Source organism: Coenobita brevimanus, chromosome 68 (assembly GCF_032717465.1).
Source record: "Coenobita brevimanus isolate Jiangsu-jjx chromosome 68, ASM3271746v2, whole genome shotgun sequence".
NCBI lineage: Eukaryota > Metazoa > Arthropoda > Malacostraca > Decapoda > Coenobitidae > Coenobita > Coenobita brevimanus.
This window is the reverse complement of record NC_137021.1, coordinates 23,706,792-23,990,922: the sequence shown is the minus strand read 5'-3', so window position 1 is coordinate 23,990,922 and position 284,131 is coordinate 23,706,792. Positions and strand designations below refer to the sequence as shown.

General features: G+C 40.6%; 1 protein-coding gene and 1 non-coding gene across 2 annotated transcripts; one reads left to right on the top strand and one right to left on the bottom strand.

Moving 5' to 3' along the window:
- Window positions 1-65,383: 65,383 nt before the first annotated feature.
- Window positions 65,384-189,793, top strand: LOC145405864 (sodium-dependent multivitamin transporter-like). Its single transcript, XM_080277120.1, has 13 exons — window positions 65,384-65,612; window positions 79,750-79,880; window positions 84,102-84,290; window positions 133,117-133,277; window positions 135,125-135,265; window positions 157,055-157,113; window positions 159,532-159,602; window positions 159,810-159,898; window positions 163,966-164,084; window positions 174,101-174,255; window positions 187,131-187,288; window positions 188,514-188,626; window positions 189,669-189,793. Exons 1-13 carry the CDS (start codon window positions 65,384-65,386, stop codon window positions 189,791-189,793), a joined length of 1,740 nt encoding a protein of 579 aa, XP_080133246.1.
- On the bottom strand, window positions 177,629-177,747 carry LOC145405950 (5S ribosomal RNA). The gene has a single exon (XR_013898486.1). It is a non-coding gene; the product is annotated as a 5S ribosomal RNA (ribosomal RNA).
- Window positions 189,794-284,131: the final 94,338 nt, after the last annotated feature.

Genomic DNA, 284,131 nt, shown 5'->3' with positions numbered 1-284,131 from the left:
TTCTACAAAAACATATAAAACGTGCTGTATAGTTACAACTTAAATACATATACCTACTGCAATTATCTTCATAATTTAATCATTAAATACTTGCACCAACAATAAATATTCTACACTGTATATATTCATTCATTTACTATAGCATTTATTTACTACCAACAGGTGTTACCATTTATACCTACATAAAATACGTGTTTCATACATACAGCTATACATTATTACATTTAAAAAGTGATAAAGAAAATATACCATCACAGTTACTCAGTGAGCGATCAAAAGAACTGTTTTTTAAACATTTATTAATTAAAGCTACCTAGTGGAAACAGATAAATTAAGCTACAACGAAAACCAGAAAAAAAAAAAAAAAATGGCCAACACAAATGACGTTAGCAAGAATGAACATCTTCAACACAATCGTGAAGACAAAGATTTCCACACAGTGCTGACACATATATTGCCCACGATAGGTAAAAGTGAACAAGTCAGTGTATATAGTTAATACTGTATATAGTGTATATATATTTTTTATATAAAATAAAATATGGGACTATATATTATCATTTTCAGTAATATCTGTGCAATATAAACTAAACCCTGAAAAAGGATCCCAAAGAAATTAGCCAGCAATTATGCAACCATGAACAACACAGAAAAAGCGTAGACAAACGAATAAAAAAAAAATATATAAACTAAATAAATACAAAAAAAAAAAAAAAAAAAAAAAAACGAAATAGAGTAAGATCACATAACAAACAAATGAAAATAAGTGTAAGTGTTACTACAAATGCCAAAATACCACATAAACTACAAACAAAAAAAGCAAATTGTTGTCTCCATAAGCTAGTGGCATGGCACATCATATCATCGACCGCAGCATGACCGGATTCAATGTCAGGACTTCAATTATTACAATTATGTAACGACAAACGATTGCATAATGTTACACTTGCTACAATTTTATAACTACAAACAATATGTAACAATTATGTAATTGTTGCATTAACAAGATGTAACTTTTATGTAACTTTAACTACAATTATGTAACTACAAACGATATGTAACAATTAGTGTAACGACAAACGATTGCATTAGGTTACACTTGCTACAATTATGTAACTATAAACAATATGTAACAATTATATAACTTGCATTAACAAGATGTAACTTTTATGTAACTTTAACTACAATTATGTAACTACAAACAATATGTAACAATTATGTAACAGTTCCATTAACAAGATGTAACTTTTATGTAACTTTAACTACAATTATAAGGCCAACACAGTTATGTAAAACAGTTGCATTAACAAAATGTAACTACAATTATAAGGCCAACACAATTATGCATTACCACAATATTATGTAACAATTCATGAAATGTTACAATTATGTATTACTACAATGTTACTATAATGTAACAATTACAATACAATTATGTAATAATTCTCAATGTTACAATTATGTATTACCACAATGTTACTACAATATTATGTAAAGTCATACAATTATACCACAATACCCTGTACTACCAGTATCATCATACAAGTTAGGAGTGAAATATTAGACATTACTAAAGGGATAACTCAATATATGTAATGTATAACCTAGCAGTATTACCATTGCACAATTATATGCGTATGTCTGTTATACATGCGCATATCTTACAAAAATGTCATTACAACAACCATTGCATTTTATTCAAATATGTAATACAACTTGTTTAAAATGTAATATTACTAGATCATTGCAATTTACTATGAATATTATATGTATACAATATTATAATCAATAATATGTACTAATAGATTAGCATATGTCAATGATGATTGCTGTCGGAGGACCTCCAGTGGCGTGGCCGAGCATATGTTAGGACTCCACATTATAATTACAAATAATAATATATAAATAGATAAATAGATAGATAGAGAGACAGATAGAAGCAGGAAGTCACATGATGAGAAGGTATTGTGTCTGCAAGAATCGAGCAATGCTAAACATGCTTACACACTCTTAACTCAAGGAATGCTTTATAGGCACAGGACAGCGCCTGTGACCATACACACACATACACACATACTCTGCCACACAGAAGCTTCTAGAACTTTCCAACAACAGTGTAACACACATGGACACGACCCCTGCTACACCAGAATTTAAGAAGCAGAGGCAGAAGGAGACAGGCCATAGAATCGGCTTGAGTGTAGTAGGGAGAAGCTGAGCCTAGCAACATTGGTGAGAGGAGAGAGGGAGAGAGAGAGAGAGAGCAGAGACAGGAGGTAGCTAGCGGGACACTTACTTTATACTTCACTCGTGTGAGAGACTTTGTTAATATTTCCAAGACAGAATAAAAGTAGTCCCATACTATTCTTTACCTCTCCCTGTCATTGCATGACAAATGGGAAAAGAAGATTATCTACTTACAAACTACTCACGTATAACAACCGCTCGTCCACAAGTCTAATATATACATAACTGATCTCCAAAACTTTCTACAAGCACTTACAAAGTTATTTGTGATATATATATATATATATATATATATATATATATATATATATATATATAGATTTTTTTTTTTTTAGTTAAGTTAGAAAGGAGGGAGGGTGGAAGAGGTGAAGGGAAAGTGAGAAATTATGAAGGAATTAAGATTGGATAGGTGACGGGCAGGTCGTCTTGCTGTTTTTATATTTGTTTGTGTTGGAGTTTTTGTTGATGGTCACGTGATTTGATTGTTGACCTTAGTGTAGGGTTTACACCTGTGTCTGAGTGTATGAGTGCGTGTGTGTGTGTGTGTGTGGGAGTGATTGTGTATGTGCCTCTGCACGAACGTGTGTATGTGTGTTTGTTGTTGTAAGTGTCGTAGTTGTTTGGTGTCAGCTAGCTAGCTCAGAGATAGTGGTATAGAGTTCCGTTTCTAAAGTTTTTTAGGCTGCTAGGGAACCATTTACTGAATTGTGAAATCTCCATCAGTTCCATTTCTTTTCTTATTTTTTGGTAGGCTTCTTGATTTTGGTTTTCTATTTTAGTCCATATTTTTTTTGCTAAGTTGTGTAGTCTTATGTTAATTGGTAAGTGTATTGGTGAATGTGTGTGTATTTCTTCTGTTGTCATTGTTTATGGGTATTGTTGGTTTGTTGCTAATCGCAATGCTTTTGCTCTGTGTCTTCTGTAGTTTTTTAATCCTGGGTTGTTTGATAGCGTGTGGGATGGGATGGGGAGGGGGTATCCCAGGATAGGAGAATCATGGCTTTTTACTAGGTGGGTTTTTTATTTTAATGCTTAGGTCTTTGAATCTGTAAAGTTTGAGTGGGAGTGCTATTCTTGCTTTCCCCACTCTTTCTCAGAATGTGGTCTGTGTACCCTCTTTTGTTGGATTCTCAGGCCGAGGACTCTACCAGTGGGCTGAAATTCTATAGGTTCCTCCTCAATTATTAATGTTTTCCCGTTTTCCTCTTTTGGATAGTTGGATGACTGTGAATTTATCCATGTTTGTTTGTATTTTCCATTCTTTTTCTAATTTGTTTGATCTTTTCAGCCTCGTTTGCTGTGAGTCTGTTCATTATATTCTTTGGACTGGCCCATGCGTATCTCCTACAATTTGTGTTATGTCGTCCGTATATATATATATATATATATATATATATATATATATATATATATATATATATATATATATATATATATATATATATATTGCCAGACGCTATAATCCCGTGTAAGGAGTGGCCATCTGACTTAGAGTTATTTGATCTTGTGGGGAGGGGGCACTAACCCTTCACCAACCCACTTGCTGACACTTAGGGAGCACGTATGGTTAGGTTATATGATTACCACTCCAGCGTTGTATATGGTTTCTTGGCTTACAAGAAACCACATGGCTTGTCACTCAATGGTCAAAGCTACTTGTAAAGGGAAAGAAAAGCAATAAGAAGTGACAGAAAAGATTGGAGAGAAATAGGAAGTGGGGAGAGCAGGCAGAGAAAAAGAATTATCAAGGCTAAGGGAAGAAGTAGGGAGCAATACGTCAAGTGACTGGATGATGGTCGCCACCCCATCTACCACTTTATACGGTATATATATATATATATATATATATATATATATATATATATATATATATATATATATATATATATATATATATATATATATATATATATATATATATATATATATATATATATATATATTATTATTACATCCCCGTCCTCACACTGCCACAGGCTCCAACAGCTTAGTAGTACAGTACCAGTGGAAGGACCCGTTGCCCAGTGAGTTGTTCTTCTTATGGTCAGCCTTTACGTGTGCAGTGCACACAAGATCAGCTGAGGTGAAAATAAACACTGGCTCCTTAAAGTTCACTGTCTTTATTTTCAAAAAATAATTTCCACTTAATGCTTTTCAACTACGCACTGTTCTCACAAGCACTGGAACTATACACACTTTACTGACTGCAGGTTGCACTTAATGTTTAACAACAACTTTGCACAGATAGTACACTTAATGCTTGCTAACACTTCACTTATTACACAGAGTACTGAAAATAATCTTCACTGACAGCAATTACACTTAATACACTTCACTGTCTTCTCAAGTTCCACTGATATACAAACTTCAATAACCCGTCACTGTTTGCCACTGTTCGCACAAGTACCAAAAATATACAATCTTCACTGAGCACTGACACTGCACCAAAAACCAAAAACTGACCACTTCAGCCACAAAACTGACCTGATACCCGACTAAACTCCAAACTGACTTGACAGCCTCACCTAAACTTGTATTAATCTCTACCCCATCCTTATTATAAGCTTGCACTGTTCTAGAAACGTCCACTTCCTCCAACATTCCTAGGACATACTGTCTTACATCAGCCCCTAGCAACAACAGTTACCAACTACAGTAGACATCAAAACATTCTAGAGAGGTTGTCTTACATTACCCTAACACTCTAAATCATTAACCATACGAACTTAAATTACATAGTTTAACAAGCAATTACTTAAATAAAACATTATAAAGAAAAAGAGCACAAAAATAAATGCATAACTTACGAAATAACTATGCTCACAAACTTAGCAGGCTAACTTTAACGGCAACTCTGACTCGTACCGAACCTTACGGTACCAAGAAACGTCTCCGAAAGATCTTTCGCCTACTCTAATCTGGCAAATCTCCCTTCATAACAATATATATATATATATATATATATATATATATATATATATATATATATGATATATAAACGTCTCGAAAGATCTCGCCTACCTAACTGGCAAATCTCCTTCATAACAATATATATATATATATATATATATATATATATATATATATATATATATATATATATATATATATATATATATATATATATATACGAAGTATGTGCAGCCTCTGTGCGTTTCGAACGCTAGTCGACGAGGGTTTGCCACCCACCAGAGTTGTAAAAACTTTGGAAACTGTTCACCAAGCCACTGACAACTTTGACGGATATCAGGGGTGCTGTGGTTGAACCAGTGTCCCATACTAGTATGGTTGCACCCAGTCGGTTTAAGGAGGGACGATTACACTTGGCTGACAGACTGCACACACATCCACAGCCACTAGAACACTACAATCACACTCACAAGCACATCTAACTATACGTACAGTCTCTATCAGACAGCCTAAGCCACTGGGTAAAGATACATTGGCTGTATCGTCCCTTCTTCGGTACCACCTCAGTGTGTTCCTCATAACGGTTCACTATCACATCCACACATCCACACACCACAGCAACGCTCCTTTTTATCCTCATTCGTCAGCCTGTCTCTCCATGTGACTCCACAGGCTCCTCTTATATAACTCATTTCCACTGCTCTCACTCTTGACTTGTGTCCTTCCAACAACGTCCAAGCTTCACTTCCATTCATTAGAGTTGGTATCACGATACTGTCATAGTAGTAACTTTTTCACTTCCATGCTCACTTACGCTGTTTCTTATCACTGCTTTCAAAGAACCAAGCAACCTTTCTTCCCACTGCTGTACTCTTTCAAGCACTTCACCCCCTCCAACCCTCCATCCTTACTCATCTACATCTACACCAAGTACTTAAACGTACTCACATTTTTCCAATTCCTCACCATCCAACCTTTGCTGTACATTCACTTTGACTTCACCTCTCTCAAAGACCATCACTTTACTCTTCCCTACATTCCACCTTTAGATTCCGTTTCTTACACACTCTCCCCAAACTCATCCACCAAGCCTTAGGAAGCTCCTCTTCATCTTCACTCAACAACACAGTATCATCTGCAAACAACAGTACAGGGAGTTTCCAGGACACTATCCTCTCTCACCAGGAGCCACTCCAACATCCACTACCCTACCCTTGTACTTGCTTTTATTACCCCATCCGCCAATGTACAGATTGAACAACCATGGGAGACATGACACATACCCTGTTTCAACCCAACTTTCAAAGAGAGAAAAATTCACTTAGATTCACCATCCACACTTTCACTGCCAGCCTTCGCACCATCGTACATACTCTTCACAGCATTCAACAACTTCCATCTACTTCACTTATATTCTTAACACTTTCCACAATCCTTACGACAATGCTTCAAGTCCACCCTGTCATATGCTTTCTCCAAAATCCATGAAAAGCCGCATACAACTTTCTTTCTCTTCTCTTAGAAACTTTTCCACTAAAGATCTAAGAATGAATATCTGATCTACACAACCTCTCCCCTTCGTAAAAGGCTCCGTGTGTTCCCATTCTCCAACCTAGATTTCTCTGTTCTTTCTCTAACTCTGTCAATAAGTATCCTACCATACACTTTTTCTATTATACTAACAAGACAAATGCCCCTATGATTACCACGCACTTCTTTTTCCCCTTTTCCTTTGTACAAGGGAATAATTATACCTGACTTCCAATCCTCCGGGACTCTACCTTCCTCCCAGGCCAATCTGCACATCTTCCACATCCATTCTACTACTATCTCTCCCCCATGCTTCAGCATTTCACCACACACTCCATCAATTCCTGAGGCTTTTCTCAATTTAACTTTTCTTCATTGCTTCCACAACTTCTATCCTACTGATTTCTTCCTGTCTTCTCACCTCCCTCCTTCTCCCAGCCATTCCCCAGCCACTTATACTCGCATTACTTCCATCCTCTATGTTCAACAATTCCTTAAAGTGTTCTCTCCATCTGCTCACTTTTTCTCCCTCCTCCACTAGTAATCTATCTATCTATCTATCTATCTATCTATCTATATATATATATATATATATATATATATATATATATATATATATATATATATACATGATGAGAAATAGGGGCGTGGAAGAAGTTGAGAGGCGGAAGAGTTATATGCAGAATGAAAGAGAGAGGTGAAAAGATTAGTAAGAGAGAGTAAGAGGAGAGTGGATGAGGAATTTGGAAGGAATTTGAGTGTAAAGTGGAGGGACTGTAAGAAAATGTTCTGGAAAGAGGTGAAAAGAGTAAGACAGGGTGGAAGTGAAGTTAGCAGGGGAGTGAAAGATAAAAATGGTAGATTACTAGTGGAGAAGGGAGAAAAAGTGAGCAGATGGAGAGAACACTTTAAGGAATTGTTGAATATAGAGTATGGAAGTAATGCAAGTATAAGTGGCTGGGGAATGACTGGGAGAAGGAGGGAGGTGAGAAGACAGGAAGAAATCAGTTGGATAGAAGTTGTGGAAGCAATGAAGAAAGTTAAAGCGGGGAAAGCCCCAGGAATTGATGGAGTGTGTAGTGAAATGCTGAAGCATGGGGGAGAGATAGTAGTAGAATGGATGTGGAAGATGTGCAGATTGGCCTGGGAGGAAGGTAGAGTCCCGGAGGATTGGAAGTCAGGTATAATTATTCCCTTGTACAAAGGAAAAGGGGAAAAAGAAGTGTGTGGTAATCATAGGGGCATTTGTCTTCTTAGTATAATAGGAAAAGTGTATGGTATGATACTTATTGACAGAGTTAGAGAAAGAACAGAGGAATTAGTTGGAGAAGAACAGGGAGGCTTTACAAAGGGAAGAGGTTGTGTAGATCAGATATTCATTCTTAGATCTTTAGTGGAAAAGTTTCTAGAGAAGAGAAAGAAGTTGTATGCGGCTTTCATGGATTTGGAGAAAGCATATGACAGGGTGGATAGACAAGGATTGTGGAAAGTGTTAAGAATATATGTAGTAGATGGGAAGTTGTTGAATGCTGTGAAGAGTATGTACGATGGTGCGAAGGCTGCAGTGCATGTGGATGGTGAACTAAGTGAATTTTTATCTTTGAAAGTTGGGTTGAATATATCCTACCATACACTTTTTCTATTATACTAAGAAGACAAATGCCCCTATGATTACCACGCACTTCTCTTTCCCCTTTTTCTTTGTACAAGGGAATAATTATACCTGACTTCCAATCCTCCGGGACTCTACCTTCCTCCCAGGCCAATCTGCACATCTTCCACATCCATTCTACTACTATCTCTCCCCCATGCTTCAGCATTTCACCACACACTCCATCAATTCCTGGGGCTTTCCCCGATTTAACTTTCTTCATTGCTTCCACAACTTCTATCCTACTGATTTCTTCCTGTCTTCTCACCTCCCTCCTTCTCCCAGCCATTCCCCAGCCACTTATACTCGCATTACTTCCATACTCTATGTTCAACAATTCCTTAAAGTGTTCTCTCCATCTGCTCACTTTTTCTCCCTTCTCCACTAGTAATCTACCATTTTTATCTTTCACTCCCCTGCTAACTTCACTTTCACCCTGTCTTACTCTTTTCACCTCTTTCCAGAACATTTTCTTAAAGTCACTTCACTTTACAGTCAAATTCCTTCCAAATTCCTCATCCACTCTCTTCTTACTCTCTCTTACTAATCTTTTCACCTCTCTCTTTCTTTCTACATATAACTCTTCCGCCTCTCAACTTCTTCCACGCCCCTATTTCTCATCATATATATATATATATATATATATATATATATATATATATATATATATATATATATATATATATATATATTCAACCATTGCAAGTCTCCTGCATAACAAGGGCCTCCCCCAACCTTCTCCACGAATTCCCTGACTGAGCCAATCTTTGCCACGTTTTCCCCTCAAATTTCTCGATCTTCTCTCGTCACCTCCTGCCTGAACTTTTTCTGATACACTTATGATCTCTTTGTGTCCAGTCAGTGAGCCTCTTGCTCAATCTGTTAGCCCTTGTTCATGCTACATGGACTGCCCACTAGGGTGTAACATGTTCACTAAAGTGTGAATTTAAAGTTTGGCAGTATGTATTCAAGTGTAAAATCAAATTTTAGGAGGGGTCCTTTCTCTTTAACTTTTGCTAAAAATCAAATTTAAGTATTCAATTTCGCATTTTTCGTTTTCTGGTTCGGTACAGACTATGCAAGACTTATGTTGTAGCACATATATAGCACATCTTTGCAGGCTTCTGGCCTTGGTTTCCTCGTCACTGCATTATAAAAAGAAAAACATCATTTTCTTACTAAAACAATGTAATACATCTAAGATGTTGCTAGATTTTTATTGTGATAATATCCATGTTTCAGTTACACGGCTTGGTGTTGATTGTGTAGCCATCATGGCTAGGCAAGGACCAAAGACAAGAAAAAGTTCCGGATGAAAACTGCGTGATCTGTTGGGTCCAGGCAATCAATTCGTTCCTACAGAAGTTCCAACGTGGAGAGCTGTAATTAAAAGGGGAATCCTTCTGCAAGAAGAGACGCTGGTTCATGAGGATATGATAAGAGCACTGTACCCTCTGGAAGATTTGGCTAAGGACTTGGTATCACTGGTGGTAGCACAGTGGTGCAAAAGCAATGCAAAATTCATTTCTCTAGTAATAATTCAAGAGCGATCCATTGCCAGGAAAATTCTTCTCAGGAGGAAGGAAATGACACATAGTGAATGGCAGGGTGAATGCTACGTTGAGACAGAAGAGAATATCAGAACTTGATACACTGTTTGACTTAACAAACTGCAGACATGAGATTATTTTCCTTGGAAGTGAAGCATCTGGCTGCTTTGGCTGTTCTGCTAGAGTTCATGTCAACTGTGACTGTCCTCTTCCTCAAAAGATTCCAAAGCTGGAGCTGGAGTGGCTCTATTACCAGAGGATCAAAACCTCAGAACGTTCTGTCTTCCAGATGGCAAATGCTGATGTCAAGGAAACAGTGGAGCAAGTACAGGCTGCTAAGAGGAAGGAAAAAGAGCAGAAATCAGCTGAAAAGAGAAAAAGGAAGGAGGAAGAAGAAAAGGAGCTAATACTTGGGGATGCTGATGAGAATGAGGAACATGGGGCGACTTCCTTGAAGGAGTCGCCAGAAAGACCAATACCTACTGCTGACACAGATTTTTTTTCCAGTACTCCACAAGGCACAAGTGTCAGTGACAACACTGGCAAAGTCTCTACCTCTGCCAAGAGGAACTACATGGATATTTCAAACACTGCTGCGGCTGCAATTAGGTTTAAGGCACTAAACACTCCTGCATCAGCCATTTCAACTGGTTTCTTGCAGGATCTTATTAAAGCAAGCCATCTAGCTGCTGATAAGGCATATCTAGCTGTTGAAATGATGAAGATGTGGAGGGGCAAAAAGCCTATATAATCGCTGCCTCGGTGGAGGTCCTGGAGAAAAGGACAAAGGGAAAGGAGATCAAAGGAATTTTCTTTGATGGAAAACGAGATAAGAAGACAAAGATCATGAGGTACAATGAAGAAAGTGGCCGCTTCCATCCTGATACTACAACCGAAGAGCACTATAGTGTTACGTGGGAACCTGAGGGAAAGTATCAATTTCATTTTACACCAGAATAACCTGAAGGAAATGAGAAACCTGCACTTAAGGTAGCTCAGGCTCTGTTTGAGTGGATTAGTGCTGATGGTGGTAATGATACTCTTGTGGTCCTTGGTAGTGACTCCACTAACACAAACACAGGACCTGATGGAGGCGCTATCACTCACATGGAAAGACTGCTAGGTCACAAGTATCACTGGTTGATATGCCAGCTGTACATTAATGAACTCTGTCTCAGGCACATGATCATTAATCTTGATGGTCCTTACACTCACAAGTCTGGGTTCAGTGGCCCAATAGGAAACCTTTTGGAGAAGATCAATGACATACCTGTCAACTTTACATTCAAGGCACTGCCAGGAGAAAATATAATTGAACTTCCAGAAGGCATTGTACTGAACCCTTAGCACTGACTAGAAGAAAGTTCAAAAGACAGGAATGGTAAGCAAAGAAGTTGCTAGTCTAAAATGTGGCCTACCGAATCAGACACACTGGCTGACTACAGGTGAAGCTCTGCTGATGCTGTGGACGAGGCAGCATGGTTTGAAGGGAAAGGAGCTGAAGGAGCTAGAGGTCCTGGTGAAGTTTTGTCTGGACTTCTATTTCAAGATGTATTTTGAGATAAAGGTGAAGCACCACATGAAGTATGGACCTCACCATATTATGACAACTCTGAAACTGCTGAAACACCAGACCTCTGAAGTAAAGAATGTGATTACTTCTGCATTAGCATGTGTAACATACCAAGCGCACAGTAAGAACATCATTGCCTCTCTCCTGTGCAGGGAGAATGAAGAGGAGAGGGCGTGGGGGGTTGACATGATCAAAAAAATAAGAGGTAAGTCTGAGTATGGAGACATGAGTCTGAGAACTCACAGAAACCCTACACTGAATCTTCATGCTACGTCTCCGATTACTCTGATTGACTGGAATAAGGAGAAACTGTATGAGCCAGTGTTCACCTGTAAAATGTCAAGAGAAGAAGTTGAGGACCTTCTCAGGTCTCCACTTCTAGTTGAAAACTTCTCAGTTCACACTCAAAGCTGTGAAAAAGCAGTCCAGGAAGTTTCAGCTGCTGCTCATGAAGTGTATGGGCATGAGAGAAGAGATGGTTTTGTTCGTGCTAGGATCGATCACAGAGAAACGTTTGCCCTTTTTTCACTCAAAGCAAGACATTATGAACACATTTTAGCTTTCTACGAGAAATACAAGATAAATGAAGATATTTTCAGCAAAGAAGATCTCAGAACTTTCAGTTAACTAGAGTATTAAAAGGTTAATGAGGGACTTACCAGTACTAGACAAGAATTTAAAAAAATAAATAAATAAAAAAGGTTGAGTGCCACAGCAGCTTGCGGAAAGGGGGGGGCAGCTACTACCACACTCAATGATGCCGATACTAAAACAAATGAAAATTGGTGGAGGCGTTAAAAATAATAACAAAAATTCCTACCTCGTGACAGGAGGCTAAAAATCTTATAATTTCATAGTTTAGGGACATACTGGGATTTTCTGTTTAGTTTAGTGGTTATAAATTAATAATATAGGATGATCTTAAACGGGTCCAGACCTACCCTCAAGAAATGCTTAAAGATGTGTGTGACGAGTATGCACTATAATATCACTTAGGCTAATAAGTTTTTGAAATTTGTCAAAAATCATTTTTGTTTTGAAGTGATATCATTTAGGCTAGCAAGTTTTTGAAATTTGTCAAAAATCATTTTTTTTTTTTTTTTTTTTACTGAAGTGATTTTGAACACTCCCTACGTGTCAACAAGTGGATTGGTGGAGGGTTAGTGCCCCTCCCCGTAAAAGAACTAACTCAGTCAAATGGCCATCCCTTATGGGATTATGGCGTCTGGCAATAGATAGATAGATAGATAGATAGATTTTGAATACCTAAATGCAGTTTTTCGCAAAACTTGCACAGGACAAATCCTCCTTAAAACTCAGTTTTACATAGGAATACATACTGCCAATTATGGTAATCCAAGTTTTTCATTATTCGACTTTAGTATGATACACCCTACTGCCCACGTCCATTTCTGTTCTTTTTTAACTTCTATAATATCTTTGACTATTGTCTGCATCCCTTACCCAAGTTGATGTTTTCCTGTCTCTTAAATCTATTCCCGACATTGACCTTTCGATTGCGCTTTGAGAAATTATTAATTAACCTTCCATAGATTTTGTCAGTTTTCAGGCCTCACAACCATACATAATAGCTGGAGTTATACATATGTTATATACTTCTCGTTTCATACTAACTGGCAAGCTACTTTACATTGTCTCTATGTTTACCAAAAGCTTTCCGTTCAATTGTAAGGTGTACTTTTATTTCACTACCATGATCTTCCATTAATTTTAGTATTTGTCCCAAGGAACTGTACTTCTCCAGTTCTTCAAGAATTTCTTCTCTTATTCTGATGACGGTCCTTGTTGTTTGTGGATTAAACATTAGTTTTACTCCAATTCATCTTTAGCCCTGCTTTGAGACTTTCCCTGTTCAGGTCATTTAACATTTTTTGCAATGTCTCCTCTGTTTATGAGATTAGGACAATGTCATCTGCATATTTTTGATGGTTTAGCTTTTCTCCATGCTCACTCCTTTGTTTTCCCAGTCTAGCTTTCTGAGAAAAAAAAAAAAAAAACTTTATGGGCATGCTGTAAATAATTTTGGTGAAATTGTATCTCCTTGACAAACGGAATTCACAATCTTAATTTTTTTTCCGAGTCCTTATGTAATTTAACTGTAGCAGTTCCCTCTTTACATATGCTTTCGAGCAGTTTAGCAATACGCTTACTCCTTGTTCTCGCAATGAATTATAATTGCCATGTTCTCCAATGGGTCGAAAGCCTTTTCGTAATTAAAAAAAGAAAAAAAATAGCACATTGGTTTATTATATTCAGTAGTCTTCTCAGTTACCTGATTCATTGTGAGTAGATGATCAGTAATAGAATACCCGCTTCGGAATCCTGCCTGTTCACGAGGTTGTTTTTTTTTTTTTTTTTTTTTTCTGTTCGTAAGGATAATAATAAGCTAATGGGTCGATGGTTACCAGGATCTTTCAAGTGACATTTTGTGTACAGTAAAATAACTATTTATTGCATTACACCATGTTTTGAGATTTTTATTTTTTATACATTGACTATATAAGTGAGCATGACTGTTTTCTACTTCTGCTTCTGCATTCAACAGTAAATCTGTTACTAATCTGTCTTCTCCAGGAGCCATCCCTCTTTTCATAGTTTTAAGAGAAATGTTTACTTCATCTGCTGTTACCTCAGTTATTTCACTTGTGTCAGCTGACAAGTTAGCTACTGGTACTACTGTCTTTAAGGCATACAGTTCTCTGTAAAATTCTTAAACTCTCTTCACCATCTTATAACTGCATTTAATGACTTCACCGTTTTTGTCTTTCACTGATGTAATTTGTTGCATTCCTAGTGCTATTATACTTCGGACCTGTTTCAGACTTTTTCCATTTTTATGGTTTCTTTGATCTGATCAATGTTTCTTTTTCTTTCTTCTTCTCTTTCTCTGTTGTTGATAAGCTTATTTAATTCCGCTCGTTCTGTTTCATCTTTCTTTTGTTCTTACTTTCATTTTTTTTTTTTTTTTTTTTTTTTAAGCTCGAATGTCTTTTCAGAATACTTTTTGGTTTTGGTTGTATTAGGTTTCCCTCCTACCTCCGTTGCTTCTCTTGGCACTTTTGTTAGTTTGTCATTCAACTCATGAATGTCATATCCAGCATTATTCAGAGCCTGAAATCTGTTCCATATTTCCAATTGAAAGGGTGCTTTGTTTTCACTTACTTTTAATGGGCATATCTATTTATCTTTAATCATCTCTTTCTTTCATTTATGAAACTGAATCTGGCTGTGCAACCCACCATTGTGTGGTCACTTTCTATATTTACTTTGTTGATAACTGTGACATTTATGATCGCGTTATTTTTATCTGCTATAATGAAGTCGATTTCATTCTTTGTTATTCCATTTGGGTTCACTTTCTCCCTGCCCTTTTGTGAAAGAGTGTGTTCGTTATTCTGTTGTTATACATTCCAACAAAATTTTTCACCATTTCTCATCTTTCATTTCATTCTCCCACTCCAAATTTTCCTAACATGGTTCTCCATTTTTTGATTTCCCAACTTTTGTCCTGAAGTCTTCAATACATATATATATATATATATATATATATATATATATATATATATATATATATATATATATATATATATATAAGAGTAAAGTGATGAAGTGTATATATATATATATATATATATATATATATATATATATATATATATATATATATATATATATATATATATATATATAAGAGTAAAGTGATGAAGTGTATATATATATATATATATATATATATATATATATATATATATATATATATATATATATATATATATATATATATATATATATATATATATATATATATATATATATATATATATATATATAAGAGTAAAGTGATGAAGTGTACGAGGTTGGTAGATGGTAGGGGGATGAATATAGTTTTGAATGGTGAGTTGCTTGAGGAGGTAGAGTGTTTTAAATATCTAGGGTCACATGTTGCTGTGGATGGAAGAATAGATGCAGAAGTGAAGTTTAGAATAAATGAAGTAGGAAAGGTGCTGGGAAGAATGAAAAAAGTGTTTAAATGTCGCTTAGAATGGATGTAAAGAGAAGGCTGTATGAGGGTGTTGGGGTACCGACTGCGTTATATGGGGCTGAAACATGGAATATGGGTGTAGCAGTGAGGAAAAGTTTAAATGTAATGGAGATGAGGTGTCTGAGGAGTATGTGTGGAGTGACGCGTATGGATCTAGTGCGAAATGATGAAGTGCGAAGGAGAACTGGAGTTGTTCGGGAGATGGCTGGTAGAGTTGAGCAGAGGGTGTTGCGATGGTTTGGGCATATGGAGAGAATGGATAATGAGCGATTGGTGAAAAAGATAACTAGATCTGATGTGAGAGGTGTAAGGCTGAGAGGAAGACCACGAATCGGATGGATGGATAGTGTGAAGAGAGCGCTGGATGCGAGAGGGATGTCTGTTGAGCAAGGAAGAGTGGCTGTGCGTGACAGAAATAAATGGAGAGAAATTGTGAATGAATAAGTGATGATGCAGCCCTAAGGGGATATTCTCCCGCATTTGGTCTGATCAGCTAGTCAGGTCAGGTGCGGGTAAGGGGATGGGTCTATTATGATGTGGCAGGGGTAAACCAGTTCTGCTGTCGGGCCCTGCCGCGGAAGTCACTGATTGCATTGCGCAGTTGACCCTTGTGTGGTGTGGTGCGGTGAGGATCTGTCCATTCTCCCCTTTGGGGCTAAGATGCGAATGTATGTGTTTGAATGGATGAGTAAATGGGGAGTGTGTCGTCATGTCTAGGCTTCCTCCCTTTCCTTGGGGGAAGCAGCCTAGATATATATATATATATATATATATATATATATATATATATATATATATATATATATATATATGAATCGTTTGTCATCTGTATTTTTTTATACTAAGTTAGCAACACTGCAGTTCAATTAGCTAAAAATATGTGTAGACTTTGGTTGTACTTCTTTGTTAATTTAATTTCTGCTTAACTTTAATCGGTAATTATAAGTTGTGATTGTCATTATCTGCCATCATACAATGCTGTAACATACGAGGATATAGTTACTCTGTTATGATAATCTAATGTTTTGGGTGGCAAAATGAATCTCACAGACCGGAGTTCTAATACAGAACCCAAACGACGTAAATCTACACACAACTATTTGTGCGGCATTGCGATTTTACGGATTGCCGGACTTAGATTTCACGGATTAATATATTCGGAATGCTCTATTGTATGGCGATAGCGTTATTTTTTGAAAATAGGACTCACAAGCAAATCTACTTCCTGTTAAATCCTAACCTAACTTAAACTAATGCCTCCCTTTCATAACATTTCGAAAATTTTAACCCGGAAATCTAAATCTGGCAATCGGAAAACTAACAATGCCGTTATTTGTGTCCTTCAAGTCTAGGTGCAATTCGTCCCTTAAGGAAGAAACACTGCTTGCAGGTGCTATCTTCCATTACTGTGATTATTTCCTGGTCCCGTTTATGTGTAGTTGCACTAGGGCGACCTGAAAGATGACCACTGTCCTTTATGCCTTCCTTCCCAATCGCCTAATCCATCTTTCTACGGTTCTGCTGCTCGGGATTCTTTCCTCCTAAATAAAGTGTTACATAGCCTATGATTTCATCATCCTTTGTGTAATTTTAACGCACAGTTGCTGCATGTTTGATCACGAGCGTGTTCTGCCTCAGTCCCCCCCTTCTACCGTTATAGTAGAGTAAGTCGTCCTTTCTGTTATTCAGTGCGGGATTGTCGACCGTTTGTCCCCATCGCTTTCATTTGCGCGTCCTCTTACAAGTTGTATCAGGCTCTGCCGGCCCCTATATAATGAGCTCAGTCTCTGCATCATTGCCACTTAGATCTGCTCCTCATTTTGTTCACATCTCTGTCCTCCCCTGTACAGATATTATTATTGTGAGTGCTCAAGAAATCTCCAAACATCTAGCAGCTGTGTGTAATTTGAGTATAACTGTTGTTGCATTTTTTCTTGTACTGTATAGCATAAGTTTAATTTGTAGGCCTAGTGAAGTTTTTGTGATTCATGTGGGGTTCTTTATGTCAGTCATTTTTGATAATAGTTTGTATCTGTAATTATTTATCTGGCATTCACTGAGTATTATCTGGTATCTCATTTTATCAGGGCTGACTTAGATAAATTTACTCTTGCTAATTTCGTGTTTATAGAGGCTATTGCAGTTAACCATATATTTAACCTGTTTATTTGCCATTACATTATCCTTATGAGTCCTGAATGTTTTGTTGTTAGTTTGTGCATTAAACTTTAACTTGTAATTTTACCTAACTCTTTTGTTTTGAACCTGGAACTTTACGGGACAGTAGTGACTCTTCGTATTCTCACTTAAAGTGTACATTATCTTTCTCTGTTTCGTAACATAAATTTGGCGACCTCATATCAGGATATTCAGGATATTATCATAAGGATATTGTTTGATATTTTGTGACTGTGATATATTCATGATGGCTACTATTTCTACACTTGATGAAGCCAAAGATTTTTTGTCAAATGTGCAAACAGTGTGTGATATAGAAAACAGAACAAAGAATGAACTTAAGCTTGTTGCTCAACAATTGGGAATTGCAGTTCACTCTCATCATTCTAAAGATCAAATTGTTGGCATGATTAATAAAAGCTTGTTTAATGTAACTCCTCCAAATGAGCAAACGCAGATTGAATTAGCTAAGTTACAGCTAGCCCTGCAGGAGGCTCGTGTGAAGGAAGCTGAATTTCAAGCACGTGCTAAGGAGGCTGAGTCTCAGGCTAAGGAGGCGGAATCTCAGGCTCGTATTGAAGAGGCACAGGTACAGGCTCAGGCACAAATTGAACTTGCCAGGATTCAGGCAGACCATGAGTATCGCATGAAACAAGGTGGAACTGGATCATCTAGCTCTGATGATTTTGATGTGGCTAAAAATGTTAAACTTGTCCCTCCTTTTAATGAATCTGATTTAACAAAGTATTTTCAGTTGTTTGAGAGGGTAGCTACAGGTTTTAATTGGCCTAAGGAGTATTGGCCAGTACTCCTTCAAACTGTTCTCACCAGTAAAGCTCAAGTAACTTATGCATCTTTGCCTCAGGATCAGTCTGATAATTATGATGTAGTTAAGAGCTTGATTCTTAAGGCCTATGAGCTTGTTCCTGAAGCTTATAGAGTAAAATTTAGGACAACTTACAAGCAAGATAAGCAATCCCATGTTGAGTATGCAAAAATCAAAGAAGATTTGTTAGAGCAGTGGTTAAATTCTAAGAATGTGGATTCTGATTTTGGTAAATTTAAGCAGATGATTTTGCTGGAGGATTTCAAAAGGTGTATTTATAAAGATGTAAGCCTATATCTTGATGAGAAAAGAATAGATAATTTGTCTGATGCTGCAGTTTTAGCTGATGAGTATGTTCTCACTCACAAGAGATATTCTAGAGAAAAAGGGAAAGCTGAGAGTAAGTACGTTGCCTCTACTCAGAGTACAGGTAACAGGAAAGAGAATAAGGATGATGTTTCTCAGGGAAGTAAATACCAGCTTCACCTCTAGATTTCAGAAAAGTAAATGTGCTTATTGTAGTAAGCTTGGTCATACTACGGAGAGATGTTTCAGGAGACAGCGTGATGTGAACAAAAAGGAGTCTTTAAATATTCAGTCAATTGGTCTAGTGTCCACTCTTGAGAGTTCCCAGAATTCTTTAACTGAGTTAACTGAACCTGCTTTGAGGGGTAACTTAAATTCTCATGATGGAGCTCCTCTTTTGAGCAGTAACGTGGGTGACACTCTCAAGAGTTCATGTGCTAATTTCCTGTCTGATGGTTTTGTCAGTCCTCTGGACAGTAATGACAGGAAATCAGTTCAAATATATCGTGATACAGGTGCTTGCCAATCCCTTATGCTGACCAGTGTTCTAGGCTCTAATGCTAATTCCTCTGATGAAACTGTAATTTTACAAGGTGTAAGGAATAATTACTTCTCTGTTCCTCTGTGCAGAGTGAATTTAGAGTCTGGTTTTGTTAATGGTTCTGTTATGGTTGGGTTGGTTGAGACACTCCCAATGTCAGGTGTAACTTTCTTATTTGGAAATGATATTGGTGGAAGTCAAGTGTGTCCAGCTCCTCAGTTGTCTAGTGAGCCAGTGGCTGCGACCCAGGATTGTGATGTCCCTGATGTGTTCCCTGCATGTGCTGCACTAGGGCTAAGTCTAAAGTTACTGGTGATTTAGAGGATAATGATGATGATGATGTTATCCTAGCTGACACTTTTCTTGCTAATTTGGACCACTCACCAGATGAGGCAGTACCCCGTAGTGTTGATAATTTGTCTCGTCAAGAGTTGGTTGAGTTGCAGGTGCAGGTTGCTGACCCTGAGTTGAAAGGTCTAGCTAACTCTGCTTGCAGTGAGGAAGAGTCAGCCGGTGCTTCTACTTGTTATTATGTAAAGTCAGGCGTACTTATGAGGAAGTGGAGACCCCCAACAGCATCAGCCGACTGTGAATGGGAGGTTGTACATCAAGTTGTCATCCCTCGTGTTTGTAGGCAGGATATCATTCGAGTGGCTCATGATTCCAGTTTGGCAGGACACCTTGGAGTGAGGAAGACTGTCACGCATTTTGAAACACTTCTACTGGCCAGGTATCTTCAGGGATGTTTCCTGGTATTGTAAGTCTTGTCACACCTGTCAAGTTGTGGGAAAGTGTAATCAGACCGAAAAGGTTGCACCTCTAGTTCCCATTCCTCCTTTTGAGGCGCCTTTCACCCGTGTGTTGGTGGATATTGTGGGCCCTCTTCCTAAGACTTCTTCAGGATTTTCTTATGTGTTGACCATGATTGATATGGCTACTCGTTATCCTGAAGCCATTCCACTTAGAAACATCTCAGCAAAGAACGTGGTTAAGGAAATGCTAGGGTTCTTCACAAAGTTTGGTCTGGCCAAGGAGGTACAGTCAGACCGAGGAAGTAATTTCATGTCAAATGTTTTCAAGCAGTCTCTGAAAGAGTTGGGCATCTCCCAGATCATGTCTTCAGCTTACCATCCCCAGACCCAAGGAGCGTTGGAGAGATATCATCAAACACTCAAATCGATGCTCAAGAAATACTGTTTGGAACATCAGAAAGACTGGGATAAAGGTCTTCCATTCGTTGTGTTTGCTGCAAGAGAATCTCCAAATGAATCACTGGGCTTCTCACCTTTTGAACTACTGTTTGGCCATGAAGTAAGAGGACCCCTTAAGCTACTCAAGGAATGCTGGCTGTCGGAGGAAGATGACGTCAACCTGCTGGAGTATGTGATGAATTTCAAAGAACGGCTGTCCACTGCTTTACAGCTGGCGAGAGAGAATTTAGGAGCTGCTCAGGAGAAGATGAAGACTTGGTATGACAAGAAGTCCAGGTTACGCCACTTTCAGCCAGGAGATCAGGTTTTGATTCTGCTACCAGTTCATGGGCAACCTCTTCAAGCCAAGTTTAGTGGCCCTTATTTCGTGGAGAAGAAACTCAGTGATGTCAACTATGTCATCGCCACACCAGATCGTAGAAAGAGCAAGCAACTATGTCACATCAACATGCTAAAGTTATATCACAGGCGGGACGAAAATAATCCAGTCTGCACTGTAGCTGTTCCACCCGAGTCTGCAAGTGAAGCTCTCCCATGCAGTATGAGCCTGAGTGATAGTTTGGGGAAGAATCCTGATATCATGAATGATCTCCAGACTAAGCTTTCTCATCTACCTCCAAAGGAAAGGCAGGAGTTTTCGGCATTACTGCAGGAGTACCCGCAAGTGTTCCGTGCTACTCCAGGAAGAACCACTGTGTTGATGCATGATGTCGATGTTGGAGACGCAAAGCCAATTAAATTGCCTCCTTACCGTGTGAACCCAGTGAAAGTTCCTCTCATCCAGAAGGAGCTTGGCTACCTGTTGGACCACAAGATGAATGAGCCCTGTCAGAGCGGGTGGAGTTCTCCTGTCACTCTAGTCCCTAAGCCAGGTGGGTCACAGAGGTTTTGCATCGACTACAGACGTGTTAATCAGATAACCAAAACAGACACTTACCCTCTCCCTCGTGTGGAAGATTGCATAGACAAGATCGGAAAGGCTAGGTACATAAGTAAGTTTGATTTGTTAAAGGGATACTGGCAAGTACCTATGACTGAACGTGCTAGGGAGATCTCATTTTTTGTAACATTAGGAAAGACCTTTGCATGGTCTGTAATGCCATATACAGATTGTTTTAGAGTAATAAGAAATTTCCTTTGTAAATTTCTTTTTTCTTTGTGGGGAGGTGTTACATAGCCTATGATTTCATCATCCTTTGTGTAATTTTAACGCACAGTTGCTGCATGTTTGATCACGAGCGAGTTCTGCCTCAGTCCCCCCCTTCTACCGTTATAGTAGAGTTAGTCGTCCTTTCTGTTATTCAGTGCGGGATTGTCGACCGTTTGTCCCCATCGCTTTCATTTGCGCGTCCTGCTTACAAGTTGTATCAGGCTCTGCCGGCCCCTATATAATGAGCTCAGTCTCTGCATCATTGCCACTTAGATCTGCTCCTCATTTTGTTCACATCTCTGTCCTCCCCTGTACAGATATTATTATTGTGAGTGCTCAAGAAATCTCCAAACATCTAGCAGCTGTGTGTAATTTGAGTATAACTGTTGTTGCATTTTTCTTGTACTGTATAGCATAAGTTTAATTTGTAGGCCTAGTGAAGTTTTTGTGATTCATGTGGGGTTCTTTATGTCAGTCATTTTTGATAATAGTTTGTATCTGTAATTATTTATCTGGCATTCACTGAGTATTATCTGGTATCTCATTTTACCAGGGCTGACTTAGATAAATTTACTCTTGCTAATTTCGTGTTTATAGAGGCTATTGCAGTTAACCATATATTTAACCTGTTTATTTGCCATTACATTATCCTTATGAGTCCTGAATGTTTTGTTGTTAGTTTGTGCATTAAACTTTAACTTGTAATTTTACCTAACTCTTTTGTTTTGAACCTGGAACTTTACGGGACAGTAGTGACTCTTCGTATTCTCACTTAAAGTGTACATTATCTTTCTCTGTTTCGTAACAAAAGGTATATAATATCCTCTCTCATCTGCCCAGTAGCTGGACTCATGTTGTTTACCCTCTACATACCAAGATAGGTCTACTTGACGTTTTGTGGTAAAATGTAAGATGTAACGGCCAAGCAATGATCGTCTGACCGAATATGGTTTCACATTTTGTCTCTCGGACTCAGCAGTTCTAGCAAATGAATGTTAAGAACATGGAATTTCTTAAGTTCATTTATTTCATCACCCTATCAGCAGCAGATAACTGTGAATGTTGAGGCAAGTCAGGGTAGCCAACCACGAATATGTAGCTGTGGTAAATGTCTCCTGTGTCACATTTTACACCTGTGGTGTTAAAAAACTCACACTTCAGTTCTGTTGATCGCCTGAGAGCCATGTCTACCTAACGGTTAAATCACATGTAATTTTGTGACAGATTAACAACACTATTGTCAGTTTCAACTGGTGACTACTCGAACAACTATTATTCCCATTCACCATAAGCTACAACAACCAATGACCGAAAATAAATGTTGAAACAGTGGGATATTGCAGGTTCAGCAAGTATGAACTCACCCAAAATTGTGGTACGTGTGTCCCAAGGAGCCTAAAGCAGCGAGTTTACTTTTTGCACTTCGTGCTAATTTATTAAAATAGGATATTCTTTCCCGATTTCCATCAGATTAGTGAACTATATTTGCACATTGCACAATACATTATTGCTTTAAAGTGCATGGAAATTTTAAATTCGCAATATCAAACTGGAAACTTGCTGAATGAAAATAATACCGGTATAATACGGTAAAGCCGCAGTATATTCAAACGCTCGGAGAAGTTCGGCACGCCTTCTAACCCTTGCAGTGGCATTGGCTTCTGCTTAAAGTTAGTGAAAATATTTAAATAAAAGTTTCGTGACATGTTTGTTCAACAGTAAACTATTTGAATGATATTTTTACCAATCAAATTATCAACGAACAATTCCTGACAATGCTGCAATTTTTGTTCACTTAATCACATGACAAGTTTTATGAGATTTGCTGTTTGTTATTACTCACTTTTCTTAAGCCATCGTGGGCCACTCTTTTCCTCTTCGAGGGCCACATGTGGCCTGTGGGTCACCAGAGTGACACCTCTGTTTTATACTTACTCTTTGGTCAAATCCGCGACGCGACTGTATTTGACTGGACCTTATATATATATATATATATATATATATATATATATATATATATATATATATATATATATATATATATATTTGTGTGTGTGTGTGTGTGTGTGTGTGTGTGTGTTACACACACACACACATATATTCATAGAGAGAGAGAGAGAGAGAGAGAGAGAGAGAGAGAGAGAGAGAGAGAGAGAAATAGATAGATAGATAGATAGATATAGATATAGATATATAGACAGATAGATAGATATAAATTTATATATCTTTTACTCTGATGGATGTTGTGACACACACACACACACACACACACACACACACACACACAATGGCATTCAGTAAGGTTTAGTAAATGGCTGCATATTATGTATTTCAGCCGCGAGAAAACCTTCATCATAATAATATGCATTTTATAAAAAGTTTATCCTACACATCACAGGGCAAATGGAAAATATATAAAACTTTATCTCTATGAAATATTTGATGTATATAATGGTGTGGCAAATAAGATTGGATGGTGGATGAATGAACGGATATCACAACGTCTACCAGAGTGGCTTTACATTGAGTGACAAGCCGAATGGTTCCCTGTAAGCCCGAAAACCATTCACAGCACAGGGTGGTAACCATATAACCAACCCACACTTGTTCTCTCTGTGTCAACAAGTGGGTTGGCGGAAGGTTAATGCCCCTCCCCATAAAACATCTAACTCGAAGACAAGTTGCAACCCTTACGGGATTAAACGGTTTGGCTACAGACAGAATTATTGATTGAACTACATATTGTTGTAGAATATATAATGATAATGAGTACTTATACAACAAAAGAAGATGGTGGGTCGATAGATAGAATACTGTAGTTAAAAGAAAACAATCACCCTCTAATCCACGTAGTGAGGTTGGCGCAGAAAATATACTGATGGGAGCCACTTTACCATACTTATGGATAGGAAGAACATTCTTTTAAAGTCAACCAAAATTCTATCAATCTTGAAATCCGGGGCAAAATAAATAAACACTGCCGCAGTAAATCGATCTAACGTCGTGTGGCAACTAGTCACTGATCATTATATGCTTAGAAATAAATCCAGCTGAAGCACAGAGAAAAATCTAATTTTTATCCAGCTTTACATAGAAAGCACCGCTTGTGGAAGAATAGAATAACAAATGTTCTAAAATGCGCCGTAAAATCTGAACAGTAGTAAAGTGACCTGGTGTTATCTACCTACGATTACTGATCTCTATACGAATTTGAGTGGAGCCCAGCAAATATCCATTCGCTGCACCAACATGGCGGTTGTCCAGTCCCTTTTTCTACACGGTCTTTCCTTGGACCAGCCAACTGCCTGGTCGTGTCGGGTGTTACATGGGCTGAGATCCACACGAAAGAGAGCCTGAGATCGAGGGCGTAAGCCTAATGAAGTCGGGAGCAGAGGGAGGATAAAACAGGAGAGAGGAGGAGAGGACAGTTTCTTGTGAATCGCTAATGATTTAGCCTGAGAGTTTTTGAGAGTGACGTAGGTCAAGGACAGAGATAAGATCAGACAGTTCACACTAGGTACTTCTGGTCCAGTTGGGTAGACGATAGGAGGTGGAGAAAATGGGGAAGCAACTCCAGCTCGGTCATTAACGAGTACAGAACCGTCAGTATAAATGAAAAATGAATGAGTAGGGTAGGTACTGGCCTGTGAATTAAGGGTTTCAGTAATGAAGAACTTAGGAGAGATAGGTTGAGCGTCAGGAGTAAAATTAGGTGTGCAATAAATAGCAGGAGTTATACGTGCCCAGACAGGAGACAGAGGTTAAGTGAGCATGATCCCAGACTAACAAAGCCAAAATACAGCAGCCACCCATGCCCGTTCTCTATCTGTCAACTCTTTTTATCCATCATGCGTCTTACTACAGTGTAGTAGTGTACGAGTTGTGGATACCATCTCACCGCTCGCCCCGCACTCATACCGTCAACACTTCCCTCACCCTGAGGTATTTTCATATCTGCTTTATGGCGTTATGTGTGTGTGTGTGTGTGTGTGTGTGTGTGTGTGTGTGTGTGTGTGCGCTAGCTTAAGTTATCTGCGAATTTTGCATGAAGCCATGGAATGATGTTTGTACCCTGTCTTGGTTTGTAGAATATACCCGGTCCATGTCTGATACCATTGTGTAGTGTAAGACAATGATATGTAATTAAGAAAAGTATGTGTGTTATGTGCTGAGCGACCCCTTGGTGTATTGTGTGACTATGTGGTTGTGGTGATGTTTGTGGTTTGGTGCAGCGAGGTGTGGTGCATGTCTGTATGGCGTTATATGTTGTGTGGCTGGTGCGTTATATTATATGAATGTGTGATGCTATGTGGTGTACTATACTCCGTTTTTTTTTATCGAGGCGAAGATGAACTTGACAGATTGGTGATTATTGGCTGAATGCAACATTACTTCATAATCTACCATTATTAACTGACAACAAATATCTGCGGGGGAAATTTGGGTTAGTAAATATTTTTTGGACATGTTGCATTCAGCCAGTCATCATCAACCTGTCAAGTGCATCTTCGCCTCAATAAAAAAAATGGAGTATAATATTGTGGTGCGGGAAATGACTGTGTGCTGTGGTGCACTAGCCGTGTGATATGGTGTATGACTATGGGGTATGACTGTGGTGTGGCGTGGTGGGGTGAGGTATGTGACTGTGCGGTGTGGTGTTTTGTATGATTGTTGTATATGACCGTATGGTGTGCTGTTTGTCTGTTTCCTGTGGCATCGTGTATGACTAATATTGTGTGGTGTGGTGTGGGAGTGTGTGGTGTAGTGTATGGCTGTGTTGTCGCAAAGTATATGGCTTGTGAGATGTGATGTAGTACTTTTGCGACGTATGATTGTGCTGCATGGTCTGGTTATGACTTGGGTATGGTATGGTGTATGACATAAGTGGTGTATCGCTTTAGCAGGTGAGGTACAGTTGCGAGCAGATGATTCGAGGCCACCTAGTCCACCAACATGTTGGTGTTTTAACTGGTAACAGTGGTAGCTATGAACTTGACCGAGATTCAGTCGGCTGTTCAGGCGAAACAAACCCGGAGATAAATTCTCAAATTGCATTTGTAACTGGTCTGCAATCAATATCATGCAAGTAAACGTATTATACTGATAATGATTAACGTGTCGTACACATGGTAGATATATTTATAACCATAGTATTACAACATAGGCATCTAAGTAGTGGTGCGTTCAATCATGTGAGGCACACAGGTATCCCGAGTGTGTAGCTCCATCACCACCTTGGTCTGTGACGTAGACACCACGTGACGCCAAGTATGGGGAGAGGCATGAAGGTGGAACCAACTGGCCCTTTCATGATGATACATATTTATAGAGAGTAATCGTTCGACTTTACGACTCGATTATTAAACAAACATTGGTTGCGTATCTCAAAACAAACTTATTACAACCTTTAATCTCATATACGTTTAATACCGCAGCCAACCGCCTGCCCCCTTCCCCCACCTCCTCCCATCTGACATCCCACCTCGTCCCTCCCTTCCTCACCCACCACCCTCCTTATAACTCCCACACACCCTTCCCCCTGTTCCGCCTACTGTGGTGTGAACCTTTAACTCTCCCACCTGCTTCGTAGTCTTCAACAAAAGTGAGATTCACGGTGAGGGATGACTGGCATGACGGCATTTTTGTGATAATGCTAAGGTGCGGGGAAGCTGATAACCCTACGGTATATCTCTTGAAAACTGATAAAGGTTCTTTGGTTCACAACACTAATTGAACCAAATAAATCACTACTGATACCCGTGTGTCAAACATGAATGAATGCACCACTATTTGGATGCCTATGTTTTAATACTATGGTTATAAATATAACTACCACTTCTATAACATATAATACGTTTACTTGCATGATATTGATTGGAGAACAGTTACAACTGCACATTGACAAATTCCACCATGTAACACATGTTTTGTTTATATGTATTTTTTCATGTTTTTATACTTATTTTTTGCCGCTGAGTTAAAAAATTACCTTAGTTTTGGTATATCATCAATATTTTTAGAAATTTTCTTGGTTTTACATTTGGTCATTATGTATGCAATCTTCCTCTTGGGCGATATGTCTGGTTCAATTTATTCCGATTTTGTAAGGATAATGAGACAGTAATATGTGTATTTTCATGTATTACAAAGTATTCACGAATTGTAAAGAATATAAGAGCAAAAAAATAAAAAAATCTTGACATTTGAAGTGCTTTGAAAATAGTGCTTTTCTAGTGTGAAAGCTTTTATCTTTTCTAACTAGAGACCATATATAGCCTCCCATCATGGCAGTATCCCATCTTTCTTGATATCTTCTCTCCATTGTTGCGATGTCCTGATGAAATCTCTCACCATGCTCCTCACTGACATCACCCAAGTTTTCTTGAAAGAAATCTAGATATGAATCCAAAAAATGCACCTTCAAGGACATACGACAGCCCAAGTCCTTGAAGCTCTCAATAAGCTTTGCTACCTTCTGCTTGTAGTTTGGATCTTCGTGATTTCCTAAGAATCCATGAACTACACCACAAAATGCACACCATGCTTCTCTTTCGACTTTGGTCATCGCTCTTTCAAGTTTCTCAGATTTCAACATTGCGTTTACTTGTTGTCCAACAAACATGCCATCCTTGATCTTAGCATCAGAAAGCTTTGGAAACATGAGGCGGATTTCTTGAAAGGCTTCTCCTCCAAAAGCTAAGGCCTTCATAATCTGTTTTAGCAATCCCAATTTTATATGAAGTGGGGTTAATAAAACCTTGGCAGGCTTCACAAGAGGCTGTCTGACAACATTTAACTTCCCTGGCTGCAATTCATGTCGTGGGGACCACTGAACTTTCCGGTAATGATCATCATCAGCTCTGCTATCCCATAAGCAAAGGAAACACGAATATTTTGTGTATCCACCTTGCCAGCCAAGCAAAAAGGCAAGCATCTTGAAGTCCCCACAAACATCCCACTTAAATTCAGTATAGTTAATTTTGTCAAGAAGCTCTTTAACATTATCGTAGTCTTCTTTCCTCTGTACGGAGTGTGCAAGAGGCAAAGATGGATATTGGTTTCCATTGTGAAGTAACACTGCTTTGAGACTTCGCGTTGAGCTGTCTATGAACAGTCGCCATTCCGCAGGATCATGCTTTAGTTCAACAGCAGTAAACAAACCATTCACATCTTTGCAGAAACACAGATCCTCACTAAAATCAAAGTAAATTTCAAATTCTTCACGTCGTTTCCGGTACACAGATGTCCTGCAGTCTTCCCCTAGTAAATTCCATTCCTTCAGCGTGGATGTTAACAGTTCAGCTCCTGACTTACTGAGACCTAAGTCCCTGATCAAATCATCCAGTTCACTTTGAATTGGAAAGTGAAGATGCGTACTCATTCTTGGCACGAATGCTTCACCCATTTCTTGGCTGCCGCTACTTGCTGACTCTGATGAAAAATCCATTACATCTTCTGTCTGAGAAAAAAAAGAAAAGAAAAGAAAAGAAATGACTGCATTAGCAACTTCAACCAAAACATGAATGACATTAGTATTCCATACATCTTTAGGAAACTGAAAACTTGTACCTAAACCTACAAGTTAATTAAAAGTAAAACTTATGTAGAATATTACGAGAAGTTTTCTTACATTTTCTGGTGGATGTGGTACTAGTAAGTTATCGTCATGAGGGACAGGTGCTATGGATGATGATATGTCTGGATACTGAAGAGCTTGTCTTCCTTTAACTTTACTGTACTTTGTAACATCCACCATGCAAAAATAGCAGTCTTCATAGTGGTTCTTCGGCTCTCTCCAAACGCTGCAAAAGGCATGGCCCTTCTTGCACCTCTCAACCATCCTTCTACTGTAGAGTAGATCGACAGCTTCCACATATCACATGAGGGGCCCATGGCTTTTCTTGGTCACCCATGTGCATTCCAAAGTAGAGTCTGTACGCTATCCAGAATTTGGCACGTTTCACTATTTTATGTGATATAAGCTTTGTCGCAGTATAATATCCACACACATAACAAAATGTCTCTGAGGAATTTTTGCATCCTCTAGTAGCCATACTCAAGAAAGCTAAAACTAACCATCCTAGGAAACAATCTGCAACAGAAAAAATATACTTTAAATTGCAGAATATATGTCATCCTAAAGTACGGTTTTTAATATTAAAAATCAATGTATTTCTGAAGCAGTTGATGATACAGAAAAAATAATAACATTTTTGGAATCAGCGCAGAAAATTGATTAATAAACAGTAGAGAAATCATAATAAACAAAACTTTTGCAAAAACTTGTTAGATAGTGATATCAATGGGATTGTTTTGTCCGAACAGCCGACTGAATCTCGGTCAAGTTCATAGTTACAACTGTTACCAGATAAAACACCAACATGTTGGTGGACTAGGTGACCTCGAGTCATCTGCTCGCAACTGTACATGTCCTGTGGGATGTAATTTATGAGTGTGGTGTGGTGTGGAGTATGCCTAGTCTGGCGTGGTGTATTAAACTGTGGTCTGGTGGTCTATGATTCGTTGGCGTTATGTTGTCTACGATGAGGTACATCCTGTTTTTTTTTTTTTTTTGCATCTATGTTTATGTTTGATAATGTAAACTATTTTGTCATCGCAATATGTAATTATCCTTTTTGCTGGAACTTTACTCTCATTCCGCCCGTCCGGAAGAAGTGTGACCACCCCTAACCCTGTAACCTTCGTTCACTTGCGTCAGTACTCGGTAATTATGCATTTTTAGACCAGTTCTAAGCTGGAAGATTTTAAAACATAACTCTCTTTCTGACCCTCAGTATGGGTACCACCAAGGACACTAAACTGATGATCTGATCATCCTTTCTTATTCTGGATCAATCACCTTTGGAGAATTAGGTGTATCCTATGCCATTACCATTGCCATTTCAAAGACAATTAGCCTAATTTGGCACTAATACTTAATTTCCGACTGCCCTATAAATATTATGTCCTATCTGTGACTTCATGTCAAGATCTTTTTCTGGACTTTATAAACCTGCTACTTAAGACGGCGACTGTCCTTTTCTAAACGCATCCATAGTGGTGTTCTTCAGGGTTCTGCCCTGTTACCCAGTTTCTTGCTTCAGTGATCTTTTAACCTTAATGTAGCTCTATCCACTCATACCCTGATGACCACCCTACACATGTCCACCAGCTTCTCTCAGGAGTCCATCACAGTAACTGCTTCAGCATTCCTGAGATTTGATATAATTTATAACTGGGATAAAAAAAATAATCTAGTTCTTCATGTATAAATAAAGTCCCTATTTTTTCGCTCCACCAAAATATGCTGCAGGAATAACACTTAAACATTTCACAATACACAGCTCAGTTCAAGATCCTCCTTTAATATCCTTGGGGTTTATTTATCTTGGGGCCGATCATGAAAACATATTACCTCCCTTGGAAAATCAGCTTCCAGGAGATTAGATGAGCTAAGCCGACTCCGTGCCTTCTTTACCCCTGCACAACTACTGACTTCATACAAGACTTTTATTCACCCCTGTGTTGCATAAATCTCGCATGTGTAGGGGGGCTGTCCACATACATCTCTTCTAAACAGAATGGAGTCGAAGGTTTCTCGTCTTATCAACTCCCCGCCTTTCATTGACTCCCATTAGCGCTTTCTCTCTCTCTCTCTCTCTCTGCTGCAGTGTTCCATTTTCACTTTATTACTATCGCTGTTTCCATGACCATTGTTCTTCTGAACTCTTTGATTGTTCATTCCTCTTCCAATACGGCTCGTGCACCGTACCCGTTTGACGGCAGACTCTCACCCATTGGGTGTTTAGTTCTTTAATGTAAGAATTAACTAATATTATCAATCATTTAGGAATGCAACATTTAACTCTAAAACTGCACATCTTGAAATCTATATTTCCCATTGCCTATGAAATCCTGTCTTTTAAGAGGAACGTGTACTGTATATACTCGAATAATTATTTGGAACATAATCCATCTTGAAATTGGCTATATTTTGCTTGTTTTCCATGGAATTATCAAATTTGAGAGTTTGTAGTTTTAGTTCCTTCCTCTTTGCATTAACAAAAATGCTTTGGCGTAGTGTGCTGTGGTGCACCTTTTTTTGTGGTGTAGTGTATGACTGCTGTGCTGTGGTATATATTGTGGTATGTCTATGGTGTGGTGTGGTGTATGACTGGTGTGGTGCTGTGCGGCAGCTTTCTTGTGTGGTGTGATGTATGGCTGTGTTCTGATGTGGTATTTGGCTGGTATGGTATATAAGTAATGTAGTGTATGGATGGTGGTTTTTAGGTGTGGGATCATCTCTAGGATCCAGGTTGTCTATCAGTCACTCGCAAACGATTTTCGGATAACAGGTTATAGAGAAGGGAAATTATAGTTTTTCGCAAATTTTGGATACTCCCGCATCTGTTACTTTTGTATTCATTTTTAGGCTAGAAAGAAAGAACTAAAGGGTGGGAACTAAAGAAAATATTGCTTTTCTCAGGAAAATAAAACAAAATGAGCCGAAATCTAAACTCGTTTGTTTAGATATTCCTGGGCAAATTCAGTTTTAAAAACATGAGGTTGTAGATCGAGGGAAATACTGACTTAGAAATATAGTTCTGGAGTTGACAGCCTGCATATATGAAGGACAGAAAATGTCAGTTAAGATGGCAGAGGATTAAAAAATAAAAAAGATGGCGAGAATGCGATTTTATGCGAGTGCCGTTTGCCTGCGATAAACGCGAATGGATACGAGGAGAATGAGCAGAAGAGCAATGACCACTGAAAGAGAGAGGGTAAAGGGAATGGGATGTTGAATTGCCAAGAGGAAAGAGAAGTTAGAGGGAGTCAGTAAGAGAAGGGGAGTTGATGAAACGAGAAGTCTTTGCCTCATCTCTATTTAGAAGGGCTGCAGGTAACGAATCTCACCCTCCTCATCCCGCATGAGAATTGTACTCAGACAAAGACGAATAAGGCCGCTCCAGAAAGTAGGTAACTGAACACAGGTAAAGAAAGTACGGAGTCTTATTTAGTGCACCCTATCTCTCCGAAGTAGATTATGCAAGAGAAATGATACGACTGTTACATGGCAAATCCCCAAAGAAATATTCACCAAGGATATTGAAAGAAGATGACAGACTGCTCTGAGTACTCTTGGATAATAAAGAATATCGTTTTGAAAAGGTTTGGAAAAGAAACGAAGTTTCTGATATGTTAAAAACAATGTTTTTTTTTTTTTTTTACTGAGTCAGAAATAACTGACTAAAAAGACGTGCTGTTAGGTGGATGAGGGGTGTCGTGCGAATAGTGCTGTGGTTTGTGGGTAACAGACTGTATAATGGATGTAGTGTGTGATTAGAACATCAAATACTGTTCGCTCGATCAAAAAACTATATTAAACAGGTGATCGATGGTTTCACATTGAGCGATGTTGTTAACTGTGTTATTTCTTTAGGCGAATATTTACCAGCCGCGATAACGAAGCTGATATTGCTCTTAATGTGTGTGTGTGTGTGTGTGTGTGTGTGTGTGTGTGTGTGTGTGTTAGTACGATAACTTCGCACCCGCTCGATATCATCAGATAACTTTACACGTGTGCAGCATGGAAAAAAATCAATCGCGAGTTCGGAATTGGCGAAAGTAGGTCAAGGTCTGTCTGTCTGTAACCACGATAACTTTGCAACTGCTATAGATAACATCACAAAATTTTCCAGGTGTGTAGTAGGGATGAAAATCTCCTACGAGTATTGCTTTCAGTTTGTCTGTCTGTCTATGTGTCTGTTAGCACAATAACTTCACAACCGTTCAAGATATCATCACAGAATTTAACAGGTGTGTAGTGAGGATGAAAATTTCCTACGAGTTCGAAATTGGTGAAAGATGATCAAGGGTCAAGGTCATATTTCGAGCCACGCTAAATATGTACCATCTCGTGACTGGTGTGATTCCCCTCTTGGGGGGGCTGTAGTTCTAAATGAAATGCTTTTTTCATACGTTGCGTGAAGTTCTTTTTTTTCAGGTCACACTGATATAAGTACAAACTATACACAGTAATGAGTATTTACTGGAGAATAGTTTCATACTTTTCGTCCACTGCTTCAAAAGGTAAAGAGTGAAGGTTATAACGATAGCTCTTTGCTCGAACTTTCAACCGACGACAAAATCGGTGACCTTCGGTGGATGTCCTTGCTACATGGCAGCTCAATCTTTTCACAGGTTTTCTCATTATTACAACTGAATTCCCCAATGCAGCAAAGTTGCCATAGAGGTACACCCTTCCTCTTTTTTCATGACGAAATGTAACTAATTAATCATGGATACATCACCTCAGTCTAGAGTGTCTGAATATGAATATCTGCCAATGTTGTCGAAGGTATAATAGCAGGTAAAGAGCAACTAACAACGTTGTATGGGCAACATGATTTTCATGATGAACCTCAGCATAGAAGAAGAACTGACAGTGTGCAGTACTATCTACACAGTGTAGTAACATTTCACGATATAATAAAACGATATATCAAATGGGCTGACACAACAGATACAGCGTTCAGACCGGAAACAGATTCAGTTGCTGACTAGTTTATTCAATTTCTTTGATATATTTTGAGGGGCTATACTGATTTTTTTTTTGGCAATGGATGTGCAATAATTATTTGTTTAAACTATTTAGTTTTGTTGATATTTTCCTCGTATTTGTCAAGTTCATTAAACGGGCAAGAACCGTTTTTTCCGGTGTATGAAATGGGCAGCAAAATTTCCCATAATAAGCAAGGCGTAATTATTTATATATATATATATATATATATATATATATATATATATATATATATATATATATATATATATATATATATATCAGTCGTGTCAAACGCAATCCATTGCAACCGCCACATTTCAGTTATATTGATCATCCAAGGGCCAAGTCTACCTAACCTTGTCTAAATCAGCCTAGCTTTGTTAAAGGAGCACGTAGTGAAATGACATATATACTACTTAAAAATAAATATGGTTTACATCTCAAGGTTTAATTTAAAACATTCTTTTAGTCTCCACTTTAATCCACATCCATTTCTGAGATAAAGGTAAAATAATAATTCCTAGTAGGGGAGGCCTATCTTTGCCTACATTAAGAGGGTTCCTATACATTTATGTACAAAACAAATGAAGGTAGTTTACACATATAAGTTTATCATCGCACTTTTCAGTTGCCTATTCATTGCCTGAATTTTATGAGTAAAAGTAAATGTAACTGTGATTTTATTGTAGGAGAGGTGTCTGTCTCTACAATTTTATGATTAAGTATAATTATAGAAACAAAAATAAAATATAAAATACATCAGTTTATTAGAATCAAGGCCTTTTATCGTTTTCCTCTGCACTGTAGGCCCTTTGCTTCCACCAGTTAGTCAATATTTGGACTGATAGATTTTCTTCAGTCATAGTTGGCCACTCTTTTCCTTTTTGCGGACGACATGTGGCCTGTGGCCCACCAGTTTGCCATCTCGGAATATATATATATATATATATATATATATATATATATATATATATATATATATATATATATATATATATATATATATATATATATATATATATATATATATATATATATATATATATATATATATATATATATATATATATATATATATATATATATATATATATATATATATATATATATATATAATATATCTTTTGCCAGACGCCATAATCCCGTAAGGGGTGGCCATTTGACTCTGAGTTATTTGTTTTACAGGGAGGGGCACTAACCCTTCACTAACCCACTTATTGACACGTAGGGAGCACCTATGGTTTGGTTATATGGTTACCACCCAGCGTTGTAAATGGTTTCTTGGCTTACAGGAAACCATTTGGCTTGTCACTCAATGTAAAGCCACCTGTAACGGAAAGAAAAGCAATAAGAAGTGACAGGAAAGATGGGAGAAATAGGAAGAGAGGAGGGCAGGCACAGAAAAAGAATGGTAAAGGCTAAGGAAGAAGTAGGCAGCACTACATCAAGTGAGTGGATGATGGTCGCCACCACCAACCTTCTCTCTCTCTCTCTCTCTCTCTCTCTCTCTCTCTCTCTCTATATATATATAGATATATATATATATATATATATATATATATATATATATATATATATATATATGGATAGAGAGATAGATAGATAGACTTTGCCAGCTGATGCATCTGATAGCAAAACCTTTTCCGTATCCTCCTACTTTCTTTACACTCACTTCAAAGCTAAGGATCGTTGTTATGTGTGATACGCAACAACATAATGTTGCTTTTGTGCTCCTGAAATTCAGTCTTCTGAATTCTTTGTTTTCTGGCTTTGGCCATCCTGTAATTCTCTGATTAAATATATCTCTGCTGTATAGTTATCCCTTAATTCTACCGACTATGAAATAATCATTGGCTACCTTACTTCTAAGATGGAACATATCCTATCAATTTCTCTTTTTTTCTGAACTCTCCATTCTTGGTGATTTCAATGTTCACTAAAATGTCTGGCTCTCCTCTTCATTCTCTGGTTCACCGGGTGAACAAGCCTACAAACTCTCTCTGCTTAATGACCCAAAGCAGCCTGTAGAACACTCTAACTGCACTCATCAACTTGGAGAGAGTTCCAATGTACATAGTTGACCTCTTTTTTTACAACTAGTTCTTCCACTTACTCTATCATTTTTTTTCTCTCTGTTGGGCTTCTCCAGTCACAACCTTATCACCTTAAACTGTCCTATTGCTCCAGTAAGGCCTGTCGACCCTCGCAAAAAGTGGTGACTGTGGCACTTAGAGCTGCTAATTGGAAAACCCTCAGGTAGTATTTCATTCATTTTCCCTGAAATGATGATTGCTCCCATGGCTGTGAAACATCTGAGTGTCCCTCATGCATTACAGGTGCATTACAGAGGTTATTCTCTCGAGCATGGAAATATAGGCCTACGTGGTGGAGGGTTGTGTTGGTTCAAGGAGGGAGAAAATGTGCTGAAGTTGGGTCAACACACAGATGCACTTTCTTCTTTCCTTGTTCACTTCTTCGTCTTGTAGTGTTTGATTTTCTTTACTTGTTGAGATTAACTTGCATGCCTGTAGAGTTGTTGAAAAACGTAGTTTATCGTTGATATTGTTTCTCGTATTCGTGGAGTTGTGATTTAGGAGCGATTAGGGACGAAGTTAAGCTGCGTTGACGCGACGCCTGCTCTCGCTCTCTGCTTTGCTTGTTTGTTTTTTGTTTGATTGCGTGAAGTCGCCAATTTGTGCGTAGTTGTAGATTGCTGTGATTGAGACGTTAATCGGCTTCGTTTACAGCTCGGCATGATTCTCAGTGAACGTAGTAAGGTAGATATCGTAGTATAAACTCGCAAGAAGTAAGTGAACCGCTGCTACCAATGCAAGTGAGGGTAGGGGGTTCGTTTGTACCGCTGCTTACCAGTGTAAATGAGGATAGTAGGGTCGTGTGTACCGATGCTCACCAATGTAAGTAGACATAGCCGATGGGTGTAACTATACAGAGAAGGTTATCTGGCCACCATTCTCTATAGCGTAGTTTCATGTACTTGTAGTGAGATAGGGCACTTGATTATAGATCGTTAAGCTCAGCCAGAATTAAGTAGTGAGACGTAGTGTCAACGAGGTGAGTTACAGCACTCTCGGTTACAAAGTTTACAGCACAAAGTTATAAATGAGATGAGCTACAGTTTAGTAGTGCATGATACTAACCTTGGACCTTCTCACCAGCCTTCTCTCCTCTTTCTCTCTCTAACCTCCTTCTGCTCTGAAGGGAATCTCTCCGACATTATATAGAGCATTGGAAGAATGTGTATGGTAAATATCCTATCACGTGGACTAACTGGCTAGGGCTGGTTACTCCACGTGTTTGAATACGTCATGAAAGTCTTGTTTGTCTGGCCTACGAGGAAGTTTGAGATACATCGAATGGCTTAAGAATTCTTGATGGTCTGGGACAACAAGGGTTGTGGATATACATTGCGTGAATTGACATTCCTGGTTCGTCTAGGCAAGGGGATGTGTTCTTAATCTCTTCCTGGAAGACTCAGACATAACTACCTGTTCTACATATATGTTACCTATAGCTATATACAGTAGTTACATATAGTATTGTGTTATATTCTGCCTACACCAGTTCGTCTGTCTATGTGTCTGTCTATGTGTATGTCTGTGTGTCTGGTAGCACAATAACTTCGCAACCGCTCGAGATATCACAAAATATTACAGGTGTGTAGTAGGGATGAAAATCTCGGACGAGTTCGAAACTGGTGAAAGTACGTCAAGGTAAAGGTCATATTCCGAGCCGTGCTAGAGATGTATCGGCACGCAGTTGGTTTGATTCCCCTGTTGGGGGGAGGGGGGCGCCTTTAGTCTTGTTAAAATTTTTCCTTGGAGGGAACAATCTTGCAGGCTTATAGCATTTGATTTTTTCTTCCTATTTGCACAAAAACTAAGTTACATTTCTTCTCAGTTTCTCCATAATCTTTGGCCTCACTGAAAATCAGAAAGAACCATCGAAAGCTCATTATATATATATATATATATATATATATATATATATATATTAATATATATATATATATATATATATATATATATATATATATATATATATATATATAATCAGGAAATTGTCACTGAAAATATAAAGGAAGTTATCATCCACGTTTCCAAACGCATTTCATCCACACTGTGGTTTTTCCACAGTTTCACTAAAATTATTCAGCATACTGAAATTCAGTCTCATTAACTTGGATTTTTTTGTACCATATATATTTTTTTTCACCTGATGTTTATTTGAAAAATAAAAACAAATTTGCGTCAGCTCTTGCTGATTAATTTTCCTGCTATTTTCTCAGTAACTTGGCCTGTATTGGAAATTCGATTACATGAATGGAAACAGCGTAAGATCCCTGTTTCTTGTGACATGTAGAGTTCAAATTGTTGCTGAGATATTTTTTGAGCTATGATTACACTGGTTTACAAAAAATTTGAGGCAAGCATGAAATTACGTGTTCTAACCTAATTTTGGGGTGCTGATTTCAGATTCGGAATCCGTTTTCACTCATCATCTCTAGTTTTTGAGATATACATGTATACATGTATGTACACTCATGATTACTAATCTGTGACCAGGGACGCGTGGCGGCCAGTGTTATGACCACACACGAGCCACGCATTCGAACACAGCCTCCGCACTAGTGGGTGGGGCAAAGAACTGTAACCAGGTGATCTGAAGCGTACTACTTATATTATTGATATTACCATACTCTTATGGTTTCTCCTCCATAATATAATAATCTGTGTTTATTGACAGGGGCCGACATTTCTTCAATCAGTCTGCAATATAGCAATTTCCAAGAAGTATAAAAACATGTGCCACTATATGTGGGTACTGGCATCATATATACCGTAATAATTATTTATGAATTAGCGGCATTAACTGGCACACATTTTGACCAGAGGGGGCATGCAGCTAACACGTCGCGTAGGAATAGGGCAACCATTCCCACTGGATGGCAACGCCATAGATATAAATAAGACTAGATGCCGCATAGCCCATTTTTCAGTACAGCGGCTACGAGTCTTTGCGGCCGCCATGTTGGAGCGGCCAAGCATGTAATAGTGGGGCTTTTTTTTTTTTTTTTAGAGCGAATTCAGACTATGAAAATGAAAATTGTTTTTGTGGTGGTGGTGTTGGTGGTTATTGCTGTGGTGGTGGTGATGGTAGTTATTGTAGTGGTAGTGGTGGTTGTTGCTGTGGTGGTGGTGGTGGTGGTGATGGTGGTTTTTGTTGTTGTTGTGGTGGTGGTGGTTATTGTGTTGGTGGTGGTGGTGGTTGTCGTGTTAACTGTGGTTGTTGTTGTGTTAGTGGTGGTTGTTGTGTTAGTGGTGGTTGTTGTGGTGGCGGTTGCTGTTGTGGTGGTGGTGGTTGTTGTGATGGTGGTTATAATGGTGGCTGTTGTGGTAGCGATTGTGGTTGTTGTTGTGGTGGTGGTGATTGTGGTTGTTGTTGTGGTGGTAGTGATTGTGGTTGTTGTTGTGGTGGTGGTGGTGATTGTGGTTGTTGTTGTGGTGGTAGTGATTGTGGTTGTTGTTGTGGTGGTGGTGATTGTGGTTGTTGTTGTGGTGGTGGTGATTGTGGTTGTTGTTGTGATGGTGGTTGTGGTGGTGGTGGCAGTGGATGCTGTAGTTGTTGTGGTGGTGGTTGTTGTGGTGGTCATTGTTGTGATGGTGGTTATAGTTGTTGCTGTTGTTGTGGTGGTGGTGGTGGTGGTTGTGGTGATGGTTGTAGTGGTGGTTATGGTTGTTGTGGTGATGTTTTTTGTGGTTGTTGTCGTTGTTGCTGTTTGTGGTTGCACTGGTGGTGGTGGTTGTTGTTGTGGTGGTTGTTGTTGTTGTGGTGGTTGTTGTTGTTGTGGTTGTTGTTGTTGTGGTGGTGGTGGTTGTTGTTGTAGTGGTGGTTATTGTTGTGGTGATTGATATTGTGGATGTTGCTGTGGTGATTATTGTGGTTGTTGTTGTGATGGTTGCTGTTGTGGTGATGGTTGTTGTTGTGGTGATGGTTATTGTTGTGGTGATTCTTGTTGTGGTTGGTGTTGTGGTCGTTGTTGTGGTTGTTTTGTGATGGTGGTTGTTGTTGTGGTGGTGGTTATTGTTGTGGTTGTTGTTGTGGTGGTGGTTGTTGTGGTGGTGGGTGTTGTAGTGATGGTGGTTGTTGTGATGGTGGTGGTTGTTTTTGTGGTTTTTGTGGTGGTGGTTATTGTTGTGGTGTTTGTTGTGATGGTGGTGGTGGTGGTGGTGACTGTTGTTGTTGTGGTGCTGGTTTTTGTTGTGGTGGTGGTGGTTGTAGTGATGGTGGTGGTTGTTTTTGTGATGGTGGTGTTGTTGTTGTGGTGGTGATTGTTGTTTTGGTGGTGATTGTTGTTATGGTGGTGGATGTGGATGTTGATGTTGTGGTGATGGTGGTGGTTGTGGTGGTGGATGTGGTGCTGGTGGTAGTGGTTTTTGTTGTTGTCGTTGTGGTGGTGGTGGTGGTGGTGGAGGTGGAGGCTGTGGTGGTGGTTGTTATGGTGGTGGCTGCTGTTGTCCACCATCCTCCTTTTGGGGGATAGGGAAGCAGCTGAGGGAAGTTTGCATAACCAGACAGTTGAGCCGCTCATGCTATCGGTGTCACCATAGATATATTTCGACGCTTTCGACACCCAAAAGCAGCACAGTGCTGTTGCATTTCTAGGTAAATAGTGGTCAGCTTTGATCATCGTCAGGAACACGACATCGTCTGCCTCGACCGTTCCAAGATGACGGCCGCACAGACGCATCGAAAGTAGTGTCATGTGGCATCTAGGCTTATTTGTATCTATGGGCAACGGGGCCTGTTATCTCTAGAGAAAACCATTCAGTTCAAAGTGGTAATAATAGTAAATTTCTGTCAATTATATAAGTATTATAAAGCATTCTTACTTAGAATATGTAGTGTGAATGCCGGCTGCTGTGGCAATCTTGGATATTTCTGTTATCACCTACCAACAGCTCGGTTAAAGGCTCGCCTCAAGAAATAGGTCAGTGAAATAATAAACAGATTAATAAAACACAGCATGAAATTCAAATATCACCCACTCATTATAGACTAAAAATAACAGCTATGACCAAATTTGTCTATTTCTTACCATGCATATATTACTTGAGAAAGTAATATAATATGCGAAACAAATATTGTTCAGTGAAGTACTAAACCTTTCTGAAACGATGGTGGAGTGTGTCTGACTGTGTAGCCTACAGCTGGCCACGACTTGGCTAACTCTCTGGTCAGAGATTAGTGATCACGAGTGTACACACAACAAAAACACTATCGTTACACCTTCTGCGCGATATAAAATGACACACGAATGAAGGTTTTTGATAACAGCCTCCTCCATTGGTATCCCTGCGTGTGTTTGTTGCATATTTATTATAAGCTATATCCATTGCTTCTCCCATGCATATTTCTACCTCGCCCTATTTGGCAACTCACCCACTGTCAGGCTTACCAACCCTAGCGAGACAGCCAGGTTGTTCAGTATGAAACACATCGGACCCCCCTGTAACGATAGATTTTTTGCTGTGTGTACATGTATACATATAGGCCTAGACCCAAAATATTCGCCAAAAATCAATTTACTGTCCTATTTTCTTGGAACTTGGTTTAAAATGCGCGCCACAACAAGCTCAAACATGTCAAGCACTACACGCGGAAGGACTGGGGGTCTAGGAGCACTTTCGTGCTTGGGAAACACAGTGCCCAAGAAAATCCTCTGGTGGACATGAACAAAATGCTTCTTCCCCCTCTTCATATCAAGCTTGGCCTTATGAAGAATTTCGTGAAGGCCATGGACAAGGATGGCGCTGCCTTCCAACACCTGTGCACTCTGTTCCCAGCTCTCAGTTCTGCTAAGCTCAAGGAGGGCATCTTCATCGAACCTCAGATCCGGGAGGTACTGAAGGATGAGGTATTCGAGGGGAAGCTCCCCTTGAAAGAACTGAGAGCATGGGAAGCATTTAAGGTAGTCTGCCATGGCTTCCTTGGTAACGTGCACTAGATTACCAAGAGCGTGTCGAGAAGTTGTTGCAGGCTTATCTGAATATGGGGTGCCGAATATCTCTCAAGATTCACTTTCTCCACTCCCACCTCAACTTCTTCCCCCAGAATCTCGGAGCAGTAAGTGACGAACATGGGGAAAGTTTCCACCAAGATATTACTAAGATGGAGAGCAACTACCAAAGCAAGTGGAACCCCAGCATGATGGGATACTTCTGCTGGATGCTCCTGCGCGACATCCCAGAGGCAAAGTACACCAGATCGTCAAAAAAAACTCACTTCTGATTGCCTGTAGTACTGTGGTGTGTATATATGCTTATATCCAAGCAATGGTAATATTTAGTTCTGTCAGTGTTCTATGTCTGTTTTGTTTCGTTCTGTAATATGCCATTTTAATATATGAAATAAATTCATTATATTATAAATATATGCATTATAATAAAAAAAAGGGTTATATGGATGCAAAAAAAACTAGAGGTGATAGAGCAAAACTGTTTAGAAATTTGAATTAAGCATATCAAAATTAGTCAAAAACATCTATTCACATGCTTCCCTCAGATTTTTTTTTTTTTTTTTTTGTAAACCAGTGTTATTGAATTGGATTCCTTACTTCACGGTTATTCGCAATTCGAAACAGTCTTATATTGCTGTGTTTAGGCTTTTTAATATATGTTATTGGCCCATGTAAAAAATTTCGCAGCGAAGGCTGTGCTGTGTAATTCACACACACACACACAAACACACACACACTATCTATCTATGTATATACCTAGGCTGCTTCCTCCAAGGAAAGGGAGGTAGCCGAGACAGGACGACACACTCCCCATTTACTCATTTACTCATCCATTCAAACACATTCATTTGCATCTTAGCCCCAAAGGGGAGAACGGACAGATCCTCACCGCACCACACCGCACAAGGGTCAACTGCGCAATGCAATCAGTAACATCCGCAGCTGGGCCCGACAGCAAAACTGGTTTACCCCTGCCACATCATAACTGACCCATCCCCTTACCCGCACCTGACCTGACTAGCTGATCAGACCAAATGCGGGAGAATATCCCATCAGGGCTGCGTCATCACTTATTCATTCACATTTTCTCTCCATTTATTTCTGTCACGCACAGCCACTCCTCCTTGCTCAACAGACATCCCTCTCACATCCAGCGCCTTCTTCACACTGTCCTATTCGTGGTCTCCCTCTCAGCTTTACACCTCTCCCATCAGATCTAGTTATCTTTTTCACCAATCGCTCTTTATCCATTCTCTCCATATGCCCAAATCATCGCAAAACCCTCTGCTCAACTCTACCAGCCATCTCCCGAACAACTCCAGTTCTCCTTCGCACTTCATCATTTCGCACTCGATCCATACGCGTCACTCCACACATACACCTCAGACACCTCATCTCCATTACATTCAAACTTTTCCTCTCTGCTACACCCATATTCCATGTTTCAGCCAAATTATAAATATATATATATATTACATTCAAACTTTTCCTCTCTGCTACACCCATATTCCATGTTTCAGCCACATTATAAATATATATATATATATATATATATATATATATATATATATATATATATATATATATATATATATATATATATATATATATTGCCAGTCGCCATAATCCCGTACGGGGTGGCCATTTGACTCTGAGTTATTTGTTTTACAGGGAGGGGCACTAACCCTCCACCAATCCACTTGACACGTAGGGAGCACGTATGGTTTGGTTATATGGTTACCACCCAGCGTTGTAAATGGTTTCTTGGCTTACAGGAAACCATTTGGCTTGTCACTCAATGTAAAACCACCTGTAACGGAAAGAAAAGCATTAACTAGTGACAGGAAAGATGGGAGAAATAGGAAGAGAGGAGGGCAGGCACAGAAAAAGAATGATAAAGGCTAAGGAAGAAGTAGGCAGCACTACATCAAGTGAGTGGATGATGATCGCCACCACCTACCACACCAAATATATATATATATATATATATATATATATATATATATATATACCAGATGGGTTGTTGTGAAAATCAGCTTTGAAGGAAAACAAAAAGCAGCACTTATGTTGCATTCTGCAAATAAGGCTTTCAAGGTCAGATAAGGGTTGTATCGTTGAGTGCGTAGTCAGAAGTTTTTCACTGTGCTTGAAAGAATTATCTGTAGATAGCACCAGGAAACTTAAATGTTGAATTAGAGAAGAAAGTGTGAAGGAGTTAACCTTAATCAGTTTAAAAAAAAAAAAAAAAAAAAGCCACAGACCCACATGAGTTGGAAAAGCTTATTAGGTGCCTTTGGCTTTCAGAAAGTTCAGCACACAGTGAAACAAAACAGATGAAAGATTATTTGTCGCCAGAGAGAATGAAGTGAGTAATGGTGGCCATGTACATTGACGATTAGTTTTCATTGACTCATTCGTATCTAGTAGTCTATTATCAAGTAATAATTCCATCTTGCTACATGAGTTTGTATAAATTCGATATATAAATAAGAGTTGTAAAATTTTTAAAAATCACCAATAAAAGTAGAGTAAAATCCTTATTGATGGAACAATTTGACTCATAATGAAACTGGATACTCCATTTAGTTTGGGACCTATTAAATAGTCAAAAAATAAAAATAAATAAATAAATAAGGCCACTAGTCCGCGCAGTAAGCTCATACATTTTGAAAGTTTGCAAAAATTCTAAAAAAATCGCAGGTAAAAATGGGATAAAGCCCTTATTTAGGGATCTCATATTTTAACAGTACATTCCTATGAGCCTGGCACTATTTGAAAAATGTCAAAAGATGAAAGGTCAGGCCTCTAGGAGGCGCAATATGCTTTAATGTTTTGAAAGTTGGCAAACATTTCTATTAGATAAACAGAATGAGTTAGGAAAAATAATCCTTATTTACAGATCAATCTGGTTCATACTGTGACTTGAGATTCCTCCTAGGTTGGCACAAAGGGAGACTTGCGGAAATCTTTAAAATTTTTGACTGGTAGCAGGTGCAGAAGGTGATTTCTGGATATACGATGGATAAAATTTCTAAGAAAATCATTGGGATAAGTTAAAGAAAATTATGAACCATTCTTCCTCAAATTTTCACTGAAGATCACTCCTCTTTGTGTGGCATAATGGGGACATCTTGAAAAGTACAAAATTTATAAATTTAAGAGTACTTTCCATTCATGAAATGATGCCTTAAGATATATCCAAAATAGCAAATAAGCATTACGATTACAACTGTATTTTTTTTTTCTCTCTCTCTCTTTGCAAACATGAATATTACGTCTTAAAATTTCAAAACGAGTGAAGACTCCACAGGGTGGAACACAGGTCATTGGAGCGAAGTGGGCACCATAATAAACTTCAACACATATATTTCTCAAGACAAGATGGTGGTCACCTTACTCTGGCGACCAGGGTTCCACCCCGTGAACTGTTTCACTTTACAGTATTTTAAGAAGGTGCCAGGAATTACATGCAACTGAAAGTAATCATGTCTTTCCTTGGGGGCCTACTATCTGTGCATTTTTGGCTTGTGTCTTGCTTTTCATTAGGCAACTGTCAAGCTGCAGACTACTTCCTTTACCATTCAAACTCCTGACAATTAACTACTGGTTAAAGAAATCTTGTATTGGAGAGGTTAATGAAGGGTATATTTTTTACTCCTCCATATTTCTCAGTCAAAATATCTCTCCTGATCTATATAAAATCATCTAGTCATAGTTGGAGAAAAATTTAGGAAAAAAGTCATCTAGTGGAGAAAGTTATTAGAACCTTCCATTGGCAAATACATTACCCAGATGCCTTTATTCAATTTAGGAAAGATCTATAAAATTTTAGAGTTGATGAAGGGTTAATATAACCATTTAGTTCAAAATTTTGTCTGGAGACAGCAGGAACACAGACTAGAGTGAAGTAATTCACAGATTCACAGATAAACACTCGGGTGGAAGGCTATTAAGCCTGTGAGACGCGGCTCATAATATGCCTCCAAGCGTATCATTGTTGATTCGGTTCAGTTTGGCTGAAATAAATCTCTATTCCACAACTGAATTATGACGTGGGTGATAATGTGGCAGTTTCTCTATTTTCGCCCTAAAATCAAATTTTTGTTCCTGGCCACTCCATGCCCTATCTAACTCCCTCTCAAACCTCATCACACTCCCAACGCTTACCACGTCGTTTGGGAGGTTATTCCAATTTTCCACTATTCTGTTTCAGAAGAAACTTTCTAATGTTCAGTCTAGATCTTTTTTTGTACACCTTCTTACCGTGTCTCCTGGTGCGTTCATCTCCCGATAATGTAAACAACTTGCAACAGACCTCCTCATCATACACTCCTTGTAATATCTTATATGTTTCAATCATCTCCCCCCTTGATCGTCTGTATACCAGGGTCGGTAGATTTAGTATCTTTAACCTTTCACAGTACGACAATTCCTTCAATGATGGAACCAGCTTTGTAGCCCGCCTTTGCACATTTTCAATGGCTATAATATCTTGCATTTTGGGGGGGGCTCCACACTTGGCTTGCATATTTCAGAATGGGTGTTACCAAGGCCGTGAGTAATGACTTAAATGTTTCCTCATTTAGATTCACAAATGCTCTCCTTATATGACCTACTATTCTGTTTGCTTGGTTAATTTTTTTCTGCACTATGCTTTTCAAAGGACAGTTCATTATCAATTATCACACCCAAGTCTTTTTCTGCCGTTACCTGCTCCATTCTTTCCTGCATCTTGTAATTTCCCTCAGTTACCACGGTTTTACCTATCCTCATTGATTTACATTTATCAGGATGAAAATTCAGAAGCCAATTTTCTGACCATATTTTCAAGACCGTGATATCCTCCTGTAACCTTCTACAGTCATCATTGTTCTAAATTTTCCAATATATTTTGGGTCATCGGCATAAACAACACTGCACTGTAGTTCACCACTATATCAGGCAAATCGTAAATAAACATGACAAATAGAAAAGGACCAAGAACAGAACCTTGAGGCACACCACTGGTCACATCTTTCCACACATACGTTTCCCCATGTACAACCACTCTCTGTTGTCTATCTCTCAGAAATGACTTAATTCATTCAACGTATTCTGGTCCCAAATTGTATATCTTTAGTATATCAATGAACCTTCTGCGAGCAACCTTGTCAAAACCCTTAATAAAATCACAGTATCTTATATCAACTGCATACCCCTCATCCAAGGCCTCAGTCCAGTCTCCCAGCGCCCTAACCATTTGCAACACTGTAGATTGGCCTGATATAAATCCAAAATGCTTTGTGCTAAACAATTTATGCCCCTTCGTATGTGCCATCACGTAATCTTTAATAATAGCTTCCATTATCTTTCCAATAATACAGGTCAAACTTACAGGATCACTTCGGTCCCCCTTCTTAAAAATTACCGTTATATTGGCTATTTTCCACTCCATTGGTACACAGTGCGTATTGAAAGATGTTTCATACATTATTCTAAGCCGTACCACTATTTGGTGTTTTACTTCTTTTCTTATTCTTGAATGGAAACCATCCGGCCCAGGGGATTTATTTATTTCCAAATCTGCAATCTTTCTTTTAATCACATCCTCCTGCCATTCAATTACCAATAGCAATGGCACCGGTTTTGGCTCAACCACTAGTACATCTCCCTCAGGTTCATCAGTGAAAACGCTACAATAAAAATTAGATAACACTTCAGCCTTTTCCTTATCACCTTTAGTTTTAACTGTCTTTTCCCCATCCATATATAATTCTGGCATACAGCATGCGCTTTTTGTTTTTGACTGTACATTTTTCCAAAATAATTTTGGATTTTCCTTAACATTCTTGGTTACATTACTTTCCTGATTCCTCCTTTCCTTCCTAGTGGCTCCTCTAACTTGATTGTTCACACTACGGTATTCTTTCTTCACCTTGGCATATTCTCCATCGAAACTTTCCTATTCAGCAGCTTTTGTGGGTTTCAACCTCTCCCATAATCTCTGTTTCTTTGAATTTTGGGCCATAACTTTCCGTTCAATGGAATTTTTACTAGTTCTCTTTCTTTCTTGCCTTTCAAAATATTTTCTCTTTGGGATGCATTCATCAATTGCATTCCTGAACTTGAGTTTGAATCTCTCCCACAAAATCTCCCCGTCATCTGAGTCTAGATATCCCCTCTAGTCAATATTCAGGGTCTCCCTTAGTCTCTTCCAGTCTGCTTTTTCCATCATGTACCCCATTCTCCTATGCTTCATATGTAGTGGTTTCATATCACAGTAAACATATATACAGCCATGATCACTTCTACCTATTGGGCTATCCACCTCAACTCTCTCTACCATAAATTCATCTATACTGAATACTAAATCAACACGTTTCCAGCACACCCCTCTCTAAACCTAGTAACCTCATGCACATTTTTTGAATGAAATCATAACAGAAATGGTCAGAACCAGTCTTCACTGTCCAGAATTTCCAATCTATGCCAGACATGTTAAAATCACCCGCAGATCACCTTATATCTGATGCTCAGATTACTGATTTCCTGCATCAGATTCATTAATTTCCTATTATTTTCTGCATCTCCTCCTGGACTTCTATATACTGATGTGATAACCAATTCATTTGACTTACATTAATTCTACCTCCAGGTTAACGATACTGTATGACAAACCTTTTTTCACATACATCAGCAACCCTCTTTCTCCATTGTCTTTCCCCAAATTTTTTGCTATAGCCTCATAGCCTTCGATATTATATTCAACCAATTCTCTCTCATATCTAAAATTTTTAGGCTTCACCTCCTGTATAGCCAGTATCTGAGGGCACTGCTTCATAGTTGCAATCCTTGCTTTCAAGTCCATAATTTTGTCCTGGCTATATACATCCACATTACTGGATAAAACACACAAACTCTCCATATCACTGGCTGATGAGGCTGCATTTCGCAGCACAACTGGGTCATCTACTGTCCCTGCACAAGACTCATCCTGTGATCCCATCCGTTCCCAGCATTCTCCTTTACTTTTACAGGATGTTCGTCCATTTTTATAGCACTGTGCGTCATCCCTCCTTCGCCTGCTGCCACCTTTCTCGTAATTTTTACTATTACTCTTTCCAGTGGGTGCCCTCTGACCACATAGCAAAGCTCTGTCCCTTGAGCTACCAGGTTTTTTCTCCTAACTTCACTCCTTATCCATTTGTCTTTCTTCCTCGTTCATGTCATGGGCGAGTCCTATTCCTTTTATCACTTGGTTAGTACCGTTCTTCAACTTATTCGCATTCTTCATAACTCTTTCCTTCATTCTATTTACTAGTGTTATCAGTATTGGCCTGGACTTGACATCCTTATTTGTTGCCGTCGTTGTTTCATACTTGCCAAGCCTCATTATGTTAGATATGGTCTTGTCATGACACTCCACACCAATCTCAGCACAGATATTTCTAAAATTTTAACCAATAATGTCTGATTATCTCGGCCATGATGGCTGTTCTAATACACCGTCACTGTGGACACTATCCTCTATTGAATCTTCTAAGTTTGACAGATCGATGGCTATCTCAAGTTAAACATCGTCATTCAGTCAGATGTTGAGGAATCCGGTGGATTAATGGCGCTGTTTGTTTTCATTTTTTTTTTTTAACTGAGTTACTCTTGTGAGAGACATCTTATTATTAAGTCAGATATTACAATAAAGACATTCAGTATAACTGAATCTGTTTTGAAGCAATGGACCGTAGATAAACTGTACTTAACCCTGCGTGAAGTGAGCCTTTCCAAATGACATAGGGGGCTGGTGGGGTCTACATGGACCCCAAGACTTGTTGGTGGATTTCTACCATATGCATAAAACAGCGTCATTTAAACTTTGCGCATATATTGCTCAGGACACCGTACGTGGAGATAACCCACCACTGTCCCTTTTGTTTTGTTTTTTTATTTATGTTGTGTTTATAAGAAAATTATTTACATGTATCAGAAGTTTGTTAAAGTTTAAGTTTAGATGCACTGAACATATACTTATTTATATGTCTGATTGCCAGTACTCATGGGATAGGTTCCTTACATAATAACAAGCTCTGGTAGAAATTATGATAATATAGCCATAAAATAAAGCTATCCTTATAATGTTCATACAAGATAAAAAGATTTTTTGTTTTCAGTATCACACAAATATAAAGATAACTTTTATCATGGGAAAACAACTGAATTATAATACCTTTCCCACAAATACAAAGAAAAGTGACTTTTGCAATGTTAACAATGATAATATAACAGAATGGTTATGGCAGACAGCCATCACAAACAAAGTTTGTGTGACCATCACAAATAGGCACATCAGCATCAGATATTTCACTGTCTGAACGAACATCTTCAAAAAATCAGGTTGGTCATTATCTGCCATCAAATTTCTGCCATAAAACATTGATTTTGGTATTAACATTGTTTTTAAATGTCAAAAATCTGAAAAATCAGGAAAAAATAATTAGGCAAACGGAAAGGGAGATGTGGTCTCAGCAGACCCCACAAAACATTTTTGACACTGTCGCTTCTAAATGCTGTAAGCTTTTTTTTGGCTCAAAAATATGTGCACATACAATAACCATCTGCAACGAATTCACGAGATCGTGACATTGTATATTATTATGAGAACTCCTGAAATATATTGAAACCCTACAGAACTTCGCTCAGTCAGTTAACTGCTTGCATTTGCTCTCAGATTTGAAACAGAGTTTTTCAAAGGCACTTGAGAAACACAAGCCTCAGGTGTTGAAACTCAAGTGTGACTCCTTGGCTTCAAGCACATCTGGTACAGCCGACCCTAGCTCCATGCATGCTCTCCTGCGCCTATTTTGGCAACCCCGTGCCTGAAGCTTCCTTCGTACAAGGAATGTGAGAGAATCAAGCCATTCATAGCTAGTTTCAAGGACATGGTACATCAATACCAGCTGGACGAGGCAGCTAAGCAGGTCCAATTTCTTGGCTTGTTTGAGGGACTGGCCCCTCGATATTATCCACAGAATTCGTGGAGACAGTATCACTATGAGATGATGAAAGCCACACTCATCAAAGTTTACGCTCTCACTGTTAACGATGCCAGGTGTCAGTTCACGAGCCCACGTCTCCAAGAAAAGGAAACTGCTGTCCAGTTCCTCGACCGTCTCACCGCTTACTTAGACGAGTGAAGAGAGAAAGATGAGACCCCTCGCACTCAAAAGGGGATATTTGTGTCACAAAAACTTTGTACCTACTTGTAGTGGAGTTTTGTAGATTAGTTTTATATATATATATATATATATATATATATATATATATATATATATATATATATATATATATATATATATATATATATATATATATATATATATATATATATATATATATATATATATATATATATATATATATATATATATATTAGACTTGTGGACGAGCGGTTGTTACATGTGAGTAGCTTGTGAGTAGATAATCTTCGTTGCCTTTTTGTTGTGCAATGACAGGAGAGGTAAAGATGAGTATGGGACTATTTTTATTTGTCTTGGAAATATTAACAAAGTCTCTCACACAGAGCGAAGTATAGAGTCCCACTAGCTACCTCCCTGTCTCACTCTCTCTCTCTCTCTCTCTTCCATGTTGCTAAGCCCTTCTCCCTACTACCTGCCGGTTCTATGGCCTGTCTCCTTCTGCCCTCTGCTTCCTAAATTCTGGTGAAGCAGGGATCTTGTCACATGTGTTACATTGTGGTTGGAAACTTCTAGAAACCTGTGTGTATGTGTGTGTATGGTCACTAGGCTTTGTTCGTGCTATCTCGCTGACACACTACCTACATCATCCCCTGATTTGCTACTTCCTGTGTATTGTCAACATTTCCTCAGTTAACTTGCAAGATCATTTCCCTTTCCCAGGCTTGCATGGAGCTATGTATCTATTTATCTATCTATTTATTATGATTTGTAATTATAATATGGACTCATAACATTGCTCGGCCACGCAGCTGAAGGTCCTCTGACAGCAATCATCACTGACATATGCTAATCTATTAGTACATAATATTGATTATAATATTGTATACATATAATATTCATAGTAAATTGCAATGATCCAGTAATATTACATTTTAAACAAGTTGTATACATATTTGAATAAATGCAATGGTTGTTGTATGACATTTTGGAAGATGTGTATGTATAACAGACATCCGCATATAATTGTGCAATGGTAATACTGCTAGGTTATTACATTACAAATTGAGTTATCCCTTTAGTAATGTCTAATATTTCAGCTAACTTGTAAGATGATTCTGGTAATACAGAATTGTGGTAATACATAATTGTAACATTGTGAATTGTTACATAATTGTATTGTAATTGTTACATTGTAGTAACATTGTAGTAATACATAATTGTAATATTTTATGAATTGTTACATAATATTGTGGTAATGCATAATTGTGTTGGCCTTATAATTGTAGTTACATTTTGTTAATGCAACTGTTACATAATTGTGTTGGCCTTATAACTGTAGTTAAAGTTACATGAAAGTTACATCTTGTTAATGCAACTGTTACATAATTGTTACATATTGTTTGTAGTTACATAATTGTAGTTAAAGTTACATAAAAGTTACATCTTGTTAATGCAACTGTTACATAATTGTTACATTTTGTTTGTAGTTACATAATTGTAGTTAAAGTTACATAAAAGTTACATCTTGTTAATGCAACTGTTACATAATTGTTACATATTGTTTGTAGTTCCATAATTGTAGTTAAAGTTACATAAAAGTTAATCTTGTTAATGAAACTGTTACATAATTGTTACATATTGTTTGTAGTTACATAATTGTAATAATTGCAGTCCTGACATTGAATCCGGTCATGCTGCGGTCGATGATATGATGTGCCATGCCACTAGCTTGTGGAGACAACAATTTGCTTTTTTGTTTGTAGTTTATGTGGTATTTTGGCATTTGTAGTAACACTTACACTTATGTTCATTTGTTTGTTATGTGATCTTACCCTATTTCTTTTTTTTTTTGTTGGTTGTATTGATTTTCTATAGTTTGTTTTTCTTAGTTTGTCTACGATTTTTCGGTGTTGCTCGAGGTTGCATAATTGCTGGCTAATTTCCTTGGGACCCTTTTTTAAGGTTTAGTTTATGTTGCACAAATATTACTGAAAATTATTTTATATAGTCCCATATTTTGTTATTTTATATAAAAAATATATATACGCTGTATACAGGATTAACTATATACACTACTTGATTGTTCACTTGTACCTATCGTGGACAAAGTATGTATCAGCACTATGTGGAAATCTTTGTCTTCACGATTGTGTTGAAGATGTTCATTCTTGCTAACGTCATTTGTGTTGGCCATTTTTTTTCTGGTTTTCCTTGTAACTAAATTAGGCTGTTTCCACTAAGTAGCTTTAATTAATGTTTAATACAATTCTTTTAATCGTTCAATGAATAACTGTGATGGTATATTTTCTTTATTACTTTGTAGATGTAATAATGTATAGCTGTATGTATGAAACACGTATTTTATGTAGGTATAAATGGTAACACTCGATGGTAGTAAATAAATGCTATAATAAATGAATGAATATATACAGTGTAGAATATTTATTGTTGGTGATTATTTAGTGTTTGAGTTATGCAGGTAATTGAAGTAAGTATGTGTACGTAAGTTTTAACTATACAGCACGTTTTATATGTTTGTGCAGAAGTTTTTTGTCTATCACTGTGTATTGTATAAATGAAGTAACTCACTAATTTTTACCGTGGTGGAAATGGTGTGAGTGGTGTTGCACGTGGTGATAACGTTGTTCTTCACGGGTTGATTGACGTGTTGTCGTTTCAGCATGCACGCATAATGACGTCGACTTCCCACACTGGTAGCTGTGGTGAGTGAATGAGTAGCGATGAGTAACTTCAGTGAAGATAAGTGAGTAAGATGGGTTGTGAATATGGACTTGGTATTTGCTTCGTTGTCTTGACCTCTTCACTCCTGCGTCAGGGTTGGGGGTCGGGTGTATGTAGCAGAGAGAGGAGGGTGAGATCTGGTGGTTGTGAGTTGTGAGTCGTGTCTCATTCTTCATTTGTTTGTTTTGTTTTTCTTTCTCGATGCATTTGCGGTCCCTTTTTCTTGTGATTTACTTGTTGTGGGATGAAGACTGCCGCTACTTGTAGAAGCATGTAGAAGATTATACAGACGACTTGTGGAGTTGTTACTTGTAGTTGATCGTAGATGGTTGTAGTTCGTTGGTTCGTCGTAGAAATTGCAAGATTGTTTGTATCAGTACATTGTTAAACTACTGGCAAGGCGTCCTATGACCTCTTCACCTCTACATCAATATGATGATCGGGGAGACGGAGGGAGCTGGTTGGAGAGAATACTGTCAGGAGCTGGTATGTGAGTTGTTGGTTGTGAGAGGTATTTTTTTGTTTTCAATCTTGATATTTTGTAGGAATTCATTGTTGATTCGTAGACGAGGTTCGTATATGTTCGCCAACCAAAATGTCATTTGACCTTATGCTGCATACGCAGCTAGAGAAGTCGTGGTCTGCTGAGCTTATGGCTCAACTAAAGATTTGCCAAGTAAAGGATGCCAGCCAAATGATGGAAAAGGCTGACACATTCTTCACCACATACAGGTACCAAACTCTTAAGCATAAGTCCTGGAACAGGAAAGATACTGCCAAGTCTGTGAAGCCATCTCAGAGCAAACCCCAGCACCAAGGCCATTCTCAGAATAATGACCATGGTCAATACAGACCACAGAAAAAGGGCCAAGGGCAGAATACGCAGAAACCAGATTGGAGGAGGTACAAGCAGTATCCCAACCAACAGCAGTATCCAAAGCAGCATCAGAACAAAGGCAAACCACGTAACCATCAATCAGGACAATCAACTTTAGTGTTTCAAACCAGGAGGCAAATGCTGCATTAATACTCCAGCAGCTATATGGTGGTCCTGTCCCTACCAACACTTGCTATGGTGCGCAGGACGCTGGAGGGTAATTGATTAAGTATTCACAGGGAGGTCAAGCCAAGTCCCTTCGTAAGCAAGAACGGCTGTACCATGAGTCACAAACACCCCAGGGTGAGGTTCGACTGCAGTTTGTCGTTCCCACAAAGTATTGCTGAGCAGTGTTCTAATTTTATCATTGTTCAGTAATGTGAGGTCACATGTGCCAAAAGATAACCTTTGACTGCATCCATGCTGCCTTTTTTTGGCCAGGAATAGGACAGGAAATAATAAGGTTTGTGCATTCCTGCTATGTGTGTCAACGTAGCACTGGCCGTGGGGTGTCCATCCTGCACAACTGAAACCAGTGCCTATAATTTTTAAACCATTTGAAAGAGTAGCAGTTGACATTGTTGGGCCAATCAATCCCAGGGGTAGTGATGGATCAAATTATATCCTCACTATCACTGATTTCAGCACATGGTGGCCTGAAGCCATGGCCCTTAAGAACATAGATGCTGACGCTGTTGCAGAAGCACTGATTGAGGCGTTCTGCTGCATAGGTATCCCCAAGGAGATTCTAAGTGACCAGGGTTCGCAGTTCACCTCTGCAATGATGAATGAAGCATTCAGGTTTTTATCTATCCGAGGCTTGAGAACTACACCCTACCATTCCTTGTGTAACGGGATGTATGGGAGGTTCAGTAGGACTCTTAGGAAGATGCTAAAGTGTATGGCCACCGAACAGCCAAAAGAATGACCACGGTTCATTACCCCACAGCATTTCTTGCGGTTCTCACCTTTTCAACTGGTGTATGAAAGGTCGGTTCATGGGCTGCTTCAGGTCCTTTGCCAATAATGGGACGATGAAGAACCTGATCCTGAAGTCAAGACCACCTACACCTACATCCTTGATTTAGCTGACCGTCTACAGTTGACATGCAAGTTAGCCAAGGAAGAATTGATTAAGGCACGTGAAGTTCAGAAAGCTTGTTATGATAAGAAAGCAGAGCTTTGGAAGTACAGTCCAGGTGATAAATGCCAGGCGTTACTGCCCACTGTCCAGAACAAGTTGTTGGCACAGTGGAAGGGTCAATATGATGTAGCAGAGCGCATTTCAGACCTCAGCTTACATAATTCAGATGGGATATATCTCCGTAAAAGTTCCATTTTAACATGTAGAAGGCCTATCGTCAGTCAGACCCTGAGGAGACTGGCCTACAAATAGTTACTGACAGTTATCAGCCCCCTGAAGGAACTGGGGAAGCTGCGGTGATTCCAGCTGATGACCATTATGACGAGCCCTTAACCATTCAGTCCCATTAGGAGGAGGCTGTCGGGGACGTCTTACTTAACACTGACTTATCATTAGGTGACCAGAATGCCATAAGATCACTCCTTTGTCGGTATGCTGATGTCTTCTCTGACCAACCTAGACTCGCAAAGACTGAGTGTCACAAAATTGAGTTGATCAGCAATACTCCCGTAAAGGTTAAGCCATATCCAATTCCCATGGGACTGCTGAATGCAGTAGATAAAGAAATTGCTGACATGGAGACTGCAGGTATTACTGAAAAGTCCTCATCCCCTTACTGTACTCCAGTGGTGGTAGTCTGCAAGAAGGATGATGGATTGAGGATGTATGGCGAATATTGGGAGCTAAAATTTGCAATCACCAATGTGGCTGCTGAGCCATTGAGTGACCATTTTGCTATTTTCACCAAGCTGCCATAAGCACGATATTTCACAAAGCTTGATTTAGCAAAGAGATTCTTCCGAGTACCCCTTCATACCGAGTGTCATCAGTCCACTGCCTTTGCTACTTCTAGGGAGTTGTATCAATATAAAATCCTTCCATTTGGACTTACCAGCTTCCCAGCAGTATTCAGTTGAGCCATAAGACAAGTGCTATATGGTACCATACGAGTAGAAATGTTTGTTGATGATGTCCTTGTTCATTCTGCTACGTTAGAGGAGCACCTCAGACTCTTGGGAATTGTCTGCGGTAAACTCCAGAGCTTGCAAATGTAAAATTGCACAGAGTGAAGTGGAGTTCCTCTGACATATTGTTGGCAGTAATCGCTGAAGGTGTCAGGATGATAAGATCAGGAAAGTTAGGGATCCCCCGAGATCCATGACCAAGAAACAGGGTAGGGCATTCCTCGGTTTAGTGGGATATTATTGAAGTTTTATTCTCAACTCTGCCTAGCCGTTGTACAAGACACTTTGGAAGCATGCTGCAAGTACCGCTGAATGGGGAGAAGGGCAAGAGGAAACTTTTGCCATCCTCAAGAATATGCTGTGTTAAAAGCCTATCTTATAACTCACTGTTTCCAATAAGCCTTTCATACTGTACACTGATGTTTCACAGGATGGAGTAGGTGCTGTGCTAATGCAAGCAATGGAAGGCAGAATTTTCCCAGTGGCATATCACAGCTGTAAGCTAAACCCCTCGGAGAGGAATTACAGTACTGTTGAGAAGGAACTCTTGGCTGTGGTTGATGGCGTTCAGAAATACTACTGTTATCACTTGGAGAACCATTCACTTTGGAAACTAAGCATATGCCACTCACCAGTCTCAGCACAACTAATACAGCTAATACAAGATTGTAAGTCTGCTCGTGTGTTGTGGGTCATTTTGTCTGGCAACAGTGTATGGGAACTAGTTGCCACATAGGATTTTTTTTATGCTTTAAAGACGTGTTTGTAGCCCTCTCGTGCACGGATAAGTTTTAGTAAGTTTTCCGGCACACGATTTTATTCCAACCCCCTCCCTGCCAGCCCACCCGCATGCCACTGAAAACACATATTCTCGCCTTGTTTTCGCCACCCATACCTCTGTGTATTGCCATGAAACCTACATCAACTTATTCATCGATGTTTGTTCTAGCCGATAAGCCAAAAAAAAAAAAAAAAAAAAAAAAAAAAGGAAAGAAAGAAAGAAAAATACGAATAAAAGTACATTAGGCCAGTGTGAATAAACATTTTGGGACATCAGTTTCACTTCCCAACATCCTAGTTCGAATGTATTCCATCATACAGAAAAATTTTATTAGAAGTTTTGATAGAGAATTTCGCCAGCTTTCTAATGAATACTGTCCGATTGTGATAAGATTTGAAGTTTTCCAGAAAATAGCCAAAAACTGCAAGCCATTACATAAAACTGATTTTTGTTCAGGGAGCTTTACCACAAAAGTTTCCTCATACATGTTCTGTTTTTTTGTTTTCACACTGGTGTGTAGAATTTCATGAGCTTTTTCATGGTACCCACAGATTTTTGATACGTCTCATAGATGTGGAGTCAATCGCAAAAAACTACTGGATACTCACGGCTGTGCTGCACTTTCATCGTGTGTGCACAATAACCGATATATTCCTGCCTATGTAAGAACGACTTTTCATCAGAGATATTTCATTGTTATGCCCTGTACATACGTAGAATTAAATGGTTCTTACAGAAAATCGATACTTCCAATAGTTTTCTAGTAAATGGAGGACAAAGAATACTCCTCCGAGCGCTGCTTTGTTTTACTGCAAGTGAGAAGTAAACGCTCTCTTCCCCCGCCATTACTTAAAAAATATGCTTCTAAAGGTTTATACTTTGGTGATGAACATATGTAGAATTCACTGATCTTTATCATGGTTCTTACAGGAAATTGACACATCCAATAGTTTTTGAGTAATTGGACAACAAAGGCAGATTAGTCCTCTGAGCACTGCATAGTTTTACCGCAAGTGAGAAAAAGACACTCTCTTCCCATGCCTTTACCTAAAAAATGTGTTCGCAAAGCCTGTTTTTTTTTTTTTTTTTTTTTTTTCAAGTACAGATTGCAAAATCTCCAGGGGTTGTTTTTATATTGCTATAATAAACTCAACATTGTACCTAAAGTATAAGTTCTCAATAAATGTCTGAGCATGGTACACTACCTGTTCAATGACATCTGTGGTTGCTACGCGTCCTTACGTTCCCTGCACACGTGCCACTAAGGTGTCGCTAACATATGCCCTTCACTAACACCCGCGGCACATTTCACATACATTGTACATAAAGTATAAGTTCTCAGTAAATGTCTGAGCAAGGTACATTACCTGTTCATTGACGTCTGAGGTTGCTAGGCGTCCTTACGTCCCCTGCACGCCTGCCACTAAGGTATCACTAACCTATGCTATGCATCCTAAGGTATCACTTCGCAAACACTCGCACCTCATTTCACGTACACTTCAAACTAAATCATATGCAAATACATGACTATCACAATGATTCCACCCCGACCTCTGCAATCATTCCGCTCCTTACTACTGTACAACGTGACCGTGATGCAGCACCTTTGCCTCGAGAGTACGCCGCACCTCTATGTTGGCACACACCACACTCCTTCACTAACACTCGCAGCATTTTTTACATATATTTCACGCAAATTCATACGCATATACAATATCGCTATCAAAATAATTCCATCCCTAAACACCTCTAATAATCCCTTCCCAACAATGGCATACAGGTGACGTTGTCCCATTCCGCACTATGGCTATGGCATACATAACGCCTGCTAGTTCCAGCAGGCGTTATGTATGCCATAGCATGCTGGAACTAGCAGGCGTTATGTATGTATGCCTCTTCTCTGCCTCAGCATGTCCATTTGCTATTAATTTGTATTATATAATTTTACACGTAGGTACAGTTACAGTAAAACTATCACACCACGCTATATAACAATTAGTTATTTAAGTAAATGTAGCGAACTTTCATTCAGTTTGACCTGAGTACAGGATTTTTCACCATCGTCGTGGAGTTTTTTCCCTCAAGCTTGCTTCTATTAACGTAAATAAGAGTTTATTTTTTACGCTCATTGACGAAAGTGCTCTTCTCCGTAGCAGGATACTACACACATCACAGTGTGAATCTTGTGTGACTGAGTTGGGATGTTTATATTACCTGGTAATTTTTTCTCTGAAAAATTCAATTTGATGAGGCATAATGTCACAGACTCAAGAGATCGTACTATTATGGCAATTTGTGACATTGTATATTATTATGGGAACTCTTGATTAGTATTGAAACCCCATAGAACTTCCCTCAGTCAGTTAACTACTTGTGTTTGCACTCAGATTTGAAACAGAGTTTTTCATAACATTCGTCATGTATCATGAGTGACTGTCTTTATGTATAGACAGGATGTTTCACTGAGCGATATATTTCGTGTAATTATCATTCCTCCACCTTGCCTCTCTAACCGTTAAGCTAGGCCCCGCCTACTTACGGTGATCATGTATTCTCGGCTTGTGGCTGGCGTGAGAACATTAGTTAGTCAATTGATGTAGTGCTGCCACGGGAGGAGGAAGTGAAGAAGAGTGCAGAGAAGCAAGACCCCGTCTTAGTGGCTACAGCCTCTCGCAGTTCTACAACCCCTGCATCTCCCCACCGAGTTCGTGATCGGCAACAGTGGACGTCAACAGTGTGAACTGTAGCGCGCCTCGTGTAGCAGAGCCGTCCAGTCTCTTCGCAGCCACGACGTCAGTTTATCCACTGACCAGTATTTCCTTTCTTTGTTTTCGAGGCTAAATCTGGTCAACAAAATTTAAAAAGTGTCGTGGTTCTAGTATATTTTGAGGTGGTTCTAAGCAATATGAACCTGTAAATTTCGATTATGATATCTAATTTTCTCTAACACGTCCAGTTTTCAAGAACCAGTATACCTTAGGAATATCTGCTCATACATGGGAATATCCGACCCGACTCCTGTCATAGAGGTATATACACCCTATAAAGGTGCACTTCAGCTACTTCTTGTGGCGGTTATATAAATTTCAGCTGAATACCTGAATCATAAGATATTTAGCAACTCCAAGGGAATCAGTCACTGCCAAAAGTCTGGTAAACAAAATTTCCCACTATACAGCAGATAATTTCTTTTTACAGCAATGTATGCATAGGGTAGTCTTATATTTGCCTACCCTATACCTCTCTTGGTCTGTGTTGGCATTCAGTGGAGCGCTGTAACTGTATGAATGCATCAGACACATTCTGCTACATCTGCGGCCTCCAAACCTGAAAGTCTGAAGAAACCAATTACAAGGAATGTTAAAGCCGCTTACAAACATTACTTCAAATGCCCTGTTGGTGATCAAGACAAGAAGTAGACACCCCATATAGAATGCAAACCCTGTGTAAATCACACGAGTGAATGGATACGTGGTGAACGGCCATCAGGTTTGCCTTTCGCCAAATTAGTGGTTTGGTGTGGACCAATTGATCACTGAACTGACTGCTACTTTTGTCTCACTAACACCAAAGGGTATTCAGTGAAAACCCGGCCCAAGATCAAGTATGCTAACGTACCTTCTGTTCTTAGGCCTATGCCCCATGGCCTGAGCTTCCATTTTCAATTACTTCCTTAAGTATCACAAGTGAATCAGAATCTAGTTAGGAGGATAGTTGCATGGATGCCAACTTTCACGAAGATTTAGAGAGCAAGGAGCTGCATCTCATCAGTCAGGCAGAGCTGCATGACCTTATAAGAGATCTTAACCTTCCCAAGGAAAAAAGTGAACTCCTTGGATCTCGACTCAAGTAATGGAACCTGCCACAAGACTGATTTGTACCACCACCCTCCGTCATATATATGAAGAGCTCTCAATGTACTTCAGGATGGACGACATACTTTGTTACTGTTACGATGTTGTATCGTTAATGCAACACCTTTGTAAGTCTCGTCCTTATCAAACGGGAGAATGGCGGTTATTCATAGATTCTGGGAAGAAAACACTGACGGCAATCTCTCTTCCTAACGGAAATGAACTTCCTTCTGTTCCAGTTGTGCATGGAAGTTACGAAACTATGAGTACTTTGTTGGCTGCTGTTTACTACAAAAAAAACATTAATGTAACATCTGTGGGGACCTGAAGGTGATCTGCATGCTTTTAGGACCTCAACAAGGTTACACAAAGCACATGTTTTTTCTTTACTTATGAGACAGCAGAGTAGACGTTTAGCAATAGGCCTACACACAAAAGGAATGGCCAGTGCAAGCAAAAAATATGGCTGGAAGGTTCAGCTGTCATCACAAGCCTCCTTTTGATTATGAGAAGGTATTCTTGCCTCCACTTTATTTGAAACTTGGTTTGATGAAGAATTTTGTGAAGGCCATGGATCAAGATGATGCTGGCTTCCACTACTTGCTATCGAAGTTCCAAGGCATTGTATCTGAGGTCAAAGTAAAGGCAGGTGTTTTCAGTGGTCCACAAATTTGTTATATACTCAATTATCAGGATTCTGTAAAGAGCCTGTCTAAGCTGAAATGGACTGCTTGGGAGAGCTTCGTGGTTCTTACCGAGAATTAGCTAGGAAAATTTTGAGTGCCGAACAACGAGGAGCTTGGGGACAAAGTGTTGAAGCGTTACCATTCACTTGGTGCGTAAATGTCACTCAAGGTACATTTCTTCCATTCTCATTTGGACTTCTCTCCACATCATCTTGTTGATGTCAGTGATGAACGTGAGGACAGGTTTCACCAGGAAATTGCCATAATGGAAAGCCGATATCAGGGCCGATGCAATCCAAATATAATGGGAGACCATTGTTGGAATTTACAGCGTGAAAATAATTGCACCAACAGATGCAAAAGCAAAGTGTAGAAGCACTTCTAGTGTGCAAAGGTCTTGTAAGAATGGTTTGTATATATCGATTTCTGCTTAGCATGTGATGTAAAGCAAAACTTTATTTTTTGTGATAATATATACACTTACTGAAACTTATTTAACGAATATGCACGATTCAAGGAATTTTCCCACACCTATGATGAATTACGTCAAGGTTACCTGATAGCCAAATTTTAGGATCATATTAGGAATTGTGGGTACGAAATTAGAAACAGTTGAGAATAAGTCAGAAAGATTTTGGTTGATGTCCAGTGTGGTCAATTTGCGTGAGTGAGTGATTACTCGTGTAAGTTCCCTTGTAACGTAAATTTATTTTGTTTTAATTAATAAATTAACAATTCTTCTCTTTGAGCTCTATTAAGTGTAGTAATCGTGTTCGATTACTCCACATTGATACTACTTAATTTGCTTACTCCCAATTTGCACAACCTTTCCTTGATAATCACAACTGGTAGATAAGCCTGTTCTTTCATATTAATTCATAAATCTGCTTGCGCAACTAGGAGTTAGCACCGCAAGAATCTGTCTATTAGTATTATTTATCGGTTGTCAGGGGTAAGGACACTTTCTCAGAGGCCAACAGTATCAACGATTCAGCATTCGTGAGTGATTAGTTTCTGCAGTGTACTGTTGAGAAAGTTTGTGAAATTCTCGTCCTTTGCGAATCGGCGAAGTAAGCTAACATAAAGTAAAAACTTACTATTTGATTCCATAAGTCGATTCCTTTGTGAGAACTGACGACTTATTTGCAATTTATTCCTTTTTTACAATAAAAGTGAGGGACAGCCAGGTTGAAAAAAATAAAATAATGGCTTAATGGCACCATTTAAAAACATGCTGGGGTCCACAGGGACCCTATCAGCTCACGAAGGGATAAACTGATTTTGTGCTCTGTCAACTATGAAGAAAACAGGACAATACCTCGTATTTTATTTACGGTACTTTACATAACTAGCCCTAAGAGAAACTGTCACTTTCAACCTTTTATGATGGTAACGTCAGACTGTAACATTGAAAACCAATGAAACTGTTTGTGTATTAACACTGGGTGAAGTTTTATTTATGAATCCATGGTCATTGTCGTTGTTGAGCTATTGGGTGTTTATGTAATAAATATGTGCTGTTTCTTTTTAATTGGTATTTGTAATTGCTTTACTAAAAAATATGACGTTAACTGAATTTCACACCATGTGAAATTGACAGAAATGATGTCTATAGAGTATACAGTATATGTTTATGAAGTTAAACAAATATTAAACGGTGTGTGTGGGTTTTTGCAGTAGTAATTGAATGCCTTCAGTGAAGCTCTGTGCATACAGTAGAGGTTTTCAACCTCGAGAGAATTCCAGCTTCCAGTGGCATTTTATGTTTTTACATCTGGGCAGACATGAGTTTAGTGGTAAAACAAGACTTTTCTTTTTTTGTGTAATTAATATGAATCTGGCCCTCATTTCTTGCAGAAATGTGTCTTCTCCAGAACCAGTGGAATCACATTAAAAATCACCAGAAAAAAAATTGATTTCTAAATGGGGAAGATATAGCCCCCAAACGCACCCTTATATGATATCAACCATCCAGACTGCCACTGAACCTAACTTTGAGAAGCCCTGGTGAGACGGTGGTGGTATGGGTTTGTCGAGCAAGTGAGGGGTGAAAATTCTCACGTCCGACATGACGTCACTGCATATTTTCCGTGTATATACTTCAACCACCGTGCCTCTATTACTAGTGACATTGAAGGAAATGGTAAACAAAAAAATTATTGACACTGACAAGAGGAACATAATGAAAGTGCATAAACCTGTATAACCTGTGTTTGTCCGTAAGTAAAAATAAAAAAAAATCTGGAACTTTGTACACCTCACCATTCAGCCTTTTATAATAGCACTAGAACCAACTTCTATGGAGGTGGCCGATAAAGCAAAATAAATGAGTGAGCTACGGGCGAAATATTCTTAGCAATGATTCTACTTAACATGCGTTTGTATGAAACCTGAATGAAACAAACATCGTCACAATAAGTGGTTTTTTACCACTGTATGCAAGGGACATAGTACAGTATTATGTACTGCACTTGCATATTCTGTATACACAAACACACACACATACACATTTATACGAAAATACAGACAACTTATAATTTTGGTGTTCTTCTTTTCCAGATCTAACCAGTAACGTCAGACTTCATCAGATAAGCAACAGGAGTTTTTTCCATCTCAGGCATCAGCATCTGATATAACACTGCTGGGTTTACAAGGGTCCCCTCACGACCAAGGACTCGAGTGAGGAAATATCAGGCGAGGTCTGTGAAGTAGAAATATCCTCAAATCCTAAACCCACTGTGGTTTTATGTATAAAAATTAGTGTTTATTTATTAGGCTGAAATCTGTTTAATTTTTTTTTTTTTTCAGTAACAAACAAGAAAAGGATGGAGGCCCGCCACGACTTTAGTTCGCTACTAGACGTAGGTTTCATGGCCGTTGATTACGTGGTGTTTGGAGGAGTCCTGGCAGCCTCCCTTGCTATTGGCTGTTTCTATGCTGTCAGGAGCCGCAACAAGGGCACTGAAGAGTTCCTAGGGGGGGACCTCAGCCTCTCCTGCTTCCCAGTATCCATGTCACTTCTTGCTTCAGTCGTTTCTGCCAGCACCGTCCTCGGTTAGTATTGGGAGGTTTAAATCTGTTTCCAAGTGGCATAAGAAGTTTCGTACTGTAGCAACTCTTACTTGGTCATTAAGTTTATTTCCTGTAATTCAAAGGCATAGCAAGGCATTACTAAGGATCTACGTCCTCTAACATTTATTTACAACTAGTATCGTATTCTAGGATTAATCTTATTTTGACAACTCAGTCGAAAATTGCCGCTTCTCTACTTTGAGTTTTGTCTGAAACGTGTTACAAAGAAAACGCTGAGCAGATTTGAATTCGGTACTTCCCACTAGACTACATGGCAAAATATTCACCAATATTCTCAGCAAACTTTTTTATCATATGGTTTTCAACCAAATAGCTGTATCTCAATTAGATTCTGAGGATATTTCAATTTCCAAAATGTATTGTATTTTTGCACCAAAAATGAGTACATGACCTTCAAAAATAGGTCAAGGACATTTATATTTGGCCCAAGTGCTTGGGTTACCCTAGGGTACCTTCATGTACATCATCAAGGTCTAAGAAAAAAAGAAGTGCAGAAAAAAATACTTATGAAAACAATAACCTTCGCCATATATATGGCGAAGCTTAATTACTAGAATTAATAGACTTCACCATGTGATGTGGTGTGTGGGGTGAAGAGAAGACGGACGGGGGTGCAGGGAACAGCATGTTGGAATGAAGAGGTGAGACAGGCTGTTGCACAAAAGATAAAAGCATACAATGAATGGATAAGAAATAGGTGCATGGAAGAAGTTGAGAGGCAGAAGAGAGAGTTATATGTAGAAAAGTAGAGAGAGGTGAATGTATTAGTAATAGAGAGTAAGAAGAGAGTGGATAAGGAATTTGGAAGGAATCTGAGTGTAAAGTGTAGGGAATGTAAGAAAATGTTCTGGAAAAAGGTGAAGAGCGTAAGACAAGGTGACAGTGAAGTTAGTAGGAGAGTGAAAGATAAAAATGGTAGATTACTGGTGGAGAAGGGAGAAAAGGTGAGCAGATGGAGAGAACACATTAAGGAATTAGTGAACATAGAGAATGGAAGTAATGCGAGTATAAGTAGCTGGGGAATGGCTGGGAGAAGGAGGGAGGTGAGAAGACAGGAAGATATCAGTAGGAAAGAAGATGTGGAAGCAATGAAGAAAATCAAATTGGGGAAAGCCCCAGGAATTGATGGAGTGTGTGGTGAAATGCTGAAGCAAGGGGGAGAGATAGTAGTAGACTGGATGTGGAAGATGTGCAGATTGGCCTGGGAGGAAGGTAGAGTCCCGGAGGATTGGAAGTCAGGTATAACTATTCCCTTGCACAAAGGAAAAGGAGAAAAAGAAGTGTGTGGTAATCACAGGGGCATTTGTCTTCTTAGTGTAATGGGAAAAGTGTATGGTAGGATACTTATTGACAGAGTTAGGGAATTAAGAGAGGAATTAGTTGGAGATCAACAGGGAGGTTTTAGAAAGGGATGAGATTGTGTAGATCAGATATTCATTCTTAGATCTTTAGTGGAAAAGTTTCTAGAGAAAGGAAAAAAGTTGTATGCGGCCTTCATGGATTTGGAGAAAGCATATGACAGGGTGGATAGACAAGGATTGTGGAAAGTATTAAGAATATATGGAGTAGATGGGAAGTTGTTGAAAACTGTGAAGAGTAAGTATGATGGTGCTAAGGTTGCAGTGCGTGTGGATGTGAACTGAGTGCATTTTTCACTTTGAAGGTTGGGTTAAAACAGGGATGTGTCATGTGTCTATGGTTGTTCAGTCTGTACATGAATGGGGTAATATAAGAGGTACAAGGTAGGGCAGTGGATGTTGGAGTGGCCCTATTGAGAGAGGGTAGTGTTTGGAAACTCCCTGTACTGTTTTTTGGAGATGATACTGTGTTGTTAAGTGAAGACGAAGGGGAGCTGCAAGGCTTGATGGATGAGTTTGGGTGAGTGTGTAAGATACGGAATCTAAAGGTGAATGTAGGGAAGAGGTGAAGTCAGTGAATGTACGGTGAGGTTGGATGGTGAGGAAATGGAGTGTGATGAGTGAGAATGGAAGTTTGGAGGGTTAAGTGCTTGAAAGGGTACAACAAGGAAGAAAGATTGTTGGTTCCTTGAAAGCAGTGATAAGAAACAGGGGAGTGAGCATGGAAGTGAAAAAGTTACTACATGACAGTATTGTGATATAAACTCTGCCGTATGGAAGTGAAGCATGGACGTTGTTGGAAGGACACAAGTCAAGAGTGAAAGCAGTGGAAATGAGTTATTTAAGAAGAGTCTGTGGAGTCACATGGAGAGACAGGCGGACAAATGAGGATATAAAGGAGCGTTATGATGTGGATGTGAATGTGATAGGAAGCGTTAGGAGGAACACACTGAGTTGGTTTGGCCATGTGGAGAGGATGGAGGGTGAGAGACTAACGAGGAGAGTGCATGTGAGTGAGGTGGAGAGGGGGAGAGGGAGGGGGAGGCCGAGGATGAGATGGAGCGATGGAGTGGAGAGGTATATGAGAGAGGGGGGTGTGAATTGGGAGCGGGGCAGTGAAATGGAGGGGGACAGGGCGACGTGGAGGCGATTTGTTTGTGGCCACCCCGTACTGGATTAAGGCGTCTGGCAATAGATAGATAGACAGACCATGTGAAGAAGGGCATTGTCATATTACTAGGATGAAGTATGAAACCCTTATTTAAAGGCCGCATCATTAAAGCAGAGAGCAAAAATGCTGACAAGCTCACGCTCCTCCAGTTATTTATGATATTTTGAAGTAGTTGATACTGATGTCAATGACTGATCCTTCTGTGCCGTTGTTGATTATACTTGTACAATGTGGGATGCAGGCTGAGCACCCTACAGTGGCAAGTGTTATTTAATGACCACGAGACAATTACTGGCTCGCCTACAACTTCCGTCTATCAGGTTTAACTTCTTCAGTTTTGTTACGCATTCTTTACTCAGTTCTTACTATCTGCGGACGATTTTTAAAGCGTAGATGACACTAATCGAACTGGCGAGGCGAGACCCCGTATTCATTAACAGAATTCTTGTCAGAGATCCTTTTTTGGTTGAATATAATTGTCTAGTGGTGAACTGATTATAAGGAAGCAAAGTCGTCCGCCCTGAAGATCGAAACATAGAATTCGGCGCTGCTCACTATGTACATTGTTTGACGAAATAGAAACTGATTCCTTTTCATTAATTAGTGATGTGATCCTGCATGGCAGTGGTTTATGTTTTTCAAGAAAATTAGATTGAAGAGGTCAGTGACCCAACAGCCAAGAATGTACCCCTTAGTTTCATCTGCACTTGATTTTGTCTTGATTTGAGCACATCTGACAGAAAATAATTAGATGTTAAAGTCTTTAGTAATCTCATGCCACATTTCATTTAACGAATATTTTATATATACTGCAATATATATATATATATATATATATATATATATATAGATAGATAGATAGATAGATAGATACAGTAGATAGAGAGATATAGATATATAGATATAACAAGCATTTGATATGGATCGACTTGGTTGAATTGGCTCGAGGTGTCATGCCTTTTCCTTTATTACCTACATTCATTATTGCTTAATATCAGACATTTCCGAAAACTAAGTGATGTCGAAATTTTTACTTACTCACAATGACACAGACATTGAAACTTTAACCAGATTTGCGTGGCAGTATCGAACTGAAAAGGTTACTAATTTGTTGTTAGTGTTTCAGTATACGAGCGGGCAAAGAGATGTAATAAATAATCCATCAGCCGAAGAAGTGCATCATTATCAAGATGAAGTCTCTTGTCCTTCATAATTCCAAGATTTGTATCACTTTGCCTGAGTCTTTTCAACAAGACAACATATTGTTCATTTTGAACAAGCCACAACCAGACTATTACGTTCACCTTTAGAAAACATCACCTAGAATGAAGTGGTCAATGAAAGATATATCTAATAGTTCATATTGTTGAAGTCTTCCTAAGGTGAAGAAAATATCTGAAAGTAGCAAGACTATCATGTTAAAAAATGCCTCCTTGGGCTGAAAGGCAAAGGGTACAGGAATTCCTAGCATCTGTGCCCATGGATTCCAAATCAGCAATTTTGGCATCAGATTAAGTAGACATGCATTCGTGCGAGAGGCAAACACAGGAGGTTTTGCATTTCTCTAACGAACTTCATACGTTTCCTTTGTTTTCCTTCCACTATAAATCAGAGACACTTGTTTTTATGCAATGCCGAAATTTGACAGGCAGTATATATTTCATCTAAATTTTTAGCGGTGGTCTAGGGATTTCAGCATTGTTTCTAGTGATATATATAGGTTAGTGCCGGCAATGAAGTTCCAGGACCTTCTACTTGGCAGCTCTGCTAGGCTGAGGACTGCTTGATCAGACAAGGTAGAGTAACAAAACAACAACCACATCAACAACAACAAGGCAGAGGATTAGTAACACCAGGGAAATTGCATACGCAATAAAACAATGGCTCAGCCAGAACAGATTTTGTATCTTTATATATATCAGAAATAAATGTAGATGAACTATTTCTAAATTAAAATGAACAATCAGAGTGCGACAACTGCGTCCATCACTTGGTCTAAGGTCCAATATTTGACTGTGCTCATTGACCCTGACGTTCAACTAATTCCTCTTAAAACTGATTTATTTAATTATTTTCTGATTTTTAAACCTTACACAGACTTTCATCCAAGTGCATTTTAATATTTTTGAGTTGATCTTGTCCTGTTCCTTAGCCTTTGAGTTACTGTTCTGAAAACTGAACTGGTTCATCCCCGGCAGACAGTCGTTCCTACCATCGTGCTTGGGCCAAATCGAATAAAAACTCATTGAGTTTTAGGGTAAATTTTTTGACCTTGTGCTGTCACCTTGATCTTTGACGGATTGTTCTAAAAATCGAATGACTTGGTTCTTGCCATGCACTTAACCCTTCCATCAGTTTAGTCTAAATCTTATTTAAACTTATTAAGCTGACCTTGACATGTGACCTTGAATTCAAAAACCTGTTCTCATAATCAAACACGTAAATCTTTGCCTTACCCTAAACCTTTCCATAAAGCTAAGCTTGATCTATCTCAGATAAAAACTATTTAAATTGGCCTTTGAACTATTGTTCAAAAAGGATCAGTCACCTCAGTTGATCCCCAATTCTCCCATCAAGTTTGGTCAGATGAGATCACAACTGATTTAGTTATTCTGTTCATACTCAGAAACACGTGTCAAAGTTTAACTTGGCTTTTCTCAATATCGAAGTCCTACATACCTGCCTTAACTGTAACCGTTCCACTAGGTTAGGTGTAAATTAGAAATATACTTTCTGTTAATCTTGCTAGATAGAAATTTGATCTCTCTCTAATACTTTGAATGTTTACTTTTTCCTGTCAAAAACATGTCTACACATTCACTGACTCTTAAAGCTTCCACCAAGTCTGGGTGAGATCGGATAAAAAAGTGGTTATTTTGCTTGAGCGAGCGCGCACACACACACACACACACACACACACACACACACACACACACACACACACACACACACACACACACACACACACACACACACACACACAAATACGTGTGTGTGTGTGTGTGTGTGTATATATATATATATATATATATATATATATATATATATATATATATATATATATATATATATATACACACACCCGTATTTGTGTGTGTGTGTGTGTGTGTGTGTGTGTGTGTGTATAAAATGAAAGCGGAAAGAAATGTGAAGGTGTGAAGGGTGAAAGTGATACATTAATAACCCATGGGGATGAAGTAAGGACCAGATGGAAAGAATATTTTGAAAGCCTGATGAATGGGAGTAGAGACAGCAGAGCAGCTGTAAACATGATTGGTTTGTGGGGTGTGCAGAGAAGGAATGCAGTGACAGGAAACGTGACACTTGCACAGGTGAAGAGCGCTGTGAAGCGGCTGAAAAATGGCAAAGTAGCTGGGGTTCATGGTGTATGCTGAGATGATTAAGTTTAGTGGAGAGCGCGGAATCAAGTGCTTCTTTGAGATATGTAAGAAGTCAAGTATGACTGAAACTGTGCCAACATGTGGAAAAAGGCTGTGATTGTACCCCTGTACAAACATAAAGGTGGGTGAAGTGAGTGCAAGAATTATCATGGGATAAGTTTTTTGAGTGTGGTAAGGAGGTACTGTATATGAAAGAATTATTATAGAGAAAGTAAGAGAGATACAAGAAGTCCTAGTGAGTGATGAGTAGGGTGGCTTTAGGAGTGGCAGAGGATGTGTGGATCAAATATTTGCAGTGAGACATACGGTAGTGGAGAAGGCTTGTGAGAACTATATGGTGCTTACGGCACTCATGGGTCAGGAAAAAGGATACGACAAAGCAAACAGAGAAAGATTGTGGATGGTTTTGCGCATGTACTGTAGATGATAAGCTACTAGGTGCCTTCAAGAGTTTTTATGATGGTAGTGAAGCGCCTGTAACGGTTAATGGGCATCTAAGAATGGTTCACGAACGGTGTGGGCGTGCGACAAGGTTGTGTGATGTCTCCATGGTTGTTCAGTATATACGAGGATATAGATGGGGTTATGAGAGAAGTAAGAACACGAGTAATGGAGAGGGGGATGGCGTTGGTAATGAATGGTGATGGATGGAATATCTCAGATCTGCTGTATGCTGATGATGCAGTACTGCTTGCAAGTACCGGACAAGAACATGATAGACTAATGTAGAGTTTTGTTGATGTCTGTGAGCGTCGTACTTTAAGAATAAATGTAGAAAAGAGTAAAGTAATGGTTACTGAGAGAGAAGGTGGCTCCGTGTGTGATCTTACACTGAATGGAGAGAGACTGGAGTTGGTGAGAGAATTCAAATACCTGGGTACAGTGACAGAAAAGAGAGGAAAATATGCAAAAGAAGCAGAAAGTAGAATGTCAAGGAAGAAAAGTAGTTGGTGCAATGAAGGCCTTGACAAGAAGCAGAGACTTGAGTGTTGCAGCTGCATGACGCTTACATGAAGGAGTGTTAGTGCCAACTTTAATGTAGGGATGTGTAACTATGGTGTGGTATGAAATGAAAAGTCAATAGTGAGAGTGATGGAGATGGGACTGCTGAGGAATGTATGTGAAGTACAGAGTAGATAGGATACGAAATAATGTAATTCGTGAAAGATGTGGAGTGAGGAAGTCTGAACACCAGAATCGAAGAGAGTGCATTCAGATAGTATGTTCATATGGAGAGAATGGATAACAATTGAGTGGTGAAAAAGATATATCTGAGCAAATCTGAAGGAGGGAGGAGACGAGGTAGGCCAAGGAGAAAGTGGAGGGATATGGTGGATGAGTGTGTGAGGAAAAGAGGTTTGGAAGTCGGTGAGGCTAGGGTTTGATAAGAGATTGAGCTGGCTGGGTGAATAATGTGAGAAGAGGCGGATGATCAGGGTCTGGCCACCCCTTTTTAACGTGAGAGCGTCCGGATTGACTCTCTCACAATAACTTTGTATATTCTTGTAGTGGAGTTTTGTAGACCAGTTATATATACATTAGACTCGTGGACGAACGGTTGTTATACGTGAGTAGTTTTGTAGGTAGATAATCTTGGTTCCCATTTGTCATGCAATGACAGGAGAGGTAAAGAATAGTATGGGACTATTTTTATTTGTCTTGGAAATATTAACAAAGTCTCTCACACAGAGCGAAGTATTAAGTCCCGCGAGCTACCTCCCAGTCTCGCTCTCTCTCTCTCTCTCTCTCTTCCCTCTCGCCCATGTTGCTAGGCTCGTTCTCCCTACTACCTGCCTGTTCTATGGCCTGTCTCCTTCTCAGCTCTGCTTCCTAAATTCTGGTGTAGCAGGAATCATGTCACGTGTGTTACACTGTGGTTGGAAAGTTCTAGGAACCTGTGTGTGAGTATGTGTGTATGCGTGTGTATGGTCACGAGGCGCTGTCCTGTGCCTATAAAGCATTCCTTGAGTTAAGAGTGTGTAAGCATGTTTAGCATTGCTCGATTCTCGCATACAAAATACCTTCTCATCATCTGACTTGCTGCTTTTATCTGTCTCTCTATGTATCTATTTATCTATCTATCTATTATGCTTTGTAATTATAATATGGAGTCTTGACACTGCTCGGCCACGTACTGGAGGTCCTCCGACAGCAATTATCATTGACATATGCTAATCTATTAGTGCATAATATTGATTATAATATTGTATACATATAATATTCATGTTAATATTGTACTGATCCAGTAATATTACATTTTAAACAGGTTGTATACATATTTGAATAAATGCAATGGTTGTTGTGTGACATTTTGTAAGGTGTCTATGTATAACAGACATACGCATATAATTGTGCAATGGTAAAACTGCTAGGTTATACATTACATATTGAGTTATCCCTTTAGTAATGTCTAATATTTCACCTAACTTGTATGATGATTCTGGTAATACAGAATTGTGGTAAAAATGTATGGCTTTACATAATATTGTAGTAACATTGTGGTAATACATAATTGTAACATTGTGAATTGTTACATAATATTGTGGTAATGCATAATTGTGTTGGCCTTATAATTGTAGTTACATTTTGTTAATGCAATTGTTACATAATTGTGTTGGCCTTATAACTGTAGTTAAAGTTACATAAAAGTTACATCTTGTTAATGCAACTGTTACATAATTGTGTTGGCCTTATAATTGTAGTTACAGTTTGTTAATGCAACTGTTACATAATTGTTACATATTGTTTGTAGTTACATAATTGTAATAATTGCAGTCCTGACACTGAATCCGGTCATGCTGCAGTCGATGATAGTGATGATGTGACATGCCACTGGCTCGTGGAGACAACAATTTGATTTTTATTTCACTTATATAAGGAGTTTATGTGATGATGTGCCATGCCACTTGCTTGTGGAGACAACAATTTGCTTTTTATTTCACTTATAGAAGGAGTTTATGTGATGATGTGCTATGCCACTTGCTTGTAGAGACAACAATTTGTTTTTTGTTTCACTTATAGAAGGAGTTTATGTGGTATTTTGGCATTTGTAGTAACACTTACACTTATTTTCATTTGTTTGTTATGTGATCGTACTCTATTTCTTTTTCTTTTTTTTCTTTTTTTTTTTTTGTATATTGATTTTCTATAGTTTGTTTTTCTTCGTTTGTCTACGTTTTTTCGGTGTTGCTCGAGGTTGCATAATTGCTGGCTAATTTCCTTGGGACCCTTTTTTAAGGTTTACTTTATATTGCACAGATATTACTGAAAATGATATTATATAGTCCCATATTTTGTTATTTTATATAAAAAATATATATACACTATATACAGTATTAACTACATACACTGACTTGTTCTTCACTTGTACCTATCGTGGGCAACGTATGTGTCAGCACTGTGTGGAAATCTTTGTCTTCACGATTGTGTGGAAGATGTTCATTCTTGCTAACGTCATTTGTGTTGGCATTTTTTTTTTTTTTTGTACCGTAATTTGTCTGTTTTCACTTGGTAACTTTAATTAATAAATGTTTAATACAGCTCTTTTAATCGCTCACTGAGTAAGTGTGATGGTATATTTTCTTTATTACTTTGTAGATGTAATAATGTATAGCTGTATGTATGAAACACGTATTTTATGTAGGTATAAATGGAAACACTCGTTGGTAGTAAATAAATGCTATAGTAAATGAATGAATATATACAGTGTAGAATATTTATTGTTGGTGCAAGTATTGAGTGACTGAATTATGAAGATAATTGAAGTAGGTATATGTATTTAAGTTGTAATTATACAGCAGGTTTTATATGTTTGTGCAAAATGTGTTGTCTATCACTGTGTATCGTACAGATGAAGTAACTATGTAACTCACTAATTTTTACCGTGGTGGGAATGGTGTGAGTGGTGTTGCACGTGGTGATAGCGTTGTTCTTCACGGGTTGATTGACGTGTTGTGGGGTGTCAGACACACGGCTTGGCGTCATCTCTGCACATGTATGGTGACGTCGACTTCCCACACTGGTAGCTGTGGTGAGTGAATGAGTAGCGATGAGTAACTTCAGTGAAGATAAGTGAGTAAGATGAGTTGTGAATATGGGCTTGGTATTTGCTACGTTGTCTTGACCTCTTCACTCCTGCGTCAGCGGTAGAGGTTGGGTGGATGTAGCAGAGAGAGGAGGGTGAGGTCTGGTGGTTGTGAGTTGTGAGTCGTATCTCACTCTTCGTTTGTTTGTTTTGTTTTTCTTTTTCGAGGTATTCTCCGTCCTTTTCTCTTGTGATTTACTCGTTGTGGGATGAAGACTGCCGCTACTTGTAGGTGCGTGTAGAAGATTATACAGACGACTCGTAGAGTTGTTACTTGTAGTTGATCGTAAATGGTTGTAGTTCGTTGGTTCGTCGTAGAATTGCAAGATTGTTTGTATCAGTACTTTGTTAAACTACTGGCAAGGCGTTGTGTGATCACTTCTAAATCAGCGTGATGATCGTAGAGACGGAGAGGGGGTTGGAGAGAATTGTCAGGAACTGGTTGTGAGTTGTTGGTTGTGAGAGGTATTTTTTGTTTTCAATCTTGATAATGCAGAATCAATTGTACACTGGTGGGCTTGTATTTTGTAGGAATTCACTGTCGATTCGTAGACGAGGTTCGTACGTTTGCTGCCGCCATATCTCATAATAACTTTGTAGTTTGTTGTGGTGATGTTTTGTAGATCAGTTATATATATATATCTGACTTGTGGACGAGCGGTTGTTATACTTGAGTAGTTTTGTAAGTAGATAATCTTCGTTCCCATTTGTCATGCAATGACAGGAGAGGTAAAGAATAGTATGGGACTATTTTTATTTGTTTTGGAAATATTAACAAAGTCTCACACACACGAGTGAAGTATGAGTAGAGTCCCTCGCGCTACCTCCTTGTTTCGCTTTCTCTCTCTCTCTTCCATGTTGCTAAGCCCTTCTCCCCACCACCTGCCGGTTCTATGGCCTGTCTCCTTCTGAGCTCTGCTTCCTAAATTCTGGTGTTGCAGGGGTCGTGTCACGTGTGTTACACTGTGGTTGGAAATTTCTAGAAGCCTGTGTGTGAGTATGTGTGTATGTGTGTGTATGGTCACGAGGCGCTGTCGTGTGCCTATAAAGCATTCCTTGAGTTAAGAGTGTGTAAGCATGTTTAGCATTGCTCGATTCTCGCAGACACAATACCTTCTCATCATCTGACTTGATGCTTCTATCTGTCTCTCTATCTATCTATTTATCTATCGATCTATTATGATTTGTAATTATAATATGGAGTCCTGACAACTCAATCGGATACATTTGCGTGAAGCTACAGAACGTGGTGAACGTTTCTGGCATATCAGATAGAGCCAGGATTCCGGGGGTTGTGGAAGATGAGTGAATGAAAGCGTGACCCATTGGCGTGGGCAAACTTGGGCTGTCTGGACACTGCTACTCCTCACCATGCCGTAGGGTAGGAAAGGAGGTCTGGATGATGATGATGGTGATTATACATATATATATATATATATATATATATATATATATATATATATATATATATATATCGGCAGCATCAGCAGTTTAAGTATCCACTGCAGGACCGGCCTATCCCAGCTGAAATGGGGACAATACAGCCTATGTACCTCTACAAAGTGACTTAGCTGTCTTGGAGAGATTGCATGTAGGGTGAGAAGTGCTTATATAGTAAGTGTGATTGTAATGTTGGAGTGGTTTTGGTTGTGTGTGTAGTCTGTGAACCAAGTTTAATCGACCCACGCAAGCCGACTGGGTGCAAGCATACTTTAAAGTATGCGATGCTGGGTCAACCACAGCAACTCTTATGTCCACAAAAGCAGTACGTTGGCGGGTGAACACTCCTAAAGTTTATTACCCTGGCGGGGGTGTGAATCCTTGTTCTCCCATGCACGAAAATGCACACTCTACCACTGTACCACAGAGGCTTCATAATATATATATATATATATATATATATATATATATATATATATATATATATATATATATATATATATATATATACACAACACACACACAGTGCGCGCATCAGGTAAAACAATACCCTGTTTTTGCTCCGCAGGTGTGGGTGTAATTTTCTGTAAACCATTCTCATAAACGTAACACGAGCAGGTTGCCTTGTCTCAGCACCATTACCTACTTTCTTCCACATCAAACATACCACACTATTCCAGACCAGGTCCTGCCTTTATGTACACCTCGCCACACATAGACAATGATCTTTCCTACTATGCTCCGTTTTTTTTTTTTTTTATTGAGGCGAAGATGCACTTAACAAGTTGATGATGATTGGCTGAATGCAACATGTCCAAAAAATATTTACTAACCCAAATTTCCCCCTCAGATATTTGTTGTCAGTTAATAATGCTAGATTATGAAGTAATGTTGCATTCAGCCAGTAATCACCAATCTGTCAAGTGCATCTTCGCCTCGATAAAAAAAAAAAAAAAAAATGAGTATCACGCTGTAACACCCCATGAACCTTCTCCCTACGTCACACCAAGACACATCTGGCTTTGCCTCCCTACACCACTCCATTCCATATCATACCTTGTCTCATCAGCCGCATCACACCATTGTCTGTCACCCTGTTTTCCACCATGCTACACCATGCACATCCCTTCTACACCGGACTTCATCATACCATAATCTATCTCCCTACATCATATTATTCTACCCCATGGTATTCCTTCCCATGCCATGACACACCTCACCATACCACGCCCTGTCGTCTGCACATAACATATTTACGTTCAACAATGAATGTTTAAAAATTAAGTGTAGGAAATCTTTCCTTAAGCAATGAAAATAAGCTTGAATTTATCAAGGCTTGTCCAGACACATGGTAAAGCTGTGCCACTCAGACGGTTTCTCTACCTGGGCAGGGATATGATCTTGCATAATGTGTCCATGAAGTATTCTCGTTAATGTTGGCGTTGACACGCCCCGGGTGAAGGTTGTCTATCAGTTACGGCAACACGATGGTATTTTCTCCCCGAAAAGTGTTTTGAAAGAATTCATGAGTGGTCGTTGTTTCATAACATTTTGAGATATGACAGTCTTGCAAAATGATGAAGGAACCAACAAGGGAACGCGGAAATCACGGGAATGGCAAAATGAAAATGATAATAAACTAATTGGCTTCTTCTAATTCTTGTTAGCCTTACTGTCAGTCGTGGTCAGCTGCTTTATCATCTTTAGTCAGCAGTGTCCTCCTCCGTATACCCACACACCTCACTCCGCATCCTCTTGCCCTATGAATTCACCTCCCACAAGTCCTCAACTACCTCACTGGCTCCCCTTTTCCATCTTAACTAAGTTTCTTCACCAATGGTTGAAGAAAATGAAATGCTTTGATGACCAAATAATGAGGCGAAGGATGGTAAGAAGTGACTGAATATTTCTGAGAAATTAGAACTATATATTACTCAGTCTGGTATGAAAGGGAATGCAGAAAGAATAAGCAACATTCTTGGTTGACAAAAAGTATACAAGGTATGTAAAGTGGTCGTCAGATAACTAAGTGCAGTCACTTGGTTTTAAGATCACCAAAGAAGTAATCAGATATTAGCCCAAAATAACTGGGTCTTACTGATCTTATAGACATAAAGCCAAAGCCTTCATGTTGTATTTGTTTCTGCCAGTTTGTTTTTTATTAAAAGGTATAGGCCCACGCTTGTCCAGTTACAACAATCTTTACACAGTAACAAAATAATTTCTTTCATCCGGAACGACAGGAGAAGCCTGAGGCAGTATTTCCATTATTCTTCTCTACTCTGACCTCTTTAGCATAGAATCATCTCTCTATCTTGAACACTGAGCTGTAATAAGCAGTTAACAAACGAGATTGGTGGTGGTCAAGATGCAGTGCTAGAGAAATGATGTAGTATTGTTTCGTAATCTTTGATGGTGCCTTGTTTCATTTTCCAAAGCTACCATTAGACTATTTTACTGCACTGAGTGAGTCATAAAAGAGATCGAGCTCAAAATGTTGTTACAAGTACCATTAACGCTGGCATGTTGGGAGAACTCTGGTAATGTACTGATGCTAACGTCAGCAATTGCCAAAGAACGTTTCCCAGGAGACAGGGATTATTAATTTACTCGAATAATAGGACCGCAATTTCATACTGAACAGGAGCACCGGCGGAGGCGTACTACCACGGTGTGCAGTGGTGGTATACTTGCTGCAGTGAGATTGCTCTTCTTATTGTCGCTTTCGTGTTCGTACCCTTCTACTACGAATTACGCCTTACATCTGTCTACAAGGTACAGTGCATAATGCATTCAAACCCTCCCATGGGCGGGACAGCTCTAGGATTATTTCTTATAGCTGAGTCACAGAACCCTGAGGTTAATACTGTCTCATTTCATACCTTACTTTCATGGGCACAATAATTCTGATATTGAATCCCAGTTAATAGTATATGGTAATATTCAGATGAGGATGCATACGGGAGCCTTGGAGTGTTAATACTGTCACTGTTAACCGTTTATGGTCAGGACAACTTTAGTACTCTACCTTACCTAATGGCAGAAGGTTTTATTCGGTTCTGAATTTCATAAGATGCTGAGACTTACTCTAAAATGTATTCTCAGTTCATTCTACCATACCTTGAACTAGAGACGTTTTTTAAAATGAACCTTAACAACAAACATCGTGCTCAATATATTATTAGGGAGTGTATTCTACATAACTATTTTCTGTATTCTGTTTTGTGGAGGATGCGGGTTTCCATGATCCACTCACTGAGTATATAGATTCCATACGATCTCTATACTGAGTGACAAGCCAAATGGTTTCCTGTACCCAGGAAACCATTTACTACATTGGGTGGTAACCATATAACCGGGGTTTCTGGCAGGGTTAAGTGTCCCCCAGATTCCCCTATCCAAAATCACTTAATCATGGCACTTGTTTCAGAGAGCCTCGGAGGGCCCAAAACATGCCCAGGGCACCAGTCAATAGGGCAGATTTGCATGGCCATGTGGAATGTGAGAGGTGTGAATGAGGAGAGCAAGAGGGTGGAAGTGGTGAATGTGTTCAAGAGTGAGAGATATGCCATGATGGCATTGTGTGAAATGAAGATGAAAGGGTGTGAAGTGGAGGAGTGGGAGGATGTGAAATGTGTAAAATCGAGCATGAATGGGCAAGGAAGGAGTTGCTTTGTTGATGAATGAGGTGTGGCAGAGTGGAATGAGAGACTACGAATGTGTCAGCTTGGGGTGTATGTATGTCAAGCTTAAATTTGAGGTGAAAGTGGCGGTCATTGTAGCATATGCACCGTGTGAGGACAGGAGTGAGAGAAAGATAGATTTTGGGATGAGCTGGATGAAGTAGTGGGAGAAATGCCCAGGAGCTACAAGGTGCTCATAATAGGGGATATGAATGGAAGAGTAGGCTTTGGTCCTGAGGATAACATAATGGGTTGTAATGGAGTACCAGGAGAAAATGATAATGGGAAGCGACTGAAGGATATGTGTCAGGAGAGGGGACTGTGCACTGTAACTTGTATTTCAAACAAAGTTCCACATAAATATTCATCATATAGAGGGAATGGGGATCGAATTGAAAGAAGCCTGACTGATTATGTGCTCGTAGAGAGGTCGATAATGGGAATGGTTGCTGATACGAGGGCCGTGTGAGGACGATGTGGAGGTCTGTCAGATCATATGATCGTGGTATGCAAGATCAAGCTGAGAGGAGTGAGGTGGATCAGGAGAGAGAGGAGCAGTCAGGGAGAAAGACTGAAAGTTGAGAAGCTGAGATCAAAGAAATGGCGAATGATTACAGGACCAAAGTAGAGGAGGAGTTAGAATCAGTGAATTGGAATGAAATGGATCTGGACAGTCTGTGGAATGCATATAGGGACTGCTTAGTTAGGAATGCTAAAATGGTGTGTGGTGTGGCAAAAGTAATAACAAAGAAGAAAGGTACGGCATGATGATGAGGTTAAGAGAGTGGTGGAGGAAAAGTGGAAGAAGTGGCTAAAGTTGTTACAGGACAGGGGTTCAGTTGAAATAGGAACTGAATATATTAAGAGCAAGAAGCACGTAAAGGGACTAATGAAAAGGAAAAAGAAGGAGGTAAATGATGATCTAGGAAGAAAAATGAATGCAAGCTACCCTGAAAATAGGAAGTTATTCTGGAAAGAGGTGCAGAAATGTAGAAGTGAAAGCGGAAAGAAATGTAATGGTGTGAAGGATGTAGGTGGTAGATTATTACCCATGGGGATGAAGAATATTTTGAAAGCCTGATGAATGGGAATAGAGACAGCAGAGCGGCTGTAAACATGATTGGTTTGGATGGGGGGTGCACAGAAGGAATGCAGTTCTAGGGGACGAGCCACACGCACAGGTGAAGAATGCTGTGAAGCGGCTGAAAAATGGGAAAGCAGCAGGGGTTGATGGGGTATATGCAGAGATAAATTACCTGTAGTGAAGAGAGTGCATTAAAGTCCTTGTTGGAGATATGTAAAAAGGCATGGATGATTGAAACTGCCAACAGGGTGGAAAAAAGCTTTGGTTGTACCCCTGTACAAAAATTAAGGTGAGCGAAGTGAGTGCAAGAATTATCGTGGCATAAGTTTATTGAGTGTGGTAGGGAAGGTATATGGAAGAATTACTATAAAGTAAAAGAAATATCAGAAGTCCTAGTGAGTGATGAACAAGGTTGTTTTAGGAGTGGCAGAGGATGTGTGGATCAAATATTTGCAGTGAGACACATAGCACAGAATGCTTGTGAGATGGATCATAAGGTGTTTATGGCATTGATGAATCTGCAAAAGCATACGAGAAAGTAGACAGCGAAGGATTGTGGAAAGTTTTGCGCATATGAAGTGTAGATGATGTTAAGCTGCAAGGTGCTGTCAAGAGTTTTTATGATGGTAGTGAAGCATGTGTAAGGTTTAATGGGCATCTAAGTGAATGGTTCACGATCGGTGTGGGCGTGCAACAAGGTTGTGTGATGTCCCCATGGTTGTCCAATATCCACATGGATGGAGTGATCAGAGATGTAAAAACACGAGTAATGGAGAGAGGGATGGCGGTAATGAATGGTGATGGATGGAATAACTCAAATTTGTTGTATGCTGATCATGCAGTACTGCCTGGAAATACCAGACAAGAACTTGGTAGACTAGTGCAGAGTTTTGCTGATGTCTGTGAGCGTCGTCCCTTGAGAGTAAATGTAGAAAAGAGTAACGTGATGGTTACTGGGAGAGAGGGTGACTCCCAATGCAGTGTTACACGGAATGGATAGACTAGAATTGGTGAGAGTTTAAATACCTGCGTACAGTGATAGAAAAGAGAGGAAAATGTGCAAAAGAAGATGAAAGTAGTGACACAAGGAAGAAAAGTAGCTGGTGCAATGGCGTTGATAAGAAACAGAGGCTTGAGTGTTACAGCTGCACGAGGCTTACATGAAGGAGTGTTAGTGCCAACTTTGACATATGGGTGTGAGACTATGGTGTGGCATGAAAATGAAAAGTTAGGAGTTAGTGCAATGGAGATGGGACTGCTGAGGAATGTATGTGGAGTACAAAGCGTGGATAGGATACGAAATAATGTAATTCGTGAATGATGTGAAGTGAGGAAGTCAGTGAACACCAGAATCGAAGATGGTGTACTGAGATGGTATAGTCATATGGAGAGAATGAATAACAATAGAGTGGTGAAAAAGGTATATCTGAGCGAATTTGAAGGAGGAAAGAGGCGAAGTAGGACAAGGAGAAGGTGGAGAAATATGGTGGAGGAGTGTGTGTGGAAGAGAGGTTTGGAAGTCTGTGAGGCTAGGGAACTGACAAGAGATCGAGCTGGCTGGATGAATGTTCCGAGAAGTGCATGATCAGGGATTTGGGACCCAATTTTAACGTGGCAGCGTCCGTATTGACTCTATCGGATACGGTTATTTGAACCTAGAAAACATGGTGAATGTTTTGGGGGTATCCGATAGAGCCATTCCGGGGGCTTGAATGATGAGTGAATGGAAGCGTGGCCCACTGGACTGGGCAAATTTGGGCTGTCTGGACATTGCTACTCCTCACCCTGCCCTAGGGTGGGAAAGGAAGTCTGGATGATGATAATGATGATGATGAATATTCTATATAACACTCAAGGCCAGGTATTATCTCTTCCCTAGCGATTAATAGGTATATTATATATAACACTCAGAGCCTTATATTATGTCTTCCCTAGCAATCAGTCTGTTTATTCATATTCTATATAATACTCAAGGTCTCGTATTATCTCTTCCCCAGCGATTAATCTGTACATTAAACGCTACCATCGTTTATTAGTGACACCTTTTGCATATAAGACGACATTAAGGTGTACTGAGCACAGTAAATCGCTGAGGAAGAGCTGGTACGAAATTTTGATAACTCATTACAATTCGACCTCTTGTGTGTGTGTGTGTGTGTGTGTGTGTGTGTGTGTGTGTGTGTGTGTGTGTGTGTGTGTGTGTGTGTGTGTGTGTGTGTGTGCATACAGTACCTGGAGCAGCGGTTTGCCTCGCGAAGTGTGGGCTTGGTGGCTGGTGGACTGTTCTTGTTGGCGACATTGCTGTATAATGCTGTCGTCATCTACGGTCCCGCTCTCGCCCTTGCCTCCGTCACCCACTTCCCCATCTGGATCTCAATCATCGCTGTTGGACTCATTGCCTCCATATACACCGCTATCGTGAGTAAGACGTATACAGTTAAGCAGAAGAATTATTCCCTTATGTGGAAATTTTCTTCACTGGAAAAAACATAACTTTTCATTGTCACAATAATTCCCCATTTGAATAGTTCATGGCACTGATATAAAGAAAAATATATAATTAACTACCTCATGGTTTTCGCCAAGTTCACACTGCAGTGCAGCCTCCCACAGCAAAGGACATTTACTCACTTTATGCACGGACTACCATAACACAGACAGTCCTTCAACAAGCCTTAAGAAAAGACTTCTGGGAGCAACTGGCTGAAGTAGCCACTTTCCTGCAGTCGACTTTGCTTACAACCGGTTAATCCTAGCGTTGCAATAGCAATAGTTTCGACAACTGTAGTACTGTAGTGCATTACTCAAGTTAATGCTAGGCGATAACATTCAGTCGACATTGAGTTATAGAAGCCTAACCGTGTTACCCGTCCCATTCTAATACCATCCTTGGCTTTTTTTTTTTTTATGAGGAAGAAGGAACCAAAGGCCACGAGCCAGCATTAACTGTTCCCTCCAACAGAAAAATAAAATACAATAAAGAGCCAAATTTAAGATCCTATCATTTCGAGATGCCTGGACACACTGCGTTTGAAAGACTGGAGATCATAGGAAGCAGGAAATACAGAGAGAGAGAGACAGTTCCAGAGTTGACATGTTGCATAAATGAAGGACTGGGAGTAACGGTTAACTCTTGCATTACAGTGTTGGACAGAAAAGAGATTAGAGTTTGCTGCTAGACGGGTGCTACGCTCCTGTCGTAGAGGTGGAGGAATACATGCAGACAGTTCAGAGGAGCAATGACCATTGAAGCAGCGATAGAAAAGAGATAAAGATGCAAGTGTGGCGAAGAGACAGAGGTTGAAGGGAGTCAGTAAGAGGAGGAGAGTTAATGAGATGAAATGCCTTTGACTCCACCCTATTGAGAAGAGCTGTATGTGGGGAACCCCCCCACACATGAGAGTTGTACTCCACATAGGGGCGGTTAAAACCCGCGTATAAAGCCAACAATTGTTCAGCGGTAAAGAAGGAATGGAGTCGGCGTAGCACACCTAATCTCTCAGAAGCAGATTTTAAAAGATATGTAATATGATCCTTGAAATCTGAAGATTAACCGATGATGCAACATGACACAACTTCTCTATAAATGGTCGTTGAAACTTTTTGTGTGGATGGATTTGCGTCAAATTTGGTTGAGTCAAAGCTTAGGGTTGCCAGGTCCAGGGGAAATGTATGACAACAGGCATGAGCTTATCGAAAGGGTAAGTGGCCCATATTTACCTCAGTATTGTCCCATCAGTCAGGCTGGGAGGTTGTGTGAGCACATGGCCGGGCATTTAAACCCGCGTTTGGCTACTATCACACCATCCATACCTTACGTGTGTATAGTGATATTGTGTTACATATAGTGCAGTGAGCTTGTGAAGAAAGTGTATAAGTGTTTCTTATATATTTTTAGAGAAAGCCAAATTTGAAAATACCTAACCGATTTTTACCATTCCCCTCCTATTTTTACACTAAACCTACAATGTCTCGCAAGGACTTATCAGAGAAAGAGTAGGCTACATGGCAACTGACACCACTGCCATCACTTCTATGACAACTGACACCACTGCCATCACTCTTATGACAACTGACACCACTGCTGTCACTCCTATGACAACTGACACCACTGCCATCACTCTTATGACAACTGACACCACTGCCATCACTTCTATGACAACTGACACCACTGCCATCACTTCTATGACAACTGACACCACTGCCATCACTCTTATGACAACTGACACCACTGCTGTCACTCCTATGACAACTGACACCACTGCCATCACTCCTATGACAACTAACACCACTGCCTTCACTCTTATGACAACTGACACCACTGCTGTCACTACTATGACAACTGACACCACTGCCATCACTTCTATGACAACTGACACCACTGCCATCACTTCTATGACAACTGACACCACTGCCTTCACTCTTATGACAACTGACACCACTGCTGTCACTCCTATGACAACTGACACCACTGCCATCACTCCTATGACAACTAACACCACTGCCTTCACTCTTATGACAACTGACACCACTGCTGTCACTACTATGACAACTGACACCACTGCCATCACTCCTATGAGAACTGACACCATTGCCATCACTCCTATGACAACTGACACCGCTGTCATCACTCCTATGATGACTGACACCACTGCCATCACTCCTATGACAACTGACACAACTGCCATCACTCCTATGACAACTGACACCACTGCCATCACTCCTATGACAACTGACACCACTGCCATCACTCATATGACAGGTGACACCATTGCCATCACTCCACACACACACACACACACACACACACACACACACACACACACACACACACACACACACGCTCGCTGGCGCAGTGGTAACGTTCTCGCTTGCCAACTGGTAGACGGGAGTTTGCGCCTCGCTCAGGTTGCGAAAAGTTTCACTGACGAAGTGGGTGGTTACTGTCCCCCTTGAGCAAGGGGACGGGTGTGTGGGTGTGTGAAGGTCACAGCCTTCCCCCTAGATCGGACTACATGAGCTCTCAGTTTCCTTCCGGGAGGGTAAAATGCTGACGATCACGACCATCAAGTGATCCTGACCGACCCGGTGAATTACACACACACACACACACACACACACACACACACACACACACTCTCGCACATCACAAATACTCACGCACACACACACACACACACACACACACACACACACACACACACACACACACACACACTCGCACATCACACACACACACACACACACACACACACACACACACACACACACACACACACACACACACACACTCGCACATCACAAATACTCACACACACACACACACACACACACACACAGGCTGTGATCGTACCTGTCCTCTCTGCAACAGCATCTCCCCTCATGAAACACTACAAGACTGCTGGTGGACGTGAGTAACCAGCCTATTTGTCTGATTTTTATACTATTGTATTGTAAGGTATAAAATGTGTGTTTACTAAAGATTTCTCAAAGAGAAAATGTGGTGGATTTCAAAGCTATTTTTTTTCAGTCATTATACTCGTTTAAGTATAGGTTGCATCAAAATCTGAAGAAAGCTTGATCAAGCTGATGATTTCTTATGCATCCTTTTGTAAAGCAAAGTAACCTATGTGTGAAAATAATTGGGGAAAAGTTACAAAAGATGAAAATAGCCTACAGGCCGGAGCATAGGTGCTGTCACCTTGCATCCAATCGTAACATTCCAAATTAATTTTCTCCATAACATTAAGGGTTATAACACTGTGAATTATATCATGGGTTTCCTTAATCTTTGGTCTACAAAACTGGATAGAATTTACATATATGTCGGTTACAGTGTCACTAACAACATACGAAATAATTAACAAATCAGACGTTTTTTGGGCGATTTGCGTAGTTTTTTCGACTTACTCGAAAACTATTGGACGTATCATCTTGAAACTTTCACAGATGAAAGATCGTGAAATTCTACATATAGACATCTCCTTTGCAACTGCGCGTCACAGGAACAATTTTTTACGGTGATGTTGGGCAGTTATGAGAAGCTAGTTTTCACATAAATTATGTTTATTCAGGTTTCATTTCTGTACGTTTACTTAGCTGTTTTATGTTTTATTTTATTCTTATACGATAGTATAAACATCAACGAAGATTATGGGAAGCGATTAATAACAATATATGCACTTTCCAAGGGTAAATTGGGCCATAGTAATTTTTCCCTTGCCGCGCAAGCGGAGCCAACCTGAGCGAGGTTTTGGTTCTGAGCGTAGAATCAAAACTTATTGAAAACTTACGGTGCGCGAGTGTTAATATTGATTATCTGTTACCATTATATCTCAAGAACGGCTTGAGCTATCAACATGAAGCCTTCAGGCTATCAAAATATGACCAAAATCTTGGACGAATTCGAAAATGGGCATGCGGGGGAAAGGTCAATGTCATCAAAATGTCTCCCAAAGGTAATCTAGTTTTAACCCGTTGAGAGAGATAGGACTCATTTGCGACTAACCAGAGTCAAAAGCGATAGGCCTCAAATGAGTGCGATTTTCAAAGGTGTATCTGTTAGTTTTGTAGCCCACATTTTTATATATGTTACTCTTACTTCTTGAAATAGGTGAGTCTTGAGTTAATTGAAGAGCAGGAGGAGTTAAAGATGAATACAGGGAGTTGATCTTGATTTATTATCTTCAGAAAAAGTCTATGTTGAGCAGCGTATGTAGTATACAGAGACTTAATATACTAAGTAAGTCTAGTTGGACCCCTCTTCTTATTCACTTTCTCCACTACCTGCTGGTTCTGTGGCCAGTCTCCTTCTGATCTCAGAATCCTACACTCTGGTGTAGCAGGGGTCGTGTCACGTGTGTTCTACTGTCGTGGAAGCTTCTAGAACACTGTATGTCTGTGTGTATGTACTGCTTCTGGTGCACAATCAACATTCCTTCACTTCAAGAGTTGCAAGCTAATTTCCCGTTCCCACACCTTTTCTGGTGCTCTGTCTATCTATCTGTCTATCTATCCATTAATGTCATCAAAATGCCTCCCAAAGGTCAACTAGTGATAAACGAATATCTGAGCTTGATCTGTGGTGTTCATTTTCACTGGTTGATCTGTTAATTTAACTTGGACTTGTTTATCCTTGTGTGAGGGAAGAGTGGAATAGATTTTGCCTGAACGATGAACCCTGTTAAGTATATTTTCATAGGTATGCAAGTCAGAGACAAAGTCTTCACTCGCTACATCAGAGGGGATTTGCCAATCATCATCTAGAACTGACGTATTTGTTTCTTTATCATTAGTTTGTGGTGAATTTTGTACAATGGGTGTGTTGCCCTGGTGCTCTCCTAACTGTGTATCCGCAGTGGGTGCTAACTGTGTATCATCTGGTATTAACACAGGTGGGGGCGAAAATATCCCTGTCATATCACTTAGCTAAAAGGAACTCATGTTGCTAAGGTATGGTGTTATGAAATACGTCTTTTGTTTATCTCCTTACTAAGTAGATGAGTAAATGAGTTGTAATAAATGATAGATAGTGAGTGTATAAGTGTATATATAAAAATAAGTAAAGGAGTTGAATATACCTAATTTTAGCACTGAGAAGAAATGAGTAAGTATAATTACACCCACTTGATACAGATCAGAGAAGCATGTCGAAGCAACTGTTGAACTCAGAAGATAAATGCAGAGTTGAATGAAGATCTCCTCTCAATAATTCTAGGGCTGTGTTGATGGACGATATTACTCAGGAAATTCCATGGCCTGGTGAATGTAGTGGTTAACAGCTGTAGTCATAGGCGAACATCATCATAGAACGTCGAATTCCGACTCAATACTGTGGAAATAAATGAGTATGAGTAGGAGCTATGTGAATAATGAGTAATGAGTAGTGGGTGAGAAGTGCCTGGTGTCAGTCACACGTTGATTGGCGTGGCGATGTCTCAGCAAACAGGCAAGGCGACGTCGTCTCAGCATTACACATGGTGACGTCAGCTTCCCACACTGGTAGCTGTGGTGAGTAAATGAGTAACGATGAGTAACCTGGGTGAGGAAAGGTGTGTAATATGCGTTATAAATGTGGCTTTTGTGTTTTACCGTGTGTCTTGACCTCTGTGTCAGCAATGGAGGTAGGCGGGAGGAGTGTTGGGGTTTTTGTGCTTGTTGCTCTGGTCTTTCTTTTGCTTTACTTGCCTTTTTTTTTTTTAATTCTTCTTGCTGCTGCTTGAGGTTGCGTGAAGATAACAGAGTTGTCTTGTAGACTTGTTATTTATAGTTAATCGTAGAGCTTGTTGATCCTCACTCGTAACTCCTTGTTGCTATTGTATGCTCGTAGACTCGTAGGCTCGTAGACTCGTAGGCTCGTTCGTTACTGCCACCATTTAATGTTAAAAATTTTTAGGCAACATTTTTATATATGTAACTCTTAATTCTTGTAATAGGTGAGGCTTGAGATAATTGAAGAGCAATAGGAGTTAAAGGTGAATAAAGGGAGTTGATCTTGATTTATTATCTTCAGAGAGTGTCTAAGTTGAGCAGCGAGTGTGTTATACAGAGACTTAATATACTAAGTAAGTGTAGTTGGAACCCTATTCCTATTCACTCTCTCCACTACCTGCTGGTTCTATGGCCAGTCTCCTTCTGATCTCAGAATCCTACATTCTGGTGTAGCAGGGGTCATGTCACGTGTGTTCTACTGTCGTGGAAGCTTCTAGAACATTGTATGTCTGTGTGTATGTACTGCTTCCGGTGCACGATCAACATTCCTTCACTTCAAGAGTTGCAAGCTAATTTCCCGTTCCCACACCTTTTCTGGTGCTCTGTCTATCTATCTGTCTATCTATCCATCATGCTTTCTGTTATTATTTGTATTTATAATATGGAGTCCTGACATATCAAAACCGCACCACGAGGAGTAGGTGGCTGAAATTTGTATGGGAAATAGGGGCAGGTGGCAACTCTCGATACCACCCACCCATAGCCCCCTATACACTCAGAATATGCGCGTGCATGCAGACACCATGGAGGGCACATTAATTTTCCTTCCATGACTCCGCCAACCCTGCACCATGGTCAAGGGAATCTGCGCACACACACACACACACACACACACGAGAGAGAGAGAGAGAGAGAGAGAGAGAGAGAGAAAGAGGATCTGGACATACACACACACACACACACACACACACACACACACACGAGAGAGAGAGAGAGAGAGAGAGAGAGAGAGAGAGAGAGAGAGAGAAAGAAAGAGGATCTGGACACACACACACACACACACACACACACACACGAGAGAGAGAGAGAGAGAGAGAGAGAGAGAGAGAGAGAGAGAGGATCTGCACACACACACGAGAGAGAGAGAGAGAGAGAGAGAGAGAGAGGATCTGCACACACACACGAGAGAGAGAGAGAGAGAGAGAGAGAGGATCTGCACACACACACGAGAGAGAGAGAGAGAGAGAGAGAGGATCTGCACACACACACGAGAGAGAGAGAGAGAGAGAGAGAGTTACGGATAGGCCTAAATTGTATAATAACGTATGCTTTGTAGCCAGTGCATAAGGAAAAAGTAATGTATCGTAGTAGAGAGAGAGAGAGGGGGTTGATGATACAGTAATCACGTGATCCTTGCCCAAGGCCATGGTAAATATAGGGAGTTTGTCCCGGATGATGCCCTTCCTTACCTCAGTTACAGCAGGTGGTGGGTTGCTCGCGCCACCAGCCGTTCATCTTGCGGCCATATTATTTTACCACTACGTGACATTATGTGGTCATATATATATATATATATATATATATATATATATATATATATATATATATACTGTATATATATATATATATATATATATATATATATATATATATATATATATATATATAATGTACTGGTATATATATACTGTATATCGCCGGATGCACGCGAACATGTCCAAGACGATGATGTGTGTTTCATTCAGTTCCGTAAGATTCGAAATTTCAGCCAAGTCGTCACTTGGCGCAAGGTACCTATGGAAGGATAGTCGCTCTCCACGGGCTAATAAGGAATATCTGTTACCATCATGTCTCATTGTCGGCTTTAGCTATCAACATGAAACTTTCAAGGTACCAAGACGAATTCTATAATGGGCACTCGGGGTCAAGGTCAAGGTCACCAAAATGGCTGCTAAAAGTCAACCAGTTCTGATAGGGATTATCTCTCACCATTATACTTCATGAAAGGCTTGAGCCATCAACGTGAATCAGTCATGGTATCAGGATATGACCAAAATCTTGGACAAGTTTGAAAAAGGGCACGCAAAGCCATGGTCAAGGTCACCAAAATGGCTGCCTTAAGTCAATATGTGAGGAGTTTACTGTAGCTCCAGTCGAGCAGGGCTGGATGGAAAGCTGATGACAGGGAGAGCCAGAGTTCCCGTTGCATCAGCTCTCAGGGCTAGTTCCTGACCATCTCCTTTTGCTGAACTTCTCAGTGTTTCAGTAACACAGAGAGGAGGCCAGCATGCTCTCCAATACAAGTTTCTCTAGCTATCAACACCAAACTACATGCACATAACAAACTACACTTCCTTTTCAAAAATTAAAAAAAAGAAAAATGGCGTCTAATATAATCAAGCCTCGGAGTCCCCTGGGAGGAGGGGACCATTAGAGCCCCCCACCATCCACCCCTCTCCCGGCGACGACTCAACAAACCTCCTGGAACAACTGTCTGACTCACTTCTTGATTTCTGCAACATTCATGGCATTTCCTCTAAATTTTCCTCTGTTGAGCACTACCTCTCCTCCTCTAAACCTCACCTTCTCTTCTTAACTGAGACTCAGGTGTCTGAGGGAACTGATAGCAAAACCTTTTCTGTATCCTCCTACTTTTTCTATACTCATTTCAAAGCCAAAGTGGCTGTTGTGTATATGTATGCAACGACTTATCTTGCTCTCCTGTTCCTGAACTTGATTCTTCTGAATTCGCTACTTCCTGACTTCGGCTTTCCTGTCATTCACCGACTAAATATATCTATGCTGTTTACTTATGCCCTAATTCTACTGACTATGAAAAATTCTTCAACTATCTTACTTTTAAGGTGGAAGACATCCTATCCATTTCACATTTCTCTGGAATCCCCATTCTAGGAGATTTCAATGTTCACCAACCCCTTTGCCTCTCCTCTCCTATCACTGATCCACCTGGTGAACAAATCTTCATTTTTTCTATCCATAATGACCTAGTGCAACTTGTACAGCACCCTACCTGTATCCCTGATCGCCTTGGAGAGAGCTCCAACATACTTGACCTCTTCCTTACAACTAATCCCTCTGCTTACACTGTTTATCTTTTCTTTCTGTTGGGCTCCTCTGATCACAACCTTATTACCTTAACTTGTCCTATTGCTCTGATATGGTCTGTGGATCCTCCAAAGAAACGTTAATTATGGCACTTTGGAGTTGCTGACTGGGAGACCCTCAGGCAGTACTTCTTTGATTTTCCCTGGAATAATTATTGCCTTCATGGCCGTGAGCCATCTGAGTGTGCCTTGCACATTACAGAGGTAATTCTTTCGGGCATACATTCCTTTCTCGTATCCACTGACTAATGCAAGAAAGCCTTGGTTTAATCATGCTTGTTCTAATGCTGTCTACAAGAAGGAGCGGGCCTATGAGAGGTACAGGAGCCATGCCACCCCTGAATCACATCTTTTTATGTTTCTGCTCAGAATTGTGCTAAGTCTGTTCTTCACTCTGTTAAAAGTAATTTCATCCACACTAAATGTTCTCAACTCTCCAACTTGAATTTTCCTACTCCTTCTGGCATCTTGTCAGAAACCTTTCAAAACAATTTTACCTCATCATTACAGCATTCCCTCATCTTTCTACTTTGATGGCTCTGTAGCTATTTCCTCCACTGATAAAGCACATCTCTTTGCTCAGACTTTCTCCTCCACTTCCACCTTAGACGATCCCAGTGCTGTTCCTCCATCACTTCCCCCCTCTGAGTTCCTCATGGCTGACATTAAAATCTCTTCAGCTGATGTGTTTTCTGTCATCACTGGCCTCAGCATTAACAAGTCATATGGGCCTGATGGGGTTCCTCATGCCGTCCTCAAGAACTGTGCTTCTGTGCTTACACCCTGCCTAGGTAAACTCTTTCACTTTTGTCTGTCAATTTGTACCTTTCCTTATTGCTGGAAGTTTCCTCTCATTCAGCCAGTCGGAAAGAAGGGTGACCATTCCCAACACTCTAACTATCGCCCAGTTGCTTTAACATCCAGTGTCTCAAAAGTTTCGAGTTTATATTCTTAACAGAAAAATTTTAAAGCATCTTCCCTATCATAACCTTCCTTCTGATCGCCAGTATGGCTTCTGTCAGGGATGCTCCACTGGTGATCTTCTCACCTACGTTTCAGACTCTTGGTCGTCCTCCTTTCGGGACTTTGGCGAAAGATTTGCCAATGCAGTTGACATCTCAGAGGCTTTTGATCGAGTCGGGCACTTTAATTTCCAAACTGTCCTCTTACAGTTTTTGTCCTTCTATCTGTGCCTTCGTCTGTAGCTTCCTTGCTGGTCATTCTATAGGTGCTGTTGTAGACAGCCATCATTCTTCTCCTAGATCTATCAATAGGGGTGTTCCTCAGTGTTCTGCCCTATCACCAACTCTCTTCCTTTTAATAATCAATGACCTTGTAAGCTGTACATCTAAACCTATCCACTTATATGCTGATGATTCAACCCTTCACCTTTCTATTCGGCTCCTGCAACGTCCATCTCAGCAGTTACTTCAGGAAACAAGGGATGAGGGTATGGCACACCTAATGTCTGACTTGGCTCGTATCTCTGAGTGAGGTAAAAATAATATTGTTGTTTTTAAAATTAAGGCATTAAAAACTCAGTTCTTACACCTGTCAAGCTGAAAAAGTCTTCCACAGGAGTACCCACTAATGTTTAACCCCCGGTGTCCCGTCGACGTTCTTTAACGTCCACACGTTTTGTCACTGCCAATCCCGTCGACGTACATAAACGAGAAAAAATTGCAAGGTCCCTAATTTGCACAATTTTCAATTTTCGCGAGTCATTTTTGGTACGTATACACATGACACCTTCCTCAACAAGATGCCAGGCAGGGACAATGCCTTACCCAGCATGACCTCCTCCCCCCCTGCATGCCATTGTCTCAGCAATTCACCTGTTATCAGTGACCTGGCCAGTATAGCCATGTCATGCCACGGTACGAAATTCAGGGCCAGAGTGATTCCCCAATCAATGACAATGTGGAGGACAAACTTTACATAGCATTAGAGGAAGAAACAGTTAGAAATGATGATCAGGTAATGTGGCAAAAAAAGGTCAGGTATTAGTGAGTGAAACAATGCTTATAATGCCTATATTACTGCTTGAAAACCAATATACTCTTGTACTACATATAAATTCGTACCAAGTAAATAAATAAATACCGTTTATGAGTGGTGTGAAATAGTTATCCTCCCATAGAACTCGTTTTCTTTGGTGCCAGCCTGATAGAAAACCCAGTAAGGTAAGGAGGTACCCCTACCTGTAATGAGTATTTTAAACCTCAGGTGAGCGATTTCTCTATGAATTTTCGATGTTTCTCACCAAAAGCGAAGGTTTGAGCCAAAAAAAAAAATTTCCTAAAATGGTCGGGATTGGGGGGAGTCAGTGGTGGAAAAGTGGTTGGGATGGGGCGGGTTAATAACATCCGGCTTAATCTTTTTTAACCCGTTAACTGCGCATGGCGGTTCCATGAAGGTGTCCGTGGTGCACGGACATAGGGGTAAAAATGAAATTTCCCAAAAGCCAAATTTTGTCTTAGGAATTGAGAGAACACATCCCAAAGTATATAGTAACGAAATATTAGCTCAATATTTACCTTGATAAAGCCATGATTGAACATTGAAGTGTCTGATTCCTTATTGGAATGTAAGGTTTTCTTTTTCTTTTTCGGTTTCGGTTTTGAAGGCTCAAACATTCTTGCATGGGTCGGCCTTGGTCACCATGGCACTATATTCGAAATTCACCTGCTCAGCCAGGGGTGTATCGAGCAGTCACACTCGGTACAGCCCAGGCTGTATAGGGCAGCTACGGGTTAAACGTATTTGGGGTTTCATTCTCTTGGGACTTAACTTGGAAAGATGATATTACATCTCTTGTAAAATCTGCTTCCAAGAGACTAGCTGTGCTAAGCCCACTCTGTACCTTCTTTACCCTTGCACAGTTTGTCCTAAGCCCACTCTACCTACTTTATCCATGCACGGTTGTTGACTTTATGCACGAGTTTTATTCGCCCCTGTGTAAAATACAACTCTCATGTGTGGTGAGGCTCCCCACTTGCAGCTCTTCGTAATAGGGTGGAGTCAAAGGCTTTTCGTCTCATCAACTCTCCTCCTCTTATTGGCTTCCTTCAGCCTTTGTCTCTTCGCCACACTGTTGCATCTTTACCTCTTTTTTGTTGCTACTTCAATGGTCACTGCTCCTCTGAACTGTCTGCTAGCATCCCTCCACCTCAGTGATGGGCGTGTAGCACCTGTCTAGCAACAATTCCTCATCCCTTTCTTGCCCAACTCTCTAATGCAAGAATTAACCGTTACTCCCAGTCCTTCATTTATGCAACAAGTCAGCTCTGAAACTGTCTTTCTCTGTGCGTACTTCCTACTTCTTGTGATCTCCAATCTTTCGAACGCAGCGTGTCCAGGAATTTCAAAATGGATGGATCTTAAATTAAGCTATCTTTCCCTTTTTTTTTTTTTTTTTTTTTTTGAAGGAACGGTTTGTAGGCTCCTGGCCTTTGATTCCTTCTTCCTTGCATAAAAAAAAAAATAGTTTTAATATGGGTTTGCGTTTTGTGAAACGTGGTGACTGAATCCTGCAGGGGTTTGTGAAATTTCTTTACATTTGGTTTGTAAGTAGCATGTAACTTGTCCAACAGCATATTCTGGCGGGCGATTAGCATTCGGCTTCTGAATCCTTATTTTTTAATTTTCAGACTGTAATCTAACAATTGCACTTTAATTATTCTGTACCCATTAGTTAGTGCAGTCGATAAGGGACAGTTGTGGAATTTATTTGGGTTGTGTTGGTGAATTAGGATAAAAATGATCAGGAATTGAAGGAACAGTGGTCATAGTTATAATTCACTTAACTTTGCCCAGATTTTTGTCCCTCTGAAGCATATATCGCATAGCCCAGTGGCAGAACAAGACAATGCTATTACTCTACATCTTTTTCAGCAGGTCTTTGTGACTTGCATCATATTCCTGTGTTGGTATCTTGGTAAAGTAAAAGTGGTATAGTAAGGGAGGTAAAAACTGAGACCATGAAGATGTGGACAATCTCCCAGTTTTTGATGGTAATGCCGTATGTTTATGGTGATGAACGCTTCTGACCATACACTATCGTTGCTAACTAAACCCAGTATTGTATATTGCAAGCAGATGACATCTATAATTCATATATTCCATTTATGACTCAACAAAGTTAGGCTTGCTTATCGTACTCCTTCGTACGCTTACTTTTAATATCAGGCTGTGAGACTGAAATGATTTCAGCCCCTTCAGTTCGGTCAGGTATTTTCAATTATTCTTCTGATATTTGGCAACTGCCAGATGATTATACTTAACGAGAATGAAACTTCTTGTAATGAAGTTGATGAAAGCTGTATCTAATCCCGCATTTCCAAGATGGATATCCTTAGGTGTATAATTGAATCGTCTGGATATAGCAAGAACTGAGTTAATACAACTTTGCTAAGTCCCAGATTATCAAGAGAGTTTATTCATGGTACTTTTTTGACGCTTCTTAGTATCAGTAATCTTCTGTAAACACAATGGCATGCCATAAATCAGACAGGCTTTTGCCACGCAACGTAGTCATGTTACCAGAAAAGTGCTTTGTTGTCTAAATTGACTCAGGTTCAATCTCAGGATGCGGTAGGCAATAGTTTTCGTATTTCAAATTAGTTAAAGTCGTCTTTTTTTATGTTCAACAGATCCCACTGACATGTCAAACCTGTGAATTGCGGTGTGCAGCCACAGTCGTTCCACATTGTGGCATACAGTTCCAGCGTAGGGTTGAAAATGTAATTTTCTGTGCGATATTCTGGGGCAGATATTAATGCGTGACCTGAAATTTGTCATTTGGAGGCATCTGGAGCATTTTCAGCTGCTCACAGATTACCGCACACGCGTCTCGTTCGTCTTTATTTGGTACTGCGGTAGACCAAAGTCCGGCCCACCAACCTTCAAAAATTTATCACGGCTACACCAAGGTAGATACTGGGTTGATTGCTTGCTCCAGTATATTTATGTATGCAGTACTAACAAAATTTAATTATAAGTAATACGGATAGTAGATGCCATCAGACAACTGTGCCGGCAGCAACTGTTGCAGTTTCCAGTCATGTTTGTCAACGGAGAAGTGAAAGTGCGGCCCTATTCTTCACCAATATCTGTGGTCTTAACACCAATCTAAATTCAGTTCATTTTTTCCTACAGTCCATATCCCCTCTGGCTCTGTTCCTCACAGAACTATAAATCTCACCCTGTACTGAAATATCCCCTTTTTGTTTTCCTGTTTGCCATCTCCTCACAAACTTCCGTAACAAGGGTGGCACCCGTTGTTATATCAAATCTCAATATGCAGTTGACACTATTTTAAACTTCACTTCATCCAGTTTTGATTACTCATTGTATAAACTAAACTGTCTAAATATTACCAAACACATCTGTTTACGTTATTGCTAACCCAGTGCCTTTTCAGAATGCAGTGTATTTGACTCTATCTCCACACAGTTGAGTCACCTTAACCTTGCCCTTAGCACTAAAATTAATATTTTGGGTGATATTAACGTACATAATGTTGAATGGTTATTGTATTCTGCCAGGACGATGATGCTGGTTTAAAGTGTGAGCTGTTTGCAGAATCGTTTAATCTCACGGAGCTGGCAAAGCAACCAGCCAGAATACCAGATAATCCTGACCATAATGCCCATCCCTTGGACCCATTTCTAACAAATAATCCAGATCAGTACAGGATAGAAGTACCGTCATCACTTGGATCCTCTGACCACATTCTCATCAAAGCCTCATTAGTTAGCCCCCCCTCCCCAAACCTCCCCGTTCTGAACCTGTCAGGGTGACCCGATGGCACGTTGTTAGGGCAAACTGGGATGGATTTAAATATTATCTTCCTGACATTCCATGGCAGTCTTTTTTCTCTGGTGATGCTAGTTCTACCCAGCCTAACATTTGCGATTTAATACTAGCTGGTATGGATTTATTCATATCAAGTCAACAGTTCACTAAAACATCAAACTCTCCAAAATGGTTTGATAGCAACTGTTCCAGAACAACAGCCCAAATGTCATTAGCATATAACTCTTACTTTTAAAAAAAACTGAATCACTTTTTCAGTTTAAAATTGCTAGAAACCATGCAATAACTGTAATAAATCTTGATAAATCAAACTTTCTTCAAAATCATCAAAACTACTTAACCCTAATGACAACAGAATATTCTGGTCAACTGTCAGTTTTTTCAATAATAACTTTAACAAGTCATCATCCATTCCCCCAATATAATCTTCAGATGGCAACATTACAAATGACCCACGTGGGAAAGCAGATATCTTTGCCAGTACATTTGACAGAAATTCTACCATAGAGGAAGTCAGCCAGAATGTTCAAGAACTAGAACTTGACTCTCCCGAAATTGTTTCACTTAAAATACAGACAAGATACGTAAAATCCATCCTAGACAATTTACCTACCAACAAAGTGCTAGGGCCAGATGGAATTCCTCCAATTGTTTTGAAAAAGTGTTCCCTTGAACTTGCCTCTCATGTAGCTAAATTATTCTGACTATGCATACGCAATTCTTCATTCCCTAATTCAAGGAAAGAAGCCAATATCCACCCAGTTTCAAAGACAGGAAGTTCTTCTGACTTCTCTGATTACAAACCAATAACTGTCACATCTTCTCTTGGTAAAGTATTTGAAATTTTAATTAATAAGCAAAGAGTTAAACATCTTAAATCCAAGAACTTAATCAGTGATAGACAATATGGTTTTCGCCACAAAAGATCCACCATTGACATACTTAATCTCCTGACTCATACCATTCATCAGCCAATTGACCTACATGGAGAAACATATGGAGCAGCCCTTGATATTTCTAAAGGTTTTGACAGAGTATGGCATCGTTCCCTGCAGTCAAAACCCTCTTGCTATGGACTAACGTCTTTTGTTCTGCTTTCCTCATATCTCAGCAATAGAAAAATAGAGTAACAGTGGATGATGTATATTCCAATTTCTACTCAGTTAATGCCGGCGTGCCACAAAGATCAGTCCTGGTGCCAACCCCGTTCCTGGTTCATATTAATTATCTCTTATCTGTCATCCACAATCCCATCCATTCATATGCAGATGACTCAACACTTCATACTGTAGTTCATTCACTCAGACACCCATTTGCAAAGTCTAATATCTCTAACTCTCAACTCACTACTGCCATCTCCATATATCAAGACTTATCTATGATCAGTGAATGGGGACAAAACAACCCTGTCTCATTTAATGCTACTAAAACCAGATATGTACAATTTACTAATAGACAGGCATTGCTAGATTCGTATATTACCTTCGATGCTATTGATATTCCCATCTCCAAACGTATTGAAAATCTCGGTGTCTCACTTAACAATGCCCTCAGCTGGACCAGATCACTTGCTAAAACCGCCTCAAAGAAACTTGGATTATTATACCGAGTCCGTAACTTCTTTGCTGACGAGCAGTTAGCTAAAATTTATAAGAGTCATGTGCGCTCTCAGCTTGAATACAGCTCACCCTTGTGGAATGGATGTGGAGAGATTGCATTAAAACAACTGGACAGAATTCAGTACAAAGCTGTTGGAATTACTAATAACTCTCCTACTATAAATAAGCTACCTTCCCTACAAGTAAAAAGGAATGTTGCCTCCCTTGCATTATTATACAGATATTATTTATGGCAAATGCTCAAAGTTGCGTCCATTGTGCGACATCTCCATGCCTTCCCTCGTGCTACACGGGCATCTGATAGCGCTCATGACTGGAATATCACTCAGCCATATTGCAGAACTTCTGCCTATCAGAATTCTTTTATTCTATATATATATATATATATATATATATATATATATATATATATATATATATATATATATATATCAGCGGTTTGAGTAACAACTTCAGGACCGGCCTTTCCCAACCGAAGTCTGGACGATATAGTCAATGTATCTCTGCCAAGTGGCTTAGGCTGTCTGGTAGAGACTGTATGGAGGGTTAGAAGTGCATGTAAGTGTAACTGTAGTGTTACAGTAGCTTTAGGTGCGTGAGTAGTCTATGAACCAAGTGTAATCTGCCTGCGCAAGCCGACTGGGTGCAGGCATACTTTATTGTAAGTGACACTGGTCCAAACACAACACCACTTATGTCCGCGAAAGTAGTATGTTTCTGGGCGACCTCTCCCAGTTTATTATCCTGGCGAGAAACAAACCCTGAGAAGAGCTGTATGTGGGGAGCCTCCCCACCCTTGAGGGTTGTACTCTAATCAGGGGCGAATAAAATCCATGTATAAAGTCAACAACTATGCATAGGCAATGAAGGTTCGGGAGTTGGCTTGGCACACCTAATCTCTTGAAGCTGATATTACAAGAGATGTAATAATGATGATCTTTCTAAGACAAATCCCGAATGAATGAAACCCCAGGCATGCTCATAGATTATTCAGGATTGAGCTGGATATTATTAAACATTAGTGGGTACCCTTGTGGAGGGTTTTGTTGGGTTTATAGTTTTAGAAACTGAGTCTTTGATGCATTAAAAACAACTAGATTATTTATACCCCAGTCAGAGATACGAGCCAAGTCAGACATTAGATGTGCCATAGACTCATCCATTGTTTGTTCAAGTCGCTGCTGAGATGGACGTTGTGGGAACCAAATGGAAAGGTGAAGGGTGGAATCATCAACGTACAAGTGGATAGGATTAGATGTACAGCTTAGAAGATCATTGATGAATAAATGGAAGAGAGTTGGTGATAGGACAGAGCCCTGAGGAGCACCACTGTTGATAGATCTAGGAGAAGAGCGATGGCAGTCTACAACAGCGGCGATAGAACGATCAGAAAGGAAGCTGAAGATGAAGGCACAGATAGAAGGATAGAAGCTGTATGAGGGCAGTTTGGAAATTATAGATTTATGCTAGACTCGATTGAAAGCCTTTGAGATGTCAAGTGTGATGCCAAAGCTTTCAACAAAGACTTGAAAGAAGGATGACCAGAAGTATGAAAGGTAGGTGAGAAGATTGCCAATGGAACGTCCCTGACGGAGCCCATACTGACGATGAAAAGGAAGGTTATGAGAGGAAAGATGCTTTAAAATCTTTCTGTTAAGAATAGACTTGAAAACTTTTGAGTCACAGGATGTTAAAGCAATTGGACGATAGTTAGAGGGTTGGGAATGGTCACCCTTCTTTGGGACTGGATGAATGAGAGCAAACTTTCAGCAAGAAGGAAAGGTGCAACTTGAAAGACAAAGGCAAAAGGGTTTACCAGGGTAGGGTGTAAGCACAAAAGCAAGCACAATTCTTAAGGACAACAGGAGGGACCCCACCAGGCCCATATGCCTTGTTAGTATTGAGGCCAGTGATGCCAGGAAACACATCAGCTGAAGAAATTTTAATGTCAGCCATGAGGAAGTCAGAGGGAGGAAGTGATGGAGGAACAGCACTGGAATCGTCTAAGGTGGAATTCGGGGAGAAAGTCTGAGCAAAGAGATTTCCTTTATCAGTAGACGAAATAGCTACAGAGCCATAAGTGTAGAAAAGTGGAGGGAAAGATGATGAGGTAATGTTGTTAGAAAGGTTTTTAGCAATGTGCCAGAAAGAGCGGGTAAAATTCGAGTTGGAGAGTTGAGAGGATTTTGTACGGATGAAATAATTTTTAACAGAGCGAAGAACAGACTTAGCATAATTCAGGCCAGACACATAAAAAAGATGGTATTCAGGGATGGGTTGACTCTGGTACCTTTTATAGGCCCTCTCCTTGTTGTGGACAGCATTAGAACAAGTGTGATTTAACCAAGGCTTTCTTCCATTAGTAAAAGGACATAAGAAAGGAATGTATGCTTCCATGGCCGAGAGAATAAGCTCTGTAATATGCAAGGCACACTCTGATGGCTCCAGGCCATGGAAGCAATAATCATTCCAAAGAAAATCAACGAAGTACTGCCTGAGGGCCTCCCAATCTGCAGCTCCAAAGTGCCACAGTCGACGTTTCCTTGGAGGGTGTGCAGGCCATCCCAGAGCAATATGACATGTTAGGGTAACAAGGTTATGATCAAAGGAGCTCCGCGGGCCATACCAGAGCGATAGGACAGGTTAAGGTAATAACTTTCTGATCAGAGGAGCCCAACGAAGAGGAAAGATTAATAGTGTAAGCAGAAGGATTAGTTGAAAGAAAGAGGTCAAGTATGTTGGAGCTCTCTCCAAGGTGGTCAGGGACATGGGTAGGGTGCTTTACAAACTGCTCTAGATCATTAACCCGCCCCATCCCGACGTTTTCTGGGCAGTGGTATGCTCCAGTCCCGACTTTTTTGGACCCTTTTTTTTTTGGCTCAAACATCCGCTTTTGGTGAGAAACATCGAAAATTCATAGAGAAATCGCTCATCTATGGTTTAAAATACTCGATCCAGGTAGAAGTACAGGGTTTTGTATCAGGCTGCCTGCAAAGAAAACGAGTTCAGTGGGAGGATAACTATTCTACACCACTCATAAACGGTATTTATTTATTTATTTGGTACGAATTTATATGTAGTACGAGAGTATATTGGTTTTCAAACGGTAATTTAGGCATTAAAAGCATTATTTCACTCACTAAAACATCACCATTCCTGACCTTTTTTTGCCACATTACCTGATCATCATTTCTGACTGTTTCTTCCTCTTATGTTTGTCCTCCACTTTGTCATCGATTGGGGAATCATTCTGGCCCTGAATTTCGTACCGTGGCATGACATGGCTTTACTGGCCAGGTCACTGATAACAGGTGAATTGCTGAGAAAAGGTCATGCAGGGGGGGATAGGAGGTCATGCTGGGTAAGGCATTGTCCCTGCCTGGCATCTTGTAGAAGAAGGTGTCCCGTGTATACGTGCCAAAAATCACTCGTGAAATTTGAAAATTGTGTAAATTAGGGACCTTGCAATGTCCTTGCAATGTTGCCGCGTTAATTTACGTCTCCGGGATATGAGTGCACATCATGTGAGGACGTGAATTCACGTCTCCGGGACGCAGCGGGTTAAGGATAGAAAAGATGTAGGTTTGTTCACCAGGTGGGTCAGTGAAAGGAGAGGTGGTGGTGAACACTGAAATCTAGAATGGAGATTTCAGAGAAAGGAGAAATGGATAGGACGTGTTCCATCATAGAAGTAAGATAATCAAAGAATTTTTTATAGTAGAATTAGGCGATAAGTAAACAGCGCAGATATATTTAGTCAGCGAATAACAGGAGAGCCGAAGCCAGAGAGTGGAGAATTCAGAAGAATCAAGTTCAGGAACACGAGAGCAAGATAAGGCATTGTGTATGTATACACAACAGCCACCTTTGGCTTTGAAATTAGTATAGAAAAAGTGGGGGTATACAGAAAAGGGTTTGCTGTCAGTTGCATCAGACAGCTGAGTCTCGTTAAGGAAGAGAAGGTGAGATTTAGAGGAGGAGAGATGATGTTCAACGGAAAGAAATATAGAGGAAAGGCTGCAAATGTTGCAGAAATGAAGAATAAGTGAGTCAGACAGTTGTTTCAGGCAACTCTTCGAGTCGTCAGTGGGAGAGTGGAAGATGGTAGGTGATTTTGAAAAGTAAGTGTAGTGTATACTGTGCATGTACTTTGGTGTTGACAGTTAGAGAAACAGGTATTACAGAGCATGCTGGCCTACTCTCTGTGTGACTGAAACACTGAAAATGTTCAGGAAAGGGGGATGGTCATGAACTAGTCCCGAGAGCTGATGAAATGGGAGCTCCAGCTTTCCCTGTCATCAGGTTTCCACCTACCTCGGGAGTACTGCCCTGCTTGACTGGTATATACAGTATATATATATATATATATATATATATATATATATATATATATATATATATATATATATATATATAAATAGATAGATAAATAGATAGATGTATATATATATATATATATATAAAGCAATCCATCTAGTATCCAATGTTATAGAGCCAAAGGCATGTCTGGAAAGTGGTCCAGTCCGGATACTGGGCCCCAGCCTCCTGGACTTGTGCTTAACCTGCTGCATGCTGGCAATTTTTAGCCCTGTGGGTCACAACTGTGCTGGCCATTTTTCGACCTTTGTTTTCTGGCCTAAAATAATAGGTTTTGATGTGGAAACAACAAATTTCGCCATTAAAATGCTCACCAAGGATCCGAAATCAGTTTTATTGAGTCCTGCATAATCGTGTACAGGTATACCCGCTCTCTCACGCTAGCCACGTACGTGAGAGAAAGCCGTTTTCTATGTAAGGTATACTTAGTTATTTATGCTGGGAAGGTATAGCAATGTTCAGTACACTTATTACTTTATCATCTATCACAATTTGTGTGTCTTTCTCACTGTGAATTCATTATCTTACACTTACTTGAAGATATATACAACCTGACTTCATTATATACAGTCCTGGCACTTACAAGAAGGTATTTACATCTTGACTTCACTATGTAGTCCTTACACTTACAAGAAAATATGTATAACTGACATTTACATGAAAATATTTACATAATGCCTTCATTATGTACGGCACTGAGGGAGGCGCACAGGCAGAGTGAGGCAGCCCGAGCGTGAGGGGGGGAGCGAGTGAGTGTATGGCCTTGACAGTCTGTAGGATTGTTGTGGAACAGTTGCCTTACAAGTCTCCCAATTGTTATCCGCGAATCTTGAAAAATGCGGTCACAGTGAAATTTTTTAATTTAGACCATTTTTAAATGGCACTGGCATGCGGCAGGTTAAGGACCCTAACCCAGCCTAACTTTGAAAGCCACCTAAATAACTCCCTACCGGACATGCATAGCACCTATTTAAACCTATTTACGACCCTATTCACACCAATAATGGACATAAAACATGAAATAAATGAAAAGGAACCAAGGAATGAGGAATTGGAAGTGACTGTACCTCAGCCAGGGTACTTACAGCAAGTCTGTGGCTGCCTTCTCAAAGGCTTTGGTAGTGGTGAAAATGCTGTTAAAGCATATACAGTAATCCAGTGTTGTACTGCACTTACAGTAATTCTTTGCACTGTGAGTTATAATTGTTCAACACAGCACATTCTGTTATTTGCACCATGCAAGTTTCAACCGCCAGTTTGAACTCCACAGTTAATCCTTTACACTCTAAATTCTAATTTCTTAACACTGCACAATACTGTAAATTCCCGTGTGGTCTAGTGGCGAGGTATTGCAGTTTATTCACTGTTTATTCACAAAAAACGAGCTTGTGTGGCATCCATTGCAATAGGCATCTACTTGCAATCGAAGTCAGGCAGTAACTGTTGATGAGGGGGAAACAGAGTTGCCAGATCGCAATGGCCACATTACCAAACTCCTCAATTTTCATTACCAAATTTAACTTTTCATTACCAAATTCGTAAAGCTAGCATTTATTCTTCACTAATTATATATACAAGTGGAAATACAGGTAATCACTCTCCTTATAATTAACAGCATGTTGATTATTTTCACGCTATGTAGGCTAACAGATTAATCAGAATGAGAATACAATCCAACATCTCCATCCTGTGTATTCTCATACATGTGAAAAATCCGTTTGGTAATGCATTATCCTGATTCATTACCAAACGAACTTTTCATTAACATATTGGCCCACATTTGGTAATGAAAAATACCAAATGGCAACCCTGAAAGGTTAGGGGGGAGGAAGGAAAGGGTGAAGGGGCCGTGGTGTAAACAGCTGTTTGGCTCTGTGCAGCTCTTTCAAATTAGGGATGGAAAAAAAATTGGATTTTGGGGGGATTGTTTTCTTTTTTTGGCCCTTTTTGGGTTCCGAAGGTCCAGGCCCACAATGTTCGGTAAGTGAGGTGTCCGGAAAGTATGGGGATTACTATATACAGTCATCCCTTAACATCCACGGTTTTAACATACACGGTTTTGAATATCCACAGAAAGCTACAGAAAAAAATATATATCTTGTTGAACTCTGCTGAAACCGTAACATTATCCCAGGCACAGTTCGGGGCTGTATTAGTACAGTAATGGCATTATCCAGTGAATGAAATATACTGTAACACTCTTCCTTTTGGAGGGAGCTGGGATGAGCACAGCAGTCAGAAGATTCCATGCAGGAGTACACTATTCATTATTTTTAACTTTTAGTGTTCTTGTATTAAATAAAGTAGTTGTTTAGTGTTCTTGCGATTAATAAAATGGTTGTAAACATGCTCATAGGGTTTTTTTTTAAGGCGTGTTTTTGTCATCCAAGCTAGAGCTTGAGATTCGAAGCGCGTCTTGGGGCGCTTGGTTTTTGTCCGCAAAAATAGTCCAGGATACGAGGAACCGAAAAAGTACGTGCCAATTGCAAAGTAAACAGAGGGGTTTGCCGAAGACGATCTTCTGATGAATATGCAACTTACATGTAGCCGTTATTTGAGTTGAACTGGTTCTATATGTCGTTAATATTAGCACCTGCACCCTAATTTTATGTACATAATGCTAATTTCAGGATATTTATCATTTATGTGTCCTTGCTGGCCAATCTCACTCTCCCCAAGCTACACCAAGGCTACTCCCGACCACACTTGGGTGGGATACGAAGACAGTCTTGGTTTTGATGATAAACGCTTGGGCTGGCTTCGTATCACCTTGGCCGACAAGAACAGCGCAGCTTGGTTTTACCGAAGATGGCTTCAAATGCAATCCCTCAGCTTGGACGACAAAAACGCGGCTTTAGTTATATCAGAAAATGGGGGGTCCAGAGGTGTTTTAAAAGGAAGTGGCAGATATCAGCGGACTTTTAACATTCGCTGGTGTCTTTGTTAGTTAACTCACGTGGATGTTAATGGATGCCTCTATATATATATATATATATATATATATATATATATATATATATATATATATATATATATATATATATATATATATATATGTATATATATATATATATATATATATATATACTATATATATATATATATATATATATATATATATATATATATATATATATATATACTATATATATATATATATATATATATATATATATATATATATATATATATATATATATATATATATATATATATATATATATATATATATATATATATATATATATAAATATATATATATATATATATATATATATATATATATATATATATATATATATATATATATATATATATATATATATATATATATATATATATATATATATATATATATATATATATATATATATATATATATCAATCAATCGATCATTTCCTGTGGCACCCCACGGGATGCATAGGGTCTCAATGAACTCTCTCCACCAATATTTGTCTCTTGCCATCTTCTTCAGGTCCCACCAACACTCCTCTCCTGCTTCTTTTTTCATTGTCCTCAACCAGGTTTCCCGCGGCCTACCTCTACCTCTTCTTCCTCTAGCAATCCACTCTGGCACATCCTGTGTTAAACAACCTTCTTTTCTGTATATGTGCCCCAGCCACTTCCAGCGAGACAGTCTCACATATTCATTAACTGGTTCCACTCTCGTAATATCCCTTACTCTTTCATTTGTAACTCTGTCTTGCCACTTTACCCCAAGAATCCTTCTCAGTATTTTATTCTCAACTCCTAATACTTTCTGATCTGTTGCAACTGTACTGTACCATGACTCATGCCCGTAAATTAAAATGGGTCTAACCATGGACTTGTAAATTTTCACTTTAGTATGTACCGAAAGCATATTATTATTCCAAACAGATTTCAACATTCCAACAGCTCGCCAAGCCTGTCTAATCCTCTTCTCAATTTCATTGATTAATGATCCATTAGATGATACAATCGTTCCCAGATATTTAAAGTTTTCTACATTCTTCACCACATTATTCCCAATTACACAATCGATTTGGTTCTCCACGTTCATATTAATAATTTCAGTCTTTCCACAATTTATTACCAATCCCATTTTTTCTCCTTCCTCCACCAGACAATCGAGCACCCTCTGCATCTCGTAAATACTTCCGCAAATCAGTACAATATCATCAGCATAGTCCAAATATATATATATATATATATATATATATATATATATATATATATATATATATATATATATATATATCAGCAGTTTGAGTAACAACTTCAGGACCGGCCTTTCCCAACCGAAGTCGGGACGTAGTCAATGTATCTCTACCACGTAGCTTTGGCTGTCTGGTAGAGACTGTATGGAGGGTTAGAAGTGCATGTAAGTGTAACTGTAGTGTTACAGTAGCTTTAGGTGCGTGTGTAGTCTATGAACCAAGTGTAATCTGCCTCCACAAGCCGACTGGGTGCAGGGATACTTTATTGTAATTGACACTGGTTCAACCACAGCACCACTTATGTCCGCGAAAGTAGTATGTGGCTGGGCGACCTCTCCCAGTTTATTATCCTGGCGAGGCGCAAACCCTGAGAAGAGCTGTATATGGAGAGTCTCCCCACCCATGAGGGTTGTACTCTAATCAGGGGCGAATAAAATCCATGTATAAAGTCAACAACTATGCATGGGCAACGAAGGTTCGGGAGTTCACTTGGCACACCTAATCTCTTTAAGCTGATTTTACAAGAGATGTAAAAATCATGATCTTTCTAAGACAAATCCCGAATGAATGAAACCCCAGGCATGCTCAAGGATTATGCAGGATTGAGCTGGATATTAAACATTAGTGGGTACCCCTGTGGAGGGTTTTGTTGGGTTGATAGTTTTAGAAACTGAGTCTTTGATACATTAAAAACGACTAGATTATTTATACCCCAGTCAGAGATATGAGCCAAGTCAGATATTAGGTGTGCCATAGACTCATCCCTTGTTTGTTCAAGTCGCTGCTGAGATGGACGTTGTGGGAACCAAATGGAAAGGTGAAGGGTGGAATCATCAATGTACAAGTGGATAGGATTAGATGTACAACTTAGAAGATCATTGATGAATAAAAGGAAGAGAGTTGGTGATAGGACAGAGCCCTGAGGAGCACCACTGTTGATAGATGTAGGGGAAGAGCGATGGCAGTCTACAACAGCGGCGATAGAACGACCAGAAAGGAAGTTGAAGATGAAGGCACAGATAGAAGGATAGAAGCTGTATGAGGGCAGTTTGGAAATTAAAGATTTATGCTAGACTCGATTGAAAGCCTTTGAGATGTCAAGTGCGATGGCAAAGCTTTCAATAAAGACTTGAAAGGAGGATAACCAGAAGTATGAAAGGTAGGTGAGAAGACTGCCAATGGAACGTCCCTGACGGAACCCATACTGACGATGAAAAGGAAGGTTATGAGAGGAAAGATGCTTTAAAATCTTTCTGTTAAGAATAGACTTGAAAACTTTTGAGTCACAGGATGTTAAAGCCATTGGACGATAGTTAGACGGTTGGGAATGGTCACCCTTCTTTGGGACTGGATGAATGAGAGCAAACTTTCAGCAAGAAGGAAAGGTGCAACTTGAAAGACAAAGGCGAAAGGGTTTACCTGGGTAAGGTGAAAGCACAAAATCACAATTCTTAAGGACAACAGGAGTGACCCCACCAGGCCCATATGCCTTGTTAGTATTGAGGCCAGTGATGCCAGGAAACACATCAGCTGAAGAAATTTTAATGTCAGCCATGAGGAAGTCAGAGAGAGGAAGTGATGGAGGAACAGCACTGGAATCGTCTAAGGTGGAATTCGGGGAGAAAGTCTGAGCAAAGAGATTTGCTTTATCAGTAGACGAAATAGGTACAAAGCCATAAGTGTAGAAAAGTGGAGGGAAAGATGATGAGGTAATGTTGTTAGAAAGGTTTTTAGCAATGTGCCAGAAAGAGCGGGTAGAATTCGAGTTGGAGAGTTGAGAGCATTTAGTATGGATGAAATAATTTTTAACAGAGCGAAGAACAGACTTAGCATAATTCAGGCCAGGCACATAAAAAAGATGATATTCAGGGGTGGGTTGGCTCTGGTACCATTGGAGGCCCTCTCCTTGTTTTGGACAGCATTAGAACAAGCGTGATTTAACCAAGGCTTTCTTCCATTAGTAAAAGGACATGAGAAAGGAATGTATGATTCCATGCCCGAGAGAATAAGCTCTGTAATATGCAAGGCACACTCAGATGGCTCCCGGCCATGGAAGCAATAATCATTCCAAAGAAAATCAACGAAGTACCGCCTGAGGGCCTCCCAATCTCCAGCTCCAAAGTGCCACAGTCGACGTTTCCTTGGAGGGTCTGAACGCTGTACCACAGCAATATGACAGGTTAGGGTAATAAGGTTATGATCAGAGGAGCTCTGCTGCCCGTACCAGAGCGATAGGAGATGTTAAGGTAATAACGTTCTGATCAGAGGACCCCAACGGAGAGGAAAGATTAATAGTGTAAACAGAAGGATTACTTGTACGGAAGAGGTCAAGTATGCTGGAGCTCTCTCCAAGGTGGTCAGGGATATGGGTAGGGTGCTGTACAAACTGCTCTAGATCATTAAGGATAGAAAAGATGTAGGTTTGTTCAGCAGGTGGGTCAGTGAAAGGAGAGATGATGGTGAACATTGAAATCTCCTACAATGGAGATTTCAGAGAAAGGAGAAATGGATAGGACGTGTTCCATCATAGAAGTAAGATAATCAAAGAATTTTTTATAGTAGAATTAGGCAATAAGTAAACAGCGCAGATATATTTAGTCAGTGAATGACAGGAGAGTCAAAGCCAGAGAGTGGAGAATTCAGAAGAATCAAGTTCAGGAACACGAGAGCAAGATAAGGCCTTATCTTGCTCTTGCGTATGTATACACAACAGCCACCTTTGGCTTTGATATTAATATAGGAAAAGTGGGGGTATACAGAAAAGGGTTTGCTGTCAGTTGCCTCAGACAGCTGAGTCTCGTTAAGGAAGAGAAGGTAAGGTTAAGAGGAGGAGAGGTGATGTTCAACAGAGAGAAAGATAGAGGAAAGGCCGCAAATGTTGCAGAAATGAAGAATAAGTGAGTCAGACAGTTGTTCCAGGCAACTCTTAGAGTCGTCAGTGGGAGAGTGGCAGATGGTAGGGGCATTTATGGTCCCCCCCTAGAGACTTCGAGGCATCATTAATATGCGCCATTTTATTTTTCTGATTTTGAAAAGTAAGTGTAGTGTATACTGTGCATGTACTTTGGTGTTGACAGTTAGAGAAACAGGTATTACAGAGCATGCTGGCCTACTCTCTGTGTGACTGAAACACTGAAAATGTTCAGGAAAGGGGGATGGTCATGAACTAGTCCCGAGAGCTGATGAAATGGGAGCTCCAGCTTTCCCTGTCATCAGGTTTCCACCTACCTTGGGAGTACTGCCCTGCTTGACTGGTATATACAGTATATATATATATATATATATATATATATATATATATATATATATATATATATATATATATATATATATATACGTGTCAAGTGGGGTTGGTGGAGGATTAGTGCCCCTCCCTGTAAAACATTTAACCCTAAGCCCTTGGCCACCCCGTCTGGGATACATGGCGTCTGGCAATGAATGAATGAATATATATATATATATATATATATATATATATATAAAGTAATCCATCTACCATCCGATATTACAGAGCCAAAGGCATGTCCGGAAAGTTGTCCAGTCCAGATAGTGGGCCCCAGCCTCCTGGACTTGTGCTTAACCTGCTGCGTGCTGGCAATTTTTAGCCCTCTGGGTCACCGCAGTGCTGGCCATTTTTCGACCTTTGTTTTTTGGGCTAAAATAATAGATTTTGATGTGGAAACAACAAATTTCGCCATTAAAATGCTCACCAAGGATCGGAAATCAGTTTTATTGAGTCCTGCATAATAGTGTACAGGTATACCCGCTCTCTCACGTTCGCCACGTACGTGAGAGAAAGCCGTTTTCTATGTAAGGTATACTTAGTTATTTATGCTGGGAAGGTATAGCAATGTTCAGGACACTTTTCTGATCACTTTCTCACTTTGAATTCATTATCTTACACTTACTTGAAGATATATACAACCTGACTTCATTATATACAGTCCTGGCACTTTCAAGAAGGTATTTACAACTTGACTTCACTATATAGTCCTTACACTTACAAGAAAATATTTACAACCGACACTTACATGAAAATATTTACATAATGCCTTCAATATGTACAGCACTGGGGGAGGCACACAGGCAGAGTGAGGCAGATTGAGCGTGAGGGGGGGAGCGAGTGAGTGTATGGCCTTGACAGTCTGGGGGATGGTAGAGGAACAGTTGCCTTGCATGCCTGCCAATTGTTACCAGAAATCTTGAAAAATGCGGTCACAGTGAAGATTTTTAATTTAGGCCGTTTTTAAATGACACTGGCACGTGGCGGGTTAAGGACCCTAACCCAGCCTAACTTTGAAAGCCACCTAAATAACTCCCTACCGGACATGCATAGCACCTATTTAAACCTATTTACGACCCTATTCACACCAATAATGGACATAAAACATGAAATAAATGAAAAGGAACCAAGGGATGAGGAATTGGAAGTGACTGTACCTCAGCCAGGGTACTTACAGCAAGTCTGTGGCTGCCTTCTCAAAGGCTTTGGTAGTGGTGAAAATGCTGTTGAAGCATATACAGTAATCCAGTGTTGTGCTGCACTTACAGTAATTCTTTGCACTGTGAGTTATAATTGTTCAACATAGCACATTCTCTTATTTGCACCACGCAAGTTTCAACCACCAGTTTGAACTCCACAGTTAATTCTTTACACTCTAAATTCTAATTTCTTAACACTGTACAATACTCTAAATTGCCATGTGGTCTAGCGGCGAGGTATTGCAGTTCATTCACTGTTTACTCAAAAAAATGAGCACGTGTGGCATCCATTGCAAAAGGCATCTACTCGCAATCGAAGTCAGGCAGTAACTGTTGATGAAGGGGAAACAGAGTTGCCAGATCGCAACGGCCACATTACCAAACTCCTCAATTTTCATTACCAAATTTAACTTTTCATTACCAAATTCGTAAAGCTAGCACTTATTCTTCACTAATTACATATACAACTGGAAATACAGGTAATCACTCTCCTTATAGTTAACAGCATGTTGATTATTTTCACGCTATGTGGGCTAACACATTAATCAGAATGAACATACAGTCTAACATCTCCATCCTGTGTATCCTCATACATGTGAAAAATCCGTTTGGTAATGCATTATCCTTATTCATTACCAAACAAACTTTTCATTAACATATTGGCCCATATTTGGTAATGAAAAATATCAAATGGCAACCCTGAAAGGGGAGGGGGGAGGAAGGAAAGGGTGAAGGGGCCGTGGTGTAAACAGCTGTTTGGCTCTGTGCAGCTCTTTCAAATTAGGGATGGAAAAAAAATTGGATTTTGGGGGGATTGTTTTCTATTTTTGGCCATTTTTGAGTTCCGAAGGTCCAGGCCCGCAATGTTCGGTAAGTGAGGTGTCCGGAAAGTATGGGGATTACTGTACAGTCATCCCTTAACATCCACGATTTTAACATACACGGTTTTGAATAACCGCAGATAGCTACTGAAAAAAATACATATATCTTGTTGAACTCTGCTGAAACTGTAACATTATCCCAGGCACAGATCATGGCTGTATTAGTACAGTAATGGCATTATCCAGTGAATGAAATATACTGTAACACTCTTCATTTTGGAGGGAGCTGGGATGAGCACAGTAGTCAGAAGATTCCATGCAGGAGTACACTATTCATTATTTTTAACTTTTAGTGTTCTTGTATTAAATAAAGTAGTTGTTTAGTGTTCTTGCGATTAATAAAATGGTTGTAAACATGCACATAGGGTTTTTCTTGAAGGCGTGTTTTTGTTGTCCAAGCTAGAGCTTGGGATTCGAAGCGCGTCTTGGGGCACTTGGTTTTTGTCTGCAAAAATAGTCCAGGCTATGAAGAATAAAAAAATTACGTGCCAATCACAAAGCAAACTTAGAGGTTCGCCGAAGACGATCTTCTGACGAATATGCAACTTACATGTAGCCGTTATTTGAGGTGAACTGGCTCTATATGTCGTTAATATTAGCCACCTGCACCCTAATTTTATGTACATAATGCTAATTTCAGGATATTTATCATTTATGTGTCCTTGCTGGCCAATCTCACTCTTCCCAAGCTACACCAAGACTACTCCCGACCACACTTGGGTGGGATACGAAGACGGTCTTGGTTTTCATGACAAACGCTTGGTCCGGCTTCGTATCACTTTGCCCGACAAAAACAGCACAGCTTGGTTTTACTGAAGATGGCTTCGAATCCAATCCCTCAGCTTGGACGACAAAAATGCGGATTTAGTTATATCAGAAAACGGGGGGTCCAGAGGTGTTTTAAAGGGAAGTGGCAGATATCAGCGGATTTTTAACATTCGCTGGTGTCTTAGTTACTTAACCCACGTGGATGTTAATGGATGACTATATATATATATATATATATATATATATATATATATATATATATATATATATATATATATCAGCAGTTTGAGTAACAACTTCAGGTCCGGCCTTTCCCGACCGAAGTCGGACCGATACAGTCAATGTATCTCTACCAAGTGGCTTAGGCTGTCTAGTAGAGACTGTATGTAGGGTTAGAAGTGCTTGTAAGAGTAACTGTAGTGTTATAGTAGCTTTAGGTGCGTGTATAGTCTATGAACCAAGTGTAATCTGCCTGCGCAAGCCGACTGGGTGCAGGCATACTTTATTGTAAGTGATACTGGTTCAACCACAGCACCACTTATGTCCGCAAAAGTAGTATGTGGCTGGGCGACCTCTCCCAGTTTATTACCCTGGCGAGGCGCAAACCCTGAGAAGAGCTATATGTGGGGAGCCTCCCCACCCATGAGGGTTGTACTCTAATCAGGGGCGAATAAAATCCATGTATAAAGTCAACAACTATGCATGGGCAATGAAGGTTTAGGAGTTGGCTTGGCACACCTAATCTCTTGAAGCTTATTTTACAAGAGATGTAATAATCATGATCTTTCTAAGACAAATCCCGAGTGAATGAAACCCCAGGCATGCTCAAGGATTATGCAGGATTGAGCTGAATATTATTAAACATTAGTGGGTACCCCTGTGGAGGGTTTTGTTGGGTTAATAGTTTTAGAAACTGAGTCTTTGATGGATTAAAAACAACTAGATTATTTTTACCCCAGTTAGAGATACTAGCCAAGTCAGACATTAGGTGTGCCATAGACTCATCCCTTGTTTGTTCAAGTCGGTGCTGAGATGGACGTTGTGGGAACCAAATGGAAAGGTGAAGGGTGGAATCATCAACGTACAAGTGGATAGGATTAGATGTACAGCTTAGAAGATCATTGATGAATAAAAGGAAGAGAGTTGGTGATAGGACAGAGCCCTGAGGAGCACCACTGTTGATAGATCTAGGGGAAGAGCGATGGCAGTCTACAACAGCGGCGATAGAACGACCAAAAAAGGAAGCTGAAGATGAAGGCACAGATAGAAGGATAGAAGCTGTATGAGGGCAGTTTGGAAATTAAAGATTTATGCTAGACTCGACTGAAAGCTTTTGAGATGTCAAGTGCGATGGCAAAGTTTTCAACAAAGTTTCGAAAAGAGGATGACCAGAAGTTTGAAAGGGAGGTGAGAAGATTGCCAATGGAACGTCCCTGACAGAACCCATACTGACGATCAAAAGGAAGGTTATGAGAGGAAAGATGCTTTAAAATCTTTCTGTTAAGAACAGACTTGAAAACTTTTGAGTCACAGGATGTTAAAGCAATTGGACGATAGTTAGAGGGTTGGGAATGGTCATCCTTCTTTGGGACTGGATGAATGAGAGCAAACTTCCAGCAAGAAGGAAAGGTGCAACTTGAAAGACAAAGGCCAAAGGGTTTACCTGGGTAGGGTGTAAGCACTAAAGCACAATTCTTAAGGACAAAAGGAGGGACCCCACCAGGCCCATATGCCTTGTTAGTATTGAGGCCAGTGATGCCAGGAAACACATCAGCTGAAGAAATTTTAATGTCAGCCATGAGGAAGTCAGAGGGAGGAAGTGATGGAGGAACAGCACTGGAATCGTCTAAGGTGGAATTGAGGGAGAAAGTCTGAGCAAAGAGATTTGCTTTATCTGTAGAAGAAATAGCTACAGAGCCATAAGTGTAGAAAAGTGGAGGGAAAGATTATGAGGTAAAGTTATTAGAAAGGTTTTTAGCAATGTGCCAGAAAGAGCGGGTAGAATTCGAGTTGGAGAGTTGAGAGCATCTAGTACGAATGACATAATTTTTAACAGAGCGAAGAACAGACTTAGCACAATTCCGGCCAGACACATAAAAAAGATGGTATTCAGGGATGGGTTGACTCTGGTACCTTTTATAGGCCCTCTCCTTGTTGTGGACAGCATTAGAACAAGCGTGATATAACCAAGGCTTTCTTCCATTAGTAAAAGGACATGAGAAAGGAATGTATGCTTCCATGCCCGAGAGAATAAGCTCTGTAATGTGCAAGGCACACTCAGATGGCTCCAGGCCATGGAAGCAATAATCATTCCAAAGAAAATCAACGAAGTACTGCCTAAGGGCCTCCCAATCTGCAGCTCCAAAGTGCCACAGTCGACGTTTCCTTGGAGGGTCTGCAGGCCGTACCAGAGCAATATGACTGGTTAGGGTAATAAGGTTATGATCAGAGGAGCTCTGCTGCCCGTACCAGAGCGATAGGACAGGTTAAGGTAATAACGTTCTGATCAGAGGAGCCCAATGGAGAGGAAAGATTAATAGTGTAAACAGAAGGATTAGTTGTACAGAAGAGGTCAAGTATGTTGGAGCTCTCTCCAAGGTGGTCAGGGACATGGGTAGGGTACTGTACAAACTGCTCTAGATCATTAAGGATAGAAAAGATGTAGGTTTGTTCACCAGGTGGGTCAGTGAAAGGAGAGGTGGTGGTGAATATTCAAATCTCCTAGAATGGAGATTTCAGAGAAAGGAGAAATGGATAGGATGTGTTCCGTCATAGAAGTAAGACTATGAAAGAATTTTTTATAGTAGAATTAGGTGATAAGTAAACAGCGCAGATATATTTAGTCAGAAAATGACAGGAGAACTTAAGTCAAAGAGTGGAGAATTCAGAAGAATCAAGTTCAGGAACACGAGAGCAAGATAAGGTGTTGCGTATGTATACACAACAGCCACCTTTGGCTTTGAAATGACCATAGAAAAAGTAGGGGGATACAGAAAAATGTGTGCTGTCAGTTGCCTCAGACAGCTGAGTCTCGTTAAGGAAGAGAAGGTGAGGTGATGTTCAACAGAGAGAAAGTTAGAGGAAAGGCCGCAAATATTGCAGAAATGAAGAATAAGTGAGTCAGACAGTGGTTCCAGGCAACTCTTAGAGTCGTCAGTGGGAGAGGGCTGATGGTGGGGGCATTTATGGTTCCTCCCCCCGGGGACTCCATGGCATCATTAATATGCGCCACTTTATTTTGCTGATGTTGAAAAGGAAGTGCAGTGTGTACTGTGCACGTAATTTGGTGTTGACATTTAGAGATACTGGTATTACAGAGCATGCTGGCCTACTCCCTGTTTTACTGAAACACTGAAAATGTTCAGCAAAGGGGGATGGTCAGGAACTAGTCCCGAGAGCTGATGAAATGTGAGCTCCAGCTCTCCCTGTCATCAGGTTTCCGCCCACCTTGGGAGTACTGCCCTGCTTGACTTCGTTTTGTTTCGTTTTTAAAGGCTCCAACATGCTTGCATGTGTCGGCCTTGGTCATCTAATGGGGGCTCTCCATGCTGCACGATCCATTGCAGCCTCCCTGTTCAGTCCCTTAACTCTAAGGTCACACTTAATGACCTCGTCCCATGTCTTTCTCGGTCTACCCCTCATAACCCCACCCCCAATATTAACACTTCTCACCTTCCTCACCCAATTATCATCCCCCATCCTCTCCACATGTCCAAACCACCTCAATCTACCTCTCCTCATCACAACACCAATACACTCCAGTCCCATCCTACCTCTCAACTCTTCCATTGTAAACCCAGCCCCTCCAGGCCTTGGACGCAGGGACGCACTGCACATCCACCTAATCAATGTCATTTCTGTACGTCTGAGCCAGCGAATATCTTCCTCCTTCACTGCCCAGGTCTCACTGCCATACAGCATTACACTTCTAACACATGCTGCATACAAAGACCCCGTAGCACGTAGGGAGAGCCCTCTCAATGTCAGGAGAGGCAAAAGCTGCCTGAACTTCTTCCAACCACTTCTCACCCTAGCCACAGAGCTAGCCCCAGCCCCACGTCCAGCACACAACATGTCTCCCAAATAACAAAACTCTTCCACACACTCAAGAGATTCACCAGCAAGTTCAATCCTTTCACGTCTGACAATCTCCACCTGCTCACCCCGGCTCACCGTACACATAAAATCAGCATTATCTCACAGTCTACCTCTGATACCACTACATCTCTTATGCACCCATATACCACACACACTGCACAAGATGGAATTACTTCCCATGACCTTGTGGCAAACTGCACATGGCCACTCTCCCTCGTCTTTGACAGTACTGCCACCTACCCTAGATATCATCACTTTTGTTTTATCTGCGTTTACCCTTAAACCCTTTTGCCCCATTCCATCTCTCCACTTGTATGTATATATATATATATATATATATATATATATATATATATATATATATATATATATATATATATATATATATATATATATATATATATATATATATATATTAATCTCTCTCTCTCTCTCTCTCTCTCTCTCTCTCTCTATATATATATATATATATATATATATATATATATATCCCTCTACTCTCCGATGTAATTGAGCCAAAGGCATGTCCGGAAAGTGGTCCAGTCCGGATAGTGGGCCCCAGCCACCTGGAGTTGTACTTAACCCGCCCCATCCCGACGTTTTCTGGGCAGTGGTACACCCCAGTCCCGACATTTTTGGACCTTTTTTTTTTGGCTCAAACATCCGCTTTTGGTGAGAAACATCGAAAATTCATAGAAAAATTGCTCACCTGAGGTTTAAAATACTCGATCTACTTACGAGTACGTCCTTACCTGACTGGATTTTCTAACAGGCTGGCACCAGAGAAAACGAGTTCTATGGGAGAGTAACTATTTTATCCACTCATAAACGGTATTTATTTATTTACTTGGTATGAATTTATATGTAGTACAAGAGTATATTGGTTTTCAAACAGTAATATAGGCATTATAAGCATTGTTTCACTCACTAATTAATCACCATTCATGACCTTTTTTTCCCACATTACCTGATCATCATTTCTGACTGTTTCATCCTCTAATGCTATGTAAACTTTGTCCTCCACATTGTCATCGATTGGGGAATCACTCTGGGCCTGAATGTCTTTATTGGCCAGGTCACTGGTAACAGGTGAATTGCCGAGACAATGGCGTGCAGGGGGGGGGGGAGAGGTTATGCGGTGTAAGGCATTGTCCCTGCTTGGCATTTTGTAGAGGAATAGAGGAGGGTGTCCCGTGTATACGTGCCAAAAATCACTCGTGAAATCACTCGCGAAAATTGAAAATTGTGCAAATTAGGGACCTTGCAATGTTGCCGCGTTAATTCACGTCTCCGGGATATGAGTGCATATCATGTGAGGACGTGAATTTACTTCTCCGGGATATGAGTGTACATCATGTGAGGATGTGAATTCACGTCTCCGGGACGCGGCGGGTTAAGGACCCTAACCCAGCCTAACTTTGAAAGCCACCTAAATAACTCCCTACCGGACATGCATAGCACCTAATTAAACCTATTTTCGACCCTATTCACACCAATAATGGACATAAAGCATGAATTAAATGAAAAGGAACCAAGGAAATAGGAATTAGAAGTGACTGTACCCCAGCCAGGGTACTTACAGCACTTCTGTAGCTGCCTTCTCAAAGGCTTTGGCAGTGGTGAAAATGCTTTTAAAGCACGTACAGTAATCCAGTGTTGTGCTGCACTTACAGTAATTCTTTGCACTGTGAGTTATAATTGTTTAACACTGCACATTCTGTTAATTGCACCACGCCAGTTTCTACCGCCAGTTTGAACTCCACAGTTAATCATTTGCACTCTAAATTCTAATTTCTTAACACTGCACAACACTGTAAATTCCCGTGTGGTCTACTCTAAATTCTAATTTCTTAACACTGCACAACACTGTAAATTCCCGTGTGGTCTAGTGGCGAGGTATTACAGTTTATTCACAAAAACGAGCACGGGTGGCATCCATTGAGATAAGCATCTACTTACAATCGAAGTTAGGCAGTAACTGTTGATGAGGGGGAAACAAAGTTCCCAGATCGCAAAAGCCACATTACCAAACTCCTCAATTTTCATTACCAAATTTTTGTTTTCATTACCAAATTAAAAAAGCTAGCATTTATTCTTCACTAATTATATATACATGTGGAAATACATGTAACCACTCTCCTAATAATTAACAGCATGTTGATTATTTTCACACTATATAGGCTAACAGATTAATCAGAGAGAGCATACGATCCACCATCTCCATCCTGTGTATCCTCATACATGTGAAAAATCCGTTTGGTAATGCTTTATTCTGATTCATTACCAAACGAACTTTTCATTACGAAATTGGCCCACATTTGATAATGAAAAATACCAAATGGCAACCCTGAAAGGGGAGGGGAAGGGGGTAGGAAGGAAGGGTGAAGGGGCCGTGGTGTTACCAGGCGTTCAGCACTGTGCGGCAATTTAAAATTAGGGGTGGGAAAAAATTCGAATTTTGGGAGGGTTTTCTTTTTTTTGGCCTTTTTGGGTTCCGAAGGTCCTGGCCCACAATGTCCAGTGAGTGGGCGTCCGGATAGTACGGGGATTACTGTATACAGTCATACCTTAACATCAACGATTTTAACATACTCGGTTTTGAATATCCATGGATGGCTACAGAAAAAAATAATATATATCATGTATATATCATTATCCCATGCACAGTTCGTGGCTGTTTTAGTACAGTAATGCCATTATCAAGTGAATGAAATATACTGTAACATTCTTCCTTTTGGACGGAGCTGGGATGAGCACAGTAGTTAGAAGCGGCCATGCACGAATACACTATTCATTATTTTTAACTTTTTTTTATGCAAGGAAGAAGGAACCAAAGGCCATGAGCCCACAATGACAGTTCCCTCCAAGAAAAGGACAAAATACAAAATACAATAGAGAGTGTTCTTGTATTAAATAAAGTAGTTGTTTAGCGTTCTTGTGTTTAATAAAGTGGTTGTAAACATGCACATGGAGTTTTTCTTTAGTTATATATGGAAATGTAGGGTCCAGAGGTGTTTTTAAGGGGGGGCAGCAGACATCCGTGGATTTTTAACATTCGCAGGTGTCTTTTACCTAACCCCCGCGGATGTTAAGGGATGACTGTATATATATATATATATATATATATATATATATATATATATATATATATATATATATATATATATATATATATATATCATCATCATCATCATCAGCCGTTTGAGTATCAACTTCAGGACCGGCCTTTCCCGACCGAAGTCGGGACGATACAGTCAATGTATTTCTACCAAGTGGCTTAGGCTGTCTGGTAGAGACTGTATGTAGGGTTAGAAGTGCTTGTAAGTGTAACTGTAGTGTTGGAGTGGCTTTTGGTGCGTGTGTAGTCTGTGAACCAAACGTAATCGGCCTGCGCAAGCCAACTGGGTGTAAGCATACTTTATAGTAAGCGACACTGGTTTAACCACAGCACCCCTTATGTCCGCGAAAGTAGTATGTGGCCTGGTGAACTCTCCCAGTTGATTACCATGGCATGGCATGAACCCTGGTTCACCTGTGTACAAAAATGCACACTCTACCGTTGTACCACAGAGGCTTCATATATATATACAGTAGAACCCCGGAATTCGTACACAATTCATTCCTGGAGGCTGTACGAGTTGCTAATTGTTCGAAAACCAAATCATTTTTTTCAATAAGAAACAATGTAATTTGCATTAATCCATTCTTTAGTATGGATAAAAAGGTAGATTTTGCCATACTATAACGAATGACAAGATCGGAAACACAGGTTCCACTTTCAAACTTTGCAATGAGTTCTTTTTTCATGTCAGTTGTTGTTTCTACTGCTTTACTTTTAGCTCTAGCTGACTCACTAATCCCTTGGGACCCATGATTATGTAAAATTTTCTAACGAAAATACATAATTCATCCCAAAGTTTAATCGAGCCTGTATGACTGATGCATAGTTGGCAAAAGACAAAGCCAGGCTTGCAACCATGTGGCACCTAAAACGCCACATCTCTTAGTGCGAATAACGGGTCACCGTATGAAAAATGGAGAGATTTTTGGGCGAAAAAGCTGTACGAAAACCGAGTTGCACGAGTTGAGAGGCGTACAAATTCCAGGGTTCCACTGTATATATATATATATATATATATATATATATATATATATATATATATATATATATATTCATTTTTCATTCATTGCCAGACGCCATGTATCCCAGACGGGGTGGGCAATGGCTTAGAGTTAATTATTTTACAGGGAAGGGCACTAATCCTCCACCAATCCAGCATTTTTGACATATATATATATATATATATATATATATATATATATATATATATATATATATATATATATATATATATATATATGCACACTACCTTGCATGTTCACTGGTGGTGGATAGGGGAATGTCTCATAGATAATTAGACGAGATAACATCTTAGACGGCATGGACCGTGGGACCCCTATGGGCGTATATGCACCACCGAATATACTGACGAAGGAGGCAAGAAAATAACTTCTCACCATAAACTGTGGTAGGGACGTGAGATTATTCCCTACAATCCTCCTTACCAAACATCTTACGGGTGTGCCTGTTGGATCTTCATCGACTAATGGTGCTGCCGCACTGCATCCTTTGCCTACCAGCGGTGTGCCACCAAAAGTGAGCAGGCACTGTCTCAGTAGATAATAGAATGGGACATTAAAGAAGTTGAAATTTATGAACGTCTTCACATACAGTATAAAAAGCTTTGCAGCAGATTATACACTTGAGACCTTGCTGACTGAATTAGAAAACATTACTTGTGATATTGTAGGTCAAAGCGATATTTACAGAAAAGAAGAAAATTAATTCAGTTTCAAGACACCAACCACCTCTTTTACAACAGAGGCAAAATTATAGAATTAGTGGTGTCGGATTACTAATTAACAGACATCTTGAAGGAACATTATTAAATTCATCTGTGTTTCTACCACAGTATCATGGATTATATGAGACTGTACATAAGATACACCCTGTAAGCAATACAACTGTATGCACACACTTCTCAAAGCACAGATGAATAAATAGAAACATTGTATGATGACATCTAACAGACTACAAAAGAAGACATGATCAGATACATTATACTCATTAAAGACTTTAATTAAAAAGCTGGTAAACAAAAAAATAAAAAATGGAGATGCATATATGGGAAAATTTGGTGTATGAGAGAGGAACCACAGAGGTGAAAGCGTGGAACATTTTGCCGATATGAATGACAAGAGAATAATGGAAAAAAAAAATCCACAAAAGAACATGGACGAAAATGGACATGGAGAAGCCCAAATGAAGAAACAATGCATGATACTGACTTCATTATTAAAGATAAGAACACGATCAATGTCACAATTATCAAGAAACTAAATATGTGATGTGATCACGGAAAGATGGGTGGCACAGAGAGATTCATTTTCAAAAATGAAAGAAAGAAACTTTTCAAAAACATGAAGAAGTACCCATTAAATAAGTAAGTGAAAACACAACTGCCTTTCCGTTAAAAATAAAGAACAGATTTCAGGCTATAAGAAAAAGCTCCATTTACTTAGATATAAAGGAAAACAAGCCTGTAGGCAACGTTGGCCAGCTCTAAGCGGACCAAGCTTTGCTAGCGACCGGAAATCAGTTTCGATGCTAAGAGTCATTTCTGTATGGAGGTAAACCAGTGCAACATTCGCTTTTCTTATTTTCATATTTTCTGCACTTGATGACCTTTGACCTCTGATCTGGCGAATATAGGTCATGCATGTACGAAGCAGATTTGTTGTACTCCTTAACGTCTATAAACATCTAAAGTTTCAGTGGATTCCATTAACCCAATGTGGAGCTAGGGAACTTGAAATTCGCAGAATGGCCCCCCAGAGGTACACCTTCTAGTTGGCACTGCCAGCGACTGGAAGTGCTTTAACACTAAATACCATTTTTATATGAAGGTACTCCAGTGCAACATTGCACCTAAGAATCATGGCCCTGGCTTAATAATATTCGGAGCCTTAACTTTTCACGGGAGCGCAGTCATAATTTTAGGTATTTTCACCATTTTGGCATTTTTGACTTCGCCCCTGACCCGGCCAATGTAACACATAGGTGTGGATATGGAGTCAAATACGCTGAGTTCTAATGAGACGCAGGGAGAATTATATACTGTACAGATACATTTGGCTGTATTAAGGTAATTTAGTCTGCATAATGAGCAACCAAGATCAGTAAAGGCCAAGTTCATAGTAGTGCCAATCGTATTCTGAATTAATTTAGCGACAGTGCCACCCTTGTTACTTAAGTTGGTGACGAAATAGTAACCAGGAAAACTGTATGGGGATAGGTCAGCAGAGAGATTTGGCTTTTTGTGAGGAATGCGACTAGAGGGGCCATAAATTCCAGTAAGAAGTGAATGGAATTTAGACTGGTATTAAGATCTCGGACGTTGATAAATTTTAAGGCCGAACCTACACTTCTCTGCTGATGAGCATAATTTTGTTTGCAGCAACCGCAGCTGCTGGCACAGTCGCTTGATGACCACCAGGAGAGTCCTGTTCTACTAGCCTTACCTTGTCGGTGGTGGCAATCCAAGGTACCATGCATTTGCTCTTAATATTGCAGCGGGCATTGTTAAGTGGTGGGATGAAACAAATGCTGTGATGTCTAATGTGTACGTAGTGTGACGTAAACAATTGGAGGATATGTTAATGAGAGTATAGTGGCCTACTGTCTGTGTCAATGAAAACACTGAATATGTTCAACAAAGGGAGACGATTGGAAACAGGCTCTGAGGACTGGTGAAGCAGGAGCTCCAGCTTTCCTTGCCACCAGCTTGCCAGCCACCTCAGGAGTACTGCCCTGTTCGACTGGTGTTACAATTTACATCCTTCGGGTAATACCTGTTTTTTAGTAAATTGTTTTAGTGCAATCTCTCCACATCCACTCTACGAGGGTATGATCTTACTGTCTGGACTTTTTTTTTTTTTTTTTGCTAGGCTTGTGTCCAGATGAATCAGGAGAGTGACTGTGTTACATTTGATTTTTCATTTTCTTCATGAGTTAGTGATGGCACTAAAACTTTACACTTTAATTTTTTTTCCTGATAAAACAATCGGAGCAAAGATTACATAAAAAAGGTACCCGACCAGGCGAGAAAGATAATTCACATACACCCTAGAACATCGACAGTAAACTGACATTAACATGAGAGCAAGAAGTCTGGAGAATTTGGGTGGATACCCAGATCAAATTCTGGATGACAATAACGAACACACTCATCAGCCTTCCCTCCCCCCCAGAAAAAAAGTTATCATGATATCTTACTCAGTAATGGTGCATTCACCCCAGTATGAGGAAATAAGTAAACAATGAATTAGTATACATCTATAAACCACAAAGATTCCAAACGTTAACACGAGTACCCATGAAAAACACGGAAAATAAAAAGTAACACGCACTCAGTATCCTCATTCAACTGGACACAAGTCCAGCAAATGATTTATAAAAATCCAGATCGGTAAGATCATGCCAGTTAACAAGAATCCACCTGAAACACCTCGACACCATTATCAATTTACCATAAACATGGTCATTGAAATTTTCACCTTTTCCTGTACTCGCAACCAAATCCCCGACATCCAGTTGAATGCAGTTAACATCCATCTACTCAGACCAGGCAAACGACCCAATATTTCATTGTTTTTGATCAATATCTGTGTAATGCACACGATCCAAAATGGTGGAAAGACTAAGAACATCACCTCCCACATTCCTATGTCCGACTCTCATCGTGGATTTCAGCCCAGGTGTTCAAACATCACACACCTTTCTAAGCTGACCCAATTCATCTTAACTGATTTCAAAAAGGAAACCTCATTAAGACATAAACAAAGCTTTCGATCCACTACCAAGGCGTAAAATGATTAACTTGATCTCAAGCATAAACAAGGAAGACACTGAAAAAAACAGGTAAGCAACTTCCTCTTGAACAGACACGCCAAGTGGTAAACCACAGCCTATGGTTCAGATTCAGGCTACTACCCAGCAGTATCCACATGGGTTTTTAATTTTCCCTTCAGGTTATAACACTTCTCCTTTCATCGGTAACGATAAGGTTGTATGCTGATGACCTAGCAAATGTTTCACAACACTCTATCGCTCAACAAGTAGTAGATCATCTCAGTTACTTGAACAAACACTAGTTTGAACAAAATTAAAATTACCGCATTACCAACAATCAACTGTTACTCTCTTCCTTCCATATAGACAATAAATCTCAAGCTAACAATCAAGTCTCGCCTTTTAACCAAATCAATTGGCTTGGAGAGAGATCCCCAAATCCTTGAACTTGACGTACACTAGATACTTACATGATTTTCTGTCCACTCACGATTCTTAAAAACACTCTGACATTATCTTTGTACATCTCATTGAATCAATGAAATAGTGAACTGTGTGAGCCCCTGCTGAGCCCCAACATAACAGCCACAGACGTGGATATTAGACAGAGACCACTGATACACATCGCTAGTCCCAAGAACCAAAAGTACTCCCAGGTCAAGGATCACATGAATTAAAATTGTACACAATTCATTATTCTGCAAACATTCCATCACATCAATGTGATTATACTGCAACACCTTTAATGAAAATATAAAACAAGCATCTTTTTCATGATAACCAGACTGTCTCAAAAATCCCTTCTTCTCCTTCCAACACTATATTTCACAAAGATACTGTATACAGAACCACGTAGCCACATCAGCCATCCAAAACTTCAACCATACATGCTTCACAGAACCCTCATCAAACATTTATCACTGGAAACTACGATTCAGAGAAAGACTCTCATGGACCTAGTCAGGCGAAGTGTGGCTCTCATCCTTCCCTCCTTAACTACCAAGGCATTAGACGACTGAGCAGACGGTAATACAACTCCTAACATAACGAACCTTTCCCTTAAAAAAAAAAAAAAAAAATCTCTGAGGACAATAACCAGTCTCCTGAGTCCACTAAGTTCAAGCCTAGATGAGGCTGGAGCCACAATAATAACAATACGAGCTGCTTGTCCCCACGCTAAAGTCCTGACGACTAAGTCTTACGTGATCCTTGCCGTGTACAGCGGTTTCTTTGTTATGCGCTGATTTCGAGTTATACGGCCACTCTATAAGACTATGCGATCTTTTCATCGGGACTTATTAATCGGCATATTGTTCCTTCAGCATATGAAAATGAATAACTTGCACTCCTTGTCTCTTTTCCGACTTGCCTACGTTATTACCTAACAACCTACCTTACCTCCCTGCCTATCTTTTCTTGCTACCCACCTTTTTTTTTTTTTTTTTTTTTTATGCGAGGAAGAAGGAACCAAAGGCCATGAGCCCGCAGTAACAGTTCCCTCCAAGAGAAAAACAAAATACAATAGAGAGCCAAATTCAAGATCCGATCATTTTGAGATGCCTGGACACACTACGTTTGAAAGACTGGAGATCATAGGCAGAAGGAAATACAGACAGAGGGAGACAGTTCCAGAGCTGACCTGTTGCATAAATGAAAGACTGGGAGTAACGGTTAACTCTTGCATTAGAGAGTTGGACAGAAAAGGGATGAGAGTTTGCTGCCAGACGGGTGCTACGCGCCCGTCGTAGAGGTCGAGGAATGCAAGCAGACAGTTCAGAGGAGCAGTGACCATTAAAGTAGCGATAGAAAAGAGATAAAGATGCAACAGTGCGGCGAAGAGACAGAGGTTGAAGGGAGTCAGTAAGAGGAGGAGAGTTAATGAGATGAAAAGCCTTTGACTCCACCCTATTGAGAAGAGCTGTATGTGGGGAGCCTCCCCACACATGAGAGTTGTACTTCACACAGGGGCGGATAAAACCCCTGTATAGAGTCAACAATTGTGCAGGGGTAAAGAAAGAGCGGAGTCGGCTTAGCACACCCAATCTCTTGGAAGCAGATTTTACAAGAGATGTAATATGATCTTTCCAAGATAAGTCCCGAGTAAATGAAACCCCAAGCATGTTCAAGGATGATGCAGGATTAATCTGAATATTATTAAACATTAGTGGGTATACCTGTGGAAGATTTTGTCGGGTTGATAGGTGTAGGAACTGAGTCTTAGATGCATTAAAGACAACCATATTATTTTTACCCCAGTCAGAGATATGAGCCAAGTCAGACATTAGGTGTGCCATAGCCTCATCCCTTGTTTCTTGAAGTAACTGTTGAGATGAGCGTTGCGGGAACCGAATGGAAAGGTGAAGGGTGGAGTCATCAGCGTATGAGTGGATAGGGTTAGATGTACAGCTTAGAAGATCATTGATGAATAAAAGGAAGAGAGTTGGTGATAGGACAGAGCCCTGAGGAACACCACTGTTGATAGATCTAGGAGAAGAACGATGGCCGTCTACGACAGCAGCTATAGAACGACCAGAAAGGAAGCTAGCGATGAAGGCACAGATAGAAGGATAGAAACCGTAGGAGGGCAGTTTGGAAATTAAAGATTTATGCCAGACTCGATCGAAAGCCTTTGATATGTCAAGTGCAATGGCAAAGCTTTCGCCAAAGTCCCGAAAGGAGGATGACCAGGAGTCTGAAAGGTAGGTGAGAAGATCGCCAGTGGAGCGTCCCTGACGGAACCCATACTGACGATCGGAAAGAAGGTTGTGATAGGAAAGATGCCTTAAAATTTTTCTATTAAGAATTGACTCGAAAACTTTTGAAATACAGGACGTTAAAGCAATTGGACGATAGTTGGAGGGTTGGGAGTGGTCACCCTTCTTTAGGACTGGCTGAATGAGAGCAAACTTCCAGCAAGAAGGAAAGGTACAAGTTGACAGACAAAGGCGAAATAGTTTGCCTAGGCAGGGTGTTAGCACAGAAGCACAGTTTTTGAGAACAACAGGACGGACCCCATCAGGCCCATATGCCTTGTTAGTACTGAGGCCAGTAATGGCAGAAAATACATCAACTGAAGAAATTTTAATGTCAGCCATGAGGAAGTCAGAGGGGGGAAGTGATGGAGGAACAGCACCGGAATCGTCTAAGGTGGAATTGGAGGAGAAAGTCTGTGCGAAGAGATCTGCTTTATCAGTAGAAGAAATAGCTACAGAACCATCAGAGTAGAAAAGAGGAGGGAAGGATGATGAGTTAAGTTGTTAGAAAGATTTTTGGCAAGGTGCCAGAAGGAGCGGGAAGAATTCGAGTTGGAGAGTTGAGAGCATTTAGTATGGATGAAATTATTTTTAGTAGAGCGAAGAACAGACTTAGCACGATTCCGGGCAGAAACGTAAAGATTATGTGATTCAGGGGTGGGTTGGCTCCGGTACCTTTTGTAGGCCTTCTCCTTGTTGCGGACAGCATTAGAACAAGCGTGATTAAACCAAGGCTTTCTTGCATTAGCCAAAGGATATGAGAAAGGAATGTATGCTTCCATGCCCGAGAGAATAATCTCCATAATGCGCAAGGCACACTCAGATGGCTCACGGCCATGGAAGCAATAATCATTCCAGGGAAAATCAAAGAAGTACTGCCTGAGGGCCTCCCAGTCCGCGGCTCCAAAATGCCAGAGACGACGTTTCCCTGGAGGGTCCGCAGGCCGTACTGGAGCGATAGGACAGGTTAAGGTAATAAGGTTGTGATCGGAGGAGCCCAACGGAGTGAAAAGATTAACAGAGTAAGCAGAAGGATTAGTTGTGAGGAAGAGGTCAAGTATGTTGGAGCTCTCTCCAAGGCGGTCAGGGATACGGGTAGGGTGCTGTACAAGCTGCTCTAGGTCATTAAGGATAGAAAAGATGTAGGCTTGTTCACCAGGTGGATCCGTGAAAGGAGAGGAGAGCCAAAGGTGGTGGTGAACATTGAAATCTCCAAGAATGGAGATTTCAGAGAAAGGAGAAATGGAGAGAATGTGTTCCATCGTAGAAGCAAGATAGTCGAAGAATTTTTGATAGTCAGTAGAATTAGGGGATAAGTAAACAGCACAGATATATTTAGTCAGAGAATGACAGGAAAGCCGAAGCCAGAGAGTGGAGAATTCAGAAGAATCAAGTTCAGGAACACGAGAGCAAGATAAGTCGTTGCGTATGTATACACAACAGCCACCTTTGGCTTTGAAATGAGTATAGAGAAAGTAGGAGGATACAGAAAAGGGTTTGCTGTCAGTTGCCTCAGACAGCTGAGTCTCCGTTAGAAAAAGAAGGTGAGGTTTAGAGGAGGAGAGGTGGTGCTCAACAGAGCGAAAGTTTGAGGAAAGGCCGCGAATGTTGCAGAAATGAAGAAGAAGAGAGTCAGACAGTGGTTCCAGGCACCTCGAGTCGTCACCGGGAGAGGGGCAGATGGCGGGGGCATTTATGGTCCCCCCCCCTGGGGACTCCGAGGCTGGGTGAATTGACGCCATTTTGGTGAATTTTGAATAGGAAGTGTAGTGTGTACTGTGCATGTAGTTTGGTGAAGATAGATAGAGAAATTTGTACTGGAGAGCATGCTGGCCTACTCTCTGTGTAACTGAGACTTCTCTGCCTACCTACATACCTACTTCCCTGCCTACCCACATACCTTTCTACTTCATTGGCGACTTCCCTGCCTACCTACATACCTTTCTACTTGCCTCCTTCTGTATCTACATCTCTGCCTGTTTCCTTGCGTACCTTCTTTCCTGTCATCCTACTTGTTTACGTATACACCAGACGCCCTACCTGCCTCTCTGCTTTCCTATGTCTTGTACTACCTCCTTGCCGACCTCCCCACCTTTCTCCCTTTCTATCTTCCTCCATGCCTAGCTACCTACCTACCCACCTTCCTATCTACACACCTCTCTACTTACCTACTTACACCCCTGCCTATCTAACTACTCATCTCTCTGCCTGTTCTCTGCTTGTGTCCACTATCAAATTAGGTAATGACACAGACTTTTTTTTGTCAGTTTCTATTGGGCTATATCAAAACTGTGATGTGGGAAAAAATACCAGCATTTTGAACGCCTCACCAAAGAAACAAGTGTTATGCCTATAACCTTATAAGTCAATACGTGTTTAGTTATTCTGATCTCGGGGTTGTTTTGAGTGTGTAGACCACTCCAACGACATCTGTCTTTAAAATCGCTCTCTAAATGCGGGGTCCAGAGCCCGGACTAACGAATGGAAAACCCTCACTTCGACTCAAGCGCATGGCCCTTGACTCCGTCTTGGGGAACAAAATTTTGGCCAGAAGATTCGTATTTTTATAGGTAAAGACAGCCAGAAAAACTGGCTGATTACACAAAGAAGCAGAAATGTAGAGGTTAGGTTTTCAAACACTTAGCTGGTTGGGCATCTGAAAGATCTGAAGAATCTTGATCTAAAATACTGCTTACCATACAATAGTAGAATGGAAAGGAATCATGCTTATGGTTTTGCCGTTTTTAAATTCCAAACTCCACATATGAATCCTTTCATGGTCACAACAGTGTGATCCAGCTAGGCCAGGTGATGTTATGCAGCTGAAAGTGAAACAAAGGAGCCTGAATGTTGATACAGGTACCCTTAATGCTCTACAGATGGGACTACTCTAATATTTTAGTTCAGATAACGCAAAGCGATTTTTTATCACTAGTAAGTAATAGAAGTGTACGAATGGCAGCGGTGTAGGCATGCTACTAATGTGTATGTGGCACTGCAGGGTGGACTGAAGGCTGTGGTATGGACTGACGTGCTGCAGCTGCTGATTATGGTGGCTGGTCTGGCTGCCGTCGTTATCAAGGGCTTATTGGATGTGGGCAGCTTTCAGGAGGTGTGGCGGGTGGCGGTGGACCACAACAGAGCCGGACCACAAATCTTTACGTAAGAGGGCACTTCGGGGCAAAATTTTGTCTAATATTCCACCTCTTCTGCTTCCCAAAATCCTCTGATGCCTATTCCCTCTCCTCTTTTGCCTCCCACTCTCTTTTGCTGCCTAGTGTATCATATCTTTTACGTTTCACTGTGCTCTGCTGGCTAATGTTTCACCTTTTCTGCTCTTCCCTATCAATTGGTAGCTAATATATTATCTCTTCTGTTTTTCACTTTCCTCTGCTGCTAAATTTTCTGTGCGTCTGCATTTCACTACCCTCTGCTGGCTAAAACTTGTAAGTCAGGACAGGCTTGGTATGTTTCTTTTGTTCATACAGCTTTACAAGAGCCTTTTCAGTCTGTAATAAAATTTCATCTAATAATTCAATTATTTAGAATTCCTTCTGGAGGCTAACTCTCTCAACTTTTGAATAGATCGGTGTATTTGTCTTCGCATTTAAGATTTTCTGTGACATGGTGCGTCACAAAGGAAGGTAACAAAGATGCTTTACTAGGCCAACGTTCGTCCTCGACTGTACACTAACTAAAAAATTATTCGTCACCCTTGTGGTGTGATACATTATGACACACGAGCAAACAAATTCAAAGTTACCAACACTACTATATGAACACGGTCTCATTTTTTCGATTCACTTCAAAGCTCATTGCCCCCAGGTGTGGTGAATTATTATTTTTTTTCTTGGGGAGAGGGGGTTGTACATACAGTTTCAGACCAGAGATATCTTTTTTTCTGCTGCTCAGTATCAACACACAAAATTTCACAGTTATGAAATATTATATCGTACAGTTAGTTGCCTAGATGATAACCTCTTCATTTTTATTACTGAGAATCTGACTGATTAATTTCCATGTATGCCCTAGCTATTATAAACTAAGTAGAGTTCTGTATGCTGTTAGCCTCTCTACTTATTTTACCACTCAGATTCTTTGACTGTCTTGCATTCATGTAATGGAGTAAGAAAAGTGTTGTGTAGGGAAGGACGTGTACGTAAGAAAATAGAAATTAAAATTTTGTGCAGTTGCGGGCAAGAATCTCTCTCCACAGTTTTGTCGAACGGTAATGAAACTCCTATATAGTACTCTGAAAACTTTGACGAGCTTTGGCGATTGCCTCACTTGTTTGAAAAGTGATTGCTCGCTGTTTTGACATTTGTTATGAAATGATTCTATTTTTTTTTTCTGCAACTGTACATTAGCTTGGATGCAAGGGAGGGAGCCTGTGCAGTGTGAGGAAATTTTATGAGTGGCCCTGTCGGAGGAAACTGGTGAGAAAAGAGAATGCAGGAGCCAGTACCACCTGGTTGTTACCTGTAGCAGGAATAGTTTCTGACAGAATACAGATTTAGACAATACGATCAGTTACGGGTACACGATTATGGAGACAGGCTGGCTTCAGGGAGAAGAGAGAAAGCGTCAGACAAATAACTGAACTAAGTTGTCTGATAAAAGCAGATAGGAATTTGTTATAATTTTAGATTCCTAGATCATCAGCTGTAGTTTATGCATAATGCAATCAACAGAGTCATTCGTGTAAGACATATACTACATTTTTAGTGTGCACTTCCTTAACGACTTCAATCTGAAGACATATTTTTCATTTTTTATTTTTTGTTACCTTCATTGGATTATATTAAGTTTAGGGGAACATTTCAAACGGGAGTGGTTATATATAGCCTCAGTTGCCTCCTCCACTGCTGATGATCCTTCCTAAATCGAAAAAAAACATCAGGCGGTATTTTGCCTGAAATGAAAAATATTTTATTTTATTGAAAAGGTTAATCATTGTAAGCAGGTTCAGACAGTTCTTCATATACAGTAGTACTGTTTCCTCTTTCAAGGTACGAGTATTTGCCCCTTCAACGTCACACCGTATCCAACATCATCAGTGGAAGTGTTGTTACGAACATGGCATACTACTCCGCCACACAGACAGCCATCCAACGATACAGCAGCATGAAGTCTCTCCGCCACGCTTGCATGTCAGTAGCCTCTTATGTCAAGGACATTTAACCTCTTCTGATTCTCATTTTCTCCTCCCGGCAGAAATTTCTAATCTGAGAGAGGCTTGGTATGTTTCTCTGCCCACGGATGATTCCCTCTGATATGGTACAGTAAAACGGGAAGTGACGGATGTGCTAAAGTTCACTCGATGGAATAATAGACGAAATACACCTCTACCTTTAGCCACTTTCGACACTAAATGAATATATTCTGTGTGAATATCATAAGTTTCATGTACAATGTGGTACCTTAGACGGTTAAAATCATGTCTACAGTATCTTCAGACAATTCTTCTCTTTAGTCAAATATTCTGTAATATGATTTTCCAGGCAGTTATTTTCATATATCAGTCTTCAGATAATTCGTTTCTTTAACCAACTATTACCTGTAGTGTATCATACCATCCTGCGAATGGCATTATAAAAGGTATCAGCGTGTTTAGTACCGCTGCCATTCCATGTCAGTCAGGTCCACATCGACAGAACAGTTCATAAACACAGACCGTATACATCATACACATACAGTGGAGAAAAATGCGGTACGTTGTATTTAGGATCACAAAACAGGATCCTTGTTTGCAATCTTGACAGACCATTCTGTCGAAAATTCTGTGGGAACCAAGCACTACTAATCCAGAAATGGGGAGAAAAATGTACAATAGATTAGAGCTGAGGTGAATGCTTTCCTTTCACTTCTGGGGTTCCGAACGAACTGAATTAATTTTAACGTAAATGATGACTGACAATCTAATTACCAAAAAAACTCATAATGCATTGACATGGTTTCGAGACGATGTAACGGAAATCTTGGGAGCAACTAGACAATCAGCTAACTGGTACTGAAAACACAAAAGTATTAAAAATAATTTTGACAGTATGGTTTCCCCAGTTGTTTGTAAGTAATAGTTGAATAGGTTACACTGTTTTTTTTTGTACATTTCAGCAAAAGTCTTTCAACATCTTAGCACCTTGGACCCTGGAACCCTGGACAAAGTGTCATACACCTCTAGGTCAGTGTTGATTGTATGCCTGTCTCACTAACAAATACCTCCATACATATTTTTGTATTTATCTTACAGTGTGATTCTGAGGCGTAAATGCATTACCTGCCTTGCGTTTAGAGCTGCCTTTAATGATATGCTGTTATCATGGCTACAAGGAAAATTAGAATATTCGTGGAGTAATGGCCTATCTGAAAGTTGATTTTCATTCAGATAAATTACAGTACTTCATGTTTCTCTATGAAACAATTATAGTATTCATTCAGCACTAAACGGAACTGTATAGTAATAACGAAACTGTTGTGACAACAAAATAGTGTCGAACCCTGCACTCTGTCAGGGCCTAAGTGGGTGAAATAGTAGATAAATGAGCGGTATTATCAGTGACACTAATATACAGCTGTAAAAGCAGATTGACTACCACACATAAATGATCTCTCATAACCATTTCACTTCCTTCGGTCTTGAAGCATTAACAGTTGAGGAATGTTCGATATGAAATGACTTTTTTTTTTTTAGCCATTTCAGTTTTGTCTGACAGTAAAATTAATGTCTGATTAATAATTACATACGGCATTGTTTAATACTTAGCGGAATTGTATAAAAGAGAATACAGTATAAGAACTTTGCCATACTGCCAAAGGATAGATAAATTCAATTGGCAAAGGGATATTTATTTTATTAACAAATTTCTTGGCACCATGGCTATGGCACTTCACTTCCAATCACGTTTTGTATGAGTCGAGTCCATAACTGCTTATCTCTTGAGTCGAAGCCTTTGTGCTAATATTTCACCAGGCTCAGTTCCTGCAGAATGACTCACCCATATTCCCATTCATTATCGCCCGCCATTAGAAGGAGGAGCAATAATGTTTTTGCCTGCCTCTATGTGTGTGTGTGTGTGTGTGTGTGTGTGTGTGTGTGTGTGTGTGTGTGTGTGTGTGTGTGTGTGTTCTTACCTAATTGTATCTTTACAGGAATGAGTCAAGCTCGTACTGTCCCGTGTCTTAAACAATATTTATCGTACATATCCTTAAATTTGTGAATTGTTTTGGCACACACTATTTCATTCGGTAATGCATTCCACTGATCAATTGCTCTGTTCGGGAATCTGAATTTCCTTACGTCTTTATCACCTCTCTTCTTATGCAGTTTTTTTGCAGTGTCCTCTTGCTGATGCTTCCCCATATGTTAAGTAATCATTTATGTCTATTTTCTCCTTCCCTGTTGAGCATTTATATAGCATTATCATGTCACCTCTTTTCCTTCTCTCCTGTAGTGTTGGTAGATTCAGTTTTTTTAGTCTTTCTTCGTAGCTTAGATCCCTTAAGCTTGGTATCCATCTTGCAGCGGCCCTTTGAACTTTTTCAATCTTGTCTATGTGTTTTTTGAGATAAGGACTCCAGACTACTGGTGCATACTCCAGGGTTGGTCTGATGAATGATGCTATTATCCTTCTTAGCATGTGTGTGTGTGTGTGTGTGTGTGTGTGTGTGTGTGTGTGTGTGTGTGTGTTATCAATATATCTCATGAACAGCTTGAGCTATCAACATGAAACCTTCAGAGCATCAATATATGACCAAAATCTTGGACGAGCTCGAAAATTCGGGGTCGAGATCAAGATCACCATAATGGCTGCCAAAGGTCAACTAGTTTTTATCGCCCGCCTTTAGCACTATTATACCTCATGAACGGCTATGAACATGAAGCCTTCAAGGTATGAGATATGGCCAGAAACTTGGACTTGGCCAACAGTATATTCTGGCGGGCGATTAGCATTCGACTCCCGTATGCTTTTCTTTCATTTATGATGACGTAATCAACTAATTTGCAGATGACCTTAAACAGTGACATGACAACTGGGGTCGGAAGTGAATCAATAGGGATCGAAAGTGAATCAATAATTACAATTGCAGACCATTCAACGAGATAGGATTTGTGGTACTCAGGGCTACTTCTATCCTACAAATCAACTTACGTCTCATTTATTCACTTATTCCCCCATTCGTATCCATCCCTAGTGAACCGATACTTTCGAAGCAATGTGCTAGTTACTGACAGCATAAACAAAAAGGAACATTCAGAGAGTACAGTACCCTCGCACCCACCGGTTGATCTTGCGGCCGAACATTTGATCTGGCTCTGTTACCTTTATCTTCGCCAGTGTGTTTCAGATTCAAATTCTTTTATCATTCCTTTACCCCAAACCCATTCATAAATCAGACTTTTTTAAAAATCTGTTACTCTGGCCACGTTACCACCGTAGTTAACCTCTCCCTTTGACTGTGACACCTGGTTCCCTGGTTTCAAAAATTTCTGCTTATTCTCGTCTTACCTTGAAACCTTCCTAATAAAAGCTGTATAGGTTAACCTTGACATGTGACCTTGATCTTTGATATTTTCTTTTCAGAAACTACAGATCAGGTCATTGACTGACCCTCCAGATTTCCATCAGGCTTAGGCCAAATCAGATCGAAAGTCCTTTAGATATTTTGTTCACTCTCAGATACGTGTGTCGAACTTTGCGTTGCCCTGTTGATTCACCTTAGACTTACTATTACTCTGTAAACAGACTACGTTCTTGCCTTAGCCCGAAGCATTAATAAGCAAGTATGTTCTAAATCGGAAACTTTCTATGTTGAATTTACCAGTCAAACTTTGAGCTACCCTGTCATCTTTACCTTTTGATGTATTGTCTAAAAAACAATAGGTCAGCCTCTTATCCATCCCTAAACTTTTCAATCAGGTTCAGTTATCATCAGATGAAAACTTTGTGAGTTACTTTGTTATCACACACACACACACACACACACACACACACACACACACACACACACACACACACACACACACACACACACACACACACACACACACACACACACACACACACACACACACACACACATGCAGGCGCTCGCTCGCGCGCGCGCGTCAAGTAAGACACAATACACTCTGACCCGTGGGTATAACATGCCAATATGTATCCATCTTTATACCACTTTGTTTCATAAAACACATGAACCAATATTTTATGACTAATTGCTATAACAAGTAGAAGAAGCCTCTGAGAGTGTAATAACCTCGACATACAGTTGGTCTAAACGCTCGTCTAAACGTTCAATAGGTACACCCGAAAGCACTAATTTCTTCCCATCCTATTAGCCGGAGTCGCGGCCAGTGACGACCGGGCGATCGAACACCCCACACCCACTACCCATACCCCGAACAACAAGGTAAAATATGCCTCCCCCCCACACACACAAAAACACACACACACACACACACACACACACTCAAAAAAAGTTGATACTCCTTTGTAGAAATAAAATACTTAAAATGACAACAAAATACTTTATTACATACCATATCAAATATCTATAAAAGTGTTAGGAAGCCCACCTCCTGGAGAACACTAAAAACATCAGTGAAATATCCGTATCGAGGACAGGCAGCAGGCACCATCTGCCCCCTCATGCCTATGGAGGAAACTCTGAAATAGGTTCCCAGACTTAGACACTCGACCAGCAAGTAACGGACAGTAAGAGGAACAAGGCAATTATCACAAAAGAAGGAGAAGAAGAAGAAGAAGAAGAAGAAGAAGAAGGAAGAGGAGGAGAAGCATTAGAAAAAGAAGAAGAAATAGGAGGAGGAGGAGGAGGAGGAGGAGGAGGAAACGGAGGAGGAGGAAACGGAGGAGGAGGAGATGAAGGAGGAAAACAAGAAGAAGGAGCAGAAAAAGAATGAGGAGAAGAAGGAGGAGGAGGAGAACGAAGAGGAGGAGAAGAAGGAGGAGGAGGAGAACAAAGAGGAGGAAAAGAAGGAGGAGGAGGAGGAGGAGGAGGAGGAGGAGGAGGAGGAGGAGGAGGAGAAGAAGAAGAAGAAGAAGAAGAAGGAGGAGGAGGAGGAGGAGAAGGAGGAGGAATACAAAGTAATACAAAGGAATGCAAACAGCAACAGACCTTATAGTCCTTTCGAGGCTGTTTTTTTGCAGAGAAGACTAGGACTATAAGATCTATTTCTACATGCTGAAGGATAGGGATAGTAAAGCAACAAGTCCCCCCCCACCCCCAAACCCTACAGTTAAAACTTTCAGGAAAAAGCAAAAAGGACCACCATGTAGCATGGAAAAACTGCATAGAAACACTGAAGAGGAAAGGTTACATTATATAATACTTTATCTTTAAACAACCAATTTCAGTAACATGGAAGAGAAATTAATAAAGTAAAATGAATAATCAAATAAATAAATAACCAAGGCATGACATTCTGTACGAGCACGTTGAGTTACCGGGGCGTCTGGAAACACAGTGTGGAAGGTGCATAGTGAGGATGTTCAAGGGTGGTCCAGCAGCCTTGCCTGGCACTTTTAAGGTAGGCAGCAGTCAATCAGGCCCCAGCTCCGTTCACTCCACTGAGACAAGGAATTCTCTTATGCAGGAGAAGTAAACAAGCTACTCCTTGATGCAGTGACCCCTGGTACATTAAAAAAAAAAAATCACGATGGTGGTCACTTGACCCATCACGTCCCAAGCTATCTCGCACCTCTGACACCCCCCAGTCCAGAGGTATTTTCGAAAAATTTTTTTGGGGGGGGGCTAAAACCTCCACTTTTGGTGAGAAACATCGAAAATTCGTAGAGAAATTGTTCACCTGAGGTTTAAAATACTCGATCCAGGTAGCAGTGCCTCCTTACCTTACTGGGTTTTCTAGCAGGCTGGCACCAAAGAAAACGAGTTCTATGGGAGGGTAAATATTTCACACCACTCACAAACGGTATTTATTTATTTACTTGGTATGAATTTATGTGTAGTACGAGAGTATATTGGTTTTCAAACAGTAATATAGGCATTATAAGCATTGTTTCACTCACTAACTCATCACCATACCTGACCTTTTTTTGCCACATTACCTGATCATCATTTATGACTGTTTCTTCCTCTGATGCTATGTAAACTTTGTCCTCCACATTGTCATCGATTGGGGAATCACTCTGGCCCTGAATGTCTTTATTGGCCAGGTCACTGGTAATAGGTGAATTGCCAAGATAATGGCATGAGGGGGAGGGGGGAGGTTATGCAGTGTAAGGCATTGTCCCTGCTTGGCATTTTGTAGAGGAATAGAGGAAGGGGTCCCGTGTATACGTATGAAAAATCACGCACAAAAATTGAAAATTGTGCAAATTATGAACCTTGCAATTGCGCAACGTACCAGTAAGTCGTCGGGACTGGCAAACGCAAAATGTTGCAACGTACCCATACGTCGATGGGACGCCCCGGGTTAGATAACAGGGACCCTCAGTGATCCACAGCCCATCACAGGTCGAAAGTAAGACTAGTGACCATTAACTGAAGGCTATCTTTGCACATCCCAGTTTGTGCTTATACTACTTTATTTGCATTTAATAAATTGAGAAATATCTAATGATGTGACGTTCTGCTATGCAGGGGTATGTTAAGTTTACAGGGTGTGTTGTAGACAGGAGGGGAACGAACCTATGTACAGTGGGTAAAAGTAATTTTCTATTTAGTTTTTGAATGTCTTAAGTGAGATACTGTTCATGGTATCTGTGAGTAATCTGTTCCAAATATTTACATCTCTACTGAAGAAGTATTTTGCTTCATGGAATTGGAAACGTTTTCCCATAATTTTGCACCCATTGTTCCTGGTTTGACTTGACTGGTCTATTTCAAAGTGTTTTTTCATGTCTAAATTGTCATATCCCTTCATGATTTTGAAAACCTCAATAAGGTCACCTCTTAACCTGTGTTTCGTTAGGCTTAATAATTTGTTTTTCAAAGCGTTCCTCATATTGTTTGTTTCTTAGTTGTGGTACTTTTGTGATTCTTCACTGTATTTTCTCAAATTTATCTATATCCTTTCTGTAATACAGGCACCAGAACTGCACTCAATACTCGAGATAGGGGCCCACTAGCGAACTGTAGAAGGCAAGTATGACATTTTCCGATTTAAGCTCGAAAGTTCTTCCAATAAAACTCACCAACTTGTTTATAATTTTAACCGGCTCAGCACACTGCTTACTTGGTTTTAGGTCATTTGATATTAGCACACCAAGTTCCGTTACACTGTGTGTACCTGATATCTTGATATTTTTTTTATATTGTAATTTACACAGACGTTATTACCCATATGAAGTACTTTGCATTTTTCTATGCTGAATTTCATTGGCTATTCTTATGCTCAGCTTGCCATAGTAATAAGTACATTTTGCAACCGCTGCCACTGTATCACTGAAGTTACTCATTGGTTATTTTAGTATCTTCTCCATATTTGGATATTTTAGAATTTAGACCTTCATCAATGTCATTTATGTAGATAATAAAAAGTACTGGTTCAAGTACTGAGCCCTGGGGAACGCCACTAATCACATTACGCCATTTGGATTCCTTTTGTTTACCACAACTTTCTGTTTCTGGCCTGAAACCCAGTCTTATAACCATTTCTGTGTATTTCCTTTGATTCCATGTGCTTCTATTTTGCTTACGAGACGCTTGTGAGGGAGTGTCAAATGCTTTCTAATAGTCGAGATCTATTTTAGCTAGTACATCATGGAGAAGTTCAGTATGTTAGTTAAGTATGAACGTCAATGTCTGAATCCATGCCGCGAGTTTTGATTACATTATTTTCTTTTAGATAATTAACTATTCTTCTCTTATGATTGTTTTCATTAATATGCACATTACTGATGTTAACCCACCGTGTGCCTGGGCCGTTTTAAAACAATCTGACATAATTCCGCAGCCAGTGCCAGTGCCATTTTAAGATGGTTTAAAATATAAAAATTCACTGTGACCACATTTTTCAAGATTCACGGGTAAAAACTGGCAGGCATGTATGGTAACTGTTCCTCTACCATCCCGCAGGCTGTCAAGGCCATACACTCACTCGCTTCCCCTCTCATGCTCGCTTTGCCTCCCTCTGCCTGTGTGCCTTACCCAGTGCTGTACATAATGAAGACATTTTGTACATATTTTCATGTAAATGTAAGTGTAAATATTTTCTTGTAAGTCCAAGGACTGTATAGTGAAGTCAAGTTGTAAATACCTTCTTGTAAGGACTGTACATAATGAAGTCAGGTTGTACCAATCTTCAAGTAAGTGTAAGATAATGCATTCACAGTGAGAAAGACACGCAAATTGTGAAAGATGATGAAGTAATAAGTAATCAGAAAAGTGTACTGAACATTGCTATACCTTCCCAGCATAAATATCTGAGTATACCTTACATAGAAAACGGCTTTCTCTCACGTAGGTGGTGAGCATCAGAGAGCGGCTATACCTGTACACGAGTATGCAGGACTCAATAAAACCCATTTCCAAGCATCAGTGAGCATTTTAATGGAGAAATTCGTTGTTTCCACAACAAAATCTATCATTTTAGCCAAAAAAAAAAAAAAAAAAGGTCAAAAAATGGCTGGCACTGGGGTGACCCATAGGGCTAAAAATAGCCAGCAAATGGCGGGTTAACTGATTGGTCTGTAATTACTTGGGAGCCACTTATTTCTTTTTTTGAAAATTGGTCTTACATTTACTAGTTTCCACTAGAGTGGCACTTTCCCAGTATTAACAGTTTCTTAAATAACTCAGACAGTGTCAGCAATAACTCATTTTTTTGCATCTCTGAGATTTCTCAGTGACATTTTACCAGGGCCTGGGGTATTATTTATTTCATTTTTCATTCATTCATTGCCAGACGCCATGTATCCCAGACGGGGTGGCCAAGGGCTTAGAGTTAATTGTTTTACAGGGAGGGGCACTAATCCTCCACCAACCCCACTTGACACGTAGGGATGCCAACAGCATCTAGTGTTCCCAGGCGGTCACCCATCCAAGTACTAACCAGACCCAACATTGCTTATTATTTATGACTGTATTATTTATGGCTGAAAGGATATCGTTATTGTGGATTGTATAGTTACTGAGGACTGTGTTATTTACTTTGTTTATGGGCGACAGTAGCCTTCTGGTGATGTTTTCTACTGTAAAAACAGATGCAAAACAATCGCTAAGAATGTTCACCATTTTGACCCCATTTTCTGTGTGTTTGCCATTGTTTCTAGAGGGCCTATTAATGTAGTCAAAACCTTTTTCTTTCTAATCCAACCGTAAAATTCTTTAGGATTTTATTTGCACTTATTATCAATATAGATCTCCAATTCTCTCTTGCTTCGTTTGATAAGTCTTTTCTTTCGATATGGAGAAATCAGGAGGAGCAGGAGGAGGAGGAGGAGGAGGAGGAGAAGAAGGAGGAGGAGGAGGAGGAGACGAGAAAGAAAGAAGGAGGAGGAGGAGAAGAAGATGGAAAAGATGAAGGAGAACAAAGAGGAAAAAACATGTTAACTGCATCCTCCTAACTATTCCAGGATTAGTCACAGTATTAAGAAACTTACATAACATGGAAGCCATGCATCCACCTAAAACAGCCAGAACCTGTACAGGAAACTGCACAACTGGCTGGTACATGCAGGTGTTGCAAACAATACCTATTTCCTCTCTAGATCCCAACACATAAGACAACCAGTCATTGGTATGACAAAGTTAAGTAGTTCATTGGGCAGTCACAACTTTCCTCCTATCCATGTGTTGATCAGTTTATTAATGAAGGAGTTGCAATCCGTGTTAACAATCGTTTTGCCAATAATACCCAGCTACTGATAAAGCTAGACATCGTTTTCCCCTTCATATTACCCCCCTCCCCCATCTTGCTCGTTCTCCGTCATGGTACAGGAGTGTTGGATTACCAGGTGTCCTAAATCTGAAAAATGAGCACTGGAACACAGTTGTTGAATTACATGTTAACCCGTACAGTGACTTTGTAGCTAAAATAACAACATCCCTCACAGTCATATTAGACACTTCAATCAGGTTCTGGCCAAGATCCTTGAAAACAGAGCATGGTACTGCACTGTCCACAAGTAAGAATATAGAACCCTTAAATATTACGTCCAGTTGCCATTACGTCCATCCCCACTCTGCTTTGTTGAAGATTTGTGTTCGACTATGTCTACATTAACATTGCAGGTTCAGTCGACCTTCAGCATTTGTAAATATGAACCCATTGTGCACCATACATTGCCATGTTAGTTTCTAACACTTCATTTATCGAAGTTTGGACCATTGCTAACCCTCCGTATACTTTGCAGAAGCATTTGACTTGGCCAATCACAATAAAATAATTTCGAAGATTGATAATCTTGGGCTCCAGGTGTGCTTGATTACAATGACTGGTTCTGGACAGCCCCCTCTTCATCTCCCTCCCCCTCTGTGGTGTAACACTGATACCTAGAAGGTTCTATTTAGTTTTTTCACGCTCATTAACAACATTCTTAAGGGACACCTACCATCCAGTGTCACTACTGACAACATCTTCCTCGACCATTGTGCACTCAAGAACATTATAAACAATTTACAAGAGTCTGATGCCATAAGTAATGCCACCATCAATCATGCTAAGACAAGCATGTGCATCAAACTGGGGACAAACAACAAATTCCTTCCTGACATAAGTGGGACACTAACTTCATTCATGATTATGATATCAGGCTCCTCAGTAACATTATACATAACATCTTAAATTAGAAGAGCCACGTCTTCAGTCTCAACTAATGTGCATCGTGTTCCCTATACTTACTCCGATGTCTGATGTTGCTAGGTGTTCCGCCGACCGATATGAAGACTGTACACATCATCATTTTACCCTTCGGTGTTGTGTGTTAGCACAGGCTGCCGCGTGGAATTGTGTGTCTCATGTCAAGATATTCTCTAAATGGTAGGACTTCAGTTTCAAGGAGTAAATAAGCTATGGGTATAGCTCGTGATGATGCACTGGACGTTGTTCTGTATGGTCTGCAAGGTATTACAGTGGACAGGATGAGGGCTGATGCCGAGAGGCTAGTGTCACTGATCTAAATCATATTTCAAATTTAAATTTCCGTTTGCTTGGACACATACCCCAGATCAAACATTATCACCAGTATGGTTACAAACTGATACTACTACTGCTACTACTACTACTATTACTACTACTAATAATAATAATCCATCCATCATCCAATCCTACGTTGCCCCATGGGAAGCGTAGGAGCCCAGGGCTAGGCTAATTAATAATTAATAATAATAATAATAATAATAATAATAATAATAGTAATCCTGCCATCTGAATTCCTCTAGATTATGGTGAGTTCTCAAAACGAGTCACTGGTATAATGTATAATCAGGAATAGGGGTATATCCTATGTAATCATCCCTCCCCCCCCCTTCCAGCTCAAGTATTCCTTAAGAAAGATGCAAAGTTAAACCTACAATTTCAGTCACAATACTTTTAGTCTTTACAACGAAAGGGCATTTTTTCCACATACCGGAAAATGGACATAGTAAAAATAATCCAGAATGAAATATATGTTGATACCATATCGTCAGCTACGCTTTTACAAAGAGTGTCAGTGTGATGATGGACTACTTTTAGATTTGGCAACAATAACTGTGCTTTTTTCTTGTCGAAGTGCTACCGATTTTGATATTTGATACTTGTAAGTGTTGGGCTGCTTTTCAGTACCTTCTCTCGGAGGTGCCCCTCTCTTCTCTGTATACCTAAATAGTAAATACGGTATTATTAGTCAAGAAAATCATCTCCCCCTCCCCCTCCGTAATCAAAAGAAGTGCCAGTGTGTGTGTGTGTGTGTGTGTGTAATTCACCGGGTCGGTCAGGATCACTTGATGGTCGTGATCGTCAGCTTTATACTCTCCCGGAAAGGAGCTGAGAGCTCATATAGTCCGATCTAAGGGCAAAGCTGTGACCTTCACACACACACACACACACACACACACACACACACACACACACACACACACACACACACACACACGTCCCCTTGCTCAAGGGGGACAGTAACCACCCACTTCATCAGTGAAACTTTTCGCAACCTGAGTGAGGCGCGAACTCCCGGCCACCAGTTGGCAAGCGAGAACGTTACCACTGCACCAGCGAGCGGTGTGTGTGTGTGTGTGTGTGTGTGTGTGTGTGTGTGTGTGTGTGTGTGTGTGTGTGTGTGTGCGTGTGTGTGTGAGGGAGATAATAGGTCCTTGGCTCGGTCCCTCCATGGGGGCTTATGTCTTCAAGGGAAACGGACCCAAGTGGAAAAATAGGCCCAGCGATCCAAAGCAGGGCCATGGGTACTTGAAAAATAGGCCCATGGGGGAAAATAGATACAGGGAAAATAGGAACAAAGAGGAAAATATATCCTATCTATCTATCTATAGCCCGACGCCCTAATCCCACAAAGGGTGGCCGCAGACAAAACGCCTCCAAGTCACTATGTCACCCACCATTTGACTACCCTCCCCCGAACTCACTCCTCCCTCCCTCATATACCTCTCAACTCTTACAGGAATGGGTCAAGCTCGTACCGTCCCGTGTATTAAACCATTTTTATCATACATATCCTTAAATTTTTGCATAGTTTTGGCTCACAGTTTCATTCGGTAGTGCATTCCACTGATCAACTGCCTTATTTGGGAAACTGAATTTCCTTACGTCTTTGTCACCTCTCGTTTTATGCAGTTTTTTGCAGTGTCCTCTGGCTGTTGCTTCCCCATAGATTATCACTGGTCTACATTTTGATTTTTTTTTCTGCCTGTTTAATCATTCGTACAATTCGAGAGTGCTGATTTCGTACATACTTTCAAAAATTATCTAGAACGTCAAAAAATTTTCACAAAACACATGAGTATATTTACGCAATAAAGGGAACATGGCCGGCATTAAACGGCACTGTAATGGAAATTCACTGGAATGGCTACCACAAAAATGCATAAATGTGATGCGCAAGACAATTGATTAGCACTGGCAGTTGATCTAAGGCTGGAATTTCCTTCTCTTAGATTTCCTAGGGTATTCAGTGTCTGAACAGTCGCGCTGCAAGCACCAGCAGTACTGTGTCATCATGCTGACATTGCATCTCCCCTGATACCTGTGCTCCATCGCCTTGATGTCCTGGTGAAATCTTTCACCTTGTTCGTCACTGGTTGCGCCGAAATTCTCTGGAAAAAAGTTCATGTGACTGTGCAAAATATGCACTTTCACGCTCATGTTTGTCCCCAAGTCTCCCAACAACGTCAGGAGAGTTTCCGCAATGAATTCATAGTTTTCTGCTTTCTCGTTTCCAAGAAAATTCGAAACTACATTGGCAAATGCAGTCCAGTAATCTCTTTCACTCTGTGTCACTGATTTCACGAATTCTTCATCCTTCATGAGCATCCTTATTTGTGGGCCGTCGAATATTCCTGCCTTAAGTTCTTCGTCCGAAAGTGCAGGGAACTTCAAGCAAAGATATAGGAAGAATGCGCTTTCCATGTTGAGAGCTTTTACAAATTGTTTCATCAGACCTAATTTTGAAAGTAGTGGGGGCAGGAGAACCTTGTGAGGTTGAACTAGCAGTACATTTTTGATGTTCTCTCCAACTATGAACTGTTCTCTGGATGGCCATTCCTTACGTATCGAATGTTACTTCTTCGCACAGCTGTCCCAGAGACATAGAAAACAAGGAAACTTGGTGTATCCTCCTTGCTGCCCTAAAATCATCCATAGCATCTTCAAGTCACTGCACACCATCCAGTTATGATCATTGTAATTTATTTTTTCAAGAACCAGTTTCATTGTGTCGTTTGTTTCTTTCAAGTTGACTGAATGACCAATAGGAATGGAGGCAAGTTTGTTGCCGATGTTCAGTGGCACACACTTCAAACTTCTCTTCGAACTGTCAATAAAGAGTCTCCATTCATCTGATGTGTATTCACATCCCATCTTCTCAATCAGCCCTTTAATATCATTACAATAAACAAAACCATTTTCATTTGTGAAGTCATGCAGTAAATCTGTTTCTCGGTTCCGGTACTTGATGTTTGTTCTGGTTGCCAACATGTTCTTATCCTTGAGCCTTGACCCCAATAATTCCGGAGATGACTATGGCAGACTGAGATCCCTTACCAAATCGTTCAGTTCAGCCTGCATGAATAGCCCCATACTCTTGATATTGCTACCTGAGGTAAAATATTCATTGTCATTAGCATCAGATAGTTCAGGCGTTCAACTTTCATCCGAACTATTGACATCTAAATTGGTGAAAGTAGGCACAGGGACTTCATCCGAGTGAGGAACAGGCCAGATTGCTGGGAGATGATTGGGATACTCAGTGCAGGTTTTCATCTTCGAGCTGAAACCGAACACATCGACCATGCAAAAATAGCAATCTGTCAGATGGTTTTGGGATTCCCTCCATACCATCGGAACTCCAAAACTGAGACTTTTCCTCTGAGATTTTGTCCATTGCCTGAGATTCTTAACACATGTCCTGCACACCTTTTGGGGTGCCCATGGTCTCTCCTGGTCACCAAGAGGAACACCAAAGGGCGCAATATGCTTTGCAAATGAACTTTGGTTTTTGTGTGCTGTTTTGGTGTAGTAAAAGATCCACAGGTATAGCAAAACACATCAGGATTGGCTTTACATTTTCTACGAGAAGCCATTGTCTTCTGCGAAACAATCAGTATAAATGAAGCAATAGCTGGCTCGACCGATTAGTACGACACTGATGCCGCAGTCATCCAACCGACAAGTAACCCCTCCCTACCAGGCGTTCAGTAGACAAGTAACCCCTCCCTACCGGGCGTTCTGTAGACAACTAACCCCTCCCTACCAGGCTGCTGAATTATATCAGGTGGAGGTGCTTCTGGTCCCCGCTTCTCGGACTGACAAAGGGGTAAACACCGCATGTACTCGACAACAACCGAAATATTGGGGTCATAGCATAATATGGCATTTTATATTCACCTACCTCAGCATTACATTATAATGAGACCATTTCAGTGACAGCATTTTGTGGGAATATTTGACGTTCTAGCTGAAAATGGTTGTGATTATTGGAATCAGCATGCCAGAAATACCGTTAATCTGGTATGAGCTGCTTTTCAGCAAAAGTCATGTAGACCAGTGATATACTCATTGATGACTATTTTCTCTTTCCCTGAGATGCATTTAGATAGTATAAACATGTCTCCTCTTTTCCTTCCATCTTGGAATGTTGGAAGGTTCAGTTTTTTCTAGTCTTTCTTCACAGCTTAGATCATTTATGCCTGGTACCCATCTTGTAATGGTCCTTTGCACTTTTTCAATCTTATCTAGGTGTTTTTGGAGACAAGGATTTCAGACTACAGATACATATTCCATGGTTGGCCGGATGAGTGATATTATTATCTTTCTCAGCATGTCTTCATTTATATACAGTATGTGAATGATATTCTCATATTAGCAAGCAGGGAATGCATGTTCCATACCTTCTCATATATGTTGTCAGCCAGAGACAGTCTGTAACTTATAATCACTCCTAGGTCCTTCTTTTCTGATACGTGTAGGTCTGAACTTAATAGCTCATAATCCTAATCTGGTCTTTTTTCACCTTTAACAAATGTAATTACTATGCATGGCATTTGTCCACACTGAATTCCACTTGCCATCTATTTCTCTATTCATGAAACTTATTTAAATCTCCTTATAGCTCTCTGAAAGAGTCACTGTTTTTAATTCCCCTTTGTATTTGTGCGTCATCAGGAAACATATTTAGATAGCTTCCATTTCCAATGTTGCTGCCTATAACATTTATAAATATTAAAAACATAACTGGTGCCAGCACTGAGCCCTGTGGAACTCCGCTAGTAACTTTCCTCCATGATCAGTATTTACCTCTTATTCCTGTTATTTCCTTTTTTCTGAGAAAATCCTGCATGCAACAGCACAGATTGCCTTTGATTCCTTCTTGATGGTATAGTTTCCCTAAAAGTCTTTGGTGTGGTACTCTGTCAAATGCTTTCTTAAAATCTAAATGGATACTGTCCACCCATCCTTCTCTTTTCTGCAGTGTTTCTGCAACTTTATCGTAGCATGTTAATAGATCTGTAACTCATGTTTTTATTTTCTAAAACCGAGTTGTCTTTTTGTGATCATATTGTATTTTTCCACATGATTTACCCAAATTTTTTTCCTAGCTTTTCTAGATATTTGTAAGTATACATGGTTCAGACAGGAGGATGGTAGGGTTGTTGACAGAGCATTGATGGTCGTGTCCAGGAATGGAAGAGGAAGATTGTTCGATGTGAGAGTTTTAAGATGGGAGGGTGGAGGTATGTCTGACAACTACCTGCTGGAGGGAAAGTTGAGAGTAGGTAATAGATGGGTGAGAGCCAGGAGAGTTAGGTGTGGCAGGGAGGTTTTGAAAGTGGGTGAGTTGGATGAAAGACAGAAAATGATAGAGTAACAGGAGAAATTGAAAGATGGATGGAATGCAGTGAAAGATCAGGAAAATGGCAGTGTGGAGGAGGAATGGCAGTTGTTTAAGAGTGCTGTGGTGGGGCATGCGGAAGAGGTGTGTGGTGTGAGACGAATGGATGGTGGTGTAAGAAAGGGAAGTGAATGATGGTGCAAGGAAGTATGTATGACTATGGCTGAGAAGAGACGTGCATATGAAGTGGGGCTGCAGAGGAAGGATGCGATGTCATACGAGAGGTATAAGGAAAAGAGGAATAGGGCAAGAAGGACTGTGCATGATGCTCAAGTGGCAGCAGATGAGAGATGGGGTAGGCAGTTGACTCAGAATTTTCAACAGAATAAGAAAATATTTTGGAAGGATGTGAAGAGGGTGCGAAAGGGTGAGTCTCAGACAGAAGAGCGAGTAAAAGTAGAGGATGGAAGGATGTTGATTAAGGTGGATGCAGTAAGGAAGAGATGGGTGGAGTATTTTGAAAGATTGTTAAATGTAGAGGAGGAAAGGGAGGCTGAGATTGTGGCAGATGGAAAGGTGCAAGGAATAAATGTGTTGGGAGAGTTGAATGATTCTTTGATGACTATGGAGTAAGTGCAAGAGGCAGTAAAGGAGATGAAAACATGGAAAGCAGCAGATACAGATGAATGTGCTGTGGAATGCCTGAAAAATGGTGGAGCGACTATTGTTGAGTGGTTGGTTAGATTGTTGAATGTGTGTTTTGTGAGAAGTATGGTGCCAGTTGAATGGGCAAGTGCTTGTGTGGTTCTGTTGTATAAAGGTATGAGTGATAAGTATGAAAGTACTAGCTTCAGGGTATAAGTCTGTTGAGTGTTGTAGGTAAGGTCCATGGTAGAGTGTTAATTAAGAGAGTTAGAGAGGGTACAGAGGGAGTGATTGGTGATGAGCAGTGTGGCTTTAGGACAGGGAAGGGATACGTGGATCTGGTGTTTGCTGTGAGACAGGTGTGTGAAAAGTATTTAGTGAAATGCAAGGGATGTGTTTTGGGCGTTCATGGATTTAAAGAAAGCATATGACAGAATTGGTAGGAAGCCTTTGTGGAGTGTTTTAAGATTGTATGAACTTGATGGTAAGTTGCTTTAAGGAGTGAAAAGTATTTAAAGTAAATAGTAGACCGTGTGCAACAGTAGGAAATGCTGTGAATGACTGGTTTCCCGTGAGAATGGGGCTGCCGCAGGGATGTGTGATGTCACCTTTGTTGTTTAATATTCATATGGATGGTGTTTTAAGGGAGGTGAATGCAAGAGTGTAAGTTGGAGGCTTGAGTCTGGAGTCTGAATAAGCTGCTGTTTGCAGACGGTACTGCACTGGTGGCTGATTCAGAGAAGCGAGTGAGACAGTTGTCAGAAGAGTTTGGAAGGATGTGTGAAAGGAGGAAATTAAGGGTAAATGAGAATAAGGGTAAAGTGATGAAGTGTACAAGGTTGCTAGATGGTAGGAGGATGAATACAGTTTTCAACGGTGAGTTGCTTGAGGAGGTAGAGTATTTTACGTATTTAAGGTCACATATTGCTGTGGATGGAAGAATAGATGCAGACGTGAAGTTTAGGATGAATGAAGTAGGAAAGGTGCTGGGAAGAATGAAAAAAGTGTTTAGATGTCGTATGCTTAGAATAGATGTAAAGAGAAGGCTGTTTGAGGGTGTTGTGATACTGACTGTGTTATATGGGGCTGAAACGTGGAATATGGGTGCAGTAGAGGGGGAAAGTTTGAATGTAATGGAGATGAGGTGTCTGAGGAGTATGTGAGGAGTGACACTTATGGATCGAGTGAGAAATGATGAAGTGCGAAGGAGAACTGTGGTTGTGCGGGAGTTGGCCGAACAAGTTGGGCAGAGGGTGTTGCATTGGTTTGGGCAAATGTAGACAATGGATGATGAGCAATTGGTGAAAAAGATAACTGAATCGGATGTGAGAGATGTAAGACTGAGAGGGAGACCACGAATAGGATGGATGGACAGTGTGAAGAGAGCGTTGGATGTGAGAGGGATGTCTGTTGAGCAAGGAAGGGAGGCTGCCCATGATATGAATGATTGGAGGGAAACTGTGAATGAATAAATGATGATGCAGCCCTGAGGGGATGTTCTCCCGCATTTGGTAGATCAGTTGATCAGATCATGTGCAGGTAAGGGGCTGAGTTCATTATGATGTGGCAGGGGTAAACTACCTCTGCTGTCAAACCCTGCTGCTGATGTCACTGCACAGTTGACCCTCGTGTGGTGTGGTGCGATGAGGATCTGTCCCTTCTCCCCTTGAGGCTAAGATGCAAATGAATGCGTGTGTGTGTGTGTGTGTGTGTGTGTGTGTGTGTGTGTGTGTGTGTGTGTGTGTGTGTGAATAAATTGGGAGTGTATTTTCCTGTCTCGGGTACCTCCCTTTCACTGGGGGAACCAGCCTAGGTATATAGATAGATAACTTTTTAGTAACTAGCTTACAACACAGGTCAAGGGAAACTGGTCGGTAGTTGAGTGGATTTTGTCTATTTCCTTTTTTGAATATGGGCTCAATATTTGCTTTCTTCAAAATATCAGGTAGTTTACCTTGACTTAAGAATTCTTTGAATATTAAACATACTGTACTGGTATGCTTAACTTTTCTGATCATTCATGCAGCACCCAACCTGAAATTTCGACAGGACAATTTGTGTTCCCTTTGTCTAATTTATTCAACAATTCCTGTACCTCTTGTTTCGATATTTGTATATCTGGTAATATGTGGGGGCATGCAAGTTCCTTATCATCTCTCAAAATAACTTTCTTCTGTAAAAACAGATTGGAAATTATTTTTAAGAATTTCACGAATATATTTTTCTTGGATACAGGTTATCCCCTTATCCATGACGGACTGTATTTTACCTTTAATCACTAGTTATGTTTATAATGTCTACCTCAAACTGTCTTTGAGTTTGCCTATCCTTGTATAATCATTTCTTACCTGTTTATAGTTGTTATGTGCCTTCTCACTATCTTGTCTTCTATATCTATTCCACAGCAAGTCTCTTTTCTCTTTTAATTTTTTACATTCTGTGTTAAACCACTTCCTTATCCTTATTTCTGTTTCTTTGTGCTGAGGGAGATAATTTTGGACTCCCGTTTCATAAAATTCACAGAGTTTTCTATATATAACATTTACATCTTCTCGTCTAAGCTCCTTTTCCCATTCTATATCTATGAAGTACGTCTTTGGTCATGGAAGTTGCCCTTTTTGTAGTTTAGGTTCTTTTTCTAACATTCATTACCGCTAACTATATCATATGCAATCCTGAAGTTGCAGTTTATTATTGCGTGTTTGCCTTTGCCAAATCGAAGGTGATACATTATGCTGTCAATATCATTAACTTGCCTAGTAAATATACGATCTAATAATGATGGATCGTCTGGTCCTCTTTTTCTGGTATTTTCCTTTATATGGCATGTTAGGAAAAACTTCTGTACAAGATCCAGGAGCTTTTGATCTCAGCAGATTTCATAATATCTTACATCTAGAGTATTCCAGTTTATATTTGTATTGGAATCTCCAGTAATATAATTCTGTCATATTTCTCTTCCATTCTATCTAGTAGGGCTCTAAAACTCTGAACTGTACTTCCTGCCAGGTCTTCATATTCACCTCTCACCCAAGTGTTTGTTTTGAGTGGCATGTATAAATTTGCCACAGTTATTTTACCTTCAGATGTGTTAATTTCTAATGCAATCAACTGTACTTGTGAAGGTATATCTAGTTCTATCTCTTTGACTTGTAGATTTTTCTTTGTTAATACCAGAACTCCTTTTCTTCAGAATTCTATCTCCTCTTCATATTTTGTAATCCTCAGTGCTTAGGGTGCCGTTTGATATCCTGGGAATTAATTTTGTTTTAGTTTGGGAAATAATTTGAGGTTCCATTTCTATGGTATAGTCTGTTATTTCTAATAATTTGGATACCATTCCATCTACATTTGAGTACATTAACTGAATCATGTTGTTTACATATTTGATATAGTTTGAGTCTACTGCCTTCGTTTTTCTTAGTCCCTGTTGTTTATGTACCACTTTCTTACTTGTAATCCCAGGACTTTGTAAAAAAAAAAAAAAAAAATGCTCCTCTCTTCCTCTGACCTTTCCTCATTTTGTGTTTTTGCCTCTTCCCTCTTCTCCTATAGCAATCCCCTTTCTGCCTGAGTTAGACATCTTTTTAGCCATACTTTTTTAAATTCCTCTTTCTTCATTAGTTTCGTAGCATTTTTTAATATTTCCTCTACAGTGTTCACCTTTGGAAGGTTACTTCCAGCGACCTTGACATATTTCTCTCATATTTCCTTAGCCTTTTGTTTTCTGTATTATCTTTATCACAGATATCATCTGATGCTCCTTTCAATATGCTAATCATATATACCATCTCCTTTTTGTCCTTCAAGATTCTGTTTCTTATTTTTTCTTCATCTATATCACTGATTACAAGAGGTTTGTTGATATCTGCTGAATCTTTTACAAGTTTGGGGTTGTTTTTAATTATTTCTTTCTCTTCCTTTCTAGCGCTTTTTTTCAACTTTGTTTCTAAATCTTTCTTTTATTTTTCCCATATCAGCAAATGTAGTTCGCAGTTCATCTTTGCAGTTTACCATCTTCTCATTCAGCTGGGTTATTTTCTCTTCAATATCTCTGCTTTGGACTATGAGACTGCTTGCTTGCCTTACTGTTTCTATATCACTTCTGAACTCCTCCATAATTCTCTCATGATTGACAACTGTACTCGCCATTTCACTAGTTTCCCGTCTCAGTGAAACTACCTCAGTTGACAGCTTGTTGTCTCTTTTTTGTTTCAATCTTTTACTATTTTTTTCATTTTCTTCCTTCTGCATGGATAGTTCTTTTTTTAATTTCATTTATTTCCATTTCAAAAGTTTTCTCCAATTTAATCACTTTCTCTGCTAATTTACTATATGTGTCCACATCAACCACTTCTGGGTAGAAATCATCATCCTGCTGTCAGCCTTTATCCCTTCTCTTAACTCCTTCCACAGCCACCTTTCTAAGGGCGGTACTCATTTTGCAGAAATATCATTCTTACTTAGAAAGATAACCTTTACTTCCACATTTGCATCTCCCTGCTACCCTCCTGGTGATAATGACGACACCTAGCTGATGTTTGCGTTGTATCAGCGAATTCCTTTAGTGCACTGACTTGGATGTATTCTTTTGTTTGGACAACACTTTTTGCTTATACCTGCTCTACTATATTAGAACATCACTTGTTTTAGCCTAGTACAGACTCTGACTCATATGAAGATTCTATTAAGTGTGGCCAGTAGCGGCCGCCAATGGCCAGGAGTGGGGTGACGTGACGTGCGTCCTCTCTCCCTGCTGTCTCGTGTGTGTGTGTGTGTGTGTGTTACATGTTCAATGAGATTAAGACATACAATTTCTCTGTCTTGCAGTGCTGTTGTTATGATGATTCCTTTCTACATTCTGCTCGTTTCCTTGGGTATGCTGACAGGTGAGTTGCAATTTTATAAAATCTTTAAGTTCATAATGATGTGGTAGGAACCCTTTTGCTATTTCACTCCACTCTTCAAGAGATACTTTTCCACTGGCAATAAGTGAAAACGATGGTATTATCGAAGTTTTGTTAAAGAATAATTGTGGCTAAGAAAAATGTCAAGAATGGGGTGCTTCTGAAAAGCCTAGTATTCCGTCAGATGGCTCCACTGTAGCAGTAAACACATTCCCGCGCTGTTTAAAAAGCATAATTTTATTTGTCAAATATTTACACTGTTGTGTGAAATTGTGAATCATGGTAATGTCATATGCCGTAATATAAATAATACAAATAGAACCCGTATATATAACTTATCATGAATTGTTTATATTAATCATAAACTGAAATTAAAATATCACCGATGGCATTTGCTGGCAATCCGCCATTTCAGTGGTCCTATATTATTTAATTTCTGCTACATTTAGTGCAAGTTAGATTCTTAATACATAGTTTGTTCAGAGTGTAAAGTACGCCTAGTGGGTATCTTGACTCATCCAGTCTCTATGTGGGCAGAAATTTAATGTTGAGTAAATACTGGCATTCACCATCATAAATCATCCGGTCTGAGGAACCGTCCCAAAACCAAGATCGTTTACGCGTCATTTTTTACCCGGCCTCACCGAGGACAGACGACTGTGGAAGGTAAACAAGCCAAGACATCGCCTCCAAGTGATCCACAAGATTCACACGGAGTCAAGTTCAGTATTCACGATTATATATAATTATATATATATATATATATATATATATATATATATATATATATATGCAAACGTGAGAACACATGACGAGTAAATACTACTGCATCCTCTTAAATGTCTACCCCCAGTGAGATTGCATCCAGGTCAAGAGGACTGATATGTGCACAAGCTACTGACTCAGTCAGTGGAAGCTCTTACAAACATATGTGTGTGGACAGGTGGCCTGGAAACACTTCTCACATGACCATACCATTAGGGACTTGCCAAGAGGGGGCAATGTGTGTGAGATATTGATAAGATGACCTTAAGGTATTTATTTGGTAGGCACTTGGTGAAATGTAAACATTAAAATAACCACTAGTTCTCAACAGAAAAAGACAAAACTTCACTGTAACACTTTATTTACAAAAAGCTACAATGATACATAATTTGACTCACTGATGGTGCAAGGAAGCTGCAGGGGAAGGTCTCTCTCTCTCTCTCTCTCTCTCTCTCTCTCTCTCAGCTCAACAGTTAGGACCTCACATTACTGAACTATGTGTGTTTGTGGGTGTGTCCATTTACGACAGTAATGTAACCAACGTCGGGTACAGGGACATGAGAAAAAGCTAGAGAGGCCAGATGTGGGAATGACAATTACACAAAGATATCGCTCAGTGAAACACACTGCCTATACATAGTCACTTATGAACCAATGACGAATGTTATGAATATAGCTCGTTTCTTATCTTAGTGAATCCGTGACATTACACGCCATCAAAATAAAATTTTTCATGGAAACTTGACATCCCTCGTGAAAAAACTTAAACACGGGACTGTCTTGTGGTGCGCATGCGTGAAGGAAGCGAGCAAAATGTTGAATGCCAGTATTTACTCAACATTAAATATCTGCCCACATAGAAACTGGATGAGTCTAGATACCGACTAGGCGTACTTTACAGTCTGAACAGACAGTGTATTGAGAACCAAATTTGCACTAAATGTAGCAGAAGTTAAATAATATAGGGTCACTGTAAGGATGGATTGCCATCACATGCCATCAGTGATATTTTAATTTCCGTTTATGATAAATATAAACACTTCACGATACGTTATATATACGTGTTCTATTTGTATTATTTATATTTCGGCATATGACATTACCATGATTCACATTTTCACACAACAGTATAGATATTTAACAAAGAAAAATATGCTTTTTAAACAGCGCGGGGAATGTGTTTACTGCAACAGTAGAGCCATCTAGCGGAATACTAGCCTTGAAAGCACCCCATTCACCCTGACATTTATAAACGATATTAACGCATCATGCTGTGCACATTTTCGTTCACTCATGCACCTACCAAACACTGCAGAATTAAATGAGATTATTATTACACTGACAATGAGAAAAACAAATGATCCTTGATAATGGTTATCTGTTAGGTAGACTTGATAATTTTGCAGACAGGTAAACACTTTGACCATGATGACACATTTCGTATTTTTTTTCCCCTTACTGTCGTCACACAGTTTAATTCTGCTTTGAGAAGACCTCTTACGCAGGAGTTAATAAAAAATATTCCCTAAGCCTTCCAGGCCATAAAATCCATCACATGGCGAGTAAAGTCACTGAGTAACGGGGGTAAATATAATAATCGGATTGAGATTATGATTCTTATTGATACTTCCCCAGGGCTGATTATCTTCACCACCTATGAGGGTTGTGATCCATTAGCGGCCGGACTCATCACTTCCAAAGACCAGGTGCAGTATTTACAAAAACCATTAAGCTAATGGTAGTTAGAAGATTGCCTTAGTATATGCTCACCATGCCACCAATAATTCACTACAAAATCACAGTGAATATTAAAGTGAAATACGAAAATGCAAACCTTTCAATATGGTAAATATCTGACGGAGACTTCTTTGTTCTGAAAACTGAATAAAATTCTTTTAAAAATACACTGTCAGATCCTGCCTTTTTATGTGATGGATCGTCTCACCCAAATTCCGGGACTACCAGGGCTCTTTGTCGCCTGTATACTCTCAGGATCCCTCAGGTATGTTTCATTTATATTGCAGTTGTATTGTATTAGCACTCTGCACATAATGCTTATTAGACCCCATTCAGTATTCAGTATCAGAAAAAGTCTGTCCAGGTCTCAAATAGGTCCCAGGGTCAGGTTTTACACTTTTTGAAAAAAAAAAAAAAATCAAGGTTTGCAAATAAATAAAAAAGTATCGTATTCATGCACAAGGAAGTAATACACATCTGCCTATACAACATTAGAGCTCTACTCACCATACAAATGCTGCAAAAATGATGGGAAGGTGCTGAGCAAGTGGTGCGTGGTAGCGTGGAAAGTATTGCCATCTCGGTAGGTAGGTGATTTCTTGGTGTGTAGGCGACATGTTTGCATGTTTTCATCTTTCCCATAAAAAACAGTGCACTAATATATGTACATTATATCTCACATGATTTGTGAATGATTCTTGAGATTTTTTCTTTACAAACAACAAACTAGTTACAAGATCCATATAAAATTATCACTTACTAGTTACTACTAATTTATTATACAGTACTTTGCTCTTATTTTGCTTAGTACTGTCCAAGGCTATGGGGGTGAGGACATGGGGGTAAGCCTTCGAGCTTGCCTTTTGTATGTACGTATGTTTATTTTATTGTTGCTAACTAAATCATCCTCTGTACTTACAGGCAGCAGTACAGTGATCAAATATTTATTATTTCTCAAAATTGATGGTGTTATAAGTGTAACCAGGAAATGTGAGAAACTCACGAAATATAAATCAGAAAAAAGTAAGGAGACACTAACAATCATTTGTCAATGAAAAAGGCAACACTCGCTGCACGTGTATATCCGCCTGGTAACAAATAAATGCATGGTACGTGTATAAAAGGCTACAAAAACAACCTTAGAAACCTAAAATAATCAATCAATCAATCAATCATTTCCTGTGGCACCCTCGGGGATGCATAGGGCCTCGATGAACTCTCACCACCACATCCTATCTTGTGCTAACTCCTCAAGATCTCCCCAACACTCATCTCCAGCTTCCCGTCTCATTGTCCTCACCCACGTCTCTTTTGGCCTTCCTCTACCTCTCCTACCAAGTGCCACCCACCCTGGTGTACCTCGTACTATTCCCTGTCTCCTATACACATGTCCTAGCCACTTCCATCGTGAGAATCTAACATATTCATCGATCGGCTGCACCCCCGTTATTTCTCTAATTCTACTATTTGGTATCCTTTCCCACCACTTAACTCCTAATATTCTTCTAAGTGCTTTATTTTCAAACACCAAGAATTTATTTTCTATAGTCACTGTGCTGTACCAAGACTCGTGTCCATAAATTAAGATACTCCTAACCATTACCTTATAAAGTTTGATTTTTGTATGCACAGAGAAATTGTTATTATTCCAAATATTTTTAAACATTCCCATTGCCTGATTAGCCTTCTTTAACCTTTCCTCGAATTCAAAGTTCAAAGAACCATCCTTGGCTAAATAAGTACCTAAATATTTAAACCTATCAACTTGCTTTACAACCATACCTCCAATTACACATTCCTGCGCATTTTCCATATTCATATTGATTATTTCAGTTTTTCCACAATTAATAACCAAACCCACCTTGCGACCTTCACTCACCAAACAGTCCAACACTCTCTGCATCTCTTCTGGCCCATCACAAATCAAAACTATATCATCTGCATAATCTAAATCCAAAAGTTTCCTGTTCTCTACCCAAAGTATACCTGCACCGGTTTCTGTTCCAACGCGTTTCATAATGTAATCAATGACCAATATAAATAGTAAAGGCGATAGAACACCACCTTGAATTACTCCGAACTTGACTTCAAACGAATCACTCAGACAACCATCAACCATCACTTTACAAAATGTGTCCTCATGCATGTTCATAATGACCCTCACAAACTCCTCTGGTATTCCATAATGTCTCATGATCTTCCCCATAGTCTCTCTCGAAACACTATCAAAAGCCTTTTCAAAATCAACAAAACAAAGACCTAACGGTACTCTCATTTCATTAACTTGCTGCATCAAATGCCTAACTATAAAGATCTGATCATTGCAACCACGTCCCTTTCTAAAACCAGCCTGTTCATCCCTCAGAATACCCTCAACCACTGGCTCCAACCTATTTAACAACACTCTACTGAAAACTTTCAAAGCTATCGGTGACAAAGAGATTCCCCTCTCAATCAGACACTCTAACACCCAGGAAATTAAGAAATAGAAATATGGAGACATACAAAGCGGAAATCTCTTCTTCCTTGCCTGTGACGCGGCACTGAGTGTGTAGGAGGGAGGCGGGGGGTGGGGGATTGGAGGGAGAGTGGAGGGTGGAGGGTGGGAGGCAGAGGGGCGGGGGATCGGTGGGAGGTAGGAGGCTGGAGGAAGTAGGGGGTGGGGGATTGGAGAGAGAGTGGAGGGTGGGAGGTAGAGGCGTGGACTGGAGAATCGGTGGGAGGTAGGGGGGTGGAGGAAGCAGGATATGAAAGGGAGGAGGGAGGTAAGAGAGAGTGAAGGGCCAATTTGGGGGTGTGCTATGTATTCTCCAGGGCAGTAAAAATATATTGCAAACAATATTCTTTTGCTAAATGAACTGTCTGATACCAGAATAGTACAAAATATTGCCAGATCAACAGCATAATAAAACCAATACGTGCAACCCAACCCCCCACCATGATTAGCTCTTCCCAGACTGTGTAAACTAAAATATTGTGATCTGCGTAAGCGTGGTAGAAGCAGAGGGGTCTGGGGAGCGGCTCGGATCCTTATTTCAATCACCAGCCTCACGCAACAGTTTTCATTCATGCCTAAATATGCTGCCGCGGGAGTGGCTAGGAGACCCCTACCGAGAAAGCCACTATAGTGGCCAGGAGACCTGAAAGGGTTAATATATATGAAGTTTTTGAATGATGACCAGACTTGTTATTGCATATTTGTTCTTAAATTTTGTGCATGTTCTACATTCTGGCTATGACTAGTTTGCCAATCTCTGCCCTAATTATTTATCCTTCCTACTCTTAGATAATTATACTGTTTAAGGAAAATTTTTTGTCATGTACGTATGACGCAATATAATCACTGGGTTCCCACTCTTTTTTTCACTGAACTATCAGTTTCAAGACATTTTAATAGTTACCACATTTTCAGTCACGGTACTGTTTCCTGTCTCTGTGATTGGGTTCAGTCATGATTTTCTTTTTATTATTTTCGGTCACATGATCAGGAGATACATTTTAGAAACATGCATACTGCATAAACTCTCTGCTGATCTGAGAAGTAGACATGCTAGATATATAGCTATTTCTAAAAATAACATCCATGTATAATAGGATGATATTGAAAGAAAATGCCTGTGCAAGAGACGTTTTTATGTAATGGTGGTGTGGATTTGACAATAAAATTTCTACAATATTCATGTCCATACTCTAACATACACAGATGAAGATTGAACTCGTCGAGAAGCACAAATCTAGAGTGAAAGAAGTGGAAATGAATTATGTGAATGGAGTGTGTGGAGCTACCTAGATAGATAGACAAATTAGGAAGTGAAGGAGCATTGTGGTGTTCCTGTGGCTGTGGTTGAAAGCACAGACTACTTTGCTGGCTGCGACAATGGAAGGTGTCATATGATCCATTTATTGTTACAGAAATGTGAAATACACGAAAAGAGAGTAAGTGCAGGAAGGATATTCTTTGTCGTTTGGAACGGAATATGAAATATGTAATGCAGAACATAATGCTGACAGAGAATGTTAGAGAGCTTTATCCTTTGGGCTGTAGCTCGGTAATGTTTATTATGTGGAGAGAATGGCGATTGAGATAAGAAACTTTGTGTGAATAAGGTGATGGGAGCGGGGGGGAGGAAGGGGGTAGACCGAGGATGATAAGTAGGTATTGAATGAAGTACATGTGTTGGAGGGACGAGCCGGAAAGAGGACTGTCTAATGATAGAGGGAAAAATGACATGGAGGCGATTCATATATGTCCACCATTTCTGAGATTATTGTGTCAGCCAAAAGACAGATAAAATGACAGATAGAAATACTAATATCGTCAACATTTGACAGCTCCATCTCGTCAGGAGTCAACGCGCAGGCTGCAGTGACGTGGGAGGATGTGTTCTCTCGCTGCCCTCGCTTTGCACGTCTCCCACACACTAGCAAGGCCACAGTCACCAAGTTCCTAGGTGAGAGAGAGAGAGAGAGCTTTCTTACAGGTGTAAAGATGACACAAAGACGTTCCCTTGTTATATTCATCTAGGCAGAAAGAAGATTGGTATCAAAAGGTTGTTTTATCGCCTCCAGCATTCCGGTAGTATGCCGTACAAATAAAGGGTAACAGTATCTAGGGGTCTGATATGTGTACGTGGGAAACAAGAACTGCAGTTGGTAGTACCAAAAGCAAAATTTCTATATATGCAAGCCAAAGTTGATGAAAGAGCTTCATCTGCTAATAATGCGGTTTTCTTTGTATAATTTATCGTCATCATCATCATTCTGACCTCCTCTCCCACCCTAGGGCAGGGTGAGGAGTAGCGATGTCCAGACAGCCCAAATTTGCACAATCCAATGGGCCACGCTTCCATTCACTCATCATTCAAGACCCCGTAATCCTGGATGTATCGGATACACCAAAAACATTCACCACGTTCTGTAGCTTCACATAATCGTATCCGATAAAGTCAGTCCGGACACTGTCACATTAAAAAAGGGGGTGCCAAATCCCTGATGATGCACATCTCCTCGCAATATTCATCTAGCCAGCTCGATCTCTTGTCAGTTCCCCAGCCTCACCGACTTCCGAACTGCTTTTCCTCACACACTCATCCACCATATTTCTCCACCTCCTTGGCCTACCTCGCCTCCTCCCTCCTTCAAATTCGCTCAGATATAACTTTTTCACCACTCTGTCATTATCCTTTCTCTCCATATGACCATGCCATCTCAGTACACCCTCTTCGATTCTGGTGTCCACAGATTTCCTCATTCCACATCTTTCACGAATCACATTCTTTCGCATCCCATCCACTCTTTGTATTTCACATACATTCCTCAGCAATCCCATCTTCACATATCTCTCGCTTGACTTTTCATTTTCATGCCACACAATAGCCTCACATCCATATGTTAAATTTGGCAATAACACGCATTCACGTAAGCCTCGTGCAGCTGCAACACTCAACCCTTTGTTTACTATCAAGGCACGATGCTTACAGACATCAGAAAAAGTCTGCACTAGTCTACTGAGCTTTGTCTGATATTTGCAAGTACTATTGCATCATCAACATACAACAAATCTAAGATATTCCATCCATCACCATTCAGTACGAACGCCATCCCCCTCTCCATTACTCGTGTTTTTATTTCTCTTATCACCCCATCCATTTATATATTGAATAACCATGGAGACATCACACAACCCTGTTGCACACCCACGCCGACTGTGAACCATTCACTTAGATGCCCATCAACTCTTACACATGCTTCACTACCATCATAAAAACTCTTGACGACACCTAGCAGCTTACCATTTAAATCGTACACGCGCAAAACTTTCCACAATCCTTCTCTGTTCACTTGTCGTATGCGTTTTCCAGATCCATGAATGCCATAAACACCTTATGGTCCCTCTCACAAGCCTTCTCTGCTATCTGTCTCACTGCAAATATTTGATCCACACATCCTTTGCCACTCCTAAAGCCACGTTGTCATTGCTCACTAGGACTTCTGATATCCCTCCTACTTTTTCTACAATAATTCTTCCATATACCTTCTCCGCCATGCTCAATAAACTAATGCCATGATAATTCTTGCACTCGCTTCGCTCACCTTTATTTTCGTACAGGGGTACACTCGCACCAAAAAGTATCAGTGCAGAATCTGTGTTAAATATGACACACGGAACAAAGGTAACTGGAAATTGTGGTTCTGTCCTCCCATACGCAGGCATCCCAGGCGACAGATGAATGCTATTTCTAATACCTCTTGTGTCCTCCATAACGAGTAGGGAATGGCAGTAATTGTTATAATATATACAGGTATTAACGGGCTGTCACTGCCACATGATCGAATCATTCCGGATGGCATCAGACCCACAATGCACCAATAGTTTTTGGTCCGAGTGTACAATCACAGCCTTTTTTTCACTCTGCTGGCACAGTTTCACTCATCCATGCCTTCTTACATATCTCCAACAAGCACTTCATTCCGCTTTCTCTGCTACACTTAATCATCTCAGCAAACACCTCATCAACCCAAGCTGCATTCCCATTTTTCAGCTGCACCACAGCGTTTTTCACATGTGTGAGTGTAACGTCTGGCACTGCATTCCTTCTCTGCACACCCCCAAAACCAATCATGTTTACAGCTGCTCTGCTATCTCTATTCCCAATCATCAGGCTTTCAAAAAAATTCTTTCCATCCGGTCCTTACTTCATTCTCATGGGTTACTTACCACTTACATCCTTCACACCATCACATTTCTTTCTGCTTTCACTTCTTCATTTCTGCACCTCTTTCCAGAGTAACTTCCTATTTTTAAAGTAGTTTTCATTCATTTTTCTTCCTAGATCATCATTTACCTCTCGTTTTTCCTCTTCACTCGTCTCATTACGTGCTTCTTGCTCTCAGTATATTCATTTCTTATTTCAACTGAACCTCTGTCCTGTAACCATTCTAGCCACTTCTTCCTCTTTTCTTCCACTGCTTTCTTAATCTCTTCATCCCACCGTGTGTACCTTTCGTCTTTGTTGTTACTCTTGCCACACCACACACTGCTTTAGAATTTCTACCTAAGCAATCCCTGTATGCATTCCACAGGCTGTCCAGATCCATTTCATTCCAATTCACTTATCATAACTCTTCCCCTACTTTGGGCCTGTATTCATCGGCCATTTTTTTGATCCTCAGCTTCTCAACTTTCAGTCTTCCTCCCTGACTGCTCCTTTTTCTCCTTGTCCACCTCACTCCTCTCAGCTTGATCTTGCATACCACAATCATATGATCTGACAGACCTACACATCGTCCTCTCACGGCCCTCGTATCAGCAACCATTCCCAGCATCGACCTCTCTACAAGCAAGTAATCAAGCAGGCTCCTTTCAACACGATCCTTGTTCCCTCTATACTATGTACATTTATTTGCATCTTTGTATTTGAAATATGAGTTACAAATGCACAACCTTCTTTCCTGACATATCCTTCAGTCACTTCCCATTATCATTTTCTCCTGATACTCCATTACAACCCATTATGTTATCCTCAGGACGAGTGCCTACTCTTCCATTCATATTGCCGATTATGATCACTTTATAGCTCCTAGGCATTTTTCCCACTGCTTCATCCAGCTCATCCCAAAACCTGTCTTGCTTTCTCTCACTCCTGTCCTCACACAGTGCATATGCTACAATGACCACCACTTTCACCTTCTCAAACTTGAACTTAACATATATACACCTAGAGTTGACATTTGTAGTCTCTCATTCCACACTGCCACACCTCATTCATCAACAAAACAACCCCTTCCTTGCATCTTCCTCACCCATTCATGCCTGATTTACACATTTCACACCTTTCCACTCATCCACTTCACACCCTTTCATTTTTGTCTCACACAATGCCATCTCGGCATATCTCAGACTCTTGAACACATTCACCACTTCCACCCTCTTGCTCTCCTCATTCACACCTCTCACAGTTCACATGGCCATGCGAATCTGCTCATTTGGTATGGGCCCTGGGCAGGTATATACTGTATATATTTTACAATATGTGTTACTAGTATAGACAAGATTTTTGAGCCTTGACCCGCCTCGTCCCGTCGACATATGGGTACGTTGCAACATTTTGCATTTGCCAGTCCTGACAACGTACTGGTACGTCGTGCAATTGCAAGGTCCCTAATTTGCACAATTTTCAATTTTCGTGCGTGATTTTTCGTACGTATACACGGGACACCTTCCTCTATTCCTCTACAAGATGCCAAGCAGGTACAATGCCTTACACCGCATAACCTCCCCCCCCCCATTGTCTAGGCAATTCACCTGTTACCAGTGACCTGGCCAATAAAGACATTCAGGGCCAGAGTGATTCCCTAATCAATGACAATGTGGAGGACAAAGTTTACATAGCATTAGAGGAAGAAACAGTCAGAAATGATTACCAGGTAATGTGGCAAAAGAAGGTCAGGAATGGTGATGAGTTAATGAGTGAAACAATGCTTATAATGCCTATATTACTGTTTGAAAACCAATATACTCTCTTACTACATATAAATTCGTACCAAATAAATAAATAAATACCGTTTATGAGTGGTGTGGAATAGTTATCCTCCCATAGAACTCGTTTTCTTTGCAGCCAGCCTGATAGAAAACCCTGTAAGGTAAGGAGGTACCCCTACCTGTATCGAGTATTTTAAACCTCAGGTGAGCGATTTCTCTATGAATTTTCAATGTTTCTCACCTAAAGCGGAGGTTTTAGCCAAAAAAAAAAAAAAAATTCCAAAAATGTTCATGACTGGGGGGTGTTGGAGGTGCGAAAGTGCTAGGGACATGACGGGTTAAGGGACAGACTTTCTTGTACATGCCTAGACCCTTACCCATGTTGATGCCTTTGGGGGGTCTTTAGGGGATTCTACATTAAATTAGGTGTGGATGCCGCCTATCCAGGGTTGGGGGACCCCCTATAAAAAATTTGATTTGAACGATGCCAGCTCCGGTAACTTGCATCAATCATCTGCTTGGAAAGTGACACATTGGACAAATATACATTACAACTGCATATATATGTGGCAAGTTTTTAACATTCTAGCCATACAACGAGGCCGTGTTCTATAAGGATATATTTAAACCCGAATACATATAACAGCACATATTTCAGAGTCATCTGGATTTTTGTTTAGCCCCAAGCGACTTGGCAAGTGACCTAATAGTTTTAATCTATCCAAGCCAGTACAAGTGCCTTTATAAATGATGGAGAAACACATCACACATGCATACATCTGTGGAAAGATTTTTGCCTTTTAGCCGGGAATCGAACCTGTGGCTGGTAGACAGGAACCAGGTACCGATATCTGTAGGCAGGAAATTAAACTCCTTGTTCTTAACAATCATTTGGCTTTAAGGATTCGTAACAGTCTGAAAGTTAAAAGTGGAGCTGCTCGCAGAGCTGCACAACATCTATCCATACACACATACCTACATATACCCATACTTGTATATGAGGAAAAAACAAACACTCGCATGCAGTGCTAGTTTAATAAAGGCCATTAAGTGCCTCTTACACAGTTCAAACTTTTTTTTTTTTTCCTGGTAGATTTTTCTTCTATATTTTCAGGTCGTTTCCCTTCACACTGCTGTAAAATGTTGACAAACTTGGAGCAGAGTCGTAATATTTGAGGTAAATATTATATAAACTTCTAAGAAAATTAGTATATGCTACTTAGCTTCCTCACAGCTGATGGGAAAAAATTCTCCACATAATCTCGTGGAGAGAGGTAGTATAATCTTTCCAAGACAAATCCCGATGGAACGAAATCCCTAGTATGTTCATTCAGGATTGAGTTGTATATTGTAAAAAATCTGAGGATGCTTCTGCAGAAGAGTTTGATGGGAAGAAAGATGTTAGAACTGTGTTTTTGATGCATTAAAAACAACTAGATTACCTTTACCCCAATCAGAGATACAAGCCAAGTCAGACATTAAGTGTGCTATAGCCTCATCCCCTGGTTGATGATGTAATTGTTGAGATGGACACTACAGGAAGCAAATTGAAAGGTGAAGGGTCGAGTCATAAGTGTCAGAGTGCATAGAATTAGATGCACAGCTTAAAAGGCCACTGATGAATAAAACAAAGAGAGTGGGTGAAAGGACAGAGCCCTGAGGAACACCATTATTGATAATCTAGGAAAAGAACAGTGGCTGACTACAACAGCAGCTACAGAACGACCAAAAAGGGAGCTAGAGATGAAGGCAGAGATAGAATAACAGAAACCGTAAGAGGGCAGTCTGGAAATTAAAGATTTAAGCCAGACTCACATGAAAGCCTTTGAGATGTCAAGTGCAATGGCAAAGCTTTCGCTGTAAACCCGAAAGGAGGATGAGCAGGAGTCTGAAAGGTAGGTGAAGAGATCACTTGCCCCTCTGGTACGCAATTCTCCAGCCTCGACTACCCCCACGAACGCAAAAACACGCCTATTTTTCGACTTTCTCAAAGGTTAAAAGTTTTATGCCCGATTTATAGAGCTTGAACTTACACACCCCAGCCTCTCAGACCCAATAGTTACCGAGCTATGACCCATCAAAGTTGATAAGTTACCTGTTGTGGCCCGGACGAAAAAATAAATACGCCACTCTCACCTGTTCTCTTCCAAAAATTACATACAAAAGCCACCAAAATTAATATTTTTTGGTGTGTATATATGTTACAAACCATTGTAAAGTGAGTAGAAAAAAATAAAATGGTCACAAATAAAGTACAGGTGATGATTCCAAACATGCGCCATAAAGCATAAAAATTACACATAATACTCGAGGCTGAGGGGGTAAAGATACTCCGTGCTAGGAGATCGGGGTGGGGGTAGGGGGTGGTAAGGCCAGGAGGGGGTGTACAGGGATGGAGGGATGGGAGGAGACCACCACCAGACACAATGGAAGGGCCCTAGTGGTGTACAGGGATGTGCAGAGAGGGAAGAGGGGTAAAACCCCCCAGGTGACTGGGGGAGGGGGACATGGGGAATATCCACAACGGATGGGTCGAGGATGCATGAGGAGGGTGTGGGAGGGGTGGTGGTCGTAGTGGTAAGAATGGAGGGAGGAATGGTAGTAACAACGTAGTGGGGTAGAGGGATGCAACAAGCCCCCACCGCTTGGGTAAGGGCCAGGATCCTCCCTACCGTGTGTCCAGCACGTGGCTCTGACTGGTCAGAAGCCAGTTTTTTGTGGAAGTTGCACAATCCACATTCCTCAACCATTTAAAAAATTGTGAGAAAACATTGATTGCCAAACTCAGTACTTGAGTGGCTGCAGTGTCCCTGGTGGAACCCATACTGACGATTGGAGAGAAGGCTGCAATAGGAAAGGTGATTTAAATTTTCCTTGTTATGAATAGATTAAAAGCTTTTGAAGCAGAGAATGTTAAAGCAATTGGGCGATAATTAGAGGGCTGGGAATGATCACCGTTCTTTAGTACAGGCTGTATAAGAGCAAACTTTCAGCAAGAAGGAAAGGTACAAGTTGACAGATAAAGGCAAAAGAGTTTACCTAGGTGGGGTGTAAACACTGAAGCACACTTCTTGAGGGCACTGTGAGGGATCCCATCAGGCCCATATGCCTTGTTTGGAGTGAGTTTCATTTTATACTAAATGCTCTGAGCTCTCCAACCCAAATTCTTCTTGCTCCTTCTGGCAACTTACCAAAATACATCAACTGAAGAAATTTTAATGTCAGCCATGAGGAAGTCGGAAGGGGAAATGATGGAGGACCAGCACCAGAATCATTTAAGGTGGAACTGGAGGAAAAAGTCTGAGTGATGAGTTCTGCTTAATCAGTAGAAGAAACAGCTACAGAGCCATCACAGTGGAAAAGAGGAGGGAAGGATGTTGAGGTAAAGTTGTTAGAAATTTTTAGGACAAGGTGCCAGAAGGAGCAGAAAAAATTTGATTTGTAGAGTTCAGAGCATATTTTAATGTGAATGACACTGATTTTAAAAGAGTGAAGAACAGATTTAGCATGATTCCAGAAAGAAATATAATAGAGAAAAGATTCAGGGGTGAGTTGGCTCCTGAAGCCTCTGTGGGTCCTCGTATTGTTGTGGACAGCATTAGAATGAGCATGATTATTATTATTTTTTTTTTTGCATTAGTCACAGGATAAGAGAAAGGAATGTATGCTTCCATGCCTGAGAGAACAGCCTCTGTAATGTGTATGGTACACTCAGATGGCTCTCGGCCGTGGAACCAATAATTATTCCAGGAAAAAATCGAAGACGTACTGCCTGAAGGCCTCCCACTCAGCAGTTCAAAAGTGCCACAGCTGCTGCTTCCTGGGAGGCTCCACAGGCATTACTGGAGCAATAGGACAGGTTGATATGGTTGTGATTGGAAGATCCCATCGGAGAGAAAAGATTAACAGTGTAAGCAGAAGGTAAGGAAGAGGTCAAGTATGTTGGAACTTTCTCCAAGGCAGTCAGGGATATGGGTTGGGTGCGTAACAAGCTACTCAAGGTCGGTAAAGATTGAAAAGGTGTAGGGTTGTTCACCTGGTGGATCGGTGAAGGGAGAAGAGGGTCAGATTTGGAGGTGAACGTTGAAATCACCTAGAATGGAGATTTCAATGAAAGGTAAAATTGACAGGATGTGTTTCATGTGTGTAGTAACACAGTCAAAGAATTTTTCATAGTAGAATTAGTGGATAGATAAACAGCACAAATATACATAGTCAGAGAATGAAAAGATAGTTGAAGCCAGAAAGTAGAGAATTCAGAAGACTAAGTTCCGGAACACGAAAGCAAGTTATGTTGCTGCATATATAAAGGCAATAGCCTCCTTGGCTTTGAAGTGAGTGTAAAGAAGAAGGAAGATACCAGACGTATTTGCTATCAGTTGCCTCAGACAGTTGTTTGAGACGTCTCGCTTGCTCGACACCAGGAGAGGGGAGGACGGAGGGGTCTTTTATGCTCCCACCTCCCTCCATGGCTTGGTGTTGAGATGCCATTATCCTTAATTTTTTAATAAGAAGTAATGTGTAATGTGCATGTAGTCTGGTGATGACTGTTAGAGAAGCTTTTATTGGAGAACATGCTAGCCTACTCTTTGTGTTACTGAAACACTCAAAAAGTTCAGCAAAGAGGAATTGTCAGAAGCTAGTCCTGAAGGCAGATGAAACGGGAGATCCAGCATTCCCTGTAATCAGCTTTCCATCCACATAGAAAGTACCGCCCTGCTCGACTGTGCTAATATCTACTCCCTTTAAAGGCTAGAGAGAGAGGCTCGGAACCTGTGAGTGAGTGGGGCTGAAGAGGCGAGACCAGGAATGAAGTGGAGGGATGGGGTGGATATATATTTGAGAGAGGGCTATGTGAGCTGGAGGAAGGGCAATCTCATGACAAAGGACAGAGTGACACAGGCGATTCATTTGTGACCACCCCTTACGAAAATAAGTCATCTGGCAACTGAAAGATAAGTAGTTAAATCAGTGCTTAATATGAGACTGTATTGAATGTGCTCTCTTATCACCATACTCCCTCCCATCCCTCTAGTTCCCTCCACACTTCTCCTTATCCCTTATAGCCTACTCAATCACCTCCTCACAAACTATGGCCCCTGATCTCTGTCTTCTAACGTTTAAGAGTCATGAGTTCGCTTATTTAAAGTTCACATTTCACGAAGGGGAAGGAGTGACAACGTGAACTGTACTATATGGAAGTGTGAGAATGTATACAGTGTGCCACATTTCAACCACTGAGAATATCAGTGGATAGTAGAAGTTTGGCATTTGGTAAACTTGAAAACCTTTTCATAAATAAGGGGTTTGGGGAAGTTGTCAGATGAGCGTGAATGAGGTTGCCATAGAAACTGTGATGCACATATATCGATAAGTATAACCAGACTTCCGCAGCACACGTGGAGTCATACCAGGATTAAGTATGGTACTGTTCAAATACTTACAACCACAGTTCGAATAAAGATATCTACGAGAAGACATCATCAAGGGGAGTGGTTCATAGCAAAAGCTAAATACAGTACCTCTTATTTTAATGCAGCAACAAGACATACAAACGTCACTTTTATTTTCTTATTCATTGTCTACACTATATGTAGAACTAGTGTACCAAGATATGAGAAAGAGTTAATGGGAGCATATTATACTACTCTCAGTTCAAAAGAAAAACAAAAACAGCCTAGGTAAATTATTTGACTTGTAGTTCGCTCCAAGTCTCCGTGTCATCAACTTTCTGTTCTCCTCACGAGGTTGTTAGCCTCTTTATTACGATAACTTACATTTTGATTATCCTTGCTGCTACCAAAAAACTTAATTCGGTTTTGGAAGGCTCCAGGTAGTGGAGTGGTTAATAAAGGTTGTACCTAGCCAATCTCTCTCCAAAAGCAGTTATTATACTGATTAAGCACATCAAGAGTGAGTGAAAAAGCAATGTAAATGACACTCTCTGGTTGGAGGAGACTAATTAAAATGTTCTGTGATTGTCAGCTCTTGGGTATGGTGTTCTAGCTGTGTGCCTGGCCTTCCTTGCTGGCAACGTAGGGGGCGTGCTGCAGGCCTCCATCTCATTCATGTCCTGTGTCAATGGACCATTGCTGGCTGTCTTCATTATGGCGTTATTTATGCCCTTCTGCAACTCCAAGGTATGGTGCAGTATTATACATCACTAGGCGAGAAACTGTCCGTTTGCCGATGAGCTGCTCCTGCTCCTTATTGTGTTGTAATGCTTACATTGGTTAAATTAGTTGCCAGGACGAAAATCCTAAATAAGTTGTACTGGTTGTGTGTGTGTGTGTGTGTGTGTGTGTGTGTGTGTGTGTGTGTGTGTGTGTGTGTGTGTGTGTGTGTGTTGAATATGACGGCGTGAAGGATTGAAAAAGAATCCAGTTTTCTTTTTACAATAAATCCTGAATCATATGATGATAAAAGAAAATCTTTAGCATTTACGCAATGCCTCGTACTACACTCTGCGATGATTGATGGAAGCTTTTGGCATCCAACAGCTAGTTTTTTTCATAAATGAGCATCACCCATGAAGTGTTTGCTTAAACACTTAGTCCTGATGACGTGGATGTAAGTGACCATCTGTTTTACATCAGTACAGGTGCTGGAGAAGGGCGCCTTCATATGGTGGTACCGATATGACTGGACGGTTCCATCGCCTAGTTGTACAAACACCCCCCACCTTACTCTCTATCCCTTGAAGGGACTGCGGGCCACCGAAAAGGGAGCAACTTCAACTGGCAATGTGCTGGGTCGACGTTCATATGAAGATGATGGAACTGCAACAACAACAACAACAGTACAACAACAACAACAAAAACAAGAACTACTACTACTACTAATAATAATAATAATAATAATAATAATAATAATAATATTATTATTATTATTATTATTATTATTAATGATAATAATAATAATAAAATTGTACTATTTGCACTTATAGCTGTTGCAGGGAACAGTTTGTGAAGTCTACAACTAGAGCCGGGTATATTACGTTTTATTGCATGAGATATCCAGCTTTACACAGGACTGCCCTCATTAGGTTACTCCCAGGAAACTTAGGGCCATAGCGCTGTCCACTCTGGAGATCTCATAGAGCCTCTTGTTCTTTAACCCACTTCTCGTAAAGATGTTTTCTCCATTTTTGCCTGTTCAAAATGCATATTACTGTTATTATCATTACTGTTACTATTATTTTTATTATTATTATTTATATTATTATTATGATGATGATGATGATGATTGTTATTGTTGTTGTTTTCATTATGCCTCCGCTCACCTATGGTGGAGGAGGCATTAAATGATTGGTCTGTCCACTCTTGTGGACGCAATATCTCCATAGCCCATTGACGGATTTTGACAAAATTTTGTCAGTGATTCGGTATGAGCGGATGATGAAATGATTAGGTCAGCAACATCAGAAGGTCAAAGGTCAAGGTCATCTGACTTAATTTAGCATTATGGGCAAAATATCTCTTGAACCCCTTGACAGATTTCGACGAAAGTTTAGTCAGTATTGCAGTAAATAGCTATGATGAACCGATTAGGTCAGCAAGGTCAAGGGGTCAAAGGTCAAGGTCATATGGGTGTGAGGGAGAAAATTCCTGAACCCCTCGAGGGATTTTGACCAAACATTCAGTTCAGGGACATGTGGGGTAGACTTTGTTTATCTTTAGTCTCATGTCAGCCGTCCATTCTTCTTACCTCCCGCCTTCCCTTCACCTCTCCTCCGTCTCTACAGCTGTGGGCCATTGAAGCATCACAGGAGTGGCAGCCCAGGAATAACTGACCTTCCCTTTGTCCTCTCTCTTTCGTGTGTGTTGGGGGGGGAGGGGGGCTTATATTCTCGTTGATTTAGGGACGTACTAGCATCTCTTCTCTAATTATTTATTTTGCATGATGTTCCTATAGAAAGCTTAAGTGCCAGATCCATGAATAATGTGACAAGGGAGATGTAGAAGAGACTGCCCTTAACCAATGAGAATATGAGCCAATGATGTGCAAAGGTGGTGGGGGGAGGGAGAAGGCTGAAAAGAGGGTATGAGAGGGATGGGCAGAAGTTTAGGGAGGGCCAGATTATTCTTCCTCAGTCGGGATTTTCGAGGTTGGCCTGCCAGCAGAGAAATCGGTTTCCCCATCTTGGCCCCGTCTCATCGCTTCTTGCTCCTCCTCCTCCCAGCTTTTTACCTTTCAAATCCCCCACCTAGCCAGATCCTGTGGGTTTCCTTCCCCAAAACTTCCACTAGGAGTGAAGTGACCCTGTCTCACATCCCAGCCAAGATGGTGGTGGTGGAATGAGCAGATTGAGTCAGCAAGGTCTGGAGGTTTTATGGCAATTCCATTAACAAGTCTTAGTACAGTAGAGCCACACCAAATAATGCTTTGCATTGACAGCTCAACGCCTGAGTTCTTGGCTTTTCAGTAACAATGATAATTTTAGTAGTAGTAGTAGTAGTAGTAGTAGTAGTATTAGCATTCCTCATTATTATTATTATTATTATTATTATTATTACTCATTATTATTATTATTATTACTCTTATTATTATTATTATTATTATTATTATTATTATTATTATTATTATTACTCTTATTATAATTATTATTATTACTCATTATTATTATTATTATTATTACTCTTATTATTATTATTATTATTATTATTATTATTATTATTATTATTATTATTACTCTTATTATTATTATTATTATTATAATTATTATTATTATGTTTAATGAATCTGGTGATGATAATGATTATAATGATGGTGATGAAATAACTTTTTCCCAAAATCCGGTCATCGCATGAATCTTAAATTCTTTTTGGCCCACCACCACAAATAATTGCAAAATATATTTTTATAGCCTACCACTGTACATCCTATATTGCTTATAGCAGTGGTTCTCAAAGTTTTTAGCCTGCAACACACCAAATAGTGTATAAACATTCGTGACTCCCATCCATCCCCAAATTCCAAACACACACACACACACACACACACACACACACACACACACACACACACACACACACACACACACACACACACACACACACACACACACCACACACACACACACACACAAATGTTCTTAAGCATCGTGCAAACTCAGAAATATTTGAATTTTCTGAGAATTAGCTATGCATTACTCAGAGACTATAAGCCTGGTCATGCGCACCAATGGAGCTTAGGAAGAAAAAGTACTGTACAGTATATGTGGTATTATGGTATCATCGACATAGTGAGGAGTGGGGGTTGGGAGAAGGAGAAATGCCCAAGGGATGTTACTCTCAAAATACTTTAAATTATGCTGCCAGACTTAAATTTGACAGATGCAGTAAAGTCTGTACATATAAATGACTAAAAGCATTAGACCTATTCTACTATATTCATTCATTTTTCATTCATTGCCAGACGCCATGTATCCCAGACGGGGTGGCCAAGGGCTTAGAGTTAATTGTTTTACAGGGAGGGGCACTAATCCTCCACCAACCCCACTTGACGTAGGGATGCCAACAGCATCTGGTGTTCCCAGGCGGTCACCCATCCAAGTACTAACCAGACCCAACGTTGCTTAACTTCGCTGATCGAACGGGAAGCGGTGTACTCAACGTGGTATGGCCGTTGGCATATTCTACTATATGCGTCATTGAAATTCCTCTCACGACCCATCTTTGTATCATGGCCCATATAACGATAACCACAGACCTAGGGGACTCTGGAAACAGTGATAGAAGGCTTATACAAAAGTGTAAGGTTATGGCAGATTACGTCAAGGTTCCTGAGTTGCCTACCAATGAGAGTTATAGCATCTTGACAGAACATTTAGTTTATTGCCAGTTTTCCAATGGGCTCTTCTTTTATATCTAATTAGTGGTCCTATTAAGTCTTTCATGAACTCAGCACACAACTGAGATCTTCACAAGACTAGAAATCTTGGTCTAAGGAAAAGAACCAGCTATATCAACCATTGGGAAATTCTCTCAGCCCATGTCTCGTTGGAGGATTCAGAGGCCATTCCACCCACATCTTGCTGATTGCAAAGGTTTCAGTATTTAATTGTATCAGCATTGGTCTGTCTGACCAGAGAAGTTAATTTATAAATTAGCCTGGAGCCAGCAGCAGTATTGATGCAAATTATTACATCTAAATATAGAGAATATTAGGGTGTAGCACGAAAATACACTGCATACTCACTTCACTCCAACTCATTCACTGCATTTTTTAATTATCTCTATTCTACAGAGACTGTGCTCTTGAAATTCCACTTAATTTATTTTCTTGATTCCAACCCTTAGGTTTCTTAATCATTCCTACATCATGTGAATATTTTATGGCTTCGTTCAGCATTATCTTCAAAATATTGCAGTTGTAAATTTTTTTATGTGACATATTCTGAAGAATAGAGATAATTAAAAAATGCAGTAACTGAGTTGGAGTGAAGTGAGTATGCAGTGTATTTTCGTGACAGGGTGGAAGTGAAGTTAGCAGGGGAGTGAAAGATAAAAATGGTAGATTACTAGTGGAGAAGGGAGAAAAAGTGAGCAGATGGAGAGAACACTTTAAGGAATTGTTGAACGTAGAGGATGGTAGTAATGCGAGTATAAGTGGCTGGGGAATGTCTGGGAGAACGAGGGAGGTGAGAAGACAGGAAGAAATCAGTAGGATAGAAGTTGTGGAAGCAATGAAGAAAATTAAATCGGGGAAAGCCCCAGGAATTGATGCAGTGTGTGGTGAAATGCTGAAGCATGGGGGAGAGATAGTAGTAGAATGGATGTGGAAGATGTGCAGATTGGCCTGGGAGGAAGGTAGAGTCCCGGAGGATTGGAAGTCAGGTATAATTATTCCCTTGTACAAAGGAAAAGGGGAAAAAGAAGTGTGTGGTAATCATAGGGGCATTTGTCTTCTTAGTATAATAGGAAAAGTGTATGGTAGGATACTTATAGACAGAGTTAGAGAAAGAACAGAGAAATTAGCTGGAGAAGAACAGGGAGGCTTTAGGAAGGGAAGAGGTTGTGTAGATCAGATATTCATTCTTAGATCTTTAGTGGAAAAGTTTCTAGAGAAGGGAAAGAAGTTGTATGCGGCTTTCATGGATTTGGAGAAAGCATATGACAGGGTGGATAGACAAGGATTGTGGAAAGTGTTAAGAATATATGGAGTAGATGGGAAGTTGTTGAATGCTGTGAAGAGTATGTACGATGGTGCGAAGGCTGCAGTGCGTGTGGATGGTGAACTAAGTGAATTTTTCTCTTTGAAAGTTGGTTTGAAACAGGGATGTGTCATGTCTCCATGGTTGTTCAATCTGTACATGGATGGGGTAATAAAAGAGGTACAAGGTAGGGTAGTGGATGCTGGAGTGGCCCTGGTGAGAGAGGATAGTATTTGGAAATTCCCTGTACTGTTGTTTGCAGATGATACTGTGTTGTTGAGTGAAGACGAAGGGGAGCTGCAAGGCTTGGTGGATGAGTTTGAGAGAGTGTGTAAGAAACGGAACCTAAATGTGAATGTAGGGAAGAGTAAAGTGATGGTCTTTGAGAGAGGTGAAGTTAGTGAATGTTCAGCGAGGTTGGATGGTGAGGAATTGGAAAATGTGAGTACGTTTAAGTATTTGGGTAGTGTGATGAGTAAGGATGGAGGTTTGGAGGGTGAAGTGCTTGAAAGGGTACAGTAGGGAAGAAAGGTTGCTGGTTCCTTGAAAGCAGTGATAAGAAACAGGGAAGTGAGCATGGAAGTGAAAAAGTTACTACATGACAGTATTGTGATACCAACTCTAATGTACGGAAGTGAAGCTTGGACATTGTTGGAAGGACACAAGTCAAGAGTGAGAGCAGTGGAAATGAGTTATTTAAGAGGAGCCTGTGGAGTCACGTGGAGAGACAGGCTGACGAATGAGGATATAAAGGAACGTTGTGGTGTGGATGTGGATGTGATAGGAAGCGTTAGGAGGAATACACTGAGGTGGTTTGGCCATGTGGAGAGGATGGAGGGTGAAAGACTGACGAAGAGAGTGTATATGAGTGAGGTGGAGGGGGAGAGAGGGAGGGGGAGGCCGAGGATGAGATGGAGGGATGGGGTGGAGAGGTATATGAGAGAGGGGGGGGTGAGTTGGGAGCAGGGCAGTGAAATGGCGGGGGACAGGGCGACTTGGAGGCGATTTGTTTGTGGCCACCCCAAACGGGATTGAGGCGTCTGGCAATAGATAGATAGATAGATAGACATTCTCACTTACCATTATAATACTGATCTAAATTCACTCTGTCGCTTCCTCTCATGGGAAGAGATTTGGAAGAAAAATCTATACCTTCTGCCTTTTAATTAACCCATCCCATCTGGGTATCATGTATACATGTCCTCCCAGGGCTGTCCAGGTGACACTATACATGATTTTGTGTTTCGCTGCGTTGATTGAGAATTCTGCGGGTTATTTCCACCACACGCAGCCACTGGCAACCTCTTGCATGCATCTGACTCATGCACCAGTTGCCTGCATACCTCCGTCATTGTTAGACCTAAGCAAAACTTTTCCCTGTGTCCAGATCCTCGGCTGAGTGCCCACAGCCACTGACTTCAACTCTAATGAAGTCCAAAGGGCAGAAAAGTAAAGGCCTTAGTGATGGAGCGATCGGAAGAGAACTCAAGGTGACATTATCACTAACTCTTAGTGGAGAAAGTGAGTCTTCTTCTCAGGAAAGTGACTGCCATAATGAGTGTCAATATTTATGTGTAGTGTGAGGAGGGTGGAGGATGTGACTTCTCCAATGTGCACCCATCATTTCCCCCAGTATGTTCATCTACTGTTTCCAATGTGGGAATGGTTCAGAGGGTATTGACGATCCCAGAGAAAGGAATATTTAGGAAGGATAAGGAGATGGAAGAGGAGGCAGGGTGTGGAGAAAGGGAGGAGGTGGAGGAAGGGGGGAGGAGAACACGAGGTGTGTCGAGCCTTGCACTATCCCTCTGTCTATTTACGTGAATAATGGAAGCAGAAAGTTTGTTTCATGATGAAATCAGTGCCTTATCCTTTACTGAAAGTTTCCATGCGTGTATGTTATGATGAAAAAGTACAAATCACAGGAAAAAATTGTTATAGTGGTAAATATAGTGGAGTGGAGAAAGGGAGGAGGGAGGAGGAAATGCGTGCCTCACACCATGGCTCTGTCTGTCTACTTGAATAATGGAAGTAGAAAGTTTGTTTCATGATGAAATCAGTGCCTTATTTTTTAATGAAATTTTTCGTGTGTGTATATTTATTATGATGAAAAAGTCTAAATCACAGGAAAAAATCTGTTATAGTGAATAATACAGTGTTTCCAATTATGGACAGTACGCTTATAACTATTTTGTTGACAATATTTTTCTTAGGTTTTATGTAGGAGTAGTAGTAGTTGCAGTAATAATGACAGTATTTGTAGTAGTATTGGTAGTAGTAGTTGTAGTAGTGGTAGATGTAGTAGTAGTAATAGTAGCTGTTGTAGTAGTGGTTGTTGTGTGTTAGTATTAGTTGTGGTAGTGATATTTGTAGTAGCAGTAGTAATAATAATAGTATTATTTGGAGCAGTTGTAGTACCCAGACTTCTAGTCGCACATCGATGCCAGAATCAAGAGACAATGCAAGCCAAACATACATCTCCGTGTGTGTGTGTGTGAAATAGAGAAAGAGAGAGAGAGTGTCTGTCTGCCTGTCTGTAAGGCAGAGTGCTGGTGAGGCGAGCAGGCAGCTGCCCTCAAGGTTGTTGGTGTGGTTAAAGCAGTGGTTCCCAATCTTTTTGGTCCTGTGGCCCCCCGAGAAAATTATGAGAAGCTCCATGGCCCCTATATAACTCAGATCGTATATTTATATATTTTTAATATTTGATATTGTGCAGAAAACGGTAATTACCCCAATATACTTAAGGCTAAACTATCACAGTAAGGTATATTTCATACTTGATATCTGTCAGGTTTTACTCAGACCAAATACCTTATAATATATTACCAATAAGGCCCATGGCCCCCCTGTCAATGTCCCATGGCCCCCTTGGGGGCAATGGCTCCCAGGTTGGGAACCGCTGGGTTAAAGGCTCTAAGCAGCAAGTACAACCGATTACGCAAAAATTTTCACGTAAATGGTGTTTGTGGTGGATTTTGGTCTTCTAGAAGTGTTATCGAAGTGTTGTTGTTGAGGACTAGTCTAAGCCTTGGTTGTATCACTGAATCTCTGCCATGCATACGGCCACTGGCAAAAAATATATATATATATATAAATTGCCCACTTTCCCCATACACTCACTCTCCCTACACACAATTCACAGACCAGCTGATGCAATCATCTTGAAGTCGAAGGATTGGTATTATGACACTTTTTTTTTTTTTTTTTTTTTTTTGGGTTAAGTATTAATTGATATATGAAGGTTTAAAAATGACGATTTTCACGATTTTTCTCGAGAATGCCCGGCCGTGGGAAGCGTTCGTTTGGAAGATGTGCCGGACGGGATGTGTTAATAATGACCAACTGTATCCTGTTATTAGTTTTCAGTGACTTCTTTAGCATTAATGGTCTCGCATCTCTTGCATATTTTACAAGAGTACTCTTCCTCTTGTAATTATTATCCTTGCTTTGTCATTTAGTAGTCTGTTTTTCACAAGCTTGTTTGTACACAATTTTAAAATCTCTTTAGAGATTTTAAGTTAGTGATGATAGTTGCACTGAGGAATTCTTATTTGCTTTTTTGTTTCTGTACTCGTATATTTTCTTATTTTGACTCGAGAGTAGCACTGAGTGTTACACCATTATGGGGTATGTAAGCCAACTCAAGTTTAGTCAGTAACATTGCGAATAATCATTAAAAGTTTGTTTTTCAAGTGTGAGACTCTGAACATACAGGTAAAATAATAACCATCGCCATCGGGTGTGTAATTCCATACGTCAACTGGAAACTTGTATGTTCTGTACTAAATGTTCTTATAATTATGTACTCAATACTGATTCTTGAAATCTGTATTCTTATACAAAGTGATTCGTAAAAGTCTTTCATGATTTTCCGAGCAGACTCCTGAAATAATCCTATGATATAACTTCTGCTGTGAACATACTCTAATTGTAATAGTTTTCCATAGACAGGTCATTAAAATATAGGAACTGAAAACTGGGTGTATACCTGTTTTGACTTCATTAGCTCAGACTTGGAAGTTCCTGTGAGTATGCAGTGTATCATCATGCATGATCAGAACATCTAGCCATTAACTCTGACACATTACTTAATACCCGGTGCAAACTTGTAATATCACCGAACCACTTCGATCTCTCAACTGTTGTTTGTTTAGTGGTTGAGTCACTGAAGTACAAATATGGCTGTTTATGATGGCCCCAGACGAAACGTTCATGACGGTTCAGTGTGTGTTGGGGAATGATAGTTATTGTGGGCTGGATCATATAGGCCGTACAGCACCTCCATTAGTGTCTGCCTAGGTTGACACTGGAAAGCGGTGGTTTTTATTTTGCACCCTCTTAACCCTTAGCCGCCGGGGGGTTCTAAGCAGTTGCACACTCCTCCCTACGGGGGATATCCGAGATTTTGGAAAAAAATACCCTTACTTCAGACCCTTATACCTCACAAACTATAATAGCTAGAAAATTCAATTAGAGTTCATAAGACTCATCAACTCTTGCTCTTTCCAATGAAGGTATCCCGAGGTCTCTAGGTGGTCCCGCCGACGAGTAACGATGAGTTGATGACGAGTGGTTTTTCACGTTTTGGCACGCAGCTCCGAGCGTACTCCACTGGCAATGGCCTTGGCCCGGCCGACTAGCATTGGCAGCACTGACTGGAGTGGAGATTGTAACACTGCACTTGTGTCCTTGGAATGCAGAATATTCGTTTTTTCTACTCCTTCTTACTCACTGCCGTGAAAATGAGTCATCACCTGGTTCATGGCTCACCCAAGGATTTACTGCCCACACCACCATGCCACTATGCCTTGTAAGTATGCGGGAAAGGAAATATCTCGTCGTTTTTCTTACTTCTTCCGTAAATAATCATATTTCTCCTTTACTTTTACACTTAGAACTGCACTTTACATAACGATTACGTGTAATTGCACTTTGACAAGTAAGTGCTGTTGCTCTTTCACACATGATCGTAGAGTATGAGGTAATTATTTGTACTGTAAATCAGACTGCTTTGTGCTAATCAGGGTTATAGTGAAAATCATATACATGTTTTACACAACTAACATTACTTGTACTTCATATCTCAGATACACTGATGCTGATATTTGGCACAATCCCCCTGAGTATTGAGTTAAATAATTTAGGTATAGCGAAGCAGATATTAATCACTGTGGCCTGCTCACAAGTGGTTTGCTTTCAGGTAACAGGTAGGCAAACTCAAGGTATATCCAATAATTTTCGAACCAGTATTGAATAAAGAGTATCAACTCCTGTATTGCACTTACCATAAATCCCTTATATGCACTTGTAGAACTTATAAAAGACTTATATCTTAGCACTTTCTATAATTCACTTACAATATCACACATTTCACTCATCTATGTAAATACACAAACTTCTGCACTGCTGTACACTATTTACACTTCCCCACACACCTGCTCAGTACTCATACCACTCCCGAAGGGCCTGATTGTGGAGATTCTGCCCTTAGAGTGGTAGGCTGAGGTGTGGGAGAGCGCTGGAGGAAGATACGTCGGCAAGCAGGCGGCGATAGTGTGGGGGAAATGGCTCTGCGGCATTTTTATCCGCAGATGACCGACAGGTCTGCATCGCTTTCCCGATGTCCTGGGTCATCTTGCACCTCCTCATCGCAGAAATCATCACTCTCGTACACTGTCCCTTCCTCCTGGAGAAGTCGGAGAGCCCTCTCGGACGTCGGAGGGAGAGTAGGGGTTGGAGGGCGAGAGAGCTCATTCTCCAAGTCATAGTTTTTTTCTCCTCAGAGGACGTATTCTAGTTGAGTGTACGAGAGGAGACAATATCGTCAAGAGCATGTCCTATGGCACTATCACTAAGCCCTTTGCATGGCACTAAGGGCTGAATTTTCGCGGGGGTAGATGAAGCGATTGGCCCTTCATGCAGTGGGATGGAATTGGACGATGTCAAGGAAGATGACATAGCTCCTCTCGCTACTACTGCCGAGCACAAACTGAACCGCGCAACTGCGGGGTACCTGGGGGGCCTACCTACCCCGTAGGCATCGCAGAAAATGGTCTCGCGCTCAAACAGTGGCGGGAAGGTGAGTGCGGTATATCAAGTCAACTGGTGGCCCTCCGCGCCCTGAATCCTGTCGTGCATACACGTCAGCCAGCAGATAGGGGTTATTGCCATTACATGATTCTACAGTGACAGCTTAAATACTACTTCAGTCTTCATTTACCTGCATCTCATAAGGTGTGAGCTGCATTTTTTCCTTATAACCGTAATATTGCTGGATGATATTATCCAGTGTACGATGCTAGATGCTGTTTTCAATCCATGGGTCTTATATCTGCAGGTTTATTTTTCGGGGACTGATAGATGTGTACAGTCATTATGAATATGCTGACATGCACCTTGCTCTTAGTGTATCAGAAGGGAATGTGGCAGAAGCAGTATGATTGTATGCAGAGTGTTTCCCCATTGAAAAGTTCCCATCGTGTCTAACATTCCTCACGACTAATCGCAGGTTGCGTGAAACAGATTCATTTCGACTGCATGTAGCAAGATGAGGACGACATAATGATCAAGACTAGTTTACCACAGATGTATATGTACTGGTTATAGTTCATGCTGTCCTTATTGTGTTCTGAGTGTGTTGCTATGATAGTGGAAACCGCAGACCACTGTGTGCAGATGTCTTTATAGAGATGATTCGTGCCCATTTCATTACCAAAAGGTATAGTCGTTGATAGTAGCTGATTATCCCAAAAGAGTGGAATTCTGCCTTTAGTTTTTGAGATATGTAGACGACTCCGTGTTTACAATTACAGTAAGTGTTGTTCACGGATGAAGCAACTTTTGCATAACATCAGGTAATTAATTCCCACAATGTGCACACATAATCAAAGGAAAGTCTCTGTACATCAGTACTGTAGGCATAGCACACAAGAAAAGATTTTCTTTCAGTTATGGACAGGCATTGTTTATGTTATCAACCCATTTCGGTTACCAGCACGGTTAAATGGTGATGCTTACAGGACATTCTTGGATGAAGGCATCTCATAACTGCTAGATGATATCCCACTTAGGACTCGAGTGAAATATGGTTTATGCTTGTTGGAGCTGCAACACATCAAGCATCAGACTACAGAGTACCTTAATGAGGCTTATTCCAATAGGTAGATAGGGATTGGTAACCCAATCCCATGGCCTGGTGGATCAACAGATTTGATCCCTCTTGACTCCTTAATGTGGGGTCATCTTACAAGTGTTCTGTATAACACGTAAGTCCAGACACAAGATGAACTGTGGCGCCAAGTCTGTAACGTGTGAGAGGCGGTCAGGCATACACCAGATGTCTTGGAACGTGTCAAGCACACGCTGACTAGACGCTAGAAGGCAGTTATCCAAGCTGGTGAAAGGCAAATTAAACACTTGTCATAAGTCTGGACAAAGTGGAAGTAATGTAATAAACTCTACGGATTTACATTCCATTTTATAGTTGTGTGTGGAAAACTATTGCGATTACGACTATGTTCAGTAGAACAACTGTACATTTGAATTGTCCCAGGAAGTCATTCTGCATTTTATAAAAGGCTTTTACGAATCACCATGTATAATTTAATTTTATTTTCTCTTATACAGCTGAGCTCAGAAATTCCTATAATGTAGGCTTGAATACTCAGTATTTGATGGCACAGAGGATATACATAAGTATCACTACAGCCTGATTTACTGTGATTATTTTCCAGGCAATTTACTTAAATGTACAATTACTAATCACATACAGCTCTTGTCACATCCTATACAGTGTGCCACCCACCATAACACAAAGGTGCAGATTCAGAAATACATAACCATGGTGTGTCTGTTGGCCAGGGAGTCTGTGTGGGACTGGTGATGGGGGCTGCTGTAAGTCTAGTTTTTGGTTTAGGCTCCTTCGTCATTGGTATCAAGCCGGAACTCTTACCTACCTCCACATCAGCATGTCCCGTCAACCTTTCCATCCCTCAACCCTCGGAGAATCACCCAGTCAGGTATTGGGATGACTTCCTTGATTTGTACTGAATATTCAGACATTGCATAAGCCCATGAATCCAGGATGAAGACTAGAATGATGTATAAATGAGTATCTGCCTCATTTCACTGAGAATGCTGTTCATATTTCTCTCACTTCTGTACTTTTTTTTTTTTTTCTGCATTCAGGATTTTAGATCACAAAATCCTGGGGAGGGGAAAAAGAGGTTAGACCGATGGTGATGATGTGGATGATGATTGAAATGAGAAAAAAGTAATGAGGATTGGTAAAGAAGTGTTTAGGTAAGTCACTTGCAGTCCAAAACGAAAGGATATCGACCTAATTATGAAGCAAAGAACGGTTTACGGATAGTAATTATGGTAAACCAGTCAACAAGAGTAAAGTTATGGTGTTTGAGAGGAATTAAGTCACAGAATGTACAGTGAGGTTCGATGGTGAGGATATGGAGAATGTGAGTGCATTCAAGTACTTGGGTAGTGTGATGAGTAAGAATGGAACGTTGGGGGATGAAGTGAGTGAAAGGGTACAGCAGGGAAGGAAGGTTGTTGGTTCACTGAAAGCAGTGATGAGAAATAGGGAGGTGAGTATGGAAGTTAAGAAGTCACTGCATGATAGTATTGTGATCCCTACCCTGACGTACGGAAATGAGACGTGGACCTTGCAAGTGGGGAACAAGTCAAGGGTGAGAGCAGTGGAAATGAGTTACTTGAGAGGAGCATGCGGAGTGACATGGAGGGACAGGTTGACGAATGAAGAAGTGAAGGAACGTTGTGGAGTGGATGTGGATCTCGTTGAGAAGATTAGGAGAAATACACTGAGGTGGTTTGGACATGTGGAGAGAATGGAGAATGAAAGACTGACTAAGAGGGTGTATGTAGGGGAGGTGGAAGGAGGGAGAGGGAGGGGTAGGCCGAGGATGAGGTGGAGGGATGGAGTTGAGAGGTACAGTATATGAGGGAGGGGGGAGTGAGTTGAGGGGAGGGTAGTCAAATGGTGGGAGACAGAGCAACTTGGAGGCGTTTTGTCTGCGGCCACCTTTTGCGGGATTAGGGTGTCGGGCTATAGGTAGATAGATAAAATAGTCAACTTCATATCCACAAGACACATTAACATGGCATAAATTTGTTCCTGCTACTACCATCCAACCAAACCTGAATAAAACAGCCTTACCATGTGATCATTATGAATGAGAGCATAAGCATTTCGCTGGTTCTTTACTGCAGAGTGGAGGAGCTGGGGTACCCGGTGAAGCTGCTGGCTCTCTCCTACACACAGCTTGGGGTGCTGGGGATGATTGTGACACTCGTGGTGGGCGTAACCGTCAGCCTCGCCACAGGTCAGTCGTCTTTCCATTTACTGGTCTCTTTAGTAGTGTGGTAACAACCAAATCCATTTTACGTCCTTGAAGGTGTAGGGGTCGAGGTTAGGAGAAAGTATTCCAAAGGATTTAAAGGATGAGGGGCAACCTATTTTTCCCTTTATGGCAATACATGTTTTATATATATATATATATATATATATATATATATATATATATATATATATATATATATAGATAGATAGATAGATAGATAGATAGATAGATAGATAGATAGATAGAGATATATATCATCAGCCGTTTCAGTATCCACTGCAGGACCTACCTGTCCCAACCAAAGTTGGGACGATACAGCCAATGTATCTCTTCCAAGTGGCTTAGGCTGTCTGGTAGAGACTGTATGTAGGGTGTGAAGTGTTTGTAAGTGTAATTGTAGTGTTGGTGTGGCTTTGGATGTGTGTGTAGTCTGTGAACCAAGTGTAATCAGCCCATGCAAGCCGACTGGGTGCAAGCATACTTTTATAGTAAGCGACACTGGTTCAACCACAGCACCCCTTATGTCTGCCAAGCAGTACGTGGCCAGGACAGCACTCCCAAAGTTTTTTACTCTGGCCAGGCGCAAACCCTCGCTCTTTAGTGTACGAAAACGCACACTTTACAGAGGCTATATATATATATATATATATATATATATATATATATATATATATATATATATATATATATATATATATATATATATACTGGGTTCATGGGCATATATAATCTATCCTCTCTACACCTAAGTCAGAGGGGATGTCCTATGTAATCAACCCCTCTTACTAATCAGAAAATCCACAAGAAAAGCAAAGTTAATCATGCAGTAACTCTCAAAACACAGTTTACACCAAAAATGCACTTATTTCAAAAGCAGGAAAGATTAAACTGCAGGTAATATTTTATTTATTTATTTTTTTTTATTTATACCTAGGCTGGTTTCCCCAAGAAAGGAAGGTAGCCGGGACAGGACAACAGACTCGCAATGCATTTATCCAAACACACACCTTTATTTGTACCTTAGTCCCAACAGGAGATGGGTCAGATCCTTACTGCACTACACCCCACGAGGGTCAGCTCAGCAGTGTAATTAGTGACATTAGCAGCAGGGTCCAACAGCAGAGCTGGTTTACCCCTGCCACATCATAATGGACTTATCCCTGTATCCACACCTGACCTGATCAGCTGATCAAACCAAATGTAGAAGAATATCCCCTCAGGGCTTGTCACCTTTTATTCATTCACAATTTCTCTCCAATCATTCCTATTAGGTGCAGCCACACTTCCATGCTCAACAGACATCCCTCTTGCATCTAGCACTCTCTTCACACTGTCCATCCATCCTATTCATGGTCTTCCTCTCAGCATTACACCTCTCACCTCCGATCTAGTTATCTTTTTCACCAATTGCTCATCATCCATTCTCTCCATATACCCAAATCATTGCAACACACTCTGCACACTCGATCAGCCATTTCCCTCATAACTCCAGTTCTTCTTTACACTTCATCACTTCTCACTCAATCCATAGATGTTACTCCACACATACTCTTTAGACACTTCATCTCCATTACATTCAAACTCTTCCTCTCTGCTACACCCAAATTTTCATATTTCAGCCCCATATAACAGTCTTCACCAATACACCCTCATACAGCCTTCTCTTTACATCCATTCTAAGTGAACAACATCTAAACACTTTTTTTCATTCCTTCCAGCACCTTTCCTACTTCATTCATTCTAAATTCACTTCTACATCTATTTTTCCATCCACAGCAACATGTGACCCTAAATACTTAAAACAGTCTACCTCCTCAAGCTACTCACCATTCAAAACTATATTCATCTCCTACCATCTACCAACCTCGTAAACTTCATCACTTTACTCTTATTCTCATTTACTCTCAATTTCTTCCTTTCACACACCTTTCCAGACTCCTCTACCAACTGTTTCAATCTCTGCTCTGAATCAGCGACCAGTACAGTATCATCTGCACACAGTAGCTGATTCAGATCCACTCTACCATCAGCATTCATCAGACTCAAACCATATCAATATTAACCCCTTAATCGCAGGGCGTCACTTTCTTGATGCTTGGGAGCAAGGGATCATACCGTGGGGCGTCACTTTTGTGATTCTGTGTTATTTTGAATTCGCCCGGGCTTTCAAGTGGTGGCTTGTATCATCTATCAGTACTACCAGTGTCCAGCTATACTCAGTTCTGCTAATGTCACCTGTACTCCCATCCACCTTTGACAATTTAGCCATTTTTCTCCTGTCCTTGACTCCCCCACTCCTTACCTCCCCTCCATTACCCTCTCCTCCCACCTGACCAGCTGTGCTGTGCTACACAAATGCTGGACAATTTTTTCACTCATTTTATCCATTTAAATGTGCCCTTTTCCCTATTCTTATACAAAATAATATATAAAAGAAAGAAAAAAGGTAATTGATACTGCCATACATCTGGAATGGCCTAATTATCACCTGGCAACACCTCACGTGCACTTGTTCGCTAATTTTCCTTGTCTATTTCCCCTTGAAATTTGCCGTATGACCTGTTCTCATAAAAAATATATATATAAGAAAGGAAGGGAGAAGCCTAAGTGATATTTACATTCACCTTGGACTACCTAATTTATTATGTATTGTCTAGATTTCCTGCCAATCATTTCATAGCGTCACCACACTGACATTGGCAACACTTCACTGCCCCTAGGCCACAGCATTCAGTTTACTGTCGTCTTTCAAGGTGAAACCACGTCGGATTCGCACCTGTCCTTTTCCTGCTGCTTTTTAGCCCCATGCAAAGGGCCCTGTGACCTTTACCCCTACTACACCTCGTGTGGAAAGGGGTAAAGGGCTAAGTGACTGCTGTGGAATGTGAACTGGCTAATTTATCAATGATAATGATGGACAGTGACTACAATCTTTCTGGTGACTCTAAAACAGTCCAAGTGGAAATGTAAATCTTGTGTAAATAATGGGTAAACAGCAAGTGAAAGCAATGAATGTAAATTTAACTGAACAGTGGAAAATAGTTTTATAAGTTACTGCAAGTGACAGTGCATAACATAGTGTAAATAAAATAGAAATGTAAATAATATAGAGAATGTAAATAGAAATGTAAATAAGTAGTAATATAAGAACACGAGTATATATACCAGGAGTAATGAAAGTGAAAGTGAAAGTTTCGCTCCAGCATGTATGAATACTGGGAGTAATGAAAGTGAAAGTGACAGGTTTGCTCTCTACGCTAGTATACATAACGAGAAAGTGAATGCGTGGAGTGAAACTAAGCTACTAGTACTGAAAGAAACTTATAGATAAATATTGTATATATAAATAAGTGTAATAAAGTACTAGGAATATAAAGTGTGAGTGTGTTTATAAATAATAAATGACACCTTCGCCTCAGAATACCATTGGGGAACCAGCACGGGAGGAAAGCTCATATGCGCTCGTAATTTACATTGCTTTCACAGTGTTTTTTTTTTTTTTTGGAATATGGATGCCAAACTACTTGAAATTCATAGAATAGTGTTTGTAGTTATAATATCAGGCAGTGGTAACCACATTACGGGGTATCGGGAAGTGTAAAGTGGAGACTTCGTTACCCAACTTCAGAAGTCTCCACAAGTCCTACGGTAGATGACGACAGCTCAACAAACATCTCAGGGGAAAGCTTAAGGTATGTGCCATATGCATAATTATTTTTAATATTCTACGGAATAACTGATTTTTGACAAATTTTTTAAAAAGTAAGTCGGAGCGTGAATATCCTCGTGGGACATGCAGGGAGCGCAAAAACATCCCCACTGTGCAGGGGTTAAACAACCAAGGTTACATCACACATCCCTGCCGCAGCCCCGATCTCATGGGAAACCAATCACTCACAGTATTTCCCACTCCTACACTCGTTCTACTGATACACAAAAAAACTTTTCACTCCTTTTAACAACCTGCCATCAAGTCCACACAATCTTAAAACAGTTCGCAAAGCCTCGCCTTCAGTTTTATCATACCTTTCCTTTAATTCCATGAACGCTGAAAACACATCCTTACCTTTCACTAAATACAGTAATCCCTCCACTATCCAACGTAATAGAGCCAAAGGCATGTCCGGAAAGTGGTCCTGTCCGGATAGTGGGCAACAGCCTCCTGGACTTGTACTTATGGACCCTAACTCAGAAAAACACCTATACAACTCCCTCTGGACATGCATAGCACCTATTTAAGACCTAAATCACACCAATAAGGGACATAAAAGATTGAAATAAATGCAAAAGAACCATAAAATGAGGTTTTTGAGGTAGGTTTATACAATATTAAACATTCTGGGTACTTACAAGTCCCTGGCTCTTGGACTGGTAGTTATGGACCCTAACCTAGCCTAACTCAGAAAAACACCTCCCTACTGCACATGCATAGCGCTTAAGACACTACATATTCACACCAATAAGGGACATAAAAGAATGAAATGAGGTGTTTGAGGTAAGTATAGTATGGAAAATACAGAACAGTTCAGTATGAAACATTCTGCCTACTTACAGCAAGTCCATGGCCATCTTGATGAATAACCGCCCCTCTCAGACTCTGACAGTAAGAAGGATTTCCTGAAGCACTTGCAGTACACTGTTCATGAAGTCTTGCACTGAACTTAGTCATTCGCACTCAGAAGTCCATTCTCTTCACACTGCGTACTCTTGTCTAAATTATGCTCCATTGTAACTTAATAAGTGTTGCACCCATAAAACCAATTTCAAAACAAATCACAAGTTTATTTACGTTAAATTTTGTCTAAAAATTGCTTGTCTTTTCACTGAAATTTCTAATTTCTTAACAATACTGTATGCACTGTTTTTCTTTCACTGCACAACACTAACTTCCCGTGTGGTCTAGTGGAGAAGTTCTTGCCGTTTAATCACTGTCAGAGTCTGAGAGTATCGCTGGGAGGTGACCTAGGGGTGCATCACTGGGTCGTGGTGATGGCGTACCCACTGCAGATGACTCTGAAGATAGATGCAAACGTCGATCGGTGACTGCACCATGGCTGATGTGCTGGGCTGTGGCTCGGAGCATGAGGGCCTGTCTTGGGGAGGCAACAGAGTGGAGCCAGGGCTGGGCACAGTGGGGGTCACGGGCCTCAAAAAGCTGTCAATCATTGATTGACACAAGGAACGACGATTCTGACGATTAATGATGCGCTGCCTGAAAGCATGCACTTCTTCCACAAGTTCCAAGGGCCCCATCTCCCTGTCGCAGTCTGGGTGTTCCAGGTAGTCCAGAACGAACTCTAGCTGTTCCCGGAGTGCGCTCAGCTTGGGGATGGCTGAAGTTGTGTCGTGCTGAGAGGAGTCCACATCATCGTTGCCGTCCTCGTCGGAATCTTCAAGCTGGGTACTGACACCTGCAACTGAAGATGCGATCTCGATATCAGACAGGGTCTGATACCCAGGATCGCCCTCATCGACATCCAACCACTCACGCACTTCGTCCACATCAACATCGTCATAGTGTGCATGTAGACGTGCATGGAAGTCATCCACGTCAAAACCTAGGAAATCGTACTCCACATCCGTTCCGAGAAGCAGACGAGACCAACCATTTTCTAGAGTCTTGACAGGGATTTCCTTCCATGCACTGGCCCAGTTGTAAATGGTAGACTTGATGTTGTAGCGGCGAAGGTTTTCCAAAGTCCGCTGGCCTTGCGTGTCCTGTCCCTCCCTGCACTCATCCTCATCCTCGAGAACAACCAGCACCTCGTCCAGGAACTTCCATTGGTATAGGCGCTTCACTGCCACGATCACTCCTTGGTCCATTGGTTGGATGAGAGTAGTAGTATTAGGTGGCAGAAACATGCACCTAATGCGGCCATTCTCAGCCACCAAGTCCTTGTCGCACAGGTGGGCAGGTGCATTGTCGAGGAGAAGGAGGGCCTTTACCTGGTCGTGTGGGATTCCCAGTTTCTCCGTCTGGTAATGTATGACCTCCTTGACGAAATGGCAGTGGTGGTTAAACCAGTCTTTGAAGATGTGGGCTGTGAACCATGCCTTCAAGGAATGGTACCAGACAACAGGGAGGACATCCATCACCCCACGAAGACACGGAGGCTGCTTTGCATGGCTAACAATAACGGGCTTAAGCCGGTGCATGCCGTTAGCATTGGCACAACACAAAGCAGATATCCATTGCTTGGAGAGCTTGCGGACAGGTACACGCTTCTCTGTCTCCTCGGCTAGAGTGTTCATGGGAAAAGAGTGATAGAATAAACCAGTTTCGTCAGCAATGTAGACTTGACCAAGAGTGAGGCCCTCTCTATCGATCAAGCCCTTCACCTTGTACAGAAACTCCTCTACTCCATCCTCATTGGCGTCCAAAGCTTCGCCATGAAACTTATGGTTGGTAAGGCCATGTCGTAACTTGAATGCAAAGAGCCAACCTTCGGATGCCTTGAAGTCTAGGGCATCATGAAGCCTTGTGAACTTCTCAGCAGCAGCCTTCAGCTCCGTACCACGTACCATCACACCAGCAGCATGTTGCTGTCGATACCAAATCAACATGGAGCGGTCAACTTCAGCAAACTTGGGAGTAAATATCATCTTCCTCTCCATGTTGCGTTTGCTTTTCAACGAGAAGTCACCCGTGTACGCATGAGTTTGTCTCAGGATCTCATAATATCAAACAAAGTAGATCGGGCCAGGTTGAACTCACGGAGGATGCGTGATGAAGACCATCCCGCATCTACTTTCTCCAATATCTCCCGCTTCCTCTCCAGAGTCAGAACCACTCTCTTCCTCTTCTCAGGCGGCGGTGCCATCATCACACACACAAAGGAGAGGCATGAGAGCGGCAGGAGTGCCTGCAGCAGGTAAGGCACCACCACAAAAGCGAGCTCGTGGGCAGCCATGACGACGAACGTTCACTCACGACAAGAGACAGGAGGAAAGTGGGGAGGATGCAGGGGCGCTCTAGCGGATGTTGGAGGAATGACGCACCACAACAAAGCTATCCAACACTGCGCACGCCAAGTTCAAATTACGGGCGGAATAAAATCGTTTTTTTTTTTCGATTTTTTTGCGGTTTTCGGACCATTTTGGGAAAATTGGATCCCAGGACGATTATGTCCGGTAAGTGGGGATGTCCGGAAAGTGGGCGTCCGGAAAGTAGAGGGATTACTGTACTTTTTACACACCTGTCTCACAGCAAACACCTGATCAACGCATGCCCTCCCTCTCCTAAAGCCACACTGCTCAGCACCATACACCTTATACACAACACTCAATAGCCTTATACCTCTAAAGCTAGTAAATTCATACTTATCACCTTACCTTTACTGCATTCAGTGGAAACACATATGCACTTGCCCAGTCAATTGGAACCATATTGCTCACATAAAACATTCAGCAATCTTACTAACCATTCAACAATAGTCGCTCCACCATCTTTCAGGCATTCCACGTAACACCTATCCATACCTGAAGCTTTCCCTGCTTTCATTACCTTTACTACCTCCTGCACTTCTTTCAGCATGTTCAAAGAATTATTCAACCCTCCCAGCACATTTATTCTTTGCACTCCTCCATCTGCCACAACCTCATCCTCCCTTTCCTCCTCTATATTTAACAATCTTTCAAAATAGTCTGCCCATCTCTTCCTTACTGCATCCATTTCAGTTAACATCCTTCCATACTCTTCCTTCCCAGGCTCTCCCATTTGCACCATTTTCACCTTCTAAAACATTTTCTTAATCTGTTGAAAATTCTCAGTCATCCGCCGACCCCACCTCTCATCTGTTGCCATTTAAGTGTCACGGACAGCCCTTCTCGCCCTATTCCTCTTTTCCTTATACCCCTCATATGACACCTCATCTTTCCTCTGCAGCCACACTTCAAATGCGTGTCACTTCTCAGCCACAGCCAAACTTACTTCCTCACACCACCATTCACTTCTCTTTCTTACACCACCACCCACTCGTCGAACACCAAACATTTCTTCCGCATCCCCCACCACAGCACTCTTAAACAACTGCCAATGCTCCACCACGCTGCCCTTTTCCCGACCTTTCACTGCGTTCCACTCATCATTCAACTTCTCCTAATACTCTATCATTTTCTCTTTTTTATCTAGCTCACTTTCAAAACCTCCCCACCACACCTAACTCTCCTAGCTCTCACCCGCCTCATACCTACTCTCAGCTTCCCCTCCACCAGGCAATAGTCAGACATACTTCCACCCTCCCCTCTCAAAGATCTCACATCCAACAATCTTCCTCTTTCATTCCTGGACACAGTCACATAGCCCATCAATGCTCTGTGAACAATCTTTCCATCCTCCTGTCTCATCCATGTTTCCTAATAAATATCTTTCTTCTCAAACAAGGTTTTTCCAAGGAACATCTCTTGCTCAACACGCATCCCTATCATTCGTTCCTCATTTTCATTTCTTCCAGGCACACCATGCGTACCAACTACACCTTCAACTGCTCCAATTTCCACTCTAGCATTCAGATCTCCCATGATTACCACATTCACATTTGCTCCAGTACCCTGCAGACACTCATCATCATCATTCCAGAAAGACTCGCTCTCTTCTGCATCCCTTTCGCTACCAGGCCCATATGCACCCACAAATACCCACAACTGACATCCAACTTTAACTTTCATCCACATCAATCTTGATGAACATTCCATTCAATCACACACTGCTGCACTTCCCGGCGCACTAACAAGGCCACACCTTCTTTCGCCTTTCCCCTATCAACACCTGACATCCTTCCAGTAACACTTCCAAACTTGGACTCACCTTTCCCTTTCATCTTTGTTTCACTCAAAGCTAACACATCCAACTTTCTTCTCACAAACATTCTCCCAATCTCCTCCTTTTTAGCCTCAATCATGCTACATCCACGCACATTCATTGAGGAGGGGGTCCCTAGTCCCCTCACCCCGCCCCTTATAGTCGCCTTTTAAGAAATGCAGGGAATACAGTGGCAGAATTCTTCCTAACATAGTCTGGCCGCAGAGTGGTAGTACCACCTCATAGTGCGGCCAAATTGTGTCCCCCCCGCCACAGGGAGGGGGGGGGCACAATATTATACCTCTATAAATTGAACGTTGATCCGATGTTGGAAGCTTACCTTTCAAAACGGCAAGAGATGTGACTGTTTCATAGACATCTTTTTGCCTACTTCACTAATGCTCATATACAAGCAACTTTATTGGCTCACCTCTTTCGGCCGTCTCTACTTTCTACATCTTTAGTTTACGAAGTCATCCCCCCGGGAATCAGAAGAAATCTACGCCAATATGTGTATGTGTGTATGTATGTATTTATGTATTTTATCCTTGTTCTGCCTTTACTCTTGTTGTACGGTGGCAATGACCACTTATTACGCTGTCAGGATTTTTCTTAATGTAAGCAATTATGTTTGGTAGTTCGAGCGCACATCAGCGTGGTGTATTTCTTGTGAGACATGTAGCAGACTCTCTAGGGATCTATTCTTCCCTTGCAGACCTATATGGTCTGTTGGTCCTAACTCGGAGGATTCACCCTTAATGTAATCAATCAGTCAAGTAGTCCTGGTAATACATGAAAGAGAAACGTCCAGTTGCCTTCGGGGATCGAACTTACTTTATGATCCTGGTTTGGCCCTCACTCTGATTGGGGTGCTTTTATCCCTCAGCAACTAAACGTCAGTATAAAGAACAAAACTTCTGTTCAATAAATGCTGAATATTACTGGATGCTCATTATCAGAGCAATAAGATATACCATCACCATTGTGCCAGATGCTACATCGTTCTCCCTCTTCACCCATCAGTACAACTGGGGGGCGTTGTGTGTTTTTTTCTAGGGTACGACTCTGACTCAGTATAACTGACTAATAGAGATCCCCATGTGACTATTAGGCTATAAAGTTAGCCTACTTCTTTACTGTTAACACTATGTGTGTGTGTGTGTGTGTGTGTGTGTGTGTGTGTGTGTGAGGGAGATAATAGGTCCTTGGCTAGGTCCTTCCATGGGGGCTTATGTCTTCGAGGGAAACGGACCCAAGTGGAAAAATAGGTCCAGTGATCCAAAGCAGGGCCATGGGTACTTGAAAAATAGGCCCATAGGGGAAAATAGATACAGGGAAAATAGGTACAAAGGGGAAAATATATCCTATCTATCTATCTATAGCCCGACGCCCTAATCCCACAAAGGGTGGCCGCAGACAAAACGCCTCCAAGTCGCTCTGTCACCCACCATTTGACTACCCTCCCCCGAACTCACTCCTTCCTCCCTCATATACCTCTCAACTCCATCCTTCCACCTCATGCTCGGTCTATCCCTCCCTCTCCCTCCCTCCACCTCACCTACATACACTCTCTTAGTCAGTCTTTCATTTTCCATTCTCTCCACATGTCCAAACCACCTCAGTGTATTTCTCTTTATCTTCTCAACCACATCCACATCCACTCCACAACGTTCCTTCACTTCTTCATTCGCCAACCAGTCCCTCCATGTCACTCCTCATGCTCCTCTCAAGTAACTCATTTCCACTGCTCTCACCCTTGACTTGTTCCCCTCTTGCAAGGTCCACGCCTCGCTTCCATACGTCAGGGTAGGGATCACAATACTATCATGCAGTGACTTCTTAACTTCCATACTCACCTCCCTACTTCTCATCACTGCATTCAGTGAACCAACAACCTTCCTTCCCTGCTGTACCCTTTCACGTACTTCATCCCCCAACGTTCCATCCTTACTCATCACACTACCCAAGTACTTGAATGCACTCACATTCTCCATATCCTCACCATCCAACCTCACTGTATGTTCTGTGACTTCATTCCTCTCAAACACCATAACTTTACTCTTGTTTACATTAACTTTCAGATTCCTCTTCCTATACACTGTCCCAAATTCATCCACCAAACCTTGCAACTCACATTTATCTTCACTCAACAATACTGTATCATCAGCAAACAGCAACACCGGAATCTTCCAAATCTCACTTTCATTCATTAAAGCCACCCCCACATCCACTGCCCTACCTTGCACCTCCTTTACAACCCCATCCATGTATATATTAAACAGCCATGGAGACATCACACAACCCTGTTTCAGTCCCACATTAAGATCAAAGAACTCACTCAGCTCACCATCCACTCGCACAGTAGCCCTAGCTTCGTCGTACATACTCTTCATAGGACTCACCAATTTCCCCTCCACTCCATATATTCTTAATACCTTCCACATACCTGGCCTATCTGTTCTGTCATAAGCTTTCTCCAAGTCCATGAAGGCATCATACACTTTCTTTCCCTTCTCTAGATAATTCTCCACTAAACATCTTAGAACAAATGTATGATCTACACACTCTTTTCCCTTCCTAAATCCCCCTTGTTCTTCTCCAACTAGCTCCTTTGTCATATGCCTAACCCTATCAATGAGTATTCTACCATATATTTTTTCAGTCACACTAAGAAGGCAAATACCCCTATGGTTACCACATACCTATCTCTCCCTTTTTCCTTTGTATAAAGGAACAATTATACCTGATTTCCTGTCCTCTGGAACCCTTCCCTCTTCCCAAGCCAATCCACACAACTTCCATATCCACTCCACAACAATCTCACCCCCATACCTCAGCATTTCACCACGCACTTCATGAATTCCTGGGGCCTTTCCCATCTTGATCTTCTTCATTGCTTCCACTACTTCCGCCCTACTGATCTCTTCCTCTCTCCACTCATCTCTTCTTCTCCCAGCCATTCCCCAATCACTTAAACTCGCACTGCTCTCACACAAATCCTCAAAGTGCTCCTTCCATCTCCTCATTTTCTTTCTCTTCTCCACCATCTATTATTCCTATCTTTCACTCCCCTACTATTTCCCCTTTCACACTGCCTTACTTTCTTTACCTCCTTCCAAAAAATTTCTTACTCTGCCTCCATTTCACACTCAGATTCCTCCCAAATTCTTCATCCACATTCTCCTTACTCTCCTCCACCAGTCTCTTCACCTCCCTTCTCCTGCTCACATATACCTCTCTCTTCTCTCTCTTATCTTCTCCCCTACCTCTACTCGCTAGCCATTCACTATATGCCTTCTTCTTTTGTTCTACAGCTCATTTCACCTCATCATTCCACCATGCTATCCCTTGCACACCCGTGCATCCCCTCCTCACTCCACAAACCACCTCACACACTGCGCCTATTTCTTCCATGATATCTTACATACGTCTTCCACCCCTTCCATCTGCTCTAACCCATACCTTCCCAATCTTTCTTCCACTGTGCTCTTACACTCTGTCATTTTCTCACTATCTTGCAGCTTCTCCACTCTTCTCACAGGAGCTGTTTCCTCCTGTCTTCCCCTTCGTCTCTTCAACCATTTTCTTTGCAGCTTTACCTTGACCATCACTAAGTGATGGTCCGAGACTCCATTCCCCCACCCTCTCCACACTCTTGCATCCAACACTTGTCTTCTCATTCGCTCATCCGCACACACGTAGTCTATCATTGCCTTTTGTTCAACAAGTTCACCATCCATCCTCCTCATTACTCTTCATGGATACCTGTGGATCATCTTATGCCGAAAGTAGGTGTTAGCTATTGCCAACTCCTTACCAGTACAGATGTCCACCAAAGCACTACCATTCCCATCTACTTCAGCTGGCACACCGCACTGACCAACCACTCCATCCACTCGTACATTCCCAACTTTGCCATTCATATCTCTAATCAAAAGCAATCTCTCGCTCCTCTCAAATTTGTCCATACATGCCTCTTCACTCACCCAATACTCATGTTTCACTCTTGCCACTCGGTCCTCTGTCGGCGCATACGCACATACAGTCGCCCACGCTTATATACCTACTTTCATCCTCATCCATACAATCCTTGCATCCACTGTTCCATACTCTCTTATATTCTCCTTCCACTTCTTGCATATCATCAGACATACTCCCTCTCTTGCCCTCTCATTCTCATTAACTCCCGCACATATAACTAAACCATATTCCCACTCTCTCACCCTTTCGCCTTGCCATTTAGTTTCAGTCAGTCCACATATATGCACTCTTGCATCCTCAAGCACCTGAACAATCTCACTCTCTTTCACTTCATCATTCACTCCTCTCACATTCCATGTCCCCACCCTCAGAATGTCCTTTGTCCGTGCCTTAGTCGTCAACGTATATCCATGAAGAGAAAATAGGTCCATTATTGACAATAAGTTCATGCGGGAAATTAGTCCATGGATGGAATTTGGTCCATGATGAAAATAGGTTCGTGGGAGAACCATGGGGACAATAGGTTCATACTGTAGGAAATAATAGATCCATGCAGAATATGGTCATGAGAGAAAATAACTCTGGTGACAATTGGCCGATAAGGGAAAACCAATTTGAGGTGAATAATAGGTTCATAGGTATATTGGTCATTGCTTAGAACATGTCCGTGGGTATAATAAATGGGTGGGAAGATGACCCACAGAGGGAGTATCTTGGGAGAGACTTGCGTGTTAGTCTTCTATCATACACCTTTGTCACACATGATGCTAAATATTGCTATGCTCATGCAGGGATGTCCAAGGACAGACGCTTAGAACGGAACCTCGTACACCCCAGTGTTCGCCGCTTCGTTTCTGCCTATCACCTTCAGTACTCTCATTAGAAACCTACACTTAATGCTGTAGGAAGTGCAGAGGAAAATGAAGTAAATCTTTGTATGTCATAATTTGCTCTTTTGTATGATATTTGTAAATTAAAAATAAAGAGTTCATCAAATGGTCAATATAGAGTAAGTACTATGTATTTTGTTATAAATACAACATTCAAACAGAAGTGAAAACTTTGAGTTCGAGAGATCACACCATTTCAGTTAAAATATCACAGGAATCTTTTTTAAGGTTATGCTTAGGGATTATTAGTGCTATAAAAATAGGGTATTATAAGTCATCTAGGTTCTGTAACCTTTCTAATTCTGCACGAACTGGTTGTTCTGATACCTCTCTAATTATTACAGCATCTGTGGGTAAGTAACATACACCCCCTTTCCATGATAATGTCTGATATGAGAGAGTTTTCTCAGACAAGTCAGTCTTGTGAACTTAGCTTCATCATTATATTTGCTCACCTAAGTGCGCGTCCACACGCATGCTCGAACAAGTGCTACCAACATGTATGCAACACAGTAACGAAAATGCTGCAAACATCTTTGGAACAGCAGCGTCCAGATCATGTTGGCAACATCATGATGATGTCTCAGCTGCCTGGTATGGACACACTTATCCCATCGCCTCTGCTGCCTGTGTTCGAAGCTGCACTAAAACATGTCTGCATACATCGTCCAAATACTGCTGCAAATATGTTCCCGAACATGTTGCCTGCCGTGTTGTCAACATATGGTCGAGAGCACGTATGGACGCGTGCAGACAGAACAAGTGGGAACCTGAATGTAAATAAATTCACAGTGTGTTCTTGGAAAATATTTGAAAATCGGCATCCTCATTTGCCTTCATGTCCCTCATGCAGTCGATACACACACAAAAAAATTGGGCTTTACTCTGAGTTGTATTTTCCCTGCGTGTCTTCTTGGAGGTGCTTATTAGAAAATGCAGTGATCAACGGAGTCTGCACCTTGTTGGTGCTAGTCCCTGATATTCCGAGAGTGAAATATAGATAGATGGAAAACTGTATGAAAGTATGGATAAACAGATGTGTATATATATTGTTACGTCCTATGGTCAGACTCAAATATGAAGTCCGTTTGGGTGGGGCCCGCGTGGGGATTTCCCTCTCTACAGCTCTGCCAAACCTCCTCTCTCTCTCTCTCTCTCTCTCTCTCTCTCTCTCTCTCTCTCTCTCTCTCAGTTGATTGAGAAAGTTTTAATATATTTATAAGTTTTGTTTTCTTCTATATTGTTTCAACCTTTTTCCGCACCACCACTGAGGTAAAAGTCTTGGCGCATTTTTTTTATAGAGGTTTCCGCATAAGTCCTCTCTCTGATCTTTCTTCTAAAAAATACTTGTTCACATTGTAAATAAGTTCTTTCTCCCGACTGTGGAGCACACGAGAGCGAGTCGGAGTAGCTGCCATCGTGGGTGGGGATCAGGCAGGAAATGACCGGTCACCTGTAGTCTGAGGTGGGTGTCCTTGACCTCTGGCAACGTCGGAAAGCGGCGTTGTCACTTGGTGTGGAATTTATACAAATAATTGCTATTATCCTAACGAGCGACACATTCATAACACTATATAGCCTTATTTAATATATTTAATAAGTACAGAATATTTAATATACAATTTCAAATAGTAAATAGCTGACATATGACAGAGAGAGAGATAGGTACTGGGGTTGATGCGGCAGAGCTGTAGAGAGGGAAATCCCCTCTCGGGCCCCACCCAAACGGACTTCATATTTGAGTCTGACCATAGTCCCGCACTGCTACAGGCTCCAACAGCAGTAGTACAGTACAGGAAGGACGTTGCCCAGTGAGTTGTTGTTCTTATGGTCAGCCTTTAGGTGTGCAGTAAACAAAATCAGCTGAGGCGAAAATAAACACTGGCTCCTTAAAGTTCACTGTCTTTATTCTCCAAATAATTCCACGTAATTCTTTCCAACTTCACTGTTCTCACAAGCACTGGAGCTATAAACACTTTACCAACTGTTATTACACTTAATGCTCAACACTTCACTGTTTTCTCAAGTTCCTGTGATATACTGTTTTTTTCAAGTACCAAAAATATACAGTCTTCACAGACAGTAATTACACTTAATGCTTGCAAAGCAACTCTCCACAAACTTCACTAACAGCACTGCACCAAAACCGACTGCACTTCACTCACACTAAACTGAAAGCCGACTAAAAGCCCAAAACAGTCTCTAGTAGCCCCATTCTTATATAAGCTTGCATTACTCTCGAAACTTGTACTTCTCCAACATTCTAGGACATACTGTCTTGGATCAGCCCCTAGCAACAACAGTTACCAACTACTAGACATCAAAACATGCTAGAGTTGTCTCACATTACATAACACTCTATATCATTTACCATACGAACTTAAATTACATAATTTAACAAGCAATCACTTAAATAAAACATTATAAAGAAAAAGAGCACAAATAAATGAATGTTTAACTTACGAAATAACTATGCTCACAAACAACAGGCAAACTGGCAAATCTGATGACTCGTACAGGAACTTACGGTACCAGAAACGTCTCGAAGGTACGAGACTACCTAACTGGCAAATCTCCCTTCATAACAATATATATATATATATATATATATATATATATATATATATATATATATATATATATATATATGAAAAGAGAGAGAGAGAGAGAGAGAGAGAGAGAGAGAGAGAGAGATAAGTGACACATCGAAGGACAAACACTGAGAGAAGAGGCAGAAAAACTAATAGATACAGACTGACAGACATACATACCTGTATACATGAAACTGCCATAGGCAAAGCACTTGCTGGATGGATCCAATTGTCTGCTTACTTTTCACAGGTGTGTGGGCAGTACTGCAGACATCTTGGCGGATGAATCCGATTGTATTTGTTTTCACCGGCGTGTAGGTAGTCATTTGGCGAAAGTTTTCGTGTTTCATTGCGAAGCATATTAACTGTAAACATGTATGTATTGTACTGTTAATTAGGGTTGACAGTTGACGTATTTGAAATAGTTCCTCCACCCACTGATCTATTTCTAATATTGATGTCCCCTACATTAAACCCCGTTCCTCGACTAACAGTCACCAGCTGATGAATGCAAGTGTGCAATATAGAAAGGTATTGGGCACTTGCAGTCGATCGTGGTCTGCTGGTCGAGGTTCTTCACTTTTTGTACAAATTATGTAAATACATTATACCATCTTGCTTAAGTTATTCTAATTACGGCCGACAGCTGACGTATATGGAAATGTTCCTGACTCGTCTGGTTTCCTTTCATATATTGATGTCCCCTATATTAGGTTGTGCCTCGACTGACAGTCATCAGGTGATGAGTGAAGGTATGTAATGTAGAAAGGCATTTCATATCTGCAGTCGATGGTGTTCTCTTGGTCGAGGCTTTTTACCATTAGTGTAGGTCTAGTTATTTGTCTCTTAGGATTTAGTATAGGTTAGAGATTTGTCTGTTAAGTGATTAGTTTTAGGGTCTTTAGATTAAGCATTTTAGTTTATAAGTAATATAAGGTTAAAAAAAATAAAATAAAATAATTAAAAAAATACAAAAAAAATAATAAAACAAAAATTAGTATTATATATATATATATATATATATATATATATATATATATATATATATATATATATATATATATTTGTGCTGGGAGGGGGTTGGTGATAGCCAATACCCTCTTCAGGCATGAAATGATCCACAGGTATACATGGCGAGTGATGAGAAGGGTGGGTGGTGAACTGAATGAAAGGAAGGCAATGATTGATTATGTGTGTGTGGATGAAAGGATGCGAAGATGTGTAAAGGATGCAAGAGTGTATAGAGGTTGGGGGAGTGGACTTTCTGATCACTACTTGGTGGTGGCCAGAATTAGAATGCAAGTAAGATGGAGGAATAGAAGAAGGGAAAGACGAGAGGAAGGAGTAGTTGCAAGGAGAGTGGAAAGGTTACAAGAGGATGTGAAAAAGGCAGAGTATAAGAGAGAAGTGGAGGAACGATTGGGCAAATATGAATTGGAGCAGATGGGAGACGTGGAAGGTGTGTGTAAGATATTTACAGAAGAAATATGTGCAGAATGTGATGTGGTGTGTGGAAGGAAGAGAAGACGGAGGGGGGTGCAAGGAACAGCGTGCTGGATTGAAGAGGTGAAACAGACTGTGGCACAAAAGAAGAAAGCATACAATGAATGGATGAGAAATAGGGGCGTGGAAGAAGTTGAGAGGCGGAAGAGAGAGTTATATGCAGAAAGAAAGAGAGAGGTGAAAAGATTAGTAAGAGAGAGGAAGAAGAGAGTGGATGAGGTATTTGGAAGGAATTTGAGTGTAAAGTGGAGGGACTGTAAGAAAATGTTCTGGAGAGAGGTGAAAAGGGTAAGACAGGGTGGAAGTGAAGTTAGCAGGGGAGTGAAAGATAAAAATGGTAGATTACTAGTGGAGAAGAGAGAAAAAGTGAGCAGATGGAGAGAACACTTTAAGGAATTGTTGAACGTAGAGAATGGAAGTAATTGAACGTAGAGGATGGAAGTAATGCGAGTATAAGTGGCTGGGGAATGGCTGGGAGAAGGAGAGAGGTGAGAAGACAGGAAGAAATCAGTAGGATAGAAGTTGTGGAAGCAATGAAGAAAGTTAAATCGGAGAAAGCCTCAGGAATTGATGGAATGTGTGGTGAAATGCTGAAGCATGGGGGAGAGATAGTAGTAGAATGGATGTGGAAGACGTGCAGATTGGCCTGGGAGGAAGGTAGAGTCCCGGAGTTGATATGGAAGTCAGGTATAATAATTCCCTTGTACAAAGGAAAAGGGGAAAAAGAAGTGTGTGGTAATCATAGGGGCATTTGTCTTCTTAGTATAAAAGGAAAAGTGTATGGTAGGATACATATAGACAGAGTTAGAGAAAGAACAGAGAAATTAGTTGGAGAAGAACAGGGAGGCTTTAGGAAGGGAAGAAGTTGTGTAGATCAGATATTCATTCTTAGATCTTTAGTGGAAAAGTTTCTAGAGAAGGGAAAGAAGTGTATGCGGCTTTCATGGATTTGGAGAAAGCATATGACAGGGTGGATAGACAAGGATTGTGGAAAGTGTTAAGAATATATGGAGTAGATGGGAAGTTGTTGAATGCTGTGAAGAGTATATACGATGGTGCGAAGGCTGCAGTGCGTGTGGATGGTGAACTAAGTGAATTTTTCTCTTTGAAAGTTGGTTTGAAACAGGGATGTGTCATGTCTCCATGGTTGTTCAATCTGTACATGGATGGGGTAATAAAAGAGGTACACGGTAGGGTAGTGGGTGTTGGAGTGGCCCTGGTGAGAGAGGACAGAGTTTGGAAACTCCCTGTACTGTTGTTTGCAGATGATACTGTGTTGTTGAGTGAAGACGAAGGGGAGCTGCAAGGCTTGGTGGATGAGTTTGAGAGAGTGTGTAAGAAACGGAATCTAAAGGTGAATGTAGGGAAGAGTAAAGTGATGGTCTTTGAGAGAGGTGAAGTTAGTGAATGTACAGCGAAGTTGGATGGTGAGGATTTGGAAAATGTGAGTACGTTTAAGTACTTGGGTAGTGTGATGAGTAAGGATGGAGGTCTGGAGGGTGAAGTGCTTGCAAGGGTACAGCAGGGAAGAAAGGTTGCTGGTTCCTTGAAAGCAGTGATAAGAAACAGGGAAGTGAGCATGGAAGTGAAAAAGTTACTACATGACAGTATTGTGATACCAACTCTAACGTACGGAAGTGAAGCTTGGACATTGTTGGAAGGACACAAGTCAAGAGTGAGAGCAGTGGAAATTAGTTATTTAAGAGGAGCCTGTGGAGTCACGTGGAGAGACAGGCTGACGAATGAGGATATACGAGTAAAGGAGCGTTGTGGTGTTGATGTGGACGTGATACGATGCGTTATGAGGAACACACTGAGGTGGTTTGGCCATGTGGAGAGGATGGAGGGTGAAAGACTGACGAAGAGAGTGTATGTGAGTGAGGTGGAGGGGGGAAGAGGGAGGGGGCGGCCGAGGATGAGATGGAGGGATGGGGTGGAGAGGTATATGAGAGAGGGGGGTGTGAGTTGGGAGCAGGGCAGTGAAATGGCGGGGGACAGGGCGACTTGGAGGCGATTTGTTTGTGGCCACCCCAAACGGGATTGAGGCATCTGGCAATATATATATATATATATATATATATATATATATATATATATATATATATTTATACATTGTTACATAGCCTATGATTTCATCATCCTTTGTATAATTCTAACGTACAGTATGCTGCATGTTTGATCACGATTCGCCTCGTGGCTTCCATAGTGACCAGGCTTGCGTGTTCTACCTCACCCCCCCCTTCTTCCCCTTATAGTAGAATAAGTCGTTCTTTCTGTTGTTCAGAGCAGGAGTGTCAACTCTTTGGCCCCTATGGTTTGATTTGCGCGTCCTTCTTACAAGTTGTATCAAGCTCTGCCGGCCCGTATATATAATGAGCTCAGTCTCTGCATTAATTGCCACTTAGATCTGCTTCTCATTTTGTTCACATCTCTGTCCTCCCCTGTATAGTGTATTATCTTTGTGAGTGCTCAGGAAGTCTCCAACCATCTAGCTGCTGTATAATTTGAGTATAAGTGTTGTTACCCTTTTTTCTTGTACTGTATGGCCTAAGGTGTTAATTTGCAGGCCTGGTAAGGTTTTTGTGATTCATGTAAAGTTTTTGATGTCAGCCATTATTAATATTTTGTATCTGTAATAATATATCTTAAATTAACTGAGCATTATCCGGTTTTCTCATTTTATCAGGGCTGACTTAGATAAATTTACTCTTCCTAATTTCGTGTTAATAGAGGCTATTGCAGTTAACCATATATTTAACCTGTTTGTGCCATTACATTATCCTTATGAGTCCTGAATGTTTAGTTGTTAGTTTGAGCATTAAACTTTAACTTGTAATTTTACCTAACTCTTTTGTTTTGAACCTGGAACTTTGCGGGACAGTAGTAATTTTAGTATTCTCACTTGAAGTGTTCATTATCTCTCTCTCTGTTCCGTAACATAAATTTGGCGACCTCTTATCAGGATATTCAGGATATTATCATAAGGATATTGCTTGATATTTTGTGACTGTGATTTATTCATGATGTCTACTATTACTACTCTTGATGAAGCCAAAGATTTTTCGTCAAATGTGCAAACAATGTGTGATGTAGAAAACAGAACCAAGAATGAACTTGCTTGTTGCTCAACAATTGGGAATTGCTGTTCACTCTCATCATTCTAAAGATCAAATTGTTGGCATGATTAATTAAAGCTTGTTTAATGTAACTCCTCCAGATGAGCAAACGCAGATTGAAATAGCTAAGTTACAGCTAGCCCTGCGGGAGGCTCGTGCTAAGGAGGCTGAGTTTCAGGCACGTGCTAAGGAGGCTGAGTCTCAGGCTCGTATTCAGGAGGCACAGATTGAACTTGCTTGGATTCAGGCAGACCATGAGTATCGCATGAAACAAGGTGGAACTGGATCATCTAGCTCTGATGATTTTGATGTGGCTAAAAATGTTAAACTTGTCCCTCCTTTTAATGAATCTGATTTAACAAAGTATTTTCAGTTGTTTGAGAGGGTAGCTACAGGTTTTAATTGGCCCAAAAAGTATTGGCCAGTACTCCTTCAGAGTGCTGTCACCGGTAAAGCTAAAGTAACTTATGCATCTTTGCCTCAGGATCAATCTGAAAATTATGATGTAGTTAAGAGCTTGATTCTTAAGGCCTATGAGCTTGTTCCTGAAGCCTATAGAGTAAAATTTAGGACAACTTATAAGCAAGATAAGCAATCCCATGTTGAGTATGCAAGAATCAAAGAAGATCTGTTAGAGCAGTGGTTAAATTCTAAGAATGTAAATTCTGATTTTGATAAATTTAAGCAGATGATTTTGTTGGAGGACTTCAAAAGGTGTATTAATAAAGATGTAAGCCTATATCTTGATGAGAAAAGAATAGATAATTTGTCTGATGCCGCAGTTTTAGCTGATGAATATGTTCTCACTCACAAGAGATATTCTAAAGAAAAAAGGAAAGCTGAGAGTAAGTACGTTGCCTCTACTCAGAGTACAGGTAACAGGAAAGGGAATAAAGATGACGTTTCTCAGGAAGTAAATACCAGCTCCACCTCTAGATTTCAGAAAAGTAAATGTACTTATTGTAGTAAGCTTGGTCATACTATGGAGAAATGTTTCAGGAGACAGCATGATGTGAACAAAAAGGAGTCTTTAAATATTCAGTCAATTGGTCTAGTGTCCACCCTTGAGAGTTCTCAGAATTCTTTAACCGAGTTAACTGAACCTGGTTTGAGGGGTAAATTAAATTCTCATGATGAAGCTCCTCTTTGGAGCAGTAACGTGGGTGACACTCTCAAGAGTTCATGTGCTAATTTCCTGTCTGATGGTTTTGTCAGCCTCTGGACAGTAATGACAGGAAATCAGTTAAAATAGATCGTGATACAGGTGCTTGCCAATCCCTTATGCTGACCAGTGTTCTAGGCTCTAATGTTAATTCCTCTGATGAAACTAATCTTACAAGGTGTAGGGAATAATTACTTCTCTGTCCCTCTGTGCAGAGTGAATTTAGAGTCTAGTTTTGTTAAGGGTTCCGTTATGGTTGGGTTGGTTGAGACACTCCCAATGTCAGGTGTAACTTTCTTACTTGGGAATGATATTGGTGGAAGTCAAGTGTGTCCAGCTCCTCAGTTGTCTAGTGAACCAGTGACTGCGACCGAGGATTGTGATATCCCTGAGGTGTTCTCTGCATGTGCTGTCACTAGGGCTAAGTCTAAAGTTACTGGTGACTTAGAGGATAATGATGATGATGATGTTATCTTAGCTGACACTTTTCTTGCTAATTTGGACCTCTCACCAGATGAGGCAGTACCCCGTAGTGTTGATAATTTGTCTTGTCAAGAGTTGGTTGAGTTGCAGGTTGCTGACCCTGAGTTGAAAGATCTAGCTAACTCTGCTTGCAGTGAGGAAGAGTCAGCTGGTGCTTTTACTTGTTTTTATATAAAGTCAGGAGTACTTATGAGGAGGTGGAGACCCCCAACAGCATCAGCCGACTGTGAATGGGAGGTTGTACATCAAGTTGTCATCCCTCGTGTTTGCAGGCAGGATATAATTAGAGTGGCTCATGATTCCAGTTTGGCAGGACACCTTGGAGTGAGGAAGACTGTGGCACGCATTTTGAAACACTTCTACTGGCCAGGTATCTTCAGAGATGTTTCCTGGTATTGTAAGTCTTGTCACACCTGTCAAGTTGTGGGGAAGTGTGATCAGACCGAAAAGGTTGCACCTCTAATTCCCATTCCTCCTTTTGAGGCGCCATTCACCCGTGTGTTGGTGGATATTGTGGGCCCTCTTCCTAAGACTTCTTCAGGATTTTCTTATGTGTTGACCCTGATTGATATAGCTACTCGTTATCCTGAAGCCATTCCACTTAGAAATATCTCAGCAAAGAACGTGGTTAAAGAAATGCTAGGGTTCTTCACAAAGTTTGGTCTGCCCAAGGAGGTACAGTCAGACTGGGGAAGTAATTTCATGTCAAATGTTTTCAAGCAGTCTCTGAAAGAGTTGGGCATCACCCAGATCACGTCTTCAGCTTACCATCCCCAGACCCAAGGAGCGTTGGAGAGATATCATCAAACACTCAAATCGATGCTCAGGAAATACTGTTTGGAACATCAGAAAGACTGGGATAAAGGTCTTCCATTCGTTGTATTTGCCGCAACAGAGGGCTTCTCACCCTTTGAACTACTGTTTGGCCATGAAGTAAGAGGACCCCTTAAGCTACTCAAGGAATGCTGGCTGTCGGAGGAAGATGATGTCAACCTGCTGGAGTATGTGATGAAGTTCAAAGAACGGCTGTCCACTGCTTTACAGCTGGCGAGAGAGAATTTAGGAGCTGCTCAGAAGATGAAGACTTGGTTTGATAAGAAGTCCAGGTTACACCACTTTCAGCCAGGAGATCAGGTTTTGATTCTGCTTCCAGTGCATGGGCAACCTCTTCAAGCCAAGTTTAGTGGTCCTTATTTCGTGGAGAAGAAACTCAGTGATGTCAGCTATGTCATCGCCACACCAGATCATAGAAAGAACAAGCAACTTTGTCACATCAACATGCTAAAGTTATATCACAGGCGGGACGAAAATAACCCAGTCTGCACTGTAGCTGTTCCACCCGAGTCTGCAAGTGAAGTTCTCCCATGCAGCATGAGCCTGAGTGATAGTTTGGGAAAGAATCCTGATATCATGAATGATCTCCAGACTAAGCTTTCTCATCTAGCTCCCGAGGAAAGGCAGGAGTTTTCGGCATTACTGCAGGAGTGCCCGCAAGTGTTCCATGCCACTCCAGGAAGAACCACTGTGTTGATGCATGATGTCGATGTTGGTGACGCAAAGCCTATTAAACTGTCTCCTTACCGTGTGAACCCAGTGAAAGTTCCTCTCATCCAGAAGGAGCTTGGCTACCTGTTGGACCACAAGATGATTGAGCCCTGTCAGAGCGAGTAGAATTCTCCTGTCACTCTATTCCCTAAGCCAGGTGGGTCACAGCGGCTTTGCATCGACTACAGACATGTTAATCAGATAACCAGACCAGACACTTACCCTCTCCCTCACGTGGAAGATTGCATAGACAAGATCGGAAAGGCTAGGTACATAAGTAAGTTTGATTTGTTAAAGGGATACTGGCAAGTACCTATGACTGAACGTGCTAGGGAGATCTCATGTTTTGTAACACTAGGAAAGACTTTTGCATGTTCTGTAATGCCATATGGTATGAAGAATGCACCAGCCACTTTTAAGAATCACATAAATGTTGTAACAGAGGGTTTGGCAGGGTGTGTTGTTTATATTGATGATGTATTAATCTTCAGTGACAGCTGGAAAGATCACCTATGCCATGTCAATAAATTTCTTGAGCGTTTGGTTCAGGCTAATCTTGTAGCTAATTTATCAAAGTGTGAGTTTGGTCAAGCTAAAGTTTAGTACCTTGGGTACGTAATTGGTGATGGACACGTTGCACCACCAGGAGCTAAGGTTCAGGTTAAAGTGATCTTCCCAGACCTAAAAGTAGGAAAGAGCTACAAAGATTTTTGGGAATGGTAGGTTATTAAAGGAGATTTGTTCTTAACTTTTCAATTCTTGTATCACCACTTACAGACCTACTGAAAAAGGGAGTTAAATTTGTCTGGACCGATAATTTTCAGCAAACTAAAAGCTATCCTATTAAGTCAGCCAGTGCTTGCTACTCCAAATTTTGCTAAGCCTTTTAAGATGGCTGTTGACGCAAGTGATACAGGAGCTGGGGCTGTTTTCCTGCAAGAGGATGATCAGGGTATTGAACATCCTGTATCTTATTACAGTAAGAAGTTCACTCCACCTCAAAAGAACTACTCAACTATTGAGAAAGAGCTTTTGGCCTAGATTTTGGGTTTACAACATTTTTCATTTTATTTGTGTTCTGGTTTTGACCCCATAGTCATTTATACCGATCATAACCCACTGAAATTCCTTAGTAAGTTTAAAGAGAAAAATCAGAGATTGACAAGATGGACTCTACTTCTTCAGGAGTATTCATTAGACATACAACATGTCAAGGGGAAAGAAAATGTTATTGCAGATTGCTTATCTAGACTTTAGACAGATTGTTTTAGAGTAATAAGAAATTTCCTTTGTAAATTTCTTTTTCTTTGTCGGGAGGTGTTACATAGCCTATGATTTCATCATCCTTTGTATAATTCTAACGTACAGTATGCTGCATGTTTGATCACGATTCGCCTCGTGGCTTTCATAGTGACCAGGCTTGCGTGTTCTACCTCACTCCCCCCTTCTTCCCCTTATAGTAGAGTAAGTCGTTCCGTCTGTTGTTCAGAGCAGGAGTGTCAACTCTTTGGCCCCTATGGCTTCATTTGCGCGTCCTTCTTACAAGTTGTATCAAGCTCTGCCGGCCCTTATATAATGAGCTCAGTCTCTGCATTAATTGCCACTTAGATCTACTCCTCATTTTGTTCACATCTGTGTCCTCCCCTGTATAGTGTATTATCTTTGTGAGTGCTCAGGAAGTCTCCAACCATCTAGCTGCTGTATAATTTGAGTATAAGTGTTGTTACCATTTTTCTTGTACTGTATGGCCTAAGGTGTTAATTCGCAGGCCTGGTAAGGTTTTTGTGATTCATGTAAAGTTTTTGATGTCAGCCATTATTAATAAAATTTTGTATCTGTAATAATATATCTTGCATTAACTAAGCGTTATCCTGTTTTCTCATTTTATCAGGGCTGACTTAGATAAATTTACTCTTGCTAATTTCATGTTAATAGAGGCTATTGCAGTTAACCATATATTTAACCTGTTTTTGCTATTAGATTATCCTTATGAGTCCTGAATGTTTAGTTGTTAGTTTGAGCATTAAATTTTACCTAACTCTATTGTTTTGAACCTGGAACTTTGCGGGTCAGTAGTGATTTTAGTATTCTCACATGAAGTGTTCATTATCTCTCTCTCTGTTCCGTAACAATATCTATCTATCTATCTATCTATCTATCTATCTATATATATATATATATATATATATATATATATATATATATATATATATGCATGAAAGTGTGTATGTTTATATGCATGGATGTGTGTATGTATGTATGTATATATATATATATATATATATATATATATATATATATATATATATACGTTAGTATATATATGTATATATGTATATATGTACAGTATATACATATATATATTTTTGCCTTAATGACCAGGGGCTCCGGCCCCAATGGTCGATAGGAAAAAAAAAAAAGCGAAGCATACGATGGGTTTATAGAGCTAAAAATTGCATTGCCAGGTGTGACAGACGTTTCTCTTCAATTGGTAAGAACAAAAATACTATTTTCAAAATCTGAAAAAAATGGTGCTTGGGCCGGCCACTGGGTCCAAATGATTTCCGTACCCAGGGCCATTGAGGGGTATCAACCCCCTTCCAGTCCAGAGCCTTTGACCGATTTTGACGAAAACAATAACCTTCCATGACTTACAGGTATCTACCTTCTGATTTTTTTTTTTTTTTCAGTACGATTATCGCAAAATTGTGAGTTGTAGAGAGTAGACAAACCGAGAGACAGGCACGCAAACATACGGAACTGACCAACATGCTTACCGAATCTTTCGATTCGGGCAAGCAACAAGTACATAAACATTAAGAATTTTGCCGGTAAGATAATATGTATCATACACTGTTTGGTGAGACGATAAGCTTGACATCTTTGTATGGTAGGAAATTGAGAGAGAGAGAGAGAGAGAGAGAGAGAAGAGAGAGAGGTGGGGGATTTTTTTTTTTTTTATAGTTATTATTTTCCCCATGGAGGGACAGGTTGACGAATGAAGAAGTGAAGGAACGTTGTGGGGTAGATGTGGATGTGGTTGAAAAGATTAGGAGAAATACACTGAGGTGGTTTGGACATGTGGAGAGGATGGAGAATGAAAGACTGACTAAGAGGGTGTATGTAGGTGAGGTGGAGGGAGGGAGAGGGAGGGGTAGACCGAGGATGAGGTGGAGGGATGGAGTTGAGAGGTATATGAGGGAGGGGGGGTGAGTTGGGGGGAGGGGAGTCAAATGGTGGGTGACAGAGTGACTTGGAGGCGTTTTGTCTGCGGCCACCCTTTGCGGGATTAGGGCGTCGGGCTATAGATAGATAGATAGATAGATTTTCCCCAACCAGTGAGAATGCTATATATTAAAATTCACCAGACAGTGACAATACCAAAGTCACTACTTTCACTAACACCCGAGTGTATATTGTGAAACAAGAACTTATGATAAAGGCAATAAAATAGGATCCATTGTTAATATGAAACCAGAAAATGACCCACCTTACAGCACGAATGGCAAACAAGTCCTTGCTTATCTGCACCAGTGCCTACCGTAAACAACATGGAACCATCAGACACATTCATTTGCACGGACCATCCACCAGTTCTGTAATTTCCGGCTCACTTCTCGAAGGAATTTTCTTGACTGGAGGCAGATAACATCGTATGGTGTCGTCAATTACTAACACTTCACGTGAATACCCTTGATCAAAAACAGGTAACAGCGTGTGTTTTCGTTAATTCCATTTTGCCTTACTTAGAATTATTAATAATTACTTGTGATGAATTTGGGCTCCTTGAAACTTTTTATCCTTTTTTTTTTTTTTTAATACTGCTTGCAGCAAGAGAACTGATTTTATGTTTTCTTTGTATGCTACTGAAGCCACCCAATGTGCTATGTAGGATGCACAAAGTTCCCATGTGCAGAGCTCTTCATCCAGAACGCAGTAGCCGTCGCCAGCATATTTGTATGTAGGCTACTGAACTGTACATAAAAAGTCTCCTAAAGAAAACCTAACGATCTGTCCTAACTTAAAATAACATAACGGGATTTAGCCTCCTCGAGTCCCCCCCCTCCCCCTGCCGATTTTAACAGCTTGTGAGTACTTTTTGCACGAAAGAACTTTGTGCATACGACACCGGATTATTCAGAACGAGCAATACTTTATAATAGGCAAATGAATAGTACAAGAAATTTCTACATTTTTCCAAAAACTGATATAAGCTCTCGGCCAGTTTCAAGACTCTTTGTGTCATTGTCATAATGAAAGACTTGCAGCGGTGTCACCCATCATCAACTGTTTCACTTTCAACAGTTAAATAAGCTTCAGTTACAGTTGGTTCTAATTCATCTCTGCACTTGATGGCAGTTCAGCAACATGAAATCTTCAAGCTCCTTGTGAGAGATAGAAGTGGAATTCAACAGCCCTGTTTTGCTCCCAGCAAGTAACCGTTTAATTTTTTTTTTTTTTTTCTCTGATAAATACCTGTTCCACACTTTTTGCGACTCTTAACAGGCATTTATTAACTGAGTCCTGTGCATTTTGGTATTTCTGAGCAGTTTTTGAAAATAAATTTTGGCCTATCTAACTTCCATTTGTAGTGTGAAAAAGTCAAAATTTTTGCAGGTTGTAGGTATCTGAAGAGGAGTTGCTTCAGTAAATGTAAGTTTTATTTTAACCCCTACACCGCGGGCATGTTTACCGATGTTTTGCGTGTGCCGCGGGGTTATTCGGGCTCTGACAGACTCTCAAAAAATATTTGCCAAAAATCAGTTATTAGTCCTAGAATAATAAAATTACATATGCTTATGGCACATACCTTCAGCTTTCTCCTGGAATGTTTGTTGAGCCTTCATCAGTTACCGTAGGACTTGTGGAGACCTCTGAAGTTGGGTAATGAAGTCTCCACTTTACACTTCCCGACAACCCGTAATATGATTACCACAGCCAGATATTAACACTATAAACACTACTCTATGATTTTCAAGTAGTTTGGGATCCATACTCCAAAAAAAAAACACTGTGAAAGCAATGAAAATTACGAGCGCGTCTGACCGTCGCACTGGCACTAGTTCGCTCTTGGTTCTCTGTCATTTATTATTCATAAAACCCCTCACACTTTATATTTCTATTTCTATATAACACTTATATATATCTACAGTCTTTATTCATAAGTTTCCTTCAGTAGTATTAGCTTATTGTCACTGTAGGGATTCAATTTCTTTCAGTAAAATACGTAGCATTCACTTTCTCGTCCTGTATACTAGCATTGAGAATGAATGTCACTTTCATCTTCACTCTCATAACTCATAGTATTCAGACATGCTAGAGTGAAACTTTCACTTTCATTACATCTAGGGTATATACTCGTATTCTTATAACACTACTCATTTACATTTCTATTTACGTTCTCTATTTTATTTACGTTATTTACATTTCTATTTTATTTACACTGTGTTATTCACTGTCACTTGAAGTAACTTATAAAACTATTTTCCATTGCTCACGTATATTTACATTCATTACTTTCACTTGCTGTTTACACATTATTTACACATTATTTACAATTCCACTTGCACTGTTTTACTCAATAGAAAGATCGTAGTCACTCTTTTATCAATTGTCAGCCCTTTACCTCTTTCCACACGAGGTTTAGTAGGGGGTAAATGTCACAGGGCCCTTTGCATGGGGGTGAAAAAGTCCCTGAAGTCAGCAAGAAGGAACAGACGTACCTCCACTTCGGAAGATGAGAGTAAACTGATAAGGGAGGGCCGGGGTAGAGGCCTACTTAGGGGATATTCAGTGCTACCAATGTTAGATCTTGAAACAGCTATGTATAGCACTGAAATGACTGGCAGGAAATCTAGACAATACATTATAAATTAGGTAGTTCCAGGTGAATGTAAATATCACTTAGGCTTCTCCCTTCCCTCCTTACATGTATATTTATTACAAAAATAGATTATACGGCATATTTCAAGGGGAAAAAAACAGCGAAAATTAACGAACGAGTGCACATGAGGTGTTGTCAGGTGATAATTAGCCAATTCCAGGTGTATGGCACTCTCACTTACCTTATTTCTTTCTTGTATATATTATTTGGTATAAGAATAGGACATAGGGCTTATTTCAATGGATGAAATCAGTGAAATATTCCAGGAATGATTTACTTAGCGTAGCACAGCCAGGCGGGCGAGAGGATAGGGTAATGGAGGGGGGGTAGGGAGGGGAGTCAAGAATGGGGAGAAATGGCTAAATTGTCAACAATGGATGGGAGTACAGTTGAGATTAGGAGTGCTGACTAGTGTTGGACATTGGCAGTACTGATAGATGATACAAGCCCCCACTTGGAAGCCCGGGTGAATTCAAAATAACACAGAATCACAAAAGCGACGCCCCGGGGTATGATCCCTTGCTCCCAAGCGTCACGAAAGTGACGCCCCGTGGTTAAAGGGTTAAGCAACTGAACCTTATCATTTCAGTAGCTATTAGTCTAGTTTTTTTTCTTTGTATTTTGCTATTTTTATGGTGGTATACAATTATTTTTACTCGTCCCCACCCCAGACACTCGGTTTGTCTGTTTGTTTGTCTGTCTTTCTGCCTGTTAACAACTTCATGCAAAAACTACTGGTGCGATTTTGACTAAAATTACAGGGAAAATGGGTTATGACCTTTTGATCACTCATAAAATTTTGGGCCAAACTGGGCCAAGGCACAGGCTGTAGGCCCAAGAAATGTAAAAGAAGAAATAAAATATATATATTTTTTTTCACTATAACTCTTTTCAGATTCGTCATATCGACATGAAACCAAAACCTATAGGTGCATCTTTCAAATCTGGAGCCTATAACATGCCTCGTTATTCAGTTCCTAGGTAATGTAAGGTTAGGAAGAGGTACTAAAAGATGTCAAGGAAGTATGATGGAAGTGTCCGCCATTTTTATAAAACTTACTCGAATCTTGGTTAAGTTACATTAAATTCCTAGGTTAGGTTAGGTTAGGTTAGAATAGACGGTTAGGAAGAGGTACTAAAATATGTCAGGGACGTATGCTGGAAGTCTCCACAATTTTACTCGAGAAAGAGTTGATACAACGGAAGGAACGTGGCTACAAACAATTGTGAAAGAAAATTAACATAAAACGTTAATTTAAAACCCCGAAAATAACCCTAAAAATGTAGAAGACTATCAGGAAAAAGAACCGATCTCGTGAGGTGCTTCTCCTGCTTAAAGAAAATCGTACTATAGTCGCGGCGCACCACTCTGAGGTTGTCATTATCGTACCCTGGCAACCTACCATTCAAAAGTGCGTCCGATTTCGTATCACAATATACACGAATTATATTACTATGCACGAATATATTATACACGAATATAATTATACGCGAACATATTATACACGAATAACTTGCGTCTCATATTATACACGATGTCAGAGACACTTTGAATGGTAGGTTGTCAGAGTACGATAATAACAACCTCAGATTGGCGTGCCGCGACTATAGTATGTTTGTTATTGCTTTTATATGAAATACAGGCGTAAATAACCTAAGTTAATATAGACTAACAGTACTTCGGTGAGACAATTTTCCATTTGTCAGAGCATCGTACAATAAAAGTGTTTCGGTTAAACTAAACAATAGCCGGGGTATTGCCACTGAGCTCTGTAATAGATATGATAGAGTTCAGTGGGTACTGCACAGAAAATACAGACGAATGCTGCCTTTACCAGATTTGTCTTCTCGTATAACCGTTGTTTAGGAAAGAAAATGTAGCTCTTTATAACCAATAAATAACCCATTATATATATATATATATATATATATATATATATATATATACATATATGAGTGAGAGCAGTGGAAATCAGTTATTTAAGAGGAGCCTGTGGAGTCACATGGAGAGACAGGCTGACGAATGAGGATATAAAGGAGCGTTGTGGTGTGGATATGGATGTGATAGGAAGCGTTATGAGGAACACACTGAGGTGGTTTTGCCATGTGGAGAGGATGGAGGGTGAGAGTGTATGTGAGTGAGGTGGAGGGGGGTAGGGGGAGGGGGAGGCCAAGGATGAGATGGAGGGATGGGGTGGAGAGGTATTTGAGAGAGGAGGGTGTGAGTTGGGAGCAGGGGAGTGAAATGGCGGGGGACAGGGCGACGTGGAGGCGATTTCTTTGTGACCACCCCAAACGGGATTGAAGCGTCTGGCAATATATATATATATATATATATATAATATATATATATATATATATATATATATATATGTACAGTATATATTGTGAGGAGTAGACTAATACCAGTCGAGCAGGGCAGTACTCCCATGGTGGATGGAGAGCTGATGACAGGGAGAGCTGGAGCTCCCGTTTCATCAGCCATCGGGACTAGGTCCCGACCATCCCCCTTTGCTGAACTTTTTCAGTGTCTCAGCAACACAGAGCATAGGCCAGCATGCTCTTCAATACAAGTTTCTCTATCAACACCAAACTACATGCACAGTATACACTTCACTTCCTTCCCCCAAATTTAAAAAATCATGGCAGCACTACACGTGGCCTCGGAGCCCCCAGGGGGGACAACGATAAATGTCCCCACCTTCCGCCCCTCTCCCGGTGATGACTCGAGCTGCCTGGAACCACTGTCTGATTCTTTTCTTCTTCATTTCTGCAACATTTGCGGCCTTTCCTCTAACTTTTTCTCTGTTGAGCACCACCTCTCCTTCTCTGTACCTCACCTTCTTTTTCTAACTGAGACTCAGCTGTCTGAGGCAACTGACAACAAACCTTTTTCTGTATCCTCCTACTTTCTCTATATTCATTTCAAAGCCAATGGTGGATGTTGCGTATATGTACGCAACGACATATCTTGTTCTCATGTTCCTGAATTCGATTCTTCTGAATTCTCTACACTCTGGCTTCGGCTTTCCTGTCATTCTCTGACTAAATATATCTGCGCTGTTTACTTATCTCCTAATTCTACTATCAAAAAATCTTTGACTATCTTACTTCTACGATGGAACACATTCTATCCATTTCTCCTTTCTCTGAAATCTCCATTTTAGGAGATTTCAATGTTCACCACCACCTTTGGCTCTCCTCTCCTTTCGCTCATCCACCTGGTGAAGTAGCCCACACCTTTTCTATCCTTAATGACCTAGAGCAGCTTGTACATCACCCTACCTGTATCCCTGACTGCCTTGGCGAGAGCTCCAACATACTTGACCTCTTCCTTACTACTAACCCTTTTGCTTACACTGTAAATTTTTTCTCTCTGTTGGGCTCCTCTGATCAAACCTTATCACCTTAACCTGTTCTATCGCTCCGGTATGGCCTGTGGACCCTCCAAAGAAACTTCGTCTGTGGCACTTTGGAGCTGAGGATTGGGAGGCCCTCAGGCAGTACTTTTTTGATTTTCCATGGAATGATTATTGTTTCCATGGCCGGGAGCCATCTGAGTGTGCCTTGCGCATTACAGAGGTTATTCTCTCAGGCATGGAAGCGTACATTCCTTTCTCATATCCTCTGATTAATGCAAAAAAAACTTTGTTTAATCATGCTTGTTTTAATGCTGTCTGCAACAAGGAGAGGGCTTATAAAAGGTACCGGAGCAAACCCACTCCTGAATCACATATTTTATACGTTTCTGTCCGGAATCGTGCTAAGTCTGTTCTTCGCTCTGCTAAAAATAATTTCATCTGTACTAAATGCTCTCAACTCTCCAACTCGAATTCTTCCCGCTCCTTCTGGCACCTTGCCAAAAACCTTTCTAACAACATTACCTCATCATCCTTCCTTCCTCTTTTCTACTCTGATGGTTCTGTAGCTATTTCTTCTACTAATAAAGCAGATCTCTTCACTCAGACTTCCTCCTCCAATTCCACCTTAGACGATTCCGCTGCTGTTCCTCCGTCACTTCCCCCCTCTGACTTCCTCATGACTGACATTAAAATGTCTTCAGCTGATGTATTTTCTGCCATCACTGGCCTCAATACTAATAAGGCATATGGGCCTGATGGAGTCCCTCCTATTGTTCTCAAGAACTGTGCTTCGGTGCTTACACCCTTCCTGGGCAAGCTCTTTCTTCTTTGTCTATCAACTTGTACCTTTCCTTCTTGCTGGAAGTTTGCTCTCATTCATCCAGTCCCACACAAGGGTGACCATTCCCAACCCTCTAACTATCGTCCAATTGCTTTAACATCCTGTGACTCAAAAGTTTTCAAGTCTATTCTTAACAGAAAGATTTTAAAGCATCTACCCTATCATAACCCTCCTTTTGATCATCAGTTTGGGTTCCGTCAGGGACGTTCCATTGGCAATCTTCTCACCTACCTTTCAGACTCCTTGTCATCCTCCTTTCGGAACTTTGGCGAAAGCTTTGCCATTGCACTTGACATCTCTAAGGCTTTCGATCAAGCCTGGCATAAATTTTTAATTTCCAAACTGCCCTCTAATGGCTTCTTTCCTTCTATCTGTTCCTTCATCTCTAGCTTCCTTTCTGGACGTTCTATAGCCGCTGTTGTAGATGACCATCATTCTTCTCCTAGATCTATCAACAGTGGTGTTCCTCAGGGCTCTATCCTATCACAAACTCTCTTCCTTTTATTCGTCAATGACCTTCTAAGCTGTATATCTAACCCTATCCACTCTCATGCACATGACTCCACCCTTCACCTTTCCATTCGGTTCTCGGAACGTCCATCTCAGCAGTTACTTCAACAAACAAGGGATGAAGCTATGGCACACTTAATGTCTGACTTGGCTCGTATCTCTGACTGGGGTAAAAATAATCTGGTTGTTTTTAATGCATCAAAGACTCAGTTTTTACACCTATGAACCCGACAAAATCTTCCACAGGTATACCCACTAATGTTTAATAATATTTAGCTTAATCCTGCATCATCCTTGAACATGTTTGGGTTTTCATTTACTCGGGACTTATCTTGGAAAGATCATATTACATTTCTTGTAAAATCTGCTTCCAAGAGATTAGGTGTGCTAAGCTGACTCCGTTCCTTCTTTACCCCTACACAATTATTGACTCTATACACGGGTTTTATCCGCCCCTGTGTGGAGTACAACTCTCATGTGGGGAGGCTCCCCACATGCAGCTCTTCTCAATAGGGTGGAGTCAAAGGCTTTTCGTCTCATTAACTCTCCTTCTCTTACTGACTTCCTTCAACCTCTGTCTCTTCATCGCACTGTTGCATCTTTATCTCTTTTCTATCGCTACTTCAATGGTCACTGTTCCTCTGAACTGTCTGCATGCATTCCTCCACCTCTATGACAGGCACATAGCACCTGTCTAGCAGCAAACTCTCATCCCTTTCCAGTCCAACTCTCCAATGCAAGAGTTAACCGTTACTCCCAGTCCTTCATTTATGCAACAGGTCAACTCTGGAACTGCATCCCTCTGTCTGTATTTCCTGTGTCCTGTAATCTCCAGTCTTTCAAATGCAGTGTGTCCAGGCATCACGAAATGATTGGATCTTGAATTTGGCTCTCTCTTGTATTATGTTTTTCTCTTGGAAGGAACAACAGTTGTGGGCTCGCGGCCTTTGGTTCCTTTTTCCTCGCATAATATATATATATATATAAATATATATATATATATATATATATATATATATATGGATCCTCTATGGTACAGTGGAAGAGTGTCCATCTTGCATGCTTGTGGGCGCGGGTTCGCCTCCCACCAGAGTTGTAAAAACTTTGGGAAGCGTTCACCGAGCCACTGACCACTTTGGCAGACATAAGGGGTGCTGTGGTTGAACCAGTGTCTCATACTAGCCCTCTCAGGCACAGGTGATTTGAGTCGTTTGATTGTTTAACAACCTGTAAAGCACACCATGACACGAATCGGAAAAACTAAAAAAATATGACACACATCAGCAGGAAACTTGTGTCCTCCTTTGTTTGACACAATGTGCATCATGGTGCGTTCTACAGGATGGTATTTAATGACTCGATTGGAGACCGTGCATAAAAGGGCTAGTATGCTTGCACCCAGACGGCTCAAGGTGGGCCGATTACACTTGGGTCACACACTATACACACATCCAGAGCCACTGCAACACTAGAGTCACACTCACAAGTACTTCTCACCCTACATACAGTCTCTAAAAGACAGCCTAAACCACTGGGTAGAGATAAATTGGCTGTATCGTCCCTGCTTCGGTAGGGATAGGCCGGTCCTGCAGTGGACCTCAATGGCTGATATATATATATATATATATATATATATATATATATATATATATATATATATATATATATATATATATATATATATATATATATACATATATATATATATATATATATATATATATATATATATATATATATATATATATATATATATATATATATATATATATATATATCATCTGTCAAGTTGCCTACTTATACCTATGAATCTGAAGGTAATTGCGACCCTCATCCACTCACTTGATGTAGAGCTGCCTACTTCTTCCTTCACCTATACTTTTATTTTTATGTGCCTGCCCTCCTCTCTTCCTATTTCATCCTTCTTTCCTATCATTTTATATACCCTTTTTTTCAGGTGGCTTTGCACTGATTGAGAAATGGCGGGGGACAGGGCGACTTGGAGGCGATTTGTTTGTGGCCACCCCAAACGGGATTGAGGCGTCTGGCAATAGATAGATAGATAGATAGAGAAATGGTTTTCTGTAAGTAAGGAAACCGTTTACAGTGTTGGGGGTAACCATATATTCAACCCGTACGTGTTCACTACGTGTCAACAAATGGGTTGGCGCTTCTTCTGTAAAATACCTAACCCAAAGACACCCAGATAACCATTATGGGATTATTGTGTATGGCTATAGTTAGATAAATAGACCTATAAATTAGAGGCAGACGTAGATGACAGAATTATTCACTCGCCTAATACATTGACCCAGAATAATTACGTACACAGTGCTGAGTCAAAGAAATTTCTATTTGAAACTAGTGAGGAATTATCGTACTAGAAAGTAATTAATTAGCTGATAGCTGATTCTCTGGAATCTGTTCCCGGTTTTTGTTGTTACCTCTCTCTCACTCTCTCTGCATATATATATATATATATATATATATATATATATATATATATATATATATATATATATATATATATATACTGGAATGTTAATCACAGGCAACTGAAGGCTTCAGGGTTTTATTCCGTCCAGCCACAGCTGAGGTACATTTGCAAAACATTCCAATGTGGTTTTCCTCTCACTTCCTCCGTACTCACTCAGTAATACTAGATCACTGTCCACTCACTGACTGATTTTCCCTTACTGTCTGGCTGACTGACTGCTCCATCCTTCACTGACTAATTCTCACTCTCTGACTCGCGCTTACTAACTCTTGTCAATGTTTTCATTGTCCATCTGCCACTGACTGATTGAATCACTGATAGTTCATTGACTGTCCGTTACTGACTTTCTGACCCTCACTCTCTGACTGGCTCTCACTCACTCTCTGCTACTGGCTCACTGCCTGGATGCCATGCACAATATCGATCACTCTGACCGCTACTCACTGGCTCACTACCAGTAGGCGGGATGGTCCCTTTGACCCCTACACCACGGGGTTGTTTTTGCGCTCCTTGTGTGTCCCGCGAGGATATTTGCTCTCCAACTGACTTTATAAAAATATTTGCCAAAAATCTGTTATTAGTCCTAGAATATTATACTTAAATATACATATGCCACATACCTTCAGCTTTATCCTGGGATGTTTGTTGAGCCTTCGTCGAGTACCGTACGACTTGAGACTTCTGAAGATGGGTAACAAAGTCTCCACTTTACACTTCCCGACACCCCGTAATATGATTACCACAGCCTGATATTATCACTAGAATCACTATTCCATGATTTTCAAATAGTTTGGAATCAATACTCCAAAAAAAAACAGTGTGAAAGCAATGAAAATTACGGGCGCGTACGAGCTTCCAACTTGCGCTCATTCCCCGCTGGTATTCTGTCATTTATTATTCATAAAAACACTCACACTTTATATTCCTACTACTTTATAACACATATATATATATATCTGAGGTATTTATCCATAAGTTTCCTTCAGTAATAGTAATTTATTGTCACTGTAGGCATTCAATTTCTCTTTCAGTAAAATACATAGAGAGCCACGGTTTCACTTTCACTGTCATAACTTCAAGTATTTGTACTCATATTCTAATATTACTAGTTATTTACATTTCTATTTACATTTTCTATTGTATTTTCAATATTTACACTTCTCTTTTACTTCCACTATGTTATGCACTGTCACTTCCAGTAACTTATAAAACTATATTACACTGTTCCATCATATTTACATCCATTGCTTTCACTTGCTATTTACACATTTTTTACACATTATTTACACATTATTTACATTTTCCACTTGTACTTTTAGAACTCCTTCAGGCTGTGGTAATCAAAGAAGCAGGTAATGCAGAGGGGAACCTGGCACTCAGCGCACTGCCAAGAGATGTGTTTGTGCTCAGGTGTGCATCTGGTGGTATGTGCACACACCTGGCACCTTCGGATCGCAGCCTTCCTCTTCGTTGTGGCAGGCATTTGCACCAGTCTGTGCCGATCCATGTGCACCCTCTGCTCAAGTCTGTCATGAAGTCTAACAGAATGGCGCCTGCAGCTGCTGCTGTCACCCTACTGTATCTCTCAAGCAGCTGCTGAATACAAGTCCTGGTGAACAACCTCAGAGAGAAGGACTTGGGTGGCTTTACCTTCATCTTGTACATGATGAAGCCGTTCAGCATCGTCATGTCAATGAGATGCAGAAAAACTTTCCTGTACCACCTAGTATTCTTCCTGAGGCAGTCGATCTCTCCAATCATCATGTCGGAGTTGTCCACCAGCCGCATGTTGATATTATAGTCGATGACAGCATCAGGTTTCCTTACAGGTTCTCCTGTCCTACAGTTGACCTTCCCACTATCTTTCAGTTCCCTTTTGTGTACGGTGGTGAGCATGTGCACGACCCTCTTGTCATGCCACCGTATTGCCAGCATCTTCTCAGACTTCAGTAGGTGCACGTCTCCTCACTGCGAGTTTCCTGCCTCAGGGAATTTGGGGAGGTTGGCACTATTGCTCTTCACAGTGCCGCAGGAGCCGAAGCCATGCTCTGAAAGATATTTAGCAAGTTTCGGTGCTGTATAGTAGTTTTCAATAAACAGCACATGGTTCCCACCAAAATACGTTTCAAGCAGCACTTTCACTACACAGACTGAAAAGCCAAGGGGGTGTGTCCTGTCCAGATTGACAGTGCTGGCTGCATAGAAGACGAAGTCAAGGATGTACCCCGTCTTACAGTCTCACAGTACAAAGAACTTGATTCCAAGGCAATGGCCTTTGCTTGGAATGTTCTGTACAAACCTAAGACGTCCTCTGAACAAAACCAAGGATTCGTCTATGACAGCCTCTTGAAATGGGTGGAAGCATGACATAAACTTATCCTTCATTCTGCTTAGAATCTCCCGGATCTTCCAGAGTGGGTCAGTCTGGGAATGTACATCGTTGTTGGCAAAGTGCAGGTTTCCCATGATGTTCCGGAAGCGATCTCTGGCCATGTACTTATTGAAGGTGGGTGAGGGTAGTAAGGGGTCCATGGACCAGTATTCTTCCAATGCATGCTTCTTTGAATGTGGCATGAGACGCCTGAGGGTGAAGAACACATACAGCTCCTGCACTCCCAGCACGGTCCATTGTTGCATCTTCGCTGCACCTGCACCACTTGCAGTATGTTGTGACTCGTACCTGTTTGTCTCATCACATATGTGCTGCATGACTTCGTCATCGAGGAAGGCCAAAAGGAAGTCTACACACTCAGCATCCTTGTCAAGAGTGAAGGCAGGCTGTATCCCCGAGGAACTCTCATCGAAATGAAGTTTTTCAGGGATGAAATCGGAACCTTCCATCCACACGAAGGCGTCCAGGATTCCCTGTCGTGGCGGTGTAGGGTGGGTGAGGGTGGACGGTGGCTGTGAGGCAGACTAGGCTGTTTCAAGGTCACTCTCACTGACCCTAGGTTGCCGTGTAGCACTAGCAGCCCTTACTCTACTTGCTACTCTACTTATACGAGTCAGGGATATACCTCTTCCCCTACGGCCTGCCTTCACTGTAGGTGCTGATGGAGACTCCGATGACGAAGACTTAGGAGAAAATTACGCTGAAGATGAGGAAGAAATTAGTGAAGTGGGGCTGGGGGATCGGTGAGGTGATTCACCTCGGGCCTCATGGTGGGCTGGGTCAAGCGGGGCCATTGTTCCGGGGCTAACCCGCCGCCTTTTCACTCTCTTCTCAAACTCCTTCCCTTGCAGCACTAAGGGCTCCTTTCCCTTGGAGCTAGGGATAACTTGGGACACTGGAGCACTCGTACTTCAAGTTTCTCCCCAGGCTTATCACACGATTCACCCAAAGGATCAAAGTCACTATCCATCATTATCATTGATAATTCTCCAGTTCACGTTCCACTGCTGCGTCACTTAGTCTTTTCCTGCTTCCCACACGAGTTTTTCTAGGGGTAGAGGTCACAGGGCCCTTTGCAATGGGTGCAGAAGCAGCAGAAATGGGGGGACACGAGTACAACATAGTTTCACCTCAGAGGACGACAAGGAACTGAATGACGCTGAATACTCGTTTTAGACAAATTCATCCTACTCTGAACACAAAGATCTGCAGGTAGCGACTGAAGCCGAAAATGTAGTGATATTTTGGGGTTGAAAAGATTTAGGGTAGTTTCTTCTGTATTTACACGAGCTATCATTTCTGTTTACTTTCTGTTTTTATTACTGGCTGAAGGAAAGTCGGGTCAGGATTTTACATAGAACGCAGACCTGTTTTCCAGTGTTTAGGTAACAATGACCAGCTTTGCTGGACTGCATGAAGAGCAGTTCACAATGGCAATATTACTCGCCAGTCTGGAAAAGCTCCAGATCAGTAACATAAGATCTTTATTTGGTGCCAAGCCCTCGCTACGATTTCTTTCAGTCAGAGGTAAGAGTAAGAGTGAGCAGAAAAATGGCTGACGAGTGTACCCCTGCCACATATGACCCTTGATACTTCAGACTTGGCACAAACTGCACTAAACATTGATCTAAGGCCAACTATTAAAATATGTTCAATAATACCTTATATGAAGGTGATTTACAATCGTGTTCCACAGCCTTTCGTTAAATTATCACACTAGCCAGACACCTGGGTGAAGTTTGCTTCCTTCTTGACAGTATTCACCTAGTGGTAAAATTAGTAACCTTGATATTCGTATAACTCAAGATCACATTTTAGGGAAGATAGGGTTTAAGAATACTGTCTGCCGTAATAATTCTCGTTTAGTCGATAGGCATCAAAATGGGCATTCTAATCACTAGTTAAGCATACATCACTACAAACATAATTAGGACAACACCATTAATCACTTTCACCAGGTGACATATTTTATTCTTGCTGTTTATACGTACTTCTTAAGCTTAGGGGAAGACTTTTCAAACCAAAGAAGTTATATACAAACATCATTAACTCTATCAACAAAAGTCTTTTCTACAGCAGAGAGAGTATTAAAAACAAAATCATGGGAATAAGAGATAACATCATCCACACAAAACACAAGAACACAAACGCATCACAACACAGCAATATTAAGACACATCAGCAGTGGGAAACAACGTTGTAAAGAAAAATTGGGCACAACATTAGGACACATCAGAATTTAAAAATGAAACGTCGAGAAGTCGGGCTACGAGCTGCCGATGCAAAGCGTCGCTCGGTATGCCCCTGCCAAGCCTTGCACACGCGCTCGCCGTACCAGCCTCCACGACCTTGCTAACTTACTTACTCCACCACCATCTTGGCTGGATTGAGGGGCTGAGTCAGATCACTCCAGATGGAGGTTTTGGGTGGGAGGAGGAAACCTACTGGAGCTGGCCAGGTGGGGTAAGTGAAAGGCAAAAAGCTGGAAGAAGGACAGAGATGTGATGAGTTGGGGCTGAGATGGGGAAACAGGTTGGCCCCACTGGCAGGCCAACCTCAAAAATGCCGACCTGGTATGGTTACTCTGGCCAAATCTAAACTCTCTCCCACTCCTTTCCACCCCAGCCCTTTCCCCCCCCCACCACCTCTGCACATTTTTTTTTTTTTTTTTAATAACAGAACGGAGGAAGGAAAAACAAATGAATTAAAAAAATAATCCATACACCAGATTACTGGTGTCCTCTGTTCATAAAATATCTGTAACAATTAGACTTGAACAACTGTGAGTTGAAATTTGGAGGAAAACAACTCTGGGGAAGCGAGTTTCAGCGAGATGCAGTCTGGGGGAATGAAAGAATTCTGATAGGCAGAAGTTTTGCAATATGACTGAGTGACATTCCAGTCATGAGCGCTACCAGATGTCCGTGTAGGACGAGGGAAGACATGGAGAGGTGGCACCATGGACGCAACTTCGTCTGAGCATTTGCCAAAAAAATATCTGTAAAATAATGCAAGGGAGGCAACATTCCTTCTTACTTTCAGGGGAGGTAGTTTATTTGTAATGGCAGGGTTGTTAATAATTCTAACAGCTTTGTTCTGATTTTTGTCTAGTTGTTGTTTTAATGCAACCTCTCCACAAACATTTCACAAGGGTGAGCATTATTCAAGCTGAGAGCGCACATGACTCTTATAAATCATAGCCAACTGCTCATCAGTGAAGAAGTTATGGACTCTGTACAATAATCCAAGTTTTTATTGAGGCGGTTTTAGCAAGTGATCTAACATGAGAGGTCCATCTGAGGGCATTGTTAAGTGGGACACCAATAATTTCAATACTTTTGGAGATGGGAATATTAGTAGCACTGAAGGTAATGTACGAATCTGGCAATTTCTGTCTATTAGCAAATTATATATATTTAGTTTTACTAGCATTAAATGAGACAAGGTTGTTTCGTCCCCGTTCACTGATCGTAGATACAGTAGCTCTTGATTTATGGAGATGGTTGTACTGAGTTGAGAAGTAGAGATATTAGACTTTGTAAATGTGTCTCTGAGTGTGAATGAACTATGTAGTGTTGATTCATCTGGATATGAGTGGACGGGATTGTGGGTGACAGATAAGAGATCATTAATATGAACCAGGAATAGGGTTGGCGCCAGAACTGACCCCTGCGGCACACCGGCGTTAATTGAGTGAAAATTGGAATATACATGATCTACTTTTACGCTTAGTTTCCTGCCACTAAGATATGAACAAATCAAAGGAACAAAAGAAGTTAGTCCATAGCAAGGGAGTTTGGACAGCAGGGAACGGTGCCATACTCTGTAGAAAGCTTTAGAAATATCAAGAGCTACTGCATGAGTTTCTCCATGTAGGTCAGTTGATTGATGGATGGTATGAGTTAGGAGATTGAGTATGTCAATGGTGGATCTTTCGTGGCGAAAACCATATTGTCTGTCACTAAGTAAGTTGTTGGATTCAAGATGCTTAACAATGTGCTTATTAATAAAAGTTTCAAATACCTTACCAAGAGAAGCTGTGACAGCTATTGTTCGGTAATCAGAGGGGTCAGAGGAACTTCCTTTCTTCGGAATTGGGTGGATATTGGCTTCTTTCCATGAATTTGAGAATTAAGAAGTACGTATGCATAGTCTGCATAATTTAGCTAGAACAGAGGCAAGTTCAGGGGAACACTTTTTCAAAACAATTGGCGGAATTATAGCTGGGCCTGGAGCTTTGTTGGTAGGTATAATTGTCTATTATGGATTTTATGTATATTGTCTGTATTTTAAGTGGGGCAATTTCGGGAGAGTCAAGTTCTAGTACTGGGACATTCTGGCTGGTATCATCTATGGTAGAGTTTCTGGCAAATGTACTGAAAAAAATGTCCGCTTTCCCACATCACTGGCTCATATTCTCATTGGCCAAGGGCACTTCCTACCTTCCCCTTGCTACATTATTTATACATATTCACACATGCCTTATGTAGGCATAATTTGCAAAATAAATAATTAGAGAAGAGGTGCTACTGAGTCCGTAAACCAGTGAGAATCAATCCTCACTCACACACACACACACACACACACACACACACACACACACACACACACACACACACACACACACACTCACACACACACTGGAGAGAGAGTCAGAGGACAGAGAGAAGGTCGGTGATTCCCAGGCTGCCACTCCTGGGATGCTGCATTGGCCCACGTCTGTATAGAGGGAGGAGAGAAGGGGAGGAGGAAAGAGGGAGGTGAGATGAAAGAATGGTGGAAATGAGATCAAAGAGTATACAGAAAGATGAGACAGTCGCGCTAGTTTCTATGGGAAAAGTGTAACTCCTGGAACGGCGGCGCCGCCCGATGGAAGGCGCGGAAACTGTGATAGCAGTCGTCTGTGCTGGCTCACACCTGTTCTTCTCCAACTATATATATATATATATATATATATATATATATATATATATATATATATATATATACAGTGAGTCCTTGAAATACGAAAACTCGAAGTACGAATTTTCGATGGTACGAAATCCATAAATGTAGGACAAACTCTACAATACGAAAGTATCTGTCTCGACGGTACGAAAAACGATACGAGAGGAAATACGAAAAATTCAAAATGGGCTCGCTGCACAGTGCCGCGCTTGCTTGTGGCGAGAAAACGAACTAACCCCTCTCTAGTAAACACATTTTCCTGCACTTCCCAGTCAAGTCATGGCCGTCCTTTCCTCTCAGCTTTGCTGTACATTACGCTGTTTTTCGTTGTTCTTCACCTTTTCGTATTTTCACCATGCCTCCCTAGCGCCCTGCATCATCTCCTGCACCAGTCAAGGAAGTACCAGAGGAGCAATAGGGTGCCACCATGTGACTTAGCACCATATCAACGACACGAATCTCCAGCTGTAGCACAGGTCTATATTTAACTGTACAGTGTACTAAAATACTACAGTAAATAGTTGTATGTTTTATTTTTTAGGTCTGTACAATAGTATAGTACTGTATATGTGTACTGCAAACTTCTAAATAGGAGGGGTAAAGTTTTAGTGGGGGGTCCAATGGGGTCCTGGAACAAATCCTCCCCTTTATGTGTGTATTTCAATGGGGAAAATCGTTCCGATATACGAAATTTCGGATTATGAAAAGTTTTTTCGGTCCCTATCCCTTTCGTATTTCAAGGACTCTCAGTATATATATATATATATATATATATATATATATATATATATATATATATATATGGAGCCTCTGTGGTACAGTGGTAGAGTGTGCATTTCGTACACGGGTGAACCATGGTTCGCACCCCGCCAGGGTAATAAACTTTGGGAGTGTTCACCCTGCCACGTACTGCATTGGCGGACACAAGGGGTGGTGTGGTTGAACCAGTGTCACTTACTATAAAGTATGCTTGCACCGAGTCGGCTTGTGCGGGCCGATTACTCTTGGTTCACAGAATACACACATCCAAAGTCACTCCAACACTACAATTACATTTTTTTTTTTTTTATAACAGAACGGAGGAAGGAAAAACAAATGAATAAAAATATAATCCATACAGCAGATTACTGGTATCCTCTGTTCATGAAGTATTTGTAACAATTATACTTGAACAGCTGTGGGTTGAAATTTGGAGGGAAGCAACTCTGGCGAAGTGAGTTCCAGAGATATGCAGTTCGGGGAATGAAAGAATTTTGATAGGCAGAAGTTCTGCAATACGACTGAGTGACAGTCCAGTCATGAACGCTACCAGATGCCCGTGTAGCATGAGGGAAGGCATGGAGAGGTGACACCATGGATGCAACTTCGTCTGAGCATTTGCCAAATAAATATCTGTATAATAATGAAAGGGAGGCAACATTACTTCTTACTTGCAGGGGAGGTAGTTTATTTGTAATGGCAGGGTTGTTAATAATTCTAACAGCTTTGTTCTGAATTTTATCTAGTTGTTTTAATGCAACCTCTCCACATCCATTCCACAAGGGTGAGCAATATTCAAGCTGAGAGCACACATGACTCTTATAAATTATATCTAACTGCTCATCAGCGAAGAAGTTACGGACTCTGTACAATAATCCAAGTTTCTTTGAGGCGGTTTTAGCAAGTGATCTGACATGATTAGGTCCAGCTGAGGGCATTGTTAAGTGAAACGCCAGGAATTTCAATATTTTTGGAGATGGGAATATTAGTAGCAATGCAGGTAATGTACGAAACTGTTCTATTAGTAAACTGTATATATTTAGTTTTACTAGCATTAAATGAGACAAGGTTGTTTTGTCCCCATTCATTGATCGTAGATCGGTCTTGATTTATGGAGATGGCTGTACTGAGTTGAGAGGTAGAGATATTAGACTTTGTAAATGGGTGTCTGAGTGTGAATGAACTATGTAGTGTTGAGTTATCTGCGTATGAGTGGATTGGATTGTGGGTGACAGATAAGAGATCATTAATATGAACAAGGAATAGTGTTGGTGCTAGAACTTATCCCTGCGGCACGCCAGCGTTAATTGAGTGCAAATTGGAATATACATCATCTACTTTTATTATCCTGTCACTAAGATATGAAGAAATTAAAGGAACAAAAGACGTTAGTCCATAGCAAGGAAGTTTGGACAGCATACAATCTGTTCCAGACAGCCTAAGCCACTTGGTAGAGATACATTGGCTGTATCGTCCCGGCTTCGGCCGGGATAGGCCGGTCCTGCAGTGGATACTCAAACGGCTGCTGCTGCTGCTGCTGATATATATATATATATATATATATATATATATATATATATATATATATATATATATCATGAACCATTGCAAGTCCACTGCATAACAAAGGCCTCCCCCAACCTTCTCCACGAATTCCTTGACTGAGCCAGGTTTTGCCACGTTTTCCCCTCACATTTCTTGATCTCATCTCTCCACCTCCCGCCTGGCCTTTCTCTGATACACTTATCATCTTTTGGTGTCCTTTTAGTCAGCCTCTTGCTCCATCAGTCAGCGCTTATTCTTGCTACATGGCCTGCCCACGTCGATTTCTGTTCTTTTAAAACTATAATATCATTGGCTTTTGTCTGTTCTCTTACCCAAATTGATGTTTTCCAGTCTCTTATAGCTATTTCCAACACTGACGTTTCCATTGCTCTTTGAGAACAGATTAATTTATTTTCCATCGATTCTGTTAGTTTTCAAGTCTCACAACCAAACGTAATATCTGGAATTATACATTCGTTATTTATTTTTCGTTTCATATAAACTAGCAATCTATTTTTCATCTAATACACTATAGCACTAGCTGTGTGTCTGTGTGTGTGTATTTTGGGCAGCCGAAACTACACATTCACATCGCACTAAAATTGGCATAAACATTGCAAAAAAATCGCTGATATAAAAGAACTTGGGCCCATCACGATTGAAAAACTTTTACAACATTTATTGAGCGATCACATTTTGACCATGAAATCCCGATCCCGGAGCCTGGCATAAGATCTCCGTAGAACTTTTTGGCCAGAGGAAGGACTAAAATAAACAGTAGCAGTAGCCGTGTGTCTGTGTATGTACTTCGGACTATCATTCGGACAACTTAGGTTCCATTCCCAAAGCTGCAAATAATACGATCAATTGGTTAGCTGCAAAAAATCCAAGCGACAACGTTACACTAGAGCAGCACATAAACGCGAGAGCCCTCTGCAGGAGCAAGTGCGAGGGGCCTGAAAGGCCCACGAGCACTTGTTATGTCTCTATGTTTCCCGAAAGCTTTCCTTCCAATTGTAATGCATATTTTTATTTTGCTATAGTGTTCTTCTGTTAATTTCATTATTTACCCCAAGGAATTATACTTCTCGACTTCTTCAAGAATTTCTTCGCTTCTTCTGATGACGCTCTTTGGTGTTTGTGGATTAAACATTAGTTTTACTCCGGTTCATCTTTAGCCCTACTTTGAGACTTTCTCTATTTATGCAATGTCTCTGATGTTTATGAGATTAGGACAATGTCATTTGCACAACTATAATGGTTTAACTTTTCTCCGTCTATGTTCACTCCTTTGTTTTCCCACTCTATCTTTCTGAAAATACTTTCTAGGCATGCTGTAAATAATTTGGGTGAAACTGTATCTCCCTGACAAACGCTCTTCTTAGTCTTAATTTTTTTCGAGTCCTCATGTAATTTAACTGTAGCAGTTCCCTCTTTGTACTGTATATGTTTTCGAGCAGTGTTGCAATACTCTCATTCACTCCTTGTTCTCACAATGAATTTATAATTGCCATGTGCTCCACTGGGTCGAAAGTCTTTTCGTAACTAACAATACCTAAGCACATTGGTTTATTATATTCTCTAGTTTTCTCAATTAGCCGATTCATTGTGTGTAGATATCAGTAGTAGAATACCCGCTTCGAAATCCTGCCCGTTCACAAGGTTGGTTTTCCTCCAGATTTGTTGTTTTCTGTTCGTAAGGATAATAATAAGCTAATGGGTTGATGATTACTACAGTAAGATCTTTCAAGTGACCATTTGTGTAAAGTAAAAATATATATATATATATATATATATATATATATATATATATATATATATATATATATATATATATATATATATATATATATATATATATATATTTATTTATTTATTGCTTTACAGCATGTTTTGGGAATTTTCTTTTTTATATTCTGACTAACAATGTGAGCATGACTGTTTTGTACTATTGCTCCTTCATCCAACAGTAAATCTGCTACTATCCCATCTTCTCCCGGAGCCTTCCCTCTGTTCATATTTTTAAGAGAAATGTTTACCTCATCTGGTGTTACCTCAGTTATTTCACTAGTGTCAACTGGAAAGTTAGCTATTGGCAGTATTGTGTTTGATACATACAGTTCTTTGTAAAATTCTTAAACTCTCGTCACCATCTTATCTCTCCATTTAATGACTTCACTGATTTTTTTCTTTCAGTAATGTAATTTGTTGCTTTCCTAGTGCCATTTTACTTCGGACCTGTTTCAGACTTTTTCCATTATTAATGGTTTCTTTGATCTGATCCATGTTTCTCTTTCTTTCTTCTTCTCTTTCTCTATTGTTGATAAGCTTATTTAATTCCACTCGTTCTGTTTCATCTTTCTTCTTTTTACTTTCATTTCCTTTTTTTTTTTTTTTATATAAGCTCCAGTGTCTTTTCGGAAAGCTTTTGGCTTTCGTTGTATTAGGCTTCCGTACTACCTCCTCTGATTCTCTTAACACTTTTGTCAGTCTCTCATTCAGCTCATGAAAGTCACATTTAGCATTACTCAGAGCCTGAGATCTGTTCCTTAATGCCAATTGAATGGCTGCTTTGTTTTCGTTTACTTTTATTGGGCATATCTTTTTATTTTTAATCTTTTTTTCATTTATGAAACTGAATTTGGCTGTACAACCTACCATTCTGTGTTCATTTCCTATATTTACTTTTTTGATAACTGTTACATTTGTGATAGTCTTATTCTTATCTGCAATAATGAAGTCGATTTCATTCTTAGTTTCTGCATCTGGGCTTCTCCAGGTCCACTTTCTCCCTGTTCTTTTGTGAAAGAATGTGTTCCTAATTCTGTCTGTTACACATTTCAACCATTTTTTCCCATCATTTCTCCTCTTTCATTCCATTCTCCCACTCCAAATTTTCCCATATGTGCTTCTCCATTTTTATGATTTCCCAACTTTTGCACTGAAGTCCCCTATGAGTCTTTCTCTCTCTCTCTCTCTCTCTCTCTCTCTCTCTCTCTCTCTCTCTCTCTCTCTCTCTCTCTCTCTCTCTCTCTCTATGTAATATAATATAAAGTCGTTTCTCATCTACATTATTTTTAATACGATGTTAGCAACACTGCAGTTCAATTAACTAAAAATATGTGTATACTTCGGTTTAATTCATTATTAATTTAATTTCTGCTTAATTTGGTAATTATAATTATGTTGTGATTGTCATTATCTGTCACCAAACAATGTTGTTACATATGAGGATATAGTTACTCTATAATGATAATCTAATGTTTTGAGTGATAAAATGAATCCCACAGGCTGGAGTTCTAATACACAACCCAAAAGACGTAAGTCTACGCACAATTATTTGTACGCCATTGCGATTTTACGGATTGCTGGACTTAGATTTCAGGATTATAATTTTCGAAATGTTGTACTGTATAGCGATGGCGTTGTATTTTTAAATTAGGACTCACTAGCAAGTCTACTTCCGGTTTAATCCTAACCTAATTTAACCTAATGCCTCCCCTATATAAATATTCGAAAATTTTAATCCGGAAATCTCAATCTGGCAATCTGTAAATTAGCAATGCCACTATTTGTGTGCTTTAGTCTAGGTGCAATTCGTCCCTTATAGAAGAAACACTGCTTCCAGGTGCTATCTTCTATCGCTATGATATTTCCTGGTCCTGTATACTGTATGTGTGGTTGCACTAGGGCGACCTGAAAAATGACCTCTGTCCTTTTTGCCTTCCTTCCTAATGGCCTAATCCATCTTTCTACGGTTTTGCATACACCGTATGTTTCCACAGTCTGTTCGGTATTCTTTCCTCCTAAATCAAGGTATAGCATGTCCTCTCTCATCTTCTTAGTACCTGGACTCATGTTGTTTGCCCTCTCCAATGCAAGATATATATACTGGTCTACTTGACGTTTTATGCTAAGAAGTATGATGTAACAGCCAAGCAATGATCGTCTGACCGAATATGGTTCACATTTTTTCGCTCGGACTCAGCAGTTCTCGTAAATGAATGTTTAGACTTTGGAATTTCCTTAGACTGGGTAAATATGGAGCAGAAAGGGGACGTGGAAGGCGCGAGCAAGATATTCGCAGAACTAATCTGTGCAGCATGTGAGGTGGTATGAGAGTTGAAGAGAAGACGAAAGGGGGTGCAGGAAACAGCATGGTGGAAGGAAGAGGTGAGAGAGGCTGTGGCTCAAAAGAAGAAAGCATATAGTGAGTGGATGAGAAATAGGCGTGTGGAGGAAGTTGAGAGATAGAAGAGAGAGTTATACTGTATGTAGCGAGGAAGAGGTGAAAAGATTAGTATGAGAGAGTAACAAGAGAGTGGATGAGGAATTTGGAAGGAATATGAATGTAAAGTGAAGGGAATGTAAGAAAATTTTCTGGAAAGAGGTTAAGAGAGTTAGACAGGGTGCCAACGAAGTTAGTTGGGGAGTAAAAGTTAAACATGGTAGTTTACTAGTAGAAAAGGGATAAAAAGTTAGCAGATGGAGAAAACGTTTTAACGAATTGTTGAACATTCAGAATGCGAGTATAAGTGGCTGGGGAATGGGATGTGAGAAGAGAGGAAGAAATCAGTACGATGAAAGTTGTGGAAGCAATGAAGAAAGTTTAAATGGTGAAAGCCGCAGGAAATGATGGAGTGTGTGGTGAAATGCTGAAGTAGTAGAAAGGATGTGGAAGATGTGCAAATTGGCCTGGGAGGAAGGTAGACTCCCGAAGGATTGGAAGTCAGGTATAATTCCCCTGTACAAAGGAAAAGGGGAAAAACAAGTATGTGGTAATCGTAGGGACATTTGTTTTCTTAGTGTAGTAGGAAAAGTATATGGTAGGATGCTGATTGACAAAGTAAGGGAAATAACAGGAGAATTAGTTGGAGAAGAACAGGGAAGTTTTAGGAAAGGAAGACGTTGTATAGATCAGATATTCATTCATAGATATTTAGTGGAAAAGTTGCTCAAGAAGGGAAAGAAGTTGTATGCGGCCTTCATGGATTTGGAGAAAGCATTATGACAGGGTAGATAGACAAGGATTGTGGAAAGTATTAAGAATATATGGGGTAGATGAGAAGTTGTTGAATGCCCTGAAGAGTATGTATGAGGGTGCTAAAGCTGCAGTGCGTGTGGATAGTGAACTGAGTGATTTCTTATATTTGAAGGGTGGATTGAAACAGGGATGTGTCACGTTTCCATGGTTGTTCAAACCGTATATGGATGGGTTTATAAAAGAGATAAAAGGAACGGCAGTGCATGTTGGAGTGCCCCTAGTGAGAGAGGGCAGTGTTTGGAAACTCCCTGTACTGTTGTTTGCAGATGATACTGTGTTGTTAAATAAAACGAAGGGGAGCTGCAAGGCTTGGTGAATGAGTTTGAAAGAGTGTGTAAGAAACGGAATTTAAAGGAGAATGCAGGGAAAAGTAAAGTTATGGTCCTCGAGAGGAGTGAAGTCAGTGAATGTACAGTGAGGTTGGATGAGGATGAAATGGAACATGTGTGTGCGTTTAAGTACTTGGGTAGTGTGATGAGTAAGGATGGAAGTTTGGAGGGTGAAGTGCTTGAAAGGGTACAACAAGGAAGAAAGATTGCTGGTTTCTTGAAAGCAGTGATAAGAAACAGGGAAGTGAGCATGGAAGTGAAAAAGTTACTACATGGCAGTATTGTGATACCAACTCTAACGTATGGAAGTGAAGCTTGGACTTTGTTGGAGGGGCAGAAGTCATGAGTAAGAGCAGTGGGAATGAGTAATTTGAGAGGAGCATGTAGAGTCACATGGAGACACAGACTGATAAATGAGGAAGTGAAGGAGTGTTGTGTGGATGTGGATGTGATAGGAAGCATTAAGAGAAACACATTCAGGTGGTATGTCGATGAGGAGAGGATGGAGAGTGAGAGAGTGATGAGGAGAGTGTATGTGAGTGAGGTGGAGGGAGGGAGAGGGAGGGGGAGACCAAGGATGAGATAGAAGGATGGGGTGGAGAGGTATATGAGGGGAGTGTGAGTTGGGAGCAGGGCAGTAAAACTGTGTTGGACAGGGCGACATGGAGGCGATTTGTTTGTGGCCACCCCTTACGGGATTAAGGCGTCTGGCAATAGATAGATTGGTAAATAGACAATTATTTTATCATGCCATCAGCAGCAGATATTGTGAAGGTTGAGGAAATTCAGGTTAGCCAACCACGAACATGTGCTGTAGCTGTGGCAGAGGTCTGCTAATGTTTGACATTTTACACCAGTGGTGTTAAACTCAGTTCTTCCCAAGGACCACACTTCAGTTCTGTTGATCTCCTGAGAGCCATGTCTACCTAAAGGTTGTGTCACATGTAATTTTGTAACAGATTATCAGCACCCCTTTTTATTAATTTCAAATGGTGACTTCTCAAACAACATTAATTCCAATTCATTAGGCCTATAAGGTACAATAACCAATGACCGAAAATAAATCTTGAAACAATGGGATATCACAGGTTCAGCAAGCATCAACTCATTCAAAATTGTGGTACGTGTGTCCCTGGGAGCCTAGACCAGCGTGTTTACGTTTTGGACTTCGTGCTAATTTATTAAAACAGAAAATTGTTTCCCGATTTCCATCAGATTAGTGAATTATAATTGCACATTGCACTATACATTTTTACTGTAAAGCGCATGGAAATTTTAAATTTGCAATATAACATTGGAAACTTGTTCAATGAAAGTAATACAGGTATAATATACACTACGGTAAAGCCGCAGCATATTCAAACGTTCGGAGAAGTTAGATACACCTTCTAATCCTTGCAGTGGCATTGGTTTCTGCTTCAAGTTATTGATAATATTTAAATAAAAGTTTCGTGACATATTTGTTCAACAGTAAACTATTGGAATGATATTTTTATCAATCAAATTATCAACAAATATTTCCTAACAATGCTGTAGTTTTTGTTCACTTGATCATATGACAGGTTTAATGGGATTTGCTGTTTGTTATTACTCATTTTTTCTTAAGTCATATCGGGCCAGTCTATTCCACTTCGAGGGCCACATGTGACCTGTGGGCCGTCAGACTGACACCTCTGTTTTACGCTTAATCTTCAGTCAAATCCGCGACACGACTTTTATTTTTGATTGGACCTATATATATATATATATATATATATATATATATATATATATATATATATATATATGTGTGTGTGTGTGTGTGTGTGTGTGTGTGTGTGTGTGTGTGTGTGTGTGTGTGTGTGTGCTTGGGCATTATAAGGAAATATAGCTAAGATAGAGGGTGAGAATGTACCCCATTACCCCGAAATTTGCAAAGACATAAGTACACGCAGCATAAAACAACATGCAAGTGAGTCTAACCCGGACAAAAATGTGAAAGTTAACATTATGATGGGACAATGGTTCAGCCATGGAAGCTTTATGGGGTTTGTACGGCTTGTCAGTGGCCGTCGTCAAATGACTTCCCTCAGGGAGTCATACCCAAGGCGAATGTGAACGACATCTATATCTCAGCGAATAATGAGGGTGGGGTGCTTGCCGTAGATGTGTTTCACACCAATTTAGTTGTAGTGCTGGATGGGTCGTGTAGCATCAGTACGTAAGTGTAGGTCCTCCCTAGCCTCCTCTCAAAGGATTATCCGAGCCCTCGCCTTGGAAATTGGGAAGCAAATGACAGGAAATGGGAGGTTGCAAGTTGCTCGGATCTTGAGATCACATAGAGAGATTGTCGGCCGACATGGCGCCATTTTTCTACAAACGCATCACAGCCCGTGTGTTGGCTGACTGTAAATTCGTTTAAAAATATATTAAATGTCGCTTTAATTGTAATATATTATATTAATCTAAGCTGCCGATGATTTTGCTCTTTAATGTTCATCTCTACATACCTGGTATGGATTTTACTCCAAAGTACATGTAAATACTTAGTTAATCGCCGAATTCTAATGCTGACAACACAAACTGTGGTATCCACTAAGAGGATGTGTTTCTTTTACTGGTGCTTTTCTGCCATTATTATTTGTTGGTTGTGCAGCATTTGGGTGTAGTAACACTCACGAACCTTCTGTGCTGCCTTTCTGATTCTCTTGTGATCCAGCATGAAGAAAATTATGGGAAATTAAAGTGTAGAGAGCAAACTGGATTTGCAAGTGACCGTCACTGACTTTCTCAAGTTAATCTTATTCATTCTACATGTATTTGGGCCTTTTATGGAAAGAGTTGTTATACCATTTTTTTAAACTGAAAGAGGCAATGTAAAGAAAAAAAATATTTTCATAAAATAAGCTACCCCCTGGGGATAGGGTGGTTTCAAGAATACTCCCCCAGTATCCCTGCTTGCCATAAGAATCGACTAAAAGGGTTAGTGGTGGGTTAATGCCCCACCCCGTAAAAAGAACTAACTAAACAAGCGAACAAAGCGCCTCTGACCAGGACGGACCATACGCTGACGACCAAGGAACGGACAAAGAACATTTTAAGGATGGGAACGTGGAATGTGGATGATGGAGTGAAAGAGAGAGAGATTATTCAGGTGCTTGAGGATGCAAGAGTTGATGTACTTGGACTGACTGACTCTAAATGAAAAGGTGAAAGGATGAGAGAATGGACGTATGGTTTGGGAATATGTGCGGGCGTTAATGAGAATGAGAGGGCAAGAGAGGGAGTATTATGATGATAAGCAAGAAGTAGAAAGAGAATATAAGTGAGTATGGAACAGTGGGTGTAGGGATTGTATGGGTGAGGATGAAAGTAGGTATACATGCATATGCGATTGTATGTGCGTATGCGCCGATAGAGGACCGAGTGGCAAGAGTGAAAGATGAGTTTTGGGCGAGTGCTGAAGCATGTATGGACAAGTTGAGAGAAGCGAGAGAGTATTTTTGATTGGAGACATGAATGGCAAAGTTCGAAATGTACGAGTGAATGGAGTGGTTGGTCAGTGGGCTGTGCCAGCTGAAGTAGATGGGAATGGTCGTGCGTTGGTGGACGCTTTGCTAGTAAGGGATTGTAATAGCCAACATCTTCCGGCATAAGATGATTCACAGGTATACATGGAGAGCCATGAGGAGGATGGACGGTGAACTTGTTGAACGAAAGGCAATGATAGATTACGTGTGTGTGTGGATGAACAAATGATAAGACAAGTGTTGGATGCAAGAGTGTGGAGAGGGTGGGGGAATAAAATCTCGGACCATCATTTAATGATGGCCAAGGTAAGGCTGCAAAGAAAATGGGTGAAGAGACGAAGGGGAAGACAGGAGGAAACAACTCCTGTGAAAGAGTGGAGAAGCTGCAAGAGAGTGAGAAAATGGCAGAGTATAAGAGCACAGTATAAGAAAGGTTGGGAAGGTAGGAGTTAGAGCAGATGGAACGGGTGGAAGAAATATGCAAGATGTTCATGGAAGACATAGGCGCAGCATGTGAGGTGGTTTGTAGAGTAAGGAGGATATGCAGGTGTGTGCGAGGGACAGGATGGTGGAGCGATGAGGTGAAACGAGCTGTGGAACAAAGGAAGAAAGAATATAGTGACTGGCTAGTAAGAATAGGTAGGGGAAAAGATGAAAGAGAAGACAGTGGTATATGAGAGCAGGAGAAGGGAGGAGAAGCGACTGGTTAGGGAGAGTTAGAAGAAAATGGTTGAAGAGTTTGGGAGGAATCTGAGTGTGAAACTGAGGGAGAGTAAGAAATTGTTTTGGAAGGAGGTAAAGAAAGTAAGACAGTGTGATAGGGGAAATAGTAAGGGAGTGAAAGATGGGGGAAATAGATTGTTCGTGGTGAGGAGAGAGAAATTGAGGCGATGGAAGGAACGCTTTGAGGATTTGTTGAATGTAGAGAGCGAGAGCAGTGCGAGTATAAGTGGCTGGGGAATGGCTGGGAGAAGAGATGAGAGGAGGGAGAAGATCAGTAGGGCGGAAGTAGTTTAAACAATGAGGAAGACCAAGATGGGAAAGGCCCCAGGAATTGATGGAGTGTGTGGTGAAATACTGAAGTATGGGGGTGAGATTGTTGTGAAGTGGATATATGGAAGTTGTGTAGATTGGCTTGGGAAGAGGGAAGGGTTTCAGAGGACTGGGAATCACGTATAATTGTTCCTTTATACAGAGGAAAAAGGGAGAGAGAAGTATGTGGTAACCATAGGGGTATTTGCCTCCTTAGTGTCACTGGAAATGTATATGGTGGAATACTTATTGATAGGGTTAGGCATATAACAGAGGAGCTAGTTGGAGAAGGAGAAGGGGGACTTAGGAAGTAAAAAGGGTTTGTAGATCAGATATTTGTTTTAAGGTGTTTAGCGGAGAAGTATCTAGAGAAGTGAAAGAAAGTGTATGCTGCCTTCGTGGACTTGGAGAAAGCATATGACAGAGTAGGTAGGCAAGGTATGTGGAAGGTATTAAGAATAAATGTAGTTGATGGGAAGTTGTTGGGTGCTGTGAAGAGTATGTACGAGGGAGCTAGGGCTACGGTGCGAGTGGATGGTGAACTGAGTGAGTTCTTTGATCTAAATGTGATGTCTCCATGGCTGTTTAATATATTCATGGATGGTGTTGTAAAGGAGGTGCAAGGTAGAACAGTGGATGTGGGGGTGACTCTAATGAATGAAGGTGAGGCGTGGAAGATTCCGGTGTTGCTGTTTGCTGATGATACAGTATTGTTGAGTGAAGATGAATGGGAGTTGCAAGGTATGGTGAATGAATTTGGGACAGTGCGTAAGAAGAGGAATCTGAAATTTAATGTAAACAAGAGTAAAGTTATGGTGTTTGAGAGGAACGAAGTCACAGAATGCACAGTGAGGTTGGATGGTGAGGATATGGAGAATGTGAATGCATTCAAGTACTTGGGTAGTGTGATGAGTATGGATGGAAGTTTGGGGGATGAAGTGCTTGGTACAACAGGGAAGGAAGGTTGTTGGTTCACTGAAAGCAGTGATGAGAAATAGGGAGGTGAGTATGGAGGTTAAGAAGTCACTGCATGATAGTATTGTGATCCCTACCCTGACGTATGGAAGCAAGGCGTGGACCTTGCAAGATGGGAAGAAGTCAAGAGTGAGAGCAGTGGAAATGAGTTCTCTGAGAGGAACATCTGGAATGACATGGAGGGACAGGTTGACGAATGAAGAAGTGAAAGAACGTTGTGGGGTGGATGTGGATGTGACTGAGAAAATTAGGAGAAATACACGGAGGTGGTTTAGACATGTAGAGAGAAGTGGAGGGAGCGGGAGGGAGGGGGAGACCGAGGATGAAGTGGAGGGATGGAGTTAAGAGGTATATGAGGGATGGGGAGTGAGCTGGGGGACGGCAGTCAAATGGTGGGTGACAGAGCGACTTGGAGACGTTTTGTCTGCGGCCACCCTTTGCAGGATTACGGCGTCGGGCTATAGATAGATAGATAGAGATATGCTGGACCTTAGGATTAGCCCTTCCAGTTTTCACACTGTCCAATCTATCAGCTATAAAACGAAGAGTTTGGTTGGTGAGAGAAGGCCTTTATCTTCGTTTAGTCTAAGGTTCTGTTCACTGTTCATGTGGGGCATTTTAAAGTTGGGTGTATAGGACTTAAGCTTACTTGTGAAAAAAATAATTTTTATAAGGTTAATGATTGACAGTAAGTCCTTATATGCAAGAAAGAAAAGAAATGCATCCAACTGATAAAATCTTTTGTTGACTATCTATAAGAAAAGAATTCTAGTGTATCAGTCCACTGATATATCGGATCTCCATTCAAAAGCAATCATCAAGACCTGTGCTGATTTTATTTTGAATAGGTCCTCTGTCAGGGAAAAACTTAGTGAAGCTCTACTGCATAAAATTTTCATTAAATGTAATCACTAGCAAAAGACCGCAATGTTGCCAACCCATTATCTACATATTTTATTCCAAGATGCTGATGATTTGGCGTTAATTGCAGAGAACGAAAAGGAGGCAAAGAAAAGATTTAGGAAGTGGAAAGATGGTATGGGGCACAAGGGCTTAAGGGTAAATGCAGATAAAACAAAAATGATGATATCTAGTGTTGGTTGTGGTACTGTCAAAGACGAGGGAGATTGGCCATGTGCAGTTTGCCACAAGGGCGTGGGAAGTAATTCCAGCTTGTGCGGTGTTTGTGATAAATGGGTGCACAAGAGATGTAGTGGTATCGGAGATAGACTGCGAAATAATGCTGATTTTATTTGTGCGGCATGTCGGGGAGAGCAGGTGGAGATTGTCAGGCATGAAAGGATTGAACTTGCTGGTGAGTCTCTTGAGTGTGTAGAAGAGTTTCATTATCTGGGAGACATGTTATGTGCTGGAGGTGGGGCTGGAACTAGCTCTGTGGCTAGGGTGAGAAGTGGTTGGAAGTTCAGGGAGCTGTTGCCTCTCCTGACGTTGAGAGGACTCTCCCTACGTGCAGGGGTGTTTATATGCAGCATGATTTAGGAGTGTAATGCTGTATAGTAGTGAGAGCTGGGCAGTAAAGGAGGAGGATATTCACAGGTTCAAACGTACAGAAATGACTATGATTAGGTGGATGCGTAGTGCGTCCCTGCGTGCAAGGTCTGGGGGGGCTGAGTTTACTATGGAAGAGTTGAGAGGTAGGATGGGACTGGAGTGTATTGGTGGTGTGATGAGGAGAGGTAGATTGAGATGGTTTGGGTATGTGGAGAGGATCGGGGATGATAGTTGGGTAAGGAAGGTGAGAAGTGTTAATATTGGGGGGTGGGGTTATGAGGGGTAGACCGAAAAAGACATGAGACGAGGTCATTAAGTGTGACCTCAGGGTTAAGGGACTGAACAGGGAGGCTGCAATGGATCGTGCAGCGTGGAGAGCCGCCATTAGGTGACCAAGGCCGACGCATGGAATCATGTTGGAGCCTTTAAAAACGAAACGAAACGATGTCACTGTCATGCAAAAAACAAGATCCAAATAGAGAAAACACACACACACACACACACACACACACACACACACACACACACACACACACACACACACACACACACAGTAGTGAATACACTGCAGTAACTGGAATACGTACATCAGATGCAACATTTGTATTCAACTGAGATATATAAGTTAGGTTGAGGTACATTATGCATATATAGTAAATATCTCATGTACTTGACATCTGCATACTGTATTGGAGCTGCAGTATTTTTTATGAGTAGATATGATCTTCATTTTACAGCACCAAAAATGGCATTTGCAACTATATGTGATACAGACTGCACGGTAGGTTAAGAAGTGCAGTATTTTATACATAAATCCCACATACTAAAGTAGACCTACAATGGTGTGGGTCCATACTCTTTAGACTGGAGGTTATCTATCTATCTGTCTATTTCCAGACGCCTTTATCCCATACGAGGTGGCCACAAACAAATCGCCTCCACCTCGCACTGTCCCCCGCCATTTCACTGCTCCCAACTCACACTCCCCTCTCTCATATACCTCTCCACTCCATCTCTTCATCTCAACCTTGGCCTCCTCCTCCCTCTCTCACCCCTCCACCTCACTCACATACACTCTCCTCGTCAGTCTCTCACTCTCCATCCTCTCCACACGGCCAAACCACCTCAGTGTGTTTCTCCCAACGCATCCTATCACATCCACATCCACACAACAACGTTGCTTTATATCCTCATTTGTCAGTTTGTCTCTCCATGTGACTCCACATGCTCCTCTTAAATAACTCATTTCCACTGTTCTCACTCTTGACTTGTGTCCCTCCAACAACGTCCAAGCTTCACTTCTATACGTTAGAGTTGGTATCACAATACTGTCATGTAGTAACTTTTTCATTTCCATGCTCACTTCCCTGTTTCTTATCTCTGCTTTCAAGGAACCAGCAACCTTTCTTCCTTGTTGTACCCTTTCAAGCACTTAACCCTCCAAACTTCCATCTTTACTCATCACACTCCCTAAGTACTTAAACCTACTCACATGTTCCATTTCCTCACCATCCAACCTCACTGTACATTCACTGACTTCACCTTTCACAAAGACCATTACTTTACTCTTCCCTGCATTCACCTTTAGATTCCGTTTCTTACACGCTATTTCAAACTCATCCACCAAGCCCTGCAGCTACCCTTCGTCTTCACTTAACAACACAGTATCATTTGCAAACAACAGTACAAGGAGTTTCCAAACACTGCCTTCTCTGACTAAGGCCACTCCAACATATACTGCCCTACCTTTTATCTCTTTTATGACCCCATTCATATACAGATTGAACAACCATGGAGACATGACACATCCCTGTTTCAACCCAACTTTCAGATAGAAAAAATCACTCAGTTCACTATCTACACGCACTGCATCCTTAGCACCATGATACATACGCTTCACAGCATTCAACAACTTCCCACCTACTCCATATATTCTTAACACTTTCCACAATCCTTGTCTGTCCGCCCTGTCAATTGCTTTCTTCAAATCCATGAAGGCCGCATACAACTTTTTTCCCTTCTCGAGCAACTTTTCCACTAAAGATCTAAGAATGAATATCTGATCTACACAACCTCTTCCCTTTATAAAGCCCCCTTGTTAGTCTCCAACTAGTTCCTCTGTTATATCACTAACTCTGTCAATAAGTATCCTGCAATATACTTTTCCTATTACACTAAGCAGACAAATGCCTCTAAGATTACCAACAGTTCTTTATGGAGGTTATGAATCATTATAGAGCTGGGTGTAGCTGCAGAATAGGATCTGAATTGTTCGATTTTTGATACCGGTATATCCTTTTACACAGCGATAAAGGCATGTCAGAGGGTCCAAAAACCGTCGAGAGGCAACAGTTTGGAAGTCAATGAAGTAATGTGTGAGCTATTTTTCAAGTATACTCTCAAACCGCGTTTTTGCGCCCAGCGTGCACTCAAAACACCACATTTTGCAATTTCAAAAGCTTTTTATCACCCATAGACAGCTGATAGTTCTTAAACCACTACGGTTTACAATTCTACATTATTTTGATACAAAATATAGACAAATATTTTGAAATCATCAGGTCAGTTATCTAAACGGCGGGAAATAACATCATTTGAGAAAATGTGTGAATGTTAAAACAAAGTCATCCGGTCACATAGAACTTCAGCTATTCTTTTAGTCACGCTGGAATTTTCCATCACACAAACAGAGAGCAATGCAGGAAAGATCCGCTTGGACACAGCCACACTGGCCTGTGCAACCTTTCTTCTCCATCTTGCAGGTACGCTTAACCAGTTCCGAGCAAATCTTCGATGCTTCAGGTAATGTTGTCCAAACAGCGGAATAAGTTCCGTCCTTTTTTGCCCAACCCCAGTTTGTAGGATCTGGCATCTCTGACTCTGGAATAAAAGCTTCCTTCCAGACTATTGCATGGGGAATAGTACGTTTTGTGTGCTCAAGAAGCGCAGCCTGAGTTGAAACTGATTCCAGTACGCTCTTTCTTTGTGAACAGTTGTTTCCTGGTGTCGTTCACCCTGTGATAGACACTCTTTTTGTCATTCATCAGTGAGACAAACCGTTCAACCCGTGGGAAAGAATCCTGGAATTCGTTGGTGATGTCAACAACCAAAGGAAAAGCCGCGTGATTTCTGGATCAGACATCCACACATCCCAGCAGGTTTTCTTTCCAACCCCACTGAAAAACGAAACTGTATCGCAACCAGTTAATGCATGAAACATCAGAGATGCTGCTGCTTTCTCTGGCCCCAGGGAGCTGGCATTATTCATGAATAGGAAGAAAACGAAAGTGTGCTCCAGCACCAAATGCAACCCAAAGTTTATCTAGCTGGAGTGAACGGAAGTGGGCTGTTGCAACCACGACTACATCCGTGTCTGAAGTCCTAATCATAACGTCAGTGTGATCCATATGAGCCAGGTCAAAGCAGTGTACAATGAGTCTTGTGTCTGCCTTCTCATGCGAATATGGTGACAGCCCTGCTTTTTGGTTTTCTGAAATGTCACTAGAACTGACAATGTCCACACCTCGTGTTGCGATGACCATTTTCCCATCTTGCTTGATGTACATGACATTTTCTGACAAGAAGTCAAACAACTCTGTTGTATTTTCACCATTTCGAAGGAACTCGGGCCAGTTGCGTGGCAGAACAACATCTTTCACCTTTCATCTGATGCCTGAACCTCGTTTTTTCCTCACTGAAGACTTCAGACTGTCCTCATGGTAACAGTCCCAGACAATGTCAATACGATCAGCAGTGGCCAGGCTCATCAAGATGTATGGTACCAGAACAGAGTCACTGTACTCTTGGAAGGTCTGTGCTTAACCTGGTTTCAGAATGTGCACGAGTGCAGCACCATTGATGACAATAGCTGTCACTTGTGGCTCAGTGAGTACTATTGGGTCGTGGATTTTCTCAAAGCACTGCAGAAGATCAGCTTTGTTGCTGTGCCGCAAGTCCCCAGAGTCTGATATTGACGGAGGAAATGATTGGTTCTCATGTTCAAAAAACTCATCAAGATCTCCTCCCCTAGCCTGACACCCAATGTACAGTCTTGCAAATAACTCACGGTTGGTTTTGGCTGTCTTCATTTTCAGATTCTTGGTCATCTTGGCAGACTTATTCTGATTTCTAAAGAGGGCCACCCTGTTAAGTTGTATTGGATCTGACAGTAGCTTTGTCCTTTGTCTTAATCTCTCATCAAGAAACATAAGATACTGTGTTTTGTCCATTTCTTTGGCATTCATCACTGTGTTGACAACTTCAGCATTTGCTACATCTTTCGTAGACAGACGGAGTTCTTTACTGTCTTCTGCAAACGGATTACCCAGATAGGCCATTTTCGTTTTCAGTGAGTCAAGGTCAGTTTTGAACCGTTTTTGATAAGCCTCAGTTTGTTTATGGTGCCTTTGGTCTTTGTCACTGGTTGACTTGATTGTCTGCTCAAACTCTTCGACAAGTCGTGCCATTTCTGGTCCAGCAATCATCCATCTTTCAAGTGCAGCAGCATTTTCAGTCAGTCCAACAGCGCCGCCTTCACCCTAGACCATCTTGTTCATTAGTTCATGAGCGTGATCAAGAGCTATAGACGAGAAAGCTTTGTCAGTCTTCTGGACAGTGAACTTTCCTGCAGCAAAAGCCTGGGAGATCTCTGGTTCTTTGGTAGGTAGTTCTTTCATATCCTGAAGGTGGACGGGTAGCCAGCATGCGTAGTGATAATGATCAAGGAAGAAAAAACAGGGTAGGAGTTCTTCAAGGGACTGCATGTACAAGGGGAAGTTTCAGGTTCTGAGTGATCTCACAAATGTGAGAACTGACAGCTCTAATTCCATTACTAGCAACCAGTAGAGAAACTGGGGATGTTGCTTTTGCATCTCACACTTCCACTCCATGAATGACAGTCTCCTTTCTGACTCTCTCAGCTGTGTGGTGTACTGCTTGTAAGCTTCAGTTTGAAACAGAAACAAAGCAGCAACAGTTACTTCAAGGGCATACCTCGTCTTCTTCAGGTTTCCACAATTCAACAAGCTGTTTGCCGTAGCTGGTCCCACAACTTCTGACTCAGAAATAGCCTGTGTCCAGCCGCTGTCTTCACGCCACGTTCCAACTGCACTCCATGCCGCCTGTTCGATGTGGAATCCTTCCATCACTACGATAAGCTTGTCTTCCCCATACTGCTCAGGCCATGTCCACTGGATGCTTTTTGCAACTGCAAAAAGGGGTTGATCACATGTCATGACTGGGATCTGGTCGAGGTTGAGGTAAGTGACTGTGTTCTTGATAACATCCATGGCATGGCAAATCATAGCAGGTGAATGTGCAGATTCCTCAAACAGAGGGAGAAGTCCACCTGTGCATTTTGGCTTCACTTGCTGGTGCTCATTTGTGTGATATGAAGACCAACTCAGGCACAGATATTTGGTTGGAGCCTCACTGTCATGATTTGGTACGTATGGAGCCATTCATACTCCTGCTGGATTACAGATCCTTCCATTGCTGCATCAGGTAACAAAGACTGTGTTGCAGCTGGAATTTTAATGTCCTTAGGAGGCTTAGTGACTGGTATCACTTTCACGTAGTAGTCTGGAAGGTGCTAAGTTGTCTTCCCAGAGGAAAAGTCGATAGGCTCCATTGCCTGCCCCTGGCCTTCAAAGTCTGGGTGGTGGAACAAGGAGATTCTTGTCCCATGAAATGATCCTTTTGAAGCAGATAACGAGGGATTGTGGTCGAGGTTGTCAACAGCTCCTGTTGTAAAGACAGATTTGTGAAAGCCTGTCGGAACAACCAGACTTTCTTGAAATGTTCACACACTGCATTAGACAGCTCTTGAGACAGCTGATTGATCCTCTTAGAGGAGACTGAAACACCAGCAGCAAAGAACTTATCCATTAGGCCCTTTTGGGGCGTGTGTGTGTGAATGAGTAATCCCGCATACAAGGGGTTTCTTTTTCACGATCATGGCGGTGTCTTGTTTATTCTCCAGCTCTTCTGCGTTTCACAGCATTGAATTTGATTAACTGAGCTATTGACAAGCATGCAGGCGTTTCTTTCTGGTTTGATCTCTCTGAAATGCTTGGACCTTCCAGCAACATGCTTATGAATGACTGTAAGATCATTGGAACTGATTTCTCTTGGCAGTCTTTGAAAGTGCTGTAAAAAAACATAACAGTCATTAAACATTTCTGAGCGGATGATCTTTGCCGCTTGCGCCAAAATCAAAGCCTCTGCTGTATGGATTCTGTCCACTGCTGTTGACAAGGCCTTTCCAACTTCTGTGTCCACGATTAGCAGAAGGTCTTGTCCTCTTGTATGAGCAGTAGGGCCAGGAACATGTGCTAGAAGTTTCTCCTTCAGTCTTGTTGAATTTTCCCAGACTTCAACATTCTGTCCAAGTTTAACTAACCGACTCTGAAACAAAGACACGACTTCAGCAAGCTTCACAATGTGTGGCTCCTTAGAAAGTTCTTCTTCAAGGTAAATGACTAATTCTGCGAATGCCATGCCTGATTGTTTTGCTTCAACGCCATGGTTACTGAGGGTTTTTGCTCTTTCAATATCTTTTGCCTTGTTGTACAAGTTTGTAAGGCACTCCATGTGATACATCAAGTCAATAGCAATGACATCCCCTGCTGCTAACTTCGCAAGGAGTTTCGTTCACCAACCTTAAGGGCAGCTTCCCTAATATGCGAGTCAGGCTGGTAGGTAGAACCATTAGCAAAATGTAGTCCAGTCTTGCCACAGTCAAATATACAGCTCTTCTTTGCAGAAGTTTGCCCACTCTCTCTACGTGTTCTCTTGCCTGGCTCGTCTTCTTCAGCCTCATCCAGCCATCTTTTTTCAACTCTATCCAACATTCTTTGGCTATATCTTGAACGGCAGTTCTTGTGCCACTTGGCTCCATGTTTGGCTAACGTAGGTGCAATGCGTGATCCATCATTGAGTTTGTCTATTTTTAATGGTGGCGGAATTGCCTCGGCTACCTTGAAGCCTTCCAAATTAATCTCCACAGTGGCATAACCCTGCTTGGTTGGAGAAATAAGTCTTTCTTTTGTGGCTTTCTGGCAAAATATGCACAAGCTCCAGTCCATGTCATTAGTCACGCCACACGCCATCTTCACCAGGCTTCAATCTGAAAACATACAGATGCAAAATGTAAGACATGCAAGTAATGAGGGTCTCTTGCTTGAACTGCAAAGTTATTATTTTTTGTGTGCATTTAACTGAAGGTGATCTCTTTACCTTCTTACATTTATTTTTTACTGTGATTTGTTTAAAAATGAAGTTTTGGATGTTTCCAATCACGCATTTTTGTGTTTCCAGTGCAGGATTCCAACATCTGTGGCAAAGAGACTGAGCTCATGTCACGCGTACATCACGAGCTCTAGCACGAAAACTAATGAAGGGATTTTAACCAAATTTGGTATGAGCATGCACAGTAACATGGTCCATCTTCACATTTCATTACAATTCATCTAAGTCAAATATCAGTGCCATACGGGTGAAAAACCTCCAAAAGTTTGGCACCGTGACTGGGAAAACAACTGAATGGATTGCCAACTTGTTAGTTTTCGACAAAGTGGTTAAATTTCTTGATAAAACATGGTATGCAGGCAACCACAACAGTATAAATTTGATTTATTCTGTCAGTAATTATTAATTTATTGCATACATATATACCAGATATGCGAGTTTCGTGTTGCTCGCGATACAGCATCCAGTTGCCTGGCAACCAAATTTACTAGAGAAACAAAATAGCTTGACTCTCCCTAAATTTTATATTCCTTTGATGTCTTCTAGTTACACATCAAGGATACACTGGTATCATGAAAAGAACAGTTGTTGCAGCTGGACCCCACACTATTAATAATGATGGTGTATTTTATTTTTTTTCTTTATCAACAAGTTGGATGACGGATGTTTTGTACAATGATGAAATTATAATACCATATTTATTTGCCTAACAAGTGCTCACATTTGTAAATGACTGTGATACATTCATACGACAGGTTAAGAAACATGCAAATACAATAACCACTTTAGATCTATGATTATACTGATTAGGATCGTAAAGGAACTGTGATTAATTATATCTTTTATTCAGTACTGTACACTGTATATATATATATATATATATATATATATATATATATATATATATATATATATATATCTTTTACTCTGGTGGACGTTGTGATATCTATTCATCCATCCAGCATCCAATCCTTTTTGCAACATCATTATATACATCAAATATTTCATAAAGTTTTTTATATTTACCATTTGGCCTGTGATGTGTAGGATAAAACATTTCATAAAATGCATATTATTATAGTGAACGTTTTGTCACGGCTAAAATACTTAATATGCAGCCTTTTACTAAACCTTACTGAATGTCATTTCCTGTGTGTGTGTGTGTGTGTGTGTGTGTGTGTGTGTGTGTGTGTGTGTGTTCTTACCTAATTGCCTTACCTAATTGTATCTTTACAGGAATGAGTCAAGCTCGTACTGTCCCGTGTCTTAAACCATATTTATCGTACATATCCTTAAATTTGTGAATTGTTTTGGCACACACTATTTCATTCGGTAGTGCATTCCATTGACCAATTGCTCTGTTTGGGAAACTGAATTTCCTTACGTCTTTATCACCTCTCTTCTTATACAGTTTTTTGCAGTGTCCTCTTGCTGATGTTTCTCCATATGTTAAGTAATAATTTATATCTATTTTCTCCTTTCCTGATATGCATTTATATAGCATTATCATGTCACCTCTTTTCCTTCTCTCCTGTAGTGTTGGTAGATTCAGTTTATTTAGTCTTTCTTCGTAGCTTAGGTCCCTTAAGCTTGGTATCCATCTTGTAGCGGCCCTTTGAATTTTTTCAATCTTGTCTATGTGCTTTTTGAGATGAGGACTCCAGATTACTGATGCATATTCCAGGGTTGGTCTAATGAATGATGTTATTATCTTTCATAGCATGTCTTCATTTATGTATGTGAATGCTATTCTCATATTTGCAAGCAGTGTATACATGTTCCGTACCTTCTCGCTGATGTGGTCAGCCGGAGATAGTCTGTTATTGATAATCACACCTAGGTCTTTCTCTCTTTCTGATGTGTATAGGGTTTTATTTCCTAACTTATAATCCCAATCAGGTCTTTTTCCACTTTTACCAAACTTGATTACATGACACTTGTCCACATTGAATTCCATTTGCCATGTACTACTCCATTCATGAAGTTTATTTAATTCTTCTTGTAGCTCTTTACAAGAGTCTGTGTTAGTAATTCTCCTTTGTATTTTTGCATCATCTGCAAACATATTCAGATAGCTCTCATTTCCAGTGTTACTGTTTATATCATTTATATACACTAAAAACATGATTGGTGCCAGCACTGAACCCTGTGGTACTCCACTAGTCACTTCTTTCCATGATGAGTAGTTTCCTCTTAGTACTGTCCTCATTTCTCTTTTTATGAGAAAGTCTTGCATCCAACAAAACAGTTTGCCTCGAATTCCTCCTTGATGGTACAGTTTCCATAAAAGTCTTTGGTGTGGTTCTGTGTCAAAAGCTGTCTTGAAATCTATAGATACTGTCCACCCATCCTTCCCTTTCCTGTATTGTGTTTGTTACTCTGTCATAGTAGCTCAACAGATTAGTAACACATGATTTTCCTTTTCTGAAACCAAACTGTCTTTCTGTTATCATACTGTGTTCTTCTAGATGATTTACCCAAGCTTTTCTTATAAGTTTTTCTAATACCTTGCTTACAACACTGGTCAGTGATACTGGTCGGTAGTTGAGTGGATTTTGTCTATTTCCTTTCTTGAATAAGGGGACAATATTTGCTTTTTTCCAAATATCAGGTCGTTTACCTTGACTCAACGATTTCTTGAAAATTAAAAATAATGGTTTACATAACTCCTTTGCACATTCTCGTAATACCCAACATGAAATTTCATCAGGACCACTTGCTTTTCCTCTGTCTAATCTACTTAACTCCTCCTGTATTACTTTTTCTGCTATTTGTATATCTGGTAGTATGTGTGGACATGCGTGTTCCACATGGTCCCTCTCAAAATTTTTTTCTTCTGTAAAAACTAATTGGAAATACTTATTTAGTGCTTCACAAATATCTTTCTATTGTGTATAAGTGATTCCCTCGTCCGTAATGGATTGTATTATATCTTTTACTTTAGTTTTGCTTCTGATATAGCTGTAAAACAGCTTTGGTTGATCACTACTTTTATTTATTATATCCTCCTCAAACTGTTTTTGGGCTTCCTTCCTTATTCTTGTATAGTCGTTTCTTGCCTGTTTGTAATTATTATACGCCCTTTCACTATTGTGTCTTCTGTATCTATTCCACAACAAATCTCTTCTTTCTTTTGATTTTTTACATTCTGTGTTGAACCATTTCTGTATTTTCTTATCTGCTTCTTTGTGCTGTGGGATGTACTTCTGGACTCCTATTTCATAAAATTCACAGAAAATTTTATATACAGCATTTAAATCTTGTCCTCTAAGCTCATTTTCCCAATCAACTTCTAAGAAATACTTCTTTAGGTCTTGATAATTTCCCTTTTTATAGTTTAGGCTCTTTTTGTAACTATCATTGCTGTTTACTATGTCATATGCTATCCTGAAGTTATAATTTAGTACTGCATGATCGCTTTTGCCGAGTGGAGGGTGATATATTTGTCACGAATCAATTCGCGACATTTCCTTTTTGTGAGAAGCCACGAACTATTAGTGGAAAACTCACTGTTTTTCGTTCAGTTAACCTCTCATTCGTACGGAAGCTTTGTCAAATCAGTTTTTCATTGTCATACGTGATCGTCTCTGTGTGAGACATTAGCGCTTCCGATGAGCGATTGTTTTGGGCGCGTTTCGCTCACTCGACCGTTAGAAAATACGGCTTAGTGCTCCGCCTTTCTTTCCCACGATTTGAACTCAGTCTTGTGTTTGCTGTGACGGAGAAAGGGTCTGTGCTCAGAAGTGGAGAGGTCAGCTAGCACCCCAAGCTCCATTAGTACAGTTAATCCCAGTACTCCCACCTTAGTGGTGATACATAGTATTCATCGACTGGTATTTCTTTTGTGTATTTTGTAGTTTTAAGAGCTTAGTTAAGGTGTTTTTCCTAGGCGTAAGAATTTAGCTTCTGTGTGAGTGAGCGAGTGCGTCTCATTTAATTTGATTTGAAATGTAATGTTAAATTTATTTTTGTAATCAATAAATTTAACAGTTCTATTTCTTGAGCTTAATGTAGAGTAAAAATCTTGTTTCATTTCTCCATAATTAAGCTTATTTTCCATACAGCTCCTAGCTTGCATAAACGTTGCTTTCATAACTGGTACTTAGACCAGTCTTGTTGTATTAACTTAAAATCCGTTGTGCCAGGAGTTAATGCATCAGCAAGAACCTGATGTTATTATTATTAGTATTAGTTATTTATTGTCAGGGGTGATGTAACTTTCTCCAGAGGCTAACAGTACAGTAATCCAGCAATTGTGAGTAATTAGTCTCTGCTGTGTACTGTTGAGAAAGTTTATAAATTCTCGTTCTTAGAGAATCGTGCACAAGCCAGCGTAAAGTAATCGTTGCTTGATGTAGCAAGACAATCATTGTCTCTGCTCTTCAATATTATTGAATATTATTATCAATTTAAATAATATTTAAAGCATTTATATCAAAATTACCGTGATATTATAAAAACCCCGTGACAATTGGCGACCTCGCCAGGATATTAACTCCTAGCTCTAAAGCTATTCACGAGATAGTGCTCACTCATTCATATTTAGGTATTTATCATTAAAGTTTATAGGCACAAGCTTACTGGTGTTTACCCTTAATTTAGCAAGTGAATTTTGCTTTATTAATCAATAGAATACTTAACTCTAGTTTATTTTTGGTAACGCCAGACAATTTTATTCGCTTCTGGGAAGTCGCCATACCATTGTGTTTATTATTGAGTCTTCCCAGTCATTTACATTTTTGATTTATTCTTTGCCAGTTAACTGGATAAGACTGGTCACCACTAGCTTGTGTCTGTACTCTTTACTTGTGTTTATTAGTATTCGTCCCTAAGCAGTCAGTACTCAATTTCGGTTTGCTTAATAAATTAGCGCCATGGCTACTACTGTATTTTTACAGGAAGCCAAAGATATGGGTCTTTCGGACCCAACCGAAATTAAAGAGTATATACTCTCACGGCATAATCAGGAGCAGCAGCGCGAGAATGATGCCCGTGAAGAGCGTAAGATTCAGCGCGAATACGAGCGAGAACAGCGTGAACACGAGCAAAAACAGCGCGAATACGAACGTGAGGAACGAGAGAAAGAACGAGAACATGAACTTGAAGTGCTGAAGCTCAAGCGAGATTCCTTGGGTTCAGACACATCTGGTGCAGTTGGTTCAAGCTCCACGAGCGCTCTCCCTGCACATGTCCTGGCGACCCCACGCATCAAGCTTCCTTCATACAAGGAAAGCGAGCAAATCGAGCCGTACATAGCTCGTTTTGAGGACATGGCAGACTTATATCAACTGGATGAGGCAGCTAAGCGGATCCAATTTCTTAGTTTATTTGAGGGCCCTGCCCTCGATATTCTCCACAGAATTCGTGGAGACAATCTCACATATGAGATGATGAAAGCTGCACTCATTAAGGCGTATGGTCTCACAGTAGACGACGCCAAAGTTCAGTTCATGCGAGCTCGTCTCCAAGACAAGGAGACAGCTGTTCAGTTCCTTGATCGTCTCACTGCTTACTTAAATGAGTGGATGGAGAAAGATGAAACTCCTTCCACGCGTGAGGGGATAATTGACCTTATGCTGCGTACACAGCTAGAGAGGTTGTGGCCTGCTGAGCTCATAGCACAGCTTAAGATCTGCCAGGTGAAAGATGCCAGCCAAATGGCAGAGAAGGCTGACGCATTCTTTACTGCATACGGGTATCAAGTTCGTAAGCAAAACACCTGGAGCAGAAAAGATACTGATAAGTCTGGGAAGTCGTCTCAGACTGAACCCCAGCAACAAGGCCATTCTCAGAGTAATGGCCAAGGTCCAAAACCGCAGTGGAAGGACCAGGGGCAAAACACTCAGAAACCTGAGTGGAAGAGGTACAACAAGTACCCTAACCAGCAGCAGTATCAGCCACGCAACCGACCGACGGGACAAAGTTTTTCACCACCAGCTCAAAAGAGGCAGGAAGCGAATGCAGCCTTCATTCCTCAGCAGCAGCACGGTGGTCACGTCCCTACCAGTGTGGGTACTTCCCCACTGTTCACTAGTCCCACAGTGACAGTGAACCCCCCTCCACAGATGGCCAATGTTCCATCTTATAACCCACAAGGCACAATGTTTGCCGCATCAATTCAGCAGCCTCATGAGTGGCTAGCTGCTTCCTCCACAGGCCCCACCACAGGTGACAGTACCTTCCTTGTACAACCAGGGTTTGTGGGAGGCATTCCTGTGAAGGTCCTGAGAGACAATGGTTCCTCAGGTTGCTCTGTCAAGCAGAGTCTAGTTCGGCCTGAGCAGTATACAGGTCGACAGATCCATGCAAGCCTTATTGATGGATCAGTGAGATTGTTCCCTGAGGCATGTATCCAGGTGGCATCTCCATTTTATACTGGTATGACACTTGCAGTTGTCATGCCAGAGCTTCTATTTGACTTGATAGTAGGCAATATTCAAGGAGCCAAGGATAGTTGCTCCGATGATGGCGCCACTCAGACTTCGGCTGCTGTGGTAACACGAGCCATGGCTGAGGCTCCAGATTGTGTCACCCCAGTGATCATTGAATCGCCGCAAGATCTGATGTGTAGTCAACTTGTTGTACAAGAACAATATTCTGACCCGACACTTGCTGCCGTGCGGAATAAACAAAAGGGTCGAGTGATTAAGTATTCATGGGGAGGTCGAGCCAAGTTCCTTCGCAAACAAGGACGGCTCTACCGTGAGTCACGAACACCCGAGGGCGAGGTTCGACTGCAGTTTGTCGTTCCCGCCAAGTACCGCCTAGCAGTGTTACAATGGGGTCATTGTTCAGCCTCAGGAGGTCACATGGGCAAAAGGAAGACCCAGGGCCGTATCCGAGCTGACTTTTTCTGGCCAGGGATGGGACGAGACATAGATAGTTTTGTCTGTTCCTGTAGTGTGTGCCAAAGTATCACCACTAATCAGGGACATGCCCTTCCTGTGCCATTTGTAACCACACCTGTAATCTCTGAGTCAGTTGAGAGACAGGGTAGTGGTGAAGTGGGTGCAGACCTGATGTCTCGCCCATTGGCCCCACAGGACACATTATGTCCAGGGCCTGTACATACATATTATGTACCGTAAGTTAAGGGGGAAGTTGAGAGGCGACTTGAGGCTATGGAAGACCCAAGTTTGCATAAGGATTCTCAGCTTCCCGGTACTAATAGAAGTACTGTAGGTTAAGGGGGAAGTTCGAGAGAGAACTCCGCAGTGGCGACTTGAGGCTATGGAAGACCCAAGTTTGCATAAGGATTCTCAGCTTCCCGGTACTAATAGAAGTACTGTAGGTTAAGGGGGAAGTTCGAGAGAGAACTCCGCAGTGGCGACTTGAGGCTATGGAAGACCCAAGTTTGCACAAGGATTCTCAGCTTCCCGGTACTAATATAAGTATTGTACTGTAGGTTAAGGGGGAAGTTCGAGAGAGAACTCCGCAGAGGCGACTTGAGGCTATGGAAGACCCAAGTTTGCACAAGGATTCTCAGCTTCCCAATACATATAAGTATTGTAGGTTAAGGCACAGGTTGAGGACCCGTGTGCGGTTTGAGGCTATGGAAGACCCAAGTTTGCACAAGGATTCTCAACTTGCCGACCATAATTGTGTGCTATAATTAATGGCGACCTCGAATGTACGTCGTAGCACTGACTGCTAGGCAGAGAGAGTAATTGTAACATGATAAAATTTTGTCTCATTGACACTTTTGATGCTCCACCTCAATTGGTTTTGCAGGTTCAGCAATGGGTGTAGCAGTTTTGCTGTGCGGACCAGCTGATCGTCTGCCGCACGCTGCCGCCTCTTCTCCTCTGCCTTCGTCGTCGCCATATTATTTACTGTGTCATTTTACACGTAGGTACAGTTACACTACAACTGTCACACCTACACCGTGTATTATATACACCACGCTACACAACAATTAGTTGTCAGTGTAAATGTAGCGAATTTTCGCTCAGTTTGACCTGAGTACAGGATTTTCACCGTCGTCACGGAGTTTTTCCCTCAAGCTTGCTTCTATTAACGTAAATACGAGGTTTTTTCACTCACTGGCGACTGCGACTTTCTCCTGTAGCAGGATAGCACACATACCACAGTGTGAATCTTGTGTGACTGAGTTAGGATTTATATATATGTATATTGAAATCATTCTTCTGAAGGAAGAAAGATTTAATTTTCATGGGGCGTAATGTCACGAATCAATTCGCGACATTTCCTTTTCGTGAGAAGCCACGAACTATTAGTGGAAAACTCACTGTTTTTCGTTCAGTTAACCGCTCATTCAGACGGAAGCTTTGTCAAATCAGTTTTTCATTGTCATTCGTGATCGTCTCTGTGTGAGACATTAGCGCTTCCGATGAGTGATTGTTTTGGGCGCGTTTCGCTCACTCGACCGTTAGAAAATACGGCTTAGTGCTCCGCCTTTCTTTCCCACGATTTGAACTCAGTCTTGTGTTTGCTGTGACGGAGAAAGGGTCTGTGCTCAAAAGTGGAGAGGTCAGCTAGCACCCCAAGCTCCATTAGTACAGTTAATCCCAGTACTCCCACCTTAGTGGTGATACATAGTATTCATCGACTGGTATTTCTTTTGTGTATTTTGTAGTTTTAAGAGCTTAGTTAAGGTGTTTTTCCTAGGCGTAAGAATTTAGCTTCTGTGTGAGTGAGCGAGTGCGTCTCATTTAATTTGATTTGAAATGTAATGTTAAATTTATTTTTGTAATCAATAAATTTAACAGTTCTATTTCTTGAGCTTAATGTAGAGTAAAAATCTTGTTTCATTTCTCCATAATTAAGCTTATTTTCCATACAGCTCCTAGCTTGCATAAACGTTGCTTTCATAACTGGTACTTAGACCAGTCTTGTTGTATTAACTTAAAATCCGTTGTGCCAGGAGTTAATGCATCAGCAAGAACCTGATGTTATTATTATTAGTATTAGTTATTTATTGTCAGGGGTGATGTAACTTTCTCCAGAGGCTAACAGTACAGTAATCCAGCAATTGTGAGTAATTAGTCTCTGCTGTGTACTGTTGAGAAAGTTTATAAATTCTCGTTCTTAGAGAATCGTGCACAAGCCAGCGTAAAGTAATCGTTGCTTGATGTAGCAAGACAATCATTGTCTCTGCTCTTCAATATTATTGAATATTATTATCAATTTAAATAATATTTAAAGCATTTATATCAAAATTACCGTGATATTATAAAAACCCCGTGACAATATTAAACTGTCAATATCATTTTCTTGCCTTGTAAATATTAGATCTAGCACTGAAGGTACATCAAGTCCCCTTTTTCTGGTGGTTTCCCTCACATGTTGCGTTAAGAAAAACTCTCGTACGAGATCCAGGAGCTTTTGATCCCAACAGCTTTCTTGGCTATTTATATCTAGAGTATTCCAATTTATATTTGTACTGAAGTCCCCAGTTAGTATAATTCTTTCCGATTTCTCTTCCATTTTATGTAGCAATGATCTTCCACTCTGAATTGTACTCTCTGCCAGGTCCTCATATTCGTCTCTTTCCCATGTGTTTGATCTGGGTGGCATGTACAAATTGGCTACAATTACTTTACCTTCAAATGTGTCGATCTCTACTGCAATCAGTTCTACTTGTGATGGTATATCTAGTTTTATTTCCTTGACTTTTAGATTTTTCTTAGTTAATATTATAATTCCTCCTCCTTTTTTTTAAATATCTGTCTCTTCTCCATATACTGTATTCCTCTAAGTTTAGTATGTCATTTGATATCCTTGGTATTAATTTTGTTTCAGTTAGGCATATTATTTGTGGTTCATTTTCTCTGACATAATCATTCATCTCTAGTAATTTAAATTACTAGTGTGTGTGTGTGTGTGTGTGTGTGTGTGTGTGTCTGTGTGAGAGAGAGAGAGAGAGAGAGAGAGAGAGAGAGAGAGAAATACAGCACTGCACAGCCCAAGCCTTATCTTTGTGATATCGTAGTTGAGTTTTTTTTGTTGAAGTAAGTACTGCGGTTCTATAGTAATGCAGTGTGAGATAACTATATGATATAATGTCATTGAACTGACATATTTCCCAAACTGATATTCGTTTCTACTTTGTGAAAGTGGTATGTGGTGGCGATCACCATCCACTTACATGATGTAGTGCTGTCTACGTCTTTATCTTTATTATATCTTTTCTGTGTCTGTCCTCCTTTTTCCCTCTTTCTCCCATCTTTACCGTCACTTTTTATTACTCTTCTTTCCTTTTCAGGTGGCTTTACATTGAGTGACAAGCCGAATGGTTTCCTGTAAGCCCGGAAACCATTTACAGCACTGGATGGTAACCATATAACCAACCCACACTTGTTCTCTATGTGTCAACAAGTGGGTTGGTGGAGGGTTCATGCTCCTCCCCGTAAAACATCTAACTCAATGGCAAGCAGCCACCCTTTCGGGATTAGACGGTTTGGCTGCAGAGGGAATTATTGATTGAAATACATATTGTTGTTGAAGATATAATAAGTACTTATACACTAAAAGAAGGTGGTGGGTCGATAGATAGAATAAAAAAAAAAAAAAAAAAAATCATCTTCTAATCCACGTAGTGAGGTTGGCGTAGATAATATACTGATGGGAGCCACTTTACCATAGTTATGGATAGCAAGAACATTCTTTTAAAGTAAACCAAAACTCTATAAATCTTAAAAACAGCGGGCAAAATAAATAAACATCGCCGGTGTAAATCGAGTTAACGTCGTGTGGTAACTAGTCAATGATCATTATATGCTTAGAAATAAATCCAGCTGAAGCACAGAGAAAAATCCAATTTTTATCCAGCTTTACATATTTAGAAAGCACCGCTTGTGGAAGAATAGAATAACAAATGTTCTAAAATGCGCCGTAAAATCTGAACAGTAGTTAAGTGAACTGGTGTTATCTACCTACGATTACTGATCTCTATACGAATTTGAGTGGAGCCCAGCAAATATCCATTCGCCGCACCAATATGGCGTTTGTCCAGTCTCTCTTTCTACACGGCCTCTACTTGGACCAGCCGATTGCCTGGTCGTGTCGGGTGTTACACAGGCTGAGATCCACACGAAAGAGAGCCTGAGATCGACGTTAAGCCTAATGAAGTCGGGAGCAGAGGGAGGACAAAATAGGAGAGGGGAGGAGAGGACGGCTGCTTGGGAATCGAGAATGATTTAGCCTGAAAGTTTTTGAGAGAGACAAATGTCGAGGACAGAGATAAGAGCAGACAGTTCACAATGGGTACTTCTGGTCCAGTTGGGCAGACAATGGAAGGTGGAAAAATGGGAGAAGCAACCCCCGCCCGGCCATTAGGGAGTACAGAATCGTCAGTATAAATGAGAAATGAATGAGCAGGGTAGGTATTGGCCTGTGAATTAAGAGTTTCAGTGATGAACAACTTAGGAGAGATAGGTTGACCGTCAGCAGCAAATGCAGAGCGTGTGCAGTGAACAGCAGGAGTTATACGTGCCCAGACATGAGACGTAGGGTAAGTGAGGATGATCCTAGACTAACAAAGCCAAAATACAGCAGCCACCCATGCCCGTTCTCTATCTGTCAACTCTTTTATCCATCATGCGTCTTACTACAGTGTACGAGTTGTGGATACCATCTCACTGCTCGCCCCACACTCATGCGGTCAACACTTCCCTCGCCCTAAGGTATTTTTCATATCTGCTTCATGGCGTTACATGTGTGTGTGTGTGTGTGTGTGTGTGTGTGTGTGTGTGTGTGTGTGTGTGTGTGTGTGTGTGTGTGTGTGCTAGCTTAAGTTATTTGCGAATATTACATGAAGCCATGGAATGATATGTTTGTACCCGGTCTTGGTTTGTAGAGTATACCCGGTCCATGTCTGATACCATTTGTGTAGTGTAAGACGATATGCGAAATTATGAAAAGTATGTGTGTTATGTGCTGAACAACAGCATGGTGTATTGTGTGACTATGTTGTTGTGGTGATGTTTGTGGTTTAGTGCAGTGAGGTGTGGTGCATGTCTGTGTGGCGTGATATGTTGTGTGGCTGGTGCGTTATGGTATATGAATGTGTGATCCTTTGTGGTGTACTAGTATTATGGTGCGGGAAATGACTGTGTGCTATGGTGCAGTAACCGTGTGATATGGTGTATGACTGGAGTATGACTGTGTGGTGTGGCGTGGTGAGGTGACGTATGTGACTGTGCGGTGTGGTGTTTTGTGTGATTGTTGTATGTGACTGTATGGTGTGCTGTTTGTCTGTTTCCTGTTGCATCGTCTGTTACTGTCATGTAGCGTGGTGTGATGTGGGAGTATGTGGTGTAGTGTATGGCGGTGTTGTCGCAAAGTGTATGACTGTTGAGATGTAATTTAGTACTTTTGCGATGTATGATTTTGCTGCATGGTCTGGTTATGGCCTGGTGTGGTGTGGTGTATGACGTAGGTGGTGTATAGCTTTAGCAGGTGAGGTACATGTCCTGTGTGATGTGGTTTATGAGTGTGGTGTGGTGTGGAGTATGACTAGTCTGATGTGGCGTATTAAACTGTGGTCAGGTGGTGTATGATTCGGTGGGGTAATGTTGTCAATGATGAGGTACATCCTGTTTTTGTTTTTGTTTTTTGTGCATCTGTGCTTACGCTTTGATAATGTACACTTTTTTGTCATTGCAACATATACTTATCCCTTTTGCTGGAACTTTGCTCTCATTCAGCCTGTCCAGAAAAAGTGTGACTACTCCTAACCCTGTAACCTTCGTTGACTTCCTTCAGTACCCGGTATTTATGCATTTTCAGACCAATTCTAAGCTGGAATATTTTAAAACATTTTTCATAACTCTCTTTCCGACCCTCGCTCCACCAAGGACGCTCCACTGATGATCTGATCTTCCTTTTTTATCCTTGGTCATTCTCTTTTGGAGAATTAGGCATAATATTTGCCATTACCCTTGCCATTTCAAAGACATTAGGCCTAGTTTGGCACTAATCCTTAATATCCGATTGCCCTATAAGGATTCTCTCCCATCTGTGACTTCATGTCAAGATTTTTTTCTGGACGTTATAAACCTACTACTAGAGACGGCCACTATTCCTTTTCTAAACGTATCCATAGTGGTGTTCCTCAGGCTTCTGTCCAATTACCCAGTTTCTTGTTTCAGTGATCGTTTAACCTTCACGTGTAGCTCTGTCCACTCATACGCTGATGACCACCCTACGATGACCACCCTACACATTTCCACCCTACACATTTCCATCCGCTTCTCTCAGGAGTCCATCACAGTAACTGCTTCAGCATTCCTGGGACTTGATATCATTTATAACTGGGATAAGTAATAATTTTGTTGTTTTTCATGTTTAAATATAGTCCCTATTCTTCCACTCTACCAAAATCCACTACAGGAATATGACTTAAACATTTCGCAATACACAGTTCAGTTCATCCTTTAATATCCTTGGGATTTATTTATCTCGGGGCCGATCATGAAAATATCATATTATATCCTCTGCAAAATCAGCTTCCACGAGATTAGGTGAGCTAAGCCGACTCCGTGCCTTCCTTACCCTTGCACAACTACTGACTTCATACAAGAGTTTTATTCACACCTGTGTTGCATATATCTCGCATGTATAGAGGGGCTGTCCACATACAGTACATCTCTTCTAAACGGAATGGAGTCGAAGGTTCCTCATTTTATCAACTCCCCGCCTTTCACTGACTCCCATTAGCTCTCTCTCTCTCTCTCTCTCTCTCTCTCTCTCTCTCTCTAAATAATTATTTCATATCAGTATTCACCAAGGAAAATCTAAGCCTGGTCCCTCAAACAGCAAATATTTACCATGAGAATACGGAAAATATTCTTAGTAAAATAACCATTAGTAAGGAGGACGTATTGAAAGAAATTAATAAGTTAAAACCTCAAAAATCGCCAGGTCCGGACGATATATATGCAAAAATTATAAAAGAAACCAAAGAAGAATTATGTCAGCCACTTTTAACGTTATTTAATGACTCTTTAAGTTCAGGAGAAGTTCCAGAGGCGTGGAAAACCGCAAACGTAGTGCTCATCTTTAAAAAGGATGATAAATCAGCTGCGTCGAATTATCGTCCGATAAGTCTAACGTCAATAGTAGGAAAAATGTTAGAGTCAATTTTGGCAAATAAGATTAGAGAACACTTAGAAAGATTTAATCTTATAAACGAAAGTCAGCACGGATTCAGGCAAGGACGATCCTGCCTCACAAATTTGTTGTCATTCTCCTCGGAGGTCAATGAGGCAGTAGATAGCGATAAAGCTTACGATGTTATTTATCTGGACTTTAGTAAAGCTTTTGATAGGGTCCCACACGAAAGGTTAGTTAGAAAGGTTCGAGCACACGGTATAGACGGCGATATCTTAAAATGGATAGAATCCTGGCTGAAAGGACGAAAGCAGAGAGTATTAATAAATGGAACTAAGTCGGACTGGGGATTAGTAACTAGCGGTGTACCACAGGGTTCAGTACTCGGTCCCTTATTATTTATCATATATAAATGATCTAGACTTAGGAGTCAATAGCAGCATCAGCAAATTTGCCGACGATACAAAAATAGGGCGTATCATTAACTCGACTGACGATTGCCATAACTTACAAAAAGACCTCGATACATTGTCCAAATGGTCTAAAACTTGGCAAATGGAATTTAACGTTGAAAAATGTAAAGTACTTAACGTAGGCAAGACCATTGGAGATACTAAATACAGCTTAGATAACAAAGAAATTAGCAAATCGGAATGCGAGAGAGATCTAGGAGTTATGATTAGTAACGACCTTAAATCAAGGCAACAGTGTATTAATGCGAGAAATAAAGCAAATAGGGTCCTAGGATTTATTTCGAGAAGCGTGAGCAATAGATCATCTAAAGTAATACTGAAACTTTATCTAGCATTAGTAAGGCCACATTTAGACTACGCAGTACAATTTTGGTGTCCTTACTATAGAATGGATATTAATTCGTTAGAAAATGTACAGAGAAGAATGACAAAAATGATACATGACGTCCGGAACCTGTCATATGAAGACAGACTGAAAACACTAAGTCTGCATTCGCTAGAGAGGCGTAGAGTAAGGGGAGACTTAATTGAGGTGTTTAAGTGGATGAATGATATAAATATGGGAGATATTAGCAAGGTACTTAAAGTGAGCATACAGGATAGAACAAGAAATAATGGATTCAAACTAGAAAAATTCCGTTTCAGTAAGGAAATCGGTAGAAATTGATTTGGTAATAGAATAGTAGACGAATGGAATAAGCTACCTAGTAAAGTAGTTGCTGCCTCTTCCATTGAGAGTTTCAAGCATAGGCTAGATAAGCATATGACAAATAAGGGGTGGATATAGAATAAAGAAAATCTTATAACCAATACTAATTCAAAAAAATTTTCTTTTCAGGTTACACTATGATAGTCTCTATTCTCCTTTCACACTTTCCTGTAAAATGTCCGCGCCAGTTTTTCTATACGGCGTGGTGTTCTTTCTGACTTTTTCCTGCCGGCTTCGGCTGGAGGGTTTGGAGGGCGGGGGAGAGCCTTCTTCTTTGCTATCCTTATCTCATTCTAGTAGTTCAGTTACTCTTCTAGGAGCTGCCTAGCATGGGCCAACCGGCCTACTGCAGTTATCCTCTCTTCTTATGTTCTTATGTTTATGTTCTCTCTCTCTCTCTCTCTCTCTCTCTCTCTCTCTCTCTCTCTCTCTCTCTCTCTCTCTCTCTCTCTCTCTCTCTCTCTCTCTCTCTCTGTCTTCGCTGCAGTGTTTAATCTTCATGTTATTACTATCGCTGTTTCCAAGACCATTGTTCTTCTGAACTCTCTGGTTGCATTCCTCTTCCAATACGGCTCGCACACAGTACCCATTTGACGGCACACTCTTACTTATTGGCTGTTTAGTTCTTTAATGTTAGAATTATCTAATATTATCAATCATTTAGGAATGCAACAGTTTAACTCTAAAACTGCACATCCTAAATCTGTATTTCCCACTGCCTATGACATCCTGTCTTTTAAATGGAACCATCTTGAATTTGGCTTTATTTTGCATGTTTTTCATGGAATTGTCAAATTTGAGGGATTGTAGCTTTAGTTCCTTCCTCTTTGCATTAACAACAATTACTTTGGCGTAGTGTGCTGTGGTGCACAATTTGTTGTGGTGTAGTGTATGACCGCTGTGCTGTGGTATAGTATGTCTGTGGTGCGGTGTGGTGTGATGTATGACTGGTATGGTGCTGTGTGTGGTTGTTTTGTTGTGTGGCGTGATGTATGACTGTGTTCTGGTGTGGTATTTGGCTGGTATGGTATATGAGTAATGTAGTGTATGGCTGGTTGTTCTAGGTGTTGGATCATCTTTAGGAACCAGGTTGTCTATCAGTCACTCGCAAACGATTTTCGGATGAGAAGTTATAGAGAGGGAAAATTATAGTTTTTCGCAAATTTTGGATACTCCCACATCTGATACTTTTGTATTCATTTCTAGACGAGAAAGAAAGAACTAAAAGGTGGGAACTCCAGGAAAGATTGTTTTTCTTAGGAAATTGAAACAAAATGAGCCGAAATCTAAACTCGTTTATTTAGATATACATGGGCAAATTGAGTTTTAAAAACATGAGGTTGTAGATCGAGGGAAAGACTGACTTAGAAATATAATTCTGGAGTTGACTGCTTGCATACATCAAGGACCGAGAATATCAGTTAAGATGCCTGAGGATTAAAAAAAAAAAAAATGTCGAGATTGCGATGTTATACGAGTGCCGTTGCTCTGCAGACGAGGAGAATAAGCAGAAGAGCAAAGACACTGAAAGAGAGGTGGTAAAGGGAATAGGATGCTGAATTGCCACGAGGAAAGAAAAGTTAGAGGAAGTCAGTAAGAGTAGAGGAGTTGATGAAAACAGAAGTCTTTGCCTCTTCACTATTTAGAAGGACTGCACGTAACGAATCTCCCCTTCCTCCTCCCGCATAAGAACTGTTCTTCACACAAAGATACCAATAAACCACCAAAAAAATATATATATATATATATATATATATATATATATATATATATATATATATATATATATATATATATCATCATCAGCCGTTTGAGTATCCAATGAAGGACCAGCCTATCCCGACCGAAGTCGGGACGATACAGCCAATGTATCTCTACCAAGTGGCTTAGGCTGTCTGGTAGAGATGGTATGTAGGGTGAGAAGTGCTTGTAAGTGTAATTATAGTGTTGGAGTGGCTTTGGATGTGTGTGTAGTCTGTTATATTCACCACGTTCTATAGTTTCACATAAACGTATCCGATTGAGTAAATTCGGACGCTGCCACGTTAAAAAGGGGTGCCAAATTCCTGATCATGCACTTCTCACAACATTCATCCAGCCAGCTCGATCTCTTGTCTCTTCCCTAGCCTCACCGACTTCCAAACCTCTCCTTCTCACACACTCATCCATAATATCTCTCCACCTTTTATTTGGCCTACCTCGCCTCCTCCCTCCTTCAAATTTCCTCAGATATACAGTACCTTTTTCACCACTCTATTGTCATCCATTCTCTCCACATGGCCATACCATCTCAGTACACTCTTTTCGATTCTGGTGTCCACCTACTTCCTCACTCCACATCTTTCTCGAATCACGTTATTTTGTATCCTTTCCACCCTCTGTACTCCACATACATTCCTCAGCAGTCCCACCTCCACTGCTGTTACTCCTGAATTCTCATTTTCATGCCATATAGTCTCACATCCATATGTTATAATTGGCACTGACACTCCTTTATGTAAGCCTCATTCAGCTGCAACACTTAAGCCTCTGTTTCTTATCAAGGCCCTCATTGCGCCAGGTACTTTTCTTCCTTGTGTCACTCTACTTTCAACTTCTTTTGCACATTTTCCTCTTTTTTCTATTACTGTACCAAGGTATTTGAACTCTTTCACCAATTCCAGTCTCTATCCATTTGCAACATCGCACTGCGAGTCACCTTCTCTCTCAGTAACCATCACCTAGCTCTTTTCTACATTTACTCTCAAGGCACGACGCTCAGACATCAGCAAAACTCTGCACTAGCTTACCAAGTTCTTGTCCGATACTTGCAAGCAGTACTGCATCATTAGCATACAACAAAGTTGAGATATTCTATCCAGCACCATTCATTACCAACGCCATCTCTCACTCCATTACTCGTGTTTTTACTTCTTTCATCACCCCATCCACATATGTTCTGAACAACCATGGGGACATCACACAACTTGTCGCACGCCCACACCAATCGTGAACCATTCACTTAGATGCCCATTAACCCTTACACATGCTTCACTACCGTCAGAAAAACTCATGACATCACCTACCATCTTACCATCTACATTGTACATGCGCAAAATTCTCCAAAATCCTTCTCCGTCCCCTTTCTCTTATGCATTTTCCAGATCTATGAATGCCACAAACACCTTATGGTCCTTCACACAAGCCTTCTCTGCTATCTGTCTCACTGTAAATATCTGATCCACACATCCTATGCCACTCCTAAAGCCATCCTGTTCATCACTCACTATAGGACTTCTGATATCTCTTTTATTTTCTGTATGAATATTCTTCCATATACCTTCCCTACCACACTCAATAAACTTATATCATGATAATTCTTGCGTTCACTTTGCTCACCTTTACTATTGTACAGAGGTACAATCACAGCCTTTTTCCAATCTGCTGGCACAGTTTCACTCATTCTCCAGCAAGCACTTCATTCCACTCCCTCCACTACACTTAAGCATCTCTGCATACACCTCATCAATCCCAGCTGTTTTCGCATTTTTCAGCCGCTACACAGCACTCTTCACCTGTGCGAATGGCACATGTCCTGGCACTGCTTTCCTTCTCTGCACACCCCCAAAACCAATCATGTTTACAGCCGTTCTGCTCTAACTATTCCCATTCATCATGCTTTCAAAATATTCTTTCCATCTGGACCTTACTGTACTTCATCCCAGTGGGTTAATAATCTACCATCTACATCCTTCACACCATTACATTTCTTTCAGCTTTCACTTCTACATTTCTGCACCTCTTTCCAGAATAGCTTCCTCTTCTCAGAGTAGTTTGCATTAATTTTTCTTCCTAGCTCAACATTTACCTCCTTCTTTTTCCTCTTCACTAGTATGTTTACGTGCTTCTTGCTTTCAGTTTATTCAGTTCTTATTTCAGCTGAACCCCTGTCCTGTAAACGCTTTAGCCACTTCTTCCTCTTTTCCTCCACCGTTCTCTTAACCTCCTCATCCCACCATGCCGTACCTTTCTTCATTGTTGTTACTCTTGCCACACCACAACCCCCTTTAGCATTCCTAACTAAGCAATCCCTGTATGCATTCCACAGACTGTCCAGATCCATTTCATTCTAGTTCACTGATTCTAACTCCTCCCCAAATTTGGTACTGTATTCATCTCCCATTTCTTTGATCCTCAGCTTCTCAGCTTTCAGTGTTTCTCCCTGACTGCTCCTCTCTCCCGATCCACCTCACTCCTCTCAGCTTGATCTTGCATACCACAATCATATGATCTGACAGACCTCCACATCGTCCTCTCATGGCCCTCGTATCAGCAATCATTCGCATCATCGATCTCTCTACGAGCACGTAATCAATCAGGCTTCTTTCAATACGATCCTCGTTCCCTCTATATAATGTATATTTATGTGCATCTTTGTGTTTTTAATACGAGTTACAAATGCAACCTCCTCTCCTGACACATATCCTTTAGTCGCTTCCCATTATCATTATCTCCTGGTACTCCATAACAACCCATTATGTCATCCTGAAGACCAGTGCCTACTCTTCCATTCATATTCCCCATTACGATCACTTTATAGCTTCTGGGCATTTCTCCCATCACTTCATCTAGTTTATCCCAAAACCTGTCTTTCTTTCTCTCTCACTCCTGTCATCACACGGTGCATATGCTACAATCACTGACACTTTCACCTTCTCAAACTTGAAATTGACATACATACACCTCGAACTGACACATTTGTAGTCTCTCATTCCACTCTGCCACACCTGATTCATCAACAATGCAACGCTTTCTTGGCATCTTTCTCGCCCATTCATTCGCAGTCTTACACACTTTACACCCTCCCACTCCTCCACTTCACAACCTTTCATCTTCGTTTCACTCAGTACCATCACGACATATCTCGCACTCTTGAACACATTCACCACTTCCATCCTCTTGCTCTCCTCATTCACATCTCTCGCATTCCACATGGCCATGCGAATCCGCCATTTGGTTGGGGCCCTGGGCAGGTATTCGGCCCTCCGAGGCTCTGTGAAACGACTGCCTTGATTAAGTGATTTTGGATAGGGGAATCCGGGGGACACTTAACTCCGCAAGAAACCCCGATTATATGGTTACCACCCAGCATTTCAAAGCTAAGGGTCGTTGTTATGTGTATGTATGCAACAACATATGTTGCTTTTGTGCTCCTGAACTTCAGTCTTCTGAATTCTCTATTTTCTGGCTTTGGCCATCCTGTAATTCTCTGATTAAATATATCTCTGCTGCATTGTTATCGCTTAATTCTACCGACTGTGAAATGTTCATTGACTACCTTACTTCTAAGATGGAACACATCCTATGAATTTCTCTATTTTTCTTTGAACTCTACATTCTTAGTGATTTCAATGTTCACTAACATGACCGGCTCTCCTTTCCATTTTCTGATTCATCTGGTGAACAAACCTACAAATTTTCTCTCTTTGATGACCCAGAGCAGCTTGTAGAGCACTGTAACTGCACGCACCACCTTGGAGAGAGTTTCAATGTACCCTTGACCTCTTTCTTACAACTACCTGAAATTTTTCTGCTTACACTATTATTTTTTTTCTCTCTGTTGGGCTTCTCCAGTCACAGTCTTATGACCTTAAATTGTACTATTGCTCCAGTAGGGCCTGTCGACCCTCCCAAAAAGTGGTGACTGTGGCACTTTACAGCTGCTGATTGGAAGACCCTCGGGCAGTATTTCTTTCATTTTCACTGAAATGATGATTGCTTCCATGCCTGTGAAACATCTGAGTGTCCCTCGTGCATTACAGGTGCATTAAGGAGGTTATTGTCTCGAGCATGGAAGTTTAGGCCTACATTCCATTCTCGTATCCTGTGACTAATGAAAAAAGAAATGGTGAAGGAATAAACCCACCTCAGAATTTCATCTCTTATGTCTCTGCCCAGAATCATGCTAAGTCTGTTATCTGCTCTGCTAAGAATAATCTCATTTGTACAAAACGTTCTGATCTCGCCTACTCAGATTCTTCCCGCTCCTTCTGGCACCTTGCCAAAAACCTTTATAACAAATTTACTTCATGCTCCTTCCTTCCTCTTTTCCACACTGATGACTCTATAGTTTTTCTTCTACTAAAAATGCAGAACTCTTTGCTCAGACTTTCTCCTCCAATTTCACCTTAGATGATTCCGGTGCTGTTCCTGAATCACATGCTTCCTTTGACTTCCTAATGATTGACATTAAAATTTCTTAAGTTGATGTGCACTCTGCCCTCATTGGCCTCAATATCAAAAGACATATGGGCCTGATGGGATCCCTCCTCTTGTCCACAAGAAAGTTGCTTCTGTGCTTACACCCTGCTTAAGTAAACTCTTTAGCCTTTGTTTGTTGACTTATGCCTTCTTTTCTTGCTGAAAGTTTGCAATCATTCAGCCTGTTCTAAACAAGGATGACCATTCCCAATCCTCTAACTATCGCCCATTTGCTTTGACATCCTGTATTTCTAAAGTTTTATTTTTTATTCTAGTCTTGACCAAAATATTTAAAGCATCCTTTCAGTCACAACGTTCTTTCCAATGGCCACAATGGGTTCCTCTAGGGATGCTCCGCTGGCAATCTTCCCAAGATCCTTTCATACTACTGGTTATCTGCTTTAGAAACTTTGGCGACAGATTTGTTATTGCACTTGACGTCTCTATCACTTTCAATTGGGTCTGGCATCTTTAATTTCCAAACTGCCCTCTTGTGATCCACTTTGGCATCTTTCATTCCAGACTCCCCACATATGATTTCTATCAGTCTAACTGTGCTCTCATTTCATTTTTTTTCTGGTCGTTCAGTAGATGCTGTTGTAGACGGCCACCATTTTTCTTATAGAACTATCAGTACTTATATTACTAAAGGGTCTGTCCTATCACCAGCTCTTTTCCTTCAGTTCATCAACGACCTTCTAAGCTGCACATGTCATCTTATCTATTCATACACTGATGGCTCCACCCTTCACCTATCCAGTATTTTATCGCAGCGTCCATATCAACAGTTAATTCATTAAATGAGGTATTAGGCTATGGAACACCGAATGTCTGATTTGGCTCATATTTATGACTGTGGTAGAAGTAATGTTTTTATTACATCAAAAACTCAGTACTACTTTCATCCCGTCAAAATCGACCGCAGAAGTATCCTTTAATTCTGAATATCTAAATCAGTCATGCATTATCTTTGAACATACTTGAGGTTTCATTCTCGTGAAGTTTATATTAAAAAAATCGTAGTGCCTCTTTTGATAATACTGTTTCAAAGAGACTGGGTATGTTAGGCCGACTCTGTGCCTTCTTCACGCCAGCATGGTTGCTGACTTTATTTTATTATTCGTTTTATGGCCAAGGTAAAGCTGCAAAGAAAATGGTTGAGGAGACGAAGGGAAAGACAGGAGGAAACATCTCCTGTGAGAAGAATGGAGAAGCTGCAAGATAGTGAGAAAATGACAGAGTATAAGAGCATAGTTGAAGAAAGATTGGGAAGGTATGAGCTAGAGCAGATGCAAGGGGTGGAAGACGTATGTAAGATATTCATGGAAGAGATAGGAATTTGAGTGTAAAGTGGAGGGACTGTAAGAAAATGTTCTGGAAAGAGGTGAAAAGAGTAAGACAGGGTGGAAGTGAAGTTAGGAGGGGAGTGAAAGATAAAAATGGTAGATTACTAGTGGAGAAGGGAGAAAAAGTGAGCAGATGGAGAGAACGTTTTAAGGAATTGTTGAACATAGAGGATGGAAGTAATGCGAGTATAAGTGGCTGGGGAAAGGCTGGGAGAAGGAGGGAGGTGAGAAGACAGGAAGAAATCAGTAGGATAGAAGTTGTGAAAGCAATGAAGAAAGTTAAATCGGGGAAAGCCCCAGGAATTGATGGAGTGTGTGGTGAAATGTTGAGGCATGGGGGAGAGATAGTAGTAGAATGGATGTGGAAGATGTGCAGATTGGCCTGGGAGGAAGGTAGAGTCCCAGAGGATTGGAAGTCAGGTATAATTATTCCATTGTACAAAGGAAAAGGGGAAAAAGAAGTGTGTGGTAATCATAGGGGCATTTGTCTTCTTAGTATAATAGGAAAAGTGTATAGTAGGATACTTATTGACAGAGTTAGAGAAAGAACAGAGAAATTAGTTGGAGAAGAACAGGGAGGCTTTAGGAAGAGAAGAGGTTGGGTATATCAGATATTCATTCTTAGATGTTTAGTGGAAAAATTTCTAGAGAAGGGAAATAAGTTGTATGCGGCTTTCATGGATTTGGAGAAAGCATATGACAGGGTAGATAGACAAGGATTGTGGAAAGTGTTAAGAATATATGGAGTAGATAGGAAGTTGTTGAATGCTGTGAAGAGTATGTACGATGGTGCGAAGGCTGCAGTGCGTGTGGATGGTGAACTAAGTGAATTTTTCTCTTTGAAAGTTGGATTGAAACAGGGATGTGTCATGTCTCCATGGTTGTTCAATCTGTACATGGATGGGGTAATAAAAGAGGTACAAGGTAGGGTAGTGGATGTTGGAGTGGCCCTGGTGAGAGAGGATAGTATTTGGAAACTCCCTGTACTGTTGTTTGTAGATGATACTGTGTTGTTGAGTGAAGACGAAGGGGAGCTGCAAAGCTTTGTGGATGAGTTTGGGAGAGTGTGTAAGAAACGGAATCTAAAGGTGAATGTAGGGAAGAGTAAAGTGATGGTCTTTGAGAGAGGTGAAGTCAGTGAATGTACAGCGAGGTTGGATGGTGAGGAATTGGAAAATGTAAGTACTTGGGTAGTGTGATGAGTAAGGATGGAGGTTTGGAGGGTGAAGTGCTTGAAAGGGTACAGCAGGGAAGAAAGGTTGCTGGTTCTTTGAAAGCAGTGATCAGAAACAGGGAAGTGAGCATGGAAGTGAAAAAGTTACTACATGACGGTATTGTGATACCAACTCTAACGTATGGAAGTGAAGCTTGGACATTGTTGGAAGGACACAAGTCAAGAGTGAGAGCAGTGGAAATGAGTTATTTAATCCGTCACGTCCCGAGGTTTTCCCCACCTCTGACAGCCCCCAATCCCGAGGTATTTTCGAAAAAAAAAATTTTGGCTAAAACTTCCACGTTTGGTGAGAAACATAAAAAATTCATAGAGAAATTGCTCACCTGAGGTTTAAAATACTCAATCCAGGTAGGAGTTCCTCCTTACCTCACTGGGTTTTCTAACACGCTGGCACCAAAGAAAACGAGTTCTATGGGAGGGAAACTATATCACACAACTCATAAACAGTATTTATTTATTTACTTGGTACGAATTTATATGTAGTATGAGAGTATATTGGTTTTCAAGCAGTAATATAGGCATTATAAGCATTGTTTCACTCAATAACTAATCACCATACCTGACCTTTCTTTGCCACATTACCTGATCATTATTTCTGACTGTTTCTTCTTCTAATGCTATGTAAACTTTGTCCTCCACATTGTCATCGATTGGGGAATCACTCTGGCCCTGAATATCTTTACTGGCCAGGTCACTGGTAACAGGTGAATTGCCGAGACAATGGCGCGAGGGAGGGAGGGGGGAGGTTATGCGGTGTAAGGCATTGTCCCTGCTTGGCATCTTGTAGAGGAATAGAGGAAGGTGTCCCGTGTATACGTACGAAAAATCATGAGCGAAAATTGAAAATTGTGCAAATTAGGGACTTTGCAATTGCACGACGTACCAGTACGTCGCCAGGACTGGCAAATGCAAAATGTTGCAACATACCCATACGTCGACGGGACGGGGTGGGTGAAGAGGAGCCTGTGGAGTCACATGGAGAAACAGGTTGACGAATGACGATATAAAGGAGCGTTGTGGTGTGGACGTGGATGTGATAGAAAGCATTATGAGGAACACACTGAGGTGGTTTGGCCATGTGGAGAGGATGGAGGGTGAAGGACTGACGAAGAGAATGTATGTGAGTGAGGTGGAGGGGGGAAGAGGGAGGGGGAGGCCGAGGATGAGATGGAGGGATGGGGTGGAGAGGTATATGAGAGTGGGGGGTGTGAGTTGGGAGCAGGGCAATGAAATGGCTGGGGACAGGGCGACTTGGAGGCGATTTGTTTATGGCCACCCCAAACGGGATGGAGGCGTCTGGCAATAGATAGATAGATAGATAGTGTGAGGCGGTTTGTGGAGTGAGGAGGAGATGCAAGGGTGTGCAAGGGACAGCATGGTGGAATGATGAGGTGAAACGAGCTGTGGAACAAAAGAAGAAGGCATATAGTGAATGGTTAGCAAGTAGAGGAAGGGGAGAAGATGAAAGAGAGAAGAGAGAGGTATATGTGAGCAGGAGAAGCGAGGTTAAGAGACTGGTGAAGGAGAGTAAGAAGAAAGTGGATGAAGAGTTTGGGAGGAATCTGAGTGTGAAATGGAGGGAGAGTAAGAAATTGTTTATGAAGGAGGTAAAGAAAGTAAGGCAGTGTGAAAGGGGAAATAGTAGGGGAGTGAAAGATAGGAATAATAGATTGTTGGTGGAGAAGAGAGAGAAATTGAGGAGATGGAAGGAGCACTTTTAGGATTTGTTGAATATAGAGAGTGAGAGCAGTGCGAGTATAAGTGGTTGGGGAATGGCTGGGAGAAGAAGAGATGAGAGGATGGAGAAATAGATCAGTAGGGCGGAAGTAGTGGAAGCGATAAAGAAGATTAAGTTGGGAAAGACTTCAGGACTTGATGGAGTGTGTGATGAAATGCTTAGGTATGGGGGTGAGATTGTTGTGGAGTGGAAATGGAAGTTGTGTAGATTGGCTTGGGAAGAGGGCAGGGTTCCAGACGACTGGAAATCAGGTATAATTGTTCCTTTATACAAAGGAAAAGGGGAGAGAGAAGTATATGGTAGCCATAGGGGTATTTGCCTTCTTAGTGTGACTGGTAAAATATATGGTATAATACTCATTGATAGGGTTAGGCATATGACAGAGGAGCTAATTGGAGAAGAACAAGGGGGATTTAGGAAGGGAAAAGGGTGTGTAGATCAGATATTTGTTCTAAGATGTTTAGTGGAGAAGTATCTAGAGAAGGGAAAGAAAGTGTATGCTGCCTTTATGGACTTGGAGAAAGCTTATGACAAAATAGATAGGCAAGGTATGTGGAAGATATGAAGAATATATGCAGTGGAGGGGAAATTGTTGAGTGCTGTGAAGAGTATGTATGAGGGAGCTAGGGCTACGGTGCGAGTGGATGGTGAGCTGAGTGAGTTCTTTGATCTCAGTGTGGGACTGAAACAGGGTTGTGTGATCTCTCCATGGCTGTTTAATGTATACATGGATGGGGTTGTAAAGGAGGTGCAAGGTAGAGCAGTGGATGTGGGTGTGGCTCTAATGAATGAGGGTGAGATTTGGAAGATTCCGGTGCTGCTGTTTGCTGATGATACAGTATTGTTGAGTGAAGATGAATGGGAGTTGCAAGGTTTGGTGAATGAATTTGGGACAGTGTGTAGGAGGAGGAAGCTGAAAGTTAATGTAAACAAAAGTAAAGTTATGGTGTATGAGAGGAATGAAGTCACAGAGTGTACAGTGAGGTTGGATGGTGAGGATATGGAGAACGTGAGTGCATTCAAGTACTTGGGCAATGTGATGAGTAAGGATGGAACTTTGGGGATGAAGTGCGTGAAAGGGTACAGCAGGGAAGGAAGGTTGTTGGTTCACTGAAAACAGTGATGAGAAATAGGGAGGTGAGTATGGAAGTTAAGAAGTCACTGCATGATAGTATTGTGATCACTACCCTGACGTATGGAAGCGAGGCGTGGACCTTGCAAGAGGGTAACAAGTCAAGAGTGAGAGCAGTGGAAATGAGTTACTTGAGAGGCGCATGTGGAGAGATATGGAGGGACATGTTGACGAATGAAGAAGTGAAGGAACGTTGTTGGGTGGATGTGGATATGGTTGAGAAGATTAGGAGAAATACACTGAGGTGGTTTGGACATGTGGAGAGAATGGAGAGTGAAAGACTGACTAAGAGGGTGTATGTAGGTGAGGTGGAGGGAGGTAGAGGGAGAGGTAGACCGAGGATGAGGTGGAGGGATGGAGTTGAGAGGTATATGAGAGAGGGGTGTGAGTTGGGTGGATGGTAGTCAAATGGTGGGTGACAGAGCGACTTGGAGGCGTTTTGTCTGCAGCCACCTTTTGCTGGATTAGGGCGTCGGGCTATAGATAGATAGATAGATAGTTTTATTTGCCCCCATGTCGAGTATAACTCTCATATGAGGGAAGGCCTCTCACACACAGCTTTTGTCAACAGGATGGAGTCAAAGGCTCTCATCTCATTAACTCTCCTCCTCTTGATGGCTCCCTTCAACCAATTTCTTCAACACATTGCTGCATCTTTGTATCTTTTCTATCACTTCCTTAACGGTCACTGTTCTTGTGAACTGTCTGCCTGTATCCCTCCACCACTGCGGCAGGCACATAGCAACCGTCTGGCAGCATTCTATCTTCCCTTTTCTGTCAACCCTTCCAGTGCAAGAGTTAACCGTTATTCCCAGTCGTTCATATACGCGTCCAGGTATCTAGAAATGAAGTGATCTTGAAACTAGCTCTCCGTTATATTTTTTCTTTCCTTGAAGGGATGAATCGTGTGGGATTCTAGCTTTTGGTTCCTTCCTCCTTGCATATATATATATATATATATATATATATATATATATATATATATATATATATATATATATATATATATATATATATATATATATATATATATATATATATATATATATATATATATATATATATATATATATATATATATATATATATATATATATATATATATATATATATATGTGTGTGTGTGTGTGTGTGTGTGTGTGTGTGTGTGTGTGTGATATAATTAATATTAGAGTCGAGTTGGTGAAGCAGACTTCCGAAATTCATGTTTTCTTACATTCATTTTACTTGGTATGACAGGACGTTTCTGGTACTCAGTTATCAACCCAACTCCATCTGTTATACATTTTTATTAAAATGTCATAATAGCAGTAAAACAGGTAAACAGTTAAAATGGGCAAATGTTAAAAATTGTTAAGAGACTGTAGTCCACACTTAATGGCTTGTAAGTCTCGAGTGGGTCTAGTTTCTCAGGTTGAATCGTGGTGTGACAACACCTCTGATAGAGCTGTTGTCCACGTTCTGGGTGTGGGTGACTTTGGCAAGTAAACTGTTTGATTGTAAATTGTTTCTTTGCATAGAGGTGATGACCTAGGTAAGAAGCACCCTATCATGCAGTTGCTCGTACCAGCATTGACTGGACATATTTTGTATAGGAGCTGTTTATGAAAAAAAATGTATTCGGTCTTGGCATGTTTAGTTATTTAGTGTAAGTTTTTGTTTATAATTAACATAGACTCTATAATCGCGAGACGGGTGTTGTGCTGGCAGGGTTTCAATAAACCTGTGTTTTCAACAATGTTTTCTCTTGTTATTCTGTCATTATAATGCTTATGCATGTGGTCGTAAATCCAATGGCTCCAAACTGTCAGTGCATAGTCAGGCGCCTGCTATGCGTAGTGGTTGACATGCCATTGTAGCTTGAGTGACGAGGCTTACAATCCTCGTGTGAGCATGAAAATTCACAAAATACATTGACTCACAGAAATGGAGTATATACTCCGGTTATTTATTTTTCATTATGAAACAGGCTTTTGTGTTTCCATAATAATTTGACTAAATTTAAATTGATTTAGTATCTGTGCAAGTAACGGTACGATTAAAATCCACGCATTACACGTTCATCTGTGAGGTAAACTGGAGTCA

Excerpts from the sequence above, each read along its gene's own strand:
- LOC145405864 (XM_080277120.1), top strand. The coding sequence starts at position 65,384 with ATGGAGGCCCGCCACGACTTTAGTTCGCTACTAGACGTAGGTTTCATG. Across the intron at positions 135,266-157,054 it reads TCTCTCCGCCACGCTTGCAT|TGCTGTTGTTATGATGATTC; the intron begins GTCAGTAGCCTC and ends TCTGTCTTGCAG. Across the intron at positions 187,289-188,513 it reads TCGGAGAATCACCCAGTCAG|AGTGGAGGAGCTGGGGTACC; the intron begins GTATTGGGATGA and ends TCTTTACTGCAG.